The sequence below is a fragment of the Chrysemys picta genome, chromosome 11 (genome assembly GCF_011386835.1).
Source record: "Chrysemys picta bellii isolate R12L10 chromosome 11, ASM1138683v2, whole genome shotgun sequence".
In the NCBI taxonomy this organism is placed as follows: domain Eukaryota; kingdom Metazoa; phylum Chordata; order Testudines; family Emydidae; genus Chrysemys; species Chrysemys picta.
In genome coordinates, this window is record NC_088801.1 from 12,884,803 (window position 1) to 13,173,160 (window position 288,358).

Genomic DNA, 288,358 nt, shown 5'->3' on the forward strand with positions numbered 1-288,358 from the left:
TAGGGGATGGCAACACAGCACATCTGGCAGGGACTGTAAGGAAGTTGGCAGTTTCAGTACAGTGAGTGGTGTGCAGGCTGAAAGGGAGAGAAGAGGGAAATGACAGGCAGCTCAGAGAGTGAGAGAGAGAGGCGATTAGAAGCAGCAGTGGAAGAGATATATAGTGCTTCAGAAGGATCAGATCAGGAAGATGTAGGCTCAGAAGTGGTGGTGACTGTGGACAGACGGTGTAGCCCATACTTTCCCAGGAAAGTAGTGGCAAGCCAGCCTTTGTTTACTAGTCTTGTTGCAGGGCTGGAAAGAGTTACAGCAGAATGAAATGAGCATTGGCTGAAGGTGATTTTATTAAAAAAAAAATCCAGTGAGGGCTCTGTGGAACCACCTGCCCTTACACCTGTTAGTTCTATGCTATCAGACAACCGGTTCCTCCCCAGCACATGCGGACAAGGCTGGCTTGCCGCCCATTCTGCCTGGATTACTATCCCAGTCTAGGGAAGGAAGTTTGACCCAGTCAGGCGTTTGACTTTGGCTGGTCCCATTGCTCACTCCCCCGGCCCTGGCTCTCGTCTGGGTGATGAAGAGCCGGAGAGAGTCCCAGTTGGGATTACAGTTATCACCAATTGTGCCTCAGGGATTCTGAGGTTGACCCTGCTATGAATGGTCTAGTGATGAGGAGGCCAGATGTGAAATCTCTCCTTTTCCCACCGCTGTGGTCACTGATGTGAAAACATTAGATTGTGTAGCCAAGTCTGCGGGTCCTATGAAAAAAGGAGGCTGTGGCTGTGAATGCCCAGCATTTGGAAGCCAGAGCCTCTATGCTGCAGAAACTAAAAGACGTAACACTCCAGTAGCATCAGTCACAAACACAACCTGCAGTTATGATGAAAGGAGCCCCCCAGCCACCAGGGGGTGGAGCACATGGACATTCCTTCTACTCCCCGAGATTCAGCAGGAGGCAAAGCCACGCCCGTCCACCTCATGGGGGTGCGGCTTTGCCCTCTCCTACCTGTCAGGGTCCACCCTTAACAGGCACGGGGTGGGTGGGGGGGCATGTCCTCTGTTTCAGGTGACACACCCAGGCCCAGCCAGTTACTGGAGGAATGATGATCAACCCCGCCTGCAGATTAGCAGAAAGAGGAATTTGGACCTGCTTTGCTCAAACTGCAATGAGCAGCGGCAGCATAACACAGAGACGTCAAAGGCCTTCAGCAATAAATGGAAGATATGATCCTAGCCTGTCAGCCCCACCCGTCCCATCCCATGAGCTACCTCACAGGAACCTTCCTCTTTTTCATGGCCTCTCCTCCCTGCTTCAAGGTCAGCTGGCCATGACGGAGGGAACCACAGGCATGACTCCAATAACCCTCCTGTAGTATTGGGGCCTCTTTAGGCACTGACACAACCAGAAGACCCACTATATCAGCGATGGCGAGGGGCTGCCATCTTATTTTTGTTATCGATACTGGGGCAGCCATCAGCATAATTTGGGACGGAGATCCACAACATTCTCCCTGGTCCTCAGGGACAACCAAAGTGCTAGCCACATTTACAAACATCTGTGTAATAGTGAGACTTTCACAATCACTTGTAATTCAAGTGGGAAATGTGAGGAGAGTGTTTGTATTTCCAAATATCAAATTACCTAACCCTTACAATAATTTGTTAGGATCATATTTTTCTCAGTTAGCTTGGAGGTATTGCTGATCTGATTAACCAGCTTTTGTGTGTTACAGCAGCAAGGGAATTAGACTGTCGACCAGTAATCATACCCGAGTGTGGTTTGGTGACACCAGTGGAAAAGCCAGTGGGCTATGACCTGGCTAAAGTGGTAGAGAAACATGCAGGACAGAAGATGTTACAGGCATTGAGTCTGAACCATGTAAATGTCTGTGCCAAACACAAGCATGATTTGTGGGCGTATGGTAGTTACTGTTTTCATGGCTGATGGAGACATGCCTGCACAAAGACAGCACCCCTTCCTGGATAAAGCTAGCCCCCTATACTTGTCCCTATGGCATCCCTTTTAGAGCAAGGAGTTCACAGATGTACATCAACTGCTTATTTACCTTTTTGGCTCATCCAGAAGCCGGATGGCTCCTCATGCCTTACCATTGATTACAGGCACCTCAATCACGCCACACCTTCCTATACAACCACAATAGCTAAGATGCCAGATTTAACTAAGTCATTTGCCCCCAAGGTTGTGTGGTTTACAGTCCTGGATATAGGTAATGGGGTTTGGGCTTTACTGCTAGTCTGAGTGTCACAGTACAGGTTTGCATTTACCTTCCAGGCAGTCCAGTTCACTTGGGAAAGATTACCCCAGGGATATCATAACACTCCGACTATACTCCACGCCAAGCTGGAGCAGGTGTTCTCATGATTTTCCCAACCTTCTGTTGTGTTTCAGTATGTAGATGACATCTGCCTAGCAACTCGGGTGAAAGAAGACCATCTACAGAGACTGGATGAGCTCTTACAGCTCCCTGAAGCTGTCAGGTTAAAGTGTAACCCTAGCGAAGCACAACTAATGTCCACTCAAAGTGTCTTTCTTAGGAATCACCTTGACAAGAAGGGGAAGGCAGATGCTGTGCGAGCATTGCCTCTGCCGAGAGAGACTGCAGCCTTGAGGAATGTTTGGGCGTTAACAGGGTATCACTGGGATTTTATTCCTAAGTAGGCCTCTATTGCGTGGCCTTTATACCAACTTTGGAAAAAAGATGTAGCCCTGGAATGGACTCAGCAACACACGGAAGTATTGCCACTCAGACCTACCATATTTTTTGCTCTCAGGATCATCTTCTATCATTAGATGTTTTTTCCCTACCCAGAAAGCCTTCAACATGCCCATTAAATGTTATTCAACAATACAAGTCCAGAGTCATAATATTAATAGTTTTATTGTATTCTTTTATGATGCTGACTAGAACGCCAGACTTAATTGTACTGGAAGCAGGTATAAAAATAATCCAATCCTGAAAAATTATACTTTGCTACTACAGTGCTGTATAATTAGTGGAGGTTGCAAATATGATACAACTTTAAATAACATTGGTTTGGAAAATTAATTAAAAAACTACTCAGAAGCTAACATTCAGAGATATGAGAAGGGAAATCCAGAACAATGTAAAAGACAGAAAGCGGGTCTACTGACTGTACATGCATTTTAATAATAGAAACATAAACCAATGTCACATCTTTGCCTTTTGCAACAGACTTTGCTGAAGGTGAATTTTACTGATGCAATTCTGAAGACTGCTCCAGCAGTAGTAATGATTTGTGTATCGTGTTTGCTTTGTCTTAAGAAAAAGTCCTAGAGAATTTAACAGAGATTAAACCAATAGGGCTTTATAGAATTTCCTCTAAAAACCTAAACCATTTAAGAAGGGAGGATATCCTTCCTGTAAGTTAAGAAGGGAGGATATCCTTCCTGTAAGTTCTTCTTTAACCATTCTACATGATTGTATAGCAGGGATACAATTCACTATCAAATTCTGTAGGATTGTTCAAGAAAAGTTATCCTTTTCTGTTACGTTCCCTAGGACTTTCCCACAGCTCACTGTCGTAGTTTGCAGATCTGTGGGCCACTCCCTTCACTTATTACTTTGACAAAGCTCCCATTGATTTCAATTAGAGTTTTGCCAGAACAGGCACTCCGGGACCTCACCATTTAATTACTGCTTCAAGAGAACATAAGGCCAATACTTCTCAGGTCTCCCTCATCAATCCTTCAGGTTGAACCCAAATTACACGCATCACATATGAAATAATTATTGCCCTACACGGAGCAAGGTTTTTTACAACAAAAAAGCCAAATAATTAAACTGTCTGATCCATTTATTTCTTCTTTCTGGCTTATTGTTCAACTCTTTTTCTTGCATCATTATGTGTCTTTGTCGTGCATTGGAGCTTTTGTGTCTTCCAGACAATGAAAAAATAAATATGATTTATTTAGCTCTGTGAAACTTACAAGACACACACAGTATATTAGACGCACCCCATGTAAAGTGGCATGCTCTGTTCTTATTTCCAACAGGGCATCTGAGAGTAAATTGGCCAGTGGTTTCTCAGCTATGAGCACAGGAAACACCATCTTTAGCTCTAGAAGGCCTTCGTATAGAAGAAATGTTGCTCAATTATTAAAGGTTTCCCCACCTAAAACAATGTATGAAATTCACATTCATTCTCTCTTTAAGAAGGTGCTCCAGATCTTGAAAAATAACATATGTACAAGCTCACATGCTACTGGGTTTGCTACAATATTAAGTTCATGTTTTAAAATTAAACACAATATTCAAGGTGGCAAATAGTCATACAAATGGCCAGAGTTGAAGTAATGCATGCAGTGAAGCACAATTCATCCTGAACTTGGCGTGAATCGAGGCCTGAATCAAACACCCATTAAAATCAGCGGGAGTGTTTTCCCATTGACTTCAATGGAAATTGGATTAGGTCCTGGGTCTTCTAAGAAGCACAAAAAATAGCACTGAAAGAAGAACATTTAAGTAAAATCTATCTGTTTCTTTTGATTTTAAGGAAGAAATCTGAAGATTAAACATTGACTAGAGGGAATGAGGAATCCAGATGAATTGGGAAAAGAGACTGGAACTGACAAGCGTTGGGAAGGAATCCCTATGAAGTACTACAGCATTCTACAGTAATGGCCAAACCCACTACATCTAATCACAGGGCTCCTGCAGTGCTTGGGGAAAGTCCGGTGGAATACTGCAGGGGAAATATAGATTAGAAGGGAACAAGTTCCTACCTAGATGCAGCTGTACAGGATTTTTAAATGTATTTTGCTCCTGATATCTCAGGCAAATGCACCTGCAGTGCTGAGCCTTGTTAGTGTTGGGGGGCTGGCGTGCCATGGCATTAGACAGGGAAGTCAGAGCTTTATAGGAAATGTGGCAACAGAACAAGGATGAATTGTCTCAGTGTTGCTTAATGTGTTAGGGGGCACAGGGCAAACTGCATTGACTGTTCTGCTCTTTGTTCTGGTTACGGCCCCATTTAAAGTTTTGAAGTTCTGTTGGCACATTGCCATATTCTACTGCAAACCAGTGGGGAACAGCAGATCATACCAACAAAGCAAAGAAGTCCCCCCCTCAAATTTAGCAGTGGGTTTTGAATGCCCCCAATAGCCAGGCCAAATTTTGCAGTTCTAGTCGTCTTAAGTTGGCTGCCCCTCTGAGCCTGGCTATTGGGGGCATTCAGCCCATAAAAGCCCCTCAGGCACAGCGGTGTCAAAACAATTGATAAGTCACCATAAAAAAAACCCCGAGCACATAGACAGCTTTTCCTACCAAGTAACGAAGTTTCCTACCCCACCTATAAGGCTGCCTGTTAGCCTGGTTCTGCTATGATCTGCCAAGCAAGCTGACCTAGCTTTGATGCCTACTCCTGGTCTCTTGCTCTGCATGCCAGCAGGGGCTAGGAGACCTGCAGATGCAACATGCTAAATGTATGGTGGATGCGTAAGTGGAGATGGGATACACCTCATCTTGCTGAACCCCTTGTCGCCTTAATCAGCAATACTGAAACACTCTGAACAGAGTTCTGTCCATCCCTCCTTGCTCAGGAGAATGACGGCCATGACACATGGGAGCAGTATTAAGAGTGGCCTAAATGTTCAGTTTCGGGTACCTAACAATAGGAAACATAACCATTGGAAAAACCAGGGTACTTTGATTTAGGTGTGTGTCTATGGATTTAGCTTAACATAAGGTGCCAAAGTTTGAAAATATTGCCCTAGGGGCAGAGAGAAAGAGGAGGAATGGTTTATCATCTGGAATGCTTCCAGACCTACAGATAGGAATAACAAACCATGTACCATTAGTGTATGGGGCTTAGCTACCAAGGTGATAGCTAGATAGAAATAGATGTAGTGGATAAAAATAGACAGACAGGATTAGTGTTTTGTTTTTAATTGAAGCAAACAATGAAAAAAATGTATCATATCCACGTCACATGTAGTGATGATCAGGACTGACTCTAGCTGTTCCGTTTATAGCACTCAACACTAAGGTGCATTGCACCCAACTAGCATTCTCTGCATTAGCAGAGTTAGGATTGTGTTGGTATTTGGCAAAAATTGGAAAATTATATTCTCTGCATTCTGTGTTTGCAGGAGATCAGCAATCAGAAAGACTGGTTTCGAAGTGGAGTGACTCACAGGATACATTTTTGATAACACTGGTTTTCTGAAGAATTTCACACAAAAAGTGAAATTCACCCTTGTGCAGAGAGCCACTACCAGCCCTATGCACTAAGGCCCACTTAAATCCTCTAAGTAGAGTTTAAGTCAGAATTGTATGAGGCATAGGTTGTGTGCTGAGTGTTTACACAGGGTAGATTTCATCCTTGCTGCAGATAATCACTACAAACTTTCCTAAATGTTGTTGCAATGTACGCTGCGAGAAAGAGCTATGTTTCAATTTGCAACCAAAATTTTATAGACAGAATGTGCAGGAGCTCTATGAGCCCAAGAGTTCATTTAGGTACCAGCCTAAAAGCATGTGGAGTCTTTAAAGGATAAACGCTAGTATAAAAAAATATTTTCTTATCTCTACCTGCTGCGCTATGTACAAAGGTTCAATAAAATAAAGATAAGAGATCTTTCTGGAAAAATCCTGCAGCCATTACTCATGGACTAGAATCAATGTTTCTCAACCTTTTTGATACCAGGAACCAGCTTGCTACCTTGCTATAATGTGTCAGAGAGATCTTGGGGACCAGTGCTGGTCCATGGACTGGTCATTGAGAAACACTCTTGAGGCCTCTCGCAGTCCTACATTTCTATGATTCGGGTAATCCCGCTGATTTTAATGGGACTGCACACGTGATTACAGGCTGCAGGTATGCACCCAAAGGGGCGCTTAGTAACAAACGAAGACATTAAAATGAACAGTTAACAATTAGACTGTTTAATGAGCCAAAGTTGGAGTGATCCTTTCAGTTCTAGGTACTGGTCCTGCAGCCCTTACTCACACAGGTAGTCCCACTGACTTCAATGGGATGGCTCATATAGAGCTCAACTCCTGTGAGCGATTGGGCCTCCTTAACTCTTAGTGAATCATTAGGAACTGAGCACTTTGCAGGATTAGACGCCTCAGAGCTACTTTGTGTGAGGGCTGCAGGATCAAGCCCCTCATTTGTATCATCAGATGGGCCTCTGATGGGATGTAGCACTAAGACAGCAGCCCCCAGTGAGGGGGGCAAAAGCACCATTCACTGAATGGAAATACTGATTAAAGTGCCAAGGGTTTCCAACGGCTACTTTGAAAGTTTAGATCCTTTATCATAGAATCATAGACATGTAGGGCTGGAAGGGACCTTGAGAGGTCCTCTAGTCCATCACCTCCAATGAGCAGAACCAACTAAACCTAGACCATTCCTGACAGGTGTTTGTCCATCCTGTTCTTAAACACCTCCAGTGGCAGGGATTCCACAGCCTCCCATGGTAATCTATTTCAGTGCTTAACTATCCATCCACTGTTACACTGATCAACACCCCCCACAATACACCTTTCAAAATCCACGGATCCTACACATGCCTATCACAACATGAGTTTGTACCTCATCCAGTGCACTAACTGCCCCAACAACAACTATGTGGGTGAAACCAGGCAATCCCTAAGCTCTCAAATGAACTCGCACAGGAAAACGATAAAAGACAAAAACACCCTTTCACCTGTGGGTGAACACTTTTCACAAAGCGATGTGACCTTTCAGTCCTCATCCTCAAAGGAAACTGCACAACACTTTCAAAAGATGAGCCGGGGAGCTTAAATTCATTACTCCGCTAGACCCTAAAAAACATGGACTGAAGAGACACACTGGATTTATTGTTTATTACCATAATCTGTAACCCACTAACCCCCTCTTTTTGTTAGCAGGCCACTCTACATTGAATGGTTCCTTACAATACTGTATGTGCTAACTACTTATGCTAAGTAATCTGTTCCACTTGCATTTTGCTGTGATGCTGGGAGTACCTTTTCCCAGACCCAAAGAATAACTCAGTGTGGTTCGAAAGCTTGTCTCTCTCACCAGCAGAAGTTGGTCCAACAAAAGAGATCACCTCACCCACCTTGTCTCTCTAATATCCTTGTAGTTAGACAGTTTTTCCTAACATGTAACCTAAATCTCCCTTGATGCAGATTAAGCCCATTACTTCTTGTCCTCCCTTCAGGGGACAAGGAGAACAATTGATCACTGTCTTCTTTATAACAGCCTTATCTGACTGCTGTTATCAGGTGCCTCCTCAGTCTTCTTTTCTCAACACTAAACATACCCAGTTTTTCAAGCTTTCCTTATAGGTCTGGTTTTCTAAACCTTTTATCATTTTTGTTGCTCTCCTTCAGACTCTCCTCCATTTGTCCACATGTTTCCTAAAGTGCGGCACCCAGAGCTGGACACAGTACTCCAGCTGAGGCCTCATCGGTGCACAACAGAGTGGTTAATATATACCAGAATGTTATTTGTCTTTTTTACAACTGCATCACATTGTTGGCTCATGTTTAATTTGTGATCCCCTATAAATATCAGCTCCTTTTCTGCAGTAATACTGTCTAGCCAGTTATGTTTATCTATTAAGCTGTTTTGTGTATTAGAACTAATCACTAGAGTTTTCCTTTAAGTAGAGCTCCTTAGGAAGGGGTAGATTATGCAAGAATCACACTGCCTGCTTGTTCAGAGTTGAGCTATGTTAAATATTACCATATGTGGGCTTGAGCCTGAACAAGGCAGGTATGAAGTTCAGGGCAAGATCAAAAGCCATAAACAGGGTGGGAAGAACAGGGGACCCTGACCTGAGAATGTTGGTGCACTATCACATTGTTACTTCTGCCTATTGCCTGCAGCAGTAACATAAAAAGCGGAGTGTGCAGTTAAGTGTTGCATTTGCACACTATGGATCACACTTAAGCAAATGTCTCCTCAGATACATTCCTCTGTTGCACCTCTCTTATCTTGCAATCTCAAGAGGAAGGGACACGGCATGAACAGGGGTCTGAAACCTACTACCATGAAGTGCAGAGAAGGAGAGGTTACTCACCTTGTGCAGCAACTGGAGTTCTTTGAGATGTATGTTCCTGTGGGTGCTCCACTTCCGTTACACCTGCGCCTTTGATCAGTGGTTTTTGGTGGCAGCACCCATGTACGCGCCCCACACATCCTTGTACCCCGCAACAAGCCTATATGGGGCCACTGGATGACCCGTCCTCAGTTCCTTCTCCACCGTAAGTCCCACAAAGGAGACTCCAAAGCAGAGGGGAAGGAGGGCGGGTAGTGGAGCACCCATAGGAACACACACGTCGAAGAAATACAGTTACTGCACAAGGTGAGTAATCTCTCCTTCTTCCTCAAGTAGTGTCCCTGTGGGTGCACCACTTCAGAGCAGTACAGCCCTAAGAAGGTGAGAGGTTTGGACCAGGGTCCAATACAGAAGAGAGAACTGCATCGGCTACAGCTGCATCTGATCTTGCAGCAGACACCAAGGCACAGTGATTAGAAAAGATAGGTGGCTGAGGACCATGTTGCGCTCTACAGATGTCTCCAACTGACACATCCTTAAGCTAGGCAGTAGAAGAAGAAAATACTCTAGTGGAATGTACTACCACTCTTGAAGGGAGTTGAATCTGAGTTTCGTCATAACAGACTGTAATACATCAGAGATTCACTTTGATAACTTCTATTTTGAAATAACCGAACCCTTCTTTCTGTCTGCAATGGATACAAATAATCTAGGAGACCTTCTGAAAGGTTTGGTCCTATCTAAATAAAAAGCTAATGCATCTAGAGTATGCAACATGGCTTCTTAACTAGTCCAATGTGGTTTTGGGGGAAAACAAACAAACCAGGCAATGAATGGTTTGATTAAATAAGAAATTCTGAGGACACTTTAAGTAAAAATCTGGGATGGGCCCACAGAGATACTTGCTCTGTAATGAATACCATAAATGGGGGTCCACCATTAAAGTCCCCAATTCTCTGACCCTTTGGGCAGAAGTTAGAGCTACCAAGAAGACTGTCTTCATTGATCGATCTAACAAAGAACAAATACCTAGTGGTTCAAAGGGGTACTTCATAAGGCAATGCAGGACTAGGTTCAGGTCCCAACTAGGAGTAGAGTCTCTGATTTGTGGGCAGAGATTCAACAAACCTCTTAGGAATCTTACCATGGCCGGATGAGCAAAGAGCAACAAACCCCTTATGGGTATGCAAAAGGCCGTTATTGCTGCTAAGTAATAGCCTAATGGAGTTCATAGAAAGACCCAATGTTTTCACTTCCAACAGATAATCCAGCTGATGACTAGAATAGCCTCATGACAAGAGAAGCACTTTTTAAATCCCAGGAAGCCTAGCAATCCCAAGCAAATTACAACAAATTGACCCCTATTGAAGGGGGGGGGGAACTCAACCCTAACTATATCTATGAACAAAAATATTTTTAAATAACATTTTAAACTTTTTTGTAGAAAGAAAGAAAGAAAGAAAGAAAGAAAGAAAGAAAGAAAGAAAGAAAGAAAGAAAGAAAGAAAGAAAGAAAGAAAGAAAGAAAAAGAAAGCTGTTCCAACAACTACAAACAGAACATATTAACCAACAAACTAAATTCCGAATACTAGTAGAGAACAGGCACAGTTGTAGACTCTGTCTCAGGCCGCAGGTGGTTGAGAAGGAACTGAGGGTGGTTCGTCCGCACGGCCTCATATAGTCTTGGTGTGGGGCAGGAGGGGTGTGGGGGACATATGTGGGCCAAGCAGATGCTGCTACCAAAAATCTCCAGCCAAAGGCTCAGGCACACCTAAAGTGGAGCACCCAGAGGGACACTACACTCAAAGAAGAACTAATGCCTAGTACTGAATCTTACTTGTGTGTCTGTTCACACTTGAGACGGGGCACAACAACTTGCTGAGTGCTGGGCAAGACTCTTTAAGATCACAGGCTCTATGGCAAACAAACACTATTAAGTGTCAGTTAATTGCGGGTCTGTCTTCACTATAGAGTTAACTCATGTGACCTTCCCTGCAAAGTTACTGCTCTAGAGTTATCTTAGCCAGCGACAGCAGTCACTCTGGGACATAGCACTCAAGTTCCTGCGTCCACACTGATGCTGTACTCACTCAAATGTGGCGCTAAGAACTCTAAGGGCACGTTCCATTGTTAATCGCTGCAGTAAGCGAAGCCACTCTATAAATTCTTTCCCATGTATTGTGGGAGAACTTGTAAGCCTTTTCTGAGCACACAGGGAGAATTGTGGGAAGGCGTTGTAAGATTAGTGGCACTAGAGTGGAGCTAGCCTGCAGCCACACTGCAAAGAGATTATGTTAACAGCTGATTCGAGTTTAGTTTATACCCCACCTCAGACCAGCTAACTTGAGTTAAGGATTTTTGTGTGTGGAAGGGAGTTGAGCTAGGGGCAACTTGAGTTATAATTCGAGTTCACTTTGCAGTGAAGACAAACTCTAAGTGTTTTTGATTAACGTGATCTTCACCAAGCACCCAACCCTGCACAGAATGAAGTCAGAGAGCTTTGGATCAGACCCTTAGTTAGGAATGTAATAAATTATCTATTTGGAGCTTCTTCCTCAGTGATCAACAGACATTTTTACAACAGCCAAATGTGATATCTTCAAAAATAATGTGTTCAGGGAAGCTACATAATATCACCAAATAGGATTGGTGAAATAAGTTAAAGAGTTCTTCAACAATGAAACAACTGTGAAGTTAGACCCTATTGAAAAATGCAGAAAGACCTTCACAACAAATATGTTATAGTTTTTCATGCCAATTTGTTGTTGATTGTTCAAATTTTCTAAAATCACAGACTACACAATAAGCTTGTAAAAAATGCTTTTTTGCAAAAAATGTTGAATTTTTGGGGGTCAAAATGTCACAAATTCCTGACCAGCTCCATTTGCAGTGACTAACTGTCAATCCAGTGCAAACTGCCAGCTAACAGGACTGACACAGAGAAGACAGCTGGAAGTCCTTAAGCCTTGTGCTTCTCCCACAGTCAAATGCATCTGGCCACAATAGGCCTGATTTTCTGATGTGCTGAGTAGCTCTGCAGTGCCCATTGAAATCATGGGAGCTGTGGCTGGCTGGATCCAATGCAAAGTCTAAAATTCATGGTACATCCGTCCAACCAGGGCTATAATACTTCTGTTCTTGCCCACTTTCTCCCTGAAGTTCATTATGGCTACACACATTTTCTGCAAAGCAATGCGATCTACCTCAACAATTTTATCTTGTAATTTATTGCTCCATTAACGAACACTTTATCTGATCTTGCTGCTTTTAAAAAGCATTTAAATTCCTGCTGGAGGTTGCTATGGTGACTTACCACAAAATAACACCACAAGTTTTGAACAACAATGCAGCTCAGTGGGCAATACACTGTCACATTCAGACATTTCCAAACACAAAGGAGATTTTCAAAGCAGTGCAAGGGATCAGTTATACCTTTTCCCATTAAAATTAAGGAGGTGTGGCTAAATCCCCCATACTCCTTTGAAAATGTCAACCTATGAATTCAGCCATCATTGCCAGATGCAGTGCTTAGTTAAGCACTGAGACACTTGACAGAATGACACATACCAATAAAGAAAAATAATATTTAGTGGGCAATCCAGCTCCCTTGTTGCATAGGAAGCAGATCACAACATGGAAAGGCAGAGAAGGGTCTGAAACGAACATACACTTCCTACCTAAAAAGAGCACACAGTGCATCTTTGCATAAAAGTTGGCCAAGAGGAAACACACAGCAGTCAGACCAATATCTGTAATTTTACAATATCTGTAAACAAAACACTCCCTAGTGGTATTCATTTTAGAGTGCAGGCAACAGTTAGTCTGTCCGTACTGATCTATTAACAAATTCATGTTATGTGACGTCAATGGCGAAGATAAAAGTGGAATGCACAAGTTAACTTCCATAAACTTCCACCTGGGTATTTTACAGATCTGCATATTGGCTCATTCTTCCCCTCCATCTTCGCTACTCAACAACTACAAATGGGTTTTCAAGGCAGCAGTGCTCTGTGTTCTTTTGAGTTCAAAGTCCTTCCTGTATGTGAAGATTATGACTGGTATCAGCTGAACTGTCACGTGACAGAGTGTACCTGGTAAACAAGGACACATATCTATTTTGATCTTCCACTCCCACACAATTATGTTAAAAATAGTCTCTTCTTCTGGTTTCATCACTAATAAAGGATAGGTTATATTGTCCAGGGTAGATGCATGAATGTCTGGATCCAGGTAAACCAGTGTAGGGAGGATAAAGTCCATTTCTTTCCAGTTCCGCGTTTCTTAGACCAGTCGGCTATAGTATAAAAAAGAAAAGAAAAGAAAAGGCTCTTATTCTGAGGCCTGAGTCCTATTTCAAATGTAGCCTTAAAATTTTTTCTTTCTCCAGACTCACATGATGAAATAGAAACACACTTGAATTTGTTTGTTTTTATTGTTCTTGTCTGAGTTCCCTTTTATTTCAGGCATTTATTTAGCTGATGTAACTTAGCGTAGCTTCAGTGAAGTCAATGGAGCTATGTTATATAAGAATGGCCATACTGGGTGAGACTAAAAGGTCCATCTAGCCCAGTATCCTGTCTTCCAACAGTGGCCAATGCCAGGTGCTTCAGAGGGAATGAAATGTTGATTTACACCAGTTGAGGATCGGGACCATAACTTTAAGCAATGATTTAATACAGTTATTTCAGTGGCTACAAGGAAATGTCGTGGTTTGAGATGAGCTCTCAGATCCATCCCACCTGCTATTACAGGATTGTTCCTAGCTATTTTCTAGGGCTTGTATTTTTTTGTTCAGTCTAATTTTAAATATCTCAAGCAACAGGGACATGCCTAGACTTCATCTCTGATTCCATGATGTGCACTCTCAGAGCAGTGGAATAGGAGGACTCTGCGAGGCTCATTAATACATTGTGAACATTTATTTTTACCACCACGTGTGTGCAAGGGCAACTGTTTGGCTAACTCTCAATCAACAAAGTGACACAGGCCTGAACAGCTGTTAGCCTTTGCACCTGGTAATTAAAAGGGGAGAGGATCTGGAAACTACCAGGGTTTAGCAAACACTTCCTCAATCACTGAACACAAAGGGAGGTGCTACGCACATGAAGAACGCTAATACATCAGCACAATGTGCTGCAGGAATACCCTTCTTAGGGAGCCCAGAAAGATGTTAGCAGCTCCACTTTCAAAGAGAAGCTAATGCCACATGGAAGCCTCTGAAAAAATTCCATTTAGAGACAACTCTGCTGAGTAACCATAGTAAATTAGCAGAGACATCTGGATGCCAACAGGATCTTTGCTTCATAACGCCTAGACTGTGGAATCCTTACTCACAGTGAGCACTAAACCGCTGTTGGCTCTTGTTGGGATATTCGTCATTGCTGTACAATGATGGTTCTGTACCAACAACCTGCAAAAACTCACATTCCTGTTTATTGGTTATAATAAAGGTCTTCAGAAAAGTTTAGGAAACCCCTCAGTTTCCAAGGCTCTTTTGCTATCTGAGAGCAGGGACAAGGGTCAATTCCATTGCTATGGTATATCCCAATAAACGTGCTCTGGAAAAACTTAAATTTACCTTGCAAATAAAATGCAAATCAAAACAAAGTAATGCTCACGGTCCTCTTATATTGCTGGACAACATCATTGCAAAATATGGGCCTGATCCTTCAGCATTTATTCACATGAGTAACTACATTGACTGCATTAGATTTACTCACATGAGTAATGGTTTGCAGGCTCAGAAACTGTGCCCGCAAGACCCTCAAACCTCAGGTATTTGCTTTTGTATTACATGCCATGTGTCCACATCTCACGTAGCAAAGGATACACTCTCTGGACCATCAGACAAAAGAGAAAGTACAGATGGAACCCAGGAATAGATACCGAATAATAGACGTCCGTCATCTGCAGCAGGTTTTTAGTGCTTCCATTTTCTTGCATTTCTATGGTCTCTCTGCCCCACTCCTGTGCTCGAGGATTCTTGGGGTACTCGGCATATGGCGACATTTGGAAATCCCCACTCTTGAAGATGAGCTTACTTATGTCATTTTTGTTCTTCCTGTTAAAAAAAAAAAAAGGTTAAAAGGCAAAATTGACCTTGCTGTCTTGTTACGGTGACATGATTTAAGGAGATTTGCCCTGACTGCGGGCAGTGGTGTGAACCCGGACTGTAGGTGAAGAAAACTCCAGTTTTTGCCAATGCAGCTTATCCCTGGGGTAAGCTGCACTAGTGTAAAAATTGTTCTTTTCTTGTTCATAGTCAGGGTTTGCACTGGTGCCCGCTTGGCTGGAATCGCCAGCGCAGACAAGCCTAAACCTTGCGACTAAGGTCGGAATGACTTAACAGTGAGGGTAATTAACCCCTGGAACAACTTACCTAGTGACGTGGTGGATTCTCCATCACTTCAAGTCTTTACATAAGGACTGCCTGTCTTTCTAAAAGAGATGCGCTTTAGCTCAAACAGAAGTTATGGGCTTGATGCAGGAATCACTGGGTGAGAGTCTATAACCGGTTTTACACAGGAGGTCAGATTAGATCAGACATGGGCAAACTATGGCCTGTGGGCCACAGCCGGCCCATGGGACCGTCCTGCCTGGCCCGCCTAGTCCCTGGCCCCTCCCCTGCTATCTCCCCTCCCCTGCAGCCACGCCGCCACGCAGGCCGCACTCTGGCCTGCCGCTCCCGCCGGGCAGCATGGGGAGCGCAGCTGGCTCTGGCCGGGTGTCGCGGCTGCGAGCTCCTGCTGCAGGTAAGGGGGCGGGGAACAGGGGGGTTGGGTAAGGGAGCGGGAGGTTCTGGGGGGGGGGGAGTCAGGTAGGAGGGGGCAGTTGGATGGGGCAGAGGTTCTGGGGGGGCGGTCTGGGTATGGGCAACAGGGAGGGTTGGGAGTGGGAGTCCTGGGGGGCCTGTCAGGGGGCCTGGATGTGGATAGGGGTTGGGAGGGCAGTCAGGGGACAGGGAGCAGGCGGGTTGGATGGGGGCGGGGGTCCTGGGAGGAGGTGGTCAGGGGACCAGGAGCAGGGGGGGTTGGATGGGTTGGGGATTCTGAGGGGAGCAGTCAGGGGATGGGAAGTGGGAGGGGGTGGATAGGGGGCAGGGGCCAGGCTGTTTGGGGAGGCACAGACTTCCCTACCTGGCCCTCCATACACTTGCACAACCCCAATGTGGCCCTCGGGCCAAAAAGTTTGCCCCCCCGGATTAGATGATCATAATAGTTCTGTTTGGCCTTAAAATCAGTGAATGTATCTATTTTAGTTCATAGAAGAGTCATGGAAGTGTCAAAAGTCAGGGAAAGGTCAAGCTTCTCAAGTTTCTGTACATTTGAATAGACATATTTTGCATGTATATTGAAACTGCTTGGATCAATGCTCTAGGCAACTGTCTGAACACCCAGAATCTCAAACCCACCCGCCCCCCAAACAACCCTCCTATCTACTGTATCTTATGAGAATCTCCTTTGGAGGAGATTTAGATCCAAAACTGTGTCCCCAAAGAGGGTGATATCCCAATGATGCGCATATATGCTATTGAGTGGATAGTCTACTTAAGGAAGGGAGGTGATCTTGTACCTAGATATGAAGACTAGGAGTCAGGACTCCTTGGTTCTGTTCTTTGCTATACCACTGACTTGCTAGGCAACCCTGACACAATCATGTTACCCATCTACAGAACTGGTATCATAATACTTGTCTACTTCACAAAAGTGTGGCACAGGTTAATTAATACTGTACTATATTAAATATACTGAGTACAATTCTGTTTAACTATGGGGAAATCCTGCCTCTCATTTGATGCTTAATTTGCAATGAAAGAGGTGCTGGGTGTCAAGCCTTTAGGTGCCAGGCTTCAAGCAATTTTTTTACTTTCATAACTGACACGGTAAGCCCAGAGATGCCAGGGCTATGAACTGCCAAGCCCAGAGGTGGGGGGTTATGGACTGCCAAGCCTAGAGATGGCGGGGCACAAATTAAGTGTTGCTCCCAGTCCATAGGTACAGAAGGCCTCCTGGCCAGAGTAATTTTGTGGTACCAAAGAGAGGCAGCACTTGTAAGAACGTGTAGAGGCCTGCACTTCATGGGTGATATGGAATCTAGCTCTGCAGAGCCTTCCTACATGGCCATGAACAGGGTGTCTGAGCAGTGGGGCTGGGCTGGGGCTTGCGGGGGGGAGGGGGACAAGAGCATTACCCACTACCCTATATCCTCTGGTCTTTCCTATTGCATAAATTGTTTCTTTCATCTCAGCTGGAGTTGCCTTTGCAAGGCAGCTCCTTTTCTGCTCCATGGCTCGGAGCAGGCAGGTTTCCTTTATCTCCCCATCCCAATGAACATGATTCCCAGCACTCAGTTAAGTTACTTGAGCTGGCTCCTGGGGAAAAAAAGATTTTCCCTGAAGTGTAAGTACAATATATCCCTTGGTATCTCCACTAACTCTATTGTTTACACTAGGTTTTGTTCTCTGCATGTTTGGTCTTTCAGGTCTAGATGTGAGGCACTAAGTCCTGTATAATCCATTAACATCACTAACACAGGATTTGGCATCTGGTTTATGATACCTACCGGCAGCAAGTGATGATCAGTGCTATCCCCAGGATAAGCAGAAGTCCCCCTCCTGCAGCTGCAATCACCACGGTGATTAGCTGATACGCTAAACACAAGAGACACAGGCGACCTCACTGACTTAGAAACGATAACAGGCTTATAAATATTTGAGTATACAGGTATATAGCTACATATCTATCCATCAGGCAAAAGGATTAGGAATTATCTCCTCTTGTTCAATAATTATTGAATAGGACATTAAATTATGTCAAGTAGATTTACCTGGAGTTGGGGAGTTTTGGAGGACCGGGTAGAAAAATGGGAACTGTGAGATATGCAAAAACAGGTCCCCTCTTTGGGACAGTTTGTACTTATGAACATACGAGAGGTGTGCAACGAAAAGTCTGCCAATTCACTTCAGATCATCTTTAAGCAGCAGTGATCAACTCATGACAGACTGTACTTTTTCACCTTCCTCTGCAGCATGGGGCACGGGTCCCCTGCAGGTTTAAACCAGTGTAAATGGTGAATTCTCTATAACTTGAAGTCTTTAAGCCATGATTTGATGACTTCAGTAACTTAGCCAGAGGTTATGGGTCTGTTACAGGAGTGGGTGGGTAAGGTTCTGTGGCCTGCAATGTGCAGAAGGTCAGACCAGATGATCACAATGGTCCCTTCTGACCTTAAAGTCTGTGAGTCTATATGTGTGCAGAGGAGGCCTCCAGGAAGTCATTTGTGTAATAATGTTGAGGAGAGCTGGTCGAAAAAATGGATGGAACACTCTTCCATCGGAAAATTCAGTTTGATCAAAATTGAAACCTTTTGCAGGAACAAGAAGACCTCAACAAAATGTCCTATGGTAAAATTTTGAAATGATTTGTTACGACTTTCTTGTTTGTTTCATTTTGTTTAGCCATTTAGATTAGATTAGATTATTACCGTTTTGATATTATTAAATGAAACTATATGATGAATTTCTGTTCTGAGAAAAAAATTTGAAATTTCAACTTTTTGGCCCAATTTGGGACTTTTTTCCACCCAAAATGTTGGAATTTTCTGACCAGCTTTAATGTTGAGCAAACGACCACAGCTGGTTCAGCAATAAAACTTACTACTCTAACTTTCTCGCATTGGGTAAGAGCTCCATTTTATAAAAAAAGGATAAGAATTTCTCATTAGTGCTGACTGGTAATGGTGATCCAAGGAAAATTCTGCCCCGCTAATTAGAAGAACAAAGCACTCTGATTGCAGTTCAGGCTGAAAATATATCAGAAATAGAAGAGCCATTTGTGTCCTCATGACCCTAACAAAGAATAATGTGAAAGGACAAGACGTTCCATACTTACGGTTTCTACAGTTCAATCCCCCCAAGCCGAATGGGCACCTGTAACAGGAAAGAACTATGAGTTTTAAACATCTGAGCCTTAGTTGTGACAACATGTTACCATAGCAATTTAGGGAGTGGGTGGGGAAAAGGGGGTTAGGTTAAGAAACAGAGATTACTATACCTCACACAGGTCTCATTTTCAAGCCTATATCCATCTTCGCAAGCTAGAAAATGAAAGAGAAAGGTGATGAGCATCCCTCAGTGATGAACATTAAGTAAGTGCGTATTTATTATTTGTATTGCTGTAGATAGACGCTCTAGGCATAATCATAGAAGTGTAGAACTGGAAGGAACCTCAATAGCTCATCCAAGCCAGCCCTTCTACTCAATGCAGGACCTGGGGCATGTCTACACTTAAAATACTTCATTGGCACAGCTGTACCGAAGCAGCTGTAGCGCTTTAAGGAAAATACACCTCTACCCCAATGTAACACTGTCCTTGGAAGCCAAAAAATCTTACCACGTTATAGGTGAAACCGCGTTATATCGAACTGGCTTTGATCTGTCGGAGCGCGTAGGCCCCGCCCCCCCGGAGCACTGCTTTACCGCATTATATCCGAATTCGGGTTATATCGGGTCACATTATATCGGGGGAGAGGTGTACTCTAAGTCTGTTGGCTTAGTCAATCACCTCCCTGAGAAGCGATAGCAATGTCGGTGGGAGAAAACTCTTCTGCCGACATGGCGCTGTCTACACGGGGGGCTAGGTTGGTATAACTATATCACTCAGGGCTGTGGATTTTTTCACACCCCCGAGCGACGTAGTTATACCAATATAGGTTTGTGGTGGAGACCAAACCCAAGTAATAACTAGACCATTCATGACCGGTGTTTGTCTAATCTGATCTTAAAATCCTCCAATAACAGACTCATAGACTCATAGACTTTAAGGTCAGAAGGGACCATTATGATCATCTGGTCTGACCCCCTGCATGCTGCAGGCCACAAAACCGTCCCTACCCCTTCCCTGGACTCTGCTGTTGAAGTCCCCAATCCTGTGTTTTAGTGACTTCAATTGGCAGAGACCCTCCTGCTAGCGATCCCTGCCCCATGCTGCGGAGGAAGGCGAAAAACCTCCAGAGGCTCAGCCAATCTACCCTGGAGGAAAATTCCTTCCCGACCCCAAATATGGCGATCAGTAAGACCCCGAGCATTTGGGCAAGAGTCTCTAGCCTGACCTCTGTTAGCCATTATATTATTTACCCACCATTGCTTGGTATTCCTTGGCTACTATGTTTTACCATTAAACCATTCCCTCCATAAACTTATCTAACTTAATCTTAAAACCAGACAGGTCCGTCGCCCCCACCGTTTCCCTCGGAAGGCCGTTCCAATATTTCACCCCTCTGACGGTCAGAAACCTTCGTCTAATTTCAAGCCTGAACTTCCCCACGGCCAGTTTATATCCATTCGTTCTCGTGTCCACATTAGTACTAAGCTGGAATAATTCCTCTCCCTCCCTTGTATTTACCCCTCTGATATATTTAAAGATAGCAATCATATCCCCCCTCAGCCTTCGTTTTGTCAGACTAAACAACCCAAGCTCCTCTAGTCTCCTTTCATACGACAGGAATCAGGGGGTAGCCGTGTTAGTCTGTATCTACGAAAACAACAAGGAGTCTGGCACCTTAAAGACTAACAGATTTATTTGGGCATAAGCTTTCGTGAGTAAAAACCTCACTTCTTCGGATGTTCCTCTAATCATCCTAGTCGCCCTTCTCTGCACCCGTTCCAGTTTGAGTTCATCTTTTTTAAACATGGGAGACCAGAACTGCACACAGTACTCCAAATGAGGTCTCACCAGCGCCTTATACAACGGAAGCAGCACCTCCTTATCCCTACTAGATATACCTCGCCTAATGCATCCCAAGACCGCATTGGCTTTTTTCACCGCCACGTCACATTGTCGACTCATAGTCATCCTGCGGTCTACAAGGACCCCTAGGTCCTTCTCCTCTTCCGTTACTTCTAACCAATGCGTCCCCAACTTGTAACTAAAATTGTTATTAGTCATCCCCAAGTGCATCACCTTACACTTTTCACTATTAAACTTCATCCTATTTCTGACACTCCAATTCACAAGCTCATTCAAGTCTCCCTGCAGAATATCCCTATCCTCCTTCGAATTTGCAACGCCTCCCACCTTCGTATCATCCGCAAACTTTATCAGCCCACTCCTGCAATCGGTTCCGAGGTCAGTTATAAATAGATTAAATAAAATGGGTCCCAAAACTGAACCTTGAGGCACTCCACTAGTAACCTCCCTCCAACCTGACAGTTCACCCTTTAATACGACTCGCTGCATTCTCCCCATTAACCAATTCCTTATCCACCTCTGGATTTTCATATCGATCCCCATGTTTTCCAGTTTAACCAATAATTCCTCATGGGGTACAGTATCAAACGCTTTACTGAAATCCAGGTATATTAGGTCCACCGCATTTCCCTTATCTAATAAGTCTGTTACTTTCTCAAAGAAGGAGATCAGATTCGTTTGGCATGATCTGCCCTTCGTAAAACCATGTTGCAATTTATCGCAATTGCCATTAACCTCAAGGTCCTCAACTAGTTTCCCTTTCAGAATTTTCTCCAGCACCTTGCACACTACAGATGTTAAACTAACAGGCCTGTAGTTACCCGGATCACTTTTTTTCCCTTTCTTGAAAATAGGAACCACATTAGCTATTCTCCAGTCTAACGGGACCACCCCCGAGTTTACAGATTCATTAAATATTATCGCTAATGGGCCTGCTATTTCCCGTGCCAATTCCTTCAATATCCTCGGATGAAGATCGTCCGGTCCTCCCGACTTAGCCCCATTAAGGTGTTCAAGGTTTGTTTCTACCTCGGATACGGTAATCCCCCATCCTGTAAGCCCCTCTGTCACGGTGCTAGTATCCCTAATACCTCCATTGGCCTCATTAAACACCGATGCAAAATATTCATTGAGATATTGCGCCACAACCTCTGTAGGCAATTTGTTCCAGTGCTTAACCACCCTGACGGGAAGTTTTTCCTAATGTCCAATCTAAACCTCGCTAGCTGCAATTTAAACCCATTGCTTCTTGTCCTATCCTCAGAGGTTAAGGAGAACCATTTTTCACCCTCCTCCTTGTAGCAACCTTTTATGTACTTGAAAACCATTATCATATCCCCTCTCGGTCTTCTCTTCCCCAGATTAAATAAACCCAATTTTTAAAATCTTTCCTCATAGGTCATGTTTTCTAGACCTCTAATCATTTTTGTTGCTCTTCTCTGGACTTTCTCCAATTTGTCCACATCTTTCCTGAAATGTGGTGTGCAGGACGAGGCAACAAAATCCCAGATGAAATTCAATACTGATAAATGCAAAGTAATGCACATTGGAAAACATAATCCCAACTATACATATAAAATTATCTAAATTAGTTGTTACCACTCAAGAAAGAGATCTTGGAATCATTGTGGCTAGTTCTCCAAAAACATCCACTACATGTGCAGCAGCAGTCAAAAGAATGTTGGGAATCATTAGGAAAGGGATAGATAAGAAGACAGAAAATGTCATATTGTCTCTATATAAATCCATGGCACACCCACAACTTGAATACTGTGTGCAGAGGTGGTCACCCCATCTCAAAAAAGATACATTGGAATTGGAAAGGGTACAGAAAAGGGCAACAAAAATTATTATGGGTATAGAATAGCTTCCATATGAGGATCGATTAATAAAACTGGGACTTTTCAGCTTGGAAAAGAGAGGACTAAAGGTGAATATGATAGAGGTCTATAAAATCATGACTGGTGTGGAGAAAGTAAATAAGGAAGTGTTGTTTACTCCTCTTAACACAAGAACTAGGGGTCACCTAATGAAATTAATAGGCAGCAGGTTTAAAACAAACAAAAGGAAGTATTTCTTCACACAACGCACAGACAACCTCTGGAACTCTTTGCCTAAGGATGCTGTGAAGGCCAAGACTTTAATAGGGTTCAAAAAAGAACCAGATAATTCCTGGAAGATAGGTCCATTGATGGTTATTAGCCAAGATGGACAGGGATGGTGTCCCTAGCCTCTGTTTGCCGGAAGCTGGGAATGGGCAACAGGGGCTGGATCACTTGATGATTACCTGTTCTGTTCATTTTCTCTGAAGCACCTGGCATTGGACACTATTGGAAGACAGGATACTCGGCTAGATGGACCTTTGGTCTGACCCAGTATGGCCATTCTTATGTTCTTATATTCGGTTGACTCCCTGGACCCTCTCTGGGGGGCTGAATCTACACTGCAAAGCAATAAGGCTCAGATCCTGGGTCCTGGCTTAACTTGAGCTTGGATCCTCCAGTCCTGCAAGGTCCTGGGACCCTGCTTCTGAGCCCTGCAATTGCAGTGTAGACGCAAGGGGGATTAGCTTGGAGCCCAGGATCAAGGATGGGCTTATGTTGCAGTGTAGATATACCCTTGAAATCTTCAGAGCTTGAAAAGAAAAGACAGGCTGCATCTCAGCTCTTATCCAAACACACGCACACGAGCTGCAACCACAACAAAGCCTTAATGTCAAGCATTTGGACCTGTTAATACATAATCTGAGACAGTGTTGGAGGTAAAGGAATGCAGGAACCACTGCTCTTAATGTGAGGTGGGGAATGCAACATACAACAAAGAAGAGGTCAATATTCACTGCCATGTAGAGCAGAATAGAAGCACAAACTCTTATTAACAAGAAGCTGGGCATTATTTCTGGCATTCCTGATCCTTTAAAGGCCTCCCATCAAGAGAGCCAAGTACAATGGGGTCCTGGTCCATGAATGAGGCTCATAGGTGCTACAAAAATAAATAATAATAGGACCTCATCTATCAGATCACACTGTGCAATTGCTATCAATTTTGGCCCATGCTTAACTTTATGCACAAGGGTAGCACCCCTGTCATAGGGTAGTGCCTGTCTGGAGCACCCTCTGATGGCAGGCGGAGGCATGACAAGCACACCTGCCTCCGTTTCCCTTCTTCAGACTCCCCAAGCAGTCTTTCTGAGTACGAATGGCCCTTGTGGGGTTCATTTATTAAAAAAGACCCATGCATCTAAACCATAACGAAACAAGTCCCAACCAAGTCCCACAACCTGAGTCCAGAGAGAACATCCAATAGAGCCCCAGTGTTATTTTGCCATGCCCCAGATCTCCAGTACAGCACCACCATTCCTCAACCTTCCTCAGCCCTCCTGTACTGCTCCAGCGTCCCTCATGACACCTCACTCCCAGCCTTCTGGCCCTCTGGCTTCAGCTCTCCAACACTGAGAGCCAGCAGACATCTCCCTCTGTTGCTCTGAGCCTTCAGCCCTCTCCAGCCATGACTTTCTGGCTCAGGAAGGATGGTTGGCTAGCCCCTCCATTGGCTTCCTAGACCTCAGCTCTTTTCAGCCTGCTGGCACTGGCCTTGGCTCTTCTGCCGGCTTCCTGATAATTCCTCCTCCTTTCCAAGGAAGGCCTGCAGACAGCTCTCTGTTGATTTCCCCAGAGACCTCCTCTTGTCTCTCCCTGATCCTTTAGCCCCCAGGTGCTGTCCTGCCCTCTTAACTGGCCAAAAGGGAGCATCTGTCCTGGTACAAGGTAGCTGAACTTAGTTCATTTATGGGGGAGAGCCACACTGTGAAACCCGCCAACTGCCTTCAATGGGACCACTCAAGTGCTTAAGTGCCTTGCTGGATTGGAGCCTCAGATAACAATTAGAGCTGGTTCCATTTTTTTATGGAACATGTTTCCATCGGAAAATGGAATTTCATCAGAATCAAAACTTTCTGTGGGAATATGTCCATTTCAATGACGTTTTGTTTTAAAAATATTGGAAACGAAGCATTCTGATTTTTCATTTTGAAATGACCGTTTTGAAATGTATAAACCTCTACCTCGATATAACGCAACCCGATATAACACGAATTTGGATATAACGCAGTAAAGCAGCGCTCCGGGGGGCGGGGCTGCGCACTCCGGTGGATCAAAGCAAGTTCAATATAACGCGGTTTCACCTATAACGTGGTAAGATTTTTTGGCTCTTGAAGACAGTGTTATATCGAGGTAGAAGTGTATATATTTTTAGATGTTGGAATCGGAACAACGTTTTGATTTAATCAAAACAGAGCATTTCAAGTCATCCAAAACAGATTGTTTTTGAAAAAAATTGTTTCTACATTTTTTTTTTCTGTTTTCATTCCAATTCAGTAGCATGGAATTCTTTCTTCAGTTAGGAGGTCAAACTGCATGTCTCTCTCTCAAGCCAAAACTAGTGACGATGATTTGACAAGATGTGCAGTTAGCCACCATCCTCTATCCCGATTACTTTCCAGAGTCCAAATGCATCATTTTCTTATGTTCTTAAACTGCACCAGCCCACTGTGATGTGATCGAACTAACCACACAACCTTGGCCTCTTGTGCAGATGTTAAGCCTCTGGGCCAACACTTTGTAATTCGTACTTCCACCTTAAAGCAGAATATAAAGCATACGGGATTGTAATAAGACCCCAAAGCTATACTTCAAGAAGAGCCTACGTGTGATAAACACAGCTGACCAGTGAAGGTGTTAACCCACAGCAATACAACTGACAAGATCTTTGTCTCCTAGCTCTATGACTGTAGTGTGCAGTTTGCAACACATGAAATGCCTTTAAAGTTCTTGTACAACTGGATGAATATATATCTAGCCATAAAACTGTATCTCTGTGTTCAGGTATTTGGCAAGGAAAAGAAAAGAAATTGTGTGACATTAATCTGTACCCAATTAAGAAGTGTTGGCAACATCATCACAGTAGACGAGGAGAATTCTGTAGCAGGGGGACCTCATAACGCCAATAGTAATTGATAGACTCGTCAATTTTAAGGCCAGAAGAGACCACTGTGATCATCTCCTGCATAGCATAGGCTATAGGATGTCCCTGAATTAATTTCTATTTCAAATCCAATAGCTGTGGTTTTACTAGAGCACATCTTTTCAGAAAAGCTCCAATCTTGATTTGAAAATTTCCAGTGATGGAAAATCCACTACCCCGACGGTTCAAAATTTTATTACTTATTAAAGGTAACTTTAGTCTAAATTTGTCTTGCTGCAACTTCCAGCCATTGGATCTTGTTATACTTTGTCCGGTAGAAGGAAGAACCCTCTATTGTAATATTTCTGTTCCCCATGTAGATACTTATGGACTATGTTCAAATAACCCCTTAACCTTCTCTTTGATAAGCTACATGGATTGAGCTCCTTGAGTCTACAACTGTAAGATAGGTTTTCCAATCCTTAATCATTCTCTTGGTTCTTCTCAGAACACTCTCCAATGTTTCAACATCCTTCTTGAACTGTGGACACCAGAAATGGACACAGCATTCCAGAAGAATTGTACAACTGCCAAATGCAGAGGCAATATAACCTCCCTACTCGACAGTCCCGTTTATACATCCAAAGATCTCGTTAGCTTTCTTAGCCAATGTTGCATCGCAAGTTTATATTCAGCTCGTTATCCATCAGAATCCCCAAGTCTTTTTCAGAAGCACTGCTTCCCGGTCCCCCATCCTGTAAGTACAGCCTACACTCTTTGTTCCTAGATGTATGGCATTACATTTGGCTGTATTGCTTGCTCCCAGATTACTATGTGGTCCAAATCACTCTGTATGAGTGACCTGTCCATCCCCAATGTTGGGTCAGCTGCAAACTTTATCAGTGATTATTTTAAATTTTATTTCAGGTCATTGATAAAAATGATAAATAGCGGAGGGCCAAGAATTGATCCCCGGGGGAACCCACTAGAAACCCCCCAGTTCATTCCCCATTTGCAACATGTTACCTATCAATTAGCCAGTTTTTAATACATTTAATATGTGCCACTGGCGATTTTGTTTTGTTCTCGTTTCTTAATCAAAATGCTGTGTGGTACCAAGTCAAATGCCTTACAGAAGTCTAAGCATATAATATCAACTTCGTTACCTATATCAACCAAACTTGTAATCTCATTAAAAAAAAACACACGTTACTTTGATAGGATCTTTCTTCCCTCAACCCATGTTGACTGGCATTAATTATATTACCCTCCTTCAAGTCTTTATTAATTGAGTCCCATATCAGCCATTCTATTGTTTTGCCCAGGAATTATGTCAGGCTGACTGGTCTATAATTGCCCAGATCATCCTATTTACCCTGTTAAAATATTGGCACAACATTAGCTCTTTTCCAGTCATTTAGAACTGTTCCAGTGTTCTAAGACTTATTAAAAATCAACATTAATGGTCTAGTAAGCTCCTCAGTCAACTCTTTTAAAACTCTTGAGTGCAAGTTTTCTGGGCATGCTGATTTTAAAAACTGTTTGATGTTAGTAGCTGCTATTTAACATCTTTCTTATTTATTGTTGGAATGAAAAGTATTTCATCATATGATATGAATACATTATCTGATTTTTCCAAGAATAGAAATATTTACTGAACACTTCTGCCTTTTCTGCTCAACAGTTCTACCTTTTTCATCTAATAATGGGCCAATACCATTATTAGGACTTCTTCAGTTCCTGAAATACTTAAAAAACTCCTTACTATTGTACTTAACTCTTCTGGTCATAGATTTCTCCTTGTATCCTTTTCCTTCCCTAACCAAATATTTTCACTGCTATCAACTTTTCCTTTTTTCCATTTGTTATTTATATTATTTTTTATTGCTGCTTTCATTTCCCTTTTAAACCTGTCTGGCTTTTTTTTTTAACCAATTTTTTCAATATCTCACGATTGTAGTTTTTTTTGGCTATTTAATTGCCAATCATCATTCATAATTAAGTCTGTCCATCATATTAATTGTATTAGATTTATTATGAACTTTCTCTTTTGATTTTTATAAAATTAAGGAAGTAGGGGTGACCAGACAGCAAGTGGAAAAAATCAGGATGGGTTTGGGGGGTAATAGGTGCCTATATAAGAAAAAGCCCCAAATATCAGGACTGTCCCTATAAAATCGGGACATCTGGTCACCCTACAAGGAAGAGTCCACAAGTAGAAAGACAAGTGATAAGTGTCTCAGTCAACCAGAAACCAGGACAACAAGCAAGTAAATACAAAATTGTATACACCTGACCTGTCAGCAAAAGAGCAGAGATTGAGTGGTTTGTTCATGTTACAAGATCCACGAGAGGGACTTGGGGAAATCTTCCCCCAGCCTGAGTAACTAGATTGGGCATTACAGAACCCTGCGTTGGTAGCAATCCTATCTTCCAGGCTGCGCTCCACAAAGGTGACTGCAGCCTAACAATTAGTGTCGTCTCCACAGCCCTAGCACTCTTCTGCTGCTTGGGGAGTGGGGAAGGACTGGCGGATTTTGTGGCCCAACCTGACCCCAATCCCTCACCCACAGGGATGCAGCTGCAGTCAATGCACCCACCACTTACTGCAAACAAAATTTTCCAGTCTCACAGACAGGAAAGCTATCGCATGGAGGGCAGGGGCAGGTCCTGGATGCGCCATTTCTGTGCATCTGAGGGTTCTTTAAATGTAATGCAGAGCTGCAGAACTCTTTGCTCCTATTTCCCTTTCACTACCCCACCCGCTCTCCCCCTCCTGTCATGCTGCTGGCTTCCCTCCCACACCTCTCTCCAGTTCCTTTGACTCTGCTTCGAAGAGAGCTCACTGTGCCACTCCCACTCTCCAAGCTTTTAACTATTACTGGCTAATCCGAAATCTAAACATAGGTGTAGTTTGGAGAAGGCAGGGGGTGCGTTGCCCCCGCAAGGCGCGGAATTGGACCCCAGGCACGTCCCCATTAGCCTGATTGGAGCTGCCTCCCAAATATAGAAGTCAAACTATGCCTATGACTCTAAACTGGGAGATGGAAGGGGGCGGGGTGAGGGATATTAAGGACTAGAGAGGCCTGCAGCCAGGCAGAACGTTCAACTCCAATCCTCTTTTGACTTTTCACTCAGGATTTCTTTTTGTCCAGCTTGACCTCCCTCACCCAGTGAATGCCTGAGGGGTCTCTTGGAACCTTTTGGATGGGAGGAAGTGATGAGAGCCTCTCTCTGCTCACACAAGGGCACTTGGTTTTATTGAGAAAAATGCACCCCGCAGAAGCCGACACGGCGAGCCTGTGGTGGCCTTTTCTTCATCAACCCTGCAGGCTTGGGGCCATGTCCTGGAAAGGATGGGAACGGCAGCTACCTGGAGATGAATGGAACGCATGATGAATGGTATTTAGGCTGAGATTTTCAAGCTCCTTCCGGCTCCTTTGAGAACTCCTCCCTTAAACCTCATTGATATTAGATATTTGTGGAGCCAGAATTACCAGTGTGTTCCAAGGAGCAGATTTCCCACAAGTGGGCTTTAGCTTTTAGTCAGGAAAGAGACACACCTGGAAGTTTGCTGCTGACCATTCACCATGCCTTTTGTCCTCTCCAAATCACACCCAACTTCCTGTAAAGGATTCCGGGTAGCCTAGTACAATAGGCATTTCCCACAGGAAGAAACACTATACTTAGAATTACCACTTGCGAACATTTAACATGCTATGGGCTACATTTTCCGCACTCACAATCAGGGCCAGTTTTTCCAGACACCTTAGTCCCTTTTTAGGCACCTGTATACAGGGCAGTTTTTCAAAAGAGCTCAGCACGTTGGGTCTGGCACACTTTTGAAAAAAAATCTCTATAAATGTCAAATTGGGAGCTGCTGGGTGCTGAGTCCTTTTGAAAATCTGGATCACACAACGAGGGCTATATGGGAGCACAGCTCTGTCAAATATCGGGCCCCAACTGCAAATGCTGAGCACTTGAAAAATCTAGCCATGAGCTCTTTTGAAGGTCTTGCCCCACTCCCACATACTGCGGGTCACTAAAGAAGACGGCTTCCCGCTCTGTCCCCAGCTCTTGACAATATGGAGGTAAAATTCCCCTCAGCACAAAGGTGTGTCAAAGACCATCTGCTGCAGAGTAATTTTCACCTATGCCATTTGCAAGCTCATGGAGGTGTCATCCTCTCTAAAATGTCCTGATTGTCCTGCTCGTTTTATCACAACAGAGGTGATGGGGTGTCTTTTATTGCTCTGCTGCAAGCCCCTTGACCAATAAAGTATCCCATTTATTTTATAGATGGAATGAGAACAGAATGATCCCATCCCATCTGAGATACTTACAAAGCCCCTATTATCATAGCATTTGAGCATCTCACAATCTTTATTCTCCTCACAGCATTTCCCCGGGGATGGATAAATACTATTACCCCCATTTTACAGGTGGGAAGCTGAGGCACAGAGAGACGAAGTGACTTGCCCAAGGCCATACAGGAAGTCTGTGCCAGAGCAAGAAACTAAAGCTGGATCTCCCAAGGCCCAGGCTAGCACCCTAACCACTGGACCATCCTTCTTCTCAGCCCCACCCGCTGCAAGTTACACTGCAGCAATCTCTTCATCATTTGACATAGAGACATAGACTCATAGACTTTAAGGTCAGAAGGGACCATTATGATCATCTGGTCTGACCCCCGCACCTTCCTCCATTCTTAGAGGGAAAAAAAGGAACGCTACTTTCTCTGACTGGAGCCTATTGAAATAAAAACTAGATGTTATTTTATGTGGGTTTCACACATCCTGTCTCCTCCTCTTTGTTGCTGTTAGATGCCAGTGCTGCTGGTGATCCCATTACACGTATGAGGGCAAAGCAGGGAAACATTATCACATATTTTTTAGCAAAGGCAGATTAGATGATTTTAAGCTAACTTCAAAGCTACTGCAAACCTGACTAGAATTGTTTAGTGCTATTTGACAAGGTTCTTTTATTATGCTGTCGACAAGAACCTAGCCAACTAAGGATGGCAAGGTTAAGGACTAATTGGGGATAGTCAACATACCTTAACAAAAATACCACCCTACACACATGCACTCCCCTCGTCCCCCCACATGTATACACTCACAAAGGATTCATTTGTTTTACAATAGCACGTACAGATCCCAACTGAGATTGGGGCCTCACTGTGCAAGGCGCTGTACATAAATATAGCAAGAGATACACCTTGTCCCAAAGAAAGATTGGGTGGGGAAACAGAGGCACAATCAGGTGAAGTGTCCTACCCAAGATCACATGGAATAGCTGAGCCAAGGTTAGAAGCCAGGACTCCTAGGTCCCAATCCAATGCCCGTGTGGTCTCTTACAAATTGTGATATTGTCAAAACATGACTAATCATCAACTGGCTGCTTCATAAGACAGAGAGGGGAAGAGGGTGTCATCTTTTGTAGATTGTGAGCTCTCTGGAGCAGGGACACTCTTCCCACACATTTATACAGTATCTAGCATGTTGCAATCACGGCCAAAAACAAAAATAACCATCAAAGTCATAAGTGTATTAATGATCAGGAAGCTGGACTTCTTACGACACACCACGGGAGTGACTAGTCTAAGCAGGTAATGGGCTCCATTGAACCTATATACATTTATTTTGATCACTACAGGAGCAAAAGTGACCTTAATTTATTTAAAATGTAGTGAAATAGCTCTGTGTCTGCTAAGGCAGTAGTTAAGAGATACTGGCTCTTGTATTTAAATGTCTATTATGATCCTTTTTAAGATCAAATAAATTCACACTCCTTCACAGCTACTTGGTCATTTCAAAATATTAAGGATACATAAATACAGCTTGTGAATTTAAAACAATTATCTTTACTTCCCCTGGAGTTCAGACAAAAGAGCAACACAAAAAAGTGTGCTTTGTCATCTGTGTACTATGCCACTGAACTGTTGCCTCTGGCATTCCAACTCCTTGTCTCTTTTCACTGGATCTTTCTGACTTGAACAGCAGGCTCCCGAAAGTGATAATATTATGATTACTGTAGTGAAAGAGAATATCTTCAATTTCTACTGTAAAGCACCAAATCCAAATGGAGGAAATCTAAACTGTTAATATTTATTCATAATACTGAGCTGCTTAGCATGCAAAGAAATACAAAGAACACATGTGTGAAAATCATTTCAACTGGAAACAAAATATTAAGCAAAAACCAAAGCAAACCTGGCTGTGAAAAGAACAATACCTCTGCAGGAATGATCTATCTTCTTGTATTTAAAGTATCCACTCTTGCACTGACAGACTGCAATGCCATCCTTGTCGGTGCATTCCGAAGTTTCTCTGTCGCATTCAGGGTCCTTCTGTTTACACAAACCGCCAACTACCATAAAGACATCACCAGTATCAGCACATGTCCTTGTAAATACACTGTTATGCACATTGATCATCAACAGATATTAGAGATGGAAAAGACCTACTGAGTCATCAGGTCTATCTCCTACCAACCAACACAGCATTGTTCCTTGCAATATATTCTTGAGTGCTTTGTCCAATCTAGTAATCCCTTGAAAGAATTCAGTAGTCTTACAGTTCTCTCCATTACAAAGTTGTACATGATATTCAGTCTAAATGTGTATGAAATCTTCAGTTAAAAAAAGAACTGTTTCCGGTCTAGATGATTTCTTTCAGAGTAAGGGACACAAATATTAAATCCCTGTTAGAGAGAAACAGAGTATCCTTCACTCTGTAAAGCTCTTCCAGTGTAAATGCCCTCACATCTTTGCCCTCTAGCAGACAGACAGACCTCTGACATGTAAAGATGTATTATATATTAAGGAGAACCACAGCAGCATACTCCACAAACACTGTTATAATTTGAGCCAAAATGGAGTTTCCCCACACTTCTGGTACAAACAAACCAAACTAGGAGAATAGAGAAAGAGAGGGGTATGGCCCACTGCTCTTAGCATAGAACCAGGAGCTAGAAACTCATGAATTCTAATCCTAGCTCTAATCTTGAGTCTATGGGTATGTCTACACTGCAATTAAAAACGCGTGGCTGTCCCGGGCCAGATGACTTGGGCTCCTCGGCTCAGGCTAAGGGGCTGGTTAGTTGCGGTGTAGACGTTGGGGCTCAGGCTGAAGCCTGGGCTCTAGGACCCTGCGAGATTGGAGGGTCCCAGAGCTTGGGCTGCAGAACCGAGCCCGAACAACTACACCACAGGTTTCAGAATTAAACAGCCCCTTAGCCCGAGCTTGGTGAGCCCGAGTCAGCTGGCACGGGTCAGCCATGGTTGTCTAACTGCAATGTAGACATACTCTATGTGGCCTTGGGCAAATTACTTAACCTTGCCTCATTTCCATTCTCTTTAATACAGCAACACAGGAAAATGAGCAATTAATGTTTGTGAAGTACTTTGAAGACGAGAAGGGCTATATAAGTACAAGGTATTAGTGAGTGAATTCTGCAGTACAGGAATGCGCTTCCCAAGACCAGTTCTCTGCGCCTTTATGGATTCTGAACCAGGCTGTGCAACATATTTGATTGCAGAACAAGGAAACCCCAATAACCATCTGATCACTGTAATAGACCCAAATCCTCTCCACAGGCTTAAGCAGCATGAAAATGGATCCCGTCATCTTAATGCTGAGTCACAGAAATGTAGTTGGCCAGAATAAAAGAATTAAAAGAAATGGAGTTACTTACTGCCTGTAAAGATTCATAACTGAACTACAGGCCTGATCCAGCGCCCCCTGCAGTCCGCAGAAAGGCTTCCATTAGCTTTGCTGGGCTTTGATTCAGGCCTGACTGAGGAGAGCTGGGTCAAGTTGGGTGAACTTGGATAACAATAAATCATTGCTACAACTTCTATGACATTATGTCTCCCAACTGGAGCTCACAATTCTTTACTGTCCCAGCTCATCTCGATTCCCTTCGCTTCTGAATTTGTCAGCTTGATTTTTAATACTTCTGTAACAGAAGAATTTGTGCTGTCGACAATTCTGTTTATCTTTAATGGGAAGTTAGACACTAACCCTCCCAAAATGAAAGTGCGGAAGAGGCCACCCGCTGGACTTGGTCTCAGCTGGTTTATCAAATCTAATGCCACCACTTTAATTGGGCTGGCGGCAGGAATTAGCAGGTGAAGAGCTTTGGCATGTGTTATGCAGGAGGTCAGATTAGATAAGCAAAATAGCCCCTGAGAAAAGGAGTGAAAAACTCCCAACTTTCTCATTTTTATGTTTATTTAGCTTAAATGGCCAGACCAATTTTTCTTTAAATTGTTTTAAATGTTGTTTTTCTTTCAGAAAAATGGCTAAATGTTGCCAACTTTCATCCTCAAAGCAAAACATCTACAGCTATGTCACAAAGCTCTGGGTGTAGATTTTTTTAATGGAAACCTGTCTCTCAAATGTCCCTTGTTTCATGGGATAACACTCATTTTAGTCTGAAGGCTACCTGTGTTGCACACAAATTTGGGGTCCCCTCACTTGGACTGTAACATCAGGAATACAGTCTCATGAAACGGAGGCTACGGAAACCTATGTCCATGGAAGGAAGGAATCCAACAGCATTTTAAAGTTTCCTGCACGAATCATGTTTTGGTTCTTAGTCACACACTGCATCCCATGTTTGGTCCTTGGCAGGTGGAGGGGTCTGTATAGAAATGTTACTTTGCCTCGAACCATTTTAATACCGTTCATTTTCACCAGTGGAATCTGGCACCAAGAAAAACCCAACCCCCAGCAGGTACAGATTAACTATAGCAGCCAAGAAACGCTATAATCAAATTGACTGGAAAGGCTTGTCTCACTATAAACCTCACTTGCTGTCACCCTCCCCTTTTTTAGCAGCACTAAGCCCTGCACTCAAATCATTTTGATAGGTTCAAACCATGTGGTTAGAATAAGTCTTGTATTTTTTTGATCTGGATGGGATTCAATGCCGTACCCCAGAGATGAAAGGACCATTCACAATGACTGTAATTCTGTGCTGTGTAATGTCTTTCACCCATGTAATGTTTTCACAAAGAGACAGATTTCTCACACATGTGAGTAAGATAAAGCTTGAAATCTGCAGTCTCTTTTTATGCTGCAGAGGCTTTAAGATGACTTCCATTTAAATGAGATAAATATTCGAAAGGGACTTTTCAGAGGGCCACAGTCACTTTAAGAACAAACGAACAAATAAAAGGCTGATTGCTTTCCACTTTCATTATGATCAATCCGGATGTTATTTACCTCTGTGGAGCAGCGTAAGGTTGGAGATGAACTGGCAGGTTTCAGCAGGAGTTTTGCAAGTTCTATTGTAGCTTTGTACACTTCTATCAATGTCAAAAAGCGTCACGTTAGATGCTAAAGAAAAGGTGGTTTGGACTGAAACTCGGACAGAATTGGACTCCCTGCCAAAAAAAAACTATGCATCACCGTTTTGCATTTTATTTCATTGTTAATATGTCCTCGGCAGATTGCTATTATTAATACCAGTAACACATAGCATGTATAAAACACTTGATGTATATTGAAAAGACTGTCCAAACATTAGCTAAGTACCCATAACAACCCTCTCTTATATTACCCCCACTTTACAGACAGGGCGAACATATACATTTTTATTTTATATGGAGATATACCTATCTCATAGAACTGGAAGAGACCACGAAAGGTCATCAAGTCCAGCCCCCTGCCTTCCCTAGCAGAACCAAGCACTGATTTTGCCCCAGATCCCTAAGTGGCCCCCTTAAAGATTGAACACACAACCCTGGGTTTAGCAGGCTAATGCTCAAACCACTGAGCTAGACCCAATTCTGTCCACAGTGGGATACAAGTAATTCACAATGAAGCCAGTGAGAGGAGATTCTCGTATTTTTCAGGGGCAAAGTTAGGCTTAGGGATATTAATGATCTGATTTTGAAAACAGGTGTCATTGACTTCACTGGGAACTGGGGTTGGTCAGCACTTCTGAAAATCAGGCCATAAGTGACTTGCCTAAGGCCACAAAGCAAGTCATGGGCAGAGTACTAAGATGTTCCTTGCTCCCAGTTCCAGAGTGAGTCCTCTTAGGCCACACTGTGTCTATCTTATTATCAACTGCAAAGTTTGTATCCAGAGCTGAACTTCCCCAGAGTTTTAGTCTGTTCAGATCAAGGAGGTTGGTCCTCCCCAACATATACATCCCTAACACATACATTGTATTCCATTCCTTACCTTGCAGCTTTAACCACTGAGTTGTAATAGCCAGGTAACGTTGAAAGAGACATGTTCAGCTGAAGGAAAGAATGAATATTCTATTACTGTTCGGGAATTAAACAGGGATCTCTGACCTTCGCAACAGCCTCCTATTTCAATGAGACAGAGGGGCCTTTGTATTGTCAACAAGGGAAGGATGAAGTCGCCATTGTGCAGCTTTGGACATTAGCAAAGTCCTATGGTTTGTAAAAATGGACATCTGTCCTGGGCCTGCTGTGCAGTGAGCACAAAGGGTGAGGACCAGCCAGCAAACAGTGGGGAAAGAGGCCTGCATAAGGCAGTATTCAGAACGACACACTTGGATGCTGCACATCATCAAAGGCGCCTCCCCCCGAATCCCACACTCAAGGAAAGAGTCTCAGGCTCAGTCCTAAGTCTGTTTAGTCAATATCACGGAGGCTGTAAGCCCATCTTCCTGCTGCTTTAGCTATGTCACCAGACACGCCGCCTTGCTTGGTAAACAGGCCCAGTGAACTGCTGTGACCAATGTCTGCTAAAAAGCTGATCTAACGTGTGCGAAGGTAAGAATGAAGACATGGTAGGCAAGAGAACTATCCTTGGTATGAATGATACACGTGCTACCTCTCCACTATGAGCAAGGCGTTTGATTCTCCTGCTTGTCTACACAAACTCGCACTCGCTTGTACTGAGCTACGCAAGTTTCAATAACCGTGTAGCCACGGTAGCTGCCGCGGAGGCACGGCTTAGTTGTGCCAAGTATAAACCTGCCTGAAACTGGTGGGTACGTACGTGGCACAGCTACGCCGTGCGGCCACTGCCAGCGCTACCACGGCTACCCTGCTATTGATACTCGTGCTAGCTCGCTGTGAGTAGTGGAGTACGTGTACGCCAGCAGGGGAATCCCAACCCTAGCTTGTAGAGTACTCCGAGCCACAGTTATCGTTTCCAAGCAACTTCAGCACCAGGTTGGTATTTATGAGACTTGTTGCTGAAACTGGGGGAATCCAGGATGATTGGTCCTGAGTTTGCCTCTGAACCTGCAATAAAGATCTTTATATCCCCTACACTGGAAACTGCAGTACAACAACAAACCACTAGGGGGAGGGTACTCAATACAAGCCTATAGGCAGCCCCAGCCTAGTCAGAATGAGCTTTGCCTTAGTCTAACTCACTCAGCCTCCTTGAAGCAGGGTCTCTCCATTGAGGTATTGATGGGATGGGGGATGAAATAAGAATAAAAAAATGTGCAGATCTTTTAATATAATTATCAGCCTAATCATCCATCCTTATTTCCTGCCTGGTCAAGCCATCTCTCAGCCAAGGGGGGAAAAAAAGCAGCTAATGATTCAGGTTCCACATCTAAAGAAGCCCATTCACTGGCATGAAGGAAGAGCTGAGGTGATTCTTTCTTGTCCCATATCTCACTGGTGAAGCTTGGCTCTCCAGGGGGGTAATCAACAGTGGTTTCTGCCTTCCCAGAGATGGGCAACTTAGACTGGAATAGCATGAACACCAGCCAGTATTATTCGGCTATACGCAGTTTGTCTAATGTGTACTCTTCTGCAAACGCAGCATTCTTATGATTTATTTGTATTGTGGTAGCAACCAGGAGCTCCAGTTGTAGACTAGGACCCCACTGAGCTAGGTGCTGTACAAACAGAACAAAAAAAATACCAAAGAAATAAAAAAATTAAAAAACAAAAAAAATTAAAGGAGATATCCTATCTCCTAGACCTGGAAAGGACCTTGAAAGGTCATTGAATCCAGCCTCCTGCCTTCATTAACAGGACCAAGTACTGATTTTGCCCCAGATCCCTAAGTGGCCCCCTCAAGGATTGAACTCACAACACTGGGGTTAGCAGACCAACGCTCAAACCACTGAGCTATCCCTCCCCCCAAGACACGTTTTGCCCCAAAGAGCCGATTCATTTTTTCCTTTCCACACAAACACAAAGTCTGTTACAAAGCACTGGAATAACAGACTCATAGACTCACAGAACTGGAAGGGACCTCGAGAGGTCTTCTAGTCCAGTCCCCTGCACTCATGGCAGGACTAAGTGTTATTTAGGCCATCCCTGACAGGTGTTTGTCTAACCTGTTCTTAAAAATTTCCAATGATGGAGATTCCACAACCTCCCCAGGCAATTTATTCCAGTGCTTAACCACCCTCACAGTTAGGAAGGTTTACTTGAAGACTGTTATGTCCCCTCTCAGTCTTCTTTCCTCCAGACTAAGCAAACCCTTTTTTTCAATCTTCCCTCATAGGTCATGTTTTCTAGACCTTTCATCATTTTTGTCGCTCTTCTCTGGACTTTCTCCAATTTGTCCAAAGCTTTCCTGAAATGTGGCATGCAGAACAGGACACAATAGTCCAGCTGAAGCCCAATCAGTGCAAAGTAGAGCAGAAGAATTACTTCTTGTGTCTTGCTTACAACATATTTTACAGTCTTTGAGGAAAAGCCCTTAGCGTCTGACATGGTCATGACATAGTAAATGAGAAATGCCTGAACCATAAAATTTCATTGGTACAAAGATAAACCCATGATTTAGAGTCTCTGTATCTTGTGCTTTGTTGCACAGATCATGACGACGCTGGATGAAATCTACACGTAGCAGCATTTGTTAATGTTTTAGAGCAGTGGTCTCCAAAGTGGGGTGTGCGCACCCACGGGGGTGCGCAAGAGGATCCTTCGGGGTGCGCGGCTGGAGCGCCGCCAGAGTAGCGCCGCTTTTTTTTTCCCCCTCCCTCGGCAGTTTGGCCGAGAGTCCAAGCGGTTTTTTTTTTTTGCTTCGGCCGGGGGTGCATGCTCAAAATTTTTTTACTGATGGGGTGCGCAATCAAAAAAGTTTGGAGATCACTGTTCTAGAGAGGACACTTACCATTGTTATTATTTCATCTTCAATTCGAGGGAGTTCAGAATACTTCCCATGAGTAGTGTTCAGTTTCAGTGCAACTTGATAAACAAATGTTCTTGCTAAAATTAAAAACAAAGCCTGTTAGCTACAATGCATGCAGCTTTGATACCCCATGCTGCGATCTTATCATGTCCCATGAGCTAGACAGGGGTTAGCCTGGTTGAAAACTGCAAGGGCTATAGCAATGGGAAACCTATGAATGAGTTTACCACTAAAAAGCACAGATCCCACGGGATTCTTCACAAGAGATTGTGTGTCAGCCCCCGTGTCCTAGCGAAATTCCAGCTCAGATAGTTACAGGTAATCTAACTGAATACTCCCGTAGCTTAAATTGAAGAGAGAGCTGTTCTTTTTCATTTCCTGTCCTAACCTGATGTGCAGTGGTACTACTTGCTGTTAATCAGTCTGCATTCCGCCAGAGAGGTAACTATGTTTTGCTGGGTGCAATTATTTTTGTACTGTATACAGTATAATCTCTCTGTCTCTATAGGGACATTTATATGGTTGTTCTGAAGGTCTTGATAGATCAAGATCATCTGCCTTTCCCCCCTCCACCAAGTCTCTTTTTTATACTGTATATATTTTACTCATTCCATTTCTAATCTTCCATTCTTTGCAACTCGTATCTTGATCTTGCTGGGTTTTTTTTTTTTTTTAATTTTTCCAAATCCTTCCTATGTTGTAGTGCCCAAAATTGCATACAGCTGTTGAGGTGAAGTTGCTGTAGGCTCAGAAAGAGCAGCACACCACACAACCTGCCATGGCCCAACTATGGAGTGCAATGGATGACAGAGACTCCAAAGGAGGGACACAAAAACATTGTTAATGCGGGAAACTTTAAATATTGTGGGATTCATACCTCCAGTGTAAATAACTCTTTCTGTAACCCCAGTTACAAGAGTCTTTATTTCTGATTTGAATAACTTCAGTGTGGCCAACTCTCATGATTTTCTGGTATGTTTCGCCATATTTGGTGGTTTTCTTAAAGCCTCAGCTACTGGAGGCATGTGATTAGGTGAGAACCTCAACTTTTTTTTTTTTTAGTAATTTTTTAGCCCTTGTCGGTGTAGAGAAAAGCTTGAAAATGTGACCAGGTGTAAAGTTGTGATGGGGTCCACAGGCCCCACACTGAAGCTGGCTGGGAGTGGAGCAATATTGAGCTAAGGGGTGGGCCCTGCCTACATGCACAGCATGTTCCCACAGCAGATACACTGGTAGCTCAGGGAAGTGGGGAGGGAGCTGCAAGCTCCCCCAAGGAAGCAAGACTGAAGCTGAGAGCTGTGTCAGGAGTGGCCACAGCTTTGTGAAGGCTGCTCTAGAAGCAGGTATTTTGCCCCCCACCCACACTTTTGGGGAGCTGAAAGCCCTAAAAGAGATTTGCTTCAACAGGACACTAAGAGACTGAAGAGTGTCTCTGAAGCCAGCGACCATGTTCCAACTGGAATAGCTCCAGACTGGTAGGAAGTGACCCAGGGGAAAATATAATTTGGGGTAGCTCAATAGCTGGGCCAAATGCTTTGATAAACCCCTAGGGTACTGGGTCAAGACCCAGTGGAACGGGTGGGCCCAGATCCCCCTACCTTGCCCACTCCCCCAGTCCTCTGTAGTGATAGAACCTCTGTGAAAGCAATTTGAGTACACACAAGTGATTGATTTCAGAGTAGAAGCCGTGTTAGTCTGTATCCGCAGGCTGCAGCCAGGGCCCCTCTGGGTTGACTAGGCTGGCAGAAACCATAATACCACGACCTGACCAATAGGACAACTGGTCATCGGACCATCCTGCTACAAACCTCAAGACTCAAAAACTAGAAGGCAAATAAAAATCATTCAAAATCTATTTGTTTTTTTTTTAAATCTTATGATTTTTAAGCTAATGTCTTGATTTTGGGGGCGCCTGACTCATGAGTTTTGAAGGCTTGGGGTTGGCAATATTTAATTTTCAACAATACGAGAGAAGAGATGTCAAATTTGTGTGGGATTTAGGTAACTTTGGGACTGAAATGCATGATGCCCTTTGAGATGAGGTACAGTTTAGAGTTAAAAGCACTCTTGCCTACCTAGATTTATATAAGCCTGGGGGCAGAAACTAATAACCCAAGTTGGAATTTGGTCAGAATAGCAGGGATTCTATCCCTAAATCTTCTATTAAATGTCATGAGATTGTCAGTGAAAATGGGAGATCACAGCTTCAGCTTTATATCTCATCCAAAAGACAAATACAGTTGCTGATAACATTAGAAAGCCTCCAATCCTTTCCCATGCCTTCAGGCTACACACAGAGGCCAGGTGCTCCTCTCACAGCAAGTTTTGTACCAGAGAAACCTCATTGACTTCTCTGGCTCCTGATTTACACTGGCATAATAAAAGGAGAATTAGATTCACGGTGTTTATATAATCTGCCCTTTTCTTAGTGTAAAATAAATCAAATCATTTGCTATCCTAGCAGTCCATCTTAAAAATGCCCTTCATTAATACCTCAGACATGATTCAATAGCACTGTTTTCACATTTGTAATTCTTTCAGATCGTGGCTCACAGTAAAGTCTTGTAAAACAAAGTCACTTCTACAATGGGTCATGAGAAAAGCCTGAAATTCGGAGTCGTCTTGCATATAGAGGTGATGGAACTTGGGTATTGAATAATTGTGCTCTATGCTAAACGAAAGCTACAAAATAAGGCCTTGTTCCTACAAAGACTTACACAGTTGCTTAACTTTATGTACATGATTAGACCTACTAAAGTCAAGTTACACAATGGCCCTACTAACATGTGCCTAAGTTTTTGTAGGAGTGGGATCTAAGTACTTTGTGGAAATCTTTTGGATTGTTAGAATTCATTAAAAAAATCTGGATTTTCTGTCCTTAAAATACAAATAAACCTGTAACCATTATTTGAAACATGCTGTTTCTATAGCTTTACAAAAGTGGAGGAAATCTTTAAATATTACTAAATCCCCAGGACATTTCAAAATACAGTAGACTACATATCGGTATAGACAATAAAAGGCAATTATGCTAACAGAAACCAACCATCAGTAGCTGAATTTTAAAGGAAAGGATTTGTCTGATCCCTGGTTTTATTTCTGTCTTAGATTTTTATTTTTAACCGTGTATTTCTTTCTTTTTTTTGCAGTGCAATTCTCTTACCTAAATTGCATTTTCCTTTTTCTAGCCGGTATCCAAGAGGACATTTGCAGACATAGGAGCCCTGAGTATTATTACATGTGGCCAAATCTGGGCATGGATTAGAAAGACATTCATCCACATCTGAAACAAGGGAGAAAACAACAGCCAGTAGAATCACAGAATTACAAGGAATCCTTGGCAGTAGAACTAGAAGACCCTCTGTGTATTGCTGTATGACTCACTGCATCATTACCACTTATTATTTATCCTGTTCTTGATTATCCTACTGGAGTTGAGTGAATAAATGCAAACAGCTTTCCCATTCTCGTTCAGTAGTTTTACTGACTTTGCTTCAGCCCCTGTGAATAATAATGCCTAGCTCTTATCAATCACTTTTTATCAGTAGATCTCAAAGTGAAGGTGAAGGAACTTGCCCAAGGTCACTCAACAGGCTAGTGGCAGAACCCGAAACAGAACCCAGGTCTTCTGAGTTCCACACTGGTACTCTAGCCACTAGGATCATGGCCTATTTCTACAAACTGCTATCATTCAGGCAATGCAGACTGATTTATTTGATGGTGCTTGAATTGGGGGAGGGATAGTTCAGTGGTTTGAGCATTGGCCTGCTAAACCCAGGGTTGTGAACTCAATCCTTGAGGGAGCCACTTAGGGATCTAGGGCAAAAATCTGTCTGGGAATTGGTCCTGCTTTGAGCCAGAGGTTGGACTAGATGACCTCCTGAGGTCCCTTCCAACCCAGATATTCTATGATAAGACAGAGGGGCCATTGGCTGCAATACTGTCCTTTACCTTCACTGCAGTCTTCTCCTTGCCAGGCTGGTGAACACTTGCACTGATATTTGCCCATAACACCATTAATAACGCATTTTCCATCATGCAGACAAGGGTTTGTGGTGCAGACATTGACTGTGAAATAAGACATTTGGGGGATTAATTCCTGGCTTGACTAGCATGACTGTAGTTTTGTCTATTTTCCGGTGCTTGGCATGCCGTTAGGGTTACCATATTTAAAAAATAAAATAAGAGGACACTCCACGGGGCCCTGGCCCCATCCCTTTCCCACCCCGGCTCCACCCCAACTCCACCCCTTCCACGCCCAACTCCGCCCCATCCCCGCCCCTTCTCCAAAGTCCCCGCCCTAACTCCGCCCCCTCCCCTGAGCGCCCTGAATTCCCCCTCCTCCCTCCCAGCCATGCGAAATGGGCTGCCCGAGCGCTACCAGCTTCACGGAGCCCGGGAGGGGAAGCGCCCAGCCGGGGGCGCAGGGTCTGGAGGCTGCCCAGCAAACCGTGAAGCCGGTAGTGCTCGGGCTTCGGGCAGACCCCATGTCTCCAGACCCTGCGCCCCCAGCCGGGCACTTCCCCTCCCAGGCTCCAACGGCTGCTGTGCTCCCTGAACTCCTGGGCTCTGTAAGCGCCGAGATGCCCGAGCGCTACCAGCTTCGGGCAGCCCCCATGCCTCTGGACCCTGCGCCCCCGGAGCCCGGGAGGGGAAGTAGCGCTCGGGCAGCTCAGCTCTTACAGAGCCCAGGAGTCAGGGAGCACAGCAGCCCCCGGCGCCCGCTCTAAAGTAAGCCAGGGAGTATTTTTCCCGGACACGTTCGGCTTTTTGGAAATTCCCCCCGGACGGGGGTTTGATTACCAAAAAGCAGGACATGTCTGGGAAAAACCGGACGTATGGTAACCCTACATGCCGTACAACTGAACATTCAAATCCTTATGGGAAAAAGCATTGGATTCTCACCCCTTTTAAAAAGAACACCCCCTTTTCTGCCATGTCTGGAAATGCTCTTCATGACACATGTGTTATTCTCATTAGCAGGAATATAAATTATGCACATGTCCAAGTGCAGAACGTAGCCAGAAGGGTTGGCTTGTTTGTTGATTACACCGGATTACAAGACAAACTAGGTGGCACATGTCTGATGTCACTCAGATTTGTTTTGTGGTTATTACTGCGCAGTGTAATTCACAAAGGCTGGAAGGATGGTTTTATGGTTAAAACACAGAATTCAGGAACTCCCGTGTGCTGTTGCTGGCTCTGCTGCAAACTTACTGTGTGGCCTCAGACAGGTCACGGAGGCCAAACATTTCAAAAATGGCCATTGATTTTCGGTATCCAGCCTGAGATAAACTGATTTTTCAGAGTTGCTGGGCGCTCACCCTGGTGACTTCACCTGACCAGAGTTATGGGTGTTCCGCACCTCTGAAAAGCAGGGCTAAGGGGTCTCAAGTAGGGCACCCAAAAATTAAGTAGCCAAAAGGTACTTCTCTGTATTTCAGTTTTCCTGTTGTAATATGGGGAGGAAACTGATTACCAAAAACAGTGGGGGGAAGGGAGAAGGAAGGGGGTGTGGAATTGCATGGACACTTTTAAGTCTTTATACCTTATTTTTTTAAATATGAATTTGTCAACATTTTGAAACATGGTGGGGGGAAGAAATTGTGAAAACACGGAAATTCTCTCTCTCTCTTTTTTTTTTTTTTAATGTCAAGATTTGGAATACTGTTAAAATCTTGAAATTCAAAAAATTTCAACCAGCTCTAACAGTGCACGGGACTCCACCCCAAAACTCATATTCCTGTGTGTATTCTCACTGAAATCAATGGGATTGCTTGCATGAGAAAGGCAAGCAGAATTGGGCTATTAATTCCTTAACGTTTCTAAAGCAGTTCGGCAGGCATTACAAAAATACAGAGCATTATTAAATCCACAGTGCAAAGTGTTAAGTCCAGGTCAAGAAAAGGATTTCCTCTTTACAGTAAATGTCAAAATCTGACTTTTAAAAAAATAATAAAGTAACAAAACACGAATCACTCAATAAAAAGAGGCTACATTAAATTGGATTCTCACGTAAAATGCATTAACCCATGTCACTATTCCCAATGTACTTAAATACAATCTGTAATAAAAATATTCAGTCATAGAGTCCAGTCCTGTAAACACTTATTACTGGCTGTAATGCTTTCTATTTTATGTAGTCCTACTGATGTTAAAAGGATGACCGAAGTCAGTAAACACTACCCTGTGTAGCAAGTGTTTTCAGCCCCAGGGGCTTTAACTATGGATTATATTTCCATTCAGATAAAAACTGTACTGAATATATTTAATTGAGAAGATAAGGAGACTAGACTAACTGACGCCCTTGGGTTTTTGTTATATAAAGTCCTTCACGCACTCCTCCCAGTGTGCTGATGACCTAGCCACAGCTACCTTTCCTCAACCCCCTTAGTCCCTTAAGGATAAGTACATGAGTCACCATTCCAGTTCACTCCTAGAAAGCGTTTTCCCTTAGCCAAGTGTGAAGATGCCTGCTTCTGCCAAATTATGTATTCTTGTTTTATGAAGTGGAGTTTCTGCCAAAGTTTCTGCTTCTAATATCAATCTAGTTCCATGTTCTTAACACATAACTGGCTACGACAAAAGGCAAAACTGGAACTTGTGCTTAACGCTTTTCCCTACTTTTCTTCAAAATATAAAATGTAATAACGACTGTGGCAATAGATTCAGCAAGGATACAGAATGTGGCCTAGACTTTCGCTAACAAGAGAAGTGACAAATGCAAAATAATGCACACTGGAAAACATAATACTAACTATACACACAAAACAATGGGGTCTAAAGGAGCTGTTACCACTCAAGAAAGAGATCTTGGAGTCACTGTGTGTAGTTCTCTGAAAATGTCTGTGCAGCAGCCAAAAAAGCTAACAGAAAGTTAGGAACCATTAGGAAAGGGATAGATAAGAAGATGGAAATGTCACTATATACATTCAGGGTACGCCCACACCTTGAGTACTGTGTGAAGTTCTGGTCGCCCCATCTCAAAAAAGATATATTAGAACTGGAAAAAGTACAGAGACGGGCAACAAAAATGATTAGGCGTATGGAACAGCTTCCGTCTGAGGAGAGATTACAAAGACTGGGAGTGTCCATCTTAGAAAAGAGACAACTGAGGTGGGGATATGATAGAAGTTTATAAAATCATGAATGGTGTGGAGGAAGTGTTATTTATTCCTTCACATAACACAAGAACCAAGGCTCAGACGAAGAAATTAATAAGCAGCAAAGTTAAAACTAACGTAAGTCCTTGTTCACACAACAGATAGTTAATTTGTGGAACTCGGTGCTAGGGGATGTTGTGAAGGCCAGAAGTATAACTGGGTTCAAAAAAGAACTCATGTAGGATAGGTCCATCAATGGCTATTAGCCAAGATGGTCAGGGACACAACCATGTGCTCAGGTTGTCTCTAGCCTCAGACTGCCAGAAGCTGAGATTGGATGACAGGGGATGGATCACTCAATAATTGCCCTGTTCTGTTCATTCCCTCTGAAGCATCTGGCACCAGCCACTGTCAGAAGACAGGATGCTGGACTAGACAGATCATTGGTCTAACCCAGGACAGCCATTCTTTTGTTCTTATGACAGGCCCTTTTGAGGGAGATTATATATACAGAGAGAGAGAAAATGATCATAGGTTGTAATAACAGGACAAGCTCCAATGCAAATACTAATGCTGGCCAACTGTCTTTCCTCATTAACACGACATATATTTATATGTATCTATTTTTAATGAGAAATAAAGAAATTGTTAATTCTAAATGTACAAGGAGAGCTGGTCGACAGTTTTTGAATTTTAATTAACTTTGGGTAAAATTTCCACCAAAATGTTCTGCATTTTTCAACTGGGGAATCTATTAAACTCTGACCTTTTGTTTCAAATGCTTAAAAATACCTAGAATTAAGACTAACTCATATCCTCAAAGGTTTTTATATAAGCTATGTCTGATGTTCTCTTCATTCTACATACCCAATGTTTCTGGGCAACCTTTTAGCTGTTTTACCTGTTGTATGAGAAGTAGTTACTAATGCCCTTGTGCGACTGAACAGAGCAACAGTAGTTGGTTTGGTAGCTGCTGCCGAAGTGGTGGAAAACCCTGCAGTGGTTTTGCTCGGGGAAGATGTTTTGGAAGGATGTGTAGCTGGGATATTTTCTTCGGTGATTTTAATGCTAGTTGCAGTGCTAGTTTCCATTGATTTTGTAGTTGCTCCAGTTACGTAGGCCACTGTCGTGGTAGCAGCAGTTTGAACTCTGCGAGTTTTCGTAGTAATAGAATGATCTGTAGTTGGCACAGAACGCTGTGGCCCAAAAGTCATGTCTGTTGACAGTGTAACTGTTTTCCCTGTTGTTAATTCCGCTGCAGGGAACACATCCCTTTGACCTGTCATATTTGGCAAGATACTGGTCGATGCTTTTGCCATCTCAGTGTGTTGGGTATCCTTGCTCAGACTTGGAGCAGCTGTTGTCAGAAGCAAAGTTGTCTTTTCAAAATGGTCCCCACTGGAAGTGAAGGTTCCTCCTGCGGAGCTCGCTGTTACAAGTGCGGAAGCTGATGTGGATGAAGAGCGACTGCTGAGCTGTTCCATAGGTTCAGTCTGAAGAGGAAGTGGTCCTGTGGTTTTGAAACTAGTGCTCTCTTTCAACTGGTGTGGTCTGCTGTGATTGCTGTACTGTCTGGGTGTACTTCCAGAGAACACAGCAGTCGATGGCTCCATTGTGTCTGTCTCTCCTGATGTAACCATGGACCTGCTGGTTTGAAAACTGTCACCAGCGTGTGATGGTGAAGATGCTGAAGAAAATGAAGGTAATAAGGATGGTAATAAAGGAAATGATTCAACTGACGAGGAGGTGGATAAAGATGACGACAAAGATGGTGGTGGGAGTGACGATGATGGTATCACCGATGAAGAGGATGGTGGAGATGACTCTGATGATGCAAATGAATGAGGTGGCGATGGCGTTGATGAAAGCAAGTGATGTAATGATGACACCGAGGAAGAGGATGGAAATACTGATGAAGATAATGATGAGCTGCCAGTTGGCGACGATTCAGTGCCAGTGAAAAACAGAGTTGCATTTTGTAGATTGACTGTAGAAGAGTAAGTTGGCATTTTGGAAGAATGTACAAGCAAAGGCTCTGTAGATGGAGCAATTAAATCCCCGTCAGTTGATGATACGTTACTTCCTCTGCTCTGAGCCATAAAAGATGAGGATTGTGCTAAATCTGAAGAGTTGGAAATTTCTGCATAAAAAGTGGAACTTTCTGATGATTCGGCAGAGGTGCTGTTATTTGATATAGACAGTAACGTCCTGTCTCCGCCTCTACTGAATGTGGTTTGAATGTACATGCTGTCAGTGCGAGAAACAGAGGTCCTTTTCTCAGTGTCGATGCTGCTAACTGGTTGATGGCTACTTGCAATGCCTGGAATAGAAGAAAAAAAGTAACATGACAGTAATATATATCAAAATATTTTGGCATTTTACTGAAATTATATTGTCTGATACATAAAATTTACTAGTCTGTGTATTGGTCCATCCAGTCCATCAGTTTGTAAGGAGGTTATTTGCAAGTGAAAACTAGCTTGAGTGCAATGCTTTTGCAAATGTAACTATGTACTTATGACTATAATGGAATTTTTAACACCTTCTGAAATGTTAACCTCAAACTCTTGCAGCATTGAGTCCCACACAGGAACTGTATGTTCACCAATAAGTATTTTTATCTCTTTTCAATGTGTTGCCTTTTCACATATCAGAGGGGTAGCCGTGTTAGTCTGAATCTGTAAAAAGCAACAGAGGGTCCTGTGGCACCTTTAAGACTAACAGAAGTACTGGGAGCATAAGCTTTCGTGGGTAAGAACCTAACTTCTTCAGATGGCATTAGTATTAGTAGAAATCTATCAGATTTCTACTAATACTAGCCAGTCAAGAAGCACAGTTTCAATGTTAATAATCCTAGTTGGCTTGATGTCTACCCCTTTGGAAAGATTCCCCAGAACGTATGAGCGTGGCTTTGATTTGGTTATTTTAGATAGCACATGGGTATATGGGACCACCATCTGTCTGCACACATGGAAAGTATTTAATGCACTGGTGAGATTTTGTATATAAGAATGGCATTCTCAAGGTAACATACACACAAAACACTTACTTGAAGGATCATTTTGGAAAGAAGAGTCAGTTGGTATCTTGGAAGAACGTATAAAGAAAGTCTCAGTTGAAGACCCAGTGAAACCCATATCATTTGCTGACATACTCGTCCCTCTAGTCTCTGCCATTGAAGGTGACTGAATTAATTCTGAGGAATTGGCAATTTCTGTATACGAAGTGGAGCTTTCTGTTGTATGGGTAGATGTGCTATTTGTCAGAGATTGTGACGTCCTTTCTCCACCTCCTGTTAACGTAGCTGAACTGTACATACTGTCAGTATAAGGACTTTTTTCGGTTTTTGAGCTGCTAAGAGACTGATGGTTACTTCCAATGGCTGTAATGGGATTAAAAGGTGGAAATTAAATTTTATATGCACAAATCAGAATGAAATTGTGAGTTCTATAATAATTTTACCCTGAAATACAGGGCCAAATAACTCCAGCAACTTAAATGGAGCTATGCATGGGATTAATTTGGTTTATAAACACTTTTTACAAATGAATCACCGAGTATTTAAAAAAACAATATAATTTCTATTGATGGAAACCTTTATAAGAGGGACTTTCTAAGGATGAAAGGTATTGACACAATGTGTGTCAGTAGAGTTGGAATGATGCATTAGAATTACTTGCATGAACTGGACTAGACAGGAAGTGAACAGTCTCCTACACTAAGAAGATGTGGTCCACTTTCCTACACCGTTGGTCACTGTTAAATATCAAATGCTGTGTAGGTGATCTCATTGAAGAGAATCATTACTGCTTACAAATATTGTGCCTGGCAACTACAGTGGCTTTGAATTTGTTAGCGATAACAATATGCATAACCCACATTGGGGAGGAGTGGGAGAGAATGTTTTTCTTATCAAAATGAGATTTTTGAGTTCAGAAAACTCACAGGTTGTATCATTGGGTAAAGACAACGTTGAGCTCTTGGAAGAATCGGTAAGCAAAGGCTCGGTGGAAGGCTCCATGAAATCGGCATCACTTGATGAGATATTGAAACCTCCAGCCTGTGATACAGAAGATAAGAACTGGGTTGAATCTGAAGACTCGGCCGCGTCTATATTATGAGTGGAAATTTCTGTTGCCGCAGTCGATGTGCTGCTGTGAGTTTGAGATTGGGATGTCCTCTCCCCACCTCTGGTGAATGTTGTTGACACGTGCGTACTATGAGTAGGAGAACTGGAAATCTCTTTTTCTCTATCTGAAATTGTAACCGATTGATGGCTACTTCCAACTCCTGAAAAGGAATTAAAATCTGAAAATTAAAGTTTTTATATGCACATCTTGAGCAGAACAACAATAGTTCTTTACACACACACACACACACACACACACATCTGAAAACAAATCTGGAAATTATTCACTTTTTAGAATGTTATGATTATTTAAAAGATAATCATTCATTAAAACCTACTGCTTAGATTCCTCTAGCTGTTCCAGAGGAGAAGGGTAGCAGAGAGTGTTGGAACCTGGCCCACAATGGCCAGCAGAAAATTCCGTTTGCACAGGGAGCTATTAGGTGGCATAACTGGCTTCTACACCAACTGCCCATCACACCAGCCTGAAAGGTGGAATATTGGAGGCATGCTGGGACATATGAGGGAAAAGGACAGGGCATGCCTGCACTATACCAATTCTTTGTAGACTTGTGATCCCATAGGGATATAGCCAGCTGGTGTAAGTTAGATCAGCCCCTAAGTTCATCTAACTTATGCCTATAGGCCAGGGCCAGTGCAAATGCACTATGAGAATCAGGGAGGTGTAACTTGATCCCTGGTAGTTCCCTTCCTCCTGCACTAAGCAGACCTCAGCATAGGAATCTGAGCCTTTATATTCAGAAATCTTCAGAAGTTTGGGCATCTCTTTGTAAAATGCAGGCTCCGAAAGCCATAAAAGGGGTTACTAAAAGAGATTAAATTCAGTGAAGATAGGCATTGGAATTCAACACCTATAGAAATAGAGGTACAGTCTACAGGTACAGTTTAAATCTAAGCAGATTTAATGCCTCTACAGTCCAGTTAGTTGGTAAAGAATCACTAAAGGTACGTCTACACTGCAATCAGACACCTGCACCTGACCCATACCAGCTGACTCAGGCTCACAGGAGTTAGTGTAAGTGGCCGTTTAATTGCAGTGTAGATGTTTGGGCTCAGGACGCAGCAAAGGTCTGGGACCCTCCCACCTTGCAGCGCCTGCGAGGTTGGGCTCCAGCCCAAGCCCGAATGTTTACACTGCAATTAAATAGCTCCTTAGCCCAAGCCCTGCAAGCCTGAGTCAGCCGGCACAGGCCAGCCGCAGGTTTTTAATGGCAGTGTAGTCATACCCTAACGGCCTGAATCTCCTCTCTTATTCTCACTAATATCTTACAATACATGTAATCCCGTTCAGTATAATGGGATTACTTGCAGGATATGGCACTGCTGGACATGAGCAATTGTGCCAGAATCTGGCCGAGAAAAAACTGTACCATTGTAGAGGGAAAAAATGGATTGCTATTAAAATATTCAGAGCAGTGTTAGCAGAGAAGGTTGGTCCAGGGTTAGGGTGCTAGCTTGGGACTTGGGAGATATTTAGTTCCCTGATCTTCTGCAAACTTCCTGTCTGACCTTGGACAAGTCACTTGGTTTTTCTCTGCCTCAGTTCCCCATCAGTCAAACGGGGATAATAGCACTCACCTACCTCACCAGGGTGTTGGGAGGATAAATACATTACAGATTGTTAGGCGCTCAGACACGATAATATTAGAGGCCATATAAGGACCTTTCATAGGTATGAGTCTGAGTTAAAGAGCAACTGATTCTTTAATGAAAAGGGTTGACTTTGTTTTTGGGGGTGGGAGGTTCTTTCTTATAGTTTTTTTAACTGTGCGATAACCAGCTGGGAATTGCAAAACTCACCAGCGAGATCATTTGATGAAGACGAAGGAGTTGGGATCTTGGGCGAATGTGTAAGCAAAGGCTCCGTCGAAGGCTCAGTGAAGTCACTTGATGAGATATTACTTCCTCCACTCTCTACTACAGGAGATGAGGGCTGGGGTAAATCTGAAGACTGGGTATTTTCTAAGTTAGAAGTAGAGCTTTCTGTTGCATCAGGTGATGTGCCGCTGTTTGTTAGGGATCTGAACGTCTTCTCTCCACCTCTGGTGAATGTTGTTGAAATGTAACTACTGGTGGTATGCAAATCAGAAGTCCTTTTCTCTGTAGCTGAGATGCTAATTGGTTGGGGGCTACTTTCCATGGCTAAAATATGATAAAGAAAAATTATAATTTCATATGAATAAATCCAAACACATGAATGAGGTTTCTTCGAACAAAACACAGATGAATACAGTGCATGTCTGAATATTAAAACAGGGTTAAGTTTTGGACTGGAGAAAATGCTGCTTTGGAAAGACATGTACACTTCATATTCAGTAACCCCTGAAATTATTACTTGCAAAAAAGAATACTAGAGCCATGAATAGTGCCACCAAAAAAATAACTGTGGGACTAACAAGCTGCATGCTTAACTTCACCGTCCAGTTACACTGCTTCACATTGCATGCTACTGGCACTTACAAAAAATTTAAAACTATAGAAATAATGTTAGTACAAGGACTGGACATTCTTTTTCCTGATAACTATGTCCAATGGCAGCTATGATATCCAAAGGTGGAAATTACATTAACTCAGAATGGATTTGCGAATTCTGTAATAATTTTGCTTGAAATACAGGACCAAATAAATCCAGTGTGTAACTCCATTAACTAAAATGGAGATGCACATGGGATGAATTTGGTTTATAAAGAATAGACCAAGAAAAATAGTTGTGTATAGATCATTGTGTATTTAAAATAACAAAATCTTTTCTATTGATTGAAACTTTTATAAACAGAACTCTCGGAGGATGAAGGGTATAGAAAAATGAGTATAATTAGAGCTTGAATAATGTGTACAAATCATTATAATCAAAGTGTGACCCAAACTAGTCAGGTAGTGGGCAGTCTCCTACACCAAGAAGATGTGGTCCACTTTCCCATGTTGTTACCTTAATAACACTTGGAAACAGATAGATAGATAGATAGATAGATAGATAGATAGATAGATAGATAGATAGATAGATAGATAGATAGATAGATAGATAGATAGATAGATAGACGTAAAAACAAATCAGGAAATTGTTCATTCTTTAGAAAATGATAACTTAAAAGAAAACCATTGAGTGAAACTTGTGGCTTAGATTCCAGTGGCTGATGCAGAGGAGAAAAGTGGTAGAGAATGATGGAACTTGACCTAAATGGCCAGCAGAAAATTCCCTTGCTGAAGGGAAGGTCTCGGCTGGCTTCTGCACCAACTGCCTCTCACCAGCAACCTGGAAGGCGAAGTACTGGATGCATTCTGGGGCTAGCAAGGGGGCAGGGCATACCCTCACTACATCAATTCTCAGTAGAGTTATGATTCCATAAGGAGATAGCCAAATGGTGTACACCAGAGCAGCCCCCAAACTGCTCTAAGTTATGCTGATGGGCCTGGACCAGTGCACTTGCACAGGAGAATGAGGGAGATGTAACTTTGCTCCATGGAAATTTCCCCTCCTCCTATGCTGAGCAGATCTTGGTACGGGAATTTTAGCCTTTATAATCAGGAATCTTTAGACATGTTAACATCTCTGTAAAAAGTGGGCTCAAAAAGCCATAAAGGGTGTTACTAAAGCAAAGTTGGAGCACTGAATTTGATTGAAATTCAACACCTACAGAAATATTTAAAAGTACAGTTAGGGTGACCAGACGTCCCGATTTTATCGGGACTGTCCCGATATTTGCTTCTTTGTCCCGCGTCCCGACCAATGTTTGGTCGGGACACTGGACAAAGAAGAAATTTTCCCTTCCGCTCTGGCGCTCGCCCCGCCCCCCGCTCCGGCTCCGCCCCCTTCTCCCCCCATTGGCTCCCTCCTCAAATCCCCGCCCTGGCCCCGCCTCTTCCCCAGCATTCCTCCTCCCTCCCAGGCTTGCAGCATGGCGGTGCAAGCCTGGAGGGAGGGACTGGCGGCGGCGGTGCCTGGATCCTGGAGCTGGTGAGTCAGCTCCAGCACCCGGGCACCGGGCGGGCGAGCAGGCAAAGGGGGCCTGGCAAGGGAGGGAGACAGGGGGGCTCAGCTGTGAGCCCCCCCGCCGCGCCAGAGGGCTTCTTCCCGGGCTGCCTCACCCGGGGCCGGGAGTGCAGCCTGGAGGCTGCTCCAGCCCTGCAGCCCGCGGGGCAGCGCGGTGGGTCCGGGCGGGGGCAGCGCGGAGCGGGCGGGGGCTGGGTGGGTGGCGCGGGCTGAATCCCCGCTGCTGCTGGGGAGCCCCGCGCCTCTCCGTCCTGCTCACGGCTGCGGCTCCTTCCTGGCCGGACGCGCCCCCCCCCCCCGGCTTGCCCCGCGCACATGCGGCGCACATCCAGCTGCTCCTTCCCGGCGGGAGGGAGACTAGGCGTGGGGGACGCGCGCCGCATGTGCCCGGGGCAGCGGGGGGGGCGCGTCGCGTCGGGAGGGAGCCACAGCCGCGAGCGGGAGGGAGAGGCGCGGGGCTCCCTGGCAGCAGCGGGGATTCGGCCCCTGCCACCCCCCGGCTCCTGCCCGCTCCGCGCTGCCCCCGCCCGGACCCACCGCGCTGCCCCGCATATTCCCGTGGCGGGCCAGGGGGTGGGAGGCTCCGCGGGGAGGGCAGCGCGCGGGGCCTGCTAATGCCCCAGGCCCCTTAAAAAATTTTTGCTCCGCCCCCCCCTTTTTGGCCCCGCCCCCTTTTTGGGCTCTGCCCCCGTCCCGATATTTTACACTTGTAATCTGGTCACCCTAAGTACAGTCCACAAGTGCAGTTTAAATGTAAACTATCAAGATTGCATGCCTTCTCCAATCCCGCTGGCTGGTCACAAGTCACTAAGGGCCCGAATCTTCCCCCTTACTCACACTGAGTAAAACTTTCCTCTGCAAGCAGTCCCATTCAGCGTAATGGGACTACTTGCAGGGCATGGACCTATGGATGTGAGCTATGGGGGCAAAATCTGGCAGAGAAAAAATGGTGTCATGGTAGAGAAAAAATGGCTTTTTTAAAAAGCGATTAAAATATTAAGATCCATGCTAGAAGGGAAGGCTGGTCCAGCTGGTAGAGTGCTAGCTTGGGACTTGGGAAGCCTGAGGTCAAGTCCCAGCTCACAGGGCTATTGTGATGAAAAATACATTAAAGATTGTTAGGTGCTCACATACTAAGGTAATAGAGGCAATATAAGGACCTGTGCACCTCAGTTCCTCCTATCCTCTGCCTGTGGCACATAATAGTCTAGTATCCTGTAATACTGTGGTCTCATTTCTGTCATCAGGTTAAGTCGGTGGATGCTTGCTGCTGTTGGTGGCCTGTGATATACAGGTCAGACTTAATGATACAGTGGTTCCTGTGGCCTTAAACTCTGACTCTATGCCTTTCCTGGGTTTGAGTTCCTAAAGAGCATCTGATTCCTTAAAAAATGGGTCAACTGAGTTTTCTGGGAGTGAAGGGCTCTTTTTATCATTTTTTTTAGTACTGCGCAATAACCAGTTGGGAATCACAAAACCCACCTGCAAGATCATTTGGGGAAGACGAATAACTTGGGATCTTGGAAGAATGTGTAAACAAAGACTCTGTGGAAAGCTCAGTGAAGTCACTTGATGAGATATTACTTCTTCCAGCCTGTCCTACAGGAGACGAGGGCTGGGGTAAATCTGAAGACTTGGTATTTTCTAAGTAAGAAGTGGAGCTGTCTGTCACATCAGGCAAGGTGCTGCTGTAGGTTAGAGACCTTGATGTCCTCTTTTCACCTCTGATGGATGTCATTGAAATATAGGTACTGGAAGTATGCAAATCAGAAGTCCTTGTTTCTGTAGCTGAGATGCTAATTGGTTGGTGGCTACTTCCAATAGCTAAAGTGGGATGAAAAGATGGAAATTAAATTTGATATGCCCAAATCTGACTGCATTTGTGAGTTCTATAATAATTTTGCCCTGAAATACAGGACCAGTTATGTCCCACATATCATTTCATCAATTTAAATGGAGCTAAACATGGGATAAATGTGGATTATAAAAACTAGATTAAGAAAAACAAGCTGTGTATAAATCACTGGGTATTTAAAAAACAATATATTTTCTATTGAGTCAAACCTTCATAAGAAGGATTCTCCAAGAATGAAAGGTACAGACTACAAAGAATTTCATTAGACTTGGAATGATGCATTAGAATTATTATAAATAAACCATGACCCACACTAGCCAGGTAGTAGTGATGGGATACTCTCCCATTAAGAAGATGTGATCCACTTTCCTACATTTTTAGTTTAACAACACTTATTGATACATATACACACTGCATGGGAAAATAAATCCAGAAATTATCCAATCTTTAGAAAACGATAATTACTTAAAAGAAAATTACTGAGTGAAACCCGTGGCTTTTGTTCCAGTGGAAAAAGGTTGTAGAGATTAGAGCTCTGTGAAAAACAGACTTTTTAGCTCTCTGGCAATTAAAAAAAAAAAACCATAAAAACCAAAACCAAAGTTTTGGGTTGACCAAACAAGAAAATGATTTGAAATTTTTGGCAAATTGAAAAGTTAAAAAAAATATTAATTTCAGTTGAACAAAAGTGTTTTATTTTGATATCAAGTACTTTTAAAATATGTTTGCATTAAAAAAATAAAATTGAAGGAGATTTCTAAATGAAAAGTCATTCCAAACCAAAAAATGTAAACAATTCATTTAAAAAATATCAAAATGAAATGTTTTGACTTTTTTGTAATTTTGCCCAGATCAGGCAGACAGAGCGTTGGAAGTTGACCCTACATGGCCATAGGGGAGCTCTCAGCTGCCAGAGCTGGCTTCTATGTCAACTGCCCCTCCCACACAATCTGGAAGGTAGAGTTTTGGAGGCACACTAAGAATGGCAAGGGGGCAGGACAGGGCATTACATAATTACACCAATTCTAGATAGGCTTATGGTCCCACAGGGAGATAGCCAGCTGGTGTAAATTAGAGCAACTCAAAGGTGCTCTAACTTATGCCAATAGGCCAGGCCCAGTACAAAGGCACCATGAAAATCAGGGAGGTATAACGTGCTCCCTGGCAATTGCCCGCCTCCAGTACCACACAGAACTCAGCACAGGAATCTGAGCCTTTATATTCAGAAATCTTAAGAAACGTTGGCGTCTGTACGTAAAAAATGGGCTTAAAGCCATCAAAGACGATACTAAAGCAAAGTTTGTAATGATAATGCAGTGAAGTTATTGAAGGTCTCAGTCAATGACTTTTGAACTGGAACTCAACAACTCTAGAAATATTTATAGGTACAGCCCACAAGTACAGTGTAAGTATAAGTTAGCAAGATTGTATGCCTTGCTAATCCAGCTAGTGGGTAAAGAACCCCTAAGGGCCTGATTTCCCCTCTTACTCACACTGAGTAATACCCTCCTCTGCAAGTAGTCTCATTCAGCGTAAAGGGAGTACTTGCAAGGCATGGTACTGCTGGACATGAGCAATGGTGGCAGGATCTGGCAGAGAAAAAATAGTGAGATTGTAGAGAAATAAACGAATTGCTACTTTTTTTTAACGAAAGTGATTAAAATGATCAGAGCAGTGTAGATGGGTAGTGTGGTCTGGAGACTACAGTGCTAGGTTGGGACTTGACAGACCTGGTTTCAGTTTCCTCCTCTACCACAGACTTCCAGTATGATCTATGGGTAAGTCACTTGGCATCTCTGTGCCTCAGTTCCCCATCTGTACAATGGAGATAATAATCCCTACCTTGCAGGGGTGTTGTGAGGATATACACGTTAAAGATTGTTAGGCACTCAGATACTGTAGTAACGGGGGGAAATAGAAGGACCTTTGATAAGTATGAGTCTGAGTTAAAGAGCAACTGATTCTATTAAAAAAAAAAAAGGTTGACTCAGTTTGGCGGGGGGTGGGGGTGGGGAGGTTCTGATTATTGTTTTACGTTTGTAAATGGTGCACTAACCAGTTGGGAATCACAAAACTCACCTGCAAGATCATTTGGGGAAGACGAATAACTTGGGATCTTGGAAGAATGCGTAAGCAAAGGCTCCGTGGAAGGCTCAGTGAAGTCACTAGATGAGATATTATTTCCTCCAGCCTGTGCTACAGCAGATGAGGACTGGGGTAACTCTGAAGAGTTGATATTTCCTAAGTTAGAAGTGGAGCTTTCTGCTGCATCGGGCAATGTGCTGCTGTTTGTTAGAGACGTTAAGCTCCTCTCTGAAGCTCCGGTGAATGTCACTGAAATATAGGTACTGGAAGTATGCAAATCAGAAGTTCTTGTTTCTGTAGTGGAGATGTTAACCGGTTGGTGACTACTTCCAATAGCTAAAATGGGATTAAAAATGGAAATTACATTTGATATTCCCTTATCTGACTGGATTTTTGAGGTCTACAATGATTTTGCCCTGAAATACAGAACCAATTATGTCCCACATGTCATTCCATCAATTAAAAGGGAGCTAAATATGGGATGAATTTGGCGATAAAAACTAGATCAAGAACAACAAGCTGTGTATAAATCACAGGTATTTAAAAAAATATTTTCTATTGATTGAAACTTTCATAAGAAGGACTCTCCAAGGGTGAAAGGTACGGACCAGAATGAATATCATTGGACTTGGAATGATGAATTGAAATGATTATAAATAAAGCATGGTACAAACTAGCCAGGTGGTAGGCACTCTCCCGTTAAGAAGATGTGTTCGACTTTCATACACTCAGATACTATGCTAACAGAGGGTCATAAGTAATTTTGATTGGTATAATTCTGAGATTAAAAAAACAACCAATTCCTTTAAAAAAAGTGTTTGACTCAATATTTGGTGTGTGGGAGGCTCTTTTTATCATTTTTTTGAATGGTGCACTAACCAACTGGGGAATCACAACACCCACCTGCAAGATCATTTGGGGAAGACGAATAACTTGGGATCTTGGAAGAATGCGTAAGCAAAGGCTCCGTGGAAGGCTCAGTGAAGTCACTAGATGAGATATTATTTCCTCCAGCCTGTGCTACAGCAGACGAGGGCTGGGGTAAATCTGAAGAGTTGATATTTCCTAAGTTAGAAGTGGAGCTTTCTGCTGCATTGGGCAATGTGCTGCTGTTTGTTAGAGACGTTGAGCTCCTCTCTGAAGCTCCGGTGAATGTCATTGAAATATAGGTACTGGAAGTATGCACATCAGAAGTCCTTGTTTCTCTAGTGGAGATGTTAACCGGTTGGTGACTACTTCCAATAGCTAAAATGGGATTAAAAATGGAAATTACATTTGATATTCCCATATCTGACTGGATTTTTGAGGTCTACAATGATTTTGCTCTGAAATACAGAACCAATTATGTCCCACATGTCATTCCATCAATTTAAAGGGAGCTAAATATGGGATGAATTTGGCTTATATATATTAATATATGGAGATATACCTATCTCATAGAACTGGAAGGGACCCTGAAAGGTCATCAAGTCCAGCCTCCTGCCTTCACTAGCAGGACCAAGTACTGATTTTTGCCCCAGATCCCTAGGTGGCCTCCTCAGAGACTGAGCTCACAACCCTGGGTTTAGCAGGCCAATGTCCAAACAACTGAGCTATCCCTCCCCCCTTATAAAATCTAGATCAAGAACAACAAGCTGTGTATAAATCACAGGTATTTAAAAAACAATATATTTTCTATTGATTGAAACTTTCATAAGAAGGACTCTCCAAGGGTGAAAGGTACGGACCAGAATGAATTTCATTGGACTTGGAATGATGGATTGAAATGATTATAAATAAAGCATGGCCCAAACTAGCCAGGTGATAGGCACTCTCCCATTAAGATGTGATCCACTTTCGTACACTGTTAGTTTAATAGCACTTATTTATTGATACATATAGACACTGCTTGGGAAAACATCGGGAAATTATTCAGTCCTTAGAAAATGAATATTACCAGTGGTATAAATTCCTGTAGTTGTTCCAGAGGAGAAAGGTTGCACAGAGAGCTCTATGAAAAACAGACTTTTTAGGTCTCTGGCATTCCAACCTCTCCCTCCCACCGCCCTGCCAAAAAAAACAACAACCCCCCCCCCCACACACACACACAAAAAAAACCCCTCATTTGGCGTTGAAAAGACAATGGTGAACTAACCAACTGGCAAATCACAAAACTCACCTGCAAGATCATTTGGCGAAGACAAATAACTTGAGCTCTTGGAAGAATGTGTAAGCAAAGCCTCCGTTGAAGGGTCAGTGAAGTCAGTTGAGGAGATATTACTTCCTCCCCCCTGTGTTACAGAGGTTGAGGCCTGGGTTAAATCAGAAGCCTTTGTATTTTCTAAATTAGAAGTGGAGCTTTCTGCTGCATCAGGTGATACATTGCCGTTCGTTAGGGATCTTAATGTCCTCTCACCACCTTTGATCAATGTTGTTGAAATATATGTAGTGGTGGTATGTAAATCAGAAGTTCTTTTTTCTGTAGCTGAGATGCTAATTGGTTGGTTGCTACTTACTATAGCTAAAATGGGATTAAAAGACAGAAATTAAATTCAATGTGGCCAAATGAAAATTGATTTGCAAGTTCTATAATCATTTTGCCTGAAATATAGAACCAAATAAATCCAAAATTTAACTCTAACTTGAATTAAGCTATGCAATGAATATGGTTTATAAAGATTAGGACAAGAATCAGAGGGGTAGCCGTGTTAGTCTGAATCTGTAAAAAGCAACAGAGGGTCCTGTGGCACCTTTGAGACTAACAGAAGTACTGGGAGCATAAGCTTTTGTGGGTAAGAACCTCACTTCTTCAGATGCAAGTCAGCTTATGCTCCCAGTACTTCTGTTAGTCTCAAAGGTGCCACAGGACCCTCTGTTGCTTAGGACAAGAATAAAATCAGTGGGGTATTAATCAGGGTGTATAAAAAAAAACCCAAATCTTTTCTACTGATTGCAATTTTTATAAGCAGGTCTCTCCAAAGATGCTGACACACTAAGTACCTAACAGTAGGAATAATGCATTCGAATTATTATAAATTATGAACCAAGCTAGTTAAGTAGCTAGCACTTGTGTACACTAATAAAATGTGGTCCACTTTCTTACACTGTTAGTTTAACAACACATTCATTGATATATAGAAATGGCATGTGAAAATAAATCTGGAAACTTTTCAGTCTTTAGAAAATGATAATTTCTTAAAAGAAAATTATTCAGTGAAATCTGTCACTTAGGGCTGGTCCCCACTTAGTCTGGACTTCGGACTAAGGTACGCAAATTCAGCTACGTTAATAACGTAGCTGAATTCGAAGTACCTTAGTCCGGACTTACCGCGGTCCAGACGCGGCCGGAAGTCTCCCCCCGTCGATGCCGCGTACTCCTCTCGGCGAGCTGGAGTACCGGCGCCGACTGTGAGCACTTCCGGGATCGATCCGGGATCGATTTATCGCGTCTTAACCAGACACGATAAACTGATCCCAGAACATCGATGGCATGCCGCCGGACCAGCCGGTAAGTGAAGACTAGGCCTTAGATTGATTCCTGTGGCTGATCTAAAGCAGAAAGGTAACAGAGAGTGATGGAACCTGCCCCTTAATGGCCAGCAGAAAATTCCCCAGGCATAGGGGAGTCCTCAAGTGGCATAGCTGGCTTCTACGCCAACTGCCCCTCACACACATCCTGGAAGGTGGAGTATTGGAGTCATGTTGGGAATGGCCAGGGGGTACGACCGGGCATAATTCTTGATAGGCTTATTGTCCAGTAAGGTGATAGTCAGGTAATGTAAGTTAGAGCAGTCCCTAAAATGCTCTAATTTATGCTTATGTGCCAGGGCCAACGCACCATGTTAGGACTATAACAGCGTTTAAAAGAGAACTGGATAAATTCATGGTGGTGAAGTCCATTAATGGCTATTAGACAGGATGGGTAAGGAATGGCGTCCCTAGCCTCTATTTGTCAGAGGGTGGAGATGGATGGCAGAAGAGAGATCACTTGATCATTGCCTGTTAGATTCACTCCCTCTGGGGCACCTGGCATTGGCCACTGTCGGTAGACAGGATACTGGGCTAGATAGACCTTTGGTCTGACCCGGTACGGCCTTTCTTATAAATCAGGGAGGTGTAAATTGCTTCATGCTAGTTCCCATTCTCCTGCACTGACCTCAGCACAGGAGAGAATCTGAGCCTTTATATCCAGGAATCTTTAGAAACTTTCGCTCTTTTGTAAAAAGTAGGCTCAAAAAGCCAAAAAATGTGTTGGTAATGAAATTCAGTGAAGTTGGGAATTGAAATTCAACACCTATAGAAATATTTAAAAGTACCACCCACAGGTACATTTCAAGGTAAGCAATCCAGAGTTGCATGCCTTTGTCAATCCTGCTACTCGGTACAGAATCACTACGTGCCTGAATCTCCAGTTTTACACTGTCATATCTTACAATGCATGTAGTCCCCTACATCATAATGAGAGTACCTGCAGGATATGACACTGGTGGACATGGGCAACGGTGGCAAAATCTAGCAGAGAAAAAATGGTTGCATGGTGACTTTGGACCAGTCAATTTCTCTGTGCCTCAGCTCCCCATCTGCAAAATGGGGATAACAGCCTTTCCTTACCTCACAGGGGTGTTGTCAGGAGAAATACATTAAAGACTATGTGCTGCTCAGATACTATGGTGATAGGGGGGCATATAAGGATGCTAGATAGGTAAGAGTCTGAGTTAAAGAGCAACTGATTCTTTAAAAAAAGGGTTGACTCAGTTTTGGGGGGTGGAAGGTTCTTTTTATTGTTTTACGTTTGTAAATGGTGCATTCAACAGTTGGGAATCACTAAACCCACCTGCAAGATCATTTGGGGAAGACGAATAACTTGGGATCTTGGAAGAATGTGTAAACAAAGACTCTGTGGAAGGCTCAGTCAAGTCACTTGATGAGATATTACTTCCTCCAGCCTGTGCTACAGGAGACGAGGGCTGGGGTAAATCTGAAGACTTGGTATTTTCTAAGTCAGAAGTGGAGCTGTCTGCTACATCAGGTAATGTGCTGTTGTTCATTAGAGACCTTAACGTCCTCTCTCCACCTCTCGTGAATGATGTTGAAATGTATGTACTGGTGGTATACAAATCAGAAGTCCTTTTTTCTGTAGCTGAGATGTTAATTGGCTGGTGGCTACTTCCAATGGCTAAAAGATGATAAAGATTATCATTCCATATGCATAAATCCAAACAGATACGTTTTCTTCTCATATCACCCAGATGCAAATAATGCATGTACGAATGTTAAATATGGGTACTTTTCATTCTGGAGAAATTGCTAACTCAGAGAGATTTGAACCCTTTACAGTGAAGAAGACCACATGGAATTAATACTTGCAAAAAATTAGCACAAACCATGAAAAGTGCAACTAAGAAAACGGTGGCAATAACAATCAGCAAGCTTAACTTCATCATTCAGTGATATTACTTTGCATTCCATGCTGCTAGCACTTACAAAATCGTAAAACAATGAAATATTTGGAATTAAATTCAGCAGACTTAGAACACTGAATAACTAAGGGCTTGTCTACATGAGGTGTTACTGTGCAGCAAGACGAAGTGGGACACTACAGCGCACTAGCTTGCTGCACGCTAACATCCAGTGTGGACACTGCTATAGAAGTCCTGGAGCATTCTTTGATTTACTATACTTTACAAGCAGACATGGCCAAAGCTCCTGGAACTTTTAGGGTATGGTTATACTGCAATTAAACACCTGCGGCTGGCCCGTGTCAGCTGACTTGGGCTTGTGGGGCTCGAACTACCAGGCTGTTTAGGCTCAGTCTGGAACCTGGGCTCTGGGATCCCAGCCCTTGTGGACCTAATAATTCTCACAAGCTAGTGGACTAATAATTCTCACCTTTGGAAACAGTTTCTGAAGCAGAATGAGACTGTGTAAGCAAAGGGTCTGTTGAAGGCTCTGTGAAATCTGTGGCAGCCAATGAGATATCAATTCCACTGGTCAGTGCTATAGAAGATATAGATGACGACTGGGTTAAATATGAAGAGCTGGACATTTCAGTACCAGAAGTAGAGTTTCCTGTTGCATTAGAAGATCTGCTGCTGTTTATGAGATCTTGTAACGTCCCTGCTCCAGCTCTGGTGGATGTAGTTGAAATGTACGTACTGGCAATGTGAGAACTGGCAATATTTTTCTCTGAGCCGTTAGTTGGCTGATGGCTACTTTCAATGGCTGAAATAGGGTAAAGAAATATTAAAATTCCATTCTCATAAGTCAAAACACTTGGACAATTTTTCTTCCAATAATATTCAGATTCACAGTTTGTGTGTAGCGGGGAAAATGAAAATATTTCAGTTTGGAGAAAATAAATGATACCATGGAAAGAAATCATTGACTGAAACCTTTATATTGAGGAAACCCTGCAAGTATTGACAGATGTCTATGCATAGAGCCATAGAAATGTAGGGCTGGAATGGACCTCAAAAAGGTGATCTAGTACTTCCCCCTGTGCTGAGGTAGTATTAACTATACCTAGACCATCCCTGGTTGGTGTTTGTCTAACCTGTTCTTAAAAACATCCAATGATGGGGATTCTACAACCTCCTCAGGGAACCTGTTCCTGTGCTTAAGCAGCCTTATAGTTAGAAAGTTTTTCCTAATATCTAACTTAAATGTCCCTTGCTGCAAACTAAGCCAATTATTTCTTATCCTACCCTCAGTGAACATGGAGAACAATTGAACACCATCCTCTTTATAACAACTTTTTGCTATTTGAAGACTTATCAGATCCCCTCACCCCCCATTTTCTCTTTTCTAGGCTAAATATGCCCAATTCTTTCAACCTTTCCTCTGAGGTCATGTTTTATACCCCTCTTACCATTTTTGTTACTCTCCACTGGATTCTCTCCAACTTGTTCACATCTTTCTTAAAGTGTGGTGCCCAAAACTGGACACAGTGCTCTCAGCTGAGGCCTCATCAGTGCTGAGTAGAATGGAACATTTACCTCCCATGTCTTACATACGACACTCCTGTTAATTCATCCCAGAATGACATTTGTCTTTTTTGCTGCAGCATCGCACTGCTGACTCATATTCAATTTGTGATCCACTCTAACCCCCAGACCCTTTTCTGCAGTACTGCTGCCTAGCCGATTATTGCCCATTTTGTATTTGTGCATTTGAGTTTTCATTCCTCAGGGCAGTACTTCGCACTTGTCTTTATTGAAGTTCATCTTGTCAATTTCAGACCAATTCTCCAGTTTATCAAGATAATTCTGAATTCTAATCCTGTCCTTCAAAGTGCTAGCAACCCCTCCCCGCTTGGTGTCATCTGCAAATTTTATAAAGCACACTCTCCACTCCATCATCTATGTCGTTAATGAAAATATTAACTTGTATTGGACCCAAGACAGACCCTTAGGGCAGTGGTTCCCAAACTTGTTCCGCCACTTGTTCAGGGAAAGCCCCTGGTGGGCCGGGCCGATTTGTTTACCTGCCGTGTCCGCAGGTTCGGCCAATTGTGGCTCCCAGTGGCCGTGGTTCACTGCTCCAGGCCAATGGGAGCTGCTGGAAGCGGCGGCCAGTACATCCCTTGGCCCGCGCGGCTTCCAGCAGCTCCCATGGAGAATCCCTCATGTCCCTCAGAAAACTGTTCTAATGCTCAATTACCCTGACTGGTAAAAACTTGCAACTTATTTCCAGTTTGAATTTGTCTCGCTTCGATTTCCAGTGACTAGGTCTTGTTATGCCTTTGTCTGCTAAATAAAAGAGGAGTCTACTATTAGATACCTAATTATGCTCAAGTCACCTCTTAACCTTCTCTTTGCTAAGTAGACTGAGTTCTTTAAATCTCTTACTGCACATCTCTTACTGCAAGGCATATTTTACAGCTATCAAATAATTCTTGAACCCTCTCTAACTTTTCAATAAAAATTGCTAAGTGGTTAGTACTATTATTCCTATATTTTCAAAAAATGACATTTGGTAATATTTTATAATATTTTTACTGTGAAATGAAAAGCCTATGGACTGTAAAACTCACCTGGGAGACCACTCTTTAAAGGGGAATATATAAGTAAAGGCCCTGTTGAAGACTCAGGGAGAGCAGCGATAGTTGATGATCTATTACTTCCTCCAGTCCATGATATAGAAGCTGAGGAGTGGGATAGATCTGAAGACATGGCAATTTCTGTATGAGAAGTGGTGCTTTTTAGTGAATCAGTCGAAGTGATGCTGTTTGTTAGCAACTGTATTGTCCTCTCCCCACCTCTGTGGAATGTAGGCGAAATGTACATACTATCAGTATGAGAACTAGGAGTCTTTTTTTCCATATCCCAGATGCTAGCTGTCTCGTGGCTGCTTCCAATGGCTAAAATACAATAAAGAGAAATTAAAATATTTGTATTGTTGTTGCGCTAACAGCACTTACAGTGGCAGCTCTTAAAGACATGCCAATATTGGCTTATACAAGCAGCTAAAGTTGCCACAGTATTTGCACTGTTACCTAAACTTCCCTATACTTCACACAGAGAATACTGCAAATACTGGTGTGACATTGTCTAATTATCCAATGGAATGAAGCATGTTTTTAAGTGCAAATGCTGTAATCAGACACATATAGCACATGTGAGAATTTTTCAATCAGTAGGAAAAAAAACAAACGTAGCCCTGCTGTTGGTCCCTACAGACTAGGGACCGAATGGCTAGGCAGCAGTTCTGCAGAAAAGGACCTAGGGGTCACAGTGGACGAGATGCTGGATATGAGTCAACAGTGTGCTCTTGTTGCCAAGAAGGCTAACGGCATTTTGGGCTGTATAAGTAGGGGCATTGCCAGCAGATCGAGGAACGTGATCGTTCCCCTTTATTCGACATTGGTGAGGCCTCATCTGGAGTACTGTGTCCAGTTTTGGGCCCCACACTACAAGAAGGATGTGGAAATATTGGAAAGAGTCCAGCAGAGGGCAACAAAAATGATTAGGGGTCTGGAGCACATGACTTATGAGGAGAGGCTGAGGGAACTGGGATTGTTTAGTCTCCAGAAGAGAAGAATGAGGGAGGATTTGATAGCTGCTTTCAACTACCTGAAAGGGAGTTCCAAAGAGGATGGATCTAGACTGTTCTCAGTGATACCTGATGACTGAACAAGGAGCAATGGTCTCAAGTTGCAGTGGGGGAGGTCTAGATTGGATATTAGGAAACACTATTTCACTAGGAGGGTGGTGAAGCACTGGAATGCGTTACCTAGGAGGTGGTGGAATCTCCTTCCTTGGAGGTTTTTAAGGCCCGGCTTGACAAAGCCCTGGCTGGGATGATTTAGTTGGGAATTGGTCCTGCTTTGAGCAGGGGGTTGGACTAGATGACCTCCTGAGGTCCCTTCCAACCCTGATATTCTATTCTATTCTATTCTATTCTATGCTTTTGCAAAAACTCAAGCATGTACACAGCTGTACTCCTGGTCACAGTTAATGGGACACGTGCAAAAAAGAAAGTTAAGTGTTTTCAGGATAAGGGTCTAAGAAGAAAATCACTGACTGAAAATGTTCTACACAGACACTCTTTGCCTATAAATAAGAAAATGCTTTCTATTTACCCTACGGCCCTGTTACATTGCCAGAGCTGTGTAAAGGGGCCTTAGTGCAAATGAGAATCAGCCCTGAAATGCCATCAAAAGTGTTAGTCGCCTGAATGTTTGTAATGAAATTCAGCAGGGTTGGACGGCTGAACCCAATAACTTAGAGACATATGTATGGTTAATGTAAATTACCAATAATGGACTCCCTCTCCATGTCACTGGTTGGTCAACAATGACAAAAGCAGTTTCTAAGAAGCTCACAGAAGAAAACTGACCACCTTTCTTTAAAAACAAAATCACCCCCTGAAATTAAGAATGTCCTAGAATATAGTTACCAACAACGGGGCATGATTCCTTTATAAATCATTACTTACATTTGGTGCAGGGGTTTGGGTGGGGTTTATCAAGACTACTGCTCTTATGGATGATAAAACTCACCTGGAGGATCACTTTGTGAAGATGAATAGGTGGGTATCTCAGAAGAATGTAAAATCAAAGGCTCCGTTCCAGGCTTAGTGAAATACATGTCACTTGAGGAGCTATTTCTTCTGTTCTGCTCTACAGAAGAGGACTGCTGGGTTAAATCTGCAGAACTGATCATTTCTGTATAAGGGGTGGTGCTTTCTGTTGCAGTTGTAGACATGGCACTGTTTGTTACAGACAGCAACGTCCTCTCTCCACTTCTGGAGAATGTAGTCAGTGTCTCCATATTGTCCGTAGGAGACCTGGAAGTCCTCATTTCAATATCTGAACTTCTAAGTGTCTGATAGCTGCTTCCAATGACTGAAAGGGAGGATAAGGGAAGTGAAAAAATTAAAATTTTTATCTGTATGAACACCAAGTCCGCAGAGTCAGATTGTGATCTCTGTTACACAGGGGGAAATCTGGAGTAATTAAGCTGAAATTCATGGAGTTTCTTTGGGTTTACACCAGTGTAAATGAGAGCAGAATCTAGCCATGATGTCAAATTCAGAATCAATGAGTTTGCGCAATGTAAGCCACGCTGCGTTTAGTTCCTTCTCTTTGTCTGGGAAACAGTTTTAGGAATTACTCTAAAATTAGTAAAAATTAATCCCTTAAAAAGAAATTATCGATGGAATACTTATAATCTGGAATCCCTAAAGAACAGGTACCTCTAGGACAATAGTCTTGGAAGCCAACTATTAGTAATGGAAGATCTATCATGAATTTCAGTGGTTTAAAAATCTGGAGTTTAGAAACGTCTATCTGCCTGGATAATAAGCTGAAACGTGTACTCTAAAGTCATAGGTTGGTATAATCTAGCCAACAAAAAAGGGAGACACCAAAATATTAGGGCTGCATTAGAAAATTTTGGCCACTGTCTTTTGTAGAATAAGAAACAAAACATTGGTCTCCCTACTCTAGCCTCAATTCACTCCACCACAGCTGTGTGCTATTATTTTAATGTTGATGTTAAGAGAGGCAGTGGCGTCTCAGTACCTCTAAATGTCTGACTGCATGTCCCATATTGTGCACCCCAAAAACGAAGCACTCTGGGTTGGTGGGAACTCTTATATAGCAGGGCCTTAATCTCTATTTTCCACCTGTGAAACAATCTGGTAATCATAGGGCTGATTTATCTTTGTACATCCCTTTGAGGTCTGTAGATGAAAGTGAGCAATCAGGGGAAAGTGTTATTAGTTATTACTGTGAAGTGAATCCTAGCTATCACAATAGTGCATCTAATGTTCTCTGAGGATAAGTGGAATCATTTTATGAAGATTACTTCTGAAAGTGGCTTCAATAGTTACATCTACATAACGTGTAGTGATCAACTAGATATGGGCAGCAATTTCAATTACATTCTGTTCGAAGTCTGAAAAAGACAGTGATGGAGGGGAAATGGAAATAAGTCAGTGAAAACTATTCAGTAAGGCTGATGGGAAAATGGGATGTAATTTTTCTTTAAATTTCCCACCAAATATGTCATCCTTCCCTGATCCTCATCAAAATTTGAAACTTCAATTAAAAATAGTCATATTTTCAAATGTCAAAAATTTCACCTGCTCTGTACGAGGTCAAAAAATGAGACAAGATTTTGTTGAAAATTTTAACCTGTTTTTTCCATCACCGTGTCAATAAAAAAAAAAGTCATCTATTGGAAAATATCAAAAACATTCCTCCTGCCCTATTTTACTTTTTGACCAGACTTACTTTTGAAGTTTATAACGGAAAACATTTTCAACATAGTATAAGCATCATATTGCTGGTGTGTCACTTCGAACATGTACTGTTGTATTCAGAGAGAAGGTGGCATTCAGAGCTAGATTAGATTTCTTCTGGCACTCAAGGCTGATTCAAGGCTATCATTCAGACCCAGGTTTCAGGCCCAGCACCAAAACCGAACAAGTTGTTCTGAAGAGACTTCGTCCCTAAGTAGACGAAATCTCCCAAAACAGATTTCAGCCATTGTGGACAATGGAAATCTCAAGAGAACTGGCTTGTGATCTCATGAGAACTGCAGTGCTGGTGAGATTCTGACTGTGTCCAAACTGGAAAATAGGTCCTATCTGGTTTTGGATGTCATTCAGATTTGACTCAGATCACTCCTTGCTGACCAGTTCTGACAGGCTGCAAAAGCTGTGGTCCCAAGCACCACCAGGTTGGGAGGGGACATCCATCGGGAAGGAAAAAGAGTTCTGAGCATCTTTGTTTTTCACTCCTCTCTGTGCCAGACTCTAGTGTGAGAAAGCTGAGACAGCTCTGCACCATGCCTCCTGCACCCAGAGACTCCATAGCCCCCAGGAAACCAATGGGAGTTAGGCACCGCGTGGGATTTTCAAAAGCACCTAGCTGCATCTTTAGGCCCCTAAATACCTTTACAAATCTACCCCTAAAAAAGGACTGAAGTGGCTGTTCATTAGTCAGCTTCTTGGTTTGATTACAGCAGTGGTCCCCAAATATTTTTGTCCACACCTCCTTTACCTGGTCTGCACCCCCCCTCCCCTCCCCAGAAGCAGGGCCGTGGTCAAGGGTGGGGCTGGTGCTGCAGCTGGGGCCTCAGCCAGGAGCAGGCCCACAGTCAAGCCTGGAGCTGGGGGCTGCGGCCGGAAATTGGGGGCCGGAGCCGGGAGCGGGCCCACAGCTCGGCCAGGAGCCATGGGCTGTGGCTGAGCCCACTGTTAAGGCTGGGAGCTGTGGTTGAGGCCGGGAGCAGAGGTGTGGCTGGGAGCGGGGCCGCAGTCAAGGCCAGAACTGCAGCTGGGGCAGTCATGGCTAGGGTTGCCAACTTTGGTTGGATGAATTCCTGGAGATATCATTACATGATAATCTTTAAATCCTGGAGACTTGGCAACCCTCGTCAGGGCCTCAACTGGGGCTGTGGCCAGGAGTGGAACCATGGCCAGGAGTGGGGCTGGGAGCCGGTGGCCGAGGCCCGGGCCAGACCTGGGGCTGGGGTCAGAATGGAGCTCAGGGCAGAGCGGGGCTGGGTGGCGCTCCCTCCCTGCTCCCTGTGGGGGCTGGCCCGGGCCACCCCTGGCTCCTGGCCCCGACCGTAGGCCCGCTCCCCCCCGAATGTTCCTCCACACCCCGTAGGGGACATGCCCCACAGTTTGGGGACCACTGCATTACAATATTAGCGAATACTGCTGACCCCAGTAAGACTGTATACTATCGTTGTAGTTTTAGCCTAGTACTACTCCATAGCCCAATATCTTCTGACCAGAGTGCTTAGCTATAACTGCAGTGAGCAGTCTGTGGAAGTGAGGTTTAGTTGTGGAAGTCAGGCTTACACACACACACACACACACACAATATATATATATATATATATAGAGAGAGAGAGAGAGAGAGGTTGGGGGCTTGGAAGGATCAGATTTTTATCACTAAGTGTTCATTTCAATGCACGGACACAAATCGACGAAAAACATTTCCATCTGTAATAATCGAAATTTCAGAGAGGCCAAGAAAGAAAAATGCTGCTTGAGAACTTATTGGAGTTTATTTAAGGATATTTACTTTGTCTATTTTGACATCTGTTGTAGACAATTTGTGTTTTAACGGTTATAAAGCTTTAACTTATTTCTGAGTCTCAGAATCTCCTGTCATTAAATAATTGTTGTCTGACCTCCACATCATTTCCTGCAACTGTGAAAATTTAAAACCAATAAACACCGAAAAAAATGCTTATCAATAAACATCAATATTATCCAATAGTAACTATCAAAATTAAAATCAAATTCTGCCAAGCACATATGTAAGGCTGTAGGAAACATAAGGATTTCAGTTCATGTTGATCTCACGAACCAAAACATGTGAGTTCAGTTCATCTAAGTTTGCAGCCCTTCAGTGATGTTTTGGGTTCAAATAACCCCCCAAATCTATATAAATACCAAATTTGCCTGCTTCATTGTAAACTAAAACAAAACAAAAAGCTCACTCAGTCTTTGCTGATTATCATAAGCAATTTTCTGGGAGAGCAGCCTGAAGGTCCCAAACCCTATTTGGCTCCTGTTTGGGGAGTGCGGCAAACTACCTAGCCTGTTTCACCATCTTCAGACGGGTAGGTAGCAGTGAGGGAGTAGGTCTGCAGCCTTCCATTAAATGAGGGAAAATCTAGGGGATGAAAACTTGCTTCTCCACCTCCACATCCAGCAGCACGGGGATTCACAAAGCTACAGCATATCCTGTGTCATCATCCCACTCCCAAGTACTGACTACTGGGCGCCTCAGAACAAGATAACTGACAATGATGAAGAAAGCAGTGGGATCATCCAGACTCCACCAACGATCATGCTGCTAAGAGGGAACCCTGCTCGCCATTTCTGTATTCCCCTGCCGAGCATTTTTCACAAGAGCAGGGGTGTTTATTGCCAGGCCCTGGTTAAATTCCAGGGGGGCTATTCAACCGCATTTTCCCTATGTACATATTCTTAAGCATCTTACCAGAAATGTCATGTAGGATTTGCCACCCCAAGCAAAAAAAATTTTGGCCGCCCCCCCACTCCAGCCCTGGCCTCTCACCTCCACCCCACCCGCACCCCCTGCTGCCCCAGCCCTGGGCTCCCCCTCACCAGTGCTGACTCCGCCCGCTCCCCCCTCACCTCCAGCCAGTCCGGCGCTGGCAGGGTCGGGGTAAGCAGCGGGGCTCCTGGGTCGCGCCTCAGCCCAGGGTCCCTCCAGCCAGGGCTCCCGCCTCCAGGACCGGCCGGGACCTGGGAGGGCAGAGCCGGGGGACCCCCCCGGCAGGGGGCTGAGGAGCTGGGGCAGGGTAGTCCCAGAGGGAGTGGAGCCCCGGAGAGCGGGACATGGGCCCCGCACGGCAGTGCCCTGCCCTCTATGGCCCCGCTGCTACTGCTGCTTCTGGCCGCACTGCCGTAGTCCCTGGGCGGCTCAGGACGCTTCGCCCAGCCCCAACTGCAGCGCTGGGGGGCCCCCAGCCCGAGTGTCCCCTGCTAGGAGCCTGCCCGGCCCAGCCACAAGGTGCAGGCGCTGCTCCCCCGCAGCACGAACCGCAGCGGCCCCAGGGCGACGTGCTGCTGCTGCCAGGGCTGGCTCTAGGCTTTTGCCGCCCAAAGCAAAAAAAGAAGAAGAAGAAGAAGAAAAAAAAACAGACGGCCAGAATGCTGCCCTCGAAAATGTGCCGCCCCAAGCACATGCTTGGTGTGCTGGTGCCTAGAGCTGGCCCTGCCAGTGAGCCTGCCACACCAGAGGTGGCTGCATTTCCTGGCTAATATGATCTCTCTTAAATACAGCAGTTTCAATGTTAACTCGCCAAGAAAAGAGAGAGAGAGAGATGGAAAGTATCTGATTTAGATAGTAAGTACCTTGTAGAAGGCACTTTGTTTCTAATACAGATTGTAAATCACTTGGGGCAGGGACTGTCTTTTTGTCTTAGCCCAATCGGGGCCTGGTCTATGAATAGGGCTCCTAGATGCTACAGTAATATGAAACATATATATATATATATATATATATATATGTTTGCATAATGCTGAGCACAAACAACAACAATAGTTTGGCAGAGTCGCTCATGTGCTTTGACATCAGCTGATGAAAGACTATGCATCCAGTTGTTACTCCCATGCAAATAAACACCAATTGTCCCAGTTGCATTGTTGCAGCCAATAGCCAGACAGCATTCTTGTATCCAGCACAGTCACAACAAGCCAAGCCTACTCCCATTTAACAAGCGGCTTGTCGCTGCAGCCCTTTTGGATACAGGGATTCTGAAGCAGAGGGGGTCGGGCTTGGCATTTTATTTGCAAGTCAATACCCAGACTGTCCTTGTATAGCAGGGCTGAGGCTCAAAAATGTGGGTGTGTTTGTGGAAGGGGCATCAAAGTCTTCTCTGCATCCATCTGTCCCCAAAATCTTTCAGATGTGAAACAAACAGCAGATCACCCTGCTGGTGAAACACTGAGATGAGCTCTCGCATCCGTTTTTGCTCTAGATAATAAATGTAAAGTAACAGACACTGCAAAAGCCCTTTGAGGCTAAATACTGATATTGCAAGATTTACCTTTCCAGACTATTGAGTAACTTGTCACTGAACCATCAGAAGGGCAAGCTACCGTAAATACTGTGATACATTCAGGCAGATTGCACAGAGCAATAGTATAATACCGGCCAAATTCAGGGACCTAGAGTGCAGCTCTGCTGTTAAAATTAATTCTGTAAAAAAGGATAGCCTGGGGTTCCATACTTATGGTCTGGTCTCTCAGTGACTCCTGATCAAATGTCATCAGTTTAAAAGTAAAAAGACAGACGTGGTTTTTCTAGCTGCTTGCCCAGCAAACCCTGGGATCTGGGTTCTTTCCTGTTTGCAACATCACCAGTGATAAATGGCCCGCTACACCTGTGAAGCGCCACTGTCTTCAAATTATGCCCTCACTAACACCTGTGCAATGCCACCACCTTTAGGGAGGGCAGAATCCAATACTATTTTTGGAACTTAACAGCTCTGTTGATGCTGTGCAAGTCAGAACAGAATCCAATTCATTCTCCCAGGGTATAATTCAGTTTGTTTTCCTTACACTAGTTTGGTTCTCCAGGGCAAACAGGAATAAAAAGGGAGTCAAAAACTTGTCTTAGTCACTCAAGTTAGTAAATCTAACTCTGAATACAGCCAGGGAGCAGCTCCACTGAGTAAGAAGGTGCCATTTTCAGAGGAGAATCGCACTTTCAATAGCCCACAAAGTATGTACATGCTGCATGTGCAAAGGAGGAAGAAAGCATACCAATGTAGGCTCAGATACCTGGTTTTGAGGGCACAGTTTACTCAGTTACGTTTGAAAATCTGGCCCACATTGTGCAATAAGGATACTCAAGACAGAATGAAAAAATCAAACATGACAAAAATCTCTAATGACCGCTCAGTCCCTAACAAGAAATGTATGATCTGGGCTCAAGACAATTACAATCAGACTGTTGTTGACTCCCTTGCAGAAACTGGTCTTCAAACATGACCCTCAGCTTGTGCAGAATGGCCCAGACCCAAACATCTTGCAAAATGAAATAAACACAGGACCATCTGGTCTCTTCAGATTCATTAAAGATTTAGACTATAAGCAGACCCATAGCTCAGGTACAGTTTTGTCACTAAAGATTTTGTCACATGCTAAGCTGTTGCCTTTGATTTAAAAAATAAACTCCTTCTACACTGCCACAGCTGTCAAGACAACATTTTTAATTGTAACATGAAATTGTCGCACCACCTGCAGCATCAGCGTTTTTGTTTCCAGTTAGAACGATAGCACTAACAATGATGCTTACCAGACCTATTTAATCTTAAGTGCTACTTTTTCTTTGTAAGCACAAAAAGTATGCTACTTATTCACAGTGCCGTTATAACGTGTCCAGTATAAACAGATCACGTTCCAGCAGATTTCTCAGCCCCGGTGTCTGCTGTTTTCAGCCTGGCTCTGTAACCAGCTTGTGAATGTCTTCAAACATATGCAGACACGTTCAAAGTATTTCTATATAACATAGCTGGACTTTATTCCCTCTTCCACGCCAGCAAGGCCCTACTTTGTGTCAGCATCACAATCCCTGTCTCTCCCTGCTTACATACCCAAAGTTCTCTTCATCCTCGAGGCTCATATCACATGTAAGCTGTGCCACTGTGGAAGTGGTTGTTAATCTAAAAGCTAATCACAATGTTTTCAATGGATATCAGTCGAGCCGACTGTCACAAAGCACATGGTTACTAATGGTTGGCAAGGTTGTGATCTAAAGGCCTTGACGGGGGAGTACTGCACTCTGGACAGGATGGCCCATGCTCCCTGTGGTGGGTTGGAGGTGGGCAGGGATGAAACTTTTGCCTGTGCATCACCCTTAACTTCAGCACAGTTTGACTTCCCCCCTTCTTTACTATTATTTACGCCCAGTATTGACAGAGGTGGACTAATCTCTTTTATTCAGACTCTCTCTATCATTGCAGGTAATTTGCTTGGCTTCGCCTTTGCCATGCCTCATTAGCTGGGGTGGGCAGAGCAGACCCATATAGCATGTGCAATTGGCATAACTTTTACAAGCTTGCTGGCCAGGCCTGAGAGAGTCACAGGGAGGGGCAAGTGACTTGCCTAAGGTCAGATCCGTGACAGAACCAAAACTAAAACGCAGGTCTCCCAAGTCCCAGCCCTGCACCTGCTCCCCTGTGCCATGCTGCTGCTTGGCTCACCAGTGAAATGCAGTCGCCTCTGGTGTGGAACACTACAGAACAGTTTTAGGACAGGAAACGAAGGAGGCAATATCAATCTGAACTACAGGGGGAATTTAGGTAGGCCAAATGTAACTATCCACACTGGAATTTGGCCAGGATGTTGAGGGATCACACCTCTACTCTTGCATGAGATCTTCCATCAGCTCCTTGGTTTTATATCTGATCTGAAAGACAGCACCTCATCCCTTAGGACATTAGTACAATACTGATTCAGACAGACACTTAATCACCAACAGCAGTCCCTTGAGCACCCAAGGATTATTCCTTGAGGTCACCCAGCCAAGTACCACATAGGCCTATCCTTGTTTAGTTTACTGAGGCTGACAAGGGCACAGCCCAACCCTGCTCCCAGGGAAGTCAACAGCAAATCCCAAACTGATTTCAAAAGGAGCAGGTTCTAAAACAGGGGTCCCTTCACTGAAATGAAGGCAGCTTGGGGTGGAACACAGCTGCTGTTAAACAGCTCCATGACATACATTTTAGGGCAGGAAGTGAAGAAGAATATTGTATCCCTTTAAAATTGCAGGGGCTGGGGGGGGTTAAAAGGCAAGCAGAATGGGATCACCTGAGCTGAAATTTGACCACAATGTCAGGGCTAACACCAGTACAAACCATGCAACATGAATTGATCTATCCATTTATGTCTTGTTCACTGAACTGAGAACTATTCTCCGCTCTTCTCTAGAAGGGATTTCCTAATTTAACCTCTAGAAGTGAAGAAATTATCCGCTCTAACCAGCGAGCAAAATTAAATCAGAGTTAATCATTAACCAGCAAAAATTAATAAAAGATAATATACTAGTCACCCAATTCTACAAAACAACCACCCTTAACTCAGTTTCCATCATGTACATCAGTCACTTCCCCCCACATGCCTGACTGTTAATCTTCCCTTCATAGCTCATTTCAGAAGAGAAGGTAACATTTAGCAGTAGAAGGACAGGCTTATTGTACGGTAAAGCTCTGTTAAGTTATTGTATGTGAAGAATAAGGTGATGTTTTGCGCCTTTCTGGGACGAAGCATACTAAAGTAGATCTCTCATGAGAAAGAGAAGCTGTAATTGTAAAGCTCCCATCTGTTCAACTACATAATCTCAGCATCAGACTGAGAGACAGAGAAAAAAAATCTAAACACAGAAAGCTCCTTGCCGGCTGCAGGAAAACTTTAGGACTCAGATTAAGCCATGAAGGATCAATAAAGACCAGAGCAAGCCATCTACTTGCTGAATCTGTCCAGCCTCACTAGGTGGCACATACTTCTGCTTGTGTCTTTCTCAGCCACCAGGAAAATGGCTCTGTGTCATGTTTTGAAACACTGCTGCGGATGTAATGATTATGGGTGGAGGCCATTTGGGAGCCAAGTGAATTTGTATGAACAAAAGCTACAGCCCTAAATCTGGACTGTCCAGGGCTCTGTGGGATTTTCAGTTTCCTTCCTTGTCCTTGCCCTGAAACAGCACTGAGAAAAAATCTGAAGCATAAAAAAACGTGTCATGCTTTAAACTGGTCGGTTCAGTATAAACATGTTGATATTATTCCTTCAAAAAGGGGACTTTGTGTGCACTAGCCACCAGAAGAGTTTAAAGGGGGGGGGTTGCAACATACATTTCACCTCTTCATTATTTCTATCGATATTTATAAATGGGCAAGGGACTGAAGAACATAAACTCTAGGAAATATCCCGCTAACACTAGCCAGAATCAATAGGCAAGTCCCCCAGTCTCTCACAACCATGAGTGGCAGTAACAACGCCACAATGGAGGGCAGCATCAAAAAACATCATCTCCAAATGCCCCCTTCATGAGAACATCCCTGGTATCCCATCCAATCTCAAGCAACTGCATGAGAAAACAGCTGGGGCTTTCACTGGGTCCTGGAGGCCAGCAAATCCAGGTCCTAGCAGGCCACCCTTTTTCCATCCCTACACAGCACCTTCAGGGAAACACATTAAACATCACTCAGTGTCCAATATCCCCAAAATGGTTTTGTTTCTGTTCAGCATTTGCACTGAGCCTCTCAATACAGTCTATCCCCAAGAAAGCTATTGTGTGTCTCCAGTGAGTTACGGGACAAGGAACAGATGCATTGACAACAGACAACGTTCTCCCATTGCACCCATTTCACCCACCCACCCCTCTCTGCCTTCAGAAGCAGAAGAAACAACAAAACAGCAAATCCAGACTGTTGCCTAGCGCTGGCTCAGCATAAACGCGGTGAGCCCCATGCATGTCCTCTTCATGGATGGCCCAGACCTCCAAAGAATCTTGGGGATGCATGGGGTTTGGAGGCTGAACCTTTCCCTGGCCTCGAGGGCAGTGAAACTTTTCCCACTTCTAAAAATACCAACCAGGTGGAAACTCAAGCAGTTCCCAGTCTCTTAAGTGGGAAATTTGGCCTGTATCTTGCATAGGCTCCTTCAAAGAAGATAATTATAACTGTCCAAGACTAATACTAGGACAACTAGCCCAGCAATGCCCACCCACAGCGCCTACCACAATGGACTCCCGGGCTATGACTTGAGCTCCTAGGTGCTATCACAATACCAATAAATAAATAATAAGAAGAAGAAGCAGCAGCACTTACATTTGTGTATTGTAGTGATAGGGTATTGAGAACACCTTCCATCTTTCCCTCCCACGGATATTAGGAAATTGAAAACACACTAGTCAGATAGGCAATGGAGCCACTTTGATGATGGTACCCGTAATATGATGATGTCAGACACAAACACAGCATGAGGCATCAATGCCAGTCACTCAAGCACTGCTCTCATTGCCTTTGCTCGGAAAAACATAACACACCAAACAAAAACGGCAAGGGAATCTTTCCTCTGTGGCAATCGCCATCCAGCAATCAAGCTTTACATGAAAAAAAAAAAAAAAACCGCCTATAGGAGACTGTGATTGAATTACTGAAGCTCACAGCTTGTCCCTTTCAGTGATTCCTTAAAATGTAAGGGTAGGATATAAGATGGTAGGAGAGGTGAGGAGAAACTTGAAAAAGAGGGGGGAGAAAACAGTGGGAGGGGGTTTGTCCTTTATATTTGTCTGTGATAAATTGAAAAAAAGCCTAAAGGAGTTTTGTTTTCTGGTTTTTCACCTTAGAAATCTCAGGAATGCCAAGTCTGGCCTTCCCTACTGTTGTTGTTGGAGAACTTCTTGGAGGAATCAGAGATGTTTATTGGGGACTTTTCTCAGCCCTTCACTGAAGTCACGGGGTGCCAATTCCTTCATGAAAGGGAGCTTCTCTCTCAATGGTTTAGTTAAATAAGTGTTAATAAAAAGAAACAAAACAAACTTCCAAATACTATGAATAATAACAACAAAAATTCCTTTCCCTTCTCAGTTAATCAAGTTTCACTTTCTGCTATGTGATCCTAATAATTCCCCAGCCACCCACAGCATGCAAAAGACCTCAATTTCTAATGGTAAATACTAGCAAGATTTCAATTTATTTTCAAAATCTTTCAGGCCTTTCTTTTATAATGAAGCACAACAAAGAAGTCGACCACCCAATTTCCCCCCCAATCCCCCTTTTTAAAAGTTTCCTTGACATTTTCATTAGCTGGAAGGCAGCATCACTGCTTCAGACCCTAAGCAGCTGAGGAAAGAGAAAAGTCTGTTAGAGATCTGTTTTGTTGTCATTTTAATTTTTGCTCCCTTCTGAGGGCAGTGCTGCTGGAGTCTGTCAGACTGCTGGAAGAGGAAGTTAACTGGCAAGACTCCACCAAAGTGGAGCTGCTAGGTCATTGGAACAATAAAAAAGCAAGAAAAAACATCCTGGCTGCAAAAAAGAAAAAAAAAAGAGCAAAGCCCATAGCAGTTCCCTGGGTGTGTACAGTACAGGTTGAATGGAGTGAACTAAGCCCTAAAACATCAGGACAATGTCACTGCTGACTTTTAGAAGCACACGAGTTAATTTATAGCACAGACTCTTCTGCAGTGCTAGTAAGTGTAAGGAAAGAGAAATAAAACCCAATGTGTCTGGAAAGTTTCTAATCATTAGAAAACTTACACAGGGCTTGACGGAACAATATTTCCGAGGAAGCCAGCCTGCTTGTATGTAAAGATTAATTACTCTTTGAATGTTAAACAGAGTAGCACGCAGCTCGTTGCTCCATTAGACAGTTCCCGGACACACTTATTTAAATGGGAAGGCATAGGAAAACTCTCCTTCAATAGGAACAGATTTCAGTAATAACACAGGGACTGATCCCAGGAAGCGTTGAGTGATCTGCAACTCACAGATTCAGGCTCTTAAAACTGGGAAAGGTGTGCGGAGCTCAAAAGTTTCAAACTGAAACTCTAGGATAGTGAACCCTAAGGCCAGAAGGGAGCATTAGACCATCACATCTGACCTCACATATACCACAGGTCACTGAACTTCACCCAGTGTCCCCTGCTTTGAGCCCAATAACTTGTGTTTGACTAAAGCATACCTTGAATGAGAACCCCAAAACTTTGCTGCTTGCAGCCTGGTCCACATACAGATTTTGTACCAGTATAACTATTTCAGTTAGGGATGTGATTTTTTTACTACATGGGGGAATAAAGTATCAGGGGGTAGCCGTGTTAGTCTGTATCTACAAAAACAACAAGGAGTCTGGTGGCACCTTAAAGACTAACAGATTTATTTGGGCATAAGCTTTCGGATGCATCCGAAGAAGTGAGGTTTTTACTCACGAAAGCTTATACCCAAATAAATCTGTTAGTCTTTAAGGTGCCACCAGACTCCTTGTTGTTTTTATGGGGGAATAAACTATACCTGGTTAAGCACTTTTTTACTGGGCTAACTGCATCTCCAGCTTTTACTAAACCGGTAGAGTTAAAGTGGCACAACTTTTTGTGTAGACAAGACTTTTGTTAAAAATATTCAGCCATATTTAGTCTGCAAAAACAACCCAAGCCCTTCAAATAATTAATACTTAACATTTCTAGAACACCTTCCATCCAAGGATCTCACAGTGCTTTACAAAATGAATGATTTAGCCACATACTTCCCACCTGCCCCCCCACCCAGTAGAAAAGCACTGCTTTCCCCATTTTTACAAAAAAAGAAGGCACAAAGAGGTGAAATGACTTGACCAAAGCCACAGGGGAAGTAAGTGCTAGAGCCAGGATTAGAACTCAGGAACATGGTCTGCACAAGGTCACCTAGGAAGTCACTGACAGAGCTAAGAGCACAACTTCAAGCCCCTGACTTCCAACCACAAAACCATCTTTTCTCTTCTTAACTCGACGTTGTACTCCTTGAGCAGACAAAACACCCATGGGAATTTTGTTTATGTTAGGAGTACAGGATCAGTACGTGCCTTTCATCCCATCACTCCTCCTCCCTCAAAAATGTTATTCCACTTCAAGACCTGCCCTCCAACAGTTCTTTGCCCCTTAAACCCATTCCGATTTAGCACCTTATTCTGGCCCACTCCCAAGCTGATTCGTCTTCAAAAGCTGAAAAAGGGCAGTACAGCACTTGCAAACACTCCCTTGGAGTGAATTTTTAATCACTTATTTACCGTTGTCTCATTGCTTTTTAATCCCATTGTGTAACAGGGATCACATTAACATGACGCACGTCTGCAGTAAAAAGCTTCTTTGGTGATCAGACACTGCTGATTTGCGATGACTTTTAATCAGCCTCACAAAAGTGTTTATCACTTTGCATGCAGCAACACAGCAATCATTATCCCACTGATTGAGCTGTTTGCTGGGAGCTAATAATGCATCTTCAGCAAAGGACACCTCAACTGATTCTTCTATGCATCTCTCCACATTGCTTCCAGACAGTAGCTGAGTTCCCATTGCACATCTCAGTGCTCTTTGGGAAGCAGGACTGCAGCAATGCCACTAGCCTGGGTTCTTTCCAGTCACATCCTTCCAATACATGGTCTGGGAATGGTATACTGCTTTGGTTTGAACTGTACTTGATCTGAACACCCTATCATTTGCTTCCCCCTAATGAGCCATCCTGCCATCTGGTGCATGCAAAGCCTAGATGCTGGAATGGCTTTTCCATTGCTAATCAAAGCACAACAAAGCCTTGTTTCAATGGAATGCAAAGATCCAGGATAGGGGAGGTGTATTACAGCGTACTAAAGATCCTGTGGGTTCTAACATCTGCAGCATTCATCCCCACAAAAGCCACAAATCAGTTTGGCGGGAGGACAGCAGTCAGTTTACTGCAAATGAGACTATTGGACTCAAGCAGATTGGTGCTCTGTCAGGGCTCCTTCTATATATGGAGATATACCTATCTCATAGAACTGGAAGGGACCTTGAAAGGTCATCAAGTCCAGTCCCCTACCTTCACTAGCAGGACCAATTTTTTTGCCCCAGATTCATAAATGGCCCCCTCAAGGATTGAACTCATAACCCTGGGTTTAGTAGGTCAATGCTCAAACCACTGAGCTATCCCTCCCCCCCTCTACAACAAAGCTGTTCGGTGACTTCTTCCATGCATCACCAATGTGCCTGGAATCTCCTTGCTGATCCCGTGTGCCATGGAATCTCACTCCCCTCCTTCAAATGCCTCCAACTGACAGACCATGGCCCCGGCAAAGCACGTGCTCAACTTTAAGCATGTGAATAACCCCAATGGAATTACTCATGTTCTTAAGTGTTTTGCCGGATCAAAGCCTCAGTCAGGATCTTCCAGTACCAACCTTTACCCAGGTCTTCATTATGAACCGTGTCTATAAACGCCCAAGCTATCTTTTTTAAATCCAAAGTCAAACAAATTTTTGTTTTACTTTGTTACATCTTTCAGTGTTGCAACCCTTGTTCTCCTAGTGTTTATCATCAGCCCCTTGTTGTGTAAAGTCTCATTTAGAATGTAAGTTCTGCAGAAGAGGAATTTCAGGTTCTAAGACATAAATACAGCTTTGTCTTTTTTTAGAGTCACTACAAAGGGATATAGTCCCATGTCTAGAATCATATGGCTGTTCTCTGTTAGATCTGCAAAGTGATTCACACAGCAGCCAAGAAAAACAAATCTTACTACATATTATGACACAGACACATATACCACATACTCTTATGCATATTTATTAACTGTAAAGAAAATTAATAGTTATTAAGGCCAGAAGGGGCCATTATGACCATCTAATGTGACTTCCTGTGTAATACAGGCCAAAGAACCTCACCCAATAATTTCTGCATCAAGCCCATAACTTCTGTTTGAGCTATCACAGATCTTTTAGAAAGACACCCAGCCTTGATTTAAATACTTCAAGTGACGGGGAATCCACCACCTCTCTGGGTAAGTTTTTCCAATGGTTAATACGCTCGCAGTTAAAAATGTGCACTTTATTTTTAGTCAATTTTTCTAGCTTCATCTTCTATCATTACCTCTTATGCATTTTTCTGCCAGATTAAAGAGCGATATACCATCAGAAATCTATTCCCCAGGGTTGTTACTTGTAGACTGTGAGCAAATCATCTCTTTAATTTCTCTTAGATAAGCTACATTGATTGAACTTCTTACATCTCTGACTTTACATTCTTGTCTCTCTTTTCTGAACCCTTTCCAAATTTTCAACCTTTTAGAATGTTCAAAATCCCATCTTGGCGCCACAAAAAAACGTATTCTGTCCCATGAGAACAGCCAGTATGATTCTGATTTTACATAGCATCCACATTGTTTGTAGGCTGTGTAATAGAAATTAAACTAGCACATTCAAAACTCTGCTTCCGCTTGAACTGGGCTCATCACTTCCTGTTCTATGCACAGAAGTGGAAATTCAAGTCAGAGTGAGAAAGTGTCTGTCAGTACAACAGTACAATTTTTGTCCATGACACAAACATGCCACTATTGGACAGGAACTGCTGGCTTGACAGGGGGGGAACTGGTTTAGAGTTGCAACAATGCTAAAATAGGGAGATGAATTGTGTAATAGATGCTTGCACAGTGCCTGTCCCACACTATACCCATCTCATTCTCTTATTTTCATGAATCTGCAGCCCTGTGCAGCCTTATGGACGAGAGGTAAAACTCAGGTCAATGGCCATTGTGGTCAAAGTTACTGTGACACTTTTCAAAAGAGGAAGGGTTTCAAAGCTAGGGTTCTGGTCAGATTCCAACCTGGATAACTACATTCTGCTTCTGAAAATCCACCCACTCTTTGAATTGGGCTTAGTATAGAGCTGAGCAAATGTTAAACTTTAAAAAGGAAAAACCCAGACATTTGGCAGGAATGATAACATAATATAAATAATAGAAAATGACAGCAAACACTTGCTTAGGAAAATAATGTACTGTAAATTCCCATCACAATAACTGACGTTTTTCAATGAGAGGTTGTGTCACCCTACGAGGGAATCAACGCCTCCTCTCCCTGGCTGCAAAGCCCATTTTCACCCCAGCTGTCCCGCCTTCGTCTCTCTCTGGCTTGCGAAGCTCCTTTGCTTCAACGCTACAGTGACCGCACTCTTTCCAGCAGGTCCACCCATAAATGACAGCGCCTCACCTGGAGGGCCACACCAGTCCCACAGGTCCCTAAACTTATTCCCTTTGTCAGTGTCCCATTGGTCAGCCTCACGGGTCACATGGTCTATATCCCTCATGGCTGGCTCCTGGCACACTGCCCTTCAAAGTCCACCCACCTCTCCCCAGCAAATCTCCTTTTTCACCTCCTTCTCCTCTAATCACCTTCTAACTGCCTCTGAGCCCCCTCCCAGCTTGAGCTGCCGTCTCTTAGCGGTATCTCTCCCCAGGACAGCATCCTGGGTGCTGCATCACAGCTGTCGGCCCTAACGTTACTCCTCTTGGTCAAAACTGCAGCAAGCGATAGTGCCAGAGCAACTACACCTGTTCAACCCGAAACGAAACGCTTTGTTTAGGCTGCATGCTGGGTTTTAACATTTTTTAAACAATACAAAAATGAAATAAAATAATGGTTTTGGCCGAGAAAAGTTTAGTCTGAAAATGTTTGCCTTGCTCTGATTTAGTATTCAGTCACTCACTGTCCTGTGCGCTGTTTAACAACTGCCAGATTTCACCCCAGCGGTGGCTACATTTCAGCGGTGGGCCTCGATATTCAGCCCTGTAGGATTCTTGCTCACTGGCCAGCCATGGGGCTGGTGGAAACCAATCGCTCTCAGAATGAGACTGATAGCAACTAGCTACACCTTACCCACAAAACCCTGCCTATGACATGAACTACTCGTGAATGGTATGATAATAACACCAGTGATGCCTCACTGACCCTCCCACAGCTGAGCGATCCAACTTCCCAGCAACCGAAGATGGGATTTGGGAGGAGATCGGAGAAAAATGCAAATGAGTAGACAAGCCGCTTAAGGAGAAATTAATCCCTAGGACAGATAAGGCCCCCATCCCCCAGCTCCTGGAAAAGGATGATGATCTAAACTGCACTTCCTAGATGAAGCTATAACCATCTGCCGCAGGAAGTAGTGATGGCAGTGCTGAGGGGGACACTGGAGGGTGTATCCCTTCCAAAAGTTGAGTTAGTTCCTCCCTCCTCCTACCAGGCAGGGGAAGAAACACTGACTAAGAATCGCTTGATGTAATGAGCAGCTTTCAGCGTGTGGCTAATGCTAGGCCATCTGTGTGATTACTGTGTACACAAATAATTACACACACCTCCTTTGTGAGCATTAGGGATGGGGACAGGGGATACGTATTTGTAGCTACAATTTTCACTGGCTTTTTTATATGCCTCAGGGAGGCTCAAAACTGCATGCCTTCTCCAGGCTCCCTGATCATTTCTCCCTAGGGACTAAGAGGATACCCAGAAGAGATTCTCCCTGATGAACTACGGTTCCCAGCACCTTAGAGTTCAGCTTCACATCTGCATCATGCCACCAATGCAGACAAGCCTAGGACAATGGAGAATGGCAGGACTGCGCTGTAAATCTCACTGCTGTCAGTCAGGGTGGACACAGAGAGAGGGTCAGATAAGAAGGATGGAGAGATCTTTGGCAGGGTTTACACCCACTTTGCATAGGTTTGAATGGCTGCATCAGGAACAGTGGGAGAATCAGGCCCAGTATCTGCTTGAAATCTGTTCAAGCCACAGCCCAGCACGTCCACCCACAGTGCACAGACAAGCACCAGCCCATAGTGATAGCTCTGGTATTCTCTCGGAATCAAGTGACAAACAAGTTCAGGCTTTAATCCAGCATGTGACCTGAACTCATCCATTGTGGTTTCTTGTAGAGATATGCACGCTGCCCGCGTTACTAATCCTCGGGGCTGAATTCCAAAGATCTTTTATATTAAAAAATAGGACATTCTGGAAGACTGTATTCTATGAAATGTATCCAAATACAAGTCAACAGGCGTGCAATTATAGTCATTCCAGTTCTTTCATTCCAGTACAGACTTTTCCTACTTCTTTATGTTGATCCTTTCATGTGTCCACATTTGCTTTTTCTGTGTCCCCACATATGACTGTCTTCATGATTATTCTGAGCTCTGATCATGTTACCGCTCTAAGAAACTGATTTTCAAAGAGCCTTTATTTCCTGGGTCGTCTGCCAGTCTTATACTATACCACCAGCCTGCATTTGATAAACGAGCCGATAATAGCCTAAAGAGAGTTGAAATTTAGTGCTTAGCCCTGTAACCGAATCCGAATCAAACAATGATGAATGTTCAGATGCCTAAAGCTACTCAGGGGCATTTTTATAACGTCTTTTAAAACTTGTGCCAAAGGTAAGAAGCCTTTTGAAGATGTCTTTGTGAATTACAGCTGCTGAAACACTTCTCTTTGTCCTTCTAGACACTGATGCAATTATGCCCAGCTCCAAAAAAGAAGATAAGTGATAAATTACAAGAGCCGTATTATGTCTCACGATCAAGGTCACTCATTTTGAATTTATGAGCAAAGCAGGTAATGTGCAGTTTGATGGTTTGTTGATATACCTTTCATGCTAATACATTTACAACACAGCTGTTGGAAATTACTTTAATATGACAATGCTGTTTGCCTCATTTAAGCATAATTTCATGTGGTTTTGGCAGCCATATTACCTTGACCTGTGAGCTTATCAGATCTCACAATCTAAGCAGGATCCGACCTGGTCAATGTTTTTGGAAATCTCCAAAAAATCATTCTGATACACCAGAAAGTCGCGTTAGTAGATACCCTTCTCTCCAAGGCAGTATTGATGCCCAATATGGGGCTAGAGGAGCATGGGGCTGTGCTACTACAGAAGGTCTCTTTTACATAGCACTGAGATCCTGGGGCCAGATCTGACCTTGTGTGAATTGTCATAGCTCAACTGAAGACAATGGAGCTCTAACACCGTCCACCAGCGAGGATCCAGCCCTGAAGCTTTAAAAGATTTTCCACAACAGTAAGTGTGTGAACGCTGGTATTCTTACAAACTGTGCTGTGGCGAACAGTATTCCGTAGAGCCGAATCCCTCTTCTGATTTCAGCTGGAGAAATTCCTTTAACTTTCTCCTCAAACAACTATGCTGGCATGTGGCAAATACAGAATGGATGCCACTCTCCACCCCAGAAGTGGTTGCACGTCAGTGGCACGGTGAGCGAAGACTCAGGCTGTTTGGGATCCCTTATGTTGAAAGGCATCCCATAAATCTGAGCTGATATGATTTAGTCCATCTTGAATGAGACAGAATTGCTGATAGAGAGAGTCCCACATGCTCACCTGACACTGATGACTATAAGGAATGCAGGGTATCTGTGTAACAAATGTCATGTTTTATGAAACGTTCATGGTTACAGACAACAGGAAAGATGGTACTTGGAACAATTCATACATTATATAATAAAGTGCTTGGATCACTAGGGATGTAACCAAGGTTATGGGAACAGTCATTAAAACTACTGAGAAAATTAAAACAAACCAAAATATGTAAAGAAAGAAACAAGACAGGGAACATCTTTGTTACCATCTATAAAAGGGAAACAGGCACTAATAAATCAGCTGATATAGAGGCCTAGGTGTATGACTCTTGACTGTAATGCCAAAGGCCCTGGCTTCAAAGCCGTCATGGCAGAAGTGAAAATTATCTATAGCCCATGTTGTGCAAGAGGTCAAACAGATGATTGTTTTAATGGCCCCCTCTGCCTTTAAAATCTCTGAAGTCATAGTTCAGTGCAAACAGGAGAAACGTAAAACAACCTAATTGTCTATGATAATAATGAGGGGGGAAACTGACCTTATATCATAGGAATCTGCATTAAAAACCAAATAATGCACCTGCCTTAAAAGAGTTTTTACTTTACTTAGGGATAGATATTACTTAGGGATAGATATTACACTGTTTTTCTCTTTGCTCCCCAATATTTTGTGATCTCCTTGGCACTTCAGTAGATTAGGTTTGACAGCAATGTTACAGAAATGCAGGCAACAGCTATGTTAACAGCTTGGAGAAACTGAAGTTCGCAAAGCTTCCTTTCCTCGAGGGAACTGCATTTTTCTAAGATTATATTATTACTTGGGCTGGCCACTCAGCAACTCAGCATCATTTCCCTTTTGGGTGGGAAAGTTCTCTTCTCATCCTGTGACTCTAATTATGATTTCAGCCTGAAAGGATAAATGTAAACTCTGCATAATCAAAGTACAATAAGAAAGCGGTGTCTCGTGTAGCAGCAGCAGGATATTATGGTACGTATGGCCTGTGACGCCTTAAAATATAGACATACATCTGTACACACCTCTATTACGTCTACACAAAGAGAGGGAAACCTGGCTGGCTATTATAGAACAATTTCCCACAAATATGCACTTGAACAATCAATACATTCACTTAGACTGGGTTTGTGCCCCTCTTACATCTGCTCCCCATGAATATTCTTGCCAAGTTTACTAACATTCATGGAAATAGCGCGTTTGAAGTGACAATTGCAAAATGTCCACGAAGAGAGAATTTTAAACATATAATAATAATAATAATACCTAGTTCCTATATAGCACTCTTCATCAGTAGATCTCAAAGCACCTAACCAAGGAGGTTAGTAACTGTGAGTATTCCCACAAGAAACTGTCAATCAGCCAATCAGGAAAGAGAAAACACACCATAGGACCTACAAGTCAAATCAAATGTAAACAACAGAGCCCCCATTTGGGATATCAAATGCTTACAACAACAAGCTGCTTGCACACAATCTGTGGGCTAAGAATTACTCTCATCTGGTGAGTAGTTCTGAATAAAGACATTGGGTTGGAGAATCCTCAGGTAGCCGGTTAAGTTGCCTTTAAGGCTACTTTGCTCCACCAGAGAGTAACAATGCAGCCTTAGCAGATGGCAGGAACCAGTCCCGTGCCTTTTTACAGAAACTCAATGTGGGCTATGGAGTGAGTGGATTAATAAAGTTTGAATTAACAAGGTGCTACGGTGTGTGTGTGTGTGTGTGTGCGTGCGCGCGGGGGGTGGGGTGGGGGGGAGGTGCAAGTAGAAAGATACCTTACTTCGAATGGGGAAAAGATCTTGTGAGCTTCCAAAATGCCACCTTAACACACACACTCCCTCCCAAGAAAACACAGGAATTATTTTGGGGAAGTTCTATGGCCTGCGTTATACAGGAGATCAGACTAGGAGGCCACAATGGGCCGTTCTGGCCTGGGAATCTATATAACATCATTACCCTCACTCTAGAAAACAAAACAGAAATCCCTGAGTGTTTTAGAACTTTCTGCTGCCCACTCAGATTAAAATACAGCAAGCCTGGGCTTTTCAAAAGGACTTAGCACTGTGCGCTGGGAACAGAGTTAGGTCAGCGCTATGCCTTTTTGAAAATCCCAGAGTGAGTGCTCATTTGGCAAGTTCCACTTTTATGTCAAAGTTGTGAAAAGGAAAAGTGGAGAAAGCTGCAATGCTCTGGGGCAGAAAGGATGGAGGCTATTTTGCCATCCGACACTCTGGCTTACACACCCCCGCAAACTGTTTTATTTATCCTCATTTTTGAAATCGATACACTTAACTTGGCGAGAACGCTTGCAATTCTGGCAGTCTGGCCTTTAAGCAGGGCTCTTGCTGGGATTTCAGAGAAGTTGGGGAACAGGAAAATTTGAAAGTTCTTAGAAGGAAAATCATAGAAAGCCTGGAATAGCTTTTCCAGGGTACAGACAGATTATTGCTGCACAGGTGGGGTTTTTGTTTGTTTGTTTGCCTTTATAAGAAAGCAGTCTGGGATTCTTAAATTGTGCTTTTATTGTATTTCACTCATGTTTTCACTACACTGTGAAAGTGCTCCGCCTCCCCTCCCCCGACTGTGAGCGTTTAATAAATAACATTATTATTTGTCAAGTGAAGTACTGTTAAAATCTCAGTCCTTCAGCCTTTACATGCTCATATGATCAATGGTCCTGAACACAACTTTCAGGTCTCTCATGCCATTACAACTTCAAGTTTTATTCACAGACTTTAAGGCCAAAAGGGACCTTTACAATCTGACCTCTTGCATCACACAGGCTGAAGAGCCCACCACTTGCCAGTAAAATCTGCCAACTAACCTTAGCCTTCCAAGGAAACAGCTAATACTCATACACAATGACTGGACATTTTGTTGATACTTTCAAATACATGGTGATTCACAATGGGTCAGAACTAGGGGCCACCAATAGAGCTGGGCAGGAAATGGTTTTTGAGATTTCATAAATTTTCCCATTCCGCTTTGGGACAACACCAAGACCTTTCAAAGTTTTTTTGAAAAAACTAAAGAGAGGGAGACCCACCCCAGAATAGCCAATAGCATGGTGGTTAGTGCACTTATCTGGGATGTGGGTCTCCAGAGACTTAAATCTGGGGCTATTCTAGGCAGAGTCTCTCTCTTGTTTTAAGCAGAAATCTATCCAGGCCTTGAGAAACCCTTTCCCGATGAATGTTTCATTGAAACCTGTATAGTCTCAACGGGGAAAAAAACCCAACCACCAGTTTAGAAGATTCGGCATTTTCTGATGAAAAAACGGTTCGCCAAAAAATTCTTGACCTGCTCTATCTACCATTGTTTTCCGGTGGTGTAAAGAAATCTCTTTCCAAGAATGACTTGAAATATCACAGTTCTGAAGAAGCAGTCTGGAAATGGAAGACTTCTGCCCAACAGCAGCAAGCCAGAACCACAACCTCTGAACAAGTCCTTTTAAGTTGTATGCTGAAACCACAGTCAAACAAAAGTCATTGCACACAGAGCGATTTTCTGCTGCACCTCAGGAAAAACAAGTCAGTTTCAAGATCAAACTTGCACTTACTTCATTTATGGCAGGCGCAAAAGCTCTGTAGCAAAGACTCCTATGATCATACACCCAAAGGGAACCTTATTGAAGATCAGGCTTTAATACAGATGGTACAGACTGTGCCATCACACACAAAGTGAACTCCCATCTTCTCACAGTACAATTTAATTTTACAAGATACTCAAGTAACTGTCCCACAATACACATCAGGGACAACAGTGGAAGTGTAACAGCAAGAAAATGTGAGGACAAGAAAGTTAAGGCCCTGACTCTGCTTAAGGCTAGGATTCGTGAAACTTGAGTTTTAGGCCCCGTTTGGCCACAGAATTCCACAAATCACTTAATCACTCTGTGCCTCACTTCCTTGCTGGTGTTAAACTGGGATCCATTAATGTTTGTGAGGTGTCCAGTTGTTAGAACAAGGAGTGCAAGAGACAAGGAAGGAAGAAGGTGGTACCAGCAAGTGCCAGGGTGCAAACCGCCTGAGATCTTAAGCAGCATTGGAGAGCGGGGGTTTGAGTTCCAGATTTAAATGACGGATCCAGGAGGCTGGGGGAAAGAAACAAACTGTTCTAGACACTATGTTGGGCAAAAATGCCATCGTCATCCTTATCTGATCAGTACTGTTAACTCTTTTGATACTTACGTAAATCACATTCACAGAGGAACTCATCCAGGGCACGTTACAATGGCGGGAGTACATTACATAGGCATTTCTTCTAACCCAGCATCAATTAATGCGCTGTGAGAATAAACCTTTCGCACTGTTTTTCCAGCCACAAGAAAAATTGCAGCTCATTACATTACCTGTTTTAAACTTAAGCAGTGGTTACTGAGTGGCTGGGATGATCGTAGGAAGCGTGCTGGACTGCTAGGAGTGTGTGAGGCCTGTGATGGGTCTAATAGTTTGCAATGCAAGGCTGAAACCATCAGAAATAGCTTCTGTATTAGCACTTATAATAAAGTATCTCATCTCACATTCATGCAATGCTTATTGCAATAACCCAGCATATGACAGATTCATTCCATGTTAATGTAGGTGTCATAGTCACTTTAAGTCTGGATTACAAACATTTGCATTTCATCATTCATTAATCTGCCATTAAAATAAATGGTTACTGATTCAAAACCCACTTAAATCAATGGAAAGACGCCCATTAACTTCAGTGGACCTTTCCATCAGACCCTTAATGCCTGTAAGGATCTGGGAACTGAGTAGCTCTCTCTCCCCTTCTCTTTTGTTCCCCTGAAGGAGCAAAGCTAACTCCATATAACTTCAGGGACTACAAATCTGCAGCACAAAAAATCATTTAATTTACATTTTGCATAAGGATGAGTAGGGAAGGGGGCGAGACCGCAAAGCGTGTTAGTGCATAGGTCTTCCAGGTACAGTACAGAGACATGGTGCTTGATGCATCATTGCTCTGCACCTTGAGTAGTCATTTACACCAGTGCAAAGTGGGTGTAATCAGAACGGCAGTGTTTTATGTCCACTTCACACTGATGTAAATGATTAGATAAGGTGCAGGAGGCAACAGAGAATCAGGCTCATGGACTGGAGGGAATCATGTGATCAATACTAACTATTGAGTGGGAGGGAGATTTGAAACCAGCTTGAGGACACAAGCCCCCTCCCAAACCCATCTCCCTGCTCCCCAACGCTCCTTCTACCAGAATGCTTCAGAGATGGGAGAGGAAGGGAGTCAATATTACACAGTTACTTCTAATGCTCATAATGTGCAGCACTAAAGAAATGCAAGGCAGCAACTGGCATGGAAAAGATGACGGAGGAAGGAAGGAAGGAAAGACAACACAGACATGGAAAGGAGGAATCTACTTATTTAGGCATTTGCACGGCTCCCATCATCACTAGGCTATCCGAGTGCCTCACATACCATGGCCACATAAGAGGGACAGAGAAGACAAGGGGAAAAGACATAAGGGGAAAGATTTGCTTGACTGGGGACCCTTGTCTAGATAGGAAACTTGTAGAGGCCCAGTGCTAGCCTTTATCATCATCATTTGTATTATGGTAGCACCTAGAGGCCACAGCCCAGATCAAAGACCTATTGTACAAATACAAAGAGCAAGCGGCAGCCCCTGCCCTAAAGATTTTACAAATCGAAGTAGACAAGACAGACACATATGAAAAGGGAAGTAGTATTATCCCCATTTTACAGATGGGAAAGTGGAACAGAGAAATAAAATGACTTGCCAGTGGACATAAAGCAGTCTGTGGCACAGTCAGGAATTGAACCCCATCTCCCAAGTCCCAGTTCAATGTCCTACCCACAGACTAGCCACTTCCTCTCAGGTACGCCCCCTCATGGTATGATATTAAGATAAAACAACTGCCAATAGAAAATGCATAGCAGAGAGTTTAGGTAGTCTCACAATTCCAGCTATTGCTCGAACCATCTGTCCTGTTTCTCAGCATGACTACTTTTTCTGAATACATCTGTGCCCGCCCGGATTCAGTTTCTATGTTACACAACAAGCAAAAAGAATTTGTCCTAGTCCTAATTTATTCACATCACAAAATGATTGCATGGTTTTGGCACAAACAGCCTACTGAAGGGAATGGAGGTGAAGTTGAAAGTCAAGACTGAGGTGCCCTGGCCGAGGTGCGGAGAGCAGCTTAGATAAGGCCTGCCTCTGTTATGCATAGTTTGAACTATCTCCGCCAGCTGCTCACTTTCACAGGCATTAATTTTTAAGATTAAGTTTCACTGCAGAGCTCCTCTCTGCTGATACCATCTACTTACCTAACTCTGCTGAGAAAGAACCTTTGCATTCTGACTTCAAAGAGAGTCAGACCACAAGCTGCCAAGATGCAATCTTTGTTTCCATGTAGCGACAGAGTGATGAGTTTACAAGAAATGCTTGTGGAAGGGTAGGCAAGATAGACAAAAGCTAACTTTTCCAGTGTCTGTAGCTCAAACCCCAAATGATTCAGTAGACCACATCAGACTACAGCTATAATACAGAATCATTATCTTGACTGACAGGCACAGAACCTTACCTAACATCTAGTGGATTGCAGTTGTCAGGACATAATGTAATTTATTAGGTAGTTTACCATGGTTTCCAGCAGCCACCATGCTCTCAGCCTTCCTAATTCCTCCTAGGTTAAGATCGACATAATTCATGGCCTACTAGAGCATGATAAAGTCTATGGAGAATGGCTCTCAGTGAAAGGCCTGAGCAGTCGCTCACAATAAGCCAAATTTATTTTAGAGCTCTTGCGCAGATAGTTTTAGTTTTTCAAACCTTAATGATTGAAATGCATTCCTCTCTCACCTCAGGAGTCGTCAGAGCCATGAAAAGATACTGCACTGCTATCTGAGCTTAAATTATATATATATATTTTCTACCCATCTAGGAATTTACATGACCCTCATCATTTAAATCTGAGCACATGATGATCATTAATGGATTTTCTCTCTGTCAGGTAGGGAAGTATTGTCCCTGTTTTACAGATAGGGAATTGATGCACAGAATAGGTTAAATGACTATCCCAAGGAACATAGAGACCTCTGTGGCTGAAAATGCAATAGAACTGAGAGGCCTCTTAAATCAAAGCCAGTGCCCTATCTGTTATTCTTCCTCCCTTGTTATGCAGGCATCATTGTAAATATTCTTTATAGGGCTTTATTTGATCCACCCAGGTATGAACTTTCTTTCATACGTGCACATTTGATAAAAGGCACCTTCTGGATATGTTAAGAAAATCAAAATATTTTTTCAAAGTAGTTTTAACCATATGTTCTGAAATTGTAGCTCTATAAATAAAGTACATCTCTAAATAGCACAATGTGACATTGGGGAGTTCTCTCCACAGCAGAAATTACTGGGTGAAATTCTATGGCCTGTGTGACCGCGAGGTCAGTAATCATAGTGGTGGTCCCTTCTGGCTTTAAAACCACTGAAGCTATATTTATCACATGCTAGAGTTCTTTACACTGTACACAGAAATCCAATGCCAACTTTTCAAACATATTAATCATCCTTAGAGTTATGTGTTCAAGTTGGAAAACAGGGAAGTCATGCTGTTTAAAATTATATCCACTTTCCCTATAAAAAATGTGGCCTGTGTGCCAGCCTGTGTAATCACCAATCTAGGCACTGACCATGGTCAGTAGATACCGCTGTATAGTGTATACCTGACAGATGACTAATAAGAAGAGGATTTTACAATCTATTGTGACTAGCTTCCCATTCTTCATAGCAGAAGTGCAAGAAAGAAAGAAATTTAAAATTATTACAATTCTGAAAAATCCCTACATCTGGATCTGAAAGGCCAGTAATCAATATGAAGCAGGATATGGCGAAATCTGAATGAAGAAAACATCTGGGTGGTATACAGAAGAATTCTCACTGCACCTGCTGATTTCCTGCCCTGGAAGCATTGCGTAACACCTGGTAAAATATGCACCTTTGGAATGCAGCAGCAACTAACTGCCATGGCTACTAAACTAAGGACCATCCTGGAGCGTATCCACTTCCTACTGAGGTTCTGCTAGCCTTGTCATTTTCATTTCCACATTGTTTTTACAAAGTAAGAGGTAGAATCTTTTAAAGTTGATTCAGTCAGTATAGTGGAAATTTACAATCTGAAATATGTAAATGAAGAAATCTGAATGAATTTTATTGTATTCTTTGCACAAGCCTTCATCTGCTCAAACCCTCCTTTATTACACTAGGATACAACTGTGCAATGTTCACGTGATTTCAAGGGACCCAATAATTTATAATTACCAAAGCAAACGAATCTGTGCTTATAATATTTCTTTAGAGTTCAGTTTGATGTTTTGTTACAGGCTTCTGTAGACTGTACTTAAAAGTATAAAGGCATCATACTCTGTTTAACTTAATCATCTCTTAAACCCAGAGGTATTTCTTTTCATATTCTATTCTCCCCCAACAAGGTAGCATTTAAACTTTTGAAACTCTAAACTACATCCGAGATTGTGAATTTTAATTCCATATGTATTAACTAACAGGATCATTTATTTTCTTTTTCACATCAGCATTTGTTTTGTATTTTCAGAAAATGTAAACGTTGCCACAAAAAACAGGCTGATGAGGATTGCAAATTAAAAGTAAAACCTAAAGAGGAGAAATAGTCCAAACTTTTCTCTCTCTCCTTTTGTATCACAGGTAATAGGCTACTAAGGTCACCAGAATGACATAAATGCTTGCACTGATCGGGGCCTTAACCTTTCCAGTGGTACAATTCCAGTATGTTGTAAGGGATTCATCCAATATTACCGTCATCATGTATATGTTATCTCACAGACTTTGCAAATAGAGGCTAAACTCCTTAGCTTTCCAAGGGCAGGATTCAAAGCTCTTTGAAGCCAATAAGAGTCTTTCCATCAACTTCAAGGGGCTTTGGGTCAGACTAAACCCAGCTGAAGGGTGCCGGCTGTTCTGCAGAGCTGCCCACACACCCCTTGCTGGAGTGCCTACATTAACTTTCCTTTCCTTTGCAGCCCTTTGTGTTGGAGGAGCGCCTGATTTCCCCATTACTCAGAAACAGCTGCCCGATGCCTGTGCACCCAAATCCGCTAGGAAGTAGACTCGGGACAAGCCCCCAGCCTGCTCGCGGTGCTCCCATCGTAGCAGGGAGCCCCCAGGCGGCTCCCCCCAACTAGTTACAATTACATAATTCCAGGGATCTACCCCAGCAGCTGGTTCGCCACTTCTTAGCACAATTCCTGCTGTCTCTCTCTCCGCCCTCTGGGATAACACAAACCAGAGCCCATTCCCCCTGGATACGCTTCCACGCCGCACCCCAGCGAGCATTGCAAAGTGGCCGAGGAGGTGCATTGGCCCCACACCCACATGCAACCTCCTTGCCAACATTTGAAAGCTGCAAATAGGGATTTTCGGGGTGGGGGAGTGGGATAAAATAGGGACATGCTTATTTAAAAAACCAAAACCAACTCCTCCTCCCTGGAAATGTATTAGCCTGGAGGGGATTTTTGCAGAGGGTGGGGAGTTGCAATGATTTTGCTCCAAAAATAGCCACACAATTGGCCCGGGTCTCTGCAGCTGGCTTCGGTGCTGCCCAGCCCTGCTTGCCCTTGCCGGGACGCGGGATGATCTGATCACCCCCCAACCGACCCTCCCTACGGCAGCGAGTAAGGGCTGGGAAAAGGGGGCGCCCTCTCCAGGCAGGGCAGCGCCTTTGCTGAAGCCAGAAGGGTGCCAGGGCTCAGGGGCACACCGGGGCGAGCTGGGTGGGTGCCTGAGCGGGAGAGCATCCCCACACCCTCCCCAGAGCAGCAGCTCTCCTGCCTCACTCACCCGGGCTGCTGGTGTGTCCTCCCGCCGCCGGCTCCGAGGTGCTGCCGGACACTGGCGGCGCCCAGGGCACGGAGCTCTCCCTCTCCCAGGGAGGCAGCCGGGAAGCAGCCGCCGCCGCCGCCGCAGCAGCGGCTGCAGAGACGCCCCGGCTGGAAGAACCCTGCGGCCCCGCGGGCGGCGTGGTGGCTCCGCTGAGCTGGGTCCGAGCACGGGGGTCGCTGGAGGAGGCGAAGGGGCCCGATCCCGCAGAGGGCTCCAGCAGCAGCAGGAGGAGGAGGAGGAGGCTAAGTTGGCGCAGCAGCAAAGTGCAGGTTGCTCGCATGATGCAGCTGGGGGGCTTCACATGCCCGGCTAGTAACATTAATAATTATGATTAAGGAACCCGGGATAGATGATGGGGCGGGGGGAAGCGAAGGGAGCAGGCAGATCAAGGGGAAGCAGCGGCAGCAGCCCCTGCCTTAAAAGTTCCCCGGGTCCATGGGGAGGCTGAATGGGGGGATTTCATGGTCGAGCCCCCGAGGGTAACACTAGTAAGTGACTAACCGCCTCATGCTAATTACACGGAGCCTGAAAGTAAAAGGACAGGCACAGGCTCCTCCTAGAGGTTGACATCACCAGCCAAAGCCGCTTCCCCGGCTCCGCTGGTGCCCTGGCCAGCCCTCCTCCGCAGCCCCATCCCGGGGAGAAGGGGCCGGGGGCTTTGCAGACCGGGGAGGGCGGGGACACCTCAGCTTTGCCCTACGTCCTGAGAAATGAAAAGTGCTACAGCGTGGGACTTCTCCTCCCGCGGTCAAACCAGGCTCTGGACTGCACAGGAGAGGGGCAGCGGGGGGGTTTTGTGAAAGCATCTGACAGCACACGGTTTCTCGTCCATGGTTATTTACCTATCATGAGAATTGCAAGATGCCTGATAACCATATGTTCTGTATGGACATCTTTACATCCTTCCCCCCCAGTTGTTCCATCCTGCCCCTGGGCTCCCCGCTTCTCCAGCTCGGTCTGAGATTGCAAACGGTTGCCAGAGGAGGTTCTCTTGAGCACATTGGCAACACTTCAACAACAATAAGGTCCTGGTGTCTGCAGGGGCGATGTTATCCCTACACCCTGCTTGCACATACATATAAATGCATATATAACTAAAACGTTTGTGGGTGAGTTACCATGGAGTAAAGGGTGTGGAACACTGTGTCAAACCAGTAGTCCAGCAAGTCTGGTATCTTGTCTCTTGTCCCCTGGCAATGACCAGTACTGCTTCAGCAGCAGATGAATATCTGCCCAGTTGTACATCTGTCCAGTTGCACAATGGTAAACAAGAAGGAGCAATTTTCCTCCTGACCCTGGTGGTGTTCCTCTGAGTCCATGAAGCATCAGATTGGGTTGCCGTCTTAGGACCCAACATTTAATTCCCTGCTCAGGAAGTGCCTTTTGCAAGATCAAGCCCTTCGCGTACATAACTGCACATTCTTTTATTGGCTGTAAAGTTATCCAGCCCTGTTTTAAATTCCAGGAGAGCATTTGACTCTGCAGCCGCCTGCAGTAGTGAATTCCACAGGCTGGCTGCATGCTGTGTGAAGGATTTCCTTTTATTTTTTTTAAATTACCTCCCCTTAACTTCATTGAGTGACCCCTTGTTCTTGTAATGTGAGAGCCAATATAAAGGATCAGCAGATTCGTTTTTACTATACTATTTGTAACCCTAAATATCTCACTTACATCCCCTCTAAGTTTTCTTTTTCCAAGTCCAAATAAATATAGCCTGGGTAGTTTCTCCTCATATGTAAATCCTGACAGACTTCTAACCTTCTTCTCTGCCTTCCTCTGGAGCCTTCCAATCTCAGATTTAACTTTCTCAAAGTGCAGCAATCAAAACTGAACACAAGGCTCTAAAGCAGGGTGCTCCATTGTTCAGTATATTGTCACTGGAGTAACACAACAAATCCACAACTATCTCGACATCCACAGCTGCCACTATGCCACACACTCTGGCCACTGCGTCTTTCCTGCTCCTGAAGCACAGTCAAGCTAAAGTAGAATCAGGTTAGCTGGTAGCAGTATAGGGCCTACGAGTCTGACACACACAGTTGAACAGTTCTGGTTCCATCCAGTAGAGGGCAGTGGTACACATGGACACTAGCCAGTTCATTACAGTATGGTCGATATTGTTTTCTGCCCTTTTTAAAAATGTACTCTGGCGTTACATTTGTTTTTAACTACTACTGCATGCTGGACAAGCATCTCTTCATTGAGTCCAATCACTCCCAAATCATTGGGCACAAAGAATCATGCATGATCAGTGCCCATTGGTGCATGATCTTAAACATTTTCCGCCCTGCAGTTATGCATTACCTTACCTCCGTCATTGTGCTCCCTAATCGCCCCATGTGGACTATCTCATATGCCTCTGTGCTTTTGACAGACTTACCAAAGCAACTTCGCAATTCACCATTATCAGAAATAACTTCACTGAACTTCTCTGATAAATATATTGAAATTAAACCAGTGCAAAATGCAGAACCCTAGGGCATCCAACTATTAACCTTTTCTCCACTCTGCTCACAACAACTTTTGGTTTCCTCTTGTTAAAACCCAGGAACCGATTCAATGTAGACAGTTTTTAAAGTATTAAGAAACCGAAGCAAACAAATCACAACTACAAATCTCACATTGTACATAAAAGACCCTAATTCATGACAAATTTGACATGAGTGAACTAGGCACCAGGCAACTAAATGAAATGATTACGAAGCAGGAGGGTAATTACTAATGCACGAGTTGAAGTGGGACATCAATTTATTTCTCAGCTATTTCTTAACAGTTTTCCCATTCATTCTTTATTGGATAACTTGTTTAAACAATCAAAGTGAGGTAAAAGGAGGCTATTCAGACTTAGCTAAGGTACCTCACAGGGCTATACTAAGGCTTAGTTAAAATTTGTAAAATACTTTAAGATTTTTTTGGATGGACTATGAAAGTATTAATATTAGCCTTTCAATTAGCCATCCTATTTATACACACTGAATTTTCTGGTTTTGCACGAAATGCTTAACTGCCACTTTGTTTCCTGCCCCTAATAATTATGATTCTTTGTAAACTGCTTGTAGTTGCTGGAATGAAAGTCTCGATAAAGAACAAACATTAGGTCTCACTACATCCTGTGAGGTAGCCAACTCCTATTTTAGAGATGGGGAAAGCGAGACACAGAGATGAAGTTTGATATGCCCATGGTCAGATAGCTGGGGTAGAATTTAGCCCAGACCTAAAGTGACCACAAAACTTACTCTAGAGCTGAACTTGGCCCTAGTGTCATTACACTGAGTCTACGGGTCTACCACACCAGAGAACACTCCCTCCATTTCTAATCCATTTCATTGTTCCCTGCCATAATTGCACTCTCTGAAATTATAAATCCAACAGGCAGGAGGCACAATATCGAACGCTTGCCTAAAAATCTCAATACATTATTCTGACTGTTTTGCTCAACAGGCATGTTGAGAACAAGATCAGAAACACATGAACCCAAAATACTCATTCCGGGAGAAGAGCTGAATTATACTGTGTCAGTACGAAGTATCTCAGTTTTCCACTATACATATTGCTTAGCTGGACCACCATTATTTGACATTGAAATAACTTTAAAATCAGACAAATGAGAGCTAAAAAGAAATATTAATTAAAACCAGAGATGAGCTCAAACTTCAAATGAGGATCTGAACCTTTCCAGAATTCTGGAGTCAGGGGGGTTGGATAAATCCCTACTCAAAAGTTTCCAGGAGCATAGGTATACAAGAGAAGTGATCAAAGCCATATATATATATATATAGAGAGAGAGAGAAATATATATATATAATTTACACACACTCAAAGTTAAGTGTGCAGCAAAACACCAGGAAATGTTCAATTAAGGGTACCACATTGTCCTTGACCTAGTGGCATCCTGGTTAAACTTAATATAGATGGAGAAAAACAATAATAGGAGGTGTAGGTCCCATGCCACTTCATAGGATGTAACCATAGCGCCTCAAGTCCCATGCTGTTGCCTGGGGAGTAATGCTTGGATTTGCCTTTTACAGCCCACAATGTAATAATTAGCAGCCGATGTGCAGAGCTGAGCTGTGGCTAACTGGAACATAAAAGCACATTAACAAGAACAAATACATAAAAACGTGGGGAAAACGTGCCCTCTCTCTGCCATACAGTCACCGCTGGTACTCTATTAGCAGGCTCTTGAAATGAAAATACCCATATTCACACTTCCCCAATTTAAAGCTTTTCCACAACAACTGCCCAACTTGTTGGGGGTTTGTGTGTGTGTGTGTGTGTAAGTTTAAAACTACTGTTTCTTTTCTTCATGTTATTTTTTCCTCTCTCCACTTCACTGTCTTACACGTGTGTAATATTCACCCTTCAAAGAGATTCCCAACCAAAATGGCAGTGCTGCCAACTCTTGCAATTTTATTGTTAGCCTTGCGATATTTTCCATTTTTCTTTAAGCTTCAACTCCTGGAGTCATGTGAATATATGAGAATGTCAGCTTTCATTTTTTAAAAAGTAAGTTTCTAGCCCTAATGGCTGCAGAAGGCAAATAAAAATCCCCCCCCCCCCCCCACACACACATTTTTTTTAATCTCATTATTTTTAAGCCGCACTCATTATTTTTGGGGCATGACTTGTGATTTTTGAATGCTTGAGGTTGCCAATAGTTAAATCACAATAATCCTCCATTCCTCTCTGGCATGACATAACTAAGGATTTCAAACCACTTTACAAACATGAACATTGGTCAAGGTAGGAAATGACCACTCAGATCAAGATGAAGTGTTGCATGCTGGGACCTGTAGTCTCAGTATTGAGAGAGAGAAAAAAGCATGGCTGCTATCAGATCAGTTTAACGAAAGCTAAAGGGGGGCCATCAGCATCCTGCACCTTGGCTCTGTGGATCTGAACGGGGTGAAGGTTGAGCACCCCTGCATTAGTACTACAGTACTGCGTCCTTCACTAAGACATATAAATAATGTGCTCTGTAATGCAAAAGTGATATAAAGGCCAGCAGGCTGTTTCCCTCTCTTTTTAGGACCACAGCCTCAATAAAGAATTTAAGTGCAAGAAATAGTGCCACGTGTCAGATTTGCCCGTGTTTATCCTGACACAAAATATTACCCAATTACCTTCCTGAAACAGGGTGTGATCTACAGGGCCGGCTCCAGGCACCAGCTTAACAAGCAGGTGCTTGGAGCGGCCAAGGGAGAGGGGCGGCATGTGCGGCAATTCGGGGGCGGCAGGGCCCTCACTCCCTCTAGGAGCGAAGGACCTGCCGCCGCCGATCGCGGCTTCCCTCCCTCCGCCCCCCCCAATTGCTGCCGCCGGTCGCGATTGCAATCGCGGCTTTTTTTTTTTTTTTTGCTTGGGGCGGCAGAAATGCTGGAGCCGGCCCTGGTGATCTAAAAAGTCCATCTCTCTCTCTCTGTCCAATATAGTTGTATGAAACATGGTTCTGGTCTGCTGGTTAATTGAATCCCACTCCTCACCCTGTTTGCAGAGAGGAAGAGCTTAGTTTGTTTGCACATTGTATTCACTTTGAATTTTCTGGTCCTAACCTGAAAACTCCCAGTTGAAACTACCACGTTTTGCATAGTTTCGAGATGAAACCATTAAAAACTCAGAGAGTTCCTCTGAAGTAGAACTCCTACAGGATTTAGTAAGAATGAAACCTATAGGTTATTTTCTATTGTATTAGCTAGGACTTCTCCCTAGGGGTTCATGTGATTTCTATCCAGTATCACAAAACTCCTGCAGTTCACTTGAAATCCAGCCCAGATTTGTCCAAACTTCAGATAATACTTACAAACCTCAGACAAGTTTTGTGTTGATAATAATTTAAAAAACTAGGTGAATTTCACCTAGTTTGAGGTTTGTTATAAAAGGTATTAAGATTACAAGTAGGTGAATAATTCATAATTGAGCATTTTTTTTAGTTTGGAAAGTGTCCACAAATGGATCACAGTTGACTCAAATATATTTGGTATTGGAACATTTTGACTGAATGATTGTTTGCACATAATGCCTAGTCTGTAGCATGCTTAGAAGCAACTCATTGCAAATATTCAATATTTAAAAATAGGGCTATCAAACCATTAAAAAACATAATTGCAATTAATCGCGAGATTAAAAAATAGTCGTGATTAATCACAGTTTTAATCTCACTGTTAAACAATAATAGAATACCAATTTAAATTTATTATAAATATTTTTTACATTTTCAAATAGATTGGTTTCAATTACAACACAGAATACAAAGTGTACAGTGCTCACTTCGTATTTTTATTTTTGATTACAAATATTTGCACTGTAATAAAGATTATTAAAAAAGTGCAATCTACAAGTCGGAGCACAAAGAGGCATATAGATGTTTAGCATATCTGGCACATAAATACCTTGCAACACTAGCTACAACAGTGCCATGAGAACGCCTGTTCCAGTGGTGCAAGTGGAATCCATTTCTTACTGGTACTGGGGGTGGGGCAGCAGCTAAGGGGGGGGGGGCTCGTGACCTCCTCCCATGACCCTCCACGTGACCCCACCCCCACCCCGGTCCTCTGGTGGGGCTGCTGCTGTACTGACGGAGCCGGAGGAGACGCAGCTCTGTGGAAGGGCAGGGGGCGGGGCTGGGGGTTCTGCTCCTTTCCCCGCTGCGGTTCCCGGAGAGCCCTGAACCACAGGCCTCTCCTGGGAACTGCAGCGGGGAAAGGAGCAGAACATGGAGCCTCTAGTCGGCCCCACGCCAGCAGCTCCTCCAGCACGGCTGTACCGCCCCCAGTCCCGTCCTCCATCAGGGCTGCTGTACAGATGGAGGAGACCCTGCATGGAAGTGCTGGGGAAGGTACAGCTGCACCAGAGGAGGAGGTGGGCAGCCCCATGTTCTGCTCCTCCTAGGTCTTTCTGGTTCATTGTACCAGCTATAAATATCTTGCTGGTACAGCAGACCGGACCGCCCTACTTGCCCTGTTGGCCTGTTCTCACTTTCAGGTTACATTGTAAATAAGAAGCAGGCAGCATTATCTCCCATAAATGGTAGCAAACTTGTCTGTCTTAGGGATTGGCTGAACAAGAAATAGGACTGAGTGGACTTTGTTTTGTTTTTTAGTGCAGTTATGTGGGGGGGGGGAACTAATTTACATTTGTAAGTTGCACTTTCATGATAAAGAGATTGGACTACAATACTTGTATGGGGTTAATTGAAAAATACTATTTCTTTTGTTTATCTTTTTTACAGTGCAAATATTTGTAATTAAAAAGCATTAACTGAGGACCTCCAAACTATGGAACCATACTCGGAAATGGAAGCTCAACCAAACCCTGGAAAAACAATAGTAAGCGTATTTCATCTTGATAATAGGAGTGCCAAAAACACACTGAAAGTAGCTTTCTGTGGTAAAAATGTGTGACACAATTACACTCCAACATATATTGGAGTGAAACTTGACTACACCCTCATCTTCCAAGATCATCTTGAGAAGGAAGCTGCAAAGATAAAAACAAGAGCCAACATAATCGAGAAACTAGCAGGTACAACCTGGAGTGCATTGGCATCAGTTTTGCGAACATCTGCAATAACACTTGGACTAGATGACCTCCTGAGGTCTCTTCCAACCCTAATCTTCTATGATTCTGTGATTCAGTAACTGAATATTGTGCACCGGTATGGAGCAGATGCACAATATTCAGTTACTTGTGGATACCCAGATGAATACAGTGATGCGGTGCATCATAAGAACCCTTAAGTCGACTCCAACACCATGGCTATCTATTCTAACATCGCTCCCCTGCCAATAAGCCGAACTGCTGCGACATTCCATGAAGCTCAGTGAATCCAGGAAAACCAATGTCTTCCTATCCACCAAGACCTTAATAACACCCCCTGCAACCTCTTAAGTTCCGCAAGTCTTTCTGGGAACATTCATTTAGTCTCATGCAATCAGGCTACCATCAGAAAGAGACTTGGAAAGCAGATTGGGCTAAACAAGACTTAAAAAATAAACACCTTGTGCTGGATCCCACGCAAAAGGTTCCTGTGTTTGACCTTCCACCATCATCTTGGTCAACTCTGAACCAAATTCGAACCAACCATGGTAGATGCAGACATCTAATGCACAAATGGAAAATTAAGGACTCCCCTGTGTGCGCGTGTGGTTTCCCACAAAAGACCGTCGAACACATCACCATCCACTGCCCAATTTATAAATATGAAGGAGGCATCACTGCAATAAATTCTGCTACTCCTGGTGTAGCCATTTGACTCAATCAACTCAGGTGAAATTGTAGTTGCTGCTCTACACCAGACATACGAAAGAAGAAGATGACAGCGCCTGGAATAATAGTGGCCTGCTCCATGACTGGGCTTCCTAGGTACTACAGGTAATAAATCAATAAAGGGTCATGAACATAGTCAAATCCAATGAGTCCACGAAGCACCATTAGAATTTTTGAACATTTTTTAGAACAGTATACACCCAGCTTTAGTTTGGATAGTGCTAGTGACTTCTAGCCCCTTCAAAGCTCACCGGAAAGCCTGCACAGCAAAAATATAAAAAGAAACTCTTGCCAAGGCTTATGAGAAACATTTGGATCCAATAAAGTTACAGGTGCATTTCTTTGCCTTTCCATTTTTCAACGTTCTCTCTCTAGCTGTATATACAATACAGAGTCACTTCCATTTGCAGTGGAAACCATCCGCTTTCACACAACCAATGCAAATTCCAAATATTAAAAGTCATATCCCAAAGTTTCTGGAAGAAATCTCCCTCCCTCCAACCAACTCTCTGTTTTCATGACAGTGATCTGGCCTCCCACCCAGAAGCAGCTGTGTGCTCCAGCAATAACAGGAACCCAGCTCCTTGCAGAGAGCCTGCATAGCACTGCAGATAGGCGCTTGTGTGGCAGCAAACACAAGGTTGGAAATGGTCAACAATAAAACTATAAATAATGTGGCAATGTAGGGAGGCTCCCTTATCCTGAAGCGATAGTGGATTCAACAGATAATGCCACAGTCACTCCAGAAATGCAGCTGCTGTTCTGACCAAAAGAAGTCACGAAAAGTTTTGCTTTGGAGGGTTCCGTGCTTAATGCCTCTCTGGGAGCCTGATCCAAAGTCCGTGGAAAGGCTCCCTTTGGATCGGGCACAGGGACTCCAGATTAACCTGGCTTAGTTTGCAAGTGTTTTTTTTTTTCTCCTCCTAACTTAGTCAGCCCCACAAAATCCTCTTGGGATGCAAGAGTCAAGCTGCATCCTTTCTGGTTCCTGGAGCAAAATTCTGCAGCTGAAAATTAGTTCCAAATTCTGCTTTCATGTACATCTGTATCGATCCAGAGTAGCCATTTAAATCAGCCCTTAACTAACCCCGGTGATGCACAAGCCAGAGCAGACTCCAGCTCACTCTCTGACTTAGCTATGCTGGTTCGGCAGTGCCAATAGACATGTCAAGTAGTAAAAACTCATTATTTTTAATAAAGTCATCAGCTAGGACTTGGAATACAGGCCAGGCACCAAGGGCTGCATGCACAAGCGTCAGGTTAAAAGTATTGAGCAGGGTATAAAAGCCAGGGGAAACAGAGCCTGCGGCCGCACCGCCACTAGTGTACTCCTGCCTAGCATCTGGAGAGAGGTCAAGGATGGGGGAGAAGAAGGTGCCTCGTTAGTGCGCTGAGGATCACATTTAAGCCCATGACTCATTCGATATCCCCATTCTCTGCCCACGCTCATCCCTTTTCACCCTGCACACATGAGAGAATAGGCACACAAGGTGTTCGCTACAATAGGCTTACCCTTACGTGCACCTCCGAAGACCTTCCACTTGTGACTGAATTGAATGGTGACTGCCTTGCACTCTGAGGGGAGCAGCTCTGTAGCTGCCATATTGCTGTAGTTGTTTCCTAAGCATAAGTGCATGTGCACTTTAAAAACTGCGCAGGAGTTGAAGTGAAAGTGACTGGTTTTGCAATACTATATGGTCCTTTTCAGGGCAGGTGCTCCACTGCTCAAATGAGGTAAGTGTCTGCTCAGGGCTTTGCTGTAGCCTCAGCAACTCCTGGCCTGATTACTTTTGCTCACCCCTTCATCCCCTCAGCATCAGGACCAGAGATGGAGGGAATTCCCAGCCCAGCCATATAACTCAGCCAGCATCAGCACAGCAGAAGGCATGCAAGTGCCAACTCAACGCGCTCACAGCAGAACTGAAGGGATAGTCCCAGTGCTTTCAGGTCCAATGCATTCAATGAAGCAATGCACTTCATTGCTTGGGGGTGGGAAGAGGGGCAAGATTTTTTGCCTGGAGGCCCAAAAAATCCCAATGTTATCCATGCAAGTAGCCCCAATTTTGAGCCGTGCAGCTCCTAGGCCAGCAATTAGCAACCACATCCTCATCTCCACTAGAACATTTGGTCATGGAGACTCTTTACTAGCCCTGGATCACACTGTGATTCAGATCTAAAACATTAGGTCCCAAATCTAGACCTCCAAATCTAGGTCCCAATAACATGCCACTGCTATTTTGGGAATTTTTAAAGGTTCTACCAAATCCGGAGTCACCAGTAACACTTTTCTTTTCTCTGTGCCTCCGACCCAGGTAACCCCCTTTTCTAAGTGAGATCAAAGTACTAGTTGTCTCTGTACAGCTAAAGGCATATCTTGACTGAATACAGAGAGGCCCAGAGATTGAAGGAATCTCAGACTCTCACTAACTTTAATTATAATTCTGGGGCCATTACTTGCAATTCAGCTAACTGATCTTCTTTCCTTGGAGATTTAAATATAATGCTGTGCCTTTAAGTTCAGGAAACAAAGCCAATTTCCCAGTCTGAAATTCCAGTGGGTCGGTAAAACACACACTCTCACTGGTAACAGATTGGCCCAGTTCCCAATAGCTCATATAATATCATGAGCAGCATAATCTGTAGAATCTACAGGATCAACGTGTCTTCAATATAATGTATTGTGGTTGGTTGTTCTCTATCTAGTTTCCCATATCACTCCTATTACTATCACCTAAGCTGCAGAACTGAAAATGGCAGCTGTCTCTCTCCTTAGCCTGGTCATGCAACTAAAACATACACCAAAAGTCAGGATGGACCGCGAGATACCCATGAGGTGAGATATAGTTATGACACTGGACTGGGAGCTATAGACCTTGGTTCTGTTCCTGGCCTAGCCATGAGACTCCCTGTGTGACCTGGCACAAATTACACAGGGCCAAGCCCACTGACTTCAATGGAGCTATGACGATTTATACCAACTAAGTATCTCATAGACTTTAAGGCCAGAAGGGACCATTCATGATCATCTAGTTTGGCCTCCTGCACATTGCAGGCCACAGACCCCTAGCCCCTTATTCTCATAGTATCTCAGTTCCCCTGCCATTATACTGCTCCTGCCTGCTATTGCTCTTGACTACTTATATTGCAAGTATTTCAGATCAGGGATTGTCTCTTGCTACATGGTTGTGTAGCACCCTGCTGGGTCCGAGTCTCAGTTGGGGCCTCTAAATCCTACTGTAACGCAAATAAATAGTAAAACATTTAAATGGCTGCTTCACAACACTTTGGGCCTGTTTTGCTAGCAGGATAATCGCATTGGAAAGAGCAGTGTAGAAAACGTACCCAACCACAATCCACCAAATGTACATTACAGTATTAACAATAAACCAGAATTCTTCTTGAGATCTGTACATTTATTTAAATAATTCTTTCGTAGGTTGAATGACCTTTTACAAATCCTGTTTATTTCACAGCTTTTTTCTTTAAAAAAAGCTTGTTATCAATAAATCTGTGGAGTCAAAGCAAAATAGTTATGGTGATAGCTGAAGTATATGAGGGTCCAAGTATATGAAGTATTTGAAGCAGAAATAGCAGGACATTTTCTTAGTGATAGTAACCAAAGGGTACTTGTCTGGGAGTAGCTAGCACAGGTACCTCTCAGAGCTATTCTCTGAATTGATCTTAAGGTAAATTAGATCTTCATGCAATTCACAGAGTCTAGAGTTACTCTGCTCAAGGGAAGTTACTAACCTGGTGATAGGTTGCTGTAGGGTGGGGAATAGTAACGAATTCCCACCCACACTCTTCCTTCCCGAAAAGGGCAAGAAAAAATATTTCACGCCCATGAAGGTTTCTCTAACGTCAGAGGAATCAAGATGTTTTTGGAAGAGGAGCACAAGTCACATTTGTTTTGTTAACTTGTAGCATTGCTCAATTCACATCAAGAGTTTTTGCTTCTTCCTTCTGCTCATTTGGTGCTCATGAAAGAGAGAGACTGAGAACGTTACCTAGAATTGGCCCTGGTGCAGCTCTGCCAGTGCACCTCAATCTTGTCCCGAAACACAGCTGGCTCTTTGAGCATGTTGTCGCTCTAGAACATATTTAATTATTCAATGGGCCTCGTTCTGCTCTGACTGGTTTTCAGTGGGGTAACTGGAACTGAGGTGCTTAAGTCTGGGGTTTAGGTACCTAAGTCCCGTTGTGGATCTGGACCAAGGAGACAATGCCACGGAGAGCTGCCATCTTCCATCCCCCTATCTACTTACTCAGGTAACTCTCTCTGCACCATCAGAGCTATTTTCTATTCAGCAATGATAAAAAGCTCTTCTTCCGTCATGGAGGCAATTATTAAAGTTTAATATTTAACCCTTCCAAGAGCGGGAGCAGCCTATCCCTTTAGCCAGACGATACATGGTTAAAATAGACTTTCGCTGTAATGTGATCTCCCGTGTTCAGTGCACACTCAGGGTGTGCGTGTGATGTCTTACACTCATGTTGCTGTGACAGCATAGCATTGTGCCCATTTGTAAAAGAGATGGATTATTTCACTGGCACACAAGTACAAGAAACCATGTATTTCAGTTCATACTCCATCTAATGCAACAAGCGCCATCCTTCCTGAGGGAAGTTACGCTGCAACAGCAACGCCATATTATTGCCAGAGCAAAACTATGGACATGCTAATCCTGATGCATTTGTCTAATCATATTAGGGTGAAATTCACTGTTGTGCAGAAGGCCAACAAAACCCTGTGCAGTGCTGAAGTCTGCTTTCAGAGCCCCCAAAATATTCTTTAAGTGGTGTTTATGGCCTTGTGCTAGGCCTCTGCAAAGGACTGAATTTCCCACATTAAAGCCCAATATAACTGACAGTATTGTTACAGGGCAAGCAGCACAAAGTCGTGTCAGAGAACATTAAGATGGAATGAGAGTTTTTGAGAGAGGTAAAATGTGTTTTGATGTTTGTTCTGCTTTTTCTGACACACGGACATTGATAAAACAACATGAATGGTGCACAATCCAAACCTCATTGCACAAAGCTAGAAACTATTGTTTGTATTTCACATTGTTACGTCTGACGGATAACGGAACGAACTGCGGTGTCTGATATTTAAACATTCCACACCAAAACCAGTCATCTGGTTTTAATTAACACATTTCCCAAACAAGATATGGGTAGTAAAGGGACATTTTTTTCCCCTTAGATATTTTGCTTCTGTTTGCTGTCTCTGATATCAAAGAGGGCATTAAACTGTTTAGGACCTAAGAAAGAAAATGTAAAACAAAGACTTTCTAACCATCTCTCATACCATGCTGTGCTATGTGCTTTTCTCTTATTTAAACGCCTTATTTCAGAAAAATGGGGGGCTGATTGAGCATCTTGAGATGGAATGAGCAGCAGCATATGTAGATGCTGCTAAGTTTTAAGTGCATGAAATTTTGCAATATATGGCCCTTATTATAGAACTATGGCTACGTATCATACGGTAAAAGGAATAAATACAGCATGTGCCAGGTGGTTTGAGAACCCAAATCAGCATGAAGAAAAGGTTGACGATCGCAGAACTTCATTAAACACAGTTTACAAGGTCATACTATGGTTAATTTGACCTTAACATTTAATCAAAATTGCCCCTTATTGAAGATTTCTGCTAATAGGTTTCTGCTTTGAACTGATCTTTTCACAGGCAAGATATCAGGAAAAAAGCACCTGAAGTGTCTTCACAGATAAATCTATACAGGTTCACTATCTCTGAGCATCCTGTATCACCACAAGTCCATTTACAGGTCCAATCTTGCACCATTTAAGTCAATGGCAAGACTCACATGGAGAGCCGTGGGTTTAAGATTAAGTCCTACATTAGGAAAAACATTAGGCTTTAGTTTAAGAGGTGGATGTACACTGGCTCAGAATCCCACTGAAGTTAAGGGAAGTATGGATCAACATCCAAACTTTTTTATCTAGAGTACAGAGCAAAACCAGAATATCAGATCCAACTCTTCTTGATATTTGGGGAAGATCAAATCTAGATCAGAACAGAGCTCAGGATCATCTCTATGTATTTCTATCAGTAGTAGTTGTTGTTGTTTTAAAGAAACGTAACTAAGGAATCCTGAAATGAATGTTTCTAACATGAAACAGCTTGGGGTGGGTCAACCTTCAGGCTGAGTTAATTTGACAGCATCCCTTTAACTTTCACAAGAGCGATCATTTAAGGAATACTGAATTGTGACCAAAGCAGAAAATTAAAATGCGGAGCAAACTTTCAGTAGCATCCCAGAATTACTTTATTCATGATTTCATTGGTAAAGCTGGTTTCCTTCCACCTGCAGGAAAATATCACATGGTAGAAACAGCGCTCAAAGGGGCTGACCCTGTGAGGTGCTGGTGAATGCCTTCAGCTCCCACCAAGTACAGTGGGAGTCAAGGGCCTTCAGCCCCTTCTAGTAGCATTGGTCCCAAAGCTAGCAGGAATTCAGAGCTTTTTCTGTAGCAGATGCAGAGATCTGGTTATTATCGCACTGAACACTAAAAAATTGAAAGACTCAAAGATTAAAGGAAATTAATTATCACTCCCTTTTTTAATACATTTTAAATGCCCAGACTTATTTTGCAGTGCTCTCTACTATTTTACTACATACTCCTGAGGCCTGCTCCTTCATTTCAGACCTCCCCAGGAGCTTTGCCTGCATTGTTTCCTATCTGAAGGACTAAATACAAGTGATACATTTCTTCTTCTGATTGAAGTAAGGGTGTGGCCACATATAACCTAATAGGTACTTTTTATTCATTTATATAAATTATTATTTTAACTGGGACATGTTGTATTTGGAAACACTGTAGACCTTCAGAAAGAGGGTCCCCAGATTATTGCCTATGTTTCAAGATTCAGCCTCTCCCAATCGTCATTTCTGAAGTGATGTTGAAAATAGCTATTTAGTGCTGATAAAGCATAATTTCACAGTATGACGATACAGAAGAGTTCATCGTGATACAGAAGAGTTCATAAATTTAAATGAACGGATTTGATTCCAATTTTGAACACACTTCATAATCCTCTCGCCTTCACCATTTCGGCCTTTCATCTAAATGCCTTAAAGCACTGTATGAGCACCAATTAATTAAAACTCACATCACCCCTGTGAGGTAGAAAAATATTATTTTACAGGCAGGAAAACTGGGGCATAAAGAGGTAAAGTGACTAGACTAAGTTTGCACCAAATCAGTGGCAGGGCTGAGAACAGAACCCAGGAGTCCTAGTTCTCAGCTTGCTGCTCTAACCAAAAGATCACACTGCTTCCATAGTCAGTCCATGGAAGTTTCAAGTTGCATTCTTCAAGCGTTTATAGTTTTTGTAATATTTAGTGTGTACAGGATTTGAATTCTTTAGATTTCTAATGCTATTGTCCTCAGTTACTGATCACTTTACTATAGTCCTTTAATTTGTTTTGCTAAACTGGATAGGATATGGAATCCTAGTTAAAATTGCAAACTTTGTCCTTTGTAAAAAAATAAAATAAAAAGACACAACCCCAAACAGTGGAAGCATTAAAAAAATATAGTCACATTATTCAAGTATTTTTACCAGGTGCCACAACAGCGATTAGTGTTAAACGACTGCTGGAGTGAACAGCCGGATCCGTTTTTGTTTTTTACTGAAACTGATTGACAAATTCTTCTCTTCTGATAATAGAGGAATGGTGGTAGCGGTCTCGAGAGGCAAAATCTGCATTCTCTTCAGTGAGCTGAGTGGTCTCCATGCCAACTGTTGCAAAGGATGGTGTAACAACAATCTGCTCCTCTGGGGATGGCCTTCTCCTGAAAACAGACAAACACACAACCTTCAGATGTCCCATTGTTTCCCAATCTATCAGCAGCTGTGCTTTGAACTATGTAAACAAAACAAATCGAACCTCTGATGCACAAAGACTTAGAAAAAAGACACTAAAAACTTTTCTTGGTGGCTATGTGAGTTGCAGAACTCAGAGAACATTTTCCTCTACTAGAAAAAAATAGTAACCTTGCTTACAAAAATATCCCTCCTCTCCTTGGTTGCTGTCCAGTTGCTCCAAAAAGTTCTTCAGCCACATAAAGTGAGGCAGAATTTGCTTCAATTACAGTTGCACTTTGTGGCTGCTAACAAATAAAAAGGATAGTCATATATCTTACCAACCCTTTTCCAAAGTTTACAGGCAATGTGGTTGCAGAAAAGTGAAAAGGATCTACTTCTAGTCATCCTGCTCGTAATGGTAAAGGTCAGTCAATGTAACTTTATTCTACAGTAAGGCTAGGTCCACACTACTCGCCCGATTCGCCGGGTAGAGATCGATCTTCTGGGATTGATTTATCGCGTCTCATCTGGACGCGATAAATCGATCCCAGAAGCGCTCCCCCGTCGACTGCGGAACTCCCGCTTGCCGAGAGGAGGAAGTGCTGTCGACGGGGGAGCTTGCCTGCGCCACGTGGACCCGCAGTAAGTAAACTTAGTTCGATCTAGGAAACGTCGACTTCAGCTACGCTATTCTCGTAGCTGAAGTTGCGTTTCCTAGATCGATCCCCCGCCCCAGTGTGGACCAGCCCTAAGATTTTTAGTGAGCTCTCTGTCTACAGAATATAATCCACTGTATTCAAGAGAACTTTTTCAAATTTAGGGGCCTAAATTTAGGCAACTCAGTATTGTCAATCTCAAGGATTCAAAAATCATGAATCGGGATGAAAAAAAATCATGAGATTGGCTTAAAAGTCTTGAGATTTTTAAAATTTTTAGATTCTTTATTGTTGCCTCTGGTTTCTGACTCCTTAGGATGCACACTCTTCATGATTTCAAGATTTTCTCTGCATCCATGAGGTCTAGAAACTTTCATTTAAGAAAAAAAAAGTAAGCTGAGATTTTCATGGCATCTCTTGCTCCCAGGAGCTGGGGTTTGAGAAACACGTCAAAATTCACATGACTCACAATGCAATTGTGAAAGCTGGTGACACGGTTACATCCATATATAATATTTGAATAAGTAACCTGATTGTGCAAAGAGCCCTCAGCTGCCTTTAAAGTTCATTCAGCATCTTCCAAGATTGGGCCCTCAGTCTCGTTAAAATGTCCTTTCCCGCCTTGCTTTGCAATTTGTAAAAATAAATCTGAAGCCAAACCACCCACAATTTATTTCTGTGTGATATTGTGGATATAAAACAGCATCAGGGGTGTGCTTTAAAAAAAGCAAAAAAAGCTGTGCTGGGAATTGACTGCAGGCATTATTAGAAGGCTACCCTACCAGCTGTCTAAATTAGAGAGATTTCATCTTGTGACAAGAGATAAACAAGATCAACTTCTAACTTGGACTGCTGCCAGCCTTACACTGGATCCTTTCTAGCTGTGTCTCGACCGATCAATACTACTGACAAAAGGCACCAAGGACTCTATCAAGCTGCCAAGCTGCAGTATAAGAACCTCCGGTAATAGTGACACATCTACCCAAAGGTGTGGAACTGGCTCATTACAGGGGGAACATTTCTCTTTGAACGCCCACACGGTGGATTGCTCATCCGCTGCACTGCGGCTCTCTATTGCAGGAGTTGGGTATGGAATGGTCCACAGAGATTTGAAGTGGGAATAAAAAATACACAGAGGTGTCAGGAGAGGAGAATCATTCTTTACCTTTGCAATGTGTGTATATAAAGCAAATAATTAATGTGCATATACACCTAGGGGGAACTGGATGGACATAGTGTACAGGACACAGATCCTCTTGTTGGGTCTGACTCACTACGCAATGACTAATTCTGACTAGCCTTTTAGCACGAACCCATCCATCCACCCTGTTCTCATGCCTCACCTCATAACTCTTCTCTTTCACTCACATCATAATACAAACGAACAATGTGAAAAGAGAAAGGGAGAAACCCCTGGACCTAATAAGACACGTAGAAAGCTTAATTCAAGGCTATTCCCCCTCCTTTGCCTGTATTTTGTCTAACTCAGGTTCTGATCCTGCTAACACTAATGAAGGTATGAAACTTTACTCATGGGAGTAATCCCAATGGCCACAGGAGTAAAGTTATACACACGATTATGGGTTTGCAGGACTGGCACCTTTGAAAAAAGTCTTCAAGGCAGGTCCCTTGTCTTCTTTTATATAGGGGAGGCAGATTGTCTATTGGAGAGGCCCCTGGGCTAGGAGTCAGGATGTCTGGGCTCTATTCCTTGCTCTGCCACTGACCTGCTGGGGAATCTTGGCAAGTCACTTCACTCCCATCTCCCTCCCACCCTTCATCTATTTAGACTGTAAACATTTTGGGGCAGGAAGTGTTGATCGCTATGCACAGATACTTAGCACAATGCGGCCGCGATCTTCCTTGAGGTCTTTAGGTAATAAATAAATAAATATCTAAAAAACACCATGCGCACCAATGGTGTTATACTAAAATACAACAAGAAACAATCATCATCTCCTCTTCTGAATAGCAAGCTGTGTGGAACCTGGAACCCGACCTCTGCTTTCCTCCAGGAATTGACACTAGCCAGTATCCTCGCTAGCATTCCCATCCAAATTCTGGATTAGAATATTGCCATCTAGCACATACAGGGCTTGTCTACACAGTGGGGTGATCCATTCTGATTTCTAAAGAGTAATTGGTCTGTGCAGCCTCTGCTGCGGTGCTCTAAAGGTTCCCTAGTGCACTTTCACGTAACTAGGAGTAAATATTTATTTTTGCCAGTAAAGTAAGCACATACAACTCTGAATATACAAAGGGGGCAGGTCTATTGAGTTAAGTAGTAAATAGTTTTACATAGTCACTTTCTCTAGCCATATCAGCACTCTAAATACAAGATGATATCAGTTATATCAAGGAACTCCAATACACCAAAAGAGGTGTGTAACAATTCTGCAACACACCGCCACATTTTTTCACAATGTCAATTGTTTATTGTTAAGCGTGAGCATTACTTATGTCACCAACAAATGATTAGTACCAACCTGCATGAGCTGACCAAACCTAACTTAATCCAGCTGAGAAAACTGAAGTTAGCTGCTGCCCCTGCAGAGGGAAAACACATGAAAAGTCACCATGCTGCTAATTCTCTCCTAATAGCTTTACATGATCTAGACTTGGAATAAAATCTCAAACAAATGTGCATATTGTTATTAGCCCTACTTACGCAAAAGGTTACAGGTTTAATAACTGTGAGAATGTCAAGTATCAGAGGGGTAGCCGTGTTAGTCTGAATCTGTAAAAAGCAACAGAGGGTCCTGTGGCACCTTTAGTCTGTTAGTCTCAAAGGTGCCACAGGACCCTCTGTGAGAATGTGTTTCATTTTTTCCCATGCATGAAAGCTTTTAAAGATTCTCAAGAATGTAACCTGAAGAGAACCATTGATTATTCCTAGACATAAGCTTTATTAAACTGTAATAACAATATCCCCTATATTTTCTCCAGTGGATCTCAAAGCACTTTACAAAGGAGTGTGTATCACTATCCCCATTTACAGATGGGGAAAATAGACACAGAAAAGTGAAGTGACTTGCCTGAGATCACCTAGGCAGAGTTGGGTATAGAACCCAGGACTCCTAAGTGCCAAGCCAGTGTTCTAGCCACTAGGCAACATTGCCTCCTCTACTGGTATAGGTAGTGACAAAATGTAGTGATCATTTAAGGGGGAGAAAACTCAAAAGCATGTTCAAATTGTATGAAAAACAAAGATTGAAAAGCTAGGACATTTTAAGTTAAGGTAAATTTTTCAAATAATATGTTGGAAAATATGGAAAGATAGAGTTAAGGTACTCCTAACCTTTACTCTGCCCCAATATTCCATATCAGAGAGAAATTGAGGCTGAAAAGTGGGGAACTGATGTGTAGAGGGTAGATGGAACATTCAACAACTTAACTGCTTATTTCTACGTTTCTTACAATTTGCGTTCATGGGATCTGCAGTCTAGCAACCTCAAGTCTAAATTATCAAAAGAGGATATTTTCAAAAGTGTGCGAGTGATTTAGGAACTCAAATCCCATTGACTTTCGAAGTTCCATTGATTTTTCTCCTCCAAAATTTTGTGCACCCGCCCTCCCACACATGCACACACAGAGGTCAACACATTGATCCCCTCCACATATATACCAAGGAAGTGTAGGCTACGGTAGCTTGCTATCTGAACTTACTTTAGTATTTAATTTTGAACCTGTATAGTATAAACCAATCACATGCATAGACCTTTTCAATGCCCTTTTGCTTAAGAGTATCAGATTACATTCCTCACATATTCAACCAGTTTAATTCAGAATCAAAAGGCCCTCTTGTTTTGCCATTAAAAACACTGAGATTTAATGAGATACTTATTGTAATTCCAATTTTCACAGCAGTTTTCTCAGGTAGATTTATATTGACTAATTAGGTTTATTAAAGTGTATTTATAGATTAGCCATTGATGTAATACATTTAATATCTGCAATTCCTATTAACTCTTAATACCAGTGCTTTTACTTATAGTAATTGCTCTTTCTAATTTATTTTATAGCATAGCAAAACAGTTTATTAACTTTTAAAGATGTTTAAACTCATCAGAACCAAAAATGAATCTGGTAATGCTAATTGTAGCCAGAGACAAATATATAACTACGTTTAAAGAGTCAATTATCAAATTTTACAATAAACTAGCAAGGAAACAAAATCTGTCATTTGTAATGTGTAACTCACATGTTAAATGAAAATGCCTTAATTTCAAATTAACTCCAATTAAAATGTAATAGGTATTTAAGATGATTTAATGCCACGGATTAAAAATACTCACCAGGGGGTAGTCCAGGACTCATTTGGCCAATGTAGAAATACAGAATAATTGCTACACTCAAATTAATGAGAGTGTAGATCCATTGAATGACAAACATGATTACAAGCGATCCGATTGCCTGTTGAAAATGCAGTGTTCAGGATTACTACACAGAGCATGATTGTATTTCACTGTTACGCTAACAAATATTTCCTGCAAAATCCAGAGGATGTTTTCTGCCATTTTTCTGATCTTGTGCAAGACCTGGCAATACTCCGGACCCTGGGGCAGTTTTACCAGCCATACAGGGGGGTTGCCCAGAGCAGGAGTTTATTCTTCAAGATGAAAACAGGCCAATGCCTTTGATGAAGCCAAATAAAAAGCGGCCTGTACCTATGAGAATCCAGTATTTTTATTGAATATGATAGCACTGGAGCTTTCGAGGTGTCATTTGAACATCAGAAACTCCACCTTCACCAGCATTGCCAAACCCTGTACACCAAACCACCCCCATTTTATATCCTACCGAAAACCTACGTTCTGCACCCCCAGTGCCTCCTCTAGAGTTTTAACCAGTAGCTCTGGATAATCATAGATCTCCTGGCCGTACCCTCTGTTCCTCTGGCCTACCTCTCCTCTGTATAGGAGTGGGGAGAGAGCTGCCACAGAGCATGGCTGGGTGCTATACAGAGAGCAAAGATAGACTCCTCTGTGGCTCCCAGCCCAAACAAAATGGAAATGCGCTAGACCCATCAAAGCCAGCAGAATTTCAATGGGCTTCAGATAAGGCCATAAACCTGATTCCTTTGTGACTTTTTGCTTGTTTTTCGCAAATTTGGATGAACATTTCCCAAATTTTTCACCCATCATATAGACGGGTTGAGATTTGCCACCTTTCAACATGCAGCAGAATTTCGCCCAAAGGTCATTACTATAATGATGAGAGAACTCTATGATGCAGCTGCCTTACAACATAATCATCATTATTACTATTTTCTTATTTGCTTTCTGTAGCACCACCTATTTGCAAGATGCTGTACCAGTATAACAGGAGGCATGGCCCTGCCCCAAAGAGCTTACACAGAAAAAAACAGGAAAGTACAATAGACAGGAGAAGGGACTCAACCTAGAAGTAAAGTGGTCAAAGTTAGCATTTGATGAGCAGATGAGCTACTGAGCAATGTGGTTTGAAATGTGGTTGCCAAAGCCAAGCTAAAGATAGTGGGTAATTTAATAGGTGCGCTGTATGTTGTTTAACTGTACTCACTATACATATACATGAAATCACGTATGTGGAGACAATATCCATGTGATAAAGTGCAAAGCCAGGTGATAACTTCATTTATCATGTACCTCTGACCACCTTTCCTGCCATCTGCTCCAATCCATCTCCCCAAGACTTATTTTAATGTTCCAAATCCCTCAACTGCTTCAGACACCTGTGATTTTTAAGAGAAATGTTTCCCCTCCTTCCCCAAAGGTGGGATTTCCCTCCAAAATTACTCTTGCCCTAGGTCTGGGGAAAGCAAAATTCTGTGCAGTAACGGTTCTTTGATACATAAAAATGGCATGGCTTCTAAGCTGACATCTGACTACACTGCACGGCTAGAAAGGGGAGCTTCACACCAATGATAAGGGGGAGATTCTCAATGGAACTAGTCATGTTCTTTCTGGTCTGAAAAGGCCCCGAGATACCAGCCTTTTTAGGTCATTGTCAGATATTTTGATGATGTGCAGTGAGCCCTGTACAGTGGGATTCATGCTAAATAAGGCTTTACCTGGGCTTTACAGGTGGAAGGATAAAAGATAGTCCCACTCAAAATGCAAACATTCCTAAAATAGTTTTCTGATACGTAGGTGGCACATACAGAATGCATGTGGTATTCACATTCTAGCAGCACAAGTCTGGATTAGACGCTTCACTTATGAGTGGCAAAACCCTGAGTAAACTGTGCCGATCACCCAACATTAGCGCTTCTAAAACCTTTATACCACAACACATAGGAATTGCCAGACTGGATCAGACCCAAAGCCCAGTATCCTGTCTCTGACAGTGCCCAGCACGAGATGCTTCAAAGGAAGGGTAGGAACCTCACCATAGGCAGATGTGGGGTAATGTGCCTCACATGAAGGTTTCACCCTGATCTGTAATAACTAGAGATTAACTTAAGTCCTGAAGCATGAGGTTTAATAAACTTTCCACAATTTTTGTTCGCATTAGGTATTACTATGATATACATCATCATATATGCCTATGTCACTTTCAGTAGGACTGAACTTTACAGGTAGTGAAGCGTCCAGAAGGACCCCTAGACTGAATAGCACCCTCAATGGCAGGAAGGCAAGTGGATGAATGTGACATAGGCAGCACACGGATTCCTCACCTGTTGCCAGAAATTTGAGCGAAACAATGGACCCCCAATTGGCTAATTGTGGAATCTCATTTTAACGAAGTAGCAAAGATGGCATTCTTCTGCCATCTACAAAAAAGGACCCATAGAAATGTGCACACCCAGCCAGTGTGATCAACCAGGTCTTACCGACTGATTCCTGTAACTTCACAACTGCTGGTCTCTGAAAAACCACTTTGAGAAAAGTGCAGTTGCCTCAAAATGCTGCAGTGAGGTTAATCATTGGTGCAAGATATCACAGCCATATTCATCTCATTCGCAAATCACAGCCTGGGCTTCCAACGACGTTTCAAGCTGATTTTACACTGTCTCATTCATAGTCTTGTTTTGCTTATTTTGCCATCGGCCTACATTTCATCTTGCTCCTTAGACCCCAGTCTCTAACTACTATGGGCTACATTCTACTCTGGGTTACAACACCTAAATCCAGAGTAACTCTGGATTTACATCAGCAAGACTAAGAGCAGAATGTATCCCTTTCTTCCTAAATATGGATTGGAAGCAGGAAGTCAGATCCTAGGGGACTCTAAAATTATGGAGTTCCCACACTATTTAAATAAGATCAACCACTTCTGTCCCATGTTGACTTTTAGTGAGATCCTTGTCTGGCCTGCTCACACATGAAAGGGAATAAGACGGCATACGCCCACTATTTGCATTTTGTGGTAGGTGAAAGCATCCTCTGCAGAGTCACTAAGCCCTTTCCCACTGGCCCAGGTGGGCAGTGATTGGGCGGAGCGAGAATGGATAGACCTTTGGCTCTGTGCCCCCCCTCCCAATGCATAGGGCAGCACAAGTGCACCAGGTAGCGTGCAGATGCAGGGTACTTGCCCCCAATGCACTGGGGAGGTTGGGGATTGGGAGGCAGATTGCGACACTGAGTCATAACCTCCTTCCTGGGCTATACCTGCAGCAGCCAAGCAATGCACTGCCACACACACAGGGCTCATGGCAAAGTCACAGCTAAGCCCTAAAGCTTTTCATTCAGCCCTGTGTATCTGAGCTCTACGATTACCCAACCACATAATGATTTGGGATACTGGAAATGAAAACCCCCTTGCCAATATATGTAACTGCATTGATTGTGATTTATTATTTATTTATTTTTACTTTTCTACCATCCTAAAGCGATGCGCAAAGTAAAAGAAAGTGACTTACACCAACAAGGGAAACCCAGTGATTGCAGAATCTGGCGTAGAAGGAAACTGGCATTCTCTGAATTTCTAGTTCTTGATTTTGTTGCTTTACGTTTGTATCTATAGAAAGAAAAAGAAAACAGAAGCATTACAAAACCAACACAGGTGATGAAGTAGAGCTACATCCTAGGAAGCAGCCAGGTTACCCCTTGGTTAGGGTCTTTGTCCTCTATCTACATCAAGTTACATGAAAACAAGATATAATTTCAGGCTTCCAACTTGCATGACAAGGCTTAGCCAGGTTTAGCACTGGTTGTAGAGCGGCAGTGTTGTCTAGCATTTAGTGCAGGAGACAGGGAGTCTGGGGTTCTATTCCCAGTTCTGCTACTGATTCTTTGTATTATCTTGGGCAAGTCATTCCCTCTTTGTGCCTCACTTTCCTCATATGGAGGATATAATAATAAAACCTCACAGGATTTTGTGAAGCTTAATTAATCAATGCTTGTAGAACACTAAGGGCTCGTCTACACGAACAATTAGCTTGCGGCAAGCAGGGGTATGACTGTACCCTGCACTAGCCTGCCCATACTAACTGTCCGCATGGAACCTGCTGATGCACATTAATAGTTCATTAGTGAGCATTGATCTAGTGTTCTTTGAAATAGGACTAGATCAAAGCACATGAACAAACGTAATGCAGGTCATTAGGACCCACACATACAGTTAGTCCCTAACAGCCTAGTGTGGGCTAGATTCACACTCAGCTTGCTGTGACCTAAATGTTTGCACAGACAAACCCTAAGATTCTCTGATGAAAAACTCTACAAATTCAAAGCATTAAGTATCCAGCTCTACAATATAAATTAATTCAGATTCTTAGATGCAGCGATGATGATGTGACGAATTACTCATGGTCTTCTTGCACACCATGGGGATAATTTCATTCACAAGCCTCCTCCCCCCAATATCAAGATGAAAACAAATGCCATCGTATGCTCAGAAATCTTTTAATGTACAGCATTAAGAATGCATTTGCAGAATAAGCAGCAGCATGCTATAGACAGTGAACATTCCCACATAATTTTGCCTGTTCTCCAGCAATTAATCTTTCACTGGCAAATTAGATTGGAACCTCTCCTGTGACTCATTATGATGAACTCTACCCTCACCTATAAAAAAAAAAGATATTATTGCCATGAATCACAGAATGACAGCATCATATAAAATTAGTCTCTAGCCTGCCTACAGAAAAGTGCCAGCAGGACAAAGATTATTAAGCATCCCCCCATGAAAACACAAATGTCTATCTCTGCTCTTGTGATCTTTACCTTCCACTTTCTGATTGGGAGGATTCTGCAGCTCATTAAAAAGTTGTTCTCCATATTCCATTAGCTCATGGCCACGTTTTTGCTCAGTGCCCACAGCTGATGATAAACACAGATTTCTTTCACTCTGATGACTCTGTTCAGCAAAACTCTGCAGACTTTCATCACTAGGCTCTGATGTTTTGGTGCCACAGTAAGGGGCGGGGGCAATATTCTGATCAAGATCCAAGAGAAAGCTGTCTTGTAATGTTTGCTTGGCTGGCTTCTTTATCTTTCTCTGTTTGACCTTTTGGTTTAAATTCTTGTCTCTCTCTTCTTTCTCTTTATGAGTCCCTGGATCTTTATTAAGAGGCTTAAAAAGCTGGTCCATGTCTTTTGTGAATTCTAACAAGGTGCCATCTGATCTGCTTTGAATTATTCCATCTGATCCATAACGGGAAGTTTTCTCAAAGGTTAAAGGCTGGGAAGAGTTGACAACCCTAGATTCCTCCCTCTGTGTCCTTTTGGGTTTCTGCTGTAGGATATAACTCATAGAGACTGAGAAATAAGAGTAGTCCACAGCAATGTATGTCAGCATGAAGTTTATGGTGACTATAGGAGCAAGGATGTTCACTTGGCCAACGAAGACGAAAGCCATGGTGATGAGACTCGTTAAGCAAATCGCAGCCACTGGGGTCTTGTTACGCCCTTTCTATTTTGTAAACCAAACAAACATATTTAAGTATATATTTGCATACGCCACCAACCCAAAAGTGAAGACTGCCCTCTCTGTTCACACTGATAGAGGACCATCAACTTCTAGGCAATATTTTGATGGACATCTCACTGGTCATGAAATAAGGGAATATATACATATATGAACAGGAGCATCAGAGTCTAGTGGCTTAAGTGAGGAACCAGGAGCCAGGAACTAACAAACACAAATCTGACTTCTGCCACTGACTTGCTGTGTGGCCTTGGGAAGGTCACTTAACTTCACTCAGCATCTCAATTTTCCCATCCATTAAGTAGAGTAATAAAGCAATGCTAAAACTCACAGAGCATTGAGAGGATTCTTATATTGTTTAGACGGGGCTTTGGAGATGAAAATTGCTAATGATCGTTAATCATGGATTTCTAATTTCAGGTCCATGCAAGAACATACATTGTTGCCAAACAAAAGGCTTGCCATATACAGATACTGGAAAGGAGCTCTGAAAACAGTTTCAATTGGCAGCTAAGCCAAGCAAGCCTTGTGGGGCAGCGAGGCAGAGGAGAGGTGCCATTTTACATTAGAAGCTGCTGGCCTGGCCTGGCCTGGCCTTCAAAGGAGGCTAAACTGCAGCCACAGTATTACCGGATTCCGCATTTAGCATTACTCCTCTTTTTATAAAGAAGCCCCAACTGCCCTAAGGCCAAGAGGAAAGAAGCAGACGAGAGGTTAAGCAGTCAAGGATGTTAAAGGGTGTGTGTCAGGAAGAGCAACAAATGATGCCAGGCGAGGATCAGGAAGGCAGACTACCACGAAAAGTATTGTTTATTCTTTTACTTTGGGGCAGGGTGGAGGTAGCGGGAGGATAAAAAGGAGGCACAGACTGAAGTGCGTCAAGCTGAAATAAAGGACTGGGAGTTGGCAGCTCCTGAACTTTAACTCCAGGTCTAACACGCCCTTTGGTTGCCCTGGACGCATCACTCAATGTTTCTGTACTTCTGAGATGCTTGTGCAAAGCCATGTAAGGCTCACAGGACACCAATGAGGGCACAATCTGACTGCAAAACCTCTCTTACAGGTAATGCTGTGTGAGACATAAAGAACCTCACTCCACTCTCAGGCTGTGTCTTCACTGGGAAATTCGTGCTTAAATATGATTTTCAACAGCTGAGTTAGCTGACATGATGCTGACTGGCCAGCACAGACCAGGACAAGCAGTGGGCAAATCCTACTGGGATCAGGGTTTACCTATGACAAGCAGACACAACACTGAACACGTCTTGTCCTTGTCCACACTGACCAGTCAGTGTGACACATGGTCAGAATCATGTCACCACTCTCAGTTGGAGATCAAATTATATTCAATGCTAGCTCTGCAGTGAAGACAAGCCCTTCAAGCTTAGGGTGAATTTGTGGGGCTGGCAGTTAAAACAAAGATGTCGCTTTTTATGTGTAAATGTGATCTGGAAATCAGTGAGACACACTCACAAAGCAACTTTACTAAGCAGAACCACACTAATTAACTTGGAGACTCTGATGTAAACCTACAGCACCTAATAGATTCTTCTTGAGGAATTTATGTTTTTCCCTACCCAAACCCTTACATTAGTGCCTAAAGCATCACCTGGGGTAGGAAAACACTAAGGCAAGAAGGCACCATGATAGAAGTTTATAACTATCAGTGAGGAGAAAATATCAATGCTGGAGAAGGATTATTATTAGAATGATATAAATAGGAAGAAGGGGATGATGACATTAAAAAAAAGGAAAACTTAGCCTGAGTATAAGGGTATGTCTTCACTACCGGCCAGATTGGCGGGCAGCAATCAATCCAGCGGGGATCAATTTATTGCATCTAGTCTAGACGTGATAAATCGATCCCCGAGCACTCTCCCGTCGACTCCTGTACTCCAGCTCGGCGAGAGGCGCAGGCAGAGTCAATGGGGGAGCAGCAGCAGTCGACTCACCGTGGTGAAGACATCACAGTAAGTCGATCTAAGTATGGCGACTTCAGCTACATTATTCACATAGCTGAAGTTGCGTAACTTAGATCGATCCCCCCCCAGGCCCCTAAGCATAGACCAGGCCTAAGACAAAATCCTAAAGTGTAAGATAGGACTCTGCATGAGAAGAAGCAATATTTTACAGGATCATGGCCTAGATTTATTAGGTTGTGGAATAGTATCCCTAAGGAAGTGGTGGAAGACCATTACTTGGGACATTTAAAACTGGATTGGATGAGACACTCTCAAGAATAATCCTGCACTGAGGGATGAATTAGATGATTTAATAGGACTATTCTGGCTCTAATTTACTATCAATTATGAACTGTTTTTTTTTAAATTAAAGTAAAGAGATTTTTGGAGGCATTTAAACATTCACCTACCATATTGGAAACACGACACTCTGTATGGGAAGGCGGCTAGCTATTTGACCATGCGGACTAATGTCACTGCCCATGCTGAGTGAAATGCACAAATGAAAGCAGCAGCATAAATGGTGAAAAGGAAATTAGATTTCTAAGCCTCTTGTGGCTTTAGCAACCCAAGGGAACATTTTCAAATAGCAGCTAGGTGCCTAACTCCCAATAGGACCCAGCTGCCTAAATGACATTTGTGCCTTGGACAATCTCCCACCTAAGGGGTTATTAGTACCTCAAGCAAAACATTTCAATCATGACTGTCCCTTTCATACAATCTTTCAGCTCTGATTGGATAAACAAGAAATAAATTAAAATAAATGCTTTTCAAATCTAAAATACTAAGACTTTCACCAGCTTCCATACAAACCATAGTACTGACCATACAAACAGTGTCTAGAACGTTAGACACATACCGTCAACAGTGTCTAGAACATACAGTCCAGTTATACCAACAGTAACATAAAATATGCCACCTTGAAATATTTTTCATCCTATATTGTCCTCTATTGTATGTGCTTCTTTAATAAACACACAGCTCAAACGGAAACTATTTCCATTTCCTCCACACTCATTTATTAATAGAAAAGGATAATACATCCTGCACCTTACACATTTTCCCAACAATATGAGAAATGTGTCTCACGCATAACAGGCTTCAGAGTGGTAGCTGTGTTAGTCTGTATCAGCAAAGAGAACGAGGAGTATCTATGGCACCTTATAGACTAACAAATTTATTTGAGCATAAGCTTTCGTGGGCTAAAACCCACTTCATCAGATGCATGGAGTGGAAAATACAGTAGGAAGAGATATATATATACAGAGAACATGAAAAGATGGGGGTTGCCATACCAACTGTAACGAGAAAAATCAATTACAGCGGGCTATTATCAGCAGGTGGAAAAATCAAGCATAACAGTGTTCTCAGAAAGCATCTTAAGTATTAGAGATACTATTGAGACAGGTAACAGATGGTACAGTCTTAGGATGCCTCTGGCCTAAGGTTAACAACACTGAAAACAACGTTCAGCTCCTTCATATTAACTAGGATTACGATGACTACAAACATGTTTAAACCATTGTATAAACAAACCAGTGCAGAATGCATTGTTACGGGCAATCCACTTTATTAACCGGCCCGTGAACCAAATCAACAGTCAATTCTCAAGGTAGCAGATACAGGCAGGGAGGAAGGAGATTTTCCTTTAATTCCTAACCTCTTTTCAAAGCACTTCCTGTTCTGGTACCTTGCCAGCACAAAGGAGTTCATATTAGGAAATGTTATGAAAAAACAGAAGCTAACTATGCCATGTTAGCATCAACTTTGCCGCCATTGCGTCAAAGTCAATGAATGACACCACAATAGTTGAGTGCAGAATTTGGCTCTTTCCACAGAAGCCACTTAACTACTTTCAATGCTTTGATTATTATTTTTAATTATTATTACTTTTATTTTAGAGAACCACAGGAATATTCGAGAAACAGTGCACACAAAATGGATACACTTAAAAACTTATTTTAAAGTAATTTTTCCTCACTTTATTTACAAGGCCTTGCACATGTGAAAAATTGCTCTCTTGAGATTTTTCCAAACTGGTTTGCTATTACAGGGTTGCTTTGAGAGAGGCAGTTTTTTCCCTTTATCTAGAAAAAAAGAGAGTCAGAAAAGAAGGATTTGGTTTGAATTTATGGTCCAATCCTGCAACCCTTATTCATGTGAGCCCAGTTGAAGTAAACAGGACTACCCAGGTGTATAAGGCTATGTACATGAGTAATGACAGCAGAAACAAGCCTTAATCAGTGTTCAAACCAAAGCTTAGCTTAAAAGAGCATTTAAGATTTGTAGTCCCCCAAACTGACCTTCTTTAAAACGTATCTGTCTATCCTTTTATTATTCATTAGTTTTACAGAGTCCAAAATGAGTTAGGCACCTCACAATATAAATAAGAAGTGATCCCTGCCCTCTGATGCTTACATAACTAAGGCCATGAATCTCCCACTAGCAGAACTGGGCCTAATTTCAAACATGATGAAATCAAGGGAGACGAAAAGATAGCAGGGAAGAGTTATGGAGGAAGGACAGTATATACAGGCTCGGATTCAGCAAAGCACATAAGCATATGCTTAAGCCCCATTGACTCGATTGGGACTCAGGAACGTGTGCGAAATCTACATGGCAGCTTGAAGTAGTAAAGGTGGTGGTGGCGGGTTAATATATTAAGACATAAATTAGCCACTCTTTTTTTTTTATTAACTGGCTAATTTATTGTGGGCATCATAAAAGAAATGGGTCCTATGGAGGGACTTGAATAACGAGAGGATAGAGGCCTTGCAGACCAGCTCACGAAGGGTTTTCCATGAATAGGGTTCTGTCTGGAAGAAACCAAAGAGACTGATGTGAGAGAAGTGGACTGGGGTACTGAGGAAGACATCAATGGTGGAACCGAGGGGGTGGGGCAGGGCATACAATCAAAAGACAAAGTCAGAAGGGGCAGTTATATGGGTCCTTGAAGGCAAGGACGAGAAGCTTGAACTTCCTGCCATGAAGGAGGGGGAGTCAATGGAGGGGGTTCAAAGAGCAGGTGAACAGAGCAACAGGCAGGGAAGAGGGGGCAATATGAGTGCTGGTGAAAGCAGAGATTAGAGGAGGAGTTTATAGTAATCAAATAGGTAGATGAGGAGGACCTGGACTCAGACAGAGAGACTTCTCCCATAACTCTGTATTTCTTTACAAAGCAAATATTTGAATGCTGTTTCCTTTCAGGGTCCCTTCCAGTTTTATGAGATAGGTATATCTCACCTGCTGATCCCCATTGGGGAAAAACCATGACCCCCCTCCTCTCCTGGTATTTAATTACTGTACATCACCCAGGACAATCTATTGACAGCAGATTCATTGTTTCCATGCATCATTAACATTTGTTTGTTATAGAACCCATAGCTAATTCTACATCATCACTGATTACTAACCCCATGTCCAAGAAAGGAAAGGGTTGGTATCACTTTTTCCTGGGCAATGCACTGAAGGATTCGGGGTGCTCCATACAAACCTCCCATGCAGGAAGCTAAGGAGGAAATGTACAATCCTAATAAAAACAAGAAACCCACCAAGGATACCTGGAAAATGCAAAGAGAAAACAAATATTTATCAGATATTTTAAAAAAACCACTTAATTGTCTTTAAACACAGATTTTTCCAAATTAAAATCAATTAATTTCCTTTGTAAATGCTAAAGACTCTGGCAAAAATTTAACAGAACGAGCCGTGTGAAAATAGAAAGTTAACCTGCTCTGTACTGTGAGTGTGAACTAGTAATACAATAAAATTATCCCATGAAAGCAGTTCAGTGTTGAACATTCTGTACCAACTGGAAACCACTCGATAAGCTCACGTCCAGAAATATGTGCCACTTGGAGAAAACGCTTCGAGGAAGCAGACATCTGATTCCATTCAAGTAACTGGAAGTGAGTTTGAAGGGAGTTTATTTCAGGAGAGCACACTTATATACCGAGAACATCATGCAGGAAGAGCTATCCCAGGCTCTAAACCATCCAAAACAGGAAGACAAACCCCTGTGTCCCATAAGGGAATACCAATAGTGGAGGAGTAGCAGGGGAGGGGAAGAAATCCACACTGCAATCAAATCAAAGCTGCCATTTAAATAAATGGGATTTCAAAAACATGTTCCAAAGGATATAATGCGACGACCTTATTTTCCTGTCTTAAACGTGTAAGGAATTTCTTTAAGTTAAATGAACATAAAACTTAAAAATCCTTAAAGCAATAATGCTAAGTAGACTGCTTTATTCATATTTTGTATTTGACACCTTTGGTTCTATTGTATTCCAAACCAATATTTAAATTTTACAAAACTTTTTACAGGCTCGTCAATTAAGGGCAAGCACCTTTTATTACTAATATTTTGTATGATGGAAGGTGCCAATACACACACATAGTAAGAGTCCCTGACCCAAAGACTACAATCTATGTAGACAAGACAGCAAAGCATGGAAGAAAGGTGTAATATCCCCGTTTTACAGATGGGGAACTGAGGCACAGAGAGATAAAGTGCCTTGTCCCAATTCATAGGTAAAGTCTGTGGCAAAACAAGGAACTGAACCCAAATCTCCCGTCCAGTGCTTTAACCACAACACCATCCTTCCTCTGCTCTTCACTACTGGGCTGGAGCAAGGCTGCTGTTTGACAGCACACAGCAACATTATACCCTTCAGAACAGGAAGTGAAAAATATTGTAGCCAACTGAAATTTCAAAGGGACTCTGGGTCAGCAGAATGTAGGTGCACAAATTGAAATCGAATCAGGTAATCTCCTCATCTGAAAGAAGGTGCCTCCGGCTACACAGTTGCCTGTAAGACTATGGTGGAACATGGATTGTTTCAGTAGCTTTTAACACGGAAGAATAACACCTACTGAACCATCATCATAACTTCTTGCAGCATCCTGTGTTCACCTTGCTTCCATCCAAACTGTGAATGGGCCCCCAAAATTCTAGCCAATTGTGTAATTTAATGACATGATATTTCCCTTAACATCCATATTAATTGTGCAGGTATTGATCCTTGGAAGAAAGAACAAGTTATAGTTATACAGAAATACAGACAAAAAGAGAACAGATTCATTTGAGGTTAGCACAAGGGACAGGGAACTGGAATATCTGAATTCTAGTTTCTCTGAGGAAGAAAATATAGAGGCCATTGCCAGTATTTTCAATATAAGTTAAGGGTTTATTATACTCTCAAGATGAACAGCAAAGCAAAGGAAATTGCATTTGTCTTTTCCTGCTTCTCTGTGATGTATGAAGATGGTTTTCAAATTTCTTTCCAAAATACTTTCCCACGTTTTTTTAATACATGAAACATCAGGAATATCAATGAGGACCTCTCTTCCTTGTCTTTGTTAGAGGACCTTGGCAAAAGCTTTGGAGGACCTTAACAGAGATGTTACACAAGACAATGGAGCTACAATTCTCTCCTCAAAACTGGATAGGAATAGGATGCTGAGTCTTAGACATCTAAAGTAACAGTGAGGACAAGAGAGAACCCTTCCTTATATGTTGAAGACCAGGCTTAGGATCTGCTGAAAGGCTGATGTTGCTCTGCCTATGTCTAGTTCTTATACTGCACCCATCCCTATGCTATTTGAACTTTAGAGACATTCCATCATGTAAAGAAGAGTAAAATGTCCTTTGGGTGGGAGCTCCAAAGAGAAGCAAGGTCAGAAATTGATGCGATTCTGTTGTGGAATTCCAAAGCCATCCCATGGTCCATGGAGAAAAGCCAACAGTTTGTGGCCTGTGATAAGTGACTAGTACTAACTGGAGGAGTTAGAGACCGAACTGATCAGACAAGCTTGCCGCTAATGGAGAAAGGTCAGGGGGTCACTGCTACGAGTTAAAGGATAGAGGCAAAACTTTTTTTTAAATCTAAAGAATGTATTTGCTGACCACATGGATCATCCTGAGATGTGGACTGCTCTGAGTGCTAAAATCTGCAGGAGGCCTGATTATCACAATTATGCAAGGCCTGGGATTGCCCTGTTGAGGACTTGCTTCTGGATGCACAGGTGAATGCAGGGAAATGCTGGTGCAGTGAGAGGTTTTGGCCAGTGTAAAGGCAGTTAGTTTTCTGTAGAAATGGAAATGAATGTGGGCTGCTTATTAGGTATGAGACTCCCTGCCTTGACTGAGCAACTCCTGCCGCTGCACTGACACATGAATCTGCAGAGCTGTCTAGAAGGTTATTGCGTCTCCCGCCCCCCCGTGCAGCCAGACTTGTCTGACAAGACTTGCCACAGGCTGTCATTTCTGGTCAGCGTCCTGGCTTCTACTTTTGCTACTTCATGGAACAGGGGGAAAAAATTCCACGGCAAATGTGTCAGCATTTCTAGCATGTGGATCCACCTTACGTACATACGAGTTCACATGCAGCCCTCTGCCCAAATAAATCCACCACAACAAGCACACAACAGTTGCTGGCAGAACAGGAGATATTATCAGCAGTGCTTCAGCTATGGAAGCTTGATAAACAGGGCTCTTGCCATATTCTAGGAGACCGTGTCTGCATAAGAACCAGTCATGCAAGACAAAGAACTCCAAAAAGCTGAATAACAGTCTCTTTCCCTCCATCCAGTATTTTGGATAGGGGCTATTTTCTCTCTATGCCTCCCCACCTTGCAGCTGCCATCTTTCCTGCTGTGCAATGGACTTTTGCATAATATATCGCTACTGATCCTTAACGAGCTAGAGAGATTAACTGTCATGTCGTCTCCTTCCTCTCCCAGCCTATTCAGAATACCCGGCCACTCCACTCTTCATATCCCTCAGCTGAAGGAGCGACATGCTCCATTTTCCACATACTTACTTTAATCAAAATGGTGGAAAACAGGCAGCCCACCTTCTCGCACTGAAATAAGGGGCATTTCAGAGTAACCCTTATGATCTGTAGAGCACCAAGCTGCTGAAGGGTGGAAAGAAACACTGGGCTGTGAACTGACACAAGGAAAGGGCCTGAATTGTATGAGGGCCCCATGGTAGCTGAAGTAGCTCGCAGCCTGTATTTCCCAGGAGGTGGTGGCTGTGGAAAGAAATCATGCTGCAGGTTGCTGAGGCCTACTGTTGGTGTCACTAGGCATCACCCTAGGTAACTCAGGGGGTTGGAAGACCACGAGAGTCGATGAAGCCCCCCCGCACTAGGCCAAAGTGAACCAAATCCCCTGCATGTTAACCTTTACTAACCTCACAGGCCAGCAGCTGGGAAGCGGTGGTAATAAGGCCTGCATGCTTCTGGCTGAAAGGCAAGATAACAGATCAAAGGGAAAAGGACAAGATAACGGTTCACAGAAGAGTTACTAACGAGCTAGACTTATAGCCGCCAAGATGATTTAACTGCTTAAATGTAACTACTGCAGAGGGAGGAAGGGGGAGGAGGTAGGAAAGGGGAAAAAAAAGAATAAAAAGGAAAAACTGCTTGTCTCAGTGCGCTTGATTTGAGACATGCTGGTCTCCTCGTGCCTATTCAGAGCTCTTGAATAAACTTTGTCTGCTTCTCCACCCTGGTGTGTTCATTGGCGCGAAGCACACCGGGCAACGAACCCCGCTGTTGCCCCCTCAGACCCTCTGTGCCGGCAACACTACCATGGTGTCCCAAACAGAAGCATGTCTTGCAATTGCTTAAGGCTGGTTTTTGAAGAGGGGAGGGGGGAGAGCCAGTTCGTTTTGAAAGACACATGCAGGACTAAGGTCTATGGCATTCGCTAGGGAGTCTCCACTGCACCAAGGATCCTGGCCTGGGGCCCTCACATAACGCAAAGCAGGACATCCTCAGCCAGTGGGGCACGGCCCAGAAGTGCATCATGAAGGGGCGACTGCTGGGTTTCACCCCACTGGGTGGGAGAGAAAAGAATTATTGGCAAATCCCAGACGCTTGGACATGGGAGCTGCTAGGGCAGGGGAGTGAAGGAACAAATCAATCCCACCACCTGCTGCTGCCCACCCAATCCTGCTGCAGCTCCTCAGCCATGCTCCCATCTGTACAGCACTCAGCCATAGGTAGTATGCTGAAGGCAGCTGCGCAGAAATAAAGGGGCACGGTATGGTATTGCCACCCTTACTTCTGCGCTGCTGCTGGCAAGGGCTGCAATAGCCACTGCTCTCCAGCCGCCCAGCTCTGAAGGCAGCACAGAAGTAAGGTTGGCAATACCGCAACCCCCCTAAAATAACCTTGCAACCCCCTGCAACTCCCTTTGAGTCAGGACCCCCTATTTGAGAAACGCTGGTCTCCCCAGTGAAATCTGTATAGTATAGGGTAAAAGCACCCCCCCCCAAAAAAAAAACAGATTTCGGGGGGGGGGGGGGGGGGGAGACCATATTTCATGGTCCGTGATGCGTTTTTCACGGCCATGAAATTGGTAGGGCCCTAGCCATAGGGAAACGGCACTTCAAGAGGCAGCACAGACAGTTCCACAGCCTTTTCAACTGGTGCTGCCCGCAGAGCCGAACAACATGAGGACTGGGGAAGCGAGAAGCTCCACACCCAGCAATGGCTTCCCCATCCAGGCTTCAGCAACAATCTGGTGAGCCCCTACTGAGACCTAAAAGCAGCCATCTTTTTTTGATAAGAGCCCAATCCCACAATACTTTGCAGGACTGGGTGGGTGGCAGTAAGGAACCAAGGATTTTTTTTTTTGAGGTTTCCAGAAGTAAAAGGTTGAAAGCCACTGGCACAGAGTTAGTTGAGCTGAGTGGTTACTTCCAAAATGGTGGCACAGAACGGCAGGCCATATCTGAGTCTACCTGTGTAGCTTGAGATGTATCAGCAGGTAGCAGGCATTCCAGTCCATTTCCCCATAATATTTGTCTCCGAAGTTGTGAACCTAGAGTCTCTCTGTCTATCTAAGGTATTAATATGGCCCCCATTCCCATAGCACCTAATAAAAAATAATAAAAATAAATAATAACAATAATTAATGGAGATATCCCATCTCCTAGAACTGGAAGGGACCTTGACAGGTCATCGAGTCCAGCCCCTTGCCTTCACTAGCAGGACCAAGTACTTATTTTGCCCCAGATCCCCAGGTGGCCCCCTCAAGGATTGAACTCACAACCCTGGGTTTAGCAGGCCAATGCTCAAACCACTGAGCTATCCCTACCTCACAACCTGTAATGTATTTATCCTGTGAGGAAGGGAAGTGCTATTATCTCTCATTTCGCATATGGGGAACTGGGGAACAAAGACTCTAAGGCCCAGATTTCTAAAGGTATTTTGACATTGCTGCGCTCGGCACTGCAGTGCCTAACTAATTCAGGATCCTACATACCATTTTCAAAAGAGATTTAAGTACTTAGGAGCCCAAATCCTCTTGTCAGTGGATGCGATTTAGTCTCCTAAATCACTTTTGAAAATGAAATGTAGGCTCCTGCATCAGTTAGGCATTGCAATGAAGAGAGTGGCAATGCCTAAATATATCTAGAAACCTGGGCCCAAACAACTTGCCCAAAGTCACACCGGAAGTGTGTGGCCGAGCAGAGAACTGAACCAAGGTTCCCTGAGCAGCACCATAACCACTGGATCATCTGTCCTGTCACAGGTAAAAACAAACATGCACCTCATCCTGTTCACTTAAGAAGTTATTCCCTGCTTCTTTGTGTCCCTGAGGTTGTACATGTCAGCTGGGGTGTGCTTGACTAGTAGTGGGTAATAAATTTACATTTTCTAAGAAAGCTCAAGATACATTGACCTTTTTTCTTATTTATGAAAGCAGCTGCATTGTAAAGGAGGTTGGATGAAAAGATATAAAATTCATTCTGCTTGGAGACAGCATCTAAAATTCATGCTGTGTTTTGAAAACCCTCAAACCAACCCATCTTCTCCCTCCAGGCTACCTCTCCCCCCCTCCAAACACCCCCCCTCCCAACGAACTAATTTGGCTCCAGGAAAACAAAGTGTGTTATGAATGGATGGATGAAAAATATGAGAAACAAATCAATGTACAGACATTTACATTAGAGAACAGAACAGCCCCTTTTGATTTCAGAATGCTATCAATACAAAACCACAATACTAGTGGTCCTATTTAAAAAAAAATACTTGAAAGAAACACTTGATCGTGTCAGGCTTTGCCTATCATTTTAGTCACCAAAAATGCTTGCATTTAAATGTGCTACTTGACATTCCACTCAGGGCTTAGGGGGAAAATGTCTTTTCATTGAGATTGTCAAAAGTAAAATAAATTAATTAATTAACTTTTAAAAAGTTTAGAGAGTACAAATACTTCACAAGAAATTGGCAGTCCTAGCCTATTAGATCTCCTTTGAAGTGAAATTACTTCGTGTCCCTATTTTGTATGTTCAGAAAAATACATTCTAAGGAAGACAAACAGCCAAATGCTTCTTTAACCACGACTGACAGAAATGGAAAGTTTGCACAGTTTTTGATTTGTAATGATTTCTTCTCTCAAACAAGGCCAATAAAATATAAATGTGCTTATAATAATTCTAATAATCAGCCATATTTATACATGTATTGCATCACCACTTCATATTGTACAAGGGGAAAAGAAAACTGTATTTGCTTTTTTTTGTGTCTTTATGATATGCAACAATGGCGTAAGACTCTCTTTCCAGAAGATTTCATAGAATCATAGGGTTAGAAGGGACCGCAAGGGTCATCTAGTCCTGTGGTTCTCAACCGGTGTTCTGGGGCACCCTACAGAGCCAGGAGCAGATTTCAGGGGGTCTGCCACAATAATCCAGAGAGCACAGCCAGTGTTAGCCTCACTGGTGCCCACGGCAGAAAGCCAAAGCCCAAGCCCCGATTCCCCATGGCCTGGGGCCCCGAGCAGTTGCCCTGCCTGCCACCCCCTAATGCCGATATTAGCTTTTAATCAACTGGATATGCAGAAAAACAGGTGTTGTGGCACAGGTGGGACGTGGAATTTGTATAGCATGTTGGGGCGGGGGGGGGGGAAGAGACTCAGAAAGAAAAAGGTTGAGAACTGCTGATCTAGTCTAACTCCCTGCCAGGATGCAGGATTTGTTGTGTCTAAACCATCCAAGACAGATGGCTATCCAACCTCCTTTGGAAAACCTCCAGTCCTCCAGTGAAGGAGCTTCCATGACCTCCCTAGGCGTCTGTTCCATTGTCCTACTGTTCTTACAGTTAGGTAGGAAGTTTTTCCTGAGATTTAATCTAGATCTGCTGTGCTGTAGTTTGAACCCACTGCCTCTTGTCCTGCCCTTTGTGGCAAAAAGAACAACTTTTCTCCATCTTTTTTATGGCAGACTTTCAAGTATCTGAAGACCATTATCCTATCCCCCTCTTAATCTCCTCTTTTCCAAACTAAACATACCCAGTTCCTTTAGCCTTTGCTCATATGGCTTGCATTCCAGCCCTTTGATCATCTTTGTTGTTCGCCTCTGGATTCTTTCCAGTTTCTCTACATCCTTTTTGTACATTGGTGAATAAAACTAGACACAGTACTCCAGTTGAGGCCTTACCAGCCCCGAGTAGAGCAGTACTATCACTTCCAGTGACTTGCATGCTTTGCCTCTGTTAATGCAACCTGAAATTACATTTGTTTTGTTTGCAATAGCATCACATTGCTGACTCATGTTGAGGTTGTGATCCACCACAACTCCCAGATCCTTTTCAGCAGTGCTGCTGCCATGCCAGTTTTCCCCCATTCTGTGTTTGTACATTTGGTTTTACTTCTCCAAGTGTAGCACCTGACATTTGTCTTTGTTGAATTTCATTTTGTCGTCTCTAGCCCAGTTCTCTAATTCATCAAAATCCTTTTGAATTTTACCTCCGCCCTCCCAAGTGTTTGCAACACCCCTCCCAGCTTTGTGTTATCTGCAAATTTGATCAGTATGCTCTCTATTACTACATCCAGGTCATTAATAAAGATGTTAAATAATACCGGACCCAGAAAAAATCCCTGTGGAACCCCACTTGAGACCTCCTTCCAATCCAACATCATTCCATTAATAGTTACTCTTTGTTTGCGGTGGCTTAACCCCAGAGAGAGAGTGGACCCCCAAGAAGGGCTGTCACACTAAAGGGGGTTCCCCCCAGGGACCATACGGGGCCAAGAGTGGGCACAACCTGGGAGTTCGTGACACCCCACATACGATCATATTTCAGTGTAAATCTAAACTATTTTTTCTTATCTTGGGAACAGGACAAAATCTAGCGCTGCATTCAGAGGGAAAATGAAAGCATGCATTTCAAATAGAAATTATAGCTTAAACTCTGTTAGAAGAATTAAGAATTAAATAAAAGTAAAGCGTGCCAAACTAATTTAATCAAAGAAATTCTGTCAAATTGCAGTGAGCATATAATTTTGGATAATGGGGGATAATTGAAAATTAGCCATAAACATTTTACTTCCACTTAATGTAAGCGAGCAATGAAATACACTGAAATCTTTTCCTCTCTTTTCAGAGGTCCTCAGTGATAAGGTTCATTGACTATGACACTACAAACCGGCTTCGTAGGTATATGCCAGTGTGGAATGTCTAGGATTTAATAATCCCATTACTTACATTGCAATTAACTAGAGTGGATATGAAAATGTAAGCCTTGCTTGACTTAGTAAAGATAAGCAGTGTGATTCTTTGGAGATTTCAATTAGACCTAAGCTTCCACTGATGAAATGGGCTATACTGAATAATGTACAGCGTTTATCATTAGGCAACATTAGCATAGTTTAGCTATTAAAGTTATTGCTGTGGAATTACAAGATTCAGCAGTATGGGGCATGTTGGAGAATGCAAGCTATTCAAATCAATTTTGGGATGGGATTTTCAAAGGAGTCTCAGGCACCCAAATCCCACTGCTTTTCCCTTAGGCTTTGGAAAACCCCAACTTTAAATAATGCCCCTGTAGACTGGAAAGCACCGTTTTCTACAATGGATTGAGTTATTTTAAATTTAACAAATTACCTTTTCTGCTATCATAAAGTCATAGCGGAGCGACTCCCGGGTACAAATGGCTCCCAGCAAGAAAACAAAGACTATATATAGAAACCACCTGAAAATAACAGAGAGAGACACCGTTTGTTCCCAAAGCAATGAGATCATTGGGCATTTTCACTATTATTAAGGCCTGAAGAAATTCAGCTACTTACAGTGATCACCATTTAAAAGCTACACAAATAATTGACATTACTGCAATACTTGTGGTATACCCTGTTCTAAATTTAGGGACTAGCATAGTACATGTAAAGGCAAAAGTGTAAAGAGATAAGCAGCAACCACTGTATTGCTTTGTTATTTTTTAATACCAACTGGAATCCCTTTGCTTAAAGCAATGCAGGTAAGATCATATTTAATTTTAAGCATACAAATAATCCCAATGGAGTCAAAGGGGACCATGTGAATGCTCCATGTTAAGCACATGATTAAGGGCCAGATTTTTAAAAATTATTTAGGCACTGAAATGTGCAGATGGGCACCTAGTGGCATTTTCAAAAGTGCTGAGGTGCCTGACTCCCATTATTCCATTACTGGGAGCAGTGTGACCTAGTGGATTGCACACTAGAGCTGGCTCTGCCACTGCCTCGACATGTACCCTTGGGCAAATCATTTAATCTCTCTGTCTCAGTTCCTCCATCTGGAAAATGGGGATAATTAAATCTACCTCGTTTGTAAAGAAAGCACTTGGAGATCTACTGATGGAAAGCACTATATCAGAGCTAGGTACTGTATTAATTATTAATTAATTATTATTATTGTGAGTTAAATATTCAAAAATTGCCATTATGTTTTGGGGAAATACAGTAGAACCTGAGAGTTACTAACCCCTCAGGAATGGAGGTTGTTCATAGCTCTGAAATTTTCGTAACTCTGAACAAAACATTATGGTTGCTCTTTCAAAAGTTTATAACTGAACAGTGACTCAATTCAGCTTTGAAATTTTACTATGCAGAAGAAAAATGCCACTTTCCCTTTATTTTTTTAGTAGTTTATGTTTATCACAGTACTGTACTGTATTCACTTTTGGGGGGGGGGGGGTCTCTACTGCTGCCTGATTGCGTACTTCTGGTTCCAAATGAGGGGTGTGGTTGATCGGTAAGTTCATAACTCTGGTTCTATTGTATGTGAAAAAATGGCCTCAGAAAGAACAACCAGATGAGAAATGTCTGAAATAGGGAAGTGAGTCAATGTAAATGGACATCTTCCTTCAGTCCCTCCTTAAAACTCACCTCTTCCTAAATGCCTGCAAGTGGGTATGCCAAGTCTGCTGCATATTATATTAAACGTGATTGCCTCACTTTTACCTTGTCCTTCCTGCCTCTATCTGAGGGTAAGGAGCACAGACAGAGGTGTAGCCTTCCACAAATCAGTACATCCCACCATGCACAAGCAGGTGGGAGTTGTTGGGACAGGGCAGGGAATTGAGGGGCAGATGGGAGGATTGGGCCAAAAGAAATCTGATGAGGTTCAACAAGGACAAGTGCAAAGTCAGGAAGAAAGAATCCCATCCACCACTGCAGGCTGGGGACCGACTGGCTAAGCAGCAGTTCTGCAGAAAAGGACCTGGGGATTACCATGGATGAGAAGCTGGATATGAGTCAGCATTGTGCCCTCATTGCCAAGAAGGCCAATGTCATAATGAGCTGTATTAGTAGGAGCACTGCCAGCAGATCAAGGGAAGTGATTATTCCCCTCTATTCGGCACTGATGAGGCCACACCTGGAGTACTGCGTCCAGTTTTGGTCCCCCCACTACAGAAGGGATGTGGACAAATTGGAGAGAGTCCAGCGGAAGGCAACAAAAATTATTAGGGGGCTGGGGCACATGACTTATGAGGAGAGGCTGAGGGAACTTGGTTTTAGTCTGCAGAAGAGAAGGGTGAGGGGGGATTTGATAGCAGCCTTCCACTACCTGAAAGGGGGTTCCAAAGAGGATGGACCTAGGCTCTTCTCAGTGGTGGCAGATGACAGAACAAGAATCAGTGGTCTCAAGTTGCAGTGGGGGAGGTACACAGAGGTGTCGAACTAGCGCACTAAATATTTCAGTGTGGACACAGTTAGACCAGCCCACCTGACCTCCTAGGTATGCTAGCCCGATCCACCTCCCATCCCGTCATGTGAGGATAAACCCTAAGTCATTCTTCATAAAAAAGTACTTGAGAATTTAGCCGCAACATGTCAGCTAATATAAGAAAACGACTCTGCCTGTTTCTTTAGAAGGCTTGTAATTTTTATTTTCTTAAAGAAACCCAAATCCAACAACTTTGAAATCTACTCCAGAGTAGTCCAATCTGACAATTCTAGAGTTAATACATATTCTGTATCAGGAAGTGAGCCTGGGGGGCGGAGAAGAATTGATTATATCCGCATTAATGAATCTCTTCACTAAAAGCATCCAGAGTAGGAGGGGGTAATAGATGATAATTTGAACAAGAGCCAGACTTTAATTTTCCAGATGGGTGAGTAATAAAAGGTTGACTGGAATATGAAATAGATTGGTCACATCCAGGGCACACTCTAAACAGAAAGTAAATTCTTCTCACTCTCTTTCAAGCGACTTACGAAATGCCGATAGCTGCCAGAGACCCGAGTGGGATGCTGGCCGCAGGCTTCTGGAGATCTCCACTCATATTAAACCCAGCCATCACACCTGCATGTTGTAGACAAAGATAAACATAATTTGGAATTAGATCATTTATTGATCATGTCAGAACTGTAGCTGTACTTTGTCACGTCACTGTTGAAAACACTATCTGCCCCATAGCCGTAGCTTTGTAAGTAAGTAACCATTCAATCCTGTATCCAATGGTAACAAGCTACCAAAAACATGCCCACAAAGGACCCTTTGTGCAGGCTGGACAATGACATGAGAAAAAAGCATGAATTTAAACAAAAACGTCTTATCTTAATACAAACATCATGGAAAACAGCGTTGTTCAATTGTCAATAGAAAAGTGCTGCCATTCATCCCAGTGTCCATTCAACAGGCCGTATTACCCCACTCTGACACATGCAGTTAGACCCAAATAGATGATGGGTTCTTACATCCAGGAGAGACAATCTTTATTATAAAATGGCTTGTACTGTCTCTGTCTACCAACAATCCCACGCACATTTAACAGATAGAGAATAATAATACTGTGCAGGCACATGGCATCTTCCATCCAAGAATCTGCTTTGCAGATGTCAGTTAAAGCTCACGACACCCTGGTGAGATAGGTATTATCTCTAGCTTGCAGATAGGGAAACTGAAGCTCTGAGAGGTTAAGTGGTAAGCCCAAAGTCACACAGAAAGCACATGGTAGAACTGAGAACAATCTAACTAAACTCTTGTTATTATTTATATGCCAGTAATAATATAATATATGGAGATATACCTAGCTCATAGAACTGGAAGGGACCCTGAAAGGTCATTGAGCCAGCCCCCTGCCTTCACTAGCAGGACCAAGTATTGATTTTTGCCCCAGATCCCTAAGTGGCCCCCTCAAGTATTGAACTCACAACCCTGGATTTAGCAGGCCAATGCTCAAACCACTGAGCTATCCTCTCTACCCCACAAAGTTTATGATCTAAATAAGACACGACAGACAAAAGGATAGAAGAAAAGGAGAATTATCCCCCAGTTTGCAGCTTGGCAAACGGAGGCACAAAGGGATTAAGTGACTGGCCCACAGTGCCTGAGTCTCAGTTCAGTGCCATAAGCACAATACTATCCTTCCTGGTCAAAATAGCTTTTTCACACTTCCTAGAAGTATTCAGATACTGGTAAAGAGAAAAGTAGCCATGTTACTTTAAAAACATGATGAGAATTTGGACAGTTAGTCCAATTAGTAGTACACTATTAGTAGTATGCTATTAGTAGAACACAATTCTTCAGTGTACAATTAGTGTACTTATCTCCATACACCATTGTGAAGTAAGGAAGTATTATTATCCCCATTTCACAGATGGGAAACTAAGTGGTCAAATGACTTGCCCAAGGTTGCACAGGAAGTCTGTGGCAGAGCAGGGAATTGACCCTGAGTCCGTTCCAGGATAGCACCTTAACCACTGAACTTCCTTCCTCCTCAGTTCAACTCATTACCATGCAAAGTGTTTGGAAGGTGCCCCTTGCAGACTATAGTCTACTGGCATGGCAACGAGTCCCCTTCGTTGTGGGGTTTTTGCCAAGATGAATTGCTCCTATCGAGTCTTTGGCTCAGGAAGAAATGCCACACAAGGGCCAATCACTTCATAGGAGCGCCTTAAAATGGCACCGACTTGTGCTGAATTGGAGCCTGTCGTTGCTTAGTCACCACCCAAACTCTGACTTCATCATTCCTGTGCAGCATTAGTTTCCCATCTCTGAAATGGGGATAATAATACTTCCTTACTTCACACTGGTGTATGGGGATAAGTATACGAAGGACTTTAAGCCACTCTGATAGTACAGTAATGGGGCCATATAGGTATGATAGATAGATTAGATAGTGCACAAGAGTTAATGTGAGCATCATCAACCACAGAACCCAAACAGCCTCCTATATACAACACGCAGACCTCAGATCTTACTGAAGAGGACCAAGGAAGTTCAGGAGTCACAGGTGGTGTCTTGCTGTTTTATTTTCAATCACCTTGTCCACAAAGGACATGTTACAGACAGGGTGATAGCTGAAGAAGATTAGCATCAAGAAGTGCTTTCCTGAGTAGCAGGTCCAACAATTTTCAACGAAGCAGCAACCTGCTTACCCTTAACAATAATAAGTCCTCCTTCCCAGTTAAATACAAGAAAGAATGTGTCTGATTGGCAAGCAGTAGGATGGAGTGCTCTCAAAAATTCTAGCTCTCAACAAGAAAAACTGTCCAAAAGATCAACTTGAGAAGCTGGGACATTTCCCTCCTCCAGACATAGATCAGCCCCCCTGGAAGCATTCATCCCCCTCCAAATTTGAACAATCTTATCTGCAGATTGTTCTCAGAGAGAATTACCCACGTCTCTGTTTCAATCCGATAGCAGCCTGGATTTTCCACACAGACCCACTATCTCCCAAAGCAGATAACGGCAAAGCTGCTGGGCAAGGCAGGATAAAAACGTGGTCAATTCAGCCAGGAAACCAAGGGAGTATCGAGACAGCCTGTACATCACAACTACGCCCAATATAATCCTATTCTGGGAATTATCCATGCGATGGACAAATGAAAACTTTTGCAGAAGGGTACTCCCTACATCATAGGTCACAAACAATCAACAGCTACACCACCTCCAGTTTATAACTTAACCACCTACGATTTATCATATATCACTGTCATATGAAAAATATTTTTACATTTTCTAGTACATTACATGATAAATCAAGATAGAGAGCAAGGGCCTTTTCCATTCCTCGTCTCCTTCATTCCTCAGCAGATGGGGAATGGAAAATACCAGATAAGAGCTCATTTTTAAAAGGGGCCAAATTCTCTGCTCATGTACATTGGCACCACTCCACAGCCTTAGCGGAGCTGTGCCAGTTTGCATCAGCAGATTATTTAACCCAAGATTTCTAAATCTATTTGCGGTCACTTTGAAACACCAGATGCAGTTTATTCCAGAATTCAGTTTCAGTGCAAAGATATTTCACAGTAACATGACTTCAAGAGGTAAGTTACTTATTTTGTTATAACTGGAGTTCTTCGAGATATATGGTCCCTTTCTATATTCCATTGTGGGTACACATGTGCTTCATGTGCCTAAGACTGGAGAATTTTTGCAAGCAGTGCCCGTTGGTCCTGTGTCCCTACTCTCCTTGCGCTCTGCACAGAGGGCATAAGGGATGAGGCGGACTGACCACTTCTTCAGTTCCTTCTCCACCACAAATCATGCCACGATTCAAAGCAGAGGGGAAGCAGGGCAGGTAGTGAAATACAGAAAGGGACCATGCATCTTGAAGAACTCCAGTTACAACACGGTAAGTAACTTTAACGTTCCTTTCTTCTTTGAGTGCTGGTCCTTATGTGTATTCCACAGTGGGTGACTGACAAGCCGTCCTTAGAGAGAAGGAGGGTGCGAGGATGCAGGTGGTATAGCTGCTTGTAGAACTTCTGCCCAAAGGATGCATCAGTGGAGGACTCTTGAACCAAGGCATAATGCCTCATGAATGTGTGGAAGGAGCTCCACTTAGCTGCCCTGAAAATGTCAATCAGGGGACCTCTTGAAGGATGCTACTGAGGCCGCTTGTATCTTGCAGAGTGAACCCTTACTCCATGTGGGGGAGGAAGCTGTGCCATCCGATAACAGAGTTAAGGATACACCTGGAGAGCTACTTAGAGATCCTCTGAGAGGATACAGCTTGACCTCAAACCCGTTCTGCTATGGCAACGAAAAATTTAGGTGACTTTCTAATCGGTTTCATTCCCGGCCGGTAAAATGCAAATGTTGGTGCTCGTCGCATGTCGAGGGAAGACCCTGCGAGCGGCTACTAGAACAAATGGAAATGCCCTGTCTTGACAGTTGTCGGGACCCACTAGAAACCTGAGGAATTTTCTGTGGCAAGGGCGAATGTCCATGTGAAAGCATGCATCTTTCACATTGAGAGCTGTGAACCACGGGTTCTTTTCCAGAGATGGTGTCATTGATGCCACTGTAACCACACAAAGAATTTTAGTTTGTGAATAAAAATGTCAGTGTTGCAAGTTGAGACTGGGTCTTTTTGGGAACTAGGATATATTTTGAATAGAACCCTTTTCCCTGATGCTGAAGAGATACCTGCTCTATTGCTCCCTGCTGAAGGGGACATTCTATCCCCTGGGAGGAGGATCTCCTGGTGAGAATGGTCCCTGAAAAGGGACAGGGAAGGAGGTTTTGGGGGGGAGAGAGGGGATAGGGAAACTCTATGGAATAGCTCAATGGATGATATCCAGCAACCATCTGTCCATTGTTATTGACCTTCAACTGTGGGGAAAGAGTGCTAAGCAGCCACCAAAGGAGACCTGGGGATTGGGTGGAGATGGCACCAACCGTGGTTCACAACTTCTGAGTATCTCGTTAAAAGTAGCTTTTGGCTGGCCCGGGAAGTTGGGTTAATGTGACTGAAGTGGAAGGTGCAGGGTGTCCTGGCCATTGCAGCCTCTGCCTTTTACCAAGAGGTTCATAAGAGTGCTGATGGTAATTGCTTATTGTATTTTCTCTGATGGATATATACACAGAGAGCAGAGGGTTGCCATGGAGTCCTTTAGCAAGTGCAAGTTTCATCTGTCTTTTCATGAAGAAGATTGGTCTTATAGAAGGACAAATCTTCTATGGTGTTCTGGACCTCCCTGAGAAACCCTAGAGTGTAGCCATGATTCCCAGGCAACGGCAATAGCCATTGATCTTGACACGGTGCAGGCTGCATCAACCTCAGATTGTAATGAAGTTATTGCCACACCTTGTCACCATCAATGAGAGCCTGCAAGTGAACCCTCTCCCTCTGGGGCAATTTGTCCCTGAAATCTAGAAAAGTTTAATAATTCAGAAAATCATACTTAGCCAACAGCAATTGACAATTCAATACACTAAACTGGAGGCTAGTAGATGTAAACACCGTCCTCTCCAGCTGGTCCACACAGTTGGCCTCCTTATTGGTGGAGCTAGCTCCTGGGTGTTGCTGCCTGGGTCTCTCTGTGGCAACCTGAACATCTACAGAGCTCGGGACCGGGTGGGTAAATAGAAACTCTGCTCTGTTTTCTGGGACAAAGTAATCTTTCTCTGCCCTCTTGGAGGTAGGGGTACATGTTGCCAGTGCATGCCATACAGTCCTAACTAGCTGGATCCCAGTGGTTGCAGGATGTCTAGGAATTTATGTTGTGTGTCTTGGACTTACTCTAAGGAGATATGGAATTCTTATTCCCCCCCTTGGTAGCAGCTCCTGGAGTTGCTCGTGCGCATCTCGAGGGGACAGCAAAGCTGGGGAGACCACCTCATCAGGAGATGAGGAAGATACTCTTGTCAGTACTGGCAGAACCGGTAGATTCGGCTCATAGTCTTCCTTCAAAGAGAGCAACCAAAACTTCCTCCTGACTGTATAGAAGAGAGAGGGGCAATATGACTCTCTACTACATACAGATCCCGGTAATAGGGGCAGTAGGAAGGGTCGAAGGTATGTTGTGGAGGTCCCCAACGCCTGGGGTACCACCAATCCTGAGGGAGGCATTTTGCTTGGGTAGGGGAGGCTGGTTCCAGGTAGCTCTGGTTCTCCTGTCTGGACTGATCTTCCTTGTGGAAGCAATGACAGTTCCTCCAGTATATCCAACCTTCTTGTTGGATTTGGATCTGGCTTGATCAGCAGTGTTGTCAGTTCCGTTGAAGAGAAGCCATGGCTAGTAGACAGGATGGGAGACAGACTTCTCTCATAGCATTTATCTCCTGGTGGGGTCAAAATCTCCCTGATGAGGGTCAGTCCCAACAACAGGGGAGACTGTGGATCCAAGAGAGCAAAGATGTCCCCTGGAATGATGTATCTTTCTGTTCTCCCCGGGGTGCACAGGGTTCGGTCAGGCTTTACAGACTGAGCTGATGTAGGAAGATTCTGAGTTGGCAGATCCAGACGGGGTTGTGGTGGTACCCCCGGTGGCTGAGATTCCCTATGGTTGCTCTTCATCGATGCTGGCAGTTCACTGCCCTGACAGTGGTGTTGCTGGTGTGAAGTCTGGTAGTGGCAGTGACTTGCTGCACTGTGCTTATTTATCATGGCCCTGGAGCTTAGGTCTTTGGGAGCTAGGCACAAAGACTTGCCTGACTTGGACAGGGTCAGGGAGGGATCCATCCTCTTTGGAGTGGGCTTAGAGGGGGGGAGGGCTGCTCTTGTGCTTATGACAGCATCCCCTGCTCTCCTGAGGAAACCCTGACAGTGGGTCCATAGGTGTATTCTCCCGCACTCCTGCATCAGGTCTCCTGCTAGGAGGTGCACTCCTTGATATCTCTGACCAATGTACAGAGGGGTACCCCCAGCCAGGGCCTGACACTGGAGGTTCCGACTCAGGCCATGTGATGGTAAGAAGGAACTGAAGAGGCAGTCGGTCCAATCTGCCCCTTATACTATCAGTGTAGCACATGAAAATCGCAGGGGTGCAGTCACGGACAAATGGATGTTGCCTGCACAAATTCTTCGGTCACAGGAGCATGAAGTGCATGCATACCCACAGAGGAATCCATATGGAGACCAGCACTTGAAGAACACTGTATTGCTTTTATGAACAGCACAATACAGAAATAATAATAGAAATAAATATGTCTTAATAGAAATAAAAAAAGAGCATTCTTTGCCTAAGACAAGCTTAAGTCTTCATTTTCAAAAATGCACCAACAACTGTGTGCCCAGTTTGTGCATGCAGTTTTGCAAGCAACAATATGAGCTGTGCAATTTCTGACTCCTTGCCTACACGACCATTTGCACACACACATCCAATGTACATGCGAAATCACGGCAATAATGCAGACTAATTAGGAATGCATTCACCCACAATTTTTTGAAAAAATATTCATTCATTTGTGCTTTGGTGAAGTTATAAAAATACAGGTATTTTTACTCCATCTACAGTAATTATTTTAGCCTTTATGACATAATCAATAATCCTCCATGCTCATAAATACACATGCAAGCCAGCAACGCGCATGTGTAAACACACACACACACACACACATATATATAGATAGATAGATAGATAGATTCATATATATGTGTGTGTACACACACACACACACACACACACACACACACACACACGTGGATCACCTCTTCATTAAATTACAGAACTTTAAGAATAAAGCCAGCTGCATTCTACTTCCCTCTGAAATGTTTTAAATGGCTATTACATGGAAAGAAAACTGTGAGCAGAATTTGGGCCTAACTTAGGGTTGCCAAATTTCTTAAAACTGGACACTACAGGCCCCTACCCCAGTCACTCACTCCCCTCCCATCACTCGCTCACTCCGCCTCCACTTCCCCAGGGACTCATCTGCTCCTGCAGAGCCGGGCTGGGAGCTGCCGCAGAGCCTGCCTGCCTGCCCACGAGATACAGGTACGAGGCAGCCTCAACTGAGAAGGGACTGGCACGGGTTGATGACCTGGCACCTTTCCTCCCACCGCTGTGCTGCTCTGCCACCTGCCCAGGCCCCTCCTGGTCCCCATGCCCTGGGCCAGGCTGGCATGGTGTGGGTGATAGGCTGCTGCCAGCAGTTACAAGCAGTAGCCGGACTTTTGGTGTCCAGTCAGAAGTAAAGTTTCAGAGTGGTAGCCGTGTTAGTCTGTATCAGCAAAAACAACGAGGAGTCCTTGTGGCACCTTAGAGACTAACAGATTTATTTGGGCATAAGCTATGTATATAGATACCTGCTACTGTATTTTCCACTCCATGCATCTGATGAAGTGGGTTCTAGCCCACGAAAACTTATGCCCAAATAAATCTGTTAGTCTCTAAGGTGCCACAAGGACTCCTTGTTTTTTCAGTCAGAAGTACTGACTGGACACCCTACAGACCACCTTTGACCAGACTTTCCGGTCAAAAACTGGACATCAGGCAACCTAGCCTAACTGTAAAACTAACTCCACTCGCATCACTGGAGTCATATCACTGAAAATCCAGAAAAACTGAGGACAGAATTTGGACCATGAAATTAATTTTTTTTTTTTTAATGAAATCCCCAGAAAGTACAATTTACTCAGCTTCACTTCAGAAAGACAAGGTGGGTGAGGTAATATTTTCTATTGGACCAACTTTTGTTGGTGAAAGAGACACGCTTTCGAGCTACACAGAGCTCTTCTTCAGGTCTAGGAAAGGTACTGGGAACATCACACCAAATACAAGGTGGAATAGATGGTTTAGCATAAGTAGTTAACACATAATTTAAGAAACAATTCAAGGTAAAGTGGCTAATTAACACCTCTGCAGTCAAAGGACAAAAAATACAGGTTAGAGGGTTACAGGTTGTTGTGATAAGCTGTAAATCTAATGTCTTTATTAAGACCATGATTTTTAGTGTCTAGCAAACTTATGGATTTAAGCTCTGAGGCTCCTCTTTTGAAAGTGTTGTGCAGGTTTCCATTGAGGATGAGGACTGATTGGTCAGATATGCAGTGATTGCTCCGTGAAAAGTGTTTGTTCACAGGCGGTGAGATACATAGGGATTTGCACATAATCGGAGCCTCACCCATCATTACACAGAGCAGCAGAGTTTCCTAAATATCACTTAAATGATACATATCCAGTCTCTAATGTTAATTCACGTGTGTGGCTTTCTAGTATTAATAACTGATTTATTAAAGGCTGGCGTTTGGAAAGAACTTTCCGTTACTCTAATCCTCTACTTCTATACCCTATGATAGTGGTTTTCATCCTTTTTTCATTTGCAGACTGCTACAAAATTTCAAATGGAGGTGCAGACCCCATTGGAAACCTTAGACATAGCCCGCAGACCCCCAGAGGTCCATGGACCATAGATTGAAAACACTGTTCTATGGTAACAACAACCTTTCACAGACCCCTTAGATGTAGTCCGACCACAGGTTGAAAACCACTGCCCTATGACAATTGTCTCACTCTGGGACAGTTCCAATCTCCAAACCCCACTCAGTCCCCATCATACAGAACTCCACAAACTGCTTCTCCTCCACAAAGTGTACCTTAACCACTATTTATTGCTGAATCTGAACTTGAACTCTCATGGTGTCTTTCTATGAATTTCCTCTTCACTCACAGACGTAAATCCCAGGACAGTGCAGTTGCAGTGTTGTAGTGCTTTAAGTATAGACACACCATGAGCCTGTGAGTGCCTGAGGCTTGGTCTACATTAGCAACTTATGTCAGTATAACTATATCACTCAGGGTTGTGGAAAATCCACACCCCTGTGCAACGCAGTTATACCGACCTAACTTCACTGAAGAGCTACAGTGGCTCCGCTGCACAGGTGCAGCTGCGCCAGTCCAGCATTTTAAATGTAGACAAGCCCTCAATTCCCTGTACTTCCTTACTCCCACCTTTTTATTTGTCCAAACATACTGCAAGTTCTTCCAGGCAAATTCTTCTGTACGTACTGCACCTAACACACTGGTACCTGGATGGGGCCTCTATGCACTGCTCTCATACAAACAGGAATGGGAGTAAGATCACACAATCATCACTGGCACATTGCTACTGGCAGGGAATTGTTTAAATCCTCCAAATAACAGACTAACCAAAACGAGGGAAGTCGTGCGTAGCAACCCAATTAATTATCCTGTACACTGCACAAAGCTGTATTTTAAAAGACTCTTTAGTATTACTAAAAAAAGAACAAGAGTACTTGTGGCACCTTAGAGACTAACAAATTTATTTAAGTATAAGCTTTCATGGGCTACAGTATTACTACTGGTATTACAACTACTAACCAATGAAATAATAAACTGAACTTATTTAAAGCTCTGTCAGTTTATTAGCTTTGACTTTCCTAGCTGCCAAGAATCAGCAGCGATGAAGAACCATTTAATAACACTAAGGCTAATTTTCTTTGCAGCTTTGTCATAAACACAGTGGAACCTCAGAGATACGAATACCTCAGGAATGGAGGTTGTTCGTAACTCTGAACAAAATGGTATGGTTCTTCTTTCAAAAGTTTACAACTGAACATTAACTTAACACAGCTTTGAAACTTCACCATGTAGAAGAAAAACGCTGCTTTTAACCATCTTTGTTTAAATGAAACAAGCACAGAAACAGTTTCCTTACCTTATCAAATCTATTTTTTATACTTTCCCTTTATATTTTCTAGTAGTTTACGTTTAACACAGTACTGTACTGTACAGTATTCGCTTTTTTGTGGGGGTGGGGTGGCTCTGCTGCCGGATTGTGTACTTCCAGTTCCAAATGAGGTGTGTGGTTGACCAGTCAGTTCATAACTCTGGTGTTCGTAACTCTGAGGTTCTACTGTACTCCTTTTATCCCTATTAGATGGTTAGAAGCAGCTGCACTCCAGACATGGGGATGACATGGCAGCCTCCTCATAGCCAGTAGTCACGGGTAAGGGAGAAAGGAAAACCAATACCATCCGCCGCTACCTTTCCTGGGATGCTACAACTTGAGGCTAGACTCAGAACAGTGATTCTCCCAGGAGGGAGCACATGGTGCCCCTAGACAAGATAGCAGTAAAGTAAAACAAACTCTCACTGAGCCCAGGCGAGAAGCTGCCTGCCAAATCACTGCCCAACCTGTTTGGACTTAGCATAAGGGAGTTCAATGAGAGGCAAATAAGAAATAACTCAAGCGCTTTCACAATGGCCCAGTCTCCATTAAGGTACTGAGCACACTCAACCACCGTGGAAGTGAAAGGACGTTAAGGGAGCTCCCATCATTGCAGGATCGAGCCCGTAGGTTTTGCAGGCAACACAATGATAGAAGATTCAAAAGCCTTTAGAATCATAGAATATCAGGGTTGGAAGGGACCCTCAGGAGGTCATCTAGTCCAACCCCCTGCTCAAAGCAGGACCAATTCCCAGACAGATTTTTGTGCCAGATCCCTAAATGGCCCCCTCAAGGATTGAACTCACAACCCTGGGTTTAGCAGGCCAATGCTCAAACCACTGAGCTATCCCTCCCCCTTTATCCTTTAAAGTGCTTCAGTCCTTCCATAGAGAGTGAACAAAAGAGCAACTATTCCAACTACTCAACAAAATGCATAAAACAGGAGACGCTCAGAGGCCAAGCCTTTCTGAGTGCTGAATGTGCCCTGACACTCTGCTAGGCCCGAGACATCACTACCCCCTCTATCCCCGCTCTGACAAATACTCCCTTTATAATCAGCAGCAGCAGAACAGAACTACAGGAGTGTTTAAGGAAACGGGAAGCGATTCCCTTCTGTAAAAGGCCAGGCAAGCGCTTGAAAGAAAGATTCTTCAGTCGGTCTTCGCAGTAAGTTCACGTAGCCCTGGTGATCCAGCTGGCTGAATGAATATTTTGGGACAAAAGGGAAGTAACAGGGACACTTGCTCCTCCAAGGCAAATGAGGTAGATTTCTAACAAAACAAGTATTTATGCTACTGGAACACTCATTTATTTCATCTGTTTTATGAAACCATATAATATGTCTCCCTGTATTGCAGCAACTCTGCTAATGACTTTCGGCTAGTTGCTTAGAGCTAATCCTCTGAAAGTTCATTCTATAATCCAAGGATTCATCACCATGGAAACTGCTTACAATCGGTACTTTTTATAGCAAAAAACCAGCATCAACAAGAGGAATTCTAACTCGAATTGATGGAGATTTCATTCCCACTTGGCATTGCCAGATTCATTTTTTATGGTCTTTTAGTTAATTTAGGAAAGTGAAATAAAACCAAATCCACAATTAAATTTAACAAATGTGTCAGCTGGAATGATAAGCAATGGTACTACACATACCACGCCACCAGCCTTCACCTTACACATACCACCACATCAGCACAGCAACAATCATTAGCAAGAGTCTCTCAGTAGCTATGCTGAGAGGCTAATGCAAAGAAAAATCTATAATTAGGGAGAGAGGATAACTGTGGGCTAGGGCATTGAGTAAAGCGCTGGGACTCAGCACAAACGGGTTTTGTTTGCAACCTTACCACTGATTTGTTGTCAGGAGCGCTGCCAGCTTTTCCACCGCCCTAAGCGGCGGAAGGTCCCGCCCCGAAATGCCGCCCCCCCCCCAGAGGTGGCGGAAGGTCCTGCCGTGGAAATACCGCCACGGTCACCGCCCCCCAAATTGCAGTGCCCTAGGCGACCGCCTAGGTCGCCTAAGGGGTTCCGCTGGCCCTGTTTGTTGTGTGTTCTTAGGCAAAACTTACCTGTGCATTAGTTGCCCCATCTAAAATGAAATGGGAATGCTCATCTACTTTAGGAGAAGCATTTAAGAATTATTACCCAAAAATTAGGAAATAAATCTTGTTCATCACCATTATAGGTAAGTGCTAACAAATGTGATACGGTAGATTAATACTATGGCCTAATGACACTGACCTAAACCAATGCCTAACCCTCTAGTCTGGAAGTCCGGACAGGTTTCATAGATAACAGTGGACTGCATTCAAAGAAATCCCAGCTCCCTGTATCAAGGAGTTAAGATAAAAGAGTCAGTGTCCATTAGGGAAAAAAAGGCATGAAAATTAGAAGGTCACGCCAATTACAGCTCAGCACCAATAGATTAAAAACAACATGGAATTTCTGACCACTAGGAAAAAGAAGATTAAATTAAAGAGTGCACTGAGGCTGTGCAGAATGTGAGGCAATCCCAGAATCACTGATCCACCATGCACTCACTAAGGCTGGCATGGCCAACTCTGATAATCAGGAGAGCTGCTTGCGTTGCTGCCCTGAAAAGGTGCTTAGACTAATTCACATTGTTTACGTGTGCTTGCCTCTATAACGCAGTGTAGGTAATAAAATGTATAGTACCTGTAGCAGCTGGGAAAAACACTCCAAAAACAGTGAAGAAGGACTCCCCCGTACTGTAGTCTGGTAGCGTGTTGTTAAACATAAGTTCTTTCGAATATCCCACAAAGCCATGTTCTGCAAACACAAGGGGGTTAAATGTAAACTATAAGAAAATGGATTTGGAATCGAATAGATGGAAATCCTTATTTACAGTCTCTCTCTCTCTCGCGCACACACACACACACACACAGTATATCTACACAGCAAAGAAAATCCGGTGGCTGGCCCATGCTAGCCAACTCGGGCTCACGGGGCTCGAGCTGCGGGGCTGTTTCGTTGCTGTGTAGCCTTCTGGGCTCAGGCTGTCCACGCAGCAATGAAACAGCCCCACTGCCTGAGCCCCGTGAGTCAGCTAGCCCGGGCCAGCTGTGGGCGTCTAGTTGCTGTGTAGACATACTCTCTCTCTCCCTCCCCCGCCGTTGGGGAAGTCTATTTTCCAAACACATGTGACCACACCAATTGGTTTAAGCCCTACATTTGTAAAAACGAATATGAATTCAGGAAAATATGCTCAGTCCTATTTTAAATTTCTGGAGAAACTATAGCTAAATACTACGAAAATGGGCACGGTCAGATCATCAGCTGGTATAAATCCTCACAGCACCATTGAAATCCTTAGAGCTGCCTGGATTTAAGCCAGCTGAGGACAAGGCTCACAATATCTATAAAGGCTTGTCTGTATGGAGAAACTGACTTGCAGAACTACAGCAGTATAATGATCCCACTATAGCTATGCCAGTATAAAACTCTCCGCTTCTAAAGCAGAGTTATTATACTGAAATAAAGTCACTTTTATTCCAGAATTGTGTCCACATGGGAGTTATAGCACTGTAGTATAATTTTACCACTATAGATCTGCCTGTCAGTTTCCCCCGGTAAAGAAGCCCTAAGTCTACAATTGACAAACATTGACTGTGAGAGTTGCCATCAATCAATACATACAATGTATCTTTAAGCACATGTTATCAATAAACTCACAGCTGAGATAAACTTGATGTACTGTAGATTAGGTCCTCTCCTGTAGGTTAGACTCAGACACAGACTGAAAAAAAATAAGGCCCTATATTATAGCCAGAGACTCCCACGTCAAGTTTTATTCTTATCATCCCCATCTACACTGTTATTCTGTGGCTGCACTATGGTTTCAAAAATGTAGATGAACACATGGCTGTGCGCTATGACCAAAAAAACTCCTTCCCAGATCTTCAGCAGATGTTTAAACTGGTGTGTAAACATGTATCATAATGAAAAACAAATGCCAATAACGGCGTACCTTCTGCTGGTGCTGGAGATTTCATGCTTCCCCACACCCACCTCATGCTAAGTTTTTCCAGATCACACATAAATTTTGATTTAAAAAAAAGGAAAAGTGTTATGAAGTATGGAAAAAGGCAACTGGTGAGAGATCAGCACTGTGTAAACGATAATCTCAAAGTATCTACGAAATTTATTCCCCCCTCCACCACCCACCCACACAGTGCAGACTTGGATACTGCAAATTAAACCATCTGAATTTGCCAGACTTATTTGAGGCTGACAGCTTAAGGAAAGGTCATGGGATGGTCATAGTAAAAATGGCTCGGATCATGGAAATGTGGTAAGTAGTAAATGATGCATACAACAGACTCTATAGATAAAGTGACCATATTGTCTCAGTTGACTGGGACAGTCCTGTTTTTTCATATGGTGTCCTAGTGTTGCAGGAACTTCTTTCAGGAGACATGAACTGTACTGGTTTTTCATTTCATTAATCAAAACATTTGCTTTAATAACTACAAAATGTTTGTCCACGGCATATTATTATACCAATGAGAATTTTCCCTGTGTTTATGAGGAACTAACAGTCCAGTGGAATGAGTGTTCAGTGCAATGACCAGTGTTTCACATGAAGAGAAAAGGTGACTGAGTGTAGACTCTATCACAGCTGTCCTTTGCCTCAAAGAAAACGTAAATGACTCTTTTGATGAAAGAGAGCTCTGCTTAAAACATCTACAAATTTTACTTCTAAAAACACAGAGAACAGGGCTTTGAAACCATCACAAATTCCTAAGGATAATCAAAAGTGCCTACCGAATCCTCATCAGCTGGGTGGCCTTGGCATGAATGGATACTCACTGACAAAAAGCACACAAAAAAAAAGTCTTGCTACTATTTTTTTTTTTAAATCACAGAATCTTAGAAGTATAGGACTGGAAGGGACCTAAGTATGTCATCTAGTCCAATCCCCTGGACTCATGGCAGGACTAAGTAATAACTAGATCATTCCTGATAGGCATTTGTCTAACCTGTTCTTAAAAACCTCCAATGACAGAGATTCCACAACCTACCTAGGTAATCTGTCCCAGTGCTTAACCACCCTGATAGTTAGGAAGCTTTTCCTAATGTCCAACCTAAACCTCCCTTGCTGCAATTTAAGCCCATTGCTTCCTCTTCTTAACCTCTGAGGATAGGACAACAATTTTTCTCCCGTCAACATAGCGCAGTCTACACCGGGAGTTAGGTTGGCATAACTGCTTTGCACAGATTTTCCACAACCCTGAGCGATGTAATTATACTGACAAAAGTTGCTAATGTAGACCAAGCCTCAGGCACAAAGAGACTCATGGTATGTCTATACTTAAACCTTAGTCTGGAGAAGAGAAGACTGAGGTGAGACAACAGTTTTCAAGTACATAAAAGGTTGACTTAAATGGAAGTTTTGCCCAAGTTAGGGTTGCAGTAAGGCTGGCTGAAAATATTCTGTCAAAACTATTGTTTGATGGAAAATTGGTTTTTTCAACTAAAGAATTATTTTGGGAAGAGTGTCTCTCCTATCCCAAGCATGTAGTCAAAGGAGAGCAGTAAGTACTTTGGAGCCCAACTAAAAGCATTTGCTGGGAACCCTCCTTTGTATGACAATACAATACAAGAGATTGATTTATTTTTGTAGGGATTCTTGCTTAAATTGCAGCAAGGGAGGTTTAGGTTGGACATTAGGAAAAGCTTCCTAACTATCAGGGTGGTTAAGCACTGGGACAGATTACCTAGGTAGGTTGTGGAATCTCTGTCACTGGAGGTTTTTAAAAAGTAAATGGCATGGTCTGTTGGTTGGCCTTATGTAAGAGGGGCCCAAACTTTGAACACTGGGGGCTGCACTGGCAATAGGCCACTCACCTGCATCTAATTTATTTATAAATGCACAGAACGTTAGCGATCCTTGTGCTTCTTCCCTTCGTTGCATCCAATCTTCCCCCTCTTTATTAGTTACGGTCACTCGCTGCAACACATCTAATCTTGGATTGCAAGACCCGGCCCCTGTATTTGTTTTGTGAAGTATCTTGTGCACTGTGGGTGTGCTGTATAACAGTCATACTATTTGTTTGTTCTTCCATTTGCCTTGGCAGATGAATACAAAATGCCTATTGAGGAAGGTTATCCCTGACCAGCATCATCCTCACCCTCAAATCTGAAAGAGAGAACAGCGCTGGGTCTTATTTTATGTCCTTGTAGACCATTGTGCGCCCTCGCTTTTGGATTTTGGAGGGAGTGTTAACCATTTTACCCACTGCTATTATGGTATCAGCCACAATCACAGACACACTGTATACAAACCAAAGGATGTCAGCTACAGTCCAAATAAAGGCTGAGAGCTAACTTGCTTTCAGCTTCATTTATGGCTCCTGGTGAGAAGATTTTGAGAAAAAGTCATGCCTAGAGAAGGGGTCGGTTGGATCCCTAGGAGAACGGAGGAGGCACAGGATTTAGCTCACATTGTACTCAGATCCCTCACCCACATTGTGCGGTATATTCCAAAGGGAAACAGAAAGCATCCGTAACTCTCCACACTTCTCACCGAAGGCGAGGAGAAGCTCCCTCACTGAGCTCTAAATGCTGATGTTGGAAGCTTTGTTTCTCCTCACCCTTGGACAATTTTAACAGTTGGGTTTTTTCAGTTTGAAGAAGAGAAAAAGACTCGAGTCAGCTCTGAGACGTGGGGCTCGAGAACACAGGACACACCTTAGTGGGCTGGCCGTGTGCAGAGCCTGAGGTTTCCGCCTAGCACTTTAAGATCTTGGAAAATGACTGATTTGGAGACCCTGCCAGCAAGCAGTGGTTATTTGGGGTCAGCCCATTATGCAACTACATAAAGGATATCTGCCCTGCCAAGTTTTATGCAACCTGGAGCTCATTACAAATTAGTCAAGTTTTGGCCAGATTCAAAAAGCCTACTCATAAGCTTAAAGTTAAGCAAACCCTGGCAGGGAGGCAGGACTGACCATGGAACTAAATCATGCACAAGTGAAAACTACCTTAAAGAACATTCCACCAAATGATCGTCACTTACTACACTGTACTTGTGGTTAGAGATTTACGCATAAAGGTGGATGCTGAAGTTCTTGGAAGACCGTCAGATTTAATAAAAATAAATAAACCACCACGTTTCTATTCCAAATACCACAAAGTGGTACCTGGCTTGGATTCTTCTCACTGGAACAGTCAGCAAGTTTTTTCTTGCCGGATGTTTTCTGGGGCTGACTCTAGAATGTTCAGGATCCTGGAGGGTAAGATGTGGGGCCAGGGGAGCCTAGCATAACTGTACAGTGCTAGAGTGATTATCTCCTCTTCTCTTTTCCTCTCCTTCTTCAATCACTAAATCCTGTTTCCTCACTGAAGTCGACCCTGTTCCTCTCCACCACCATTACCAAAACACTTGCAAAGTCCTCAGTCTTCACAGAATCATAGAATATTAGGGTTGGAAGGGACCTTAGCAGGTCATCTAGTCCAACCCCCTGCTCAAAGCAGGACCAGGGCCAGTGCAAGGAAGTTTTGTGCCTTAGGCGAAACTTCCACTTTGTGCCACCCCCGCCCCTCGAGTCCTATGGCAGCTCCCAGCCCCCCCTCCACCCTGAGGTGCCCCCCTCCGTGGCAGCTCCCCCCCACCCTGAGGCACCCCCCCCACAGCAGCTCCCGCCCTGGGGAGCCGTGCGGCAGCTCCCCACCCCAGCTCACCTCTGCTCCGCCTCCTCCCCGAGCACACCGCCCCTGCTCTAATTCTCCTCCCCTCCCAGGCTTGCGGCACCAAACAGCTGATTGGCGCTGCAAGCCTGGGAGGCGGGAGAAGTGATGCGGCTGCTGCGCTGGGAGAGGGAGTCTGAGCTGCACGTGTCAGCACACCGCTGGCAGCCCAACGCAGGAACACTGTAAAAAAAAATTGGGGGCACCGCTTTTTGCCGCCCTAGGCAACCGCCTAGTTTGCCTTAATGGTAGCACCAGCCCTGAGCAGGACCCATCCCCAGACAGACTTTTGCCCCAGATCCCTAAATGGCCCTCTCAAGGACTGACCTCACAACCATGGGTTTAGTAGGTGAATGCTCAAACCACTGAAACAGCATTTTGGAGAGTGCCTAGCCATTGGGCTATGGGATATTATGGTGTGGGTCTCTCTCAATATCTCCTGCACTGTGTATAAATAATTAAATGTTTTTTCATCATAGAATCATAGAATATGAAGGTTGAAAGGTACCTCAGGAGGTCATCTAGTCCAACCCCCTGCTCAAAGCAGGACCAATTCCCAACTAAATCATCCCAAACCAGGGCTTTGTCAAGCCTGACCTTAAAAACCTCTAAGGAAGGAGATTCCACCACCTCCCTACGTAACCCATTCCAGTGTTACGCACAGTGATTTTCTAACACAGTGCTAGGGATTAGTTTCCAAACATCTGAGTGGATGATCTCCCATTCAGGGTTAAACCTTAGAAGAAAAACAACTTGCATGCACGTGGATTCCTGAAGGTCCGTAAATGGTTTCTGTAATTCATCTGCTTGTAGGATTTCATGCTACAAATCACAATGGAGATTGTGGCACAACTGCTTGCTAACATTTTGTCCCTGCCTTCCAATTTACATAAACAACTGGATTTAGTTCTTGTGCAGACGACAACCAAGATGGGATCCACTGGTTATGATGACAGTTTTGCAAGCTTCACTGAGGCACGACCCAGTGCAGGTGCCACTCACGCAACTTTAGTTAAGATTGTTATTCAGTTATAATCTCCTTTGACATGCACAAACATAGGGGAAGACACTGTCCCTGCCTACTAATCTAAATCAGACACAAACAGTAAAACTGTGAAGGTGACTTGAAATGGTACAGATCTCTGGTGAGTTATCATGATCAAAAGGCCGTGGTGAAGATGTGTGGGATCCAAGGAGGAAAATGAATGGTACTGTAAGTGCCTTTCCCAACCTGCTTCAAAAAACAAAGTCTGCACACTGCAAAGTCAAAAGACAACCCCTACTCTCCCCACCCCCACAGCCACCTTTCTATGATTGGGCTTTGTTAACAGTGAAATTAACAATGAAATAAAGTCCAGCTCAAACCTCCCCAAGGTGGGCTGCTCCTCGGGCTCCCCCCTTGTCACTACTTGGCCCGCACCCTAGATCCTCTCTCATGAGGGAGTCACTTTTGCCTCCCTTATATCCAGGTGGACTAACACCTATCTCAGAAAGTTAGTAGAACTTATGTAACCCTTTCCCCAGTAACACCTGTGAAATATCTGTGTGGGGTGTTTCAGCAAATGCTGCCAACCTGTTACAGGCAGGACATGGAGGGAGATCTCTGAATGAGGGAGCAAAGGTGAGAGAAGAATATAGAAACAGTGTTTAGGAGGGAGGATTGGGAGGAGGACAGGAAGTGGGAGGGAGTTGGAAGAAAAAAGAGCAGAGAGAGATGCAGAGCTGAATGGACTTGAGTGTCAGAGTTTCTACTAAATAACCCTAACTTCAGGGATAACTTCACTGTAACAATTCACTGTGGCCTGAAACTCGGTATAGGAGGCATAAGCGCAAGCGAGCTTTTTTCCCCCCTTAAGCCCACAAATGTTACAGGAGAAACTGCATTCAGCTATTGCTGAGTTGTAAAACAGAACAATTCAAAAGGGAAAGATGAGTTGCCAGGTAAGCCAGACTGGATGAAGCACAAACAAAATCTTTGCCAAACCAGAACTGAGATTCAAACAAGTTTTAACATTTTTCAAACGGTGTTGAGCAGACATCCCCGCACTTCCTGATTTGCTCTAGAAATACAAGAAACTCTGCTTTAAATCACATTTTCTGACAGGCCCTGGTGGATTAATACTACGATGCTGGGGCCAGATCCACTAAAACTTGGCAACCCCTCCCCACAGACAGCAGTAGGTGTGGCATATGTTAGCTGAGTTAGGGTAACGTAATTCCCGGCTGCTGCCTGACATTGCTTTCCCTTGGACCATGCCATGATGGGACCTGCAGGGTTGAAAGAGGGTTCCTAGTGCATTTCCTCCTCCCCAGAGCGTGCACTAGCCATTGTTGGTTGGTTGCAACCAGCTTTGCGCCCTGCCACGTTCAGCATACAACTTACTGCTGCACTCCAGGCCTCCAGCCACTGTATATGGATCCAAAAATCTTACTAAAAAGCCTGATCATGTGAGATTCCAAAGCAAACAGCGCTGGACACATTTGGATCCGAACTACCAGAAGCTTTATCTAAAACAATATGTTAACACCTTTTGTGAGTCAACCCATTACTAGCACTAATTTAGGCTGCTGCTTTGCAGTCCATTAACCCCAAACCAAACTTCATAAACATAAATACAAACCAAGTTTGGAAGTGTTTGTTCATGACGCTATCGGATCACTGAACGGAACGTAGCGGGATTAGCTCATACAAGCTCGTGCACGGCAATTCTAGACACTACACAAAAGGCTAAGCACGAGCCGGCTGGTGGATTGGTTAGTCCATTTGCCACTCACCTCTGGAGTTCTGGGTTCAAATCCTAGCTTTAGGTTGTAAGTGACACAGAGTCTGGTGATATCCTGGGTGCCCCACGAATAACGGCCTATGTCTCAAAGGTGTCATAGCATCAGGGCAAGAGTGCAAATCACTGCTTGGGCCTGGAAAAAGCAGCAGAGCTTTATTTGATTTAAATAAATCCTGATCGATCAATGCACGTGCGAGGACAAAATAGATCCATGACATAATTAGCACAGTGAGGCAAGGCCACGGAAGTACAGAGAAAGGTCTCCGGGGAAGACTGCACAGCAATTGCACAAGCTCAGCCCAGTAGTGCAGAGGTGCTCAGCCCCTTTCAAGCCCTACCTGAAGTCAAAAGGCTTTAAGGAAGCTCAATACTTCACAGAAGCTGCTTGAAGTCTTGGTAGGACTGGGGCCCACTGTGCCTGGCTCTAACCAATGTTAAGGCAGCCATGTTGCCAGACGTGCTAAATACACATTTGTCTTTACAGCAACAGGGAAGGAAAATAGGATTACTACATAATTTAGTTCTTAACTCTCAGTTCAACTCACACTAGTCATTAAAATACTTATTTTAGTATTATTTGTCGGTGTTCTTATTAAAACTAATTATGGTTGAGGCCACGTGGGGATACTCTGCAGATCCTGATGAAATGCAATTTTAGGTCCCAATGCTGCAAGCGGATTGTCACATCCACAGAGAACCCTATTCACTTCAAGAGTCCTACGTGCTAATGATGTCTCCCTTTACCCATGCTGAGGCCTGAGTCCCGCAACGGGCCCCTTACAACACCCCACTGACTAACGTGAAAGATGCCATTCTAGGATAGGTACCTTGAACACTGCTAGATGAAATCAGAAACAAGACAGAGAGGATCTGATTGCTATTTTTTCTTATTCAAAGTGCACTAATGATAAAAGGAGAAGCTGGCAGTGTTTATTAGAAACCCAATTTCCCAGGCGGGTTATAAAGTAGGACAAACAATTTACTTCAGGCCCAAACTCAGCAATCAAAAAAAAATAAACAAAAAACAACCCTGCATCACTATTTTTCTTGTACAAAAAGAAACAAAAAAAATTGGAGGGGGGGAAATCACTGAATAGTTTTGAAAGAAAGAAAGAATGAATCCTGGTCTGAGATTTTTTTCCCTACACCCATAATAAGCAGGGCAAACCCAAAATGAAAGATTATATAAAGTCTGTAATTGAAGGAGAAAAAGCCACAGTTAAAACAATCTAAAAAGACCAAGCCCTGAGAAAGGCAATTTGGACTCCTTATCTTTTGATGGAAAAGAATGTGCTCCCTTAGATTAATGACGTGTTTACCCAAAAGGAAATCACCACCCTTCTGAAGCATTGACTGTTTGTTCCTTCCAAGTCACTGTTTTCTGATTCTGAACTGATCTCCCAAACCTCCTGTTTAAAGTCAACACACAATACAACTTCCTGTCGGCTATTGGCTGTGAGGGATCCCAGAATTAACCCTCTCCCGAAAGCTGCCAAAGGTTGGAAATTTACTGCACCTGTCGTTCTGGCCACTGCCAATGTCAACAAGGAGGAAAATGTGGTACTGTATTTAGGTCACACTTCAGTCAAGCTGTACTATGCACATGCAGTGAGACTGGGATTGCTCTAATTGCAGCCAGTGAAATTGTAGCAGGAGGATGAGTCAGCCCCCAATAAATATACAAATAGTTTTATGTAGAACGAACAAGTTAACAAGTGTGTAGACGGCCAGCGCTTTAAGGGGAAAACACTCACTGTGCATGGTTTATGATGACTAAACAGAACACTCTTTGCAAAGTTTAAAAACACAGCATGCTGCATCTTTGCAGTTCAATGCAGGTTTCAATATACGGTAACACTTTCGATTTTGCGTGCATTTCTACAGCATGTCACCAGAGGATCTCTAAATGCTTGATCAACATTTAAATAAGACCCACAGCACCTTTCTGAGGCAGGTGAGATTATCACTATTCAATAGCTGGGGAAACTGAACTAATAAGAGGTTGAGTGACACCTGAGTAAATTAATTACCAAGCAGGGAACTCAGGCCTCTCGTTGTAACCACAAGGTCACTCTACCTCTTCATATTATATTCCCTCCAAGGATAATACATTAATATTTACAATATGAAGAACTGTTTATTGGATGAAGAAATAACTTAATATTAGTCAAAATAAAAACAGGTTAAAATCCCATTGCTGCTTGCTGTCCAGTAGTAAGACCTTTAAAGGGATTTTATATTGGACAATGTAGTGGTTCTGATGGATATTACTGAGACCTGGTTGGAGTGGAGGAATTGTTCACTCCGGGGCTTTCAGTAATTCAGCATACAAGGATGTCTAGGATAGAAGTATCCTGGGGTTGTCTGGATGAGCACAAGCCTTGGGTAAAAACAGGGACTCGGTGAATATCTGTCTCTTGTATGAGTAACAAAACTAAGCATTAGGATTGCCTCCCATTGTACCAATCCACACACACCTCAGAGAGTTTGGCAAGTTCATCTTGTTTGTGGCGAAGTCCCCATCATTTATTTTTCTTGAAGACCATGATGACTAGGACAGATGGGATTCAGATTCTTTAGCCATTAAACTCCACCAGTAAATAGACTCAACTCATTGCAGCCACCTAAAGAAGCCATTTATACTGGACCTGATCTTCTCTCTCAGCTTGGTTACTTCTTGGGTTGCACTGGCCCAGGAGAGGCACCAGGGTTTTTGCCACCCTAGGCAGCAGCGCTCCTTCTCAGAGCATTCGGCGGCGGGGGTCCTTCCGCTCCGCATCTTCGGGGCACTTCGGCGGTGGGTCCCGGAGCGAGTGAAGGACCCGCCGCCGAAGCGCCCCAAAGATGCGGAGCGGAAGGACCCCCGCTGCCGAGGGCAGCAAAATGCCGCTCCAGGCAACGGCTTAGGGTCGCCTAGTGGAAGTGCCAGCCCTGCACTGGCCCTACTGAGATATCAATCAGTAGTCTTCATTTCAATAAATGGTTACACTACTCAGACCCAGGACGGCTCTAGGCACCAGCAAACCAAGCATGTGCTTGGGGCGGCACAATTCCAGGGACGGCAGTCTGGGTGGGGTTTTTTTTTTGGCTTCGGTAGTTGTGCTCTCTGAGGTTTTTTCCCTTGGGGCAGCAAAAAACCTAGAGCTGGCCCTGCTAAGATCTTCTGCTGAAAAGGTTACGGCCAAGACTTAAAAAGGAAAAAAAAAATTAAAAAATTAGGCTCCAAATTTCCTATTCAATTTCCTAAATAAGTGACCTGATTTTCAAAATGCTGCATTCTCTGCCTCTCCCACTGAACTGATGGAAGTCAATGGAAGGTGCAAGGTGCTCCATGCTTTTGAAAGCCAAGAGTCTATATTATCACCTTAAGCATGTACTAGCTCTGGTGAGCTCTGCGGTAATTCTGATGTCTATGCGCCCTTCTCTAAGCAGATGCTCTGAGAGTAGTGGAAGCTTATACTGAAATACTAACCATGGTCATTAACACACTGATACCTGTATGTTCTCGCCCTTGAAGAACACTGGGGTTTGAGAAGTAAAGAGATAAGGTCGGGATTAGAATGTAGGTGGAGAGAAACACAGATCAAATGCTGCACTCCTCACAATACTATCTGAGCACCTCATGGACAATAATGAAACAAGCCTCACAACATCCCTGTCGATGTAGTTAATAGAGGTGGTTGGAACCTCAAATTTCCAGGGGAAAATCTGAAATTTCAACAACAAAAAATTGCTCTAAATAAGAACCAAAAACTGAAATTTCGAAATTTCCTGCAGAACAAAATTCTGAAAATTAATTTTGGAAACCTCAAAATGACATTTCATTTACATAAGGTCAAAAAATTATGTTTTAACTTTATTAACTCAAACTTATATTACATTATAGTTTATAATATAATCATGTCATTTTTGTCATGTCATAACATTATATTATATTGTGACCTCAGAATGTAATAGTGAACCATTTAAACTATTATTTTAAATTGTATTGTATATTGTTTGTGTATATTTTATAAATTGGTACTGTAATTGGTAAAACAGTACTGTAATTGGTACTTTGTATTCTAACTGGCAATTGGTATTCTAATTGGTTTGGTAATTAGTACTTGGTTGGCTCAATTGGTATTCTAACTGGTCATTTGTAATTATTACTCTAATTAGTAATTGGTTTAGTAACTGTATTAATTTATTATTAATTATAATTAAATTATCATTATAATTATATTATATTTTCCACAGTGCAGATAGGAACCAAATGCCCCATGCACAGTTTTCGATCCATTGCTGATTGTAGGACAGGAAATCAAATTAAATAAGAGAGGCAGCTGGAGAAATAATTTAATATTTGCAAATTATTTTCATAAAGAAAATAAATTAAATTACTTAGGCAAGGCTGGGCCACAAAACAGTGGAGTCACCACGGGGATGAAACACTGAAGGAATGAAATCATGCAACATAAAAGATCTCATTAATTTAAAAACAATCTTTAGTCTACAAAAAAGAAAAAGTGATTTTGGTTTTATTTAATTGCCCCATTTAAACATAATGAAGAGGAGGAAAGTAGAGATTATGGGACAGTAAACATTTCCCTTGAACTACTTAACCTTGTTTGGCTTCTATTACTAAATAGACTGCAGCTATAGAGAGAAACAGGGGGTAGGGGGAACTATATCAGAATTTATTTTAAAAAGCACAAGGAAAAATTATATCTGACACTATAGCACAAGTAGCGCTGACAGAGACAAGGAAGTTCAAAGCTGAAGTGGCAAATGCTGCCAATGTTATTTCCATGGTGACTAGCTATCGTTAGCATCTCCATACAATGACTGGTTTGATATATACTAATATAATAGTTATCATTTAACATAGGGCTTTCCATCCATCAGCCCCAAAGCACTTTATAAGGCAGGTAAAGCATTACCATCCCCAGTTTAGAGATGGGGAAGGGTGGGAGGGAGAGGTGAAGTGACGAGGCCAAGGTCACACATGTACAACGTGCTATATATTTATGAAGGAAGGGAAAAATCACCAGATACTGCTGGGGTTTTTTTCAGCAATACACAGATGCTTTTTAAAGTTTAGGGCCTTGATTCTGTCACTTGGTGTGTATTTGCAGGGCCATGCAGAGCCCCACTGATTTCAATGGGGTTCTGCCCATATGAAATAAATGGCTGAATCAGGGCCTAGTTTGGTCGATCCTGCAGTCCGTACTCATGTGTGTAGTTCTGTTGGATTCAATAGAGTGGGGCAGGCTATCCAGTAGGAAGTAAAAGAACATGAAAAATGGAGCATTCAGTGAAATTCAAAAAACAGACCTCCCCAAAAAACCAACACAGAGAAGAGAGAGAAGAATATGGACAGAGACGAAATTTCTGCAGACCTAATCGTTGGACTGCCCACCTGGGAAAGCATTAAATGAGCGAAGATGATAATGACAGATTAAAATGAAAAACAGGACTTAAGGGGAAAAAGAAGTGCAACTTGATAACCAGGATGAAAGAGGCCATAGGCAGAGAACAGTGAATGGAATTTACAGGCATATTTTGTCCCGCCCACTTTATCCACCAACTCCCATCCCATGAACAAAAGCAGAGATTAAGAATAAAGAAAGCAAAGCAAATTCCTGTTTTTCTAAATTTAAATATCCTCTTCGTACGACAGCTATTGTTAGCTGATTCAACCCTCCTGGCTCCTTCTAAGGCTCTAACTGAGGTGTCTGAGTGGAAGTGCCAGTCCCACCTCTATGTGCAATAGGGCGACGACAGAAGTTCCTGTCAAAATTAACTAGGTAGCAGCACAAAGAACACCAGGAAAAAAGCTCGGTACCATCACCAACAGCCATTCCTTGGAGTCAGCCACAAACTCACCTCCGCTAGCGCAGTTATTAATCGTTTGTGTCACGGTAGCACGCAGAGCACCAGCCCAACGCAGGACTGCATGGCGGCAGGCACTGTATACAAACACACAATCGGAGTCCTTCCCACTCTCCCCTAAACAAAGAACAGCACATAGTGGTGCTGCCACAAGAGTGCAGCAGGGACTGAATTGTGACTCAGAGTCTCATAACTTGGTCCCTGGTACCTTCTCACTCCAGGGACGTAACTTGTGCCAGACCTTTGTCCTGGCACAACTTACTTCCCAAATGTACTGGTTCAGACGTGCATGTTGGAGGGGGTGAAGTCAAGACTCTGCCCACTCCCTGCTTGCCCACTACCCACCAGGTGCCCCCTCTGTGCTGTGAGCTGAATAGCCCCTGCTCAGGAGTATAGGGGTGCCTTCTGTGTCCCTGTTCCCCCAGAAAGAGCACACCGACTGGCTCATGTCTGAGCCCAGCCCCATCAAACCTCTCCTCAGGACACCGTTCCATTCACAGCTTTGTTCACATGAACCTTCAGACATTAGAAGTTGCAAACAAAGGTGCCATTAACCAGGGATACTATGAGAGGACACACTCATGCAGGCATCCAAACGATTGCCCTCTCTGCTCAATGTATAAAGGGATGTCTTGACTCCAGAGGATACCCATTAGCCTGGCCCTGGTGTGTGTCCCCCACTGCAATGCAACGTTACTGTGTCCCCACTGTTTCTGCGCTCGTCTGCGTGTGTCTGGGAGCATAACCCATGGTTCTTTGTGCTGAGATGCTCTAGGATTCTTTCCCAGTAACTTGTGGGAGAACTTTTCTGGCCTGTGGGAGGGCTACCAGCACCTGAGCGATTTAGCCTGCATCCTCATTGCAAAGTGGGTGGGTTCCAGCTCAAGTTAAAAGGGAGCCCAACTCTACTCCCCATGCCCAGCTGGGTTACCTAGCCTGGGCTTAAAGAACCTCCAAGCCACAGGTTTTTGAGTGTAGACAGTAGTGGGCTTTGGGCTAAAACCTGGGTAAGAGCCCAGAATAACTCTGCAGTGAAAACATGCCCTGCATGGATCATCAAGAGGATTAGTGATGAGACATGGGCTGTACTCCCTCCCCTACTGTTCCCTCCATGAACTAATCCATTAGGCCATTACCCTCTCCTTCCTCAAAACACAATCCCGCCACAACCCCATGAAAAGTCAGTCAGCCTCTGACGGCTAGATGGAGGGGCAGCTGGAAAAAGTACATATTTAGTCTGACTATATGTAGTTTAAAAAAATCAAATGTGTACATGTATATAAATCACTGCAACAACTGTATATACTTGCTTGTAGCCTCTCACAACCTCCCATTGTTATCACCATCTATTTGTAGTATGGTAGAACTCACAACCCCCAATCAAGGATCAGGGCCCCATTATGCGAGGGACCGTACAGACAAACAACAAGGAAGACTGGCCCTGCCCCAGAGAGCTCCCAATGTACATGTCAGGCAGATGAAACAGACAAATAGGGTGGATGGATTTGAAGGATGAGGTGACAAGAAAGCAGAGCTGAGAAGAGCAGAAGTCACAGGTGCTACTTGTCTAACCAAAGCCAGGGAGGAGTGATTTACAGGCATTTTATATTTATATATATATAAACAGTGAGGGTGACTAAGTACTGGAAGTGGTAGATTCTACACCTCTTGAAGTTTTCAGATCAAGACCGGATGCCTTTCTGAAAGACATGCTTTAGCCAAACACAGGTTTTGGGCTCACTACAGGCCTGACTGGAAGAAATTATATGGCTTGTGTCCAAGCAGATGATCTGATCTGATGGTCCCCTCCGGCCTCAAAAATCTATGAATGCTGGCAGAAGCAAGTTTTAAGGGAGGGTTTAAATGGAGAATATGATGGCTGCCTTGGAAACTTCGATGGAGAACTTTTTCCAGGCTTGGGAGATGGCACTGGAGAAAGTGCTGAGGTTTTTGAGGACCAGGGGACAAGTGGCCCATCAAGGTTGGCACCACTGGCAGAGCGAAGGCAGGAGCTGATAGCTAAGTGTGATAATAGAACGAACAGACAGGGGGCGGCTCACTTTGCATCTGAGTTCTACTGTAATATCAATATTTAATTACTAATAATCTTTTGCACAGATGGTTGGGTGCTTTTATTTCATTTCTCTCACCTTATTTTGCCTAAACAGACATTGTAGGTGAAATCCTGGCCCCATGGATGTCAGTGGCAAGACCTAGGGACTTCTGTGCAATCTTGACTTCACCCATCTCTGAGCAACTATTCCTAAACATGGCCTTTTGGTATTTTTAAGGGAAGAAATCCAAGTCAAAAGAAAGTCACTCACCAACAGCACTGTTATATAAGGCCCTGATCCCGCTGAGGACCCTCAAAAGCAGCACAGTCCAGCAGATAAGGCACTGGAGTCAGAATCAGAAACCTTAAGTTCTATTCCCGGCCCTGCCACGGACCTGCTGTGCGACCCTGGGCATGTCCCTTCACCTCACAGTGTGTCAGACAGATTCGATGATCACAAAGGTCCCTTCTGCACTCAAAATGGATGAACGTCATCTACTGAAATCAGTGGGAAATGATGGCACACGGCACCTTGCAGGAGGTGCTTGAAAGCTCACAGGATTGGGTCCATAAAGGGCAGCTTGTTGTAATAAATCTTTGTGTGTCACCCTACAGACACCATCACAACAAAACACTGAGTGTTGTTTAATACAATCAGAGCAGTGGCTGTGCATTGGGGGCTGGAAAATGAGCAGAGACAGATGCAGGCTCCAAACCTATATAGGAGTGGGAGGGTCCAAGTGTGATAACCCCAGCCCCTCAAAAAAGTTATGGATCAATTTAAAAAAAAAAATCTTTCTTTAAATACTTACTTCAGAGACTATACAGACCTGTGTAACCTTCCTGTCAGTATCTAAACAAGGATCTTAACAATGTTATCACTTTTTAAAACACATCTATACTTCAGTTCCTATCCCAGACAATTGGCAGGTAACCAGTTAATAAATTCCTTCGCCAGACTGTTGAATAGACTGGCCTATGGTCAAAAGTGATGTCACACCGATTCAATGTGCTATAATTGGAAAAACCTGGGTAAAGCAACCGCGTGTGTTTTAATAAATAAAGATCGCATTAGAAGTCTCCTGCTTTATTCACCATTGTGTCTACCTTGTTCAGTAGCAAAGTGGGATTTTCTGTTGCCCTTTCTTCAGTGATTTCTACTCAGAATTTCATGCCAATTTCCAGATGTGTTTCAAACCAGGAAGTCAGCAATCAGGCTGGATAAAGCCTGTGGGATTAGCTACACATCAGCATCTGACACACACATCCTTCCTGTACCTCTCTTTCAAAATGGGGCACGCCCCTTACACCCAAAAAAAAAAAAAAAGCCCATGTAGAGAAAAAGGGTTATTTTATTCTTCGATTTTTTAATTTATTTTTGTGATCATTTCTTTAAAAAAAAAAAAAAACAGTCCACCAAAGCCTCTGAGACACCATTTTAAGGATCTTTACAATGATGGAATGTTTATACAACAGAGAACTTGATTTGACGGTGGTAGGTTCCCTCTCTGCGAAATGGCTCATGAGAGGCTCCCCTCCTCTTATAGCTCGCCAGCTGCAGTGCTGCTGACTAACAAATGTCCCTTCTCCCGGTACTGTTACAGGAAGCCCAGGGGATAAAAAGCCTTCAAAGAATTCGTCCTTCGAAGAAAAGGGAGAACAAACGTTTTTTCCAGGTTTTGCAAAGCTAGTTTCAAAATACTAAAACCAAAATGAGTGACAACAGGGATGTGCTTTATCTGAAGAATAACTCCGAAGAGAATTATCCTAACAGTGATACATTGGGAAATAGCAATAGGATAATATATTGTGTTTAGGTAGCACCTCAGCTGAGCACCTAAAAGCACTTTCAACCCCACCACTAATGTCTCACAGCATCTCTTAGAAGTGAAACCTCATTTTACAGATGGGGAAAAGCCACAGGCCTTGATCCACCCTAGCACTGTAGGGTCCTATCCACAGAGAGGTTAAGTGACTTGCTCAAGGTCACACAGCGAAGTTGGCAGCGGAACCAACTCCCAGTCTGAAGTTCACACCACTAGCCCATGCTGGGTTTAATTATGTAATTTGCAGTCACAGCCAAAGAGAACACTGAGAACAAAGAGAACACATTTTCTTTTAAAGGAACATTAGACATTTAAAAATTACAAAGCAACAACCATTTCTATATAAACTGCTATTCTTTTTCATCTCAAAAAAGGAACAAAGCATGACAAAATTAACACCAGATCTCCTCTCCTCCAAACCCCCGCTCCCTCAACACCAACCCCTTTTATTTACTCCCTCAGTAGTTCTGTTTTCACAGAATACCTGAAAGCAATTGCCAAAACAGGAAAACAGGCGCCTATTTGAAGGGAGTATTTGGGAGTAACCCTCCACGAAAATTACTAGAGATAGGCTAGGAAAATAAAAGTAGGGCATTAACAGCGGCCTTATCTTCTTTTTCCATGACTCTAATGTTCTATGCATAAAGGCCAAAAGGCTTCGCATATTGTTCTGAAGAAGTGATCACGTATACTGCAGTAGTCTTCTATCTTTATCGTTTATTTTTTGTGGGTAGCAAATAGAGATGAATATTGAAATGTATGATCCCAAAGCAGTAAATATTCAAATACAAAGGACAAAGGCAAAAAAGAAAATGGCGTTCAATGTATTCATCTATATAATAATACTGTCACAAACACAAGTCCTTATTAGGGGGTCAAAGGGCACCAGGACTTTCTGGTGCTGAGGCATGTATACTGGACTCAGTAAAAATAACACAGTGTCCAGCTAGCAAGACAATATGGCTATTTTTCACTCCCTAGCACAATAAGGTTCGCCACTTTAAGCAAGCTCCATATTTTATTGAAGCAGATGTTCATACAAGGACCATGGGATCCAAATTTTCAGAAATGACTAGTGATTTTGGATGCCCAACCTGAGATGCCTTAAAGGGGCCTGATTTTCAGAAAGTTCTAGTCACTTCTGGAAATTGAGGCTCTGGTGACTGTACCATGGAGCAGCTATAGAAAGCACTGCCGCTACCAAAGAAAATGAAAGAGTGACATCGCTAGCAACACTCAGCAAAGCACTGGTATCAGTTGCATGGGAAAACTCATATACCTCCCACCATTATCTTCCCAGTCATTCATATCTAGGCAAGGAGCTTGATACAGATCAGTTGATATTCTTATTGGTTCTCCTTCATTGCATTATTTCTCTCAATACTGGTTGTTAGTGCTCTTTCAGCGACATCTGAAATACACAGAGACACTTTCTGCCATCTCACATTACATCTCATCTTTAATTTGCTGCCCACTGTCACCCCAGGATCTTGCAGCATTACTAATTACCTGGTATCACTGTCCTCAGTGAGGACTGCAACATCTCCCTACTTAGTAACCTATGGACTAAGTAATTATGCTAACCCATTGTGAAAATTCTCAGCCTACATTTCTTACCCTGATAAAGGGAATTAATGAATGGTTAACTGTTCTTGGGCTGCAGTTCACATCAGTGTGAGCAGGGGTCAGACTTTAGCATTGTGGGGCTGGGCAGGGCTATTTGCTGACTCGCCCTGGCAACCAGACCAGCTCCAGCTCAGGGCTATAAAATCCTGAGGGGTTCTCTGAGGAAGTGCAGCTGAGAAAACCCCTTTTATACAAGTACAGTCCTGCCTCAAAAATCTAAAAATAAGGGCAAGCCACAGGAAAGGAGTGAGTTTTTGGACAATATCCTATTTAATAGCTACAAGGAGTCTGGTGGCACCTTAAAGACTAACAGATTTATTTGGGCATAAGCTTTCGTGGGTAAAAACCTCACTTGTTCAGATGCATTTAATAGCTGTTTGTGTATATGTGTCTGGGGATGCGTTTAGGGAAGGGGAGTGGGGTGAGGGGGAAGAGGCAGGGGACTCTGTCCAAGCAGAACGAAATAAAGACACTAGTTTAAGTATTGCTTTATGACTGAACTCCTTGGGGGAGAATTGTATGTCCCCTGCTCTGTTTTACCCACATTCTGCCATATATTTCATGTTATAGCAGTCTTGGATGATGACCCAGCACATGTTGTTCATTTTAAGAACACTTTCATTGCAGATTTGACAAAATGCAAAGAAGGTACCAATGTGAGATTTCTAAACGTAGCTATAGCACTTCACCCAAGATTTAAGAATCTCAAGTGCCTGAGAGGGACAGGGTGTGGAGCATGCTTTCAGAAGTCTTAAAAGAGCAACATGCCAACTACCAGGGCCGGCTCTGGCTTTTTTGCCGCCTCAGGCAAAAAAGCCTCCCACTGCCCCCCGCTCCCCAGTGGGGAGCGCGGCAGGGGAGGGCGCCGAGCCCGGCCGCGGCCCTGCTCTCCCCGGCCGGCCAGAGCGCCGGGGGAGGGTGGCGAGCCTGCCGTGGCTCCGCTCTCCCCGGCGGCCAGAGCGCCAGGGGGAGGGCAGCGAGCCCGGCCGGGGCCCCGCTCTCCCCGGCCAGCCGGAGCACCGGGGGAGGGCGGCGAGCCCAGCTGCGGCCCCGCTCTTCCCAGGTGAGCACCGCCCCCCTCCAGGTGCCGCCCAGGGCCGGCTCTAGGCACCAGCAAAACAAGCTGGTGCTTGGGGCGGCACATTTTTAGGGGCGGCATGGCCGGCGCCAGAATGCCGCCCCTAAAAATGTGCCCCGGCCGCCCTAACTCACCTCCGCTGCTGCTGCCACGGCACGCGAAACAGCTGATTCACGCGCCGCTACTCGCCCTCCCTGCCAGGCTCTCAAGCCTGGGAGGGAGGGGGAGCAGCGGCACGCGAATCAGCTGTTTCGCGCGCCGCGGCGGCTCGGGGTCTCCCCCTCCCTCCCAGGCTCTCAAACCTGGGAGGGAGGGGGAGATCCCGAGCGGCCGTTTCACGCGCCACTGCTCCCCCTCCCTCCCAGGCTTGGGAGCCTGGGAGGGAGGGGGAGAAGCGGCGCCCACGCCGTGGCCACTCGGACTCTCCCCCTCCCTCCCAGGCTCTCAAACCTGGGAGGAGGGGAGACTCCGAGTGGCCACAGCGTGGGCGCCGCTTCTCCCCCTCCCTCCCTCCCAGGCTTGTGATCCTGTGGGGAGGAGGCAGGGCTGGGGATTTGGGGAAGGGGCAGAGTTGAGGCGGGGTCAGGGCTGGGGTAATTAAAGAACAGTGGGGGGGGAGGAATTGTTTTTGCTTTGGGCGGCAAAAATCCTAGAGCCGGCCCTGGTGCCGCCCCAAGCACTTGCTTGGAGGGCTGGTGTCTGGAGCCGGCCCTGAAACTACAGAACCCGAACCACCAAAAAAGAAAATCAACCTTCTGCTGGTGGTATCTGACTCAGATAATGAAAATGAATATGCATTGGTCCACACTGCTTTGGATTGTTATTGAGTAGAACCCGTCATCAGCATGGATACATGTCCCCTGGAATGGTGGTTGAAGCATGAAAGGACATCTGAATCTTTAGCACATCTGGCACATAAATATCTTGCGATGCCGGCTATGATAGTGCCATGAGAATGCCTGTTCTCACTTCAGGTGACATTGTAAACAAGAAGCAGGCAGCATTATCTCCTGCAAATGTAAACAAACGTATTTGTCTGAGCAATTGGCAGAACAAGAAGTAGGATTGAGTGGACTTGCATGCTCTAAAATTTTCCATTGTTTTATTTTTGAATGCAGTTTATTTTGTACATAATTCTACATTTGTAAGTTCAACTTTCATGATAAAGAGATTGCACTACAGTACTTGTATTAGGTGAATTGCAAAATACTATTTCTTTTGTTTTTTTACAGTGCAAAAACTTGTAATCAAAAATAAATATGGAGCACTGTACACTTTGCATTCTGTGTTGTAACTGAAATCAATATATTTGAAAATGTAGAAAACATCCAAAAATATTTAAATAAATGGTATTCTATTATAGTTTAACAGTGTGATTAATCATGTGTTTAATTGCAATTAATTTTTTTAATCACTTGACAGCCCTAATAATAATAATATTTTTAAATGAGTGTCCAGGGCATCCCTTATTACTGGATGGGCATTCATGCAGACTATTAAAAATCCAAAGAAAAAATATATAGCACTTCCGTATTTCCAAAGTGCTGTGCAGACAATAACTAGTCCCTTTAGCAAGCCTATGAGATGGAGAAATATCATAAGTACCACCATCCCCATTTTATAGGTGGGCAAACTGTGGCCCAAACAGGTTGCGTGACTTGCCATATGTCATAAAGATAATAAGCGTCAGAGTCAGGATTAAAACTCAGAACAACCTGACTCCCAATCCATGCTCATTCCCTAGACCAGTGTGTCTCACAATACCTCTCTCTTGCCCTCGGTACCTGTAACCTAGCTTACTGGCCTGTTACATACTCACACTAGCCTCATGTGACCAAACTTAGCAGCCTGCCGCAACAGATCTAAAACTCCAAAAGGTTGATGATTATACACAAATATTGAAGATGTAAGATACTGATCAAGAAGACAAAGATTGTAAAATACTGATCAAGGGCAGAAGTAATTCTTGAGACTGGTATTTTGCCGAAAGCCAAGGACAATTTATTTGTCTTTAAACCACCACACACTTCCCTTCCCTCAAAACCAGGCAGCATTAATTTGATTTCTTACATAGCTATTGCCTAGTTGAACAGGGTCCTTCTATTTGCAGTTACAAAATCATTTATTAACCAACAGAACGTGTGAAAAAGATCAGCTGGGTTTATCAATATCTGTATTTATCATCTGTAAATCATTAGATGTTGCCTTGTAGGAAAGGCTTCATGTAAACAGATACAATCAAGGCTAATTTATCTACGCCACTTTAAAGGAAGTGCTGGAAATCCAGACAGAGCGGGTGATACTTTCCAAAGCCCTAGTGCTTACAATCAGGGCTGAGATACCACTCAGAGGCCTTCGGGGGTAATGCAGGACTTCCCAATGAATACACTTTTCAGGCAACTAAAAAAAAAGAAGTCTCTCATATATAAAGTTATTTGTAAATCACACAAATGAAGACTTCTCAAAACAAGCATTGAGCCAGTAGATATAGTCTGCACACTTGGGGGGGATAGGGAGCTTGGAATGAAATACTGGGACCCACATCTCCCACCCTGAGCCACAATCAGCCTTAAGACACTTTTCTTCTCACGTAGGCCACAGATATACTGTAGATTCCATACTGCTGAACTGGGTACCTCCCATCCACCTCCCTTCCTTTCTTCTCTCTCTTTTCTATCAGATAAATTCACATAAGGAAAACTAATAAAGGAATAAAAAATTCCAGCTGTAAAGTTGGGCATGTTTTCTCTTTCTCTCTTTATTTCTTATATTCTTCCTTTTGTTCTCTCCTTCCAGTTCCATATTCGTCCTCCTGCTATAAAGTACGTCTACACTTCAAAGGAAGATCAGTGGCAGCAAGTATCAGAGCTGGATTAACTGACTCAGGCTTGTGCTACAGGGCTAAAAATAGCAGTGTAGACATTCGGGCTTAGGCAGAAGCTCAGGTTCTGAAACCCAGCGAGGGCTTGGGTCTGAGCCTGGGCTCCAGCCTGAGTGCCTCTGGTTATGTCTACACTGCAATTACACACCCGCAGCTGGCCCATGCCAGCTGACATGGGCTCGTGGGGGTCAGGCTAAGGGGCTGTTTAATTGTGGTGTAGACGTTGGGGCTTAGCCTGCAGCCCGAGCTCTGGGGCTCTCCCGCTTCACGGGGTCCTAGAGCCCAGGCTCCTGCCCGAGCCTAAACATCTACAATTAACCACACCTTAGCCCATGCCCCTTAGGTTAAATACATTGCTATTTTTAACCCCGTAGCATGAGCCTGAGTCAGTTGACCTGGGCTCTGAGACTTGCTACCATGGGTCTTTTTTTGCAGTGTAGACAGACCCATAGTCTCTCTCTCTCTCTCTCACGTTGTATCTATTTTTTCCTCTTTATTAAAAAAGGATGGCTAGTTTTAGGCCCAGTTCCCCTCTACTCAAGACAAGTTAATTGAACAGTGAACAACTCTGGAATCCTCCTAATGTTTTCTTTAGTTATATAGCAAAGACTCCTTTATTCTTGAAAAGTACATTAACTTAATTTTCTGTACCTGGCACAACGTGCCTCAATTTACTTTTCTTTCCAAGCATCAGTTGAATGGTAAAGCAGGTTTAATTTTGCAACACTTATTATGATGAAATAAAAAATTGTTTTCCCAGAGCGTCCTACCTACAAAGAATCATAAAATGCTTTCTCTCGGGTCTAAGTCCTGTGCCTGTGACATCAGAACACTGCTTGCTATCAGCACTGCAAGCACAAAATAGCTTGATGTGAAATTCTCTCAAACCAGCTGGGCTATGAATATTTACAAGGTGACATCTTCCCATCCCTGTTCCAGCAGTTATATTTTTTTTAATGTTGAAATCAAAACTAAGGACAACGAAAAATGGACTTTGTCCATTTATTAAAAGAACATTGGTGCATTTGGGAATGGAGGGAAATCAAAGATAAAGTGACACCTTCTGTTTATTTGGATAATTGCACTTTTTTGTGGTCAGTGTCACTTAAGCATTCATGCACTCCTTTCATTGCAATCTATCACATTATGCAATATGCTTCTATGACCCCCAGCTTAGAGGAAATCGCAGGGTTAACATTACTCCATACTGTGGGGTTATTATTAAGTGCAGCGATGTCTGTCTCCAACCCTGGACCACAATCAGCCTTAAGAGACTTTCCTTATCCCAGAAAATATTCCCCTCCTTAACCAGGCCACCCGTGATCCTGAAAATGTCTTTGCTTGTAAACGGATCAATATTTGCTTGAACATAAGACCAATTGTTACTAAACGTGGTGCATTTCAGTGCAAAAAGCTACAAAAAAAGAGGACTGATATTGAAGTCACAATGAAGTGCCAAAAGTTTTCAAATTTCAAGCATTTTGGATATTCTTGCTAATATTTCATTCAGCTCCAATAGCAATTGCTGTTTATGACGACTAAGGGCATATCTAAAAAGAACCTAAACAAAATTTTCAAAATTATTCTCCAAATATGTATCGGGTTTTTACATTATAAGTAGAATATTTTCCTGGTGACAATTATTATTCTTATTTATTATTTGTTTTATGGTAACCCATTGGAGCTTCAGTCATGGACCAGGAACCCCTTGTTCTAGGTACTGTAGAATCAAACACAGAACAAAAAGATGGTCTCTGCCCCCAGAGAATTTACCACCTAAGACAAGTGACAGAAGGTGGATATAGACACACACACTGGGGGGGGGGGGGGGGGGGGAAGAGCACAAGGGGAAAAAATGAGATAATATTGCCCGTACTGTCTAAACTGTTTGATGTGCTGTCATGCAATTCATTATAGGCTGACAGTTTTATTTTTTAAAGGCCATTACAGGCATCAAACTGATAAGAAAAACTTCTTAATGTAAATTTGTTATCCTTAATCTTTATGGATACAACTCTTTTAAAAACTGGTTCATTGGACATAGCACTCTGTCTGTGCAGGCAGTTTTCTATTGTTAGAAAGCTTTCGGAAACTAAGAACTCAATAAAAGGTTATAGCCAGTACTTTTTAAAGTAGTTACCTAAATTTAGGCAGCAAAGTTAGGCACCTATGGTCCCAACCCTGCAAACATTGGTACCTGTGTTTAGGGATGTATCCTAGGCCGGGTCTACCTCTATCTTCGGCTGCAGCTTACGTCAACCTAATTATGTCAGTGTACAAACTACAACCTTGTCCCGCCGATGTAAGTGCCTTATTACACCGACATCATAACCCCAACTGCACAAAAGGCGTAGGGCTTATGTTGAAGTTAGGGTGACACCGTGTCTGTGTAGACACTGCGTTACTTGCATCAGCTGTTGGCTCTCAGCATCCCCCAACACTGTCCCTCTTCAGTAGGCGGAAGTGCTCCTGGTGAGGATGTGCACCTCCAACAGAAGGAGGATTATGTGGACATCAGCCACTGCAGTAATTACTGCGGTGGCTGTAAGTCGACCTAACATAGGTCGACTTCAGGCTGTAGAGATGCCCTACGTGTTTGCAGAATAGGGGCTCTGGTTAGGCACCTAACTTTAGGGATCCACCTCTAGAAGTTTTGGTCTATATTTTTATCCAGCTTTTAAATTCACGGAATCATAAATTAAGGGGAAAACAAAATTTAACGCACGTTAAATACTGTTGCAACTGTAAACATGAAGTATTCATGAAATTTTACCTGGATCTAGGTGCGTGAATGATCCAATGACAAAGTCCAGCGTAGAAACAGCCAGCAGGAAGAGCAGTAACAGTTGCAGACGGATTATCCATTTAACACCAGCCAGGTTAATTCCAAGCAGACCTAGTAAGACTGCCAGTGAAATGCCTCTAACTGCCCAAGTGCTACTGAAACCCAGTAAGTCGGAGATGGATTCCGCAAACCCGGTGATGTACATAGCACCTGCAACACACTGAATGACATTTAAACTTAAACACCCCACCCCCAGCGCAAGTACTGCCTAACATGCCTGAACAGAAGGATGTTGGATGGCTCAGAGGATTGGTGACAAGATGCAGAGTATTTCACCCGTTAGTTTCAGCCAGTCCAGGATGGTATTGACTGAAGGTTGTTACCATCTGATGGCTGCACCATGGTGGATCTGAGAGGAGTTTGGTTATCTCAGTCAAGTCCCTGCAGGACAGGCGCCACATCACAATTTGCACCCTTGTTAATGTAATACCCACCCACTCAGGGTGGTGTTCTGTCCCCCTCGAGTGGTGGCGAGGCCACCCATAGAGATTGCTACGGCCTTCAGTAACAAAGCTGGGCTTTTAGCTCAGGCAATAGAGGCTCCTTGTCCTGGGTTTGATGCCCACTGCCAATGACCCACCCACAGCCAGAGCTCTTTAGCAGAGTGGCTGAGGATTCCCTGGGCCAAACATTCACATGGAGACTAAACACAAGAATGAGGTACGTTGGCAGGATAGTGTAAGAAAGTTTGGACCTGTTCCGTGGGTAAATAGGGGACTTAGGGCTCTGAGACTGTCAAGCTACCTACCTTTTACCAGCTCAAAAATGCACCCTTTTTTGAAACAACAGAATAAAACTCACCCCAGAGACACTGAGCATCTCCTGAACAATACTCTGAAGTGAAAGAAAATACGTTTGCCCAAATAAGAGCACATCTCTGTAATTTCTTGTTTTCCTTTCTTTCTGTGGAGCACCTGCTTGGAGAATGACTGATTGCTTCCCGCTTTATTGTTTTCAAGGTTTTTAACTCAGTATTTAGTTTGGATTTAAAGTTTGCTGTTCCACCGGTTCCCTGTCTCTTTACTGGAACATAGCCTGCACTTCCGATAAGCGTGTATTGTGCAACTCAAGTTCCATGAGCTCTGGGGAGAGCAGTTTATTTTTCTTGATGCAGAGAAGGATTTGTATTCTTCACTGGATGTGTGTGTCTGCAGAAATGGAGTTCCAAAGCTCAGAGAAGTGTGTGCAGGTTAAGGCTTACAATTCATGCCAGAGAGAAGATACAAACCCAAGCAATCCTTTCCCTGCCAAACCAAAGTGGCACTACTGGATTCAAAGAAGAAGGCAGGGGTTGGGAAGAGAGAGGACTATTATTCACTGTATAACTCTCTAAACTAAAACTTCCCGCCTTCCTATTATATCTGACATTTCAGCGACAATCCTTTTCAACGTGCAGCTGATACCAAGGGTCACATTTCTAAAGTCAGGCCTGGGCAGTTACGTGTGAACATCAGTGTGCACCAAACGTATGGGTTCAAAAAACCCAATGTATGCACGTGCAGGTGTTACAAATTGGTGGCCCATATGGGTATTTGAACTGCTGTGGACTTCTCAAGTTTAGGATGAACTTCCTCAGCCAGGGTGAGTGTGTAATCTATGTTGACACAGCATGGCTCTTTGTCCCCCTGTAATGGTCAGGCCATGTATACAGCTTTGAGTTAACCACTATCTCCTGACTAATGGTGCTTGTCGTTTAGTCCAAGCAGTAGAGGCTCATGCTTTTAGATCCAGTGGTCCCAGGACAAATGACCCAATCTGGTTAGTTAGTCACAAAGAGCACAATCCAACTCCCAGGGAAGTCAAACAAAAGACTTCCATTGACTTCAACAAGAGTTAAATCAAGCCCTTAGTAACTAGTGATTAACAGACCATAGATCACATCCTTTGCTGGGGTAAATCAGCACTGCTTTATTGACTTAAGTGGAACAATACTGATTTCCACCAACTTAGCGTCTGTGCATTCATGGACAGGTATTTCCAGGCAGACAATGAGTGCTCGCAATGCATCCATGTAATTGCACATGCTTAGTTTTGAAAACTTTGCCCTCAATATGTATGTTTAATACAGAGAACTTCTAAAAATATAATTTATGAAAGGACGTCTAGTGTCATGATGGGATATTCACAAAAGATTGCATTTGAGACTTGAAAAGAAAAGTAGAACCTGACTCGAAACAAAATGCATTAGCCTGAAAAGCCGAATACAAGAAAGAATCCTGAAAGCCCAGAGAAATGCCATATAGCTGTTTGCAGGGAGCACTGCAATTTAGGATTTCAGGGTTCTTTTCAATTGATTAACACCAGTTTTTGGAAGGAGTTAAATAGAATCCTTCTACTTTCATAACAAGGCCAAGTAAAAGGAAACAGTATGTATATTGCAAAGGATAATTCAGAGAGTGGAGAGAAAGAAGGAGCTGCTGCGAGTCCCAACACTTTCAGAGGCCTTGAAGCAACAGCCTGTCTTTCTTTCGATAAACCCTACCTTCGCCAGAAGAATGAAATATTTCTACGCATATAAAGGTATTGCTAGGACTTCTACAGTGGAGCCAATTTCTTCATAAATGCACCATGGAAATGGGTAATTTTTAAATGTTTTTGAACTATCCTCTCCCCCCCCCCAAGATTTCTGCCTTCCATTTAGCAACAGCTTCTAGAAGTCACCAAACTGTGAGGCAGAGGAATGTTTTTGGGGGACAAGCGGCAACGCCATGCGGTGGAGCTCAGGGCGGGAGCACCAACTCCACCCCCTGAATCACCTCAGCGGGCCATCCAGCCTGTCTGGGGTAGGGAGGAGTAACCAAAAATTGTAACTTCAAGTAGGGCCCAGCTCTTTGGCATTAACCCCCCCCAAATTTCCTCCGTGCCCCCTTGGGGGGTCTTGCCTCTGATTCTGAATCTCACGGTGGCTGTAGTTTTAATTGAAAGGAGATCAAACATTGATTAGATTGCCAATTCTTACTAAATAAAATGCGTTGTCCGCCATTACAGGAATTTTCTGGTGTACCCCCGATGAGAGCTCGTGTAGCCCTAGGGGTATGCGTACCTGAGTTTGAAAACCACTGGGAAAAAACACAGCACTGCTAACCATCTGCCAGTTCCTCATCTCTCCAAACCCCACATCCCCACATAAAATGTTTGTCTAGGTAAATCCATGGTCTGCCAGAGCCCAGATTCTATGACCTCAGGACATGCTGCACAGCTCTGTTGCTTTCCCAGGCAGGGGGGGAAATTGGGGGAATTATAGGGCAAAAGGCTGGGAGAAGTCTTTTTCTTACATGTCTGACTTTTTTGCATGTCCTGTCTTGTAACTATTGAATTTGTATTTTATGTAGACTTTTCAAATTGGCCAGGCTTTTAAAGACAGCTGCAAGCTAATGCATTTAAATGAACAATTCTTCACTGTGCATGACCTTTTCTGGTATTTCTAATCTCTCTATTTTTTTCAATTGCTATGGGCATTAATAATCACTTTTCTATTAGTAGGGATAGTTGTTTGTGTTTCTTAATCTTTAATTTCAATGCACCACTTCCGTGGCACATTAGAGTTTCTCTAAAAACAAAGAGCTGCAAAACTGTGCACAAAATCAACTACCCATAAGTTCCTCCTCCACATGGGCTCTGGGTCCTCTCCACTTCCCCAATGGCTCAGACACTACTTTGTCTCCGAACCACCTAATCTCTTTTCCCCAAGTGCTCCTCTTACTCCTCCACCCTCATAAGGAAACATTTAGTACACTATGGGCAAATGTATAACCCCACAGCTGATCTGTAGAGTTTGTATTGTCCACTTGGCAACATAGGCTTTTTCCTCTTCAGTTTAAATATTTCCTTGCTTGTAGATGAGATGTCTTAACTATGGCATTTTTTGTGTTTCATTCTGTTTTGGTCATTGTTCCCATGACCAGCACCTCAGGACAGCAGAGAGAATTCAGACTGTGTCAGAGATGGCTCCATACATGGGGAGGAAATCATTAGCCTCCCCCCTGTTCAAACATGACAGGACTGATCTGTACTCTTTGATGTATTGCTGTAGATGAGTGACAACAAGCCTGATCATACTGAGAGGAATGGAATTATATGCCTACAACTCTGCTTTTCCATGCCACCCTCCTTCTCAGTGGGATCATCTTATTTATTTTAGAGCGTGGAAGAAAAGGACCAAGGGCGTGCTTGCAGTAACAATCATTTTTACCTGACCAAAAATATAAAGGAGGCCAATGGTCCCTCCAACTTGACCACCGAGGACAGTAGAAATCATGGAATAGACTCCTCCACTTCCGATGCTGCACCGCTCACAGACCCCAATTCCAGATAAGACAGTTACCAGGGCAACCACGACAACAAAGGACACCAGAAACATGCCCATTAAAATTCCGGTGTTTCCCTGTAATGGAGAAAAAAAGACACCGAAGAACACAAGGAAAATTATTCGGGGTAGGAAAAAAAGACCCATCACCTTCTGAGATTCCAGTTAATTATAACACATTGTGTCAATTCATTGTAGGTTATTTTATATTCAGATTAAATAAAACACACACTTCTCACCTGTAAATTTAGCAACCACAGAAATGTATGTTAATTGTAAAATTCTTGAAACATGTTCAGGTCTTTGAGGTTTAAGGGCCGTCCTTTTGTTGTGTGTATGTGCAGCACCTAGCACAACGGGCTCTTGGTCCATAACAAGGACTCCTAGATGCCACCGCAGTACAAATAATAATAATAAATAATAATATTCATCCCCACTGGTTCTTTCTAGGAAATTCTACCCTTATCAACAAGTGAGTGAGGGTCTTCTCAAAAGAGCCCTACTTTGTATAAATTCCTGAGGGCATCAGGTTATCTCACTGATCCCTCGACCTAGATTTAACACACTACTCAGCTAAAGTTTCACAGTTATAACTCCCTTATAACCATGAATAATCTGCCACAAGGTAAAAAGAGCGGGGATGGGGGTGGGGGGGGGGGAGGGAAGAAATATTTTGATTGTAACAAATACTGGGTCAGATAAACACAAAACAAAAAACCTCAGGACCCAACACGTCCTGAAATAAAAGCCTGGATTTTCAAACTGCCCATTTCTTAGGCCCCTAAATGATCGGATTTTCAAAAGGGCTCAGAACCCAGCAGCTCCGATTGAGATCAAATGCTTCTGAAAATCTAAGCCACTAAGAACTACTATGTTGTTAACACCCAAACCAATGAACTACAAAAACAGAAGGAAATACTTAATAGACAAGAGAAAAAATAAACATGTTATAAGTAATTGTTTGCTGGTCGTTATCTGGACTATACACCGTCTCGTCTGACGCAATATCTCAGTCCACACCCATGTGCTCCTCCAGCTTTCCACAGATGCTTGGGACAGTCTCTTTCAAGCAAGACTGTTCAGTGGCCTGCAACACAGAAATTGGCTCGCCTCCTGGTGGTATCACAAGCGGATCTGTGCAACCTGTGACTTTTCACTTCCTGATCTAGAGCAGAGGTCCACAAACAGCTGCCTTGGCATATGGCGCTGGCTTGTTCTCTAATTCCCAGCTGCTGAGGTGCATTAACAGACCTACCTTAAATCCCTTTTCCATGTATCCAACCGCCGTAGCTGTGTTATGAGATGGCGAATGGGCGAGCAGGTCATCTGTATTAGAATCCAAGAACCCCTCAGTCCACAGGCTTACAAGGAAACCCAATTCTTCCCAGAAACATGTAATGCTCTTGCCACCATGTGTCATGGAGCCTTTGGTGACTGCAGCAGGTAAGTCAGTTTGTGTGCCTTGATAGCCATAGAACCAGGCCACATATAGCCCATGGCCTCCCACCTGCTTTAAGAGACAGCATACCTTGTGTGCCTTCAGTTTGAAGCTTGCCACGTTTGGTGGGCTTTTCTATTCAAGTCAGAATTCCAAAAGTGAAATAGAATTAGAGACTGTTCAGTGCCTTCAGGGAGTCCCGGCATCAAATGCTTCTCCTGTGAGCCCTGTTCTCACCGTCTTATGCTTGTTCTTCATGCTGCAGAAATCTCTTTTCCAGGGTCAAGAGAATCTCATTATGTTCCTGCTGAACTTCCCCAGCTAGTATAACTCGCTGATCTCTGAATCTCAGTCACTTCCCCTGAAAACTCATCCAGGACCCAATGCCAGTGCAGAGAGGATTGGAAACCTCTCCCTACCCTTCTCTCCTCCACAGCGCTGCCCCATACTATGGTAAGGTTTTGTATAATTTCTCTCCGCTGATGGCTGCCAAGCTGCCTCTCTCCCCATTCCAGTGGCGCTTGCATCTGAGGACACGCTGGCCTCTGGCACCATTTTGTTTCTTATCAGCGACAGGCGGCTGCTGCTTCTATTTTGTGCTGGTCTAAGTCCCACATCTTTCTGTTGGTGGTGTTTTGTTTTGTTTTTTTTAAAGACAAACGTATCCAGGATGTTGCTATCATTGTGAAATCCTATTTTGGTTCAATATCCTGCTGTTTTAGGTGTTGATTTTATTGGATCAGTAGAAAATGAAGCCAAGGCTCGTTGTGAATGCAGCTGCTAGCTGGGTCTACATCACATGAACCCTTATAATCTAGTTTTGTTTTGTTTTTAGAAAAAGGAACAATTGTTTCTTTGCCTCAATTATGTACAGTCAGGATAAGTCAGTACTGAAAACTTGCATTTTTTTTTTAAATACATTGAAAAACTTTCAATAGGTGTTTTTTTTTAATTGGTAGCAAATAACTTCTATTAATCGTCCAGGAGGGGTAGTTCTTGCCCACTGCCTGGGGTAATGGACAGTCCATTTGGATCTTCAGAAAAAAAAGTCAGTAACACAGACCCTAAAAACCAGAATTCATTCTTGCAATGCATCATGGGAAGGAACGCCACACTCAGGGATCAGAGCAGGAGAGAAAACTGGAACACTGAAGCTTATTTACACATGCGTGACAGGACATGCTACAGTTGAGACTAAAGGCCCAGTGTATCATTAGCATTATTATCTAATACTTCAGTGTGGGCCCAAAGACCTCCAGTAAGAATCAGGGTGTCTCTCGGTGCTGCAGAAATATATAGGAAGACATGACCCCTGCTGTCTTGAAAATTTTACAATCCAAGGCTCTGATCTTGCCATCAGATCCAGGCAAGCAAACCCCTGTGCTTGTGTGAAGCCCCAGTGACTTCAAGGCCTAATACTATTATTTTCAATCACTCCCCATTTCCCTTTAAAAAATCCTATATTTGATTTTTTACTTTATTTATTGACTGTGCCACCAGTACCTTTCTATTAAATAGCAAAGGGAGGGATGAAGGCAATATGACGGTGTCGATGAAAGGCTTATGGAAAGCTTTCTGACATCTCAGTCTAAATTAATGTGGGAAAGGGAAGTAAACGATGAAAAAACTCACCTATTATGCCTGGCTAATGGGTATCAGTAAAGGGCCCTGGGTAATCCAACTGGGAATGAGGATTTTTCTGACGATGACACACCTGTGCGGGCAATGGACTATAAGATTTCATAAGGCAAGGATTGGGCCTGGATGATTCGTGGAGGAGAGACCTCCAAGGAAAATCATGGCAGCTGAAGGAAGTTACACTGGTGATTCAGTGGGCGGCACTCAGCTTTCTGAGTCAGTAATGAACTAATCCCTTAGGTGGAACTAAGGGAGAGGGGGTTTCTGGAGGTACAGCCTTGAATGAAGGCCTGGACCCTTTTGGTCATTGTAGACTCCAGGGCAATTCTCACAAGAGTATTGTTCCCAACATCCAGTGTGGGAACTACACTGGGCCCATTGAACCAATATGCCAAATGTAGATGATATAATCAGGAAGTGAGCTAAAGTGGCTATGCTAGGGAACTGAAGGCACTCAGAACCTGGCAGGACTGGGTTAAATGTTTCCCCTGCAGATTCAGTTGGATCTGGTCGTATCTACATTTCCTGCTATAAACCCTTGTGAAGTAATGCTATATGCCTTTGAACAGCTGCTTCATTTCCTACCAGTAGTGGCAACAGGATTCATCGATATCGCTTTATTACGGGCCTGAGTCGCCTCTCAGACTGCGTAACTTCGTTGACATTATTCCAAATATACCCTGGTGCCGTGGGAGATCAGAACCTGGCCCTGAATTTCTCTCCCTGTAAAAACACACAATTCCCCACCCTTTCAGAAGAAAGGCGCTATATCAAATTCTAGATGTTAAAAGTTTCTTCTTGTACCTTTGAGAACAGCTGGGCTCATGACATTAAGTCCAAGGTTCAGCTCCAACATTCCCTCGGGAAGCTTTGCTTTTCCTACATGGAAGCTGCAGGGAACAGCACAATTTACTGAGCGAGACTGGATCCTGCTTCATGCTGCAGTATCAGGCTCACTCTTAAAGCCATGACACTGGGATATATGCTACCCTTGAGCCATGCATGGGACTCTCCTGGATATCAAGGAGAATGTTGCGCAATCCAGGGCCCTTTAGTCAGAACAGCAGGGTCTCCATTTAAAACTGCCATGTTAGAAATATGACTGTTTCAGTGCTGCTTGGAGGAGGACAGTGGAGGATGTGTAACCATGGCAATACATTTTACCTGGAAAGTTATATTTGGATACACCGTTACACATGGACTTTTCTATAAACTGTCAGGTTTGTTTGGCATTTGCAGAACAGCGCATTACAGAGAAAACGGCCCCAGCCTCAGTGTATTTTTAAACACAGTCATTTGCATTTTCAGAAGAGCCGGAAGAAAAACCAAGAGATTTAACCAATTCACGAAGCACAAAATCAAACACAACTGTGGTGGGGGAGAGAATAACCTACTACTTAACCCACAGTGTCACCCACTTTGTCCTTCACTCACCACTAGCCATCCAGTCCTCAGAAAAAGAACCACTCCAAAAATGTTGATCATGCAAGAAGTAAAGACGCCATCCCAGGTTCCAAAGAGCACTGGCTCCCAGACGAACAGCTGTATCTTCCACCAGGGTTTGGTCTGTGTCTGAGATACCTAGAGGAAAGTAAAACCTTTGGTTATCGCCATGCTGTCATCTGGGTGACTGCAGAAGTGGAACAGTGGCCTGCCAAGACTCCTACAACAGGGTGCTCTGCGCATGGCTGCTACAGCGTTGCTTTGCCTGACGTCACCCACAAAGAGCAGTATATCAAGGGAAAGGGGAAACCTTGAGTGATGGGACAGGACCCGAGTTCCACAGATCCCCAGCAATGCCATGAAACTATTGCAGGCTCCACAACATGGATGCAGAAAGCACCACTATTTAGTCCTTAATCTGCTCTCTCTGTCATACAGAACTCAATCTAACAAGTAACACCACACCGAAGCACAAAAAACGGTCTCTACTGTACAGAAGGCAGGGTCACAACATATCAATCAATCTGGCATGGGGCGCTACATGTAAAAGCTATACAGTCAGTTTTTTACCAGGCACAAGAAGATATGTTACAGGAGATGCCAATCAGCAGGTTCCCCATTAATGGAGTCGTGGTAGAGTGTACTTGGGCTCTCCTCGGGTTCCTATCCCTCAGCTGTTCTTTTTAGGTGACAAATCTGAGGAACTATCCCAGACTGAGGTGTCAATAGAGGCAGTTTCAGAACAAATTGATAAATTAAATAGTAATAAGTCACCAGGACCAGAGGGCATATGCCCAAGAGTTCTGAAGTGAACTCAAATATGAAATTGCAGAGGTACTAACTGTGGTATGTAAACTAATGCTTAAATCAGTCTGTATACCAGAAGACTGGCAGATAACATGATGCCAATTTTTTTAAAAGGCTCCAGAGGTGATACTGGCATTTACAAGCCAGTATGCCCAACTTGAGGCAAATTGGTTGAAACTATAGCAAAGAACAGAATTATCAGATACATAAATGAACATGATATGTTGGGGAAGATTCAACACAGCTTTTGTAAAGGAAAATCGGGCCTCGCTGACTCTGAGGATTTCAACACACACATGAAGAAGGGTGATCCAGTGTAGATAGTGCACTTGGACTTTCAGAAAGCCTTAGACAAGGTCCTCATCAAAGGCAAAGTAAGGAGTCATGGGATGAGAGGGAAGGTCCTCTCATGGATGAGTAGCTGGGTAAAAGGCAGGAAACAAAGGGTAGGAATAAATGGTCAGTTTTCACAGTGGAGAGTGGAAAAAGCAGGGTCACTCAAGGATCTGTACTGGGACCAGTGCTGTTCAACATAGTCATAAATATTCTGAAAATGGGCATAAACAGCGAGGTGGCGAGGTTTTCAGATGATACAAAATTCTCAAGGTAGTTGAGTCCAAAGCAGACTGTTACAAATGGATCTCACAAAACTGGGTGACTGGGGAACAAATCGCAGATGAAATTCAGCTTTGATAAGTGCAAAGTAATTCACACTGGAAAACATAATCCCAACTATACATACAAAATGATGGGGTCAAAATTAGCTGTTACCACTAAAGAAAGGGATCTTGAAGTCATTGCGGGCAGTTCTCGGAAAACACCTGCTTGCTGTGCAGCGGCAGTCAAAAAAGCCAACAGAATGTTAGGAACCATTATGAAAAGGAAAAGGATAGATAATAAAACAGAAAATATAATAATGCCACTATATAAATCCCTGGTTAAAAAGACTAGGAGTGTCCATCTTAGAAAAGAGACGATTAAGAGGGGATATGATAGAGGGCTATAAAATCATGACTGGTCTGGAGAAAGTGATAAGGAAGTGTTATTTACCTTTTCACATAACACAAGAACCAGAGGTCACCAATTAAATTAATAGGCAGCAGGTTTAAAACAAACAAAAGGAAGTATTTCTTCACACAATGCACAGGCAACCTGTGGAACTTGTTGCCAGGGAACTTTATGAAGGCCAAAACTATAACTGGGTTCAAAAAAGAATTACATAAGTTCATGGAGAATAGGTCCATCAATGGCTATTAGTCAAGACAGTCAGGGATGCAAACCCATGCTCTTGGTGTCCCTAACTCTCTGACTGCTAGAAGCTGGGAGTGAATGACAGGGGATGATGGATCACTCAATAACTGTACTGTTCTGAAGCATCTGGCACCAGCCACCGCTGGAAGACAGGATAGTCAGCTAGAGGGACCATTAGTGTGATTCAGTTTGGCCATTCTTATGTGCTTATGACTAAAGGCTGGGAAGTGCTCTGGGTTAACTCATACTGCTCCAGCAAAGGACATGTCCACCACCTTGGAACACTTCTGCTACAGCACATGCAGTTTACATGGTGACAAGCTGGAGGGTGAGTGGGGAAGGAATATAATGCCTGGGCAGAATATGGAGTGATGCTAAGTCAGCTTCCGCATGGTTAACTGTGGCTCTCCTCTGAAAAGTGACTCTATAGAAAAGGCATCAAGGTTCCATGATTATTTTCCCTCAGTGACTATCAAACTATTCAAAGACGTTTTTTCTAACTGCCAGCCCTGCAAACTCAGCCTGGGTTTCTGAAAGACAAGGTGGGGGTCTTTCTTTCTCATGGATCAGCACCAGTACCAAAGGTTCCACAAGCCAAATTAACCCTTCGGTTACACATGTGCAGCCCCAACATTTTTGCTGGATTTGCACATATGTAAGTGGTGGGAATTTAGTAAGCAATTCTGCTGAAGCTGCACAAGAAGAAAGAGAATCCAGCTCATTCATAGTCACAGAGTTTAAGGCCAGAGGGGACCACCAGATCATCTAGTCTGACCTCCTGTATACCACAGGCCACCACCATCAGCCAGCGCCCACACACTAAACCCAACAACAAAAATTAGACCAAAGTATTACAGCCCACAGGAGACTAGACTATTATGTGCCATAGGCAGAGAATAGAAGGGATAGCATGCACCAGTGCTCGAGGGCACCACAATGTCAGGGAAATTACTCTCTCTGCGTTGGCTCTGCAGGGCTAACAGTACAAACTTTTTTTTTTGTCATTACAGTAAGCAGATACCTAACTTAGCTTGTTATTTAAGTGAGTGTTACTGGTTGGTTAGCACTCTTGACAAATAAGGGCACTTATTTAGGCACCTAAATGTGGACTTAGAAGCCTAACATTAGGCCCCTGTTTTTGAAAACCTCAGCCAAGGCCAATACAGTCATAATGGAAGACTGGTATTAACCATGGGTTTGCTTCCTAACATGCTATATCTTTAGGCATATACAGCATAACCAATATGATCACAGTGATATAGAGTCATGCAGTACTGCAGGTAACAGAATAACTTTAACACTAAAACGTTCATTTTTAACAGTTTCAGGTGTGTCAAAAAGCTTTAACCCACTGTCAAGTACAATACACAGCATTCCAGGGTACAGAGTAACTGGGTCCTACATAGGAAAGCCATCAAGTGAGCAAATTAATTTGGAATTTTTTTTTTTTAGGGGAACTGGAAATAAACAACATTTAAAAGACTTTACTAATGATTATGTTATTGCTATTTGTTGGTGATTCGGTAACTGGTGCTGACGTGGTTACAGAACCCAGGCCTCCCGTATGATGGCAAGGGTTCCTATGTCATTAAAGATGGGGTCTTTCAGAAGAGATGTAAAACCAAAGTCTCGACAACATGCAATCATCAAGGCACTTTTCTGTATGAGCTAGTTAACCCCTGTATCCTAGCCAAATTCTCACTCAAGTATCTCAATTTTCCAAGCTGTTTAAACAAGACTCAGTTCCAGACTTTAGCCCATGGACCATCATGTTTGGTAGTAGAATCTTAAAATAAAAAAGGCCTACAGACAACCAGACAGCAGCAATTTTCCAAATGTTACCAGAGCTGCCCTTGGAAAGAGCTGTCTGAGACTCTGTGCTGTACTGTGAACCATTCACCATACTCAGTTGAGCTCCAAGCAGAAGTTTGCAATGGCTCTCCTGCATGGCCTGAGGGGCAGGGAGTAGGGCCCCAGTTCATTCCTTCAGCTGCTTAAAACAAAAAACACAAACCCACCCCCTTTTGGTACCAGCATGGCTAGAATCTCATAGTGGACGAAGCCAAGAGTTAGAGTTTGGGGAAGGTGACTATACCCTATACCGCTCTCTGGAAACCAACACAGAAGACAGGCCCCTTCCTTGCCTGACATCCAGACAAGATGTTAATCCAAGGAGTCTCAGAGAACTTCCATGGACCGGACCAGACCCTGCAGAGGCTACTTTTGACTGGATGAAACATAAGACCTTGAGAAAGGGTGACCATCATGCAACTCTGATGGATCTCACTAGGGTAATAAGGTATCCTTCATGTTCAAGGCCTAAGAAGGAATGAAAACCTTTCTTACTGAAACATGTGATTTTGACATAACCTGATTAATTTCAAATATTTGTTATGTCAGTTTATTCATCTGCCAGTTCATGATGACGTCACAGGGGCTGAAGATGGAACTCGAGATTAGTGGCTTGGGGAGAAGGAGCCTTTTCAACATACCTGTTGTGCTTCCTCGTGGAACAGCTCTTGCACGTGCGTGTCACTCCTCAGGCCAGCAGCGCTGCTCAGCACAAACATTTTATCTTTTATGTTAGAGCTATATGTCCAACGTGCAGCCATAATGCCAATCACAAGTCTGGGGGGCAGAGTATAAGGTCAGCTATTCCTCTCAGATAAATTCCTGTCGCGCTGGAATCTCCACAGACGAGGATTCATGGTTTTGTTACTCCTAGTCAGAAGGGCTGGGGAAGAAAAAGAAAGACAAACCTACTGTAATTTTCTAATTCTGCAGAAGACAAAGAAGTGCAAATCTGCCATTTAAGCAGCACCATCCTTTCAAACCATACCCTTATAATGATACCAGCATGTGACATATAGAAGCTGCCTCTAATAAGGCATCTTGATAGGGCATATTTAGTATGAAGACAAGAAAACAAAGTCCTGACCTTAAAATATTTTATTATTTGTTTCATACCTCAAGGCAAGGTATGCCAGGCATGTCACAGAACAGATAGCTTGACAGGTCCCTGCCCCAAGCAGCTTACGGTCAAAACAGAAATACATATTAACAGATGAGAGTAAGGAGCAGAGGATGGGAAGGGACTTCCTGGGTCATCAAGTCCAGTCCCCCGCTATCACAGGCACCCTGTCATATAATCCCATTCAGAAACATATCAAGCTCCATCTTAAAACTAGTTAGTTTTCTTACCTGCACTACTTCAATGGCAAACTATTCCAGAACCTCACTCCTCTGATGCTTAAAAATCTAATTTCCAACCTAAATTTATTCATGGTCAGTTTATATCCATTCATTCTTGTGCAACATTGTCCTTTATCTTAGACAGCTCTTCCCTCTCCCCGGTGTTTATCCCCTGATGTATTTATAGAGACTAATCTCAGCTGGGGCAAAGGACGTAACAACAGCGTAAGGATTGAACAATGATGTTTAGCATGTATTCTGATAGTTCTTAAATTTGATGATGGGAACTTTGTTGTTCCTTTGGGTTTCTAACATCAGTATTAATTACACTTCATGGTAGCGGGAATTAACAAATACACACACAAAGAATCAATCATGATTACAAAAATCCATGTTTACTTATTTGTATTTGAGTAGTGCCTGGAGACCCCAAATGAGCTCGGCGACCCACTGCGCTAGGCGCTGTACAAACAAATAGGGAGAGACAGTCTCTGTCCCCAGGAACTTACAATCTAAACAAAGAAAGGAAGATTATTGTCCTCAGCTTGCAGGAACAGTGGGACAGAGAAATTAAGAGAATTGCCCAAGGTCACACAGAACATTGGGAAGCAAGATGGGACTTAAATCCAGATCACTCATGTCCCAGCCCAGGGCCTTAACCAAAAGACCACCTGTCCTTAACCAGCCTTCCTTTCTAATTCTGCCTTTGCCTTCAAACAGAACATTGTGAACACACTAGTACAGAAACAACATCTGTGCTCCCCAGTAGTTGCACTGATGATCCTCCTTCCTAGCATTTCTGCTGTGCCTGGTACATTGGACAGCACAGGAGGTGTTCCTTTACCCCGTGCATTTGGTTCATTGATTCCCTGCTGCTCATTCCCCTCCCCCTCCTTTGAAGCAAAAAAAAAAAATCCTTTACAATATCACAATTGGTTGCTGTTATAGGGCGGTTGGGGCTTCAAGCAGGGAAGCAGCAGCAGGAGCAGATGAACTCTTAAGGAACAAAGATTGTGTTTTTATGCAAATAGCCCGATGATGAAAACTGAGGGAGGAAAATACAGGACATTCAGGCAAAATTGCTTTTAAGTAGAATATTTTTCAAAGCGTTCCACAAGGCATCAGGCTGCTCTTTAATGGGAAGAGATTTTATTTAGTAAAGCGCCACTGTGATCACTAAAATTCATTTTATTTATGGAAGATGCACCTGGAAGTAAACGTTGAGCATCGCTGTCCTTGTTCATTTTACGGAGTTCATTTCTAAGACCCATATGCTTGTTGCAGTACCTTGGGGGACACATAGGTAAAGCATTCCTAGCAGCAAAAGTGCATTTGCAGCAAGTTTGGAATACCAAGAAGTAATCATTCATTTACCATATCTTCCAAAGGCAAATGTAAACATCTTTCACATAGTAAGGTCCCAGTCCTGAAATTTATAACTTGCAGGTGGACTGTGGTATAGGTTACAGGACTGAGGTGCAACCTTGCCAGGATATTTTGCTGTCCTACTTTTTAAATCCTCCAACAGATTTTTCTTCCTTCTTCTGCTCACTCTAGTCTCTGAGAACCCCTGCTCTCTCTTTTCTACTCCCCAATCCCTCTGCTTGTCTATCACTAGCTTCGCTCGCTCCCTGCACACAATCTCACCCCTGCTGGTCTGAGAACTTTCTCTTCTCAGCTACTGCTGTGTGGAACAGCCTCCCTAATTTTTCTCCCTTTCCTATAACTTAATTCTACAATGATTTATACACATACATGGATCACAAATATTTGCATTCATTTAGCATTGGGATACAGTTTTATGTAGGACGCTGTGCAAGATACGTAAATGAAAGGAAATATTCTGCTCTGATTCCACAAAGACTTACACACGCTTAACTTTGTACAAAGTGAGTCGTCCCATTGAAGTCGACGGAATTGTACAGTATGTAAGATAAACAAACACACGTCTTTGTGAGATCAGGGTCTGAGATTGTAGTCTTTGGGGCAGGGACCTTCTTCTTGTTATGTGTGTGTATTATGTGCCTAGCTCAATAATACCACCACAAAATATCCATCTAGGTTAGAACATAAGAATGGCCATACTGGGGCAGACCAATGGTCTATCTACCCCAGTATCCTGTCTTCCAATAGTGGCCAATGCCAGATGCTTCAAAGAGAATGAACAGGGCAATCATCAAGTGACCCATCTCCTGTCGTCTGGTCTCAGCATCTGGCAATCAGAGGCTTTGGGACACCAAGAGCATGGGGTTGCATCCTTGACCATCTTGACTAATAGCCATTTATTGATAAGTTCATGGAGGATAGATCCAATTCTATTTTTAATCTAGTTATAGTTTTGGCCATCACAACATCCCCTGGCAATGAATTCCACAGGTTGACTGCACTGTGTGAAGAAATACTTCTTTTTATTTGTTTTAAACCTACTGCCTATTAATTTCATTGGGTGACCCCTGATTCTATCTAGCATTTGCCACACCATGGCTAAAGCACGTCATGCTACACACACCATTCAAAATTAGTCTGCTAGAATAATAATTCCTTTCCCCAAATATAAAATTAGGGTCTAATTCAAATTTTGATTGATAGCCACTTCCCAAGCACTAAATAAATCAAAGAAATGTAATCAATAACCACATATTTATTTCCCCATGGCTTTCATGGCTAAGAGCAAAACAAGAGCTTTTGGGAAAATATGTCCATTGCAGTTTTAAGGGGAAATAATTATGTAGGGTTGATTTTTTGTTTGTTTTTATGGTGACAAGTAATTTGGAAGCGGAGATACTTTCATATTTAATTATAAAGGCTTATTCTGGAAGATGAAAATTACAGCCTCTAGTGTGCATTCTGCAGCTCAAACTGCCATTGTACCTTTTCAAACTAAGACTATTTCATTAATAATCACATTAAAGAAGCTTCTCAGCCCAAATCACTACTCTAAGTTATTCAACAGATGGCCTCTTTTAAAGAAAAGAGGTTAAAACATTTCCAACTGCAATTGTGTGTGGTCCAATGACCTCTGAAGGGGCTCCCTTCCTGTCATAGGAGTTACTTTGTGATGGTACCCTGCAGCTTTGTTTTCAATAACTCTCAGCATAGTGAAGTTTTTAAAAACACCTAATTTTGGGGATCCCACGGAAGAAATGAATTAAAGATCAATCAAATAGCAGTCAGCACAATAAACTTAAATAGCACACTCAGGAACGTTTGATTATATACAAATACAACAATGTTATCCAGGTAATGTAATATCCAAGCTAATTTTGTTGCTCTTCTATATTTTGAAAACAATAGTAACAGAGTATTACATATTAAGGACAAACTCTCTCTAGTAGTATATCAATTTTACAGCCTGACTGAACTTACTTCTATTTAAAGTTGTTTATAAGGTCCCCATCACCTTAGCTAACTAGACACTGTTACACTTATGCTGTAAATGACTAGCTATAATGACAAAACAAGAACAAACCCCACTGGAAGGATTTATATAATAAAATAAATCACAGAAGTAAATGACATTTGCCACCATTGCATTGTTCACTCTGGCTGTATGTTCTCTCTCTTTCTCCGACACCCTGTGTCTGTCCCGTCTATTTAGACTGTAAGGCCTTTGGGGCAGGCACTGTCTCTTACTCTGTTTGTACAGCACCCAGCACAACAGGGTCCTGTTCTCATCTTCCCTTAGGCACTACTATCATGAATATTATGGTATAAATCAAAGACTGAAGTGAATCAAATCATTCTTGAAGAAAGAGCTCTCACCTCTTTGACCACCTACAGAAAATACAGCCACCCATCTCTTATTAATTTTTAAATATTAATAATTATTATTATTGTTTGTTTTTTAATAAGAGATGTCCAAGGAAACTCACAGATGGGACAGCTATTCCTTCCAAGATTTACCAGTATACAGACTGGATCTCCGTAGCCTCTTTGACGAAACTAGCTTAACCAGCCACAAACATCACCTTGCACACCTCCTCAAGCCTGCCAAGGGGGCCCTTAAATGCATATTCTCCGAAGCTCGGCTCACGGTCATTCCATCCCCAGACACGAGGCTCTGCGAACCCCTCCCAGCCATCCGAGCCCAGCTAGGCAGGTGCGTGCGCCGGGCAGGTTGAGGTGGAACTTCTGAGCTGACGAGTCCTAGAAAGGACCAGGAAGGAGGGCGAGCCCTGCCCCCCTTCAATCTGGGAGCAGGAGTTTCCTGGATCCGGGAGGCACCTGCAGCTTTTTCTCAGCGCCCTGCCCCCGCCTTCGCCTGCTTGTGAAGATCCTGCACCTTCTGCTCCTGAGTCTCCCTAATCTTCCTTTCCTCTCCTGCCTGTCATTGTTGGTCCCCCCCCCCCCGCCCCCCGCCTGCTTTGCCCTGGGAGGGGGGCAGGTAGCAGCAGCCCCTGGTTCTCTGCTCAGTCAGTGGCAGTCTCCGGGCAGCCCATTTACAGGGTGAGTGGAAAACAAACCAGAAGTTGTTTGCCCCAGAAGCAACAACCCCCCGCCCCACCGCACTGCAGCCCCTGGTGCTCGCTCCGCGCGTGGGGTCCAGCCCACAGGCCCCACCCCACCAGCAGCCGGTTATCTAGCCCCGGACTCACATACCCCCACGCAGCAGCTGCTGGCTCTGCTCACCTTGGCCCCCCTCACTCCCTCCTCCCCCTGCCTCTGGCTGGGGGCCTCCCCTCTCCCAGGCTCGCCTTACCCTGGGGTGGGGCTGTGCCTCCCCTCTGCCCTGCTTCTGCTGCGTCCGGGACGGGAGGGAGGCGAGCCTCCAGCCAGCACTGCCCGGTCTGCGCTCTCCTGGGCCGGGCACTCAGTGCCACGTGGGCCTGGCCCTGCTAGTGCTGCGGCGGCGGGACGGGGGGGGCCTTTCCCCAGGCAGGGACACTCCCTGGTAGTTTGCACAGGAGCCGGAGAGCGCAACCCTAGAGCCTCCTCTCTCCATCCAGCCGCAGACACCCTCCATGCCTCCGACCACAGCTAGCAGCCAGCACTCCCTTCCCCAGCATGTTCTCCAGTGCTGTGCTAGGCAGCCTAAAGGGGGGACAGACAATAGGGCTTCCCCAGAGAGCTCACTTGCCTCCAGAAAGCAGGATGGGGGGCAACCCCAACAGCTGGATGGCCCTTATTATTTATTTAGACTTACACACATCCAGCTAACCAAGGCACCTACCTCTAGCTACCAAATACGGACCCGCTCCTGCCACCACTTCCTGAGGTCAGCAGGCTCTCTGCCCTCACTTAGGGGAGCAAGGGCTAGGGCTTTGCCTTTCTCAGCGCTGGTGTTGACATTCCCAGACTGTAAATACTCCAGCTCTCTCACACCAGTAAACAGAGCAACTCCATTACAAGGGTGTTTGATTTATACTGGTAGAGCTGAGAGCAGAATTAGAGCCATATGGGGCAAATCCTAACCCCATTGAAGTGAATGGGAAAACTCCCACTAGGGCCACAATTTCACCCATAGCGCATGGAGTCTGGAGGTGGAAAAGGCCTGTTCGGTATCTGGCCCCTGACCCTGCCAGTGCAGCATTGTGTCCTGCAGTATATTTTCTACTAGTCCTAGTAAGAGACAACCCTTGTTGGCTGCATCCAAAGGGAGCAGCACATGTAACAGGAGCCTTGTACAATTTTGTCTGTTACAAACACATGCAGCCAGTGGGGAGGGAATGTTACAGGTTATATATGCAAACAGAGAATGAGTCCCATTATCAGAGATAATAGGTTCAACATCCTGCTTGGCAAGCCCGTTTGTTTATTCTTTATTGACACTCGGGGAACATAATTTTTTCCCCTTAAGGGTGGAAGACAATGAGGCACATAAACAGTCAAGTTTCACTGAAAACATGAAACCAATCATTCATTTCCTTATTTCTTATTCATAATGGAGGCTTTTGATTTATTTGGAAGTCCTAGCACTTTGTGAAAATAAATTCTCACACACCCACATTCAGCCTGATGGAGCACAGTGGGCATAAGGGCTTGTCTATGCAAGGGCATTCCATAGTAGCTCTTCCTAAATAGCTCCCCAAGTGGCACGCTAAGGGGCTGTCTATGCCGGGAATTTGCAAAGCAAATTAAGGCACTCTTATTCTGGAATTCCCTTCTATCCTATATAGGTTCTGAGGTCCTGCCCATCATCAATATCTCAGCACCTTCCCGTCGTGCATTAAGCAATGTAATTACACTTCTGTAGTCTGTTTTCTCATCCTCTCCCCAGGGGGAGAAGTGTGTGCTGTGGAATGCCATATTTTGGTATGGTTTTAGGATTTGTTGCTATGTATTTATGCTGGAGAAGGCAACGTCAAATAAATTTGCCTTGCACTTGGAGCAGAAGATGGTGAAGTTTGAAATGGTCCTCAGTTCCTAGGGGTCAGGTTTCAGAGTAGCAGCTGTGTTAGTTTGTATCCGCAAAAAGAACAGGAGTACTTGTGGCACCTTAGAGACTAACAAATTTATTTGAGCATAAGCTTTCGTGGGCTACAGCCCACTTCTTCGGATGCATAGAATGGAACATATATTGAGGAGATATATATACAACAGCATGAAAAGGTGGGAGTTGTCTTACCAACTCTGAGAGGCAATTAAGTAAGAGGAAAAAAAAAACTTTTGAAGTGATAATCAAGATAGCCCAGTACAGACAGACAGTTTGATAAGAAGTGTGAGAATACTTACATGGGGAGATAGATTCAATGTTTGTAATGACTCGACCATTCCCAGTCTCTATTTAAGCCTAAATTGATTGTATCTAATTTGCATATCAATTCAAGCTCAGCAGTTTCTCGTTGGAGTCTGTTTTTGAAGCTTTTTTGTTGCAAAATTGCCACCCACAGGTCTGTCATTGAATGACCAGACAGGTTAAAGTGTTCTCCTACTGGTTTTTGAATGTTATGATTCCTGATGTCAGATTTGTGTCCATTAATTCTTTTGCGTAGAGACTGTCCGGTTTGGCCAATGTACATGGCAGAGGGGCATTGCTGGCACATAATGGTAGATGTGCATATATCACATTGGTAGATGTGCAGTCTCAGATCAACCCCAGAGAAAGTTCTAGCTCCCCCAGAGACAAGCTTTAACCTTTTTGTAGAGAGTTATGCTGGGCCAAAGGCATATATTTGTTGCCCAGAATCTTCATCTCATACCTTTAGGCAAACTTTTAGATATCCTAGCCCTAGAGCTCCTTGAAGACAAGGATTGAGACTTTGAACTTGATTTGAAATTCTACGAGAAGTCAGTGCAGAGAACAGAGGACAAATCTGATGTGTTGGCAGTAGCCTATGCTGCTGAGGAGGCACTCTGCGGAGTTCTGGATTAGCTGGAGTTTCCTAAGCGCTGAAGTTTTCATCTCCACATATGTTGCATTGCTGTAATCCAGACAAGAAGTAATAAAAGATCTGAATAACTGAGGCCAGGTCTTCATCTGCCAGGACGGGACAGTCTTCTAGACAACCAGAGATGTTAAAGTATTACTCATGGATGCTGCTATGTGAGAGCTTAACATCAGTGAGGAATCCAGTTGTAGGTGTACATTTAATCAAAGGAGACTGCACCATCACTGCAAACACATAAACTCAGAGACATTAAGGACATAAGGGACCCTCGCAATCATCTAATCTGACCTGCTGCATGTTGCAGGCCACCGAACCTCACTCAGTCACCCCTGTAATAGACTCCTATTCTCTGGCTGAGTTACTGATATCCCCAAATCTTAATTTAAAGACGTCAAGTTACAGAGAATCCACCATTTACTCTTCAAACCAGCATGTGACCTATGCCCCACACAGCAGAGGAAGAAAAAAAAAACCTAAGGGGGGTCTGCCAATTTTACCAGGGGGAAAATTCCTTCCAAACCCCAAATATGGCAATCAGTTAGACCCTGAGCAGGTGGGCAAGATCCGCCAGCCAAACACATGGGAAAGAATTCTCTGTACTAACTCAGGGCCCTCCCCATCCAGTGTTCCATCTCCAGTTGTTGGAGATATTTCCTAATAGCAGTCGCAGATGGGCCATATGCCATTGTAGGCAGTTTCATCATACCATCCCCATCATAAATGTATCAACCTCAGTCTTAAAACAAATTAGGTTTTTTGCCCCCACTACTCCCCTTAGAAGGCTGTTCCAGAACTTCTCTCCTTTGATGATTAGAAATCTTCATGTAATTTCAAGCCTAAACCTATTGATGACCAGTTTATATCCATTTGTACTTGCGCAAACATTGGCCCTTAACTTAAATAACTCCTTTCCCTCTGTGGTGTTTATCCTTCTGATGTATTTATAGAGAGCAATCATCTCTCTCCACATTCTTCCTTTTGTTAGGCTAAATAAGCCAAGCTCCTTAAAAGTCTCCGACTTCCTCTAACATCCTAGTAGTCCTTTCTCTGCACCTATTCCAGTTTCAATTCATCTTTCTTAAACACGGGAGACTAGAATTGCACTCCGTATTCCAGATGAGGTCTCAACAGTGCCTTGTATAATGGTAATAACACTTCCCTATCTCTACTGGAAATACATCACCTGATGCACTCTTGGATTCCATTAGCCTTTTTTATGGCCTGTATCACATTGGCTATTCATACTCATCCTGTGATCAACAATAAACCCAGGTCTTTCTTCTCTTCTATCACTTCCACCTTATACGTCCCTAGTTTATAGCAAAAATTCTTGTTGTTAGCCCCTAAGTGCATGACCTTGCACTATTAAATTTCATTCCATTTCTATTACCCCAGTTTTCTAGGTCATCCAAATCTTCTTGTATGATACTCTAATCCTCCTCCCTATTTGCAATACCTCCCAACTTTGTGTCATCTGCAAATTTTACTAGCACTTCCACTTTTTGTGCCAAGGTCATTAATGAAAATGTTAAATAAGATCGCTTCCAAGATTGATCCTTGAGGAAACTCCACTAATAACCTCCCTCCAGCCTGACAGATCACCTTTCAACATGACTCAATGTGGTCTCCCCTTTAACCAGTTTCTTACCCACCTTTAGATTCTCATATTAATCCCTATCTTCTCCAATTTAACTAATAATTTCCCATGTGGAACTGTATTAAATGCTTTACTGAAATCCAGGTAGATTCACTCTACTGTATTTCCTTTTGTAAAACCATGTTGCATTTTATCCCAATTACCATTTACCTATATGTCCTTAACTATTCTCTCTTTCAAAATGTGTTGCAAGACTTTGCATACAACTGAGGTCAAACTAACAGGCATGTCATTTCCTGGATCACTTCCCCATCCCATTCTTAAATATAAGTACTATATTTGCTATTCCCAGTGATAGGGGGTAACCTGTGAGTTTCCAGATTCATTAAAAATCCTTGTTGTTGGGCTTGCAATTTCATGTGACAGTTCCTTTAATAATCTTGGATGGAGATTATCTGGGCCCCCTGATTTTCATCCAATTAAGCTGTTTGGCCTCATTACCCTTATTAAACCTGAGGCAAAGTATTTGGTTATGCCATACCTACATTATCTTTAATCTCCACCGTAATGGTAGTGCTTAGTGGTCCCACTTTTTCTTTTTTTGTATTCTTTTTATTTATATGACTAGAGAACCTTTTACTATTGGTTTTAATTTCCTCTGCAAGATCCAACTCTGTCTGGCCTTTGGCAGTTCTCATTTTTTCCTTAGACTTTGACCTCCAAGACGTAGCTCTCCTTGCTCAACCATCCCTTCTTCTATTCCTTGTAGGCTTTCTGCTTTTTCTTAATTACCGGTTTGAGATGTTTGTTTATCAAGTTCAGTCTACAACCCGTCCCTATGAATGTTCCTCTTTATTTGGATACAGACTTAAGATACTTTAAGTCAAAGCTGCAGAAACTAATTTCAAGTTTCCTCCACAGTCAGATCCTTGAGTTCTTCAGTCCAGTCCACTTCCCTAATTAATTCTCTTAATTTTTTTAAATTTGCTCTTTTGAAATTAAGGACCCTAAGTGCAGACCTATTTTTGTTTATCTTCCCATGTAGTTTAAACTGAATTATCTCATGATCACATGAACTAAGTGGTTGTCCTCTACAATCAGTTCTTATAGGAAGTCCTTGCTGCTTACCAATACTAAATCTAAAATGGTATCACCCCTTCTTGGTTCAATAACTATTTGGTGAAGAAATCTGTTGGCTACCACATCCAGGAATACCTGGGCCTTACCGTTATTAGTAGCACTTGTCCTCCAATCTATATCTGGGAAATTAAAGTCTCCCATGATTGCACAATTCCCAGTAGTATTTATTTAATGACAAATATTAAAGAGATTTCTATCCATATCCAAATCAGATCCCAAGCATGATCCCAATAGAGCCTCTTTTACCTTTCTTCCCCAAAGTAAATTTGACTCAGATTCTGTTTTCTCCATTCCATCACTTCTATTTCTTTACAGTCTACCTTGTCATTATTATACAACACTACTTCTCCATCTTTTCTTTTATTTCTGTTTTTCCTGAACAGCACATGCCCTTCAATACCTATATTCCAGTCATGAATACCATTCCATCTTGTTTCTGTTATCCCTGTAACTTCCTGAACCAGTAGTTCTAATTCCTCCATTTTGTTATCCAGCCTTCTTGCATTGATGTGCAGATATCTTAGTTGTTTTTGCTTGGCTTCACCCATATTCCTCACCTAATTAGGTAAGGTCATTTTACTGCTAGTATTGCCTACCTATTACAGTCAGTGATACTGGTATTATCTTTCCTCTTCTTGTCCATTCTCCTAACCTGTTGTTCCTTTTCCCATTGCTATCTCTTTTGCTTGATTTTCCTGCTGCTCAATATTAGAATGAGTGTTGAGATTACAAAAGCATCTCCCAACTGTCTCCTCTACATTGCTAGTTTAAAACGCTTTTAATTAGCTGTGCCAACCTCCAACCCAGAAGTCTATTTTCCTCCCTACTCATGTGGAGTCCATTCTAAGAAAACAATACTCTGTCCATGAATGCCTCCCAGTGGTTGACTATCCCAAAGCCCTCCTTGTAGTACCACTGCCTGGGCCATCTGTTGATCATTGTACTCTTGTCTTGCCTTCCCTCTCCTCCTCTAGGGACAGGTAGAATCCCACTGAAGATCACCCAAGCCTCCTTATTTCTTTAAGTGGCTTCTCCAGCCCTGGCATAATCTGCCTGGATAGCAAGAACCTATCAGTATCATTTATTCTCATGTGAAGGAAACTCAATGGACTCTTTCCTGCTCCCAGTAGATCCTTTTCAGTCTCAGGTCCGCATCCTGTATCTTAGCTCTCTGCAGACAGCACACCCTTCTGTTCTGCAGATCACCTCTGGGGACAGACCTTTCTGCTGTTCTTAGTAGGGAGTCCCCTGTAGACCTGTCTCTTCCTGGTGTTGGTGCAAATGTTCAGCCTTCCTCTTTCTATTCTTTCTGGCTGAAATCTTCTTGTCTTCTGTTCTCACTCATAGTCTTCTGCAAATCATCCTCTATCTTCCTGGCTATCTCCATTGTCTCTAGTTGTAGAACTAGCCACTCTTTTCTTCTTACTTGCTCTTTAATCTGCCCACCAGCCTTACCTCTGTCTTGTTTGGGTTTAGCTTCAACTAGCTGCTCGTTATCCATGAGCTGATCTCATCCAGGCCCTGGGCCATCTTGTTGTTAACGGTATGGTCATACATGGTGAAGGATAGGTAGAGCTGTGTGTTATCTGCATATCGTTGATCCTTCAGTCCATGTTGTCTGGCCAAATCACCTAGTGGTTGCATGTAAATGTTGAAGAGGACTGGAGAATTGATCCTTATGGGACTCCACAAATCAGGAGGTAAGTGGGGGAGGGTCAGTTTTCCATTATTGTTTGTTGAGTGTGTTCCTTCAGGACACATTACCCTGGACTCCTGCCACTCTTTCAGCTGAGGCAGCAGTATCTCATGGTAAATAGCGCCAAATGCTGCAGAGAGGTCCAGGAGGATTTGAAGGGATGTCTGCCCTTTATCCATTAACTGGAGGAGTTCATCCAGCAATGACACTAAAGCAGTTTCAGCACCATGTCCTGGTCTGAACCTAGTGCCAGCAATGCTCCCTGCCATGTACATTGGCCAAACCGGACAGTCTCTACGCAAAAGAATAAATGGACAGAAATCAGACATCAGGAATCATAACATTCAAAAACCAGTAGAACACTTCAATCTCGCTGGTCACCCAATAACAGACCTAAAAGTGGCAATTCTTCAACAAAAATCTTCAAAAGCAGACTCCAACGCGAAGCTGCAGAACTGGAATTAATTTGCAAACTGGATACCATCTGATTAGGCCTGCATAAAGACTGGAAGTGGTTGGGTCATTACAAAACCTAAACTTAATTTCCCCAATACTAATTTCTCCCTACTGTTACTCACACCTTCTTGTCAACTGTCTGTAATGGGCCACTCTCTTACCACTTCAAAAGTTATTTTTCCTCCCTTGGTATCCTGCTGTTAATTGATTTATCTTGTTAGACTGACCTCACACTTGGTAAAGCCACCCCCATCCTTGCATGTATTTATACCTGCTCCTGTATTTTTCACTTCAATCATCTGATGAAGTGGGTTCTAGCCCACGAAAGCTTATGCCCAAATAAATGTGTTAGTCTCTAAGGTGCCACAAGGACTCCTCATTGTTTTTGCTGATACAGACTAACACGGCTACCACTCTGAAATCTTAAATTAGGTGATCTTGTAGTTGGCCTTTGCTTACCTTCTCTATGAGCTTGCTCAGGAATGGGAGGTTTCACACTAGGCAGTAATTGACTAGAACCAATGTATCCAGGGTGGGTTTCTTCAGTGTTTGTCAGACTATTGAGTGTTTGAAGGAGGAAGGGAAGATTCCGTCACTAAATAACTTGTTGGCTACTTCAGTTGAGAATAGGAGCATCCACATGGGGAAATATTCTGGAATAGCTAAAGCATTTTAAAGTCACAGCCTACCTTATTCTGAAATAACTTCCCTATGTAAACACCCTAAAATTGTTCTCTCAGAGACAGGAAGTGAACTGGGGTCAGAATGGTGCAATTAGGTGGAGCACAAACTCAAATGTGGTGGGTAGAAAGCTGCCCCCTGAAGGATAGGGAGGTCTAACTCAGACCTGCTGTCTAGAACAATAAATATCTGTGTATGAGAAATGTCATTGTCTTTTAAAAACCCACCTCTCAAGGTTGTAATTTTCTAAAGATCTCTCCTTTCACCTGCCCACCCTTCCACCATCCTCCCTTCAAAGACCTAAGTGTTCATTACAACTAGAAGAAAACAGATTCTCTAATTACTTACACCAGTGCAAATCAGGATTAATTCCATTTAATTTGGTGGCATAAAATTGATGTAAACTAGAAAAATTAAGACCGCTGATGTTAGTGGTTTGCGTTAGGACTCAGTGTGAATGGGGAGGAAGGTTTGTGTGCACAATTGTACTTTGAGCAAGAAGTTAAGGATAGGTTTTCAAAAGCATTCAAAAATGGCCTAAATATGCTCCCACTTAAGTCAATCGGAGTTTTAACATCATCTTGACTGGGAGCAGTTACGTTAACACAGAGTATTTTTGAAAATCCCACCCTAGCATTTAACTGCAACCATATGTGTTTCTGATGCGTGTTAAATTTCATTTACCTTTAGCAATGCTTAGCCCGTTAGTAAAAGGGTCCAGACTGATATGCCACAGTTATTTTTGTAAGTCTACTCAATAAATCATTCCCAAATGTATTTAAATATTTTTGAGAGAACAAACAGTGAAAATGAGACGTGGTAAGCAATATACTACAGAACACGCTCTAAAATTACATATAGGAAATATGTGATGATGTGGTGTGGTATAAATAAATTCTCTCTCTCTCCAACCTGTAAAGCTAAGTTCCTTAGTTCAGCTGGGAGGGGGGAAATACAATTAATACATTAAAACATCCTAAAATATCTTTGTTATACATAAGAACAATATGAACTTGAAGTTTGGTATCTTGAGTGCTTTCAGGGTCCCCATGGAAAGCCAGGAATCTCCCCTTTCCAATAATACAGAACTCCCTTTTCAAGGTTATGAGATGTTGGATGCCAATCCTAGCAGGACTGAATATTGTTCCTCTTAGACTTTAAAATAGAAATATCTCCTTTCTCCATAAAATTATACTATGCCAGCCATTTGAAACTGCTCAGAGGATTGGAATGTGGAGACGGATTCATCGGCAGAGTGGATGAAGTGATAAAAAGATGATGATATACAATGAGAGCAAGCAAACAAGCAGGCCGGGGACAAATTCTGGGGGCCAAGAAGTGTAGCAGATCAGACAGCAGGAAGCAGATTCCTGAGGTGGGAACGATAGTAGCAGTCAGGTTAGTCAGCAAGAGGGAAGTGAGCCATATTTAAAATGGCTACCAATTTGAGTGATCATCATTTAACTAAACAGAGACTGGGAGCACTATATAAGTGGAGGAAAATGTGAAAAATATTCTTACTTCCATGCATATCAATAAGGACCGTCACAACCTTCATCTTCTGCACCACATGCAAAGCCCTTTGACCAGTCTTCTCTTACACACACAGTAATGTGCATATTTTAAAAACAACCTCAAAAGGAAACACTCCACTACACACACAATTCTTGCCCTGGAGAGAGGATGAGAGAGAGAATGAACCACATGTGAAGGAAGTTTAATTTGGACTAGCTTGGTGCTTTTGATTTAACAGCAGCAAAGTCCCTGTATTTCTGCCTTTGTGAAGTAGCACTAATAATCAGATCTGACCATGAGAAAAAATCATATAGAGGCAACTGTGAAAGCTAACGTGTTCAGTGTCACAGCTTGTACTTCTGTACCTGTGCCAGCCTACCTCTCTCAAATAGCAGCTTATAAGGTTATGCAGGCCAGGGAATATTAGCTGTTCTGAAAGAAGGTACCTGGCTACAATATAATATTGGTGTAATGAACTGTGTCAGCAGATAGAAATGTAACTTGTGGCTATGGTCATGAATACACATGTTTACAGGCCAGTAAGAGAGCTGTACTGGCATAGATATCCTAAGATACCAGAGACATGTGTATGCTTGCAAAACCACAGCCAAACTGCTTTACTAATCAGTGGGTAGTAGTGTATGATAACTGTTACAGTATCATACTTTGGCTCTTGTGTATGAGAGGCACAGAAGCACTGGCCAACAAAATGAACTCCAGTTGGGAAAATGCTAGTCAAGCCAGAAAAAAGAAAGTTGTGGTTTGGTGATGCTGGGATTCAGAACACAGGGCCAAAAGCTGCCTTGCAACCCACCCACAAAACTTCTGCTGAGCGCATACAACAGAGGGAAGAATCAGTCTTTTTCAGAAAGTGCATGGCTGCTGACACCTACATAGATCAGTAGCTAGGAGTGGAAATTTGGGTGGGCCCCAAATTATGGTGCATGGGCAATGACCAAAGCTCTGGTGTTACAGCAAATCATTTATACTGCATATTATTGTGGATTATTGCATATTATATTTGAGTGCCAGGGTGCATGATTATAGGGGAGTGGTGTAGATAGTGCAGAGAAGGGATTGAGAGCGAGGATGCTGGGTGCTAAGCTGCTCAGTGGAGAGGAATGATCCCTGCAGTCCCACAAGCAGGTACAGGTTAAGCTGGGGGAGGGGTGCTAGTCAGCATGCTTGCGGGGCCTGGCTCTCATCAAAGCCATGCAGAGCTGGAAGAAGTTTGAGGTGCTGAGCGGAGGCAGCAGTGGGACTGACTAGGCTGTTCCACTCTGCTCCCTCCCTAGGCCAAGAACCACCCACTCTTCAGCCAGGAGTTCCTGACCCATAATCACAAGGACCTCAGCTTCTGCATTCACAGAAGCTTGTACCTGGGTGCTAGCTGGGTGGGCGATGGTCCACTGTCAATAGGGTGTGTGTGTGTGTGTTGCACTGCTAAATTATGAAGAAGACAATCTAGTGTCAGAAAATTAGCATTGATAAATGTTCACTGGGAAATGTTCACATAAATGTCAATTATTAGCTACCATCAAATTCTTTACTAAGATATTCCACAGAGCTGCTCTTGTTCATGTAAGGATAACAATGATGGACAAGGTACCATGTGGTTGGAGATTAGATACACAGATGAACATTTTTTTTTTTTAAAGAAATCAAATTGCTTGGAAAGGCTCTAACAGAGGAAAAACCACTCTGCCTGCTCCCCACTATCCTTAGTGTTGTATTTAAAAAGAAACAACCACCCTCAAATTTGAGGCAATCACAGCCTGAGCAATCGAAACTTTCACCTGCCTTTTCATTTACCAGAGAAAGTGACATCATAACCACCTTTGCCATAGGCTGAAAGAGTCTGTCTGTTCTAAACATCACTGTAGGGAAGGAATGCAGGATTAGCTCACAGCATACGATTGCTCAAGGCCCAGAGCTTCCAGAGCACTCCCTGTCACCACACTCTCAAGTTTCCTTCCTCCTGGCCCAAACCTTGATAGAGTAAATGAAGGGCCCAGCCCCGCTCCCTGTAGTCATAATTGTAGCCTGCCTCCTGAAGAAGTCCTTTTGAAACCACCAACCACTCAGTAACAACAAGAACTTTGACAACTTTCCTATCTCTTTATAACATGTATCCCTGACCTGCCCATGTTAAACCCCTGACAAAAAGGCTCTCTGGCTTTAGCACACAACTCCCTACCTAGAGTTACTTGTATCTTTCAAATTTCCCCTAACAAGCGGCTCAGAAAATGAGTTAATGCAGTTCCAGGATACAATGATGCTGGTATATAGCTGCAGCTGAGGAACATATAAAATATGGTTGTGGATTTTTTTAATTAAAGTGCCCAAACCTTCATAATGACCCCAAAAGCAGTCCCAGCCACCCAAGATCCTCAGCAACTTGGGAGACGTGGGTTCTATTCCCAGCTCAGCGTCTTGGTTTCGCCATCTATAAAGTGGAATAGTAAAACTGACCTTCTTTGTAAAGTTGTTTGAAATCACCAATGAAAAATGCTACATAAGAGCTAGGTATTAAAATACTAAATATAACTCAACTATCATAGGAAGGGGGGGAGTTGATGGCAATCCAATTTTCAGGTATTTCATATGTCCCCTTTTTGATTCCTTAGCTGACAGGTATGTTCCTCTGTCAGCCAGGGAGAGCCACTATGCCAGTAGTCATAATGAGTGGAAGAATTCTGCTTTTTGGAGTAAAGCTGCTAAAGGAACAGAACAGGATTAACACCTTTGCAAAACTATCATGAAAATTCACCAGCACAGGGACAAAACCTACACTCACCTGGTCTTTACCACAATTATAATTTTAAAGTATTACATTTTACTTGCCTGTCAAAAAATTGTGCTCAAACCGGGCAAGTGGATGAGTAGAATTCTCAAGACTGGATTTACCATGTGACATCTTACCAAACCATCATATTTAATTCCTGCCAATGATCAACAGAAGTGGGTTTCAAATGCACACATCTGACAGGTTTAATAATTTAAAGCATGGGTTGGATGCTGTGATAGAGCATGTGAACTTGAAGGAGAGCCCTGCAGTGGAAGTAGAAAGGAGGCATACAGGAAGAGGCCACTTACCTGAAAGACCAGTGTTGCTGGCTTCACCAACTTCTGAAAGGAAAACACGTACCTGTTCCATTTTCAGTCCCTCTCAAAAAATTGTTGGTTCCCAATGAAAGACTTGCACTTGTTTAACTCCATGTCTTGAGAAACAGATTAGACAAAACATCACACTAGTTACTGTAGGAAACAATCCTCCATTGGCTTAGTGAGGGTGATGGATGAGATCAGTATTAAGTCTTTTCCAGACTTTGGTAATAACCAGCCTCCACTTATGTGAGTAGATCACTGAGTAGAGCTTCAGTATGGTTTATCACATGAAGTAAAAGGAAAATTCCAAGTTAAAGGGACAGGGATTGTAACCCTCTAAACACAAGGAGCACCAATTCTGATAGGACAGGCTGTTAAGGAAGTCATATTAAGAGCAAGATGATTACACTTCTCTGTATGATAACCGTAGCAAATATTAAAGATAGCTTAATGTGTTATTCTCTTTGCAATAATATTAGCTCAGTGAAGAATTAGGGGATATTTGTATTCCAGCTTGGTTTGCAACAATTGCTACTTTTAAAAGAAAACTGGGGTAGATAAATATATATTACATCAAATTATTGACAAATGTCCCTATTTTCAAGATCACAGATCTACACCATTAGACAATGTTACATTTAAAGCATGAAAGCCAACAGTCTTAGGCTACCAAGTTCAGATTTAAATGTTGCCTTGTTTCCAATAACTAAAAAAATAACTAAAAATAAGTATCACTAAAGTAAGAAAATTGAATACAGAAAACAGATCTGCTGAATAAGGAGGTGCAACTTTCTCAGTCATATTTCAAAGTACGCCCACAATCTAAGATTCGTTTTACACATTTTTAAAATTATGACTGCAATCATGTTTACATATCTTGTGTGGCTCTTTATACATTGTTTTCTTTTCAATGCTATATGTGTACATTTCAGTAAAATCATAACAGAAGTGATGCACTATATTTATATGTATAGTGTACTCAACCCGTATTTATGGGATGCGTGTTTCTCGTTGCTTGAACAACCATGTAATGGTGCACTGACTGAAAGCAATGTGCATAGCAGTACACAGACTAAAAAGGAGTGGAGTAAGGAGAGTCATACTAGCTTTAACTCAGAGTTTACATGACTTTGTGTGTCATCTTTACATATACTGCAATATAGCTATCCAGTCTACTTCGTATGCAAAGTCAAACAGATTTCCAATCAACAGATCTACACATTTCTCAAAATGATTTTGTTACTGGAAATGGTCTTAATTATATACCTAAATCATCAATACTAAAACATTTCAGTAAAATAATGTCACTAGGTCTTGCTTTTATTTTTGATCACAAGATTTATTCTTTTTTATAAATGCGCAATGCTATGATTTGCAATTCTTCTTATGGATTCTGCTTCAATGCAGGAAGAATATGCTCTATTAAATTATATATTACACACGGTGCATTTTTCATCCAATATATTCACAGCAATATTAAAATTCACATTTCTGGCATGTGCAGTTAAACGTACTAAGGCCTGATTCTCATTTAGACTATGGCCTCTGTACAGTGCCGTGGTGGTGCAAAGGGCCATTTGTGTGCATACGAATTTGTCTCACTTATCTTTTGTGAGCCTACTCTATAGTCATGCAATCAACTCACAATTTCTGAATTAAAATTAGTATCAAGTGGGGTAATAATATTCCAAATCTATAAGAGGGGAAAACTGGAAATAAGCCCTATGAAAATGTGCTGTACCCCAGAACCAAATATTTAAATATTTCCCTTGTTAAAATTATCCACATCATTTCTGGCATACTTGATATATTTCTACATACCTTTGGCCTGGTCCACACTAACCCCCCACTTCGAACTAAGATACGCAACTTCAGCTACGTGAATAATGTAGCTGAAGTCGAAGTACCTTAGTTCGAACTTACCGCGGGTCCAGACGCGGCAGGCAGGCTCCCCCGTCGACTCCGCGTACTCCTCTCGCGGAGCAGGAGTACCGGCGTCGACGGCGAGCACTTCCGGGATCGATTTATCGCATCTAGACAAGACGCGATAAATCGATCCCAGAAGATCGATTGCTTACCGCCGGACCCGGAGGTAAGTATAGACCTACCCTTTGCTGCCATGTTAAGAGATCAAATTTTGTCTTAAATCAACTAACATGAAAAATACCGCTAAACAGTTTAATTCATAAAACAGTATTCTATACTTTTATTTTTCAAACAGCCAGTGACCACATTTAAAATGCATCATTTGCAAATATAAATTATCAAACTAATAGATTAATTAAAAATGAAAGCAAATAACGTAATTTCCTTTAGTATCACAATACATAAAAGGGTATTATAATCCCAAAATGGCTAAGTTAACCATAAGAAAACAGTAATGTCAGAAGCAATGAAACCCATTAAGCCACTTAATGAATAAATCAATTCTAAGAATACAATATCATTCACTATGACTATGCATAAAACCCATCTTCCACTGTATTATACAGGCACAACAATCCAATCGTTCATGCCATATTTTGTCAAGCAAAATTTAATTTACAATCACAGTCAAATGAATAGGAATAGCAACTTCCAAAGTATTTAAAAATTGTTTTTAAAAGAGAAATAAAGGCAGAAAAACGATCTTTTAAAATGTATTGTTAATGAAAAAATTCATTTGGCCAAGCCTGCTAATCAAGTAGTTTTATTCTTTTGATTTTAGAGTAACACAATGCACATTTCTTTTTTTAAATTCCCACTCAAGTAAACAAAACTCCCATTAACTTGAATGGGAGCAAGATCAAACACTAAGAACGAAACAATTCTGGTTAAATAACCTCCCTGCAAAATATTTTTCACCTTTCTGAATGGATTATTAAATTCAAATGCTTAGAGACTGCTTTGAAATGAAATAACCCTTTTATACTTGTTTTGACAACTCTCTCTCTCTCTCTCACATACACTCTCACACGCACACACCCCTTTGTCATGAAATCCCTGATTTCACAGGAACTAAGACTCATCTCCTAATTTCTATCAGAAACATAAGGAATATACAAATTCATACTTTTCAGGTTTATATAAAACCATCTATTATTTATATACATTTTTTTACAGATGGAACTTGAGTTTTGATTTTTTTTTTATTTTTACTCAAACAGTAAAATGGACAGAACGGATGGTATAGGTTAAAAGAATACTGTATTACCACTGAAATAAACCTATTATCCTGCCAAAAACTTAACTATAGGGTGTTGGTCTTTTTTTATTAGTTGAAATACAAAGAAGGCATATGGACTTGAGGAAAATAACACTATATCAGAAAATGCACTGTAACAGTGTTCCACTATACATATATATATATACACATACATATATATATATATATATACATATATATATACACACACATATATGTATTCAAAATCATCATATTTCCAGACTCAATTTAGCACTACATAGTATGCCTTTGAAATAAAAGGTCACCTGCTTTATTTGGATACGAAGTTCCCTTCCAGACAGCATTAAAATAAAGACAAGAGTACACAGACAAAATCCAGTATAATTCATTTCTGACAATGAAAATTCCCTCCATACTGTTGCAAAATTCCTTCTACTGAAACGGTTTTGCTACAATAATAAAAAGCATACATTACATATAAAAGATACCAGTGTACTAAAAGTGACAGAAGTGGACTAGCAAATCCTTCAAAGCACATATTATATAACTGACTAGCATTTAAAAACATTTCTCTTATAAAATGTAGGTCATTTACATTTATAAATCTGTGTTTTTTCTAAAGCAGTGATGACTGTGTTCAAATAGCTATGCCACACTCTACCATCCAATACCTAGTCAGTTCAAACTATAGTAAGTTTGACACCTTAATAACTGAATAAACCCATTTCATCAGTTGAGGATAACTCATACTTAAAAAATAAGCACTAAAATGAACGTACAACTTGTAGAGTCACTATTTAACTGTATATGAATTATGAAGAGAACTATTCCTTTACATTGGAGCCCCAAGTCACATCAGGTCAGTATCAGGACTTAAGGACTCTGAATTAAAATACAAGAATTGTCAGGAATCAGCACAGAAGCAGAAAAGTATCTCTCTTCCTTTAAAACTAAACTTTTGCAGTCTTCCTCATCTCGCAGAAGTGCAGTAAAGCCATTCATTTCTTACTGAAAGCGTGTACAGACGAAGTCATAAATCTAAAGCCTGTCTCCTCTGTGACTGAAATTGTGCTGTGTAAACAATGTTATATACTCCAACAGGAGGACAGTTGAATTTATTTATAAAAAATGATTAAGAATATTGATTAACTCAAACAAGGCTATTTAACTCCAAAACTATTTTTGGAACTATCCTTATGCTACTTGTAAAGTTAGCACTGTCATGTATTATTGCTTACATACAGTACAACATCATATGCCTTCTAACATAAAGCAGTACTGTGATCAGTTTGTATATATTTACAGCATTTTTGTGGGTTTTTTTTTAAAACAAGCTATAAAAACATTACATACTTTACAGACAATACAGATTTCCACACTGGTACTCAATTCAAACAAATGGAATGCATAACAATAATAAACATCATAAAGGAAGACTGACATAAGTCCTTGATTGTCAAGACACATTTATATTTATATATAAACTCTAACTGTGCAGATCAAAGATTCAATCATAGGTACATCCTTATTTGATAAATCATATTTACAGCAAGATATTGCATAAAAAAATAAAATAATGTCGTTTACACAATTTTACCTTTCCATCCATTGGATTAAGGAAAGCAAGAAACAACTCTTAGAAATGTTTGCTCGCCTCAATTTGTGTATCCTAAGAAAAGAAATAGTTTTTAAAAGGAAACATAAGGTTTTTATATGCAGAGTATAACAAAAGCAACTATAAAATTTATTTCCCTGACTTAAAGCAATTTAAAACTGAACAAAAGTTCAAATTTAAACTTAAAGGTGTTTTTCATTAACAGTAATACTTTCTTAATACAAGTTCTTTGAAAAAGTGAATTCTAGTTTAATGTGTTACATGCTTAACATAAACATGCACCAACATAAAATGAATGAACTTTCAAAATTACAAGGCTTCCATTTAGTAGAACTTTTAACACTAATAAAGCATAAAATTATTATTTTGCCTCAGTATTAACCACATAATTTGAAAGTCCTCATGTGTATTGGTACCAGCTCAAGTAACCATAGCACAAGCATATGTCTCCCTGCTAAAGTTTCCAAATGTATTCCAGGAATATTAGGAATTTCCCTGCAATTTGTAATGAAGTTAATTTAAAAAAAAAAAAAACTAACAAGAAAATTCAGTTTGCAAATTTACATACACAGAATAATGCAATACTGCAAAATTCAAAGTAGATTATTTGGGTCATTTTCAACTTTTTGCTGCACATGAGGCTAACTTAAAAATAATCAAAACAAGCACAGAATATATTGTTTATATCCAGATTTTCAGAGGGAAAAACCAAACATTTTTGAAAAAGCCACAGTAGAACCCCATTAATGCACGGTAATGACTTGGAAAACCATTACAAATGACTGAATTTTGAGAAGTAGCAAGTAAGCAAGCAAACAAAGGCAAGACTATCACATCACAAAATGTACTTCGTTCATTTATTGCGACAACTGTAGTTAGTTTCCATTATACTACTTCAGAGAATACTAATAAATGTTCTGTAGTATACTTGGTTGAAGTAACAGACTTATTAAAGTGAGACTTCACTACAGTACTTTACTATTAATACTTTGCAGAGTCGGGAGAAAGCAGATTGTATGTGTAAGAATTAGGGGGTGCTTTAATTAGCAATCAGTGAATTAGAAAGATTTTAATTGTATTTCCCCTTTATCACTGAACTGCTCCCTTTCTCCAAAACATTGACAACCTACAATATAAATATAAAAAGTAATAAAAATGTTAAACAACCATGAGTATTTTAGGGGTTGTTGTATTTTCTTCTTGCACCATAATTTTCCCATAGGCAACACCAGGAAACACACAGGACCATGAAAAATTTCATTTTAAAGTCTGATTTAAATTCTTCATATTACTGTTTATAAGACCAGTGTATAGTAGTACACAATTCTATCCTCCTCTTCAAACTTTATCATTTATGATTAACTCACTCTCAAACCAGTACAAGAAAATGTAGATGCTTACTAATATACCATTGCAAGCCAATTCCTTCATTATTAGTTATAATTGCAAGCCAACTCCTTCATTATTAGTTATAATTGTGGTAAAACATAACAAAGGACTAGTGCTCAAAGGGACACTGTCAAGTAATTTAGGCCCAAAATACTATCTATTTAAAATTATTATAGTCTGGGAGTAAATGCCCTAAATTTTCTAAATATATGTTTTTCATTTATCCTTACTCTGTCACAGAAAAAACAACCATAAAAGATTCCACCTTACACGTGCACACATCCACACCTTTCACAACTTCTAAAATAATGTAAGAGCTTCTACTGTTGGCTTGCTGGGATATAAATGCTATTCCCAATGGCTTAATAATGCTGGTACATGAACAATGTAGCGAAGAAAAAGTCATTTTCATTTTTAGTTCTTTCAAATACATAGGGGGCCCAGATGAGAATAAACATCTGCCAGATCAAAAGGGGGGAAGCACGTACATGTGTGTGTGTGTGTGTTAGGATGTAAAACAATAAAACATGTTGAAGGGAAAAATATTTTTTTAAATGATGAACTTGTTAAAAATACAGGCTTATTTAGAGAGGGAAATTTACTGGCAGAACAATACTGGTATAACTACAGCAACAAAATCATATTGGAAGAATTCTGCTGGTAAATTTCTCCAGGTAGAAAAAGCCTAAGTTTCCACGGATTAACTACTAGTACTGTCTCTATCTATATGTATAAAGTAAATCTACAAAATAATCACCATGGGACAGAGTAGGGACTTTACATCTCTACGTCACAGAGCACAGCTATAATACCCCAGGAACACACCAGAGAATGAACTGTGACTCAGAGAACCACAATTCCTCCTCTGGGGAGAAGCAAGTTATTTCACCCTTTGTGTGAAACACCTTACTCACCACTATACACAAAGTTAACTATTCTGGCTAGTGTGCAGAGAGAGTGGAGCCAAGGTTTTCTCCCCCCCCACCCCCAGCCACTTTCTCACAACAGAGTATCAGCAGAGTAGCCCCTGCCCTCTCCAACATAGCCAGTCATCAATCTGGCAAGGACCGAGTAGGCCTTACTCCCTCTTATTTCCCTGTGTGTCCAACTAAGTGCTGTAATAATCTAGCCCCAAGGGAATTTTCTTAAAACAATGGTAACTAAATGGACATATATTTGCAATGGTGGGATATTAAACCAAAGATGCCGATGTAGATCTAAGGGGACAGTGAAAGCTAGGATGTGACGGAAGTAATATTTAATGGAAATGAGATATCTGCTTCATGATAGGCTGTTTCTTGTTGTGAGTTAGGTGCCATACACGTGTGTATGTCTATGCAAGTAGGACAGGAGACTAAAACAATAATGTAGAAAAAATTCAAGGGACACAACCAGGTTAAAAATATTCTTTTAAAGATGTTTCCTTATGTGTCACTAATATTGTACAATGATTTCGCTTTTCTCTCTTGATGTTTATTTTTCTACTTAACTCAGGGCCAAATCTTCAGACCTGTTACTGTAAGAAAGTGGTAGGGTATATAACCCCTTGCAGCATCATAAAACAGCTGCACATTGGGCCAATGAATCCTAAGAATAGTTAAGGCCATCACAGGGCAATAAGAATCTGGTCTTACTGTATACAAATGAGTTATGCAGGAAGCTCATGTAAACGATCTCCCTGACCACTTGAGGTGCAGTCTATGGATTCCAGATGAACTTTCTTCCTAAAATGGGCCCAAGGGAGTTACTGCAGCTACGATGATGCAAAACAATAATATGTGGTCAGTATTTTGGGAATGGGTAAGTTGCACTCTCCCACTTCTCGAGTCTGCTGGCGGGGGAGGGTGTTCTTCAGTACGATGGGGCTCAACCTCCTCTCCGAGCTGATGGTTTCATTTGAGAGATGTCAGATGTTTACAGTGCTGTAAAGGGATGTATGCATCCTTATCTGTATCCCCACTTAATGGTTAATCAACCTACAATATTAGGTTTAAACTGCCTTAAACTACCTGACCGTGTATCCTCTAGGGAAAGGTGCAAAAGAATGAACATAAAGTTCAAAAATTTAAAATTGTTAACTTAAACTATACAACACATTTATGTTATTCCAATTTCACCACCTTAAAAATGCACACAGAACTATTTATCGTACCTTACTGTATACTTCAAGCCAAAGTACTATTAAAAAAACATATTCATGGTACAGGGATAAAGTTTGCAGTTTATTTATACTGTGAAATGCAACAAAAGCTTCTGATCATTCATCTATACTGAAAAAAAATTCTGTTCACTAGCATTAGTCAACAGTTTTGGTTGGTAAAATTGTAATGAACATTGTTCATTAAGAAATCGCTAAAAAGATATGCAATTAGAAGGCCCACTTCTTCAGCTTATTGGGATGCTTTAGTATGTTTAATTATCTGAATTGTCCAAGTTCTAGATCGAGAAAATTAAACCAGTTTTTACAGAAGCTAAGAAATTCCAATCTCATTTTATATTAAAAATATTAATCAGTGTTGTATGAGATGATAATGATGCAGCCATATCAGACCTAAAAATCTAAAATAGTTTTTATTCTTTGAGAAATCAAAAAATATCAGATAGAATCTAAGTGCTCTTTGTTAATCACTGTGAATATGCAGGGTAAAGTACAATTAAGCTTTAAAATCTTGGAATACACAATTTGTGTAAGCTTTATGTAATCGGGAATGTAATCTACAGAGTATTTTAACTAAAACTTCAAAATCTTGATATCTGCATGTGAAAGAATCATAAAAAATTATGTCTAGGTTCAACTGTACAAAGAAATATGCAACACACTTCAGGACTGAAGTAAATGCATTAGCAGACATGTATTTTGCTAAAAAAGTTTTTAAAGTATTTTAAATTAATTAGACTTTTAAATAATGGAGTTAGTCTGTCAGAATTTATTATTACTTTTTTCCTCCAAAACACAGCTCAGTGTAATGCAAAGCAAAAATAAAGGGCATATGGCAAATACTTCATTTTAAGAAAGAGGGAAGAAAGGGTATTTCTATAGAATACACCAATGTGGTTTAGCCATAATCGCTTGACATTTAAACTTTTAGTTTATTCTGTTTACTATATTTAGGTTCCCTACTGAAGAGCAATGACTACACTGACAAGCTTAGAAAATGACAATATGACAATTACTGTTCTCCCAAGAACGTACAATGAACCAAATAGGAAGCTATTATGGGAGGAAACCTTACCTGGGGTTTTTTGTTTTGTTTTAAATTTAAGTGTATGTAAAAGAGCAAGTTTCTGGTCTCGAACAGATGAGTAATAAACTGCCTTTTATGGGGAGACAACATGTAAGGCAGCTCAATGACTGGTGGACTAACCAAAAATGAAGTTATTGATCTTGCTATATCAGCTTACTTTTGTTATAACACAACGTTCTTAAAAGCTGTACAGCACTCCATCTTATACAGAGCAACACCACTCTTGACAGATCTGTTCTAAAGTGCCAATATTATTTACAAAGATTTTCTTAGCCAAAAGTCTGGCCCGTTGTGGCATCAGGTGAAGAAGTCATCCCAGCTCTATTATCATTTACATTCACCAAGGGAAATTCAGGGAATTCAGCACTTGTCCCTGGCCCTCGCAGGTTCACCTGTCCGTTGGCAGTGCTAAACTGAGGTGATATTCCAGCTCTTGCTCCATGGTATTGAGCTCTGAATGGCTGCTCAAAGGAGCTCATTTGATAAGCCTGATGGACAGGCTGTGCCTCTGCTTTCTTCTGAGAAGTCACTTGATCCAAGAAGTCCTGTGTAGAGGAGGAGGAAGAATGATTTGCCTCATCACCTGAAAAGGGAAAAGAGTGCTGGGAATCAGCAACCATTAGTCCAAAATGAGACTTGTCTGGAGTTGTTCTTAATGGAGAGTTCATTCCCGATCGAAAGCTATTGACAGGTATAGAAGCATAGACCTGTTTGTCTATGGAAGAGAATGATGGCTGGCTTGTAAGAGTCTGGTTATCAGTCACAAAATTAAGGCTTGGGTTGTTCAAATAGGCATCATTTTGGCTAGTTCTGTCCAACGCTTGTTGTAGAAACTTTGAATATTCTTGTAACATACTGGCTTTATCTGATGAGGAAGCTTGAGAGCTTGTTCCAACAGTTTCAGACTGGGTGACCTCAGATACTTCAGAAGAATTGATTGATATACTGGAGGTCACCTCAGTATCCGTCACATTGAAAGATATTTCATGTTGTCCATTAGCCTTGTGGGAATAATGATCTAGTAGGGTTTGAAGCACCTCATCTGGGATGACATTTTTGTCATGGTTACTTTTAATTTCCACATTCAGTGCCTGTGAATCTAATATGGATGCTGTGGTACTTTCATCAATGACACTTGCTACAGCTGCCTGTGTTACTGAAGGTTGAGATGCTATAGTACCTACATTCAGGGCATATTCTCTACTATTATTACTAGCCGCTTGCAGATACCTCTTTTTCTTTAAAAACTGCATTGCGTCATCATAATTAGTGCTGCTGTGTACAGGTTTACTGGGTCCTTCCTGTAAAGTATCAACTTGGTCAATGTCAGCATTACCATCTGCGTCCAATAAACCTTGTTTATCCACAAGATCAAAGGCATACTTTGAAACCTTGTTCTCTTCATATGTAGATAAAGGTGAAATGGTCTGACTTTGCTCAAGTGGCTGTTTTAGACTTCTCTTACTAGTAACTTTTTTGAGAACCAGTTTAGGTGGGTGTATTTCTCCAGAATTTGCATCTTCTAAATGTGACCCACTGACAGAAGAATGTGGCATCTCAACAGCATATTCTGCCACCATATATTCATCCTTTACTTTAGCACTGGCAGAGTACAAAGGCAAGTAGTCATTTTTATCCTTCTTCTGTTCTGATTTATCTCCAATTTCCTTGTCCACAGACTTTGCTTTCTCTGTTTTCTGCCTTTTCTTCTTTGGCAAGGAGCTGTCTTTCATCGGTGTAGAGAAGCCAGGATCTTCCTCAGATGTCAAAAGGCCAACTTTGGTGGCACTTCTATTAGGTTTCTTGTCACGGCTCTCATGGCACATACGTTTATGTTTCAGCACACGGTCAGTCCTGGAAAAGTACTGTAGAGGATATTTTAAGTTAGAGAAAAATATATAAATAAGAAAAGCCATCTTTGATTGTAAGTAATTTACTCATTAATTCACACACAGTTCAGGCCACTTCAACTGAAGGCTGCCCTACAACATACATTCAGTTTGCATCAGTATAATTTTTTCTACATTGATTTGTAGGCTTGTGAGACTTCAAAATTTAGAGAAATTCTTATGTGTATTACTTTAGAATCAGGTTTGTTATTTCAGTTTTTAAAACGATGTGAATTATTTCAATTAACCATCTTACCTGCAAACAATATTCACACTGGTAAGGCTTCTCCCCACTATGAGTTCTCTTGTGCCTTTCCATATGATACTTCTGTATGAACCTCATACCACATTCATCACAGCGAAATGGTTTTTCACCTAAAAACAGTCATTATATTAAAATATAGTTTAAACAAAATAAAAACAGAAAAACATAGGGTTATTCCATACGGTAACCTTGGCAAATATTACTAGCCTCTACTGGAAGTAACAGTGAAGAGGATTTAATATGCTCCTGTTGAAAAGGCAATCTGTGTTCGTTCATATAAGTCTCAATTTTCCCTAGTACTCACTAATATGTCAAGAATACCATGAAGGAAAGCAAAAAGGGAATATTATACCAATAAATTCTAATTAAAAAAGGGGAAATTTTAAGTAACCAGTTTCTATTACCATCTCTGTTCCCTACGTGCAGATATGTATTGTAAATCCATCAAAGTGTTACCAAAGATTGCATGGATAGAAAAATATATTTCAAGATGAATTGTTGCCAAAAATACATATTTAGGACAATGAGAAGACTGTACTGATGACAAGGCCTACATTCTTTCACCTTCCTTGCACCATTTTACTCCATTTTCTAAAAAAGAAATTTAAATTTTCAAGATGTCAGTGGTTAAAAATGTTTAAAATATTTGTGTAATTTTCTGTAGTTCTCCCTCTTCTTTCTCTCCATATCTGTATGAAAAGCTGAAATAATGGCCCTAAACAATTTAAGCATTTTGGTTTGATTTCTAGAATAGTTCCAATAATAAGTAAAAGGCATGTTCACTTGACCTTTTCTTTTTGTAATTAAATATAAAAACAACAAATCTCTGTAGTTAAAGTCATTCTGGCAAATGGAAATGGAAGTCTTTCCCTTTGTCACATTATTCATTTGTTCAGACAACACATTCTGAATGCTACTTCCACTCCAGTGCTACCTATACGTTTCGCCTAATTTGTTCTTATTTAAAAATAAACAAAATTTACAAAGATCCATTCACACTATAAAATAACCCTGATTATCTCTCTTTGTTGTAACTTTTGTCTTTTGCTATCTTCATTGTCTATGTTTGTCTGATGAAGCCTAACAAAAATCTACCTGTCTGGCAGAGTGTCTCTCTTTTACAGGAACTCACTGTTATTCAATGGAATTCACCTGAAGAGCAGGACATCTCTTGCATTATAGATGTAATATTAAGGCTTCAAGACTGTAGAATAAAAGGCAGAAATCTTGTCTTTTTAATAACTGCAAAACAATCTGCAAAGCTATGGCACATAACTCTTTATGAATTAATTAATTAATTAATTACAAAAACAAGGAGTCTGGTGGCACCTTAAATAAATTTGTTAGTCTTTAAGGTGCCACCGGACTCCTTGTTGTTTTTGTGGATACAGACTAACACGGCTACCCCCTGATACCTAATTAATTACACATATTCCCATATAAACTATTTTTTTAAAAGGAAAAAATTACTGAGATCCTGGTATTTGTCCAGGAAAAAAGTTCCATCTTTCATAATGAAGAGAGACTGGGGCAAAATTAAATTAAAAAAAATAAATAAATTAAACCAGTATCATCTTGGCCAATTGGGTATTATAATACAGAGTGGATTCTGTATAGATGTAAATCTCTTCAGGAAATAGGAATTACAGTATCTAGACATAAATATTATAGCAGTCCTACCACTTCTCAATAACCATATCTAAGCCTCTGCATTTGGAATGTGGTTATCGTTTTGTTCTCCAATGTCAAACTTATTTATTGTTGATGTGACTGATTGTTCTTTTTTCTGAATATTTATTATGCAATCTTGTGATTGAATGAGATAGAAAACAGGGATTCTGCTGACAGCATCTGCCAAAGTGGTTTTGGTCCTGGAAAACAACACAATGTTTTTTATTGCAGACAATACTGGCATCCTTCCTTTGTTTCTAGAAGTAAGGTTTAGATTGTTCCACCCTTTCTATCTGAGGTTATGTGACACTGTGTTATCTGTTTTCATTATTACCAAGTTATGAATTTATTGATATTCAGAGGTATATTTTCCACTCAATATAGAGGAATTTAACCACATCCCAGTACTAATGTAAATGAGGGTGGCATGGCTAAAGCCTCAAATAAGACACTAAAATTGTATAGTACTGCAGTTTTACGTCATTATTACTTAGAATTCCAAACAGATGATGCAGAATTAAAAAAAACTGTATACATTCTATGTAACCTTCCTTCCAATATCCATGTAGTGAACAGATTCTACATCTACTATAAGTAGCCTACTATTGAAGCTTACATTTTAATTTTTTGAGTATTCTTCTTCTTCAATTATATAATTAGACACTCCTACAATAAAACCATGGAAATTTGATTCATAGAAACTAGAAAAGAAAAGACCTTTTTAGATCATCTTATTGTCTCTCTTGGTGACCCCATCAGCTACCACGGTTTCATCTCTCACCTTTATGCAGATAACTTCCAACGCCAGCTACTGAGTCTTGCATCTCCAGTGCTTCTCAGATACCTCCTCTTGGATGGCCTGATGCCATCTCAAATTTATTCTCTCAAAAACTGAGCGCTCCATCCTGAGCGCTCTTTGCTGCTCCTTCCCCCCAGGCTCACAAGCTCAGTATCATCTTTGAGTTCTCTCTTCCTCCTTCCACATCTAGTCTCTTGCTAACCTTTGTTACTTCCTTTTTAATACCATCACCAAAATCTGGTTTTCTTCACTACCCACTTGCTCATAACATGGTCATATCTTGTACTGAATATCATACGTTTCTCCTCTCTGGCCTTCTAGCTTTGTACCTCTCCAACTCCAGTCTACTCAGTTTAGCCATTATTAAAATGATCTCTTGATTTCTCTCCACTTTCACTGTAATCAGATCAGTACTTTCAAACTTATTTATCTAGGTGTTTATACCACTTTTACCATACTATTGTATACTAACCTTCTACCTGCTTCTTGAATCAAGTTCAAAAACTTCACCTTTGCCTTCAAAGCCCTAAAAATTTTGTCCCATCTATATTTCTGCTCTAGTTTTAAACTCCATGTCACTCCCATAATTCCCTATCCTGCTTTCAATCTTTTTCCTTGCTGTTTCCTTTTCCTGTTTCCTACCATTCCCAATTTTGTGCTATCACATTGTCCCTACTTTTGGAACAACTTCCTGCTTCTTGTCTACCAAATGCCCTCCCTACTGTCATTTAAGTCCCCCTCTAAAACCTAACTCTGGGGTTGGCGCAAAGGTGGCTTTGCCTCCCACATTTTGGGCCTCTGCAGCCCAAATGGGAACAACACTAGAGAAAGCTCAAACTTATTTTAGCTTTAACATCCCTGTAGAAGTCATTCTGCCAGCCCGTAAAGGCTGGAGCATAGAGTGCTCTGTTCACACACTTCTCACCCCTAAGCATGCCCCAGGGGCTCCATAAATGGACTGTTGTAGAGCCCTTACACTGCTTTACTCTAACTGGGCAGGCCCTCGGCGGGGTGAGATGGGGAAATATGCTGGTAGGTTACACTGCCAGTTATCTGTCCCCTTTACAACATTTGAAAAGTGTGAATGGGTCAGATCATAAGAGAGAATTTGGGGCCTTTGCGAGTATACACTAAGTATTCCTTCAAATCTAAACATTATTTCTGTCTAGATCTTGACTGGAAAGAGCAGGAATCTTGATTTGAAGAAACTGTTCCCAAATGAGCTGCTACATCTAGGAAGATGATATTATTCAGCAGAGTGGCATAATGTTCTTCCAGATAAGATTAAGAAATGCCTTGTGAAGGTGAGTCTGTGAAGTTAATACCACGGTTAACTCTGGTTTAAATCTCTGTAAGGATGAGTACGTTAGAAAAGTATTAAAAATGTATCAGAAAATTCTTCTATTCTTAAGATGATCTGATGCCTACTGTAAACCATTTTACAGAGCTGCAATCTGAAGGTAGACGTTTTTGTAAAATTCTAACCAACTTCTGAACCAGGGCACATTATGTGAGTTGAAAGATCATTAAGACACAATCTTCTTTAAACTAGGGAAAGAGTGAGGACATATTTTCCTTAACTGGGTTAATGAGTGGGAAAAGACTGCATATAGCAGGAAAGAAATAACTTAAATGGAATGTACAATATATTATGCAGGTTATTGATCTAAATCGTATAAAAGAAAAATCATCTCAGATGTTTTGGACGTGTCTGTACTGGAGGTCTGTTAATATTAATTCTAAAATGTATTTATGAAGTGCAGCTACAAAGAGTAGTGAACAGGACGCTTAACAGTTATGCAAGCAAACGCCTAGGAAGAGCTTACAATCTAAACACAAAATTTAGACAAAGGAGTAGAAAAGGCAAGCAACATCAAAGCAGAGTGATAGAGCAATTATGTTTGGCAGATGTCTTGTTAGTCCCAAGACTGCTTTATCTATTTTTTGAAAAATTCTATCCAACTTTTGAACCAGGACACATTATGTGAATTGATAAGATCATTAAGACACAATCTTCTCTTAAACTAGGGAAATGTCTTCTCAAAATGTGAAGTGAGCTGGATTAAAGAATTAGGACGTGAGGCAAGAATGCAGAGGTAGCGAGTTGGTGCAGAAATCTCCATCAGTGAAAACAAAGCAGAAGAGATTTGAAGAAAGCCTGTGGTGTTGTTCCCTTCAGGAGCCAGTGACCTAAGAACACCAAAGTAGTAGTCTACTTATGATTTTCCCTCCTCCCACAAACTGAATGTTGATTCTCAGTATCATTAGCAACAAGCAAAATAATAAAAATTACAACTAGCAGCTGATCTTTATGGTTATCACCTTCTTCCCGAGTGTGGCTGTTTCTAGGTAACATGATTTTTTGTATTAATGCAACTTGTTAATTGCCTACACAGAATAAGGGCTGTTGATTGATGACTTCCTACCTTCTTTGAACAGTATTTAATTTGAGGCAATAGTTCCAAGAACAGAAACCCTACCTACTGCTACTGGTTGGAGCACCTCTAAGTTCCCTGCTTTTACAAAGATATTAATGGGACTACTGACTGTGTTAGTGTTGTCTTCAGCAATCTTAATACAGGTAGTTGGAGAATGGATAAAAATCTTAAAAAGGCAAAAAAAATTCTGTTACTATTTAATCTTTTGAACACTGTACCAAAGTTGAAAAACAATATAGGATCATTTCACTAGCAATAAAGACAAATCAGACCTACTGCATTTGAGGGTTGGGAAATGAAGAAAACCAAAACTGTTTACAAAAGAGAAAGGGAGAGCTAGGCAGAAATACTTCCCATGAATTCTCACCCTTTACAGACTATAAAGAATCTATGGCAGTACTGAAGTTGAAGTCCAAGGAAAATACTTTTTTTTTTTCCAGAGTAAAATCATGGAGACAGTATTCACCTTCCAGCCCTAGAAGGCAATCTTAAAATGTACATTATTTGGAAGATCCCAGTATGCAACTGTTGAATAGCATACCGCAACACTAGACAACAATTTAGGACCAGTGGTAAAGAATACCATATCTAAATTAAAATACAGAAGGATTTTTAGGTATGTAGACTGTAAGGAGCCAAGCTAAAATTGGGGCAGGACACCAAAATCCACAGATTATAAAGCCAGAAAGGACCACTGTGATCATCTAGTCTGGCCTCCTGTATAACACAGGTCCAGAGGTTCCATCACTACATTTTCTATTTATTTACTAAATGAACTTTGGAAAACTTTTTAAGACAACCAAAAAAGTTCTTTCCTTTTTTTCAAATAAGCCGTATAAATATAATAATCGCAGCTCACTGGGACTTATTAAGATTGCAAGGCAGCCCTACTGACTACATGCTCAGTAAAGCAGAGAATTACCCCAGTGGAGATTGTCCTAAGCACTCATTTAACTGTCATCTGGGAAACACCAGTGTTCTAATGGTGTTAGAATCCTCTATTCCAGTTCCAAGAGAAAATTACCAAACTATGCAAGTCAGTAGGAGGCTGAGGAGAGGGGGAAAATATTTTTCCAAAAGTTCAGCAAACAGTAAGGTTAATTTGTTAAGACTGCAGTTTTTTTCTCTTATACACAAAAGACTAACACACCTATGCAAGAGTTGGCATAAACAAACAAACCAACACTAAAAGCAACATAGCAGCTTTCTCTCTTGGGGGGGGGGGGGGAAGGTGATCCATTCTTGACAAGAATAATATCTACAGAGAGTGAAGGCAGCAGTTTCTCCAGAGTGAAGTTCACCAATTCAGAGCCAGAGGAAAAACTAGGAATAGAGCAAAGCCATTGGACAGAAAAAGAATGCGGGACTTTTCTGTGGCTGACTGGCCAAAGGAAACCTACTAAGTCTGGATTCATGGCAACATAAGACACTGACATCCCATTAACAACAGGGTACTTGTGCATGTAACTCTCTGTACACTGCTCAAAAATTCATTTTGCAGAATTTTTAACTTTCTCAACTTTCATACACACACCTTCACATTAGTAGCATTCATATCCATTTAAATGCTACAGCCAAGAAACACTGTGCACATTCACCAGCTCTGCTTTTCTGTAAAAGAGGCTGAGAAATTGGCATCCAGTCCAAAAGGACCATATCACAAAATATTTACAGAGGGATTGAAAGGCCATGCACCAAAATGCCAAAAACCCAATAAAGCCAAACCTGTTAGAGAATGTGGTTTTGCACATTGCAATAAGACAAAAATAAACAAATGCGCATAAACTAACTCTCATTTGTTTTAAAATTTGGGCCTTATTTGACCTATTATATATATATATTCATATAAAATATTTTTAAATATATTAGAATAATTCTGCATTAAAACTTTTAAAATAGAGTGAAAAGTAATGCTGATGCTAATACCTCGAGGGTTAGGCATTTTGGCCATTACAGTCCTGATAGTTTTCCTTTAATTCAATAAGAAATAAGCAATCTTCTAAGCTATGAAGACCCCAGTGAAAAAGTCAGTTTTATATGACAAAAGAGAAGATTGAAAAAAATCATGGGTTGTTAAATAAACTTTATGATTTGCCAAAGTGGGACTATTTTAAGAAGAATACTTAATTCCCACATTTGCTCACTACAGTTTACACTCACTTTGCAGCCAAAGAAAAGAGAAGCAAGGCTAAAGCACAGAACTAAAATCACTTCTAAATGTTTTGTATCATATATGTTAAAATCAAAACAAACTCCAACAGGATATTAAGCTGCACACTTATTATTGGAAACCTGACCTGATTTGGGAAACAGTTCTTTAAGCACGCCAATAAAGATACTCAAGGCACTATACTCACCAGTATGAATCTTCTCATGTCTCTGTAGCAGGTACTTCTGTATGAAACGCATGTCGCATTGACTGCACTGAAATGGTTTTTCACCTTGAACAATATAATTCCACATCCATAAGTTAATAACTACAAACTGTTGTTTCTGATGATTACTTTGAGGAATAAAATAGTTGTCTATAAGAAACCAGCATCTGAGCGAATTCCAAAATAGTCTAATACCAAAAAATTTATCCCTACTAACTATATGGACTTCAAAATTCTCCCCATGAGTCACATTAACAAAAACATGGAGGAGTTGAAGCTGAAATGGCTGTAATTTCCTCAAGAACAAAATCAATCATGATGCTGGCATAAGTCTGCATTTTGGGTTCCGGCAAGCTATTATAATGGTAAGTACCTTTTTCATTTCTCCGAACCAGAGGTACCTCATCAGGCAGATAAGCATCTAGAGCACATTTTACAAAGGGGTCAATTTTGGCACTTAGGCTACAAGTCAACCCATTACTTTCTGATAAAGAAAGAAAAGAAACCTTGTAAACAGTTATATCCTCAGTTTAATGAACATATGTTGATATTTTTTCTGGTATTCTTTTGACACTTTGGTGCATGGAATCACTAAGCTTAGATGCCAAGTAACCTACACTCTTAGAACTGAAATTCGCATAGAGCTGAAAACATTTTTACTGTGAGTAAACAGATCTTTATATAGTAGAAAAGACAAGTGAAGTTAAGCAGTACCTGTATGAATGAAGACATGTCTCTGTAAATGGTAGTTGGTTCTAAAGGCAGCATTGCAATGCTCACAAACATGAGATTTGGGGGTTTTCAGACCAAGTGATCCATCCTCATTTATTGTAAGGATCTATTTAAAAAAAAAGTAAAATTTGTTCTCACACTACCCACTAAAGATGTTTTATTAACTACAAAACAAAACATAAAATAAATTTGTAATGCAGAAAATTCAAATATTTCAGGTAAAAATAGTGCTAACTTCTATAAATCTACACCGACAGGATTTTGGTTTTACATTTGCAACAACCGCCTGTTCTAAACTTGTGTATCATCAGTTGTCAAGAGATATTTCCACCTGCTGGAGACAAAAGCAATTGATGGAAAACCAGCTTACAGCTTTCCTATTCAGAGTGGAGTCACTTTAAATGTCAGTGTTTACTTTCTCCATCTGTTGGGAAGGAGGTAAAGTAACCAAATCATCTTTGGCACAGCACCATGGATGATCATATTTTAAAGGATAAGTGGAATGCTGTATGATCTTTGTGGAAATAAAGCAAGAATGTATGATTGTCAAGATGTATAAAAGCTTATCCCTGAGTAATCACATAACCTGTCTGCTACTGCACATCACAGCTAAAAATAAGACTGGACTAATAAAACTGTATCCCTGTCCAGTTACATATAAAATGTCAGTACAGAAGTATTAAAGTAACTCTTTAATTGTTTAGTTATTTTCCATTCTATTCCCTTAGCCTTGCTTTCTAATTCTTTGATATAATGTCATGGTACAGTACTTAGCAGGCTTTTATATCACTTTTGTATGCTAACTGGCCACAAGACAACCTCTCCCAATATTCTGTAACGTGGAGATGATAAAAAAACAAAAACAAAAAAAAAAACCCCACCTTGGACCCCTCCTAACTCGTTCATTTTACAGAGCCCTTCCTCACTTAGTGTATCCCTTGAGAAGATCTCCCTGCCAAATTCAGCTTTCTACTTTCAATAATTTTGATGACCATAGTAGATTTTTTTTTAAAGTTGCAAGAATTTTTTAAAAACTAGGAAAAGTTCATTTCCACACCCCATTTGATACAGCTCAGTACAATTTTGCTCAAACTTGCCCCAAAATAACACCACTGGAAAGAGACCAGCAGGAAAATGGCAGCCCAACAAATGAAATTTTCAGAAAGTTTTAGGTGACCGAAAACAGTGTTATAATAATGTGTTATAACGGAATAATCTCAAATAAATAGTGATTAGCTCTCTAACTATAAAAACCGAGGAGGAAAGCATGCTGTCACTCTAAATAGCCAGCATATTTTAACAGAGCAAGCAAAAAAGAGCCATTCTATTGCTCTGCGATCATTGATAAACTCAGTATTAACTGTTATTATAGGACCTACTTTGAAAAATGTTCCAATTTTACCTGCTCTTTCTGCTACAGCAGACTTCACAGACAGTTTAAGCTCTGATCTAGCACACACACTTGAAACCAATGGGATTACTCACATGTTTATCTATAAGCACATTCATATGTTTGCAGGGGCCTTACAGACCTGTGAAGTCCAATGCTTATAAAATTATGTTCTGTAACAATATGCTACTACTTAAACTGACGCTGTCAGATATAAAAGTATATTTTATAAAACAATTAAATTTTATCACATGTATTATGTATATTATTGACATTTTAAAATAACTGCTGAAAACAGAAAAAATATTTCATATTCCTCCATTTTTCCTCTAAATTCTGGAATCTTTTTAATTAACTGCATTGTAGCTCCTCTTAAATGAAGAAAATCAGTTTTGCCAATGCGGTTTCACCAAAATGTAGTCCAAAAAATAATGGGGGTAAAAATGAATAAAAACTGTAGATTTTTCAAGTAGACAATTAATAAAAGGAAAATAGTACTGAAAATATTTCAATGTATTAAGTGACCTCCCCACTTAAAACTCAGCTGTTGGATTGACAGCAAATCAAGACCAATATGCTGGGATTATGCCATGCCAATCCTTCTGCTCTTCCTGCCCTTCCTATTCTTACGAGCCAATAAAAGATTGATACAAAACCTGCTCAAGGATTTTCCTCAATGTTTTTCAATCCCTCTTCATCTCAAAAGAATGGAACAGGCAGACAGGGAGATAGAGGAAGGAAGCATACATGAATGCCCGTGAAGTCTTCTATAAGAGGGACACCCACCTCTCCCATCAAACAATACTCCCACAGATGTGGTCTCTGAGGAGAAAGGGTGAGGCATTCAAGCTGGATGCCCTTCATTATAAAAGAGAGAGGTGTGCTGCCATCAGGGACCCAAAAGCCTGGAACTTGCTCCCAAACTCTGTCTTAAAGATTTATAATCTGTCAGCCCTTCAGGCATGCCACAAATGCCATCTATCTAAGAAGATTTGTGGGGAAGGTTATGGGATAGGTAACCCTGGGAAAAATGAAAAGGCTTGTTTTGTTTCAGGAGGGGTTTTTTTGCGCCCGGGGGGGGGGGGGGGAGGGGGGGGGGGAGGGAAGGTAGAGAGGGCAGAGGAGATTTGCTGCTTTAATTTATTTGCTGGCTGGGCTGTTTCCTGAATACACTTATTTTTATGCTATTGTGTGGTCCTCTTTATGGGACTGTGATTTTACTTAATTGCTACAGCACCTGAGTGCTTTATTTTAATTGTTGCATAAATCCAAATAAAATAAATAATTAGCTTGGGTTTTAGTAGAAGGGGGCAAAACATTGCTGCAGCCCCCATTTGGATAGCTGATCCTGTTTTTGTCTTAACAAAAACGTGCCCCTTTGATATAGGGAAATCTAAGCTCTCAGACTGTCACAGGGCAATACCGTCCTTCAGGACCCCCTTGTGGCACTGCAGGCACTCCCTGCCTCAGTTTCTCCTCCCCAGGAGTTTCTGTATCTCCTGAGGTTCATGTGGCTCAGCCCTCTGGCTGGATCACTCTAAATTCAATCTCTCTTGAGGTAACCAGTCCAAACAAAAGTCCCAAAATTAATGAATGGTACTCCCTGTTCACAGTCCCTGATGGGTTACCTTTCAGCCTCTCTCTCTCTCCCTCCTTACGCAGGAGTCCCCAGTTTTCCTCCTTGGAGCTAAGCTATAAGTTAGACAACTGTCGGACCCTAGTCAGATTCTCCCTCAGCTGGCCCCTTTCCCCCCTAATTAGTCCCCATGCTGAGAAGTCTCAGCAGACCAGCCTTCTCTTGCTGATGTCCGCCCAGCTATGAGGGAGGAGAGAGCATTTATGCTGGTCTGCATCTCCCAGCTCATCCCCAATTGGATGGATGGTAGGAGAGCCTGGCCCCACCCTCTCTCCAAGACTCCCCGCCCTTAAAGACACAGTGATGGAATTTCCTTGCAAGCACTACTTACTCCTGGAACCACTTCCTCTCTATCAATATCTTTTAGGACAGTCCTTATATTCTATATATAGGACCATTCAAAATCTTAAAAGGCCATGCCATCTGGCAGAGTGGGCTGACCCCTATGTGCCACTACATTTAAAGGGCAAGCTACCCAGTGACACAGGCAGATGGGTAAATTGCTATATCCCTCTTGACAATAGATCTGGAAAACAAATTCTCAAAATAATGCAGAACAGTTATCATGAGAACTTCTAACACAAATAAGAATACTAGTCGTAAGGGAATTCTGTGCCAAAAAATTAAAAATTCTGCAAAATTCTGCATATTTTGTTAAAACAACATAATCACACTATTTTCAATTATTTGCTGACAAGTATTTGGAAATGATTTACCAAAATAATTGAAAATTGTGAGATTATATTGCTATTGTGTTACTGTGTTATTTTGCCAAAAAAAATATGCAGAATTTTAAAATTTTTATTTTTTTGGCGCAGAATTTTTAAATTTTGGTGCAGAATTCCCTCAAGAGTACCAGGGTTCTGTGTGGTACAATTTGGTGCGGGCAGCTCGGTGGGGGTTCCAGGAGGGATCTGGATGCAAAGGGGGTTGTTGGAGGGTTCTGGGTGCAGGGGGAATAGGACTCAACAGGGGAGTCCAGGTGAAGGAAGTTAGGGCTCAACAGGGGGTATGGGTGCTGGGGGGGTGGGGCTTGGTGTGGTGGCGGTCAGGGTGCAGCTGTTTGGGGCTCAGTGGGGTGGGGGTCCGGTTGTGAGGAGCTCCCGATGCAGGGGGTAAGGCTCAGCAGGAAGGAGGTTCGGGGGGACTCGGTGGGGGGGGTTCTGGGTGCAGGGGGCTCCTGATGCACGGGGAGAGTGGGGTGAGGCTCGGCAGGAGGGATTTTGGTGCAGGGGGGTCCAGATGCACAGGGGTTGGGCGGACAGGGGGAGCAGCTCCCCGTACAGTAGCTGAGGAGTAATGGGACCAGGAAGGGGGGGGGGGAAGGGTCACTGTAGGGGGAGTGCTTCCTGTCCACGCAACTCCCATGCATCTGCACGCACACACACACACATCGCTGTGCCTCACCCCCTGCACCCAGCCCCTCCGTCCAACTCTCCGCCCGCAGTACAGAGCTTCCTACAGCCAGGGAAAGTTTCTAGGGTTGATCTGACCCATTGCTGGCTGCTCCAGGCAGGGGAGGGGGAACTCTGTCTCTGTCGTCGTCGTCCTCCCTCCCGTGCCCAGCCGGGACTAACATCCTGGGGCAGTCAGGGCATCCTCAGACACGCCCCCCGCGGTGACTTTCCTCTCCCCTGACTGCTCAAACAGACCCTGCAAGAGAGGGGTGAGTGAGCATTGGTGCAGCTTCTCTTTGGTTCCCCATAGAAACCATTTTTCTGCAGAAAAGCAAAGAGAATCTGCGCAGGGACATGTTTCTGCATGCGTGCAGCAGCGCAGAATTCCCCCAAGAGTAGAATATATACAAAGACACTTAAATTTTAGGAATGCTCTCTATCAGCAGGTTATTTTACTAAATTTATGGATGAACACTTTTTAAAATTTTTGAAAACTCATTTTAGATTTGTTTTTAAACTGTTCTCAATGCATAAGGCACACAATAATTCTCAGGATCATAGAAAGGTACAACTATTATTAGATGAACCTAGTGCAATGATTTATAACTTGTCCACAAAACTACTGACTCATAATTTAAAAAAAATATATTTGGAAAGGGAACTGCCTGGAGAGACAGATGTTAAAGTATGTCAAAGGTTCATGTTGCTAAAAGGAGTTCAAAGAAACACACTATGAATGCTTTATATCACGGTCTTCTCTGGACTCTGGAAAGCTCCAAAGTTACATCTTTACTGTGCAAATAAAACAACTTCAGACATAACTACTTCAAATTCTAATGAAATCAGTCAAAGTCATAGCAAATCTACAGGTTCTTTTCAAGCTTGGTTTTTCCAAAATCCGTCTTACCTTTGCTGGTGAACGCTGTTTCCTTTTCTTCTTTTTCTGCAAATCTACTGGCTCTCGTATTTGTTTTTTGTCTCTCTTCTGTTGTTCAGATGCATCAGTAAAAGTAATTTCTTGCTTTACACTGATCTGTTAAGATACAAAGTGCCAGTTTCAGGTGAGGCTCTCATTACAAAAGAGCAATTTTTCATTTTCAGATGACAAACGGCTGAAACAAAGGCTAAGATTTTTTCTGAAGGGATTGCCCCATGGTTTCATTCTTTCAGAAATTTAACAAAAAGGGAGTAATCAATATCTTAAATGCAGAAAGGAAATAATTCTATACAGATTTACAGTTTGCTGTACCTCTTGATTCATCCAAAAAAATATAGGCTTTTCTTTCTGACCTGTAGTGTTTCCTTGTGACTCCTAGTGTATATCAAAATCTCTCATATGTGCATATAATCACTCTTCCATTTGTTTCATACCTATATTACTTTTGCCTGTCGTATTGTCAATGCCAGGATTTAACAGAAACAGATTAATTTACTATATATTTGAGCTAAAAAAATTTTAAAAAAGACCCCCAAAATACAGAGAATGAACTTTTTTCCATTAATACTTCTTGATCTAATATCAACTTTATTAAAGATCATATTCTTAAATGTTCCTAGTATGTTTTCTAAACTGCCCAACAATCTCTGAACTTCAGTTAAAAGGAAAGCCCTCTCAATGTACAGTGTTTTAACAAAACTCCAGTTGAAAAAGGCCATTCTTTCTTTTTACACCTATATAATTTGTCTTTTTAAATCACTGACATTTCAGTAAACACCCAAACTTTACAGTAATAATGCATTATTTTCAAATGGAAGCCATTTTTATTCTCCCTATGGTGGATGGAAGATACTTTCTATTAAATATCAAGGAAGACATATATGGGCATCTACAAAGTGTTATGTGTTTGACCTGCAGCATGAATGCAAGCAATAGCTATCAAATGCTAAATTTCTATATGAGATATACTTTAAAAACATGTACAGAAATGCTTCAGGTGGCAAAAGGAAATGTGCTTTGCATAAAACAAATAAATCATCCAGGCTCTTTAAATATTACTTATCCTGGTTTATATTTGCTCTTTAAAATGTATTATTGTGTGTTTTTTTTAAGTGTTTAAGGTTAACCAGTCAATTCATATAGTAACAAAAACAATATAATTATCAATTTTTGTATAAATAAATGCTTATTATAAAAATGAAATATAACTGGGTGAAACTCACCTCAATGCAAATGACCTACAAAAGGTTGTAACACACTTTTAAAACCACACTTAAGCTCATGAAGCTTGGTTTAAATGATGTATAGGGCCTTTTGTCGGCCCTCTAACTGAGATGAATTTCACCCAGTCAGCAGCTAAAGACATTTTCATAAATAGCATCTATTATTAATACATATTTTTATAATCAAAATGCAAACAACTCATTAATATATTCCTAACATAATACAACAACATTACCAAACCATGCTTCCTAAATGAGTGTGCAATATTTCATGAATAAAATGCTTACAGGAACATTGACTGCATACTGTAGCCCTTGAGGAAGTCTATCTTGAGCCTCCAGCTCATCATCATTTTTTACCGTCTCCTCATGGACCATGAGTTCATCATGTGAAATCATCTCTTGCTGTCGAAGCTCACTTTCTTGTAACACTTCATCTGTTGCAAGAATTTCTTGATGTGCCATAGTCCGGTCTTGAAGCACTGCTGCTTGCCGTTCCCCAGATACTGAAGACTGGTCAGATACTGCACCCATCCCTACCATAGCCCTGGATGACTGCATTTGGTCTATGCCACCACATTTAAGAAATAATCCTCCAAGTTTGTCTTCAATATTCATGCTTAAGTGCAATAGCCTATAAAGAGAAGTATAGCAAGTGAATATATACAAATGGGCAAATTATTTAAAAATTTACTTGACATTTAAAAAAAAAAAAGAAAGGTTTTACAAAATAGAGTCAACAACACATGCCTTTCTTGTAAGTACTGTCCAGGGATTTCAATACTTCATCTTTGTGGTAATAAGCTAAAGGAGATCAATCTCTCTCTCTCTCTCTCTCACACACACACTTTTTCAAATAGGTTGTGGTTGTCTTTTGACTACCAATATAACGGGGTGATACAGTAGTTATATGAATTGATAGCCAAAAGAAACTTAAATACATCCCCTACCCTTTAAAGGAATCAAACTGCTTCCATTTTTTCTTCTCCGCCTCTCTTCCCCATCCCCTCCCCACCATTTTTTGTGCCTGATCCCTCTCCTGAAAATGCCTCCTTTCACTGTGTTCTCTCTTCTCCACTTCCCCCTTTTTGTATGTGCTGTCTGTCTCTCCTGCCACCACTGCCCCAGGCTACCAGAACAGCTTTATCATCACAAGGGAGAGGAAGGAGAATTTTTTGGCTCTTCTTGGGCCGCTGTTATTGCATGTGAAGGAAGGAAGAGGAGTAGTTAAACATACTTATAGGGGGGCAATCACCTCCACACCCACTCTGACACTAGAGCATGAGTCAGGGTGTATGGGCTTAGACACTGCCACCATTAATAGTGCAAAAACATAGTAGGAAATAGGCAGTAGTTCATCATGCTGAGGGGGAGGCTCAGTTCCACCTCAGTTAGGCTTTTTAGCTAATTAGGCTCTGGGTCAGCTCTGTCCCTAATGTTCTAATTGTCCAATTAAATAGGCAAAGAAGCCAAACCATCTTGCCCAGCAGTACAGAAGGGCTCTCCATCATCCCCTAAGAATTACACTGTGATGCCCTAAAGCCAATTTAACATCCTGCTACTCGCAAAGCATACATTCCATCCACAAACTTGTATCAAACAGACCAACGTGTAATGTTTAAACTTCAGTTTTCAGTTTGAAAATAGAAAATGTGTCTCAAAAAACACGTGCAGTGATTGAGAAAAATAATGAGGATTCTGGATTTATCCTAATTTCTAGTGAAGATCTGTTCATTTCACAAACCCACCACACAATCTGGCATGAAGGGCAGACTCGCCTCAAGTGGGGCCCACGAGCATTTGATGTTAGGAATGTGGTCCATTGACAGAACTGAGTGGTGAAGATTACACATTACTCATCTGCATCATACCCGATTCCAGACAGTACTATTGGTAGTCCTGATTCTTGTGAATATTCAATTCACTCAAGCAAATTAAAACAGAATTAAAAATGTAGCCAACATTACCATTCTCCAGCATGAATCTAGTCAAGACAGGAGAGGATCTGTGCCTGCGCTATCACACAAGAGCAAGAATCTCTAACTCCTTGAATACGTCAGAGAGGTGACTAATTTTTGAGCTGTGCAGGATTGTCTAATAATCCTCCCCCTTTTCAAGTTCAACTGCTCGACAGCCAAGTTAAAAGAGTGAAGCATGTTGGATATTCAAGATAAAGTGGACCTTGTACCCGTAAACTTTTCACTGCTGGAAGTCCGAATGGATTGACTACTGATGTATTCACTCAGCTTGACCCTAAATATGTAGGGCACTGACATCGTTAAAAGATTTAATGATGTGGCTTCATTTGCTTTTTGGGAGACACTGAAACCCAAGCTTCTGCACATAAAAGGTCAAAGATATTTATAAATGAATAAGAAAGTAAAAAGGAACCAACAACCTTCAAAGATGTGGAAATATGAAAATGGAGGAATACACTTGAGACAAAAAAGTAAAGACTGATACTCCCCAAATCTACAACCTAACCTGTGAGGTAGCTGAAGAACAAGGCCTTTGATGAAACTAGAGAAGAGAGACCCCAACACATTTGCATGGAATTAATATTCCACTGAGCAATACCATACAAAAAGGGCTTACAGACCCTTTGTATTTTTCCAGAATAGATGTCCTCCTAGATTTCAATAAAAATGTTGAGAACTGTCATGTTAGAAGGGCTCGGTACACAAGATTCCATAAGTGTGAATATCAATGATTCAGAGACAGGTGTTCCTGCGAGATGCAGAAAACAGTCTGTAGGGGCAGTTTCGGGTGATGAGGATCAACAATCTTTTGTCTTTACTGGAGAAGGTAGCAAAGTCTCTCTGCCGGCCAGCCCATGTGAATAATATAATAATAAATGGAGATATACCTATCTCATAGAACTGGAAGGGACCCTGAAAGGTCATCGAGTCCAGCCCCCTGCCTTCACTAGCAGGACCAAGTACTGATTTTGCCCCAGATCCCTAAGTGGCCCCCTCAAGGATTGAACTCACAACCCTGGGTTTAGCAGCCCAATGCTCAAACCACTGAGCTATCCCTCCCCCCAAGATTGGAAAGCAGTTGTCCAATCTTGCTGTTGTCAAGAGTCTGGAACAAAGTAAAAGTTCAGAACTTTCATATTTGATAAAATTTGCAAACAAATCTGTTTGTGGAAGGAAGCACATCTGGGTCAGGTAAATGAAGGTATTCTAAGTTTCCAATCTCGTGAGGAGAGTTCCTTCTAACTCTGCCAATCTGTTTGCCAGTTCAGCTTTGCTGGATCTCATATACTGCTAGAGATATAGGATTTTGAGACCTTTTCATTTAACTTTCTGCTTCTAGTGCCACCCTTACAGTAGACCAATTACTACCTTCTATATACATAGTGGATATTCTAGCAGGGATTTTGCAAAGAAGTGATCTGGCACCAATGGAGTACTCAGCGCTAAAGGACAGTTGGTTGAATCTGTTCTGAAATGGTCTGCAGAAACAAAGTTCAAAATCTGGATCTACTGACTCTGGAATAACATTGAAGGAGCATTATCTTATTAAGTTTCTGATGCTCTTTCAAACAGTCTGAAGCCATCAAACAGAACTTGTATCAGACTGCCCCACTAAGTGTGAAAAGAGCCAATCTGAGGCACTAAGGACAATTTGAAAATTTTATCCTGCTAAACTCGGTAGTTTTTTTCTGAGCAGACAGTATGTGCTTGGGAGGGATCTAGTCAGAACAGACTAGTGTCTCCAGGGATAGTTACATAAGCAACTTTGAAGCCTTTCTTATGCATCATCTTCAGGGCACTTCTCTTCAAATGAAGGGACACCGACTCTTCAATGTTTAAAGCAGGGTTAGGTTATCTCATCTAAGTTAAAACGTATTTCCAGTTGTCTGAATCACATATTACCAAAGAAGAGAATGAGAGTTCACCCTTTTCAAGGGATGAAGTGCACCAGGAATGTCACCAATGATCCCAGGGAAAGAAACTGTAATCCATAGAAATTTTTTTGGAGGTAACTGGGGTTTCATGGCAGTGGAGTGAAGTAGTAGTTCTCCATCAATGCTGCTGAAGGTTTTCTGGAGAGGACTTGCAACAAGACCACAGTAATACTAAAATGAGAGGGAGATGGTTCAGTTGAAGCGGGCAGGATGATCTTAGGCCTCCATCTTTGGAGGTTTTTAAGAACAGGTTGAACAAACACCTGTCAGAGTTGGTCCATGTATATTTAATCCTGCTCAGTGCCCGAGGATGGACTAGATGATCTCTTGAGGTCCCTTCTAGACCTACATTTCTATGATTCTATGCATGTTGAGGTCTACTGCAGTATTAGCTTACTGCACTGCAGCCTTCATAGGAACCAGCTAGAGAGGTGCTGAGATGGGGAAGTGCAAGCTGCTAAAAAGCAAGCATTCAAGTGTGAAAAACAGCGGCTGCAGTCCGTCTGGTCAAGGCACAGCTGAAATCAGCGCTAGGGACTGCTCCAGATACAGAATATTGTCACACTGCTCTGAAATCAGGCCCAAATTGAGGAATTCCGGGATTTAAAGCTATTTCCTGGCAGAAAGGTACGGAGAATAATGAGAAAAGGGTCTCAGAAAGAGAGCAAAGGACTCTGCTGCTGCTGTCACCAATGAATTGGGGCAGACTGGTGAAACATAGCAGCAGAATGCTAGAGGAACAATTGGTAATGTGCAGCAGCTGCCTAGCAGAGGACACACACTGATAGTATATCGCATTTATTTGTAACATATTGTCAGCTGTTTTACTCATTTAAATTGTAAGGGATATGAATACATGGCTGCTTTTCACACTGATTAGTAGGCTCGTCCTGAGATAGTAGGCATCAGGTACGTTTTTCAAGCTCTGATCTTGAGTCACCTCAGGTGCATTGTAAAAGCAGGTTTTTAGATATCTGGCCTTCCATACAAAAATAATGAGGACTCAATCTGCAGCATAACACTACAACTGATGAAACAAATCTAGTCTACATAAAATCTAAACATGGAACCAAATAATATGAAAGTAAAGAAAAACATAAAAATAGGCTATTAGTCCAAATGAGACGTGTCCTGATTGGAACTGCCTCGGCAAATCAAGCATAGTTGACCACAAGATGCTTTGCGGGGGGGAGGGCAGAGGTTGCTTCAGTAAGCAGAATCATATTATTTTAATTGAAACCAAGAAAAAATGCTCTTGGCAGAATAACAGACTGACCAGAAAAAGTAAGCTGAAGTTTTCAAAATAATTCACCTGGACCTGTAGTAGGTCAACCAGTAAGTTAGAACAAGCTACATCTGTGAAAGAAGATATCCCCAAAATAAGATTATCCTTGACAGAAACCATAATACACACCACATACTTGTGTAAATTAGTATATCTCCTGACATAAAACATTGTGATTTTTAACATAAAACAGCAGTCTTTTTCCTGGGATTCAAAACTTTTATTTAATAAGATTTTTAGCACAATCTTTGAAAATATAGTTAAAAATCTCTCAATAAAGACAGAGGTCCAATTATAAAAAGGTAACATAAAAGGTGTAACTTAAATGATCCAAAGCTAAAAGAAATGCAGAGTTAAGGTGTTCCTTGTGCTTGATAGCGATTCCCCAATTTCATCGCCTCGAGCAAGGCATTTGAATGTGGGGCTCCAGAGGACAGACTGCACTGATATGTATACCAAGAAAAAGAAAGGACCTCTTTTGATACAATGCTCAGCAACTGCTTGCAGAACACAGCATTTCTCGCATGCGGCCACCAGAGGCTTTTCTTGCAGCCACAGACACCTGGGCAGTGATTGGGGGGTGGGAGGGGGCAAACCATTGGCCCCTACCCTGGGTCTGCAAGTAGGGGTTGGGCCTTGCACCCCTCTGGAGCCACAACGCTGGAAGAACAGACAGCCGGTGTGAGTTCCCCACCTTCCCATGCGTGGTGGGGCTCAGGCTTCCGGCTTCAGCCCGGGGTGGCAGGCGGCAAGCTTCAGCCATGTGGCGGCAGGCTCCGGCCACTGTGCTTCAGGCTCACCACCCCCCTCATCGCCTCTGGCCCCTGCTGCCTTCCCCAGTCCCTGACCCCTAGCCCCCAAGGCCTCCCTACTCACCTCCCCATCCAAGGCTTACTTTGTCTCCCAGCTTGCCAGGGCTGAGTAAGTAAGTCTGCTGCGAAAACTGATATTTGTATGTTTGTTAATACCACTTTTCACTGCCTCCCAGCTAGCTAACAAGTCTGCTGCTGAGCAAAGTGATATTAACAAACGGCAGTGAAAAGTGATTTAACAAACATACAAATATCACTTTTCACAGACGCAGACTTACTAGCTAGTAATTCTATTAAAAAAAAAAAAAGATGCCAAAAAAGCAAAAGAAACAACAACAAAAAAGACAAGAACATGCAAAGCACCTTATTTGTGTTTCTATTCCGGTTAGGTCTTCTAAAGAATAGAGACAACTGCACATTGTTATTATTATTGAGGCTGCAAAAAAAAAACCCTACACAGATAAATTACAATGATTTGGACAGTTATGTGTGCATATTTGTTTGTTTTTCCTAAAGTTAATTAAGTTTTTCGCAAAAATTGTCATATTGGCCACCAGCAAGAGTTGGTGACCGCACTCGAAGGCCACCAAAAAATTTGTTGTGAGAACCCCTTCTAGAGCCACTGAACCATGTTGATTTGTTTCAAAAACTGCTACTCAAACAAACCCTACTACAGCACTTCAGAAAAGTTAGGTTCAGTGTGCCTCACATACCTTTTTCCAAAGACTCCTGGTACATGCAGGAGATCTAAGGATATATCTACACTACAGCTAGGAACGAGCCTTCCACTTGGGTAAATGGACTTGCTAAAAATAGCAGTGTGGACACTGTGGCTCAGGCAGCATCTTGGGCTCTCAAGCCCACCCCAACCCCCGACTCAGAATGTAAAAAGTACTTAGCTGAAAATGTCTTGAAAGCAAAATGTCATTGCCTTTGCCTATTTAGAACAACCATCACCATATTTTGGCAGTGGGTAGAAAAGAAATGTGTCCTGATAATGTAACCTGATAGCCACTGCCAAGTAGACCCATTCTGCACAAAATGACCCTAACAAGTTCACTATAAACAAAATATACAGAGTTGTAAAGAAGCTTACAAGAAATAAGGTGGAAGGAATCTGAAGGATGCTGTGAAAATCCTGCAGAACTGTTAAAAAGTTCTTGGCCAGCTATTATTTTATGGTTGCAGATACTGTTCAATATCATCCGGAGAGCAGAGTTGGTCCCATACGACGGGCAAAAAAGTGATATTCTACCATTTTGGAAACATAAAGGCAGCAATTGAGCCTGCTGTAATTATTGTTGCATTACTCTTCTGTCCACCCCAGGGAAAGTTTCTGCTTGTGTCTCATTGGCCCAAACCGCTGATATCTTAAGCAATAAGACAAGACCACAACAAGCTGGTTTCATTCCCCAATGTTCAACGACAGAAGGAGCAAATTTTCACAGCTTATTCAGAAGGCACAAATTCACAGCTTATTCAGAAGTGCCCCATTCACATTACATTTGTGGATATCAAGGCATTTGAGTCTGTTGACAGGGTATCGCTTTGGCTGATCTTGAAATTCGCAGGCATCCCTGATAAGCTCTGTAGAATGTTTCGTCTTCTACATGACGACTCCTCAAGCTTCATTGTTGTAAATCAGAAAAGAACTGCCTTCTTCCAAAATTAGGTTGGATGTTCAGCAAGGACATGTTACTACTCCAAAATTCTTCAGTGCCGTCATAGATTACATGCTTGACCAGACAATAAGTAAATGCAGGTTAGGCATATGTCTTGATGATAAGAACCTTACCATCATCAATTTTGCCAACAATAGAGCACTAGCTGTCAAATCAACAGACGATCTGGTTGTGGCTCTTAAATCTCTGGAAAACTCAGCAGCCAAAGTCAGCCTGAAAATTAATTGGGGTAAACCCAAAATTCTTCCAATTTTGAATATGCTGTGGCCTTTAGCATATGAATGACCACCCATCTGGGATTATCAGTGATTTCATCAACATTGTCTGTGTTGTTGATAATACAAGCAGTGTCAAGAAAGAACGTGAAGCCTGCACTTCAAAAGCTCATCAGTAATAGGGCACTTTATTAAGAATGTCTTTCATGAACCAAACACCCTGATAAGTACAGAGACAAAGCTGGCGATAAATAAAGCTTCTGTGGTCAGTATTCTGACCTATGGGACTGAAACATGGTGCTTCTCTATCCAGATTTAAAAAAAGTTGGACACCATTCAGATGAAGCATGTCCAAATGATCAAAAAATATCAAATGGCATGAATTAAAGTCTAATGAAGAAATCCATTTTCTAGCTAAACAGGTCGTGCTCTGTCATACAGTCTCCCAACACTCTCTAAGGTGGTATATGGTCATCTGCTTCAAATGCCTACCATCTTCCCCGCGAGACTCATTTTCTACTTTGACCCAATCAAAGCAGGATTGAAAAGACCCCCAGAAGACCTAAAACACAATGGCTAGGCAGTGTCAACAGATCCCTGTCCCTCACAGCCATTCTATCCTGTTATGCACCAGATTTGACTCAGGACAGCACATCATGGAGTTGCATGATGTATTCTGTGGCCTGTACGCTGTCCAAATGACTGCATCAGAACTAACCTAACTCGATAATTAGGATGATAGTGACTACTCAGTGGAGTAGAACAGATATCCCAGAGGAAAGAATCAGCTTGTTTAACATCAGGGTAGAATGCAAGACCAAGCTCTTTTTTCACTTTGACTGGTGGTGGACGGGTGTATACATGTGTTTTTCCTTTTATTCTTATACAAATAAAGTTGGTTTTATTAAATAATTAACATGCACCTTGAGATACTAATTGGGTGCATTTCAGAAATCTTAGGCCTTGGCTACACGTACCCGCTAGTTCGACGGCTGGAAATCGAACTTCTGGGTTCGACTTATCGCGTCTAGTCTGGACGCGATAAGTCGAACCCGGAAGTGCTCGCCGTTGACTGCGGTACTCCAGCTCGCCGAGAGGAGTACCGCGGAGTCGACGGGGGAGCCTGCCTGCCGAGTGTGGACCAAGGTAAGTTTGAACTAATTCGAACTAAGGTACTTCGAACTTCAGCTACGTTATTCACGTAGCTGAAGTTGCATACCTTAGTTCGAATTAGGGGGGTAGTGTAGACCAAGCCTAAGACATAAATTAATATGTGCAATATAGCCTTAGGAGAATTTGGGAGATTTTAATGATTGAATAGACAACTTGCGCAAAAGAAAAGAGAGGGGAAGTATCTGGAAAAACTGATAACATAAATAAAAGAGGAAGGAAAATGACTATCTGCTCTCACATATCAAACGTGCATTCTTTAGGTTTCACACTGCTTTTTATTTATCTACCTACCTACCTACTGTAGAATAGAAGTTGTTGAAATTTTTTGTCAAAAAAATTAATAAAAAATGGTCCTTTTTAATGAAAATATTTATATACTTTTAAAAAATGTATTTCTAAATTTTCTGAGTTTCAAACAAAACATCAAAAAGTTTTGAGTTTTCATCATTTTCGTTTCCTCCCCAACACCCCACCGTCTCCATCTTTTCACAGAGGCAAAACTGTAAAAAGAAAAAAAGGAGCAAAAAGAGTGGGAAAGATCCCACTCCAAAATGGAACATCTGCATATTTTTTAAAATAACTTTCTGGGGGGAAATTATTTACCATTTATCAGGCAATTCTACTGTGAAACTTAATTAAATAATGTATTATGAACAGATGCAGGCACTAACTCCCTCTCACTGTGCATTCCAAATTTCAGCCAGGAATAAATATAAAAATAGTGTGTATAATGGAAATTCTATCATATCTTTCTCATCTAGATGCCATGCTAATAAATCTCTCTTCAGGATTTCCCAAAATCAAAATCAAGATACAATTTGATTCAAGTTATAAAATGGCCTCAGAGCAGAAATATTCCCCCCATCCCCCATAATAGAAATACTCTCAGAGTTGCTTCTTAAAAATGCAACTCCACATTTTTGTTGGGTATTGTTTTAGACTAAGTTAAAGGTTAAAAAAAGCTTTCAAGTAAACAAATACCTGAAGCTAGAAAATACAAGTGTGATGGTTCTTCCTACTATGTCCTATCTCCCACAACAATCTTTGGGAAAAGGTTTAGTGTTTTGTCCCCCAGCAGAAAATTTTGCTGAGTCCACTCGTGCAAACAGTACACCAAGGAAGCTTAACAAATTTTGGTGCAACATTTGGACATTCCCAGGCATGATGTCTATTCTTCGGGCTTGTCTACATGGAAAAGTTATACATAAGCCAAGGTGTGAATTTAAACAGATATAGTTATACCAGGACAACTCCTTGTGTTCTGATTCCCATAGAAGAGTGCCTTTTTTCAGTTTAGCTTACACCAGCGGTTCTCAAACTGTGGGTCGCGACCCCATTTTAATGGGGTCATCAGGGCTGGCGTTAGACTTGCTGAAGCCCAACCCTCACCACCTGGGCCAAAGCCTGAGACCCGCTGCCCTTGGGCTTTGTCTTTGCCCCCACAGCCTGCCCAGGACAGCAGGGCTCGGGCAGGCTCAGGCCCCCCTTCCGGGGTCGTGTAGCAATTTTTTTTTTGTCAGAAGGGGGTTGTGATGCAATGATGTGTGAGAACCCCTCGCTTACATTAATTCGAAGAGGGTTAAGGTAAAGCAAAAAAAGTCACTTTTATTCTGGAATAAGTTATATCAGTATAACTATACCAGTATAATTACACAGGTATAACTGGTAAAATCTGGTAAAAACCTTCCCTAATAAACAACTTTTGCTGAAGCCTCATTAAAAAAAAAAAAAAAAAAAGTAGCAGCAGATCACACTCGCACAACAAAAGACAAGTGGAGGTTTTAAATGAATCAATCACAAAATTCAGGTAGGAAAAACAAACAAACAAAAGCCTCCAGTCCAGTTCCATAGGCCATTCCGTGTCTTATTCTTGTGTCTGTGTTCTTATTTTGCCAGAACCACTCAGTCCAAACCCTAACTGTATGTACACTGGTGAGTAGGAAAGTTAAGACTGGTATAGGAACCTTACCTAGGCCAAAATTTACACCAGCAGAGGGTTTGTATTTAAATTCTCAATTAGAATTTTTTTACAGGAGGAAATAGGGAAATATTCCTGCAATTCTTTATGCTAACAAAAAGAGAGATGGCAAAATGACCTAATAATGCTTTAAAAACTGTAAGTGCTTAACATGTTGTATTTTTATCCTTTGTATTAATAAAACAATACTATCAGCAGAACCCTCCTCGGAAATTAAGAAAAGTAGCACTCATGGTAATAAGTTATAGCTGTTGAGTTTTGAATTGCAAAGAAAGTTAACAAACATAAATCAACACACAGAAAAAAAGTTGACAGATCATGAAATTAGAGAATTCTAACTGTACCGTATGACTGGAAGCCTCTTAAAACTCAGATCATCCAGCATATGCCCCTGTGAATAACTATGTTGCTGAACTTGTGCCAATGTAGGCCCTGATCCTGCAAAGATGTACCTATATGCTTAACTTTGTGCACTGTGAATAGCCCCATTAAAATGTGGGACTCCTCACAGCGGGACTATTTATAGTGCATGTGTGAAAATCTTTAGAGGTTTGGAGCCATAGTCTAGAACTTTCTGCTTTTTCTAAATTCTATATTAGTTGACCATTTATCATAATCATACTGTAACATATCTAGAACATATTCAATACTGAACACAAGTCTCAAAAAGCTTTCCATATTACTTCAGCAACAAAGCAAGTTAAAAACCACAAGCCAGTGAGGCAACCACATTTTAGCCATTCAAAAAGCCATGGATGAAAATAAAATATGCAACATTTGTTTACTTTCTGAACTGGAAAGATCCATAAATCTTGTGACACTGTATTGTCAGCTTCTCTACAAAATTAATAAACGCAATATTTCAAAAAACCATTAGAATTTCTACTACTGTACAGTTGAAATGAACAGAATACATATGGTACCTGTGTCCTTACATTGTGAAACAAACATTAAGAAGTCTTAGCTCTAGCTCTGCTATAGGTAGGATAGCAGCACTGCTTATATTTAAGATTGCCTGACACTTCTCTGTTTTCAGTTGCTTATATCTTTGCCAAACTTCAGCTGGTTTGGCTGAAATTTTCCATGCCAGATGTCTGCCATGGGCTGAATTTTTGTTTTGTTTTGTTTTTTTGTTTGTTTGGGGTTTTTTTAATAATATTTCAGCCAAAACAGTTCAGCAGTTTCTGAGAGCAACGCCAGAGAAAAAAATACACCATTGTATTTGTCCATGTTCTTTTGCCCATATTAAAAAATTCTAGTGACCTTTTCTTTGAAAAGCTCTAATGCCCCCATCCTTTGGAGAAGGAACTTGGAATTTGGCAAGGGATGGCTTTTGTATTAGGGATGTGCCCTTTCTGCCCACATGTCAGGGCCCATCCGCAGGTGGCTTGTGTGCATTCATCAGTTACCAAGTTGCAGTCAGGAGATGGGTAGCCAGGTTGGAGTTGGGCCAGGTTCAGGCACCAGGCAAAAAGCAGAGTTGGGGATGAACCACGGTCAGAAGTTGGAGACTAGGGTCCACAGTAAAGCAAGCTCTAGAGCAGAAGCAAGGAAGCAGTCTGCATTGCTGCTCAGGCTGCTCCCCATGATGGCTTCCTAGTTTATATACCAGCAATCAGTGGACTGATGTGGGCAGCCACACAGGCCCTGTTGGGTGGTACTTCCTGCAGTGTCTAGCTTCAGAGTGTCCTCCAGCAGAAATCCAGCCTAAGCTTCCCATTGCAATGAAGAAGTGTCAGCAGCCCAGAACCTCATGGTCCCATGTTCTAGTCCTGCAGGTTCTTATACCCCATGAAAATCCACACAAATTTGGCCAAATTATCATCCTCTGAAAAAATTCAGTTGGCACATGCTCAACAGACTTCTGTCTGCACTGGGACTGTCTGAGCAAGGACACTGGGATTGGGAGGTGGGGATAGAAACAGCAAGTGGGGGTAAGAATGAGACCAGATGAGAACCCTAGCCTCTGCTCTTTACACTGTTTCCTAAGAATACAAAATTCATGGTCTCAGTCCTGATCCTCAAGGCCATCAACAGCCTGGGCCCAGGATACCTAGAAGAGCCCCTCTAAATTTCTGGAGCGAGGACCACAGCTGACAGCTCCACTCCTCAGGCACAACAGAACTGCAATTGTCTACAGTAAAGGTACAGCTTGCATGAGCAGGAGAAAGCTATCTCAGGGGTCCATCTAAGATTGTGGAATAAATTCCCACAGTAACTAAGAGTGACCATAAACCTCGCTATTACCCCTGCAAACACAAGGAAAAAGTTATTTGACTTTGCTTGTATTAATGTAAATACACAGTACAGTGTACATATATTAAAATAAAATAGAAATTAAAAATTCCTGTACAACACTGCCATGGAGAGAGGAAGAGAGAAATACAAGTGACAGTTACTAATCATGATCTTTAATGCACTTCTGGAAGGTGCTCAGACACTATGATGATGAGAGCTGTATAAGAACCTCAAGAGGAGAGAATAGTAAAGATGACATTGAAATAAGTATCAGGCCTAGAGGTATCTCAGGCAATATTCCATTATGATAACCCCTTCTGATTTTTTATGCATAATGAACAACAGGGGGCAGAGAACCTTGCAACACTCCATAGAGAAGAGTATTGAGTAATGATGAGAAAATGTCTATCACCACATTTTGAAATCTCTCTTCCAGTTATGGAACTCAGTGACTGAAGAACAATTCTGCTCATCACAGTCAGGAATAGCTGCCCGGCCACCAATACCATGCTATCAACTGTATCAAAGGCTGCTGTCAGTATCTAACATTATCAGCAAGGATCATTAGAGCATTCAGCAAGTTGATCAGAACATGTCAGTATTACAAGACAGTCTGAACACAGACTGAAAGAAATAAAATAACTAATCAACCGCAGACTGGTGGGAACAGAACACCCAAGTCATGCCTTTCTCAAAAATCTTTTCCAAACATGAAAAATTAGAAATCAGGCAAAACTGTCAGAATACAGAATTTTTTTTAAATTAAGGCCCACACCTTCATACACTTAAGCACAATCAAGACCTTATTAACTTAAACAGAGTCACTGACATTTATTAGCAGCAAGCCCATCGCTAACCAACTGGCAGCCAAAGAGGTACATGACGTTTGTGGTCAGAATAAACCCACTGAGAACCATTCTGATCTTGGAATCTGAAACTCAGCCAGGACAGACCGGGTACAGACATCTTGTTCAGCTTAGATATTGATACCACAGTCATAAACCAATCTTTTCTAACCTGGTTGAACTACTGTCCAAAGAATGAGGAAAAAGTGTTAAGAGCAAACAACTGCTGAATCCATTATGGGTCACTGGCATACAGTATTTACCAGACTACCAACAACCCAAACTAGTTCTGCCAGATAATTCTTCACTCTAGTCTAGTCTCACTAAGAGAACTTTAAGAAAAAGAAAAACCTATTGGCCTCCACCACAGATTCCCAGTGGGTTGGCTTTCACCAGGACTTCAGTCTTGTCCCTAACTTTTTAATTACTCAAGCCTATTATTAAATCAAGCTAAACGGATGACACAAAAAGAGAGGATGTCTTGGAGCCAATTCATGAATAGCAATGGGAAACACAGTTATACCAATTCATTAACCCACTGCAGAAATGACTCAATAGCAATTCAGACGAGAACACTCTAACAGTTCTCTGGAACAGGCACTTTTCTGGGGAAGGACCACTGAAACTGAGCCTTGACCTTAGTGGCACTGGTACCCTGATCCCTGTCTGAACTAATTAAGTGTCAGAATACAGTAGAACAGACATTTGGACTGATCCAAAAACAAGGCAAAAGTATGTTTCCATCTCTGTGTGTACTCCCTGTACTTATCAGGGACAAACTGATAAAAGACACTGGTTCCATGAATTCACAGCCAATAATTAAGAACTATCATCTGCACTGACTTGGAAACCTCCTAGCATCAACAGCCAAGGGGACTCCACCACCAAGCCAGAATTGGTGTAATACGGTCACTGTAACCAACATCACAAAAAAGGCAGGAAACTACGGGTTTGTCTACACTACTGGCTGGATCGACGGGCAGTGATCGATCCAGCGGGGGTCGATTTATTGTGTCTAGTATAGACGCAATAAATCGACCTCCGATCACTCTAGCATCGACGCCAGTACTCCACTTCAACGAGAAGCGCAAGGGGAATTGACGGGAGGGCGTCTCCCATCGACACACCACAGTGAAGACATTGTGGTAAGTAGATCTAAGTACGTGGACTTCAGCTACGTTATTCACATAGCTGAAGCTGCGTAACTTAGATCGATCCCCCCCATAGTGTAGACCAGCCCTACATTCTGGTTTAATATATACACTCTGACTAATGTCCCACAGTCACATTCAACACATGCTATAGCTTCTATATGGTGTTCAGGGCCTACATAGAGTGTAATGCTGTTATTCCAGATATTAATTCCATAACGCATATAACGGCTGACCACCTAATAATGGTTAGGTTGCTGGACAGTTAGATATAGCTGATGTACATTTCTTTAATTTAAAACTATGTAGTGTAATGTATAATATTCATAAAAACTGTATATGCCTTTCCCTTATCCTTTGTATGTTGCTTGTCTTCTCAGATGCCAAGCTCTCAGGACACAGACTATTTCCCTGTGCTGGTGGGTATAAATAAGCATGTGGACATTGTCCAGCACACTGTACTACCAGATTACAAATAAGAAGTAACAAAATAATAAAGCGGTCTAGGAGTCACAAATAAGGCATTTATCCAAAGAGTCTGAAAGAGATAATCCTGATTATCTTGCAAAAAAAGGCATTTTGGGGACACCTTTCCACCTGGGAATTCAAAAAATTTGCTACTTGGCCAAAGGATTGCCATCCTCCCCAAGACCAACAATGCAGACAAAAAACACTCTCATCACACTCTCAAGATTAAATAATTTGCTTTTAGGTTAAACTCAAACCCTTCAAGTTGTAAAAGTACTAAATACAATCTTACCTGAGCTGTTTGGTGATGCTGTTTCAAAACTCAACTTATCAGAAGGTCAGAGGTTCAGATTTTCAATGCTGGCTGTCAGCCAGACTGAATATAAAAACTTTCCAGGCACCATAGTGCATCATCCCCACCACATAAGATGACAAGCTCCTAGTTCTGCCCCCTGCATGCTTCTCCCATGCTGAATGCAAACACTGTTTAATTGTTTAATTAGTGTAGACCTTGAATGATACCACATTGCATAAAATGCACTGAAGATTCCTGTCAGTCAACTAATTTGAGCTAGAAATACATTTTAATTTATTTAGTTCTTTGGATAAATCATCAACTTGTATATAAATACCAAGTCTGATAGGGTGTACATAGACCCCGCACAGATGAGGAAGGTCTGAGATAGGCCCTGCGGCAGCCTGGGCTAACCCCCCCCCCCCGCCAAGGCCCTGTCAATCTTGTATGATAGGGAGGAAGCTTTTAAAAGGGAGGAACGGCAGACAGCTATTGTGGAGATGAGGAGGCAATTGCCCTAAGCAGCAGACTGCAGGAGTGACTCCTAAAGTCACAGAGGGAACTCCCAGCCAGGAGACCTTCACCCTGACCCTATTGAGAGTGCAGCGAACTCCCATGGTAAGCCAGACAGACTAAGCCTGACTCAGAAGTCCAGCCAGGGAGATTTCTCAAAACTCACTATGCACGTGCTGGATCATTGGCAGCACTGTGGACTTTTCCTCCACCTCACTTTTTGAGAGGCCCTGGGAATGTGGGTACCCTCAAATTTGTTGGGGTTTGTGACTTTTCTTTCGATCCCCACATCCGCAGTGTGGAAGCAGAGAAAGAACTGACAGGAAGGGGATGCAATGCATGACAGTTCTTTCTCTGCTTCCACAGCAGAGTCTTAAGAAGGCTCACAAAGGACAGCCCTTCCACCCCTCCTTGCAAATAGTAAGGAACCAGGGCCTCTGCTGGAACCACCCAGTGAAAATAACTGGGTGCGGTCAGGTTCTACCACCATCTGTGGGAGGAACCACAGGGGACTCTATTACACCAAGTTTTAATTCTAAAAATAAGACCTTTTGACCACAATACTGATTATGGGTTGGTGGCATCTGCACCATAAGTAAGGTTCAGACTTGTTTTCCATCATAAGCCTTACTTTACCCCCAAAACAACCATAAAAGTCCTTTCAACTTCAAATATGGTATATGTGGTCTGTGGCATTAACATAACTTTTTTTTAAATTAAATTAAAGGTAATTTAGACAACCCATTTTAAAGGTATTACAAGAGATTATGAAGTTTGCATGGGAGAAGGAGAAACCATATGGTTTTCACGAGGTCCACAAACAATTACCTAGCTTCCTCATGGCTCTACATACCAACAGCATCCCTACCACATATGCACCCCTGCAACCCATCTGCTGCCCCAATGAAGATTCACACAGGACTAAAATTGGCAGGCTTGGCTTCTTATGCAAGGCCTAACCACCAATTTCTCCTAGAGGAAAGGTGACAACCTACCCTCCTATATAAATATATTAACAATCTCAAACAAAAATTGACTCAATACACACACACACTGGATTCTACCAAAGTGGAATGAGATCACATGCAGGTTGAAGGCCAATACTCCTCATACATTTCTAGAAAACAAGCAAGTGGTAATGGCCCAAATTCATTCAGAGATTTCGTTGCATTTGATTACAATAGGGACTAATCATCACTTCTGAGTCTAATAAATCATGTCCATGAAATAAATAATCGCTTCACAGCAAGAAAAAACATTAGATTCTTTTTGCAAAATGAGTCAGCTAGGATATACCAAACTGCCAACCACCCTGAACAATTCTTTTACAGGGAATTGTATGGACATAATGGTAGACAAGAAAACTGCTTTTTTCACATTCACTATACCTACCATGTGACTTTAGAAATGCTCACTACAAACGTCCAACCTAAGAGCTTGACTTTTGCCATCCATCTCACTTGTCACAGGCTCTCAAGATAGCAAGGTGACCTGTGTTAAGAACCATCATAACAACGATCAAGAGCAGATGACAATCAGAATATCATAGTAGGCCATCGACAGGGCCACTGGCTGTAGCATATTTTCTCTTGGAGAACTCTGAAATCTATTTGGGTCCACTATTGTCCCTGGTAGGATCTATGAAATCAGTCCTTCTTAACAGCAGCCACAAGCACATATTGTTCCAAAGGAACTGCCATGCTGGATCAGACCGATGCTCCATCTAGTCCAATATCCTAGCCCCAATAGCGGCCAACATCAGGCATTTCTCGGAAAGGTGCAGTAGATAGTTGTGCATAGTGTGTCCCGTGAAGGTTTCATTCTAATCCCTAATGGTTAGACATTGTCTTAAATCCTGAAACATGAGGTTCTCTCTCTCTCTTACGAAAAGAGTATCAGAAATCTGGGTAGTTTGTTACCCATATAGACATTCAATCCCTCTTTGAAACTTGTTAAATTCTTGGCCTCAATGACACTTCGTATTTGTTTTTCCTAGGATCAGTATGTTGTAAGCAAAATCCATACATTTTACCATCCTATCGCTGTGAAACTTGCAAAAGACATCACAATGGCACGCAAAGGCTGCTCTAGCCCCTCCCACATAACCTACAGATCTCAATCTTTCTCCAAGTAGCTTAGTAACAGCACCTCTTCCCCTATGATTTTTGAATATTTGCAGCACTCAATGAACAAAACCCTAGGCCAGTGATCTCCATGAGTTTGGGATAAAGAAAAGGAGTCTAGGGACACTGGCAAAAGCAGAAGAACGATGGGTCAGAGTCGGACCAGACAATCATACAGTATACTGGCAAATGAAGAGACAACATGTAACCCACTTACGATGTCTGTGGCAGAAACGGATCAGAGAGGGCAAGGGAATTGAGGATTACTAGGTACAGGAGTAAGTTATACTTGTCTGGAACACACCAGAACTTTCTCCCCCTCAACTTCAATTCTAGCAAAAATATAAATGTGTGTTTGACATTTCTGAAAAACAGCCATTTAGAAGCTGCAATTCTGACAGTGTAAAAAATGTTTGTGTTCTCTTTCTTAACTATTTAGTGAATGTACTACATCACATCGGCCAGCTAACAATCTTCTTCACTCCACCTCCTTCAATAATGCAACATTATCCAATCACAATGTTACTTTTGCCATAAACTGTTCCATTTGACAATTTTTTTATATTCTATTTTGGGAAACATCAGTAGTAAAAAGTGAATACAGACATTGTGGAATATTACAAGAGCATTAAGATAATCTTTGCAATTTTTAAGAATGGGTATATTTTTACCCTATGTGTATGCAGCTTTGTTCTAAAATTGCATATACCTTCCCACTTTAAAGAGTTTATCCATACAGTCATCACAACAACCTTATGCATTATTAAAATAACTTGCTATTGCAAGGAATTATTTTGTTTTACAGTTATTTTACATGCTTCTTGATTTTTCAGTGCTAAAGATATAGACAGTTTATACTTGATAGGCTGCTCACAAATTATATCCTTCTGCTGTTTGCAGGTTGGATCTTCTGCCCACACAGATTTCATTTTATCATCAGACTATTTAATTCTGCACTTATAAAAATGTCATCCAAGCCATAAAAGAAGAATCAGACAGCACTGTCTTAAAAGTTTGCTGTACAAATTGTGACAAGATGCAGATACTGTAATACTAAACTGTCAATAAAAGCAGTTCAGAACACTAGCTCCAAAAATCAGACCAATACATACAGGATATACAGTTAAACAACAATTTCCCACATGATTTTTCCAAAACTCAATAAAATGCTGAAGGCACATTTAAATCTAAATATATTTCATCACTAATAAAAATTGCTACTTAATTATACTGTATTCCTGAACATAAGAAAAATCTGACAACAGTACCGGATTTACCATGGCGCCAATGGCACCATAGCGCCGGGCCCAAGCTCAGAAGGGAGCCCATAACACTCGCTTCCTTGGAGTAGCAGGGATCCAGCATGGGAGCTGAGAACCTAAGGGGCCCTGGGATCTGTAGTTCCTTGGCCAGCTCCCTGCCTAGAGAGACAGCCCTGGAGCAGGGAAGGAACTATATTTCCCCAGCATTCCCTTGGCCACTATCAACAGGAAAGGGAGGGGGAAAGAGTGGGGAAGTTGAACCCCATGCACTGCAGCTTGCTGTGAATGGAGAGCTGGCTGCTAGAAGGGGGTGGCAGTATGAATGGGAAACAAGTATGCCCAAGGAGTAGAAGGCTTTGGCCCAGATATCCCCCTCAGAAGACTTCCCCAGACTGGATTAGAGATGCTGGTGTGACCTCGCCTGGCAGCCCCAAAGAAGGAACTGGGTGAAATGAATGGACAGTGCACCTCTCTATCTGAAGCCTAGAAAGGGAGGTATGTGGACCCCATCAGGAGAAGTGAAAATGAAGGGCAAGGGAGGGGAGACTCTACTGGAGGACCTGGGCAGCTTTAGGTACAGTACGAGGCATGCAGGAGGATTTCCACATCTGAGCCATGGAAGCAGAAATTGATTTTTCCTTTCCAGATTTATCCAATATTAAGAAAGGGAATCTAGCACATGCCTTCCTGAATTTTGAGAGTGTTCAAATCTGGAGTGCTCAAGCTCAATTTGGGCAGCTGTTACTTTATTTCTCCCAAATCAAATATACTGATCCACTGTAATTTGCTGTAGAAAAAGTAAGATAAAATTGAGCAACAAATGCTGGGGTCTTCCCAGTGCTAGGACTGGAATTGCTACCTATTAATTTCATTTGATGGCCCCTTGTTCTTGTATTATGAGGAGTAAATAACATTTCCTTATTTACTTTCTCTATACCACTCATGATTTTATAGACCTCTGTCATATCTCCCCTCAGTTGCCTCTTTTCCAAGCTGAAAAGTCCCAATCTTATTAATCTCTCCTCATACGGAAGCCATTCTATACCCCTAATAATTTTTGTTGCCCTTTTCTGAACCTCTTCCAATTCCAACTGGAGCAGGGAAAGAGGACGCAGATCAGGCTTGCAGGGGGAGAACAGCCCCAGCTGGCTAGGGAGCATGTCCAAGGTAAAAGGGAAACAAGCATAGGAAGAGGTGGTGGTGACCAAGTAGTAGACTAGCATGTAGATGGGAGCAGAAGGAGAAAGGCTGGTGACTTCAGGTTCTCAGGGTCTAAGTCCTCACTTTGGGGAAATGGTGTTTGCAAGTGGCTTGCTTAAATGGCAGGATGAGCACTGAGAAAGGGATTTGTCAGAATTGATCAGGTATCCGCTGACTGTGAAACTTTATTGAGCTGAGACCAGAACCACATGCAGTGACTGCTGACATAGGGTGGTACTGGAGACATGGCTATAAAAGGTCTGAATGAGGAAGGAGATAAATCTGTGGGGAGTTTCCCCTGATCACTGTGAAATTACTGCTTATTATGGACACTGGTAAACCCACATGGATATACAGCTTAATGAGAAAAACTGGGGGCTGAGGGAGCTGTGTATGGCAATGCATATAGTCATGCAGAGGTGTGTGATCAAACTGAAAAATGTCTCTGAGATTCAGTAGCAGGTATACTCTGGCACCAATGGCACTGCCACACCAGGCCCACACTCGGAGCCCACGACTACATGGGGGCCCACAAAAGGTTAATCTGGCCCTGTCTGACAATATCCTAAGCATAAATGCTGAAAAAATAGGAATTTTGGAACAAAAGTACTATCTGATTTTTTTTTAATAGATAATTCCAGACATTGTGTAGATTGGGTTACCAGAATCATTTCAATACATTAAAAATTTCATTAGAAATATGTGTATGTAGATTTATCACTCTGCATGATATACTTTTCAGTACATTTCCAAAGGAAGGTAAATCTTCTTTCTGCACATTAAAAAAATATTTAAAAAAAAATCAAGACACACACCAAGCAATATGATAAAATAATTTTAAGTTTTTCTGATATATTATTTGAACTGCTAACTACATATGAAAAAAAATCTCATTATGCAATCTGTTCGAGATCATTTTTTAATCACAAATCATATTGTAATAGTCTTTGTATGTGTTATTTTATATTAATGTGTACTATATGTAAGAAAGATATGTTCAATCGGTATGTTAATTATTTCACGTGTAGCTTAAAGCATTGTTGCTAATATATAAAAGGACACTCTGCTATATAAATATGAAGATTAAAAAACCCTAAAAATAATTGAATGTTTAGAATGTATATATAGTACTAATGAGCTAAACAGATGGGATAGTGTTTTTAACTTCACTGAAAAGTACTAAAATAAAGTAACTGACAGAATCTGTGTAACTGAAGATAAATGTTGTGAAAAACTCTCTAATAAGAGTGCCCACTCCAGAGTTAATAGTTGGAGCCAATGGTTTGTGCCTTGCTGACAGTCCATGTCCTGTCAACAGTTAAATTTCTGCTCTTTAGGGACATCAAGCAATTTGTATGTGGGGATTCGCTATTTGTTCAAGGGTCTTTATCTGTATTTCAGTGTGTCCATGTGGAGATTCATTATCTTCAGTGGGACTTCATTTGAGTATAAGCATCCACCTACACAGATCAGACTGCATGCTAAGGGCCTTAGTCTATTCTCCAATCACTATGTGGCGATTTGAGAAGGCAGCTTTCATTAAAAAGTCTAGTCAAATGAAAAATGTAACAATTTAGATGATTTCAACTGAAATAATTTAATTTGCTGCTTTAATTTTAGCCCTTCACTCAGTTTGAACAATACAAATAGACACATCAGTTTCACTTTCAGGTTCTCCTGAACAATGCTAACCAGCAAACATTGCAGGATAATGTTTAAACCCAAAGAGAAAACTTGTAATTTATTTATCTTTAATGTCACAAAAACATGTCTCTTAATATTAAAGGGGGAAGTTGCATTTTTTAAAACCAAAACTAAATTAAGCCTAATCTATCTGACAATATTTCTAACAAACTGGAATTAGGAACCCATTCTTGCAAGCTACTCCAAGCATGCACAGCCTAAGGGCTTTTCTACAAAGGGACACTCAAACTTGTCACACAGTGCAGCAGTGCGCATTACAAGGCTGTAAACTGTAGAATGCTTTAATGTATTGCATTCTAACTGCCTCGTATAGACCTTGCTGACATGCTCTAAAAGGTACCTAGCGTGCACAGACAGTCTCGTTTGAAACAGCACTACATTAACACACACTAGGAACCTTTTACAATGTGTCAGCAGGGTCTACACAGGACAGTTGGCATGCAACACATTAGAACACTCTACAATTTACATATACCCTTTTGGTGAGCACTGCCACACCACGTAGACAAACCCTCAGGAAAGTTAAGGTGAATCAACTAAAGGTGTGAGGTTCATGTACATAAGTCCTGGCCTACACCTAAAACTTAGGTTGACCTAGCTACATCACTAAGGGCTGCGAAAAATGTCACACCCTGTGTGACCTCGTTAGGTCAACCTACCCCCCGCCCCACTGTAAATGCAACTAGGTTCATGGAAAAATTCTTCCATGAACCTAGCTAAAGCCTCAGAATGGGGGGAATTTACTACCTATAGTAGGTGTCTACATTACAGCAGCATAGCTGCAGCACTGCAGTTGTGCTACTGTAGCACTTGAAGTGTAAACATAACTCTAAATTAAATCATTTTAACCCCGTGTGGATGCTTTCATTCAGGCGTAAGTGGTCTTAGTTCATTATAATTTAAAACCATTTTACTCTTGAGTAGGAGCCTCCATATGGGAGTTTAACACTCTGATTTATGCACACTGACTTCAGATCTCTAACTGATTCACCTTAACTTTCCAGAGTGCCCCAAGTACATAAATGTTTCCACTGGAGATATTTACAATGGAACAATAGCACACTTAATATTCTTCTTCACAGGGGAATAAAACAACAAAGATCCTTGGCCTACAGAAGGGGTTCTCAGACTTCTGTACTGGTGACCCCTTTCACACAGCAAGCCTCTGATTGCGATCCCCCTTATGCATTAAAAACACTTTTTTATATATTTAACACCATTATAAATGCTGGAGGCAAAGCAGGGTTTGGGGTGGAGGGTGACAGCTCGTGACCCCCCATGTAATAACCTCGCGACCCCCAGTTTGAGAACCCTTGCCCTATAGACATAATTAATTTCCAGTAGAATGGCAAAATGTCAACCCTGTCCAGGATTTTTCCAAAACACTAAAACATGGTGACTGATCACATTTTCATCCCCCAAACTCTCCTTTTTTGGGGGGTTTTGAAACTTAGTCTAAACTGACTGAACTCACAATTGAAAACTTTAATTCCACCATTTCCAAATTTACATCACCAAATTTGTGGTGCACAGTCCTGTCCATGAGCTGTCAGGAATATAAGCTCAGTTCTTTTATATTTGAGTTCATAATATTTCACTGAGACAAAGCATGTCCATAATATTGTCTTAAAACACCACTAATGTTGTTGCCACAGAAATTCACAAATTAGAAGCAGCAGTTTTCAACGTCAATAGATTTAGAATGCCATTTTCCCCCCAGAATAAAGTGCTAATATTTAGAGACTTATAAACTGACAATATCATTCTCTGTTATATTAGAGACTTTCCATTAAAATTAATGTATTTCTAAGTGTTTGTAGGATCTGGACTTAAATTTGGAATAGGGTAGAAATTAAATCCAAGACAATAAAGCAATCAAGAACCATGCCAGAAATATATATTACATATACACTTGTTTTCCCAGGCTTTTGCCTGAGGGGGTGAGGGCAGAAAATGTGAATGCTACATTGTAAAGTCAAATACAGGAGACTAGTCTCTTTATTTTGTTTTTAAGTTAAATTGGCTAAATAACTGTATTTTTTTTTAGAATTTCTACATATGCTCAGACACAGCTATGAAGAAAACACTTTTAGAAAATCAGTACAAAAAACAATTATTATAATTAAACAGACCCTGTTTCTTGTTTGTTTTAATGCATAAATATTCTGCAATCCTTCTTGATAAAAACCCAAGACAGGGATTTTTATGGTGGGGAGGACTGACTTAGTAAAGCTGATCTTGCGGAGTTTTCCTCTAACCATTCCTGAGAGATCAGCATTTGTCCCTGCTGTGAAACCAGCATGATTCCAACCCAGAGCCATCAAATTCCACTAGATCCACAGAAGACTATGTTTGAGAGGCTGTGGGTCCCCCTGGCACTGTCCAGGCTTCCCTCAATGACAGCTGTCCCTGGAAGCATGCATGAGTACCACAGGATACCGAGGGAATATAGAAAAATTAATGCAGCCTGAAGGGGCATACACTTTTTTTGTAGATTCAAGCATTTTAAGGCTAGAAGGGACCATTAGATCTTCTAGTCTGACCTCCTGTATAACACGACTCCGTGCAGGAAGTGGGATAGGATGATACCATTCCTCAACCTCTTACCTCCTCAGGCAAGGATCTCCAAACCTAGGGAGGGGAAGTCTAGGGACCGTGCTCCCCACAAGCAAAGGAGTAGATCTGAACATGGATGATCCACTGTGTTCAGAGAGCTCAAGTTCCAGGTACATACTCCTGGTGACTTTGAAAAGTAATGTTAAAGTTTGTACTTGGGTTCATCCTTAATCTAGCACATTAAAAACAAAACAATAAAGATTCCCTTTATTTTAATAAAGTTTTCATTTTATGCGGTTTGCCTTTCCAATAATCTTTTTAAAAACGTGTTGTGAAACCACCATTTTTCTCAGTCTCATCTTAAACTTCTAGCTTTCCAGAATCACATACATTTTACTTTATGATCCATGGCCACATTCCAGATGGGGTTGAGAAACAAACTTAAAAGTTTGCTCACTGGATTCTACATATAATAATACTTTACATCATTATACAGCACCTCTCAATTAAAGAACTCAAAAAGGTTTATGGAAATGGAAAAGGTTAGCTAAACAGATGCATTATATTTGCAACACTGATGTCTAGCCCACGTCTATGCACCATTAAGGAAAAAGACTCACTATTGTGCTAATCCAGACTAAAATTTGACAAGGTTATTGGGGGGGTGAGTTTAAATCGCAATTAAATACCCGTCACAACTCCTCCACCCCTTTTTTCTCTCTCTTGTCGGAGGACTTCCAAGCAGGCACTTGTTAGCAGCTCCTGACACTAGAGAGATCACTCGCAAAGCTGCCGGGGGGCGCATTGGAAGATTACATCCCCAAATCAGCAGCTCCCCTTCCCGAGAACAATAGATAATGGGAGGAAGGGGGTGTCTCAAGGTCTGTCTGTCTGTCTCCGTATCCCCGAATCTCACTCCTCCGTCTTTGTCTGTCAGTCGCCCAAGTGCGAGCCCCGCTCGCGGCGCAGCAGCCGCCCTGCAGCTCTCACTCCGCCTCCTGCCCCGAACTCAGGCTCCGGCAGGGAAAGCCCCGAGCGCAGCCCGCATCAAGGGGGGGCGGAAGGAAGCTCCCCTCACATTCACCCTCCACAGCAACACAGGGGGGGTGGAAGCCTCCTCGCCCCCCCTTCTTCCTCCTCAGGCTCCGGCCTCCCCCGCCCCGCTCGAGGTTCCGCAGAGCCTCCGGGCCGCTTGGCCCGCAGCGCCGCGCACAGGGAGCGGCGAGGCCCAGCTTCTCTCTCGCTCCCTCCCTCCTCCCTGTGCGTGAGCGGCCGGGCCGACCCAGCTCCCCCGCGCCCCGGGGCTTACCGGCCGCGGCGCTGCGAGGGGAAGGCGGGAGCGGCGCTCAGAGTCCCCGGGCCGCTGCCCCGGGCATGGTGGGCCCTGAGGGAAAGTTCGGCGGCGGCGAAGGCTCCTTCCTGCTCGGCGGCTCGAGGAGCGCAGCAGCGTCGGCCTCCTCCTGGCGGTGACAGCGACAGGCCGGCCAGAGCGCCGCCGCGCCGCGGTGCAGGCTGGGAAACCGCCGGGAGGACCCGCAGCCGCCCAGGCGCCGGAGCCCTGGGAGTCGCCGGGGCTACCCGCGGACGGAGCCTCGGCTGCCTGCTGGGGCGAGTGGGGGCGGCGCGCGGGAACCTTGGCACTCCGGGGGAACGGGGGGAGCGGAGGGAGCCGGGGCCTGAGGAACCGGCCGCCTTGGGCAATGGCGGTAGGGGAATGGAGTCTGAGGAGCCGGTCACACGGGGAGATAGGGAGCGGGGGGGGGGGGGGAGCTGGTCACACTGGGGGATAGGGAGCGGGGGGGTGTGGGGGGAGCCGGTCACACTGGGGGATAGGGAGCGGGGGGGGGGGGGGAGCTGGTCACACCGGGGGATAGGGAGCGGGGGGGGGGGGGAGCTGGTCACACCGGGGGATAGGGAGTGGGGGGGGGGTGCGTGGGGAGCTGGTCAAACCGGGGGATAGGGAGCGGTGGGGGGGTGCGTGGGGAGCTGGTCACACTGAGGGATAGGGAGCGGGGTTGTGCGTGGGGAGCTGGTCACACCAGAGGATAGGGAGCGGTGGGGGTGTGTGTGGGGAGCTGGTCACACTGGGGGATAGGGAGCGGTGGGGGTGTGCGTGGGGAGCTGGTCACACCGGGGGATAGGGAGCGGTGGGGGTGTGTGTGGGGAGCTGGTCACACTGGGGGATAGGGAGCGGTGGGGGTGTGTGTGGGGAGCTGGTCACACTGGGGGATAGGGAGCGGTGGGGATGTGTGGGGAGCTGGTCATACTGGGGGATAGGGAGCGGGGGTGTGTGGGGGGAGCTGGTCACACTGGGGGATAGGGAGCAGGGTGTGTATGGGGAAGCTGGTCATACTAGGGATGGAGGGTGGGGTCTGGAAAACTGGTCACAGTGGGGGATAGGGTGGGTGTGGACTCTTGGGAATTGGGCCTTGTCTGGAGAGGAAGAGGGGGTCCTGCAGTAGTGCATAGGGTCAGGGATTGGGGCAGGGCACCCCAGGCTACAGGGAGATGGAGGGGACTTTGCAATACTAGATGGCCTAAGGTGTGGAAATATGTGGTGGGGGGCCACAGCATCATGTGCTCTACAGTGTGGCATAAACCAAAGCACTGAGAGCCACCAAGTGTAAGGAGCCTTCAGGAATTATGTGGCCCAGCCCATTGGAAACCTGCAGGAGGTACTGCCATGTGTAGAGGGAAATTCACAGCAATGGCAGTGTTAAATGTGGAGGTAAACCTACAGTGTAGTGAGTGTGTTGGGTATAGGGAAACCTGGAGAAGTAGCAGTAAACATGGGTGCACAAGTACTAAGTGAAGAAAAGCAGTAGGAGCAACAATGAGATACAAAACTGCAGGAAGAGCAGCAGTATGTGTCCTGGGTCAAGGAAACTATGGGAGTAGCAGTATTCAGGATTCCACGTAGAGGAAATATGCATGGGAAGAACTGACTGCAGGAACAGCAACACTAAGGGCAAGAGGTGCTGAAAACCTGCAAGAGCTGCAGCACTGAGTATCTGCTGTCAGATATCTGCCTGAGAATTTAAGAGGGTACTGGATGTGGAGAAAGTTGCAGGAACAGAAGAACTGAATGGTGTAGATCAGTAAAAGCAGCAGCACCCCCACCAAGCATTGGGGATGCACAAAACCTGTTGGAATAGGCCCAGCTCTGAGCACCTGGTCTCCAGGGAGGCTGCAGAGGTAGCAAGACTGAGTATCCTGTATGCAGGAAATCTGAGGAGGCAGATGTTCCCACAGTCTAGGTGTATGATGCCTTCAAGGACAGAAAAACCTGTACCAAGTAGGTAAGGCACATTACAAGTCTGGTAGCAATGAATGTTTGAATTCAGGAAATCCGTAGGGGTATTAGCAATGCGATCCTTGGTGTTGGACGCGGTGTGGGCAGCTGAGCTCTTGGTATAGGAATCCGGCAGGGACAAAAAAATACAGACCCTCTAGAAACCTGCATTAGCAACAAGCCGGAGGCCAGGTGTCAAAAATGTGTAAGGGCGGAAGCACCAAGCAGCCTCAGTGCTACAAACTTGCAAAAGCAGCTGTCTAGAATCCTGGAGAAGTTCAAGGTATGGGGAGCAGAATAAAGCCAGGTGCAGGTAAAGCTGCAGGAACAGCAGCACCAAAAGGCAGGAGACCTGTAGAAGTAGGAGCAGCAGCAAGTATGCCAGCTACCTGCACTGTTAGATGGTGTCAAATCTAACTATTTAGATAAATTTAAAATATGGTACAGAAGAGATCACACAGTAGGACAAGCCTGAAGTCATATAAATCCACATCCATACTTTCTACTGCACACAGTCATGAAAAGTACACTTATTTTAAGCTTTTACTTTTCTTTAAAGGTTGCTGTTGGGAGAAGGTTCTGGCATCAGCCCTGGGCTGCTCTCGGCAGGTGGCACCGGCTTCAGCCCTGGAGCTCAGGGCACCGGGTTTCAGCCACGGGGCTACACGCCCCACCCTGAAAGGGCTCACAGTCCCCTGGTTGAGAACCGCTGACGTAGGCCACAGAATTTCACCCATCAATTCCTGCATCAAGCCCATAACTTCTGGTTGAGCTAGAACATGACTTAACCTGAGGGAGACAATGCATCCCAACTTTATACTGAAATGTGGTAGCATTCAATAACTAGAGTTTTTGTGGGGAGGTCAGTGGGAGAGAGATATTAAAAAGAAATGTATTTCAAATAGTTTGAAATATGCTCATTGATATTGATCACAGAATCTTGGATCTGCTAAATAATTCTCTTGATAAAACATTTTATTCTTAATGTATCACTTGATATCATCCTTGCCAAAATTCATTATTTTAATGTTATTAAATATTCATTACAATAGCACCTAAAGTGCCCGTGCCACAGTTGAGCTCCCATGGTGCTCATAAAGACTTGGGCACTAAGGAGTTTACAATCTAAATACACAAAAGATGAAGGATTGGGGAAGGTAAAGCAACAAATACACAATGGGATCAAAGTGATGCAGAAGTTACAGTTTTAGTTTTCCCACCAATGTGCATATTCCTCAGGCAAACTATGATTACCAATGTCCTCCATACTCTTATTTTCTTAACCACTGCCTCCAAACCCATTCCCCTGGATAGCACAGAGATAGAAATCCCAGTCATTAAATAAAAAAAGTAAATCCTCAAACTAGTGAAAAGTTACAAAAAAAACAGCCATCAAAATATTATCCTTCATTGAGTGAGGTATCCCAACTTTCTCGTAGCCGCTGGGAAGACTGGGGACATGCCATATGATGTTTCTACTACAGTCTAGACAGCTTTTGTAATTGGTATTAACTTTCCTTGCTGTGTTCCTTTGTTATTCAGGATTTGCCTTAAGGAGCGAAGGTGAAAAACCCCCTGGATCCCTGGCTCGAGCCCTGCCACCGCCTTACCCCCCCCCCCCCCCCTAGAAATAAAACTGCCTATGACCAAGGGTCCCTCCCCCAGCCCGGAGCCCTGTATTCTTCCCCTCCTCCCCCACAGGCCCTGGCATTTTTATAGCATGTTGAAGGAGGCCTCAGCAAGAAAAATATTGAGAACCCCTGGCCTAGGTTATGCAGGAAGTCAGACTAGGCAATCGTAATGGTCTCTTCTGGCTTTAAAAATCTATGAATAATATTGGTTTCAGAGTAGCAGCCGTGTTAGTCTGTATCCACAAAAAGAACAGGAGTACTTGTGGCACCTTAGAGACTAACAAATTTATTAGAGCATAAGCTTTCGTGGACTACAGCATATGCATCCGAAGAAGTGGGCTGTAGTCCACGAAAGCTTATGCTCTAATAAATTTGTTAGTCTCTAAGGTGCCACAAGTACTCCTGTTCTTTTTATGAATAATTTCTTCAGTATATTTTTAATATTAATTTCTGTGACTACCACTGTACAGGACTTTGGGTTGCATTGTGGGCCATATCTTCAAAAATGTACAAGTTGGGATTTTAGCATGTAAATACCCCAAATATGGATATTTGTACACCTGAACGGTGTGTGGATTTGTCTGCCCTGCTCTGGCAGTCAAACATCTAGAGACCATGAGCAAGTGATGTTCCCGTTCTGCTCCAAATAAATGTCCCAGTCTAGCAAAACACTTTCAGTGCATTCTTACCTTTAAGCTTGTGCTTAAGTATTTTTGTGGATGGGGCTAAAATCTGCACATGCTGTGCAAGGTCATACTTACCCATAAAGCCAAATCCTATGAAGTGGATCATTCAAATAACTGCAGAACATGTTTCCTCCCTAAGCTAGGCTGTCCTACAGGATCTCACTGTCTGCTGTAAGGCTTATGCCCTTCTCCCATATTCTGGTAGTTTAACAAGCTGCATTTGCAAAATGAAGTCAGCAGGTGTTATCAGCTTTGTGCCGTTTTTAAACTGTTAACAGAGTGCCTCAGTAGATGAGCTCTTCTCTTTGCAGGGGCATAGCTCTTGCCATCTGGTTATAGTGTGATGCATTGCTAAGGACAAAATATCACTGAAGTTAAGCCAAAGTTTGAGGGTTTGTATTATGCTGGCTCTTTGCACACAGGTTTATTTAACCCTTTTGGAAATTGCATTGTAGTGTGTAATAGATCTGTAAGAACAAAGGAAGGAATTAATAAAGTCTGACTACTTTGCAAGCAGTCATTTTCCATTTTGTTCAAATACAACAAGAAGTAGTTGTGGTTGACTTGCTTGCTGAACAAAATGAAAGACTAGATGTTCTAAAAATAGGGTTATAGAAACCAAGAAAAACTGCACACTTATGAAATTGCTTTTTTTCCTTCAAAGACAATTCACTTCATAACTATTCATTTTTACCTATCAAAATTTTTGAATCTCCTTAAAGGAAGGTGTAAAGAACCTCAGTACTGGAAACTTGACTTTAAAATACATTTCAGGATTACAGGCCTCTAGCAGAGTGAGCACAACACTTTTTCCTAGGATGCATCAATGGGAACCTGCTTTTCAAGTGTATTTGGCAGTTAATAGTGTAATTTGAGGAAGGATTATCTTGTAGTTAAAGCACTGGATTGAGAGTCAGCAGGTTCTGTTCTTGGCTGTTACCTAACATTTCCTCTATGACCTTGAGCAAGATACTTAGGACCAGATTTTCAAATGTCTACTGACTACAGGTACCTCTGTTTTGGGGGCACTTTTTCAGAGGTGCTCAGCACCTGCAAATATAGAAGTGAGATCTGCGGGTGGTGCAGTTCCTCTGAAAGTGAGGCTAGACCAGCGGTTCTCAAACTGTGGGTTGAGACCCCAAAGTGGGTCGTGACCCTGTTTTAATGGGGTCCACCAGGGCTGGCTGAGACTTGCTGGGGCCCAGGGCCAAAGCCCAAGCTCGAAGGCTTCAGCCCTGGGCGGCAGGGCTCATGTTACAGCCTCCCTGCCTGGGGCTGAATCCCCCCAGGGTGGCAGGGCTTGGATAGACTCAGGCTTCAGTCCCCCCTCCCGGCGTCCTGTAGTAATTTTTTTGTCAGAAGGGGGTCATTCATAGATTCATATATTCTAGGACTGGAAGGGACCTCGAGAGGTCATCGAGTCCAGTCCCCTGCCCGCATGGCAGGACCAAATACTGTCTAGTATTCATTGTGCAATGAAGTTTGAGAACCCCTAGGCTAGAGGCATACAAAGTTAGGCACCCAAAAATTGAGGCACTTGTAACTAGTGGACGCTTGAAAATTTAGGCCTTATCCTCGTGTTTTAGATAAGGAAACTAACAGAGAGGTTGTTAATTACACAACTCATAGGGCTGTTGTGAGGCTTAACTTCTTAATGTTTATATACTTTGAAATACTGTACTTGGATGGAAGGTATTACACATTGCAAACAGGCATAAGAAACAGAGTAGGGCAAATGTGTCTTTATAAAACTTTTCCAAGATACTGTATTGGATTGTTGGTTTTGCATGTGTAATATTTTGTTAAGGCCATAGAAATATTAGTATGTTTTCGTTAGGTAAAAAATTCAATACTATTTAAAACACCAAAAAATAAAATGAATACCACCAGAATCTCTCCAGCTGTGGGCAACCCTACAACAGTAGCAAACTAATGTGCATACTCTATGGGAGGAAACAGATTTCAGTTTCAAGTTTCCAAGGGGCTTATAATAAACCACAGTAAGTAATTATTATTTTTAAAATGATTAAAATTGCCTATTCTTTTTCCTTTTAAGTTCAGAGTGAATCACAAAGATCGGAAGCAGGAACTATCATAAAAATAGTAACTGGGATCTTTGGTGGATATTGATGGTTTTTAGCTGGTCTTAAATGATGTCTTCAGAAATTTTTAAATCTATAAACCATTCTGATGGTCTAGACTAGTGGACACCAACCCATCGATTGCAATCAACTGGTTGATCCCAGGGACTCTCCCAGTCAATCGCGATCTCCAGCCGCAGCTGGGCTGCCTGTCACTAAGGCAGGCTTTATGCCTGCTGCAGCCCCACGCCGCTCTCAGAAGTGGCCAGCATGCCCCAGCATACAATTGATTACCCCTGATTTAAGGTGTCATTAAGGTTGAGTATATATCAGTAATTTAAAGGTAAAACACTTTACCGGGATGTTAACGTATGGAAATGCACAGGTAAACCATGCAAACACTATTATTATCTTGTAGTGATTCTATGCAAAAACCAAACAATTATGATTAAAGGATTATAGTATTTGTAGTACTAGATTGTATCTGATTTTTAATCATACTGGGTTTTTTGCCTTATGGATTGTTTTTACAAATGTTGGTTTTGGCATTAAGTGTTTGTATCTAACAAACCTACACCTCTACATGGAAATGCTTTGAAATTGAATGTAATGAACCACAGACAGCATGGTTCTCATTAGACAAGCTAGTTTTGCGTTTATTCCAGGGAGTATGTAATACATTGGCTTAGGACATATGACTGGCTCTGGCAAAGATAAACCTTGACACAGCTAATAATGGAGTTAGTCGTTGGCTCACCTGGTATAAATTTGTGCATTTGGGCTGCAGTTCAGCAAAGTATTTAAGTACATGACTAACTTTAAACAATAAATTAGTTCAATTGCAATTTACATGGTCAAAGTTAGGTGCTCAGGTACCTTGCTGAATTGGGGCCTTGGTGTCAAAGGTCCAGTTTTGAGCCCCACTGATGATCATAACAACTGTATCTAGGGTTTATGACACAGTTGGGTGCATTTCAGGAATAAAATAAATGATTCTACAGCAGTGCCTATGGGAATGAGGGATGAATGCCATACCTTGCAGAGATAGTTAGCAGTAGTTAGAAAATGATAGCTACCAAAAGTAGGAAGGTCTCCTTCCATCCATTCTTCAATTCAAATACTTCACTTAGGATAAGAGGGAGTTTAACGAATATCAGTACAAATACCCAATGAGGAAAAGCAAATGAGAAACTGTTGAAGTGTTTATTGTCATTTCAACATCCCCAATTGAATTTGTGGTTTAATTTATATATTGGGGTTTTGATTAGTCAAAAAGGCTCTAAAGTTAAAAGTTACTGAAGTAAAGTCCTTAGAGGTAGCAAGGCAGGGGGGGAAAAAAAAAGAAGAAAGAAAACCCACAATCAAACACACACCTCAGTAAGAACACAGCTCCCTACCACTCAACCAGGAAGGCAAGGAGTGAACCCATATGACTAAATGGAAAGTTTTGAGAATCTATTCAAACCTTCAGTATTTGTGGTGAAGCCAATTAAAATGGGAGCATGTTGCAACATGCAGTAAGAGGAAAATTAGAAGGTCCCAAATAGATTTCAAAGAGCGAATAAAGGTGTAAAATAAATAAGCAAACAAGCCAAGAAATTCTTCAAGTTTCTTCAGAAACAGATACTTGATAAAGAATGGGTGAGTCTGCTGGATCACTAAAATTTAAAGGGAACAATTGAGAGAGAGGGACACATCTGAGGAGTTATATGATTTGCATCAAGCCTCCACCATCTAGAATGTTGGAAGATTTCTTCCCCAGATCTGCTGTTTTCTGGTAATAAAGGTGGGTGCTCTCAGAGATTGAAGTGTTAGGAGGCACTGGAGTAGGGTGATAATTTAAAAAGCAGTAAGTCACCAACCCCAAATGGTACATCCAAGAGTTCTGCAGGAATTTAAGTAGGAAGTAGCTGAGCTGCTAACAAGAATAGGCACTCTCGTAAACACTGTTCAGGAGGATGGGAAGGGTATCAAATGCTGTACCTATATTTAAAAAGGCTCTAGAGTGATCCAGGGAATTATAAACTGGCAAACTGGTTGAAATAATAATTCAAAGCAGAACATCACATGGAAGCTCAAGATAGGATCTCCTCAGCAGTTTCTGCAAGGAAAAATAGTGTCTCATTAGTAGAATTATTTGAATGTGTCAACATAGTGAATAAAGGAGGACTGACTCAATTTATTTGGACTTCCAAAGGGCTTTTGACAGGATCCTACAGAAGAGGCTAGTAAAGAAACTAAAATAGTCATGGGGTGAGAGGCAAGGTGTGTCACTATCAACAAGCTAAGAGACTGAGTCAGAAAGCAAGGTAGATTAAATGGTCAATTTTCATCGTGGCAGAAGGTTAAGGGGGATGTCACATGATTCCAAGTTTAAAATATTTATTAATTATCTTGAAAGGGGGGTTGAACAATAAGGTAGGAAAATATGCAGATGAGAAAGTTATCTAGATTAGTCCTCCCTGGTCCAGATTACGAGCAACATCAGAGACACCCTAAACAAACCAGGTGAAGAGGCAACATGATGGCAAATGAAATTCAGTGTCCATAAATGCAAAGTAATGCACACTGGAGGAAAAAAAATAAATTACTCCTAGACCATATAGGGTTGTAAGTTAACTCATCTGAAGAAAGGGACCTGGGCATCACTGTAGACCGTTCAATGAAGACCTCTGCTCAATGTGCAGCTGCGGTCAAAAAAACAAGTAGTTTAAGATGCGTAAGGAATAGGATGGGGAATAATACAAAGAATGTTCCATGTCTTTATATAAATCAACGGTGTGGCCTCGTGGAATATTGTGGGCAGTACTGATCACCCTATCTCAAAAAGAATAGTTGGGGTGGGGGGAGAAGAAAGAGTTCAAAGAAGTGGAATGAGAATGATCAAGGGCATGGGAAACTCTGATGAGAAATTGAAAAGATTACAACAGTTTATCTAAGAAAGGAGATGAAGAAGTGAGGTTCTTACCCACGAAAGCTTATGCTCCCAATACTTCTGTTAGTCTTAAAGGTGCCACAGGACCCTCTGTTGCTTTTTATGTATATAAGATGAGTGGCGTAGAGAAGGTAGTTCGGGAACTTTTGTTCTTTCTGTCTCATAAAATAAGGACAAGGAGACATTCAATGAAATTAAAGATGGGAAATTCAAAACTGATTAAAAACAATAATCAACATTTTAATCACGTGTGAAAAAGTGGAACTCATTGCCACAGGAAATCATTGAGACTAGGGCTGTCGATTAATCACAGTTAACACAAGATTAACTCAAAAAAATTAAACATGATTAAAATAATCACACTTAATAAATTTCAATTGGTATTCTATTGTTTAAATATTTTGGATGTTGTTCTACATTTTCAAATATATTAATTTCAATTACAACACAATACAGAGTGTACAGTACTCACTTCACATTATTTTTTAATACAACTATATGCACTGTGAAAATGATTTATCATTTTCAATTCACCTCATACAAGTACTGAAGTACAATCTCTTTATCATGAAAGTGCAACTTACAAATGTAGATTTTTTTTGTTACATAACTACACTCAAAAAAACAAAACAATGTAAAACTTTAGAGCCTACAAGTCCACTCCGTCCTACTTCTTGTTCAATCAATCGCTACGACAAACAAGTTTGTTTACATTTACTGGACATAATGTCACCTGAAAGTGAGAACAAGTATTTGCATGGCACCTTTGTAGCCAGCATTGCAAGGTATTTACGTGCCAGATATGCTAAATATTCGCATGATCCTTCATGCTTTGGCCACCATTCCAGAGAACGTGATTCCATGCTGATGATGCTCGTTAAAAAAAAATGTGTTAATTAAATTTGTGACTGAACTCCTTGGGGGAGAATTGTACGTCTCCTGCTCTGTTTTACCCACATTCTGCCATATATTTCATGTTATAGCAATCTCGGATGATGACCCAGCACTTGTTCATTTTAAGAAGATTTCTAAAGATAGCTTCAACACTCAACCCAAGGTTTAAAACTCTGAAGTGCCTTCCAAAATCTGAGAGGGATGAAATGTGGACCATGCTTTCAGAAGTCTTAAAAGAGCAACACTCCAATGCGGAAACTATAGAACTGAACTACCAAAAAAGAAAATCAACCTTCTGCTGATGGCATCTGACTCAGATGATGAAAATGAACATGCGTCAGTCCGCACTGCTTTGGATTATTATCGACCAGAACCCGTCATCGGCATGGACACACGTCCTCTGGAAGGGTGGTTGAAGCATGAGGGGACATATGAATCTTTAGCGCATCTGGCACAAATATCTTGTGACGCCAGCTACAACAGTGCCATGCAAACAACTGTTCTCATTTCAGGTGACATTGTAAACAAGAAGTGGGCAGCATTATCTCCTGCAAATGTAAACAAACTTTATTGTCTGAGCAATTTATTGAACAAGAAGTATGACTGAGTGGATTTGTAGACTCTAAAGTTTTACATTGTTTTGTTTTTGAGTGCAGTTATTTTTTTGTACATAATTCCACATTTATAAGTTCAACTTTCATGATAAAGAGATTGCACTATAGTACTTGTATTAGGTGAATTGAAAAATACTTTCTTTTGTTTTTTACTGTGCAAATATTTGTAATCAAAAATAATAATATAAAGTGAGCACTGTACACTTGTATTCTGTGTGGTAATTGAAATCAATATATTTTAAAATGTAGAAAACATCCAAAAATATTTAAATAAATGGTATTTATTATTCTTTAACAGTGCGATTAACCATGCAATTAATCGCAATTATTTTTTTAATTGCACGATTAATCATGATTATTTTTTTAATCGCTTGACAGCCCTAATTGACACCAATCATTTAAGAGTAAAAGAGGGATTGGATAATTATATCGCTATCAAGAATATTCAGAGTTATTAACAACACAAATTGTGGAAGGGATACTAAACTTTGTGCTTCAGGATTTAAGCCAGTCCCCTACAATTAGTGTTCAGGAAACAGATTATCCCACATCTGGCTACTCCAGATGTTTCAGAGGAAAGAAGCCTAATCATGGCCACTATCAGACAGGATTCTGGACTAGATGGACCTCAGCTCTGATCCAGTATGGCAATTCCTACATTCCTATATTCTAGTCTAAAAGCAGTGTAGCCCATATTAAATGAATTTTAGGGTAGGTCTACACTTACCTCCGGGTCCGGCGGTAAGCAATCAGTCTTCTGGGATCGATCCCGGAAGTGCTCGCCATCGACGCCGGTACTCCAGCTCGGCGAGAGGAGTACGCGGCATCGACGGGGGAGCCTGCCTGCCGCGTCTGGACCCGTGGTAAGTTCGAACTAAGGTACTTTGAATTCAGCTACGTTATTAACGTAGCTGAATTTGCGTATCTTAGTTCGAAGTGGGGGGTTAGTGTGGACCAGGCCAAAGACTGGTTAGTTAATAGATCACAATAAATTGTAAATGGGAGTGTTTCTAGTTGGGTCCTCTATGGATTTGTTCTTGCCCATTGCTATTCAATAACTTTATCAGTCATCTGGAAAAAGATATAATCATTACCAGTAAAATCTGTAGATGACAAACATCTGGGGAGTAGAAAATAATGAAGGAAACAGGACAATTATACAGGCTAACCTGGATTGCTTGGTCAGGTGGGCTCATTTGAATGACATGCTGTGACAATTTGCTGGAGTTCCCAGAATTGTGAGCCACTGCGTTACTCCTCAGCAAGTGAGAGTTTTGCAGCTGCTAAGCTGTGTGACAGCTCCCCGACATGCCATCTTGTCTGCCTTCTCAGCAAACTCTCCTGGACTCTGCCAGTCCAAACCGTGCCTAGCTGGTAACAATTAGTGAATCCCCAATGCCTGAGTCCCTCAGTGACATCTTTCTCTGCAGTGCTCAGCTCCTCTTACTGTAGTGCCCACATAATCTTATCAAGTTCACTCCTCCTTTAGAGAGACAAATACACCGCAGTTTTGTACCTTAACTGCGGTTAACAAACACTATTTCAGTCAAAGCACTGAGTTGACTAATGGTAAAAGTAAAACAAATTTACTAATAAAAAAGACATAGGTTTAAGGAATAAGGATAAACATGGTTACAAACAAACACAAGTAAAAAAAACCATATTTCTAAGACTAAAATTCACACTAAAGTCTTTTGTTCAAAGAAGATTTTCTTCCCACAGTCTCTCCCAGCATGGCTGGCTAGAGTTTTAGCCAGGACCCAACACACAGAGCTCAAACCACTTGGTTTCTTTGACTCCTTAGGTAAAGGCTAACTTAGGGGTTCACCCCCCCTTTTTATAGTCCAGTAAACCTTTGAAATGGATCCCCAGATAAAGTTTCTTTCCCCTGCTGGGTGCAGATGCCATGCTGTGAATGGTAGACTCCATGCTGGTTCCTTCCAAGCTGGTGATTTTTACAATGCAAATGATCTCTTCTTCCAATCTCCAATACAACTGAATAGCCCACTTAATGTGGGCAGACCTGGTTTGAAGTGTTGGCTTCTTTCCTTTGTCGAGAGAAAACCTGTTTTTCAATTCCCCCTGTTATACTTGGTTTAAACACATTTTAGTCCAGCGTATCTGGCAAGTTCTTTGTGGATTAACTGTACATACATCACACAAGAATATTAATGATCAGTGGGTTATTAGTTTTCCAATGATAGTTAACCAAAAGGTGACATGTAATATCATGACAACAGTGTGCCATCTGGCATTGGGGTGCTCTGAGGGTCATACGTGCATTTTAGTACAGCCAGTTACAAGGCCATATATTTAGAGACAAAGAATCATAGAAATGTAAGGCTGGAAGGGACTTCAAGAGATAGGACCAAGCAAACCTAGACCATCCCTGACAGGTGTTTGTCTAGCCTGTCCTTAAAAACCTCCAGTGACAGGGATTCCATTTATGGGTCATATGTATAAGATCTTAGGGGTAATAATAGATAAGCACCTGAACATGAGCTCCTAATGCAATGCTGTAGCTAAGTGTGAACATTGTTCTCAGATGTTTTAGCCCTGGTCTACACTACGCGTTTAGGTCGAACTTAGCAGCATTAAATCGATTTAACCCTGCACCCGTCCACATGACAAAGCCATTTTTGTCAACTTAAAGGGCTCTTAAAATCGCTTTCTGTACTCCTCCCCGACGAGGGGATTAGCGCTGAAATCGACATTGCCGGGTTGAATTTGGGGTAGTGTGGACGCAATTTGACGGTATTGGCCTCCAGGAGCTATCCCAGAGTGCTCCATTGTGATGCTCTGGACAGCACTTTGAACTCAGATGCACTAGCCAGGTACACAGGAAAAGCTCCGGGAACTTTTGAATTTCATTTCCTGTTTGGCCAGCATGGCAAACTCAGCAGCACTGGTGACCATGCAGTCCCCCCAGAATGTTTCTACGCTCCCCCTATCATCTCCATCCCTGAGGTTATCGCAGATTAAAAGGCAAAAAAACCGCACTCGCGATGACATGTTTTCTGAGCTCATGTAGTCCTCCCACACTGATAGGGCACAGCGTAATGCATGGAGGCATCCAGTGGCAGAGGCCAGGAAAGAATTGCTGTGTTTGCTTAACGGAAAAAGTATCATGCCTTGCTAGCGATCCTGCCCGAGCCAGGTTGCTGTGTCACATGCACTCCACACTGTGTCAGCTTTGGGCGGGGGCATGACTGCTTTGTGAGCAGGAAGGCCATAGATATAGACCAGGGGTAGGCAACCTATGGCACGTGTGCCAAAGGCGGCACACGAGCTGATTTTCAGTGGCACTCACACTGCCCAGGTCCTGGCCACTGGTCCGGGGGGCTCTGCATTTTAATGTAATTTTAAATGAAACTTCTTAAACATTTTAAAAATCTTATTTACTTTACATACAATAATTTAGTTATATATTATAGACTTAGAGAAAGAGACCTTCTAAAAACATTAAAATGTATTACTGGCACGTGAAACCTTAAATTAAAGTGAATAAATGAAGACTCGGCACACCACTTCTGAAAGGTTGCCGACCCCTTGCATTAGGTAGCTTCTGTAGCTAGAGAAAACATTCCTGTGCATTCGGCAAAGTCTGTGGCAAAAAAAGAGAAGCCCCATAGCATAGTGGTTATCACATTCATCTAACATGCAACAGCTCTGTAGTGTAGTGGTGATCACGTTCACCTAACGTGTGAAACGTCCCCAGTTCGAAACTGGGCAGAAACAGGTCACTGTTCCTTTTTCTGACTCCCCTCCTGCATTTTTAGTCTTAGAACAGACCACACTATGAAATTTTACTTTGAATTATATCAATTATGAGTTAAATAATATGGAAGCTCTCTCTAAGTTATAGTCCCGGGTTCCTTACCCTTTCAGCTGCTCTGATAAATTAACATTTTTGTTAGGGGCGGGGGCAAATTTTCATGAAGCCTTTTATAGGGACTAACTGCTATCTAGGACTCTGAAATAATCTCAACGTGGCCCATAGAGTGCAATCCTTTGTTCTGGATTTGTCATTCCACAAGTTGAACTGTTCCTTACTACTGTCCAGGCTTCATGAGCCACGGGAGCAAGGGGCAGGCTGGGGTAGGTGCAATCGCGCGGTGCTACCGGCTGGGCGAGCAGCCTGAGGCAGAAGCCTCCAGCTCGCATGATATTCCAGGCAGGACTGAATCTCCATGAGACGAAACTTAAAGAAGAGAATGACCTGGAGTCACTCCCATTCGGTGCTCTAAGAGGAGGATTGCCATGTCTGTCCAGGTACCCCTGATCAACCTCACCGAGGTCTGCCAGCTAAGCGGGGGCTGAGTGGGACCCCAGCTGGCAGGAGCCGGCGGATCAAGCCCCAGATTGGCAACGGGCTTAGCCACTCAGCCTGCTGCCGGTCTGGGGCTCCATCCGCCATCCCCACTCAGCCCACTGCCTGCCTGGGGTTCCGATCATCCAGGCAGGCAGCGGGCTGAGCGGGTCCAGCAGACGGGACCCCGGAAAAAAGGCGCAAAACGATTGTCTGCTGTTGCTTTCATGGAAGGAGGGAGTGAGGGGGGCCTGACGACATGTACCCAAAACCACCCGCAACAAAGTTTTTGCCCCATCAGGCATTGGGAGCTTAACCCAGAATTCCAATGGGCAGCAGAGACTGTGGGAACTGTGGGATAGCTACCCACAGTGCACTGCTCTGTAAATCGATGCTAGCTGGGGTAGTGAGGACGCACTCCGCCGACTTAATGTGCTTAATGTGGACATACACAATAGACTGTATAAAATCGAATTCTAAAAAATTGACTTCTATAAAATCGACTTAATTTCATAGTGTAGACATATCCTTAGTAGGGGGATAGCAACTAGGAGTAAGAAGGTGGTATTACCTCTATATATGGCTTCAGTAACACCATTACTGGAATAGTTTGTCCACTTCACAAAAGGTGTTGAAAAATCAGAAAAAGTACTAAAAGATTGGTTTGAGGTCTGGAAAACACACCTTATAGTGAGCATCTTAAATAACTCAATCTATTAATTTATCCAAGAGAAGGTTAAGAGATGAAAACCAGGAAAGTAGAATTGAAAGGATTTTGAAACAGGGAGGAGGAATATTTCTTAGAGAAATAAATACTTAAAAATGTAAACCATGAGGCCAAATTTCATCCTTGGTTACACCTATGCAACCCCAAAGGAATTGAGGTCAGAATTGGCCCAGTCACTATTTTTAACTCAAGTTTTGTGATCTGATCCAACAAGATTGATGCTTACCCGAAAAGTCACTGTAGTTACCCTCTAAAAGGCTTCCAGTCAGGAGCGCCGCCAGCTTTTCTGCCACCCTAGGTGGCGGAAGGTCCCACCTCGAAATGCCGCCCCCCACAGAGGCGGTGGAAGGTCCCGCCGCCGAAATACCGCTGCGGTTGCCACCCCCCAAATTGTAGCACTCTAGGCGACCGCCTAGGTCGCCTAATGGGTTGCGCCGGCCCTGCTTCTAGTTCCTATTTTCCTAATCACATAAGTAAATTACATGTGCTAATAATCTTTCATGTGTGTATCCAGTTGTTTTGGGAAATATACAGTTTATCTAGTAATAAACAATGTCTAACAATCCCCAGCCTGTACTAAAACATTCACAAAGAGTCTCTGTAAACACAGGGACAAAGGTCTTCATTACAAAGTCTTATCCCAAGTTAAACAAACCATTACAGAAGCTATTACTGAATAACCACTGCCACAGGTCTTGTATTTATGTATAAATTTCATATCAGTATAACGACTGTGAAATTCAAGACCTGTGCTTAAAGGGAATACTAGAACAAGAGCAAACAATTATGTAGATGCATGTTGGAAAGATGCCAGAGCTTGTCAGAAATTGGTTTAAGAAGCCTTCAACAGTAAGAGAGCAATAATACAAAACAGCTGCTAACAGATTGGAGATTTCAGGGAAGGAATCTGGCCCCATATGAAGCAGCACAACTGGGCATTAAATAAATGTGACCTTTGTTATGCTAATGTGTCAAAATCTTTATTTTATAGCTGGAACGATATCCATGCTAGAAACTTTTTCCTTGACGCAATTTTGGTAAATAGGGGCACAATATACTGTGTGTGTTCTTCCTATGGATGACCCCATTTATTTCTCCAAGGAAGAGCCAGCTAAAATTGATGATTTTCAGGCAACAGCATGGAGGCATTCATTATCTCTTCATGGTTTTCAAATGACACATGAATTAAAAGCCTGCCTTTCATCTAGCCTGACTCTGATTAGTAGCTCCCTTCTATTCTTAACCAGTGAGAGCTATTGAGATTAATGCACCTACAAAGTTCAGATTAAATGCTCTGGAGTATCCAGAGACACACTTGTAAAGTCCTAATCACCACGGCCTAACACTATTATGCTCCTTCATGAGAAAATTAATCACGTCAGTCTCCAACATGAGCTCCGGTATGATGACACATCCTGCCTTTTCATTTGTAGCTCAGCCTATCTCCAGACCACACAGCCTTGAAAGTCCTTTCTAACGCTAGGTCAGATGGCTTAGTACACAAAGCTTGCTCAGAGTATTTCCAGGGAACCTGTTACCAAATAAATGCTAAGAATGCCCAGAAAACCTGATTGAGTCCTATGGAGATCCACATTAACATAGCTAAAACAGTGTTTAAAAAGTTCTGTCAGGAGTTGTGGAGATCCCAGCCCAATAATAACAAAAGCTTTCAATAAATACTGTTTACTAAGTTATGCCTTCCAGCTGGAAAGCAGAGGAAGGTTCTTTGCTTAAGATCATTTAAAGTGAGCTGTGTGATTAAAAAGTGTCTTGTTGTTGATTAAAAGGGCGTTTCCTTGAAAAGTGATCTTGGTTTGTGTGCTGATAGAATATGGCCCACACCCAACAGGACAAGAAAGGGACTAAAAATCCTTCACTGGGGTAAATGGGGGGCAGGAACCTGCCCAAGCTGCCTGAGCTGCAGTGGATGTAGAGGCAGGACTCCATCTGAGACCAATGAAGGAGCAGATAGAAAAGCGGGGTGGGGATGAAAAAGTAGATTTGTTCCTCCATGTAATCTGGACATAGAAGTTGCCATTAGGCCCTGAAGTAAAGGGCCTGACTTGATCCTGAACTTGCCCAAACCTGAGACATGATTTCTTTAATACAATGCGGAGGAAGGGATTTGGTGCTGGCTATAATCTGTTGCCTCCAACTGCTACAAAAAGTTGATCTTAATTTTCACAAGCCTGAGGCCTTGAGAGCTGTAGAGGAATGGAATATAAAGTAGCCTCAGAGTTTCCTTTTTGGATTTCAAGGACTGATAAAATATCTAGCAGTTTAGATTCCACATTACATGCAAAAAATATGGAACCACTGATTCAACAAAGAAAGGCTGGCCTCAGGAGATGGGCCAAACTTCCTGCAGCCTTTATGGGAAAAAATAGCTTTATTTAAAAACAAACAAACAAAGACACCATACTATCCTGGATTCCTTATCAAATGCTTCGTGACAGATTGAAATCAATACTATTCGCTAACCATAATACAGTTTGAAAGACAATAAAAAAAAAAATCGTTGGCTTCCCTTTAAAATTTTATATTTAGATCAAGATTAAGGCGACTTTAATTTTGCCATCATAACTACTTCTGATCAGCTCATTTGATGTATTTAATTCAAATGGATATTAGGAGACCATAATTTTACTTGGACACAAATTGAGCAATATTATGCAGATCAGTCCCATTTAGGAAACATATTGTTTTGAAATACAGTCCACTTATGTACTCCCCACTCCTCATTAAACAAAAAAGCTTTGACAATATTGGGGAGCTGTCAAAAAGGGATACAAAATAAAATACTCTGCACTGTAGCTATGCTCACTTTCAATAACCCTAATTTTCCTATAGGAAGTAATTGCTAGACAAAAAATGGACAGAAAAAGGACTGACTGCCATGATGGCCTTAAAACATGTAGCATTGCTTCTTTGTGGGAAAAAATTAATAAAGCCAGCAATATGAACCATCATTTCCTTTTGCAGGCAAAGTGTTTTATTGAACTAATTCTTCTGTAATCCTAAAAGGTACCTGAACCCCAATTAGAAAAAGTAGCAAAAGGTTCAGGGAAAGTTCTCTCCCAGCCTGCAAAAAATACTGAAAATAACAATACAAAAATATTGGATAGACTGGATCAAAAGTTAAAGGAGGGTAAAACAGCTCCTCTTCCATATGTAAAAAACCCATTCTCACATTTAAGGCACGTGATCATCTTAAACAATTGTTTATCTTATACAAATTATATTACTATATCTTTGAAAGTTATATTATGCCAGACATTTATCTAAAAAGGTCTGACAACACTCAGTTTTGTACATTGTCAGTGCCAAAAAACAAACAAAAAAATCAATATTACAGGATCAAAGTTTGTTCTTTAATAGAATATCTTTTTCACATCCATATTTCTTGAGCTATAAGGATATGTATGTAGGGGTAAAATGAGATAAGAAAAAATAATGAGACGTGAATGTATAATATTTTTCTTGTCATTGCAAAGAAATGTACCCTAAAGCACTGGATTATAGCAACTATTCCCAATTATACAATGTTGAAACAATACTTACCCATTAAAAGCAAGGTAATTTTTAAAGACAAATAGTTCTGTGTACTAGAGTATTTAAAAATGTTATTTACCATTGAAAGTGGTTACAGTCTAAGTAGAGAGTCACTACTCTTATTTCTAGTTCTGGACAAAGAACAAAGAGGCACAATCCTTGCCCTAAATGGTTTACAATCTAAAGACACAAAAATTAAGGAAGGGAGATACAACATTTTTTCCTTCCTATTTGTGAATGTATCCACTTTCTTACTGAAATGGAGTCATGTAGACCAGTGGTTCTCAACCCGGGGTCCGAGGCTCCTGGGGGGCTACGAGCAGGGCCAGCATTAGGCTCACTGGGGCCCAGGGCAGAAAGCCGAAGCCCTGACGCATGGGGTTGAAGCCTGGAACCTGAGCCCTGCCACCCGAGGCTGAAGCCGAAACCTGAGCAATGTAGCTTTGTGGGGGGCCCGTGCGGCATGGGGCCCCAGGCGATTGCCCTGCTTACTACCCCCAAACGCCGACCCTGACTTTTATATGCAGAAAACCAGATATTGTGACACAGGTGGGCTGTAGAATTTTTATAGCATGTTGGGGGGGCCTCAAAGAAAAATGTTGAGAACTCCTGATGTAGAACATACTTTCATAAGTCTGACATGTTTTACTAGTTATGAGTTTTAGTATTGTAGCTGCAACTAAGTTTTAAAAAAATATAATAAAAAGGAATGTTGACCGTAAACTGCCTGCCGTACCCAGAAAATGCTGGCAGAAGAGAGCAAAATAGGCTGTTAAGGGCTAATAAATGATCATCCTGAATTCTCAGTAGGACCCACTGGTAGGATTAAACCCTCATTTAGCAGTTTTCATATTATTGTTTATATTACAAGGTTACGGTGAAACTAAGGTCTCAGAAAAAAAGCTTTTTTACCAGGGTCAAAGTTAATGTAGCACTGAAACAAATCAACAACTGAAAGTCTGCGCATTTGAGTGAATGAGCAGCTCTTCAGCTTTTTCCGGGATGAATCATTTGTCCTTTTCCCTGCATTTCTTATCCTCGTCTTTCAATAAATATTGTGGCTAAAAGATTAATAATCCTGTATATGAAACATCATAATCTAGAAAAATTGATATTGGTCATTAAACACTACGCTGTTTAATTGTCAGTAGTTGTCACCCCATATGAAGCACATTGCTGCTTAATAGCCCACAAAATACTCAAAACATGCAATGCACATTAAACATCGTCCATTTCAATAGAGGAACAAACAGCAGACACTAGGCAGCAGCAATCGGGATTTAAATGCATTCTCAATGTTTTAAGATTGGTATCCCAGAAAGAGGCATTTAAATAAAAGCTACTTCATTCCCCTGGTTTCCCAGTGCACCTTGACTTCTCTATGTCCAGGCTTTGTAGATTGGGAAGTCCCTCACCTAAAGAATTTAAACAGTTTTGTGTCCTGTAGACCAGTGAACGTATTGGAATTGCTGTTGAACCGTTGACAACAGATAAAGCATTTGATGTCTCAGCTCTTGTCTCTGTGCGGCCTCTTCATTGATGGAACTGCTAAGTTGTTATTAATGTTGTTGGACCTTCTGTCAACAGGTGTGCCTGCCCTGTAGCACCCCAAGCATGGCTCTATAGCATCCTGCCTCAGTTTCCCCTTCTCACATGGGGCCTTAAGAACACCATAGTCCAAAAGGTATAAGACAAAATTCCCCTGCTGGAATTGCACTTTATTAAGTCCAAATAAACTTGAAAGAAAAGTCTCTTCCAGTTCCTGACTCAAGATCTCCCTGACCTGTACTCCTTCCTAGCAGGCTCAGGGGTTGCCCAGCCCTCCTTGGGTGGCCTGTATTCCTTAAGCCCAGTCTCCTTGACCTGTAGTCTCACTTTGGGTTCAGCGATTGCACAGCCAGCCTCTAAGACCTGAGTTTCTGGGCTCTCAGGAGCTCCTCCATCACCTGTGCCAGCTGCTTCCCTCAGGAGTAGGGTGATCATATTTTCCCAAAAGGAAACAGGACACCCCCAGGCCAGCCCGAGCCACAAGCCTTCCCTGCCTCCTGCCAGCACGGGGTCAGCCTAAGGTCCCCCCTGGGCCTGGCCACAGTGCCTCCCCCACTGCTGGCCCCACATGCAGGGCCACCCTAGCCCCCCCACTGCCACCCCATGTGCAGGCTGGTCCTCTGAGCCACCCACCCACCCACAGGGCTGGTGGTCCAAGCCTGCGCACAGGACCGCCCAAGGCCTCTGTCCCCCCCTTCATGTGGGGCAGGCCGGCCAGCCCGAGCCACTCTCCCTAGTTCTCCCTCCAATGCAGAGCTGGCGTTGCCACTCGGTCTCGCCCCACCCCCGCACATTTCTCTGCACTAGGGGTCCCACCCCACTTTTTGGACACACTGGGCATTTGTCCCATTTGCTCTTGCCAACTGGTGAGCCTAAAAAAGGAATTGTTCTGGCCAAAACCAGACATAGGGTCACCCTACTTGGGAGCCCTGCCTGCAGCTCCCTATGGAGTTCTTTCCCTCACCTCTCTGGGTTGACAGGAACCCACAGGTAGCAATTTTCCCCCTGCTGACTCATGGCCCTATAGGAGTCTTATTACTCCATGCAGCTATGCAGGTATTTGCTAACAACCCCTTTATGAGTGCCAAGTGCCTTCTCTGAAGGTCAATGGGGCAGTAGGTAATCAGTCGAGTTGCACTGGACCCCTCTCCCTTTTAAAAGAGCCAGCCACTCTGTGACACCTTCCCATTCCCCCACCCACTGGGAACTTTAAATAGCTTCCTATTTTCTTTAAACTCCTTCCATGTCCCGCTGCAGTTTTTGCACCAGAAGCTATTGATGCCCTGGAGCTAGTGGGAAAATGAGAAACTCATCATTTCACATGTCATAGGGGAGTGTAAAAAGGAGAACCCGTCCTGAGTCTCTCTTTTTAAAGCAATGTTCTGATAAAGTGGCAGAAACATCATTAAATCAGATATTTGTTCCTTCTTATGGTGCAGAGACCACAACTTACATTTTGCATGAAGGACACAGGCCCTTCTTAACGAACCAGTGGTAACCCTCTATGGACGTTCTCTCCAGATTCCTGACTGGGATTTGAAATAGCCAAAAGAGTCTGCCCCGGGACAATCCATCCGAGGTTTTACACTCAGCACAGAGTATCTTAGGACAGGACCTGGGGAGTTTAACCAGTGCTGCATGGATCCCTGTACAGTACAGACATGATCTATTCAGCTCATTGTTAAGTACCTCATTACTGAATCTCAAGACGCCCAGTAACCAGGGATACAACACTATTCAATGCTGTTGCCTCCGCAGCACTTTACTTTTGCAGATTGCTAATTGGCTACCAATTGAAACCATCTCTCCAGCCTTCCCCTTTTACACTATAAATGCCCAGAGTGAACAACAGATGTGGGTAAATAGCACTCCAGCCCCTTTCTACAGTGGTGTCTGATTCATCTGTCCTTAACCTGCATCCCAGGGACACTCGCTCGATTCAGCATTTAATTATTATTTGCGTCATCCAGCTCCAATAGCGTGTGGCTGTCATTGTTATACTAGTTGCATCTGAATTTCAGGTTTTAATATAGCGCATTTAGAACATCAGTGTCACTGCTGTAAGCAACAGGACACGAGGAATGCTCAGGTGCGGCAGCGCTTATTTAATTGCGCTACAAGACTGTCAGAAATAATAGGAATAAGGCAAGGCGAGTTTCACAGCCATCAAAGAGAGCTAAAGCTCAGCAAATACCACGGCAGGAGCCTTTGAGTGAGGAAATCAGGACGAGATTATATTTGGTATTA

General features: G+C 42.5%; 3 protein-coding genes and 3 long non-coding RNA genes across 21 annotated transcripts; 2 read left to right on the top strand and 4 right to left on the bottom strand.

Annotated features, from left to right (window-relative positions):
* Positions 1-2,884: 2,884 nt before the first annotated feature.
* Positions 2,885-98,349, bottom strand: HEG1 (heart development protein with EGF like domains 1). 7 transcript variants are annotated; one of them, XM_024104813.3, is made up of 24 exons: positions 97,733-98,347; positions 68,007-68,351; positions 66,039-66,365; positions 63,896-64,228; positions 62,841-63,182; positions 60,186-60,527; positions 58,931-59,272; positions 58,022-58,363; positions 55,570-55,911; positions 51,897-52,238; positions 49,892-50,254; positions 48,996-49,328; positions 46,848-48,266; positions 42,795-42,911; positions 42,007-42,126; positions 38,826-38,920; positions 35,943-36,001; positions 34,977-35,137; positions 31,981-32,115; positions 19,090-19,132; positions 18,928-18,965; positions 17,600-17,687; positions 14,924-15,098; positions 2,885-13,331 (listed from the first exon to the last, which is right to left on the bottom strand). In XM_024104813.3, exons 1-24 carry the CDS (start codon positions 98,091-98,093, stop codon positions 13,182-13,184), a joined length of 6,714 nt encoding a protein of 2,237 aa, XP_023960581.2. In that variant the 5' UTR covers positions 98,094-98,347; the 3' UTR covers positions 2,885-13,181. The 7 variants fall into 7 exon arrangements, with proteins under 7 accessions (XP_023960581.2, XP_005279957.3, XP_023960582.2 ...); XM_005279900.5 differs by having other exon boundaries at positions 49,892-50,236; positions 97,733-98,346; XM_065561532.1 differs by lacking the exon at positions 2,885-13,331 and adding an exon at positions 15,417-15,475 and having other exon boundaries at positions 14,959-15,098; positions 97,733-98,348.
* Positions 97,909-106,376, top strand: LOC135974308 (uncharacterized). Its single transcript, XR_010591524.1, has 2 exons — positions 97,909-98,043; positions 105,003-106,376. It is a non-coding gene; the product is annotated as an uncharacterized LOC135974308 (long non-coding RNA).
* A 5,932-nt stretch (positions 106,377-112,308) lies between these two features.
* Positions 112,309-200,200, bottom strand: SLC12A8 (solute carrier family 12 member 8). Of its 9 annotated transcripts, XR_010591523.1 has the most exons (15): positions 199,441-199,848; positions 194,042-194,283; positions 189,483-189,629; positions 184,859-185,050; positions 180,595-180,826; positions 154,667-154,780; positions 141,838-141,925; positions 139,244-139,331; positions 129,753-129,899; positions 123,676-124,363; positions 122,370-122,467; positions 118,822-118,939; positions 117,013-117,073; positions 114,069-114,175; positions 113,741-113,857 (listed from the first exon to the last, which is right to left on the bottom strand). XR_010591523.1 is itself a non-coding variant. In XM_065561535.1 (14 exons), the coding sequence occupies exons 2-14, from the start codon at positions 194,159-194,161 to the stop codon at positions 113,692-113,694; spliced, it is 2,259 nt and encodes a 752-aa protein (XP_065417607.1). In that variant the 5' UTR covers positions 194,162-194,283; positions 199,912-200,200; the 3' UTR covers positions 112,309-113,691. The 9 variants fall into 9 exon arrangements, 8 of the variants coding, with proteins under 8 accessions (XP_065417607.1, XP_005279881.2, XP_065417608.1 ...); XM_065561535.1 differs by lacking the exons at positions 114,069-114,175; positions 199,441-199,848 and adding an exon at positions 199,912-200,200 and having other exon boundaries at positions 112,309-113,857; XM_005279824.4 differs by lacking the exon at positions 114,069-114,175 and having other exon boundaries at positions 112,309-113,857; positions 199,441-199,843.
* Positions 200,201-220,633: 20,433 nt separating this feature from the next.
* On the bottom strand, positions 220,634-265,285 carry ZNF148 (zinc finger protein 148). 2 transcript variants are annotated; one of them, XM_005279830.3, is made up of 7 exons: positions 265,152-265,285; positions 238,718-239,063; positions 237,177-237,302; positions 231,829-231,952; positions 231,097-231,180; positions 223,823-223,941; positions 220,634-223,542 (listed from the first exon to the last, which is right to left on the bottom strand). In XM_005279830.3, exons 2-7 carry the CDS (start codon positions 239,045-239,047, stop codon positions 221,947-221,949), a joined length of 2,379 nt encoding a protein of 792 aa, XP_005279887.1. In that variant the 5' UTR covers positions 239,048-239,063; positions 265,152-265,285; the 3' UTR covers positions 220,634-221,946. The 2 variants fall into 2 exon arrangements, with proteins under 2 accessions (XP_005279887.1, XP_023960588.1); XM_024104820.3 differs by lacking the exon at positions 231,097-231,180.
* A 1,736-nt stretch (positions 265,286-267,021) lies between these two features.
* On the top strand, positions 267,022-275,590 carry LOC135974309 (uncharacterized). Its single transcript, XR_010591525.1, has 3 exons — positions 267,022-267,141; positions 271,342-271,451; positions 275,451-275,590. It is a non-coding gene; the product is annotated as an uncharacterized LOC135974309 (long non-coding RNA).
* Positions 273,511-281,372, bottom strand: LOC122172453 (uncharacterized). Its single transcript, XR_006172791.2, has 3 exons — positions 281,238-281,372; positions 274,501-274,622; positions 273,511-273,633 (listed from the first exon to the last, which is right to left on the bottom strand). It is a non-coding gene; the product is annotated as an uncharacterized LOC122172453 (long non-coding RNA).
* Positions 281,373-288,358: the final 6,986 nt, after the last annotated feature.

Coding starts and splice junctions, on each gene's coding strand:
- HEG1 (XM_024104813.3), bottom strand. CDS start 98,093: ATGTTACTAGCCGGGCATGTGAAGCCCCCCAGCTGCATCATGCGAGCA. Junction 60,528..62,840: donor TTCCCCAAATGATCTTGCAG/GTGGGTTTAGTG, acceptor ATCCCATTTTAG/CTATAGTAAGTAGCAACCAA. Junction 50,255..51,896: donor TTCATCAAATGATCTCGCTG/GTGAGTTTTGCA, acceptor TTTAATTTTCAG/ATTTTAATTCCTTTTCAGGA.
- SLC12A8 (XM_065561535.1), bottom strand. CDS start 194,161: ATGGCTGCACGTTGGACATATAGCTCTAACATAAAAGATAAAATGTTT. Junction 129,900..139,243: donor ACTTTATGATAGCAGAAAAG/GTAATTTGTTAA, acceptor TGCATTTTCCAG/GTATCCTTGGTGGGTTTCTT. Junction 118,940..122,369: donor ACTGGGTTTCCCTTGTTGGT/GTAAGTCACTTT, acceptor CATTTTCAACAG/GCAATCGGATCGCTTGTAAT.
- ZNF148 (XM_005279830.3), bottom strand. CDS start 239,047: ATGAATATTGAAGACAAACTTGGAGGATTATTTCTTAAATGTGGTGGC. Junction 231,181..231,828: donor ACATGTCTTCATTCATACAG/GTACTGCTTAAC, acceptor ATATTGTTCAAG/GTGAAAAACCATTTCAGTGC. Junction 223,543..223,822: donor AGTGTGAATATTGTTTGCAG/GTAAGATGGTTA, acceptor TATCCTCTACAG/TACTTTTCCAGGACTGACCG.